Source organism: Papio anubis, chromosome 4 (assembly GCF_008728515.1).
Source record: "Papio anubis isolate 15944 chromosome 4, Panubis1.0, whole genome shotgun sequence".
Lineage (NCBI taxonomy): Eukaryota > Metazoa > Chordata > Mammalia > Primates > Cercopithecidae > Papio > Papio anubis.
Window position 1 is genome coordinate 82,340,595 of NC_044979.1, and position 288,358 is coordinate 82,628,952.

Genomic DNA, 288,358 nt, shown 5'->3' on the forward strand with positions numbered 1-288,358 from the left:
ATCTTCATGATGGTACACATTGTAGGTAGATTTTGCTTCCAGGTATAGAACTCTCTTCAACATTTTTTGTAGAGTTGGTCTAGTGAAAATTTCCTTCAGTTTCTGCTTGTCTGGGAAAAACTATTTTTCCTTCATTTATGAAGGATAACTTTGCTTGGTATAGTATTTTTGGCTGAAAGTTTTTTTTTTCTTTTAGCACTTTGAATATCATCCTATTCTCTCCTGGTCTATAAGTTTTCTGCTGAGAAATCCACTGTTATTTGGACAGGGTTTCTTTATATGTGACTGGATGCTTTAACCTTGCTGTTTTTAAAATCTCTTTGACTTTTGACATTTTTACTATAACATGCCATGGATAAAACCTTTTTTTGGTATCTATTTGGATATCGCTGAACTTCCTGTAGGTAGATGCCTAAATCTCTTGCTAGACTTGGGAAGTTTTCAGGTATTATTTTATTAAACATGTTTTCTATGATTTGGGGTTTCTCTTTACCTTTTGAAACTGTCTTCCAGTGCTGAAATTGTTTCTTCTGCTAGATCAGGTGGGTTTCAGTCTCTGAGAAGCATGTAATTTGAATCCCTTTGTTCTGGAGACAGCCTCCCACTGTGCTATATAGCCTACTCCCTGGGGTGCAGGACACTGTGTGTGCTAAACTGCTGCAGACTCTGTTCCCTGTTCCTTTGCTAGGTCCAACTGGTGGTGCATTGCTGCAGCCCCTCAGGTGAACATGAGAGAACACCAGTGGGGCTTCAGGGATGGGAAGATGCAGGGACTATTAGACTCCAGGGCAGGATGCAGTGTGGTAGCACCTGGGCTCCCAAAATGGCACCATGTTGTAGTTGCTTAGGATTTTGAGGTGGTGTGGGACCCAGAGTGAGCTCTCTGTCTGGAATAAATGCCATTGTGCAGTCTTTCACCATCTCCCTATGCTAGTCTCAGGGCCTCTAATGGTAAAGGAGCTTACCTATGACTACGGTTGCAGGAGTACCTGGTGGCAATGTGGACTGCTGAAGATCTCTCACTTACTCTGTTTCCCTGAAGTAGGAAGACTTTCAGCTCTCAGCCAATCCTGGCAGAGCTGGCTTCCTTGCTTCCCTTTTCTTCTGTGTCTCAGATATTTCCTGTCACTTCTCTGTTGAATCCTAGTGATCTTCTTGATTTTTGTTGTTTGTGAAAAAAAGTGAGTGGCAGATGTCCTAGTCTGCCATCTTTAGGTCCCTTCCTATAGCAATTTTGAGGTTTGAGCTACTACTGAGGATGTTTTGATCCATTTTTTAATAGTTTTTAAAGTTTTTGCAAGTAATATCTTAACTGGTTTGCTATTTATTCATAGTAAAAAAATATGAATTACTTTATATTTTAATGACCCTAAATTATTTTAATGAAGTTGATTTTTCCCAAGGTAAACTACTACATATTTTTCTTACATCTAAGCTTTTATTACTGAACCACAAAAATTAACAGGCTGTTGACTACAATACTTAATTTTATTTCTTATACTCATAAAATGGTATAAAAATTTACCACACTATATGCTTATTTTATTTTTAATTAGGAATCAAAACATTTAAACTAGAGAGAAATTCCTCTATAAATCCTTAAAGAGAAATGGGTTTTCAGGACTTTATACAAAATTTAGTAAATTAATTTAAAAACTATTTAAAGGGAAAAAATATATAGCCTATATTTTTTTAAAAACCTTGTTAATATGTATGCTGTCAATGGAAGTATGGTTAAATGTCAAAAGTGATTTGAAGAAATAGGAAAAAAGTTATTATATCTGTTAAGGAGGAATTTCAGTAATCTATCTTGGATTTACAAGTGTAGAAGTACATATCCAAAGAAATTAAGTATAGTAATTATAGAGTTATACATTCTAAGGTAATTTTCTGAGTTTTATAACTTTTCTAGGTTGTTGGAGTAGAAAATAGAAATATAACTGTAACAATTAAATCAGTCAGGGTCCTGGTAAGAAACACATATGTACTCAAGTTTGGTCATGAAGGGGAATTTATAGAACGACTCTTCACAATGGTAAAAGCATGGTTTAGAAAAAGCCTCAAGGGATCATGCACCACTCTTGTGGAAATAACAACAGAGTACCAATACTAGTCATAGGTTTAAAGAGGCCAGGGGAGGTAGCTAATATGAGATACAGAAGAAGCCATATAGAGGAGGTTTCCTGATAGGAGGCCAGACAACAAGACATGATAAAGCATGGAGACATATGAATGAATGGATATCTTGACATTATTCTCTTCCCTGCCTCCAATCTATGAGCTTGGCCCAATGGACTGAAACCAAAGCCTGTGGGCAAAGAAATCACGGATTTCTCCTGAGTTCAGCCTCCTGGGACTCAGAACCAGGTAGAGAAAGGTAGAGCAGGTAACTGTAGAGACATGCAGAAGATATAAAGCATGTCACTGGAAACAAAACAAAAATGAATATCTCAAAAGAAGTACCCTCTCACAGGAGCAAATTTATTAAAAGTGTTCGAATAAAGTATAAAATATTAATACTTAAAATGAGGTTTTAACTTAGGTTTAATTTACTTTGTCACACATCTCTGATGTGTCTCATAAGTTTTTAAATAATATCATGGAAAAATTTAATCAGAAATATGAAAATTACTTTAGAAAAAATTAATCTACTTAATGACTGTGTAATAAGCCAACAGAGTTTAATATGTTGCTGCACAGTAACTGGCTTGGCATGATTGTCCAAGTTCTGTGGGATTCAATATGAGTGCTATGAAGTGGAATGAAAGGATATGGTGAAACAGAGTTTCTCAATTGATTTTAATAGCCTTTGAAATTAGAAATAGATGTTCTCTGACAAATAGCTTAACCTCAGTTTGCAGTTGAAGTTTTATTGCACTGTAGCTTTTCGAACAAGTTCTGATACTAAAGAAAAGTGAACTTTATATATGTAGTTTTATCTCTTGCTAGTTATACCATATCCCTAACCCATTTCCTAATTTTAAAAAATCATATTCCAGAATAGTAGATACTGAAAAATAATTACAATTAAGATTCTTTAAATTTTGATTACATGTAGAACTTCTGTTTTTGCAGTATTTTTAAATCCTGTACATCAATCCAGCATCACAGTGCTGAATTCTTTCCTTATCAATGTGATAACTGATTATGTGTGGTTTATTATTAAAACAGTTTAAATGTATACCTATGTAGCATAAAGTGGTGATTTATAGATTAGATAATTATTTACATTAACTTTATATGTAATTACATATTGTATAGTTATATAAAAATAATTATATTATAATTACTCTTACTAGTTATAATTTTGGGTAATTAAATTATAACTTTGTGCTAAGAAAAAACACTGTCTACCTATGTAAATGTATTTTTTGTAGCAATTACTTTTAGTTGCCTACTCAATATTTATTCTTTTTTGCTGCTTACTAACAAAACCTCAATTTTGTTTGTGGTAAAATTGTGTCCAACTATATAACCTAATTACTCTGGAGTTGATTTTAGTTTACAAATTCTTTCTTGTAAAACAAAAGTTGATGATTCCTTGGAACACTTTTGCTTTCCTAAAGAGGCACTGCTTTGTCCTCCTTCTTCCTGCCTGAAACAGATGTAAGCCTGAATATAAGCAACTATCGTAGGATCATGAGTCAGCAAGACTGAGAAAGGCAACTGAATGCCTAGATGATAGAGCAGAAAGATTAAGAGCCCAGGCCACTGATTATATCGTAGGACCACAGTATCACACCCAGACTCTCAACCTCTGAAATTGTTATGTCAGAAAAATTATTCCTATTTGTTAAGTTACAATTGTCAGGTTTTCTGCTATCATCAGCTGAATGCAATTTTAACATTACCATATAGATGCATATAATCTATAGATTATATGCATTACATATAATGTATTTATATATAATGCAACATTAACATTACCATATAGACGCATATAATCTACCATCCATAGATTATTCCATTATATATAATGCACATATTTTATATATTTACACATATTAAACTAGAGAGAAATTCCTCTGTAAATCCTTAAACACAAATGAGTTTTCAGGGCTTTACAAATTTACAAATATATTCATATACAAATGTATATAAATATATTTTATATGTAATATACATTTATATAAATACAAATATGTTATATATAAATACATATTTATGTTTATATTATTTATATGATATATATAATCTCCATGTTTATCATGCTTTCCAAACTTCAATGTGCATACAAAATACCTGAAAGTCTTGTTAAAAATGCAGATCATGACTTAGTATGTCTTTGGCAGGACCTGGAATTCTGCATTTCTAACAAGCTGCATCAGAGGTGTGTTAATTTATTGGCATTGTTATCTTACCATGTACACAAGAAATATGGGCTCCAACTCCAAGGGAAAATCAGATGTCAGGACAAGTATGAATTAAAAATTTTAAATTTTAATCCACCTGTTAAAAATATGAAAAGAAGTTTTCTGCCCCTCCTGCTTTGTCAGAACATTTACCTTAGAAAACTTAGCAAATTTAAGTACTTACTTCATATTTTCAAAATGTATATAAATATTTTTAGAAACTGAATCAGGCTTTTGTGGACCCTATGACCTAGGAATATCTTTCTCAGGGACCTGGTGCCACCTCTTTAAAATGTAACCATCAACGGAGACAGCCTTCCAAACTCCCAGTTTCTGGGACAGTGGGAGCCTAACTTAAGTGGGCCCCTTGCTCCAAGTTGTAAAACTACCTCCCCTGTAGTACAGATGTGAGAAGTTTGTTTTTCCTCTAGAAAAAAAAGCCAATTAGCTCATATAGACAGTCACACCAATTACCAGGTAAAGTTGGGGACTATATGTGACAAACGGTGCTGTGAAGTTCTCTTGAGTACTAGTTATTGCTCATCTTAAAAACATGTATAAAATTGGTTGTATCTGGTTGACTATATAAAGGGTGAGCTTCCTGTCTTTGCAATCTATTTGTAGATTGCCTATGATGAGTATCACACTCTATTTTAATACTTATCAATAATAAAACTGTTTTATTTCTTTACTACCTCTGTAATAGAGATTTGGGGTTGGCAGAAGATTTTGTTTTTAATACACGTCTTCAACACTAGTAAAGAGATACTGAAAGTCAGGTCTTTGGAGTAAAAATAGTTCATTCCAAGTGTATTTAGGTGAGACACTAACAGCATCTGGTATAGTCCACCCATATTCCATGTGAAATCCACTTCTGTTGCTGACTCTTTAGGGTGATGACTGATCACAATAAAAACAAATTACAGCAAGATGTTCAATAGAACTAAGAAAATATTCATCATCTTCCTCTTCTATCACCCATTCTAGATTTCTTCAACATAGGCCAATGCTTCAGCTGATTTTTGTGGCTTGCGTGGAGGAGCAAACTTTCAGTTCTGAGGCCCTAAATGACCTTGCTCTCTACAGGCAATGGTTGATGCAATTGTCCATTCACTATTATCACTAGGGTTGATGGAGCAGCAAAACGTATCCAACAGAATGGTTTAGATTTCTGATGTATTCTTTCCTGCCCCCATTATGCAGAAGTAACCTTATTTCTATCTATTATATGATAATCAGGCCCAATTATCCCTCCTAGTATGATAACTCTTTGCCTGGTGGTCTTCTGATATCAAGAATCCAGTGACAACCACAGCAAAAGATTGGGTTAAAAAACCAACCAACCAACCAACCTCTTACTGTGTCCTCTATAGAAGTTCTCCACCCCAAACACCTCCCCAAACTAGTAACTCTAATACAGCAGAGGCTAAAATTGTGGGAGAATAACACACATTCCCTCAAGAGAGCCAGTAGGAGTTATGATGACAGAACCTACTGCTACTCTCACGCCTTGGACTCAGTCTCACACATTTTAACTTTTGAGAAAATAACACTATATAATGGCCTTTGGTTTAAAGTATATACAGCAACTTGAAGGACAGCATCCCAAACCCCAGCCATTCAGGGTATCATCCCCAGGCTAAAACCAGACACTTACAAGGCCATTTCAAAATGTTTGCAGCCTGTCAGCTTTTGAGCTATCAGATATATAGTATGACCAGTAGAATTGATGGTCATACACTTTGTTGTCCCTCCTCTGCCATAAAATGGTCCTCAGTATCAGTTGCAGTTCAACCCAATACCCAACAGTTTTTGAAAATTCTCAGTATTTCCCTTCCCTCAGTGTGTAATTGTCTGGGTCCATATCACACATCTGTGGGAGACCAGAATATTTCACCCCAAAAAATGAAAAATTATTGGGCTGAAGACAATGGAGAAGCAGATGCAGGAAAGCTCTCTGCTCTCCCTCTAATTGCCTAAAAGCAGGACACGGATTTAGAGACACAGAAGGTATCCTGCACCCCGTTCTACCAGGGAGAACAGAGGTTAACCACTGAAGCCAACTTTAGACCCTTACCCCTGGAGATGATACCAGAAGAATATACGCTGACAAGCTTTATTAACTAGCCGGTATCTGCTATTTATTTACCTTCCCACAAGCTGTTAGAGACTCAAGGTCCTTTTCCTTTGTCTTGTCGTTTCTCTAATAATTAACTATTCTTTGTCAAAGATGCTATATAAGCTGGAATTCAAAGCCAACTCTTTGAGAACTACTCCTTACCTAGGTGTCTTCCATTATCTTTCATGGTGCCATCCAGGAAATATAGATGCTAATAAACATTTTTTTTTTTTTTGCTAATCTATCTTTTGTCATAGGGATTCAATTTAACTAAGAATCTAAAAAAATTATTTTTCTTCCCCTACAGATACCTTTGGAGACCAGAAAGGAAACACTTATCAGACCTCTTGTGGTGTTACAGGGATTTTCCTCAATAGCACCCAGGATCTCTTCCAATTGGGAATGAAAAAGGAATCAGGTCTAGAAATTGGGCAATGGATCAGTGATTTCTCCATTGTAGCAGCTGACATCAGTCTTGCGTTCACCTTGATATTTTGGGACTATATAAGTCGAGAAGTATTCATATTGGCTGCTTCTCCATCTTGTTCACAGAGTCACTGAAGTATATTAGCCTTACTTCTAATTGTCAGCATGTGCATTCCTTTGTCAGAGGAAGTTTTCTAGCTGCTCTCTACCCACACAGACTGAAATACCAGGAAAATAACATTTTCCTTTCAGTTCCCTCAAATATCCCTCTAACATGATTGATGGGAGTTTGTACATAAATGCTATTGCTCCCTCAGATTTTAGGTAAGTTTGAGGTGTGAGTCCAACACTGTGTGAGACAACATTCCAGTTGACAACAGTAAAGTTATTAGTTGACTTTCTTTCCTTCTTTGGCTCATTTATCCACTACCCTATAAGTGCTAACCAAAGACCACCTTTCAGTACACTAGTTGTACTCAAATTCTTGTTTCAGGGTGTACTTGGGGTGGGGAGAAATAAAATTAAGACAGGTGATGCCAAAAGTGAATCCTTGGATAAGATGATGGAATTGAATTACTCACCAGCTAACTGCCAACAGAGTCTCATTGCTAGTGGTAAATAGAATCAATCCCTGGGATGTTGTAGTGTCATTAAGACCTTCACCTGTGGTAAATTGGAATTACTTACAGGTAGAAAATGATGCATAGGCTTATATAATATCACTGGCACTTGAGTGAGATGGAATATGATACCACAAGGAATGTGGAACCGCTTGGTTGATATTACTTGCTATTAAGGAATACAAAGAAGAACATAACTGTCTTTAGTCAGTTCTCACATCAGTGCACAGTAGAAAAGCCAGAAGGTATTTAAGGAGAGTTTACTTCCTGTATATCCACTGTGTGCCACTTCTTTCCTTCACAGTACTGGAAAAGCACTGAAGAATACTGGTGGATAACCACAGGGAAATGTAAAAGTTGTGATGATGCATTTGCCTTAGACAACATAATTGGAAAGAAAAGATCACATATCAATAAATATGGCTGGGATATCGATTTTAATTCTATATCTGCTATTGTGAATATACAAAATATTTTCTGTTCAAATATTGACTCCATGTTGTACATTTGAAAATCTTTGTAGACTCTCTTTGCAATTGTCTACTCATGATTAACTCAGAAACTAGAAACAATGTTTAGCTTCCTCTGAATGGTAGTTAGAACTTTGTACCCCAAAACTGCTGGAATTAACTTCTCTAAGGAATTTGGAGTTGTCTTCTCTAAGGAATATCTGCAAGTAACAGTGAGAACAACATTCTTATAAAGTGACTTAATTTTGTCTCAGGGCCTCTTTCTCATTCAGGTCTTCAGCCTGGTGAAAGTCCTAAACTCTCATTCAGGTCTTCAGCCTGGTGAAAACTAATGACTTGACAATTTGCAGTGGACGACTGAGGGTCTTGCCTCCTTTTAAAATTTATAACAGCACTTGAATCAGCAAAAATTAATATGGGAATCACATATACTCTTTCCTATAAAAATTATAAGTTTTTTATAAGTTTCAAAAGTGTGTTTTCTAAAACGGAGTATGATTCCCTCAAGAAAATCATGTTTTCATAGTATAGGTGTTAATTTTATTTTTAAAAAATCTTATGTCAGTCTTCTTTCAATGGAACTAAAATGTCCTGTTGATTCTTTCATAGATCCACCGTTTTCTGATCACCTCCTATACACAAGGCATAATTACTGGGGCTAGTTTACAATATAGTGTAACAACAGAGAGTTAAAAATAGGCACAAGACTCCACGAATGAAGATACTTGAGCTACCTGGACAAGCCAGGAAGTTAACACTGAGAAAATAAAACTAGAGTCTTTACTGAACAGGTCAATGAAAACAGGTCTGTGGTTTTTCAGACACTGAAAGTTGTTCAGTCTAGAGCATCGGGAGAACAAGAAATAAACCTGGAGAGGAAGGAAGACACTCTAGCTGTCAGGACATGATTTGGAGGATGATATACTATAGCATGGTGCCTGGGCTATTGGATGGTCTTCATTATTCTCTTGTTCTTGCTGAGGTCTCCTGTATGGCCTTTCCTGCCATGACAGGAGTCTGGGCATCAGCCTCTTACCGGCTTCTAGGACATGCAAGCTATGTTCAGATATTGAGACCTAGGAGAAATGGCTTCTGTAATTTCCTGGGTTTGATCCCATTGACATTTCTACAATAGATGATTTTCTAATGCCCCAGTCTTTGTTTGCACCTCATTTGTGAATAAGGCCTAGGTTTTTCTTCTACCTGTGCTATAATTTTACATTTCCTCAGATGAAACAGTAGACTTATAAATAACTCTATGCCATGTAATTACTAATAATATGCACAGTAGGGAGAACATTTAATCTCAACAGTTTCCAACCAAACCCTTACTAAGAAGGTATTGCCACTGTTAAGGAAAAGACCTTGTTAAGCAATTTGAGGTGGAAGGTATTATTCTACAGAAGCCGTGGCAATAAAAGAGAAAGCTCATCTACTCTGCAGGAGAGAAAGAGAGGGCAAAAATGAGAGCACGTTTTCTCCCTTCTGCTCTTGCAAATAAAAGAAAAGATAAAGGCCAGAGAAAACAGCAAAAAAAAAACAAAACAAAACAAAACAAAACAAAAAAAAACAACAACAACAAAAAAAGGAGGCAATAAAAAAGTGGAAGGGTGAGGTAAAATGGTGAATTAGAAACCCTTAGTGGTATGCGTGGCTCTAAAAGTGTTCAAGCGCATACATAAATTAAGGTTTATTATTTTCCAGGTGCAGCATGATCATTCAGCAAAATTTCTGCTTCCTGCAAATATTGTATTACTGGTTTAGTTGGAGAGGGAAAGATAAAGTAGTACAATGCTTGGGTTAATGTCATGTGCACATAAAGGAATGACCAGAAAATATAAAACAACAGCATCAACTACTCCACCCAGGAATTTGCAAAGAGTATGCAATATTGGTTTGATTTTATCTTATGTATATTCCAAAGAATTCAGAGACACTGACATAAAGGTTGTACAGATTTATAACGAACACTTTGTAACTCGATTTTACTATGTGCTCCAGAAGTCAGAAAATATTTCACATTAAGTCTCATAGAAAATTAAAATTTAATATCTTCATTATTTTTGTTTATTTATTTATTGAGACAGGGTCTCACTCTGTCCTCCAGGCTGGAATGCAGTGGCACAATATCAGCTTACTCAAACCTCTGCCTCCTGGGTTCAAGCGATCCTGCCTCAGCCTCTTAAGTAGCTGGGACTATAAGCACACACCATCAAGCCTGGCTAATTTTTGTATTTTTTGTAGAGATGCAATTTCACCATGTTGCTCAGGCGTAAAATTTAATATCTTTTAAAATATAGCTGCTCCTCAACTTACAATGGGGTTATGTCCCAATAAACCCATAAATTGAAAATATTCTAAATAGAAAATGCATTTTATATATGTAACCTACCCAAGATCACAACTTAGCCTACCCTAGCGTACCTACCTACCTACATAGAAAGCAAGGTTAATTAGATTATTTTGCCCAACTGTAAGCTAATGTCAGTGTCCTCAGCATGTTTGTAAAATAATCTAACATGAAGCCTATTTTGTAATAAAGTGTTGAATTTCTCCTGTACTTTACTGAATACCGTACTTTAAGTGAAAAACAATTGTGTAGATACTCGAAGTACAGTTTCTACTGAATGTGTATTGCTTTTGCATCATCAATTTGAGAACCTGAACCATCGTAAGTTGTGGACCATCTATATAATGAATTAAGTTCACTAGAATTTTGGAAATAAAAAATAGATGTTAAGTTTGCGTTGTGCCTCTTGGATTGCTGTTAACAAAGAATTTTGGTTGTTACCTCAATTTAGTGAATATTTAGGTATCTGAACACTAACTAGTTCTAGTGCTAGATTTAACAACATTTGTTGCCCACCCCTAGCATTGGTGCACTTTTTTAAAACATAATTTTATGTTACTTTGATATTTCTGTGAGTTGTATAGAAAAATAATATCGTAAAAATGTTATAGCAGAATAGCAGTAAAGATTCCATAATAACTGCTGTGCTAGTATTTATTTTATACCATAAATTTGATGGGTCAAATATATTATCTTTTATATGTGACTAGAAACACTGTTGGATCCTACTATAAAGTCCCCAAATTGAGGCGAGTTTTAAATAATTTTGAATCTGAGCACATTCATAGAAACTGAGCTTCTATCGACCAGGCGCGGTGGCTCACGTCTGTAATCCCAGCACTTTGGAGGGCTGAGGCAGGCGGATCACGAGGTCAGGAGATCAAAACCAACCTAGCTAACACAGTGAAACCCCGTCTCTACTAAAAAATACAAAAAATTAGCCAGGTGTGGTGGCGGGCACCTGTAGTCCCAGCTACTCGGGAGGCTGAGGCAGGAGAATAGCGTGAATCCGGGAGGCAGAGCTTGCAGTGAGCTGAGATCGCACCACTGCACTCTAGCCTGGGCGACAGAGCGAGACTCCATCTCAAGTAAAACAAAACAAAAAAAAAAAGAAACTGAGCTTTTGTCACATTAATTATGTAACGTGTAAAAGGTTACTCTGAATTTATCTTATCTTTATTATATTTATTGCATATTAGTGTATATATAACACATTTACCATGCATACATTTTAAAGTACATATAATATAGATTACATTTACTTTTATTAGTCATTTCCTTCATTTTAAGAATCCCTCTTGTTTTCTCAATATAGCCATGTTTTAAATTATTAAAACAGTTCATGAATGTCAATTTATGATTTAAGAAGTTTATTTAAAGTTTAAAAGACCATTCTGAGCTAACATAAACAGATAAACAGGAACCCAGAAATGCCTTTTTCCTTTTTATTGAGAGAGTGAGATAGGTTCTCACTTTGCTGCCCAGGCTGTAGTGCAGTGGCACTATCTTGGCTCACAGCTCACTGCAAACTCCACCTCCCAAGTAGCTGGGAGCCTCCCAAGTAGCTGGGATTACAGGCACATTCCACCACGCCCAGCTAATTTTTGTATTTTTTTGTGGAGATGGGGTTTTGCCGTGATGGCCAGGGTGGTCTCGAACTCCTGAGCTCAAGCAAGTAGCCTGCTTCAGTCTCTCGGAGTCCTGGGATTACATTACAGGCATGAGCCACTGTGCCTAGTCAACTTTTTCAAATTTAGTTCATTAACTTAAAAAAAAAAAAAAAAAAAAGTGACAGAGTCTCGCTCTGTCCCCCAGGCTGGAGTGCAGCAGTGCAATCTCAGCTGACTGCAACCTCTGCCTGCCAGGTTCAAGGGATTCTCCCACCTCAGACTCCCGAGTAGCTGGGATTATAGGCGTATACCACCATGCTCAGCTAATTTCTTATATTTTTGGTAAAGACAGGGTTTCACTGTGTTGGCCAGGCTGATCTTGAGCTCCGGTCCTGAAGTGATCTGCCCACCTTGGCCTCACAAAGTGCTGGGATTACAGGCATGAGCCGCCATACCAACCCAACATTTCTTAATCTGTGAAATTAGCCTTATACTCCAAATTTCTGACATATTTAGTATAAAACCGAGTATGTTTCTTGACTAATTACTGTTTATCTATTTGATAAGTTCTTACACAATGCCTTTCAAGGAACATTCAGAAGATAGAAGACTAAATGACATTGACACAATTGGCTTTTTCTTATGACCAATATGAATATGAATCAGAAATACATCATATGTGATAGACAAATTGTCCCTTTTGATATTATTCTCTTTTGAATGCTTTAATATATACAGTAAATCAATTTGTTTCAACTTATTAAAAGAAAATTTTGATTAAAATTATATTTAATGATGCTGAAAGATTGCATTTTTTTTTCCTCTTGCTTTCTATGTATGATTACCAATGCATATTCATAATTTCTGACTCTGTATGTGTATAGCAGATTCACCTGACAGCAATAATTTAAGCATACTCTATGGTCTAAGAAGATTGTTGGTTCAGAGTTCTGAGCCAAGGAACCCAGGAGCGGCCAATCTAGAGTTTTACTCTCTCTATGAAGGACATCTGAACCCCTGGTCCATTTTGTGGACTGCAGGATATGCAAGGAATCAAGAGGCCTTTTGTTTTGAACTAGACATGGATGTTGCTAGGTAGAGGGTACGAAGTGAAAATTGCTATGTAAACTGCATGCTATGTAAACTGCATGCTACAAACAGTAGCGGTCTTCCTGTCTGGCCCACCACTCCTTGACTGCCCCATATGTAAGTCCTCAATAAACCCTATGTCTTTGTTTTTTGGGTCTGTGTCTCCTCCGTCCCCTTGGACATAATGCCATCCCTATTGGAGTCCATAGGGGTTAGTCAAAACCGTGTGATGTTTAATTCATACTTATATATGGTCTTCTATATTCATCAATTAAATACATTTATAAAGAAATTAAATATTAAAAACTTTCTTATTAATCACCAGTGGAAATAAAAAGTAAAAAAGAGCTATTAAAACACATTTTAAAGCTAAATATTAAGGTTACAATTTTTAATATAAAGATGCTGCTTTTAAATGTAAAATTCAATGAATTTATGCAAAAAGTTTTCAAAGCTTAATAAAACAAAAATTTAACAAAAGTTATGTTCATATTTGAAAGCACAGCATAGATTTAACAAAAATAACTGTCATAAATTTCTGAAAACTTTTCTAGGACTTTGAAACCTAACTCATCAGATAGGGCTTCAAAATACAGAGCTTTGTATATGAAGTAGAAATTTATCCTGTAGATGAAGGGAACATCTGGGCAGACTCAGAAGAAAACAGAATGCCACAATCAGCTTATAATACAAGCCAATTCAAATGGAAAGAGGCTATTCTCAAAAAAGAAAACCCATTTTGAGAATAAAGGAACATACTCAAAACCTACAATTTATTCTTAATGATGCTTCATTTTTCATTTGCTTTATAGCAGCCTTCTACCCCGGGGCAAAGACTGACAGACTATTCCTTAGTTCCTTAATTTTAGCTGTCCCCTTAACTATGACTCTGGGGCTGAAATACATAAACAGGGCAATAAATCAGAAGGAACAAAGAACCTTTAAGACTATAAGGCAGTGGAAGGAAGGAAAGTATGTTGAACAATTCCCTTTACATGCATCCTTAATAATTGATAACAGATACCTAGTTTACTGAGTCCAGTTATACATTTTTTAGACAGATCTATCGTTTATGTTGTTCCGTGTATCTTTAAGCAATACAGAGTGCTGTTCCACATTCTCTTCATGTTATACTCTAGTCAATTCACTTAAAATTAGAATAAACTGCATTTAGTTTTAGAAATATTCATACTTGCCATTTCCTCTGCACATTGAAAATATATAATTTTGTTGAAGTGTTGAGGCTCAAAACCTGAAACCACCTTTGCAAAAATTATAACAGAAAATTATGACAGTGAAAGAGGTCTGACCTAACTGACTTCATCTTGCTTCTAACCTCCAAGCTGTCCTTGTTCATTCCTGGGTGTAGGCCGAACTAACTTAGGGAGGGACTTAGTTTATAGTTAAACTTTGAAATGACAATAACAGCTTTTTCTTAAAGCAAATCCCATTCCTGCCTGGGGACTAAACTGCCTTTGCAGGACTAACACATTAGCTACAAGATTAGAAGTTATGGTTTAGGAGTCATGCAGCTAAAGGCTGCAAGATTTTGAACCTTTCCAAATTGCTCTTGGGGGTAACATCACTATTGTAAAACCTAAGATTAGTGCTTAATATCTTTTGCAGACACTGCATTAGATGGATCAGCTGGCACCACTCAGATTGATAAGCTGCCTCAACTGGTCTTATGAACCCCACCCAGGAATCGACATATCACAAGAGGACAGCATTGACTCCCTATGATTTCTTCAATGACCTGACCAATAAGCACTCTCAACTTTCCATCCCACTACCCACCAAATTATCCTTAAAAACCCTGATCCCTGACTTTTTGGAAGACTGATTTGTGTTGGGTGATGTACTAGAGCCCCAGCAATGGAAAATGACTGGCTTGTGGACAGTAAAAAGAATTTACCCACAATGGTATAGGTTTGGAAAGGAAAGTTTTATTGGGAAAAAAAAAAAAAAAGGAAGAAGAAAGAAAGAAAGAACACTGCAGAAGAGTGCAGCAGGGCATCTGAGCAAGAGAAGAATGAGTGTGCCACAGTGGATTTTTACTTAGCAGTATTTATGGACCTTAAAGTGGAATCTTAAGGGTAATTCAGACCATATCAGCAGCCATGTAGGTCACGATAAATGATTACACTTGTAGACATTTTGATGTCTTGATGATAGCAACAGGAGACAGATAAATTCCGAGGAAGACGAATAGGTCCCTGTTGAACCCTGGCCTTCAAGCCAAAGACGGCCTGATGCTTGAAAACTGAGCTTCCAGTTCCACGTTGGGTCTGTGACCAAAGTAAGAACTTTCTTGATGTCTTTTAGCCAGTTGAATGGTGCTTTTTCCAGGCCTTCCCATGTACCAATCAGCATGCACTCCCCAATTCTAAGCCCATAAAAACCCTAGACTCAGCCTCACAGGTGACTATCTGCTTTTGGGCCCCTTCTCACACACAGGGGTACCCACTTCCAGTCCCTCTCATGTCAAGAGCTTTCCTGTCACTCAGTAAAATTATTCTCAGCCTTGCTCACTCTCTACTGTCTGCATACCTCATTCCTCTTCATCATGGGGAAAGAACCTAGAACCCACCAAATGGCAGGTGTGAAAAGAGCTAATAGTGCTTAATTGCACTCCCACTAACCAAGCTACAGGAGTGAAAAAACTGCTGGGTGCCATATGCACCCATTCACTGAGCTGTGGGCAATGGGACCAAATGAGCTGTGACACACCCCCATTCAATGAGCTTGCAAGCGGCAGGACCGAAGGAGCTGTGATATGCCTGTATTCTCTGAGCTGCAAGCAACAGGAACGAGAGTAAGCTGTAACACTTCTTGGGGACTCAGACCTCGGGACTCCCAGGGCGAGAGCTGTAACACCCCTTGGAGCTCTATGGCTGTTGGCATATCCAACTTGGAGCACCATCACATTCCTCTCATCCAGATGCCAGTGCCCAAGGTAGAAGCTGGTTACAGCCTGCCCAGTCCAGCCACAGGCTGAACATGGATCCCACAGCGGGCATGAGATCTGGGCCATTGCATGAGCCAAGCTCAGCCTCCTGGGCTGAGTGGGTGGAGTGAGCCCAGTGGGCCTCATTGAGGCTTCAGGCAGAGGTCACAGCAGCTGCAGAGATTTCTGGTTGGCAAAGCAGCACTGAAAAACATCCTGTAACATTTCTAGGGGCTCATCTGGGATTGACAGAAGAGTGAACAACAGTGGACCTCTTTCACTTTCATTCCAAGGCTTCTTCAGATTTTTTTTCCAAAAACATATGAGGCATTGGGCCTCTGTTAACCAGTTAAGAGTGAATGGCATGTCTTCAGAGTACAGGCTTGCTAGGGAGGACTTTTTCAATCGCCCGTCACCCTTGGGTGTTGGGAACGTTGGCTTTGTTTCAATCCAGTTTTCCTTCATGGAGGTCTAGCCATTGCATGGAATTGGAAGGAACTCCTGGGGCAATTACCTGGCTGAGGCTATACTTTGATGTTACCCAAAAGACCCCTGGACTGACTCCAGTCCCCAACATCCCATTAGAGTGTTGGCATTAGGACCTCCAATCTTTCCTATGGCATTATCCTTCTTTCTTTCATGGCTTTTATCTCTTCTTTATATATTAATTCAATGTTAACGGTGTTGTTGCAAAGCACAGAGATAATACAAGTGGGTAGAATGTGCATTTGGCTTAGTCATTAGGAGTGTAATTCAGAACAATGTGTTTTCTGTCTATTTTTAGAAGCAAGGAGGATGTAATGATTGAGAGTTTTCTTTCCCCTGTTGAAGAAACCCATTAGCATAGGGCAAGATGCTACTTTTCCCCAGGCACCGTCCCTCCCCTGCACTTAAGGTTTTTATGTTTTCCCACCACATTAGCAGTCAACATAGTCCTGTGAATACAGAGAGTTTTTCTATGTGAGGGATTAATTTTTTCCTCTTGGGAGACATCTTATTAGGCCAATTCCTGGGACTCACTTTCTGTCCCTTGTTTGAGGAGGACCTGGTTTTACAGCTTCACTTTAACATCACTCCAATATATTTTCCAAGCTTTGGTTTGGAGCCCTAGAAAGGAAATTAGATCTGAGGGATCCAGAGGCAGTCAACAGCAGAAGGCTAGAGTGCAGTGCAGGTGAGCATAACTATTGCTGCCAACTAGGCCTTACCATTTCATGGGTGAAGAACTTGCTCACATCCATAGCACAGATGAGGTCTAGGGAACCCAAAGGTTACTGACAGCAGAAGGCTAGGGTACAGCATAGGTAAGGGCGACTACCCCTACTGACTATTCCCACTTCATGGGTGGAGGTCGCACTTGTATTCATGCATGGCACCTATAGAAGCTACCAAGACTCAGGGAAGGAAAGGGTGGCACCTATAGAGGCTGTTAAGACTTGGGGAAGAAAATGACACTTTTTTTTTTCTGCATATACCCTGGGTTTTCACTGAAAGACAGAAAGGAGCTAAGAGATGCCTTTTACCCTCTCTTTCAAATGAGTAACAAACCATATTCAGCCTGTATTCCTTTTGAGTGCATCCTGAAATCACTGGGACTCCTTTGACCCTCAGACTCTGGAGAAAAAAATACCTTATATTCCTTTTCACAAGGGCCTAGCTTTGTTATAAGTTGCAAAGGGCAATTCCAAACACCAGAGGGGCCTCCAACTTGGGAGTCAGCTAAAGCCTTTAACCCAATATTTTTCCTCACCTCTTAGCTGTAGTTTGGGAGACTTCATGTTTACCCAAGCCTTTTAAAACATGCCTGAAAGCCCAACGCCTCTGCTGAGCATGGATATCTTAGCTTGTATGGGAACCACCATCTTATGGCTCCAGGACAGACTCTTTGTCTCCTCCTAGTGGAGACCAATATTAAATCAGAAACTTGGGCAACTCAAGGGAAAATTGGCAGAGCCACAACTGCCATACCGATCTAGATCCACCTTAAGGACCCTACCTCCTTCCCTAATCAGAGACAATATCCCTAAAATCAGAAATTAGGAACGGGTTAGAAGCCACCATCGATACCTTGAGGATGCAGGGCTTCCTCAAACCCTGAAACAACCCTCGTAATACCCCAGTATTGGAAGTACATTAACCCAACAGAGAATGGAGATTGGTCCAGGACCTCTGCCCCTTAATGAGCCTGTGGTTTGAATTCACTTGGTGGTTCCCAAACCCTATTCCCTGCTCACTCAAATACCTAAGGGAACTAATGGTTCACAGTCTATGACATAAAGGATATCTTTTTATGTGTACTGTTACACCCCAACTCCCAATATTAGTTTGCATTCAAGGATCCCTTCAATCAGACCACTCAACTAACCTGGGCAGTGTTACCTCAGGGATTGAGAGACAGCCCCCACTTGTTTGGGCAGGAGTTGTCAAAGTATCTCCGAGTTCGTTTATTCTCAGGTTGAAGTTTTACTATATGTAGATCACATTCTCCTTTGTGTCCCAGCTGAGGAAATCTCTCAGGAGGGCAGTAAGGCTCTTAATTTTCTGGCTAACAGAGGATATAAGGTCTGAAAATCTAAGGCTCAGCTCTCTTAGACTTCAGTGAAGTACGTAGGTCTAGTCTTGTTAGAGGGGACCAGGGCAGTAACGGAATAAAGAATTAAGCCCATCTCCTCCTTTCCGCTCCTCAAAACCCTCAAGCAACTGAAGGGATTCTTGAGCATTACAGGACTCTGCAGACTGTATATACCTGGCTATGGTGAAATAGCTCATCCCTTATATCACCTAATAAGGGAGACCGAGGCAGCTAAGACTCACTCCCTAATTTGGGAACAAGAGACTAAAAGGGCCTTTGACCAATTGAAACAAGCTTGAGGCTTGCTTGAGGTACCTGTCCTTAGTCTTCCCATAGCAAAGACTTTTAATCTTTATGTACCACAAAGAAAGGAAATGGCCCTGGAAGTTCTAACCTAGGTCTGAGGTCCAGCCCAGCAGCCCATAGGCTAAACAAGGAGCTGGATTTGGTAGCTAAAGGATGGCCAGCCTACCTCTGGGCAGTTGCAGCAGTAGCCTTGCTGATACCAAAGGCTACTAAGTTAACCATGGGGAATAACTTAACCATTTATACCCCCACATAATGTGGCAGGACTGCTGTCTTCTAAGGGGAGTCTCTGGCTAATGGACAACTGCCTCCTCAAATATCAAGCTCTGCTATTAGAGGGAACTGCAGTCCAGTTAAGAACCTGTCCATCCCCAGCCCAGCCACCTTCCTCCCAAAGGAATCTGGGGAGCTTGAACATGACTGCAAACAGTAGTGCAAACCTATGTGGCCAAGGAGGACCTCAAAGAAACCCCCTTAGAGAACTCAGACTGGATTCTCTTTATGAACGGAAGTTCTTTTGTAGAACAAGGGATCCATAAAGCAGGGTATGCAATAGTCAGTCTGAGTGACAATACTGAGAGCATGCCTCTTCTCGGGTGCAAGTACTCAACTAGCTGAGCTAACTGCCCTCCCAAGGGCAGTTGAATTAAGCAAAGGGAAAGCAGTTAACATTTATGCTGAATCTAAGCATGTTTTCCTAGTCCTCCACACCCATGCCACTATCTGGAAAGAGATAGATTTCCTCACAGCAAATGGGTCTTCCATTAAATACTATCAAAAAATTAACAGACTATTTTTCTCAGTTTTCCTCCCATGGGAAGCACCAGTAACACATTTTAAAGGCCACCAACATGGGATGAAATATCTGAGGAAATAAGTTGGCAGACAAAGCAGCTAAATTGGCAGTGAGAAGGCCCCAGATTTATGATCCACTTGAGGTCCCTCTGATCTGGGAGGGCTCCACAACAGAAACAAAACATCAATATTATCCTGTGGAAATAGAATGGGCCACCTCTTGGGGATACAACTTTCAGTCCTCAGGATAACTACAGTCAGAAGATGGCAAACTTCATCTTCAGCTTCCAGCCAATGGAAAGTTCTTAAAATCATTCACAAACCTTCTACCTAGGTAAGGATAAAACATATCAATTGGCCTAGAGGTTGTTCTCAGGTAAAAATCTACTAAAAATAGTGAAATAGGTCATTAATGCTTGTGAGATTTGCCTTAAAAATAATCTCAATTGACAGCATCTCCCCCTTGAAAAACTAAGAATGGGAGGCTACCCAGGGGAAGACTGGCAGATGAATTTCACCCATATGCCAAAGATAAGGGACATCCAGTACTTACTGGTATGGGTAGATACCTTCATTAACTGGGTAGAAGCATTTTTATGTCAAACAGAGAAAGCCTATGCAGTGATAAAAGTACTAATTAAGGAGATAATTCACCACTTTGGACTCCCTATGTACCTCCAGAGTGATAATGGTCCCTTGTTCAAGGTAGCTGTAAGCCAGGGGGTCTCAAAGGCACTAGGCATACAATACCATCTTCTTTGTGCTTGGAGAACACAATCCTCAGGAATGGTAGAAAAGACAAATGATATTATCAAAAGGCACTTCAGAAAACTGTCTCTCAAGACACTCATCTCCCCTGGATTACTTTTCTTTCCAGAAATGTTCATTTGAAGCTGGATTTAATCCCTTTCAAAAAGATATATAGATGGCTTTTTCTCATCAATGATTTCTTACTAAACCAAGAAACCTCCGGTTTGATTAAACATGTAACTTCTTTGGCCCATTTCCAACAGGAACTAAAACAACTGTCAGAAGCCCAACCTCAGGAACTAGGGCCCCTTCTATTCAACCCACGGGACTAAGTTCTGATCAAGGCACTTCCTTCCCTTTCTCTCTGTCTCTACCCATATTGGGAGGTACCTCACACTGTACTTCTCTGTGCTCCTTCAGCAGTGAAAGTCATTGGAATAGATTCTTGGATTCATTATACTTGAGTAAAGACCTTGGAAAGTGACAGAATTTCCTCTGTTGACCCAGAGGAGCACCTGAAGCACCAGTGTGAAGAGATTGGAGACCTCAAGCTAAAGATCACAAAACATAAGTGTCACTAACATTTTATGGATAGCCTCTTTATAGTCTCACCTATGCTTGTTGTTCTTGCCTTCATTCTATTCCTCACCATAAGGCATCTTTGCCAAAGATCCCTTAATCCTGAAAGCCTATGGGATTATCTATTCCCCTAAAAAGCCATCTCTTTTCTAAAGTTTAGCTTCTCTGCCACCATTAAAGACTTACTTTCACCAGGGTGAAACAGCTCTGATCAAAACATCGTTTTCAGAATGATTAGTCTATTTTACTTCTTATTTCTGTTACCTTTGGCATTCATTTTTTTTCCTTTTAGTTCCTCATTAATACTCATATTTGATCCATGCATAGTTAACCTCCTTTTAAAATTTGTTTCTTCTTACCTAGAGACCATCAAACTCCAAATGGTCATGGAAATGGAGCCTCGGATGATGGCTCTTTTTACTGGGGACCCTTAGGTAGACCTCTGAGAGACATCTGACTGCTGTTTTCCCAAAAACAACACCCCCTGTCAACATGAAGCAGTTAGACCTGTCACCATCCCTGTCATAATGTCAGTTAGACGTACCTCTTCAGAGGGGGGATTGAGAGTGACAGAAAACAGTCAAATTCCTAGCCAGACAGTATCCTGTCCCCAGTGAAACCTGACCGTAGAGCCAAGGACAGTCTAAAGCCTGAGAACTGAGCTTCCAGTTCCAGGTGGAGTCCACAACCAGAGTGAGGACTTCCTTGATGCCTTTTAGCCAATTGAATACTGCTTCTTCCAGGCTCACCCATGAACCAATCGGCATGCACTCCCTCATAAAAACCTTGGACTCAGCCTCACAGGTGGCTACCCACTTTTGGTTCCTCTCTCAAAGGGCTACCCACTTCTGATTCCCTCTCATATAGAGAGCTTTTCTGTCACTCAATAAAATCCTCTGCCTTGCTCACTCTCCAGTGTCCACGTACTTCATTATTCTTGGTCATGGGACAAGAACCCAGCGTCCACTGAACAGTGGGTGCGAAAGAGCTGTAACATACACTCCCACTTGCTGAGCAACAGGAGTGAAAAAACTGCTGAGAGTCACATGCCCCCATTCTCCAACCTGCAGTGGCAAATCCAAATGAGCTGTGACATGTCCCCCTCTACTGAGCTGTGAGCAGTGGGACTGAATGTGCTGTGACATGTCCTTGTTTGCTGAGCTTCAGGAATGAGAGAGAGCTGTAACACTTCTTGGGGTCTTGGACCTTGGGAGTTGCTGGGCAAGATCTGTAGCATTCCTCAGAGCTGTGCAGTTGCTGGCATCTTTGAGATTTAGTTGCCACTGCATTCCCCTCATCCAGATGCTGGTGCCCAAGGTGTAAGCTGGTTGTGGCATGACCATTGCAGCTGCAGGATGAGTGTGGATCCCATGATGGGTGTGGGATCTGGAGCGCGGCACAAACCAAGTGCAGCCTACTAGGCTGAGTGGGCAGAGTGAGCCTGGTGGGTCCAAGCAAGGCCCCAGGCAGAGGTCACAGTGGCCACAGAGATTTCCAGCTGGCAAAAGCAGCACTGAAAGAATCCTGTAACCCTAATGTCAGTAAAGGTTACATTATGAGTCTCAACATACATGCATTCCAGAGATGAATAGAAATTTTGGTTACTTATAAATTATTGCAAAAGAAGCCTGGTACCAGCTGCTGGCTTTAGATAATAGGGAAATCTAATTACTTCTAAATTTTACAGATAAGGAGTTTTGAGTTTGGATGGTCTGCTTGATGGCCACTAGGTGATTTTTGCTCTCCTAAATTTGAGTGATAATAAAACTAATTTGGTCTTCAGTACAGCTGGCTCCGAATGAATTAAACTCATTCTCTATTGCAATTTTCTGGTCTTGATAAATCAGCTGTGTCTAGGCAGTGGGAAGCAGAACCTGCTGGGTGGTTACAAAACGAATACCCCAAATATGATGTTTTGTCATGTTGAACTGAAGAAACCTCAAGGCCTCTCTGACCTCCCCCATTATTTAATCAATCTGCCTCATATCAGTGATTTTCAGTGAACCTCCAGGGGCCAAAGGCCATGGCCCTCACAGAAGCAAAGCTTCATTCACTGTCTTTTCAAAAGAAATACATTGGTCCTGTAGCCAACAATACCCTGAATTTAAAGTTTCTCCTTAAATTTAAAACTTCTAAGACAAGCTTAATTTACCAACTCCAAAACATAGGTACTAAAACTTTTTAGCCTCTTGGATTGTTAGAGTCCAGATCTTAACTGGATGTTTTTCTTTCCCAATTTAAATGTTCTATAATTTGATAGCTGAACTATGTTTTACGTGTGATGAAATATTGACCATAATTTAAGACACCTTCAACCTAACAACTAGAAACATGTTTATTAAGGTAAACAATTGTCACATCAGCATTTATTATAATTTTATTTCTGGTCATTTATTTAAAAGCATAATGAGGTCAGAAGGAAAGCTCGAGAATGGGGAGCTGGGTACAGTGGATTTTGGAGTGTGAAGGAAATAAAAATATTTTACCCCAAAAGATATTAATTTGGCATATTTTTAAGTGGCCCTTCAGAGCTTTCTTCTGTGGGGGAAATTTGCATTTGCAGGAGACTTTACATTAATGCAGCCAGCCCTTCTCTTATCCAGATTAACTGAGAAAGATTAACTGACAGTCTGACACATTCAAAAGTCTGAAAAAAGACTTTTACCATGTATTCTCTCCAAGGGCTGCTGCCTGTGAAGCCTCATCTATATAATACCACCACCTTTACTAGCTAAGCTTCTTCTTCCCTCCCTCTCAGAATCTGTCTTGCCACTAAGACCTGATTTACCAGCATAACCTGTTTTGGGCCAGGTTCTGAACCCACATTCTTTCTGCAACCTCAAGATGATACATAAGCATCTGTACCACACTGGGGCTAAGGTCTTCATTTTGAAGCCTCCTATGCATACATATTACATAAATTTATATGCCTTTTTTTATTAATCTGCCCTTTGCAAGTTGGTTTTTCAGCAAAACTTCAGAGGGCCAAGGGTGAAATCATCTTTACAAAAATTATAACTGAGGAAAAAATGACAGTGAAAGAGATCAGACCTAACCAACTCCATCTTGCTTCAAACCTTTAAGCTGTCCTTGTTTGTTCCTGGGCATAGGCTGAACTAACCTTGGAAATGAATTTAGATTATAGTTTAACTCTGAAACAAAAATAGCCCTTTCTTAAAACAAAACAAAACAAAACACAAAACACCTTCTTGTCTAAGGACCAGTCTGTCTTTGTCGGACTAACAAATTAGCTACAAGATTAGAAAGTAAGGTTTAGGGATCACGCAGCCTCCAGCTGCAACAGCCTGAACATCCCCAAATTGCCGCTAGGAATAACATCACTATTGTAAACCCTAAGATCAGTGCTTGAGAAATTTTGCAGGCCCTGCAACTTGATGGATCACCTGACACCACCCAGAAGGTCAATCTAGTTCAACAATCCCACCCAGGGACAGAAGACAGCAAGGAAAACTCACTTCAACCCCTATAATTCTATCTCCAACCCGACCAGTTGGCATGCCCCACTTCCTGAGCCCCTACCCACCAAATTATCGTTAAAAACTGATTTCCTAGTGCTTGGGGAGACCAATTTGAGTAATAATAAAACTCTGGTCTCCCACACAGCCAGCTCTGCATGAATTACTCTTTCTCCATTGCAATTCCCCTGTCTTGATAAATCAGTTCTGTCTGGGCACTGGGCAAAGTGAACCTGTTGAGTGGCTACAAGGGTTCCCCTTGGGCCCTGCAGTTGGACAAATTGACCTAGTTATTTGTCATTTCTCATCAAAATGATTGTTAAGTAACATTTATAGAAAGCTTCTATACTTCTATACTTCTATACTATGCCCAATAGGCCAAACCAAATGAAGTTACTTATGCCGAAGTTCCAAGCCACCAAGCCAAAACTAAGTTGTTTATCTGATCTTTCAAGAAATCAGGAGATTATAGCTGCAGGGTCCAGAGGAAAACTTTCCCTTCACTCTCTGAAGTTTCACTGAAAAATCAACTTACAAAAGACAAATTGAAAAGGAAGCATACAGATTTGTTACCAATCATACACGGGAGAACTACAATGTAATTACCCTACCCTGGAATGGTGTTCAGACATTTTCATATCATCCTGAGGTTACAGAAAGAATAAGGGCTTGTATTGTTGGCAAAACAGGTTAAGGGGTGATACAGCTTGGCTCTGTGTCCCCACCCAAATCTCATCATGTAGCTTCCATTATTCCCATGTGTTATGGGAAGGACTTGGTGGGAGATAATTGAATTATGAGGGTGGGTCTTTCCCATGCTATTCTCGTAATAGTGGATAAATCTCACGAGATCTGATGGTTTTAAAAATAGGAGCTTTCCTGCACAAGCTCTCTTTCTCTTTGCCTGCTGCCATCCATGTAAGATGTGACTTGCTCCTCCTTGCCTTCTGCAATTATTGTGAGGCCTCCCCAGCCATGTGGAACTGTAAGATGGTTTAAAATCTTTTTCTTCACAGTCTCAGATATGTCTTTAACATCTGCATGAAAACTGACTAATATAGGTGGTAAAGCAGGTTATGAGAGGGGGAGAAGAGGAGGCCTGGCTAGCAAGGATAGTCTTGTTGTGTAAATGAAACCTACCCTCTGAGGATAGCAGCCCTCAGAGAGAATAGATAGTAAATGCTTTTAAAAACCTTTAAAGGTGTTGAACTCTCAGTTAATTTTTCCTAGATCCAGACAAGGAGAGGGCTCAGAGAAAACCTGGATTCACTAATGTAGATATTCTACAGATGCAAATCTCTCATACAAAAGATAGCCCTTCAGAGTTATTTCAGTTTGCTGTCTCTCTGAACAGCCATCTCAAAATATGTCAAAGAAATCTATTTTGGGGTAAAATATTTTTATTTCCTTCATAGCAGAATCTCCAAACTGGTCAGTTTCAGCCAGCAAAAGGAAGTAACCTTTATAAGGAAAGCAACTTCAAAACACCAATTGTCTTTTTGTTCTGTTTCTGCTATCTTTAGCACTTTTCTGTCTTGCTCAGCTCATCAGGATATTCATTTTATTTTATCAAATAATGTGTTGTCTGATTCTAAAATTGCAAATAAAAGCCAGTTAGGATATTTAAACTAAGTTTGTTGTAATTTTGTCTTTTGACAGTATCCAGTTCCCAGAAGGAGACCCAAAGCACTGCTGAAAATTTATGAGACTTATTTAGGAACACAGGAGAGGCACCATTGACCCCTTCACGGATCCCCTTTCTTCCTTATGGAGCGCTACATGTTGCAACTTCATTTTGGGTCAGACTCGACTTTGTTTGCATTGAGTGTCCCCCCTACCCAGATCTTTTTGGCTTTTTAATTCAGGGTTAGATTGTGCTGTAAAAGAGTACCAATGTTGGGGTTTATGGTTGACAAGTCACTGACAAGAGTGAAAGTCACAACAGAAACAGGATTGGGTTCTATAGGGAGGGCTCAGGTGTTTGACTAAGACAGAAACTAGCAGTAAATGGCAATTACCGCAGGAAGTGTGAACTTTGGCTTTTGAAAGTTTTCAGAAATTTGTTCTTTTTTTCTTGCATACTTAGGTAGAGAATAATTATTAGCCATGTTGGTCAAGGCAATCTCAGAGCCAAAGACACAAACTTGACTGGTGGGCATGTTAGTGGCAGCAAATTTGTGCAGGTCTGGAGCAACCTCAATTCTTGCCTTGTCAGAATAAAGAATTCAACTGAAGGGGCATAAGGCAGAAAAAGAGTGAGGCAAGTTTCAGAGCAGGAGTGGAAGTTTATTAAAAAGTTTTAGAGCAGGAAAGAAAGGAAAGTACATTTGGAAGAGACCCAACGGGGCAGTGTGAAGGCGATGTTAAAAGTCCCCATTTAACCTCGATCCTAAGACTTTTATGTGAGGGCCCACTTCTGACCTCTTGCATCCTTTTCCATTCATTCTTCCTGAAAGGTGAGCTGCCCACATGTGCAGTGCCCTCCTTATGCTTGGGAGGTGAGCATGCACCGTGTGTTTAGGAAGTTATATGTATGCTCACCTGGGTTTTCTTCCCTTTTCTTGTGGAATGCCCCCAGGAAGTCATACTCCGCTATTTTGTCCCTCAATGCGCATGCCTGAGCTCACTTGGCCAATTCCTGAGATTTTATTGGAAGCTGACTACCAATGTCAAGTGTTTTTATCTGTTTGGGAAATTGTTTCTCCCTGCTGCCTGCAATTAATTATCACTTTAATTTGAAAACTGTCAACCATCAGGAAGTTACTTCTCCCTGGCACTGGCTGCCAATTATTTTTAGAGAGCTAGTGTGATAGCTCCTGAACCATCACCTGATGATTGCCTGACATTCCTGGTGGGGGTAGGGGTGGTGGTGGGTGGAGCTCTCTCCTGCCATGCTCATGCCTGACTAATTACCAGTAACAGGCATGGAATAGGCACTTAAGAGGTATTGGAGCAGTCACCACCAAAAATAAGACTCCCATGGTCATAAAAATGGGTTAGTTGATGTAGGTCACCCATCAGCTTCAAGAAACCTTTGTGCAATGAGGTACTCTGTGAAAGTATTAGAATACACAATGCTCTGGTGTTTTCATCTTAGGCTTTTATCTCTGCTCTGATTGACCCAAGGGCCAAAATAAAAACAAGATCCTTAATTCCTAAAGAACTGACCACTCCACTTTCCAGCTGTGCCTGCTTTTTATATGTATAAATATTAGGCACTGGTAACTGCAGATGCTTTTTTTAAAAGGCAAAATCTTTTTTAAGATAATTGAGAATTACATTGGCCATTATATAGAACCTCCCAGATGAACAGTACTGTACTTTAAAAAGTGCATTTAAAAATGAGAAGTACCAAATTAGGCTTACCCAAGGATTCCTATTGATGTGTGGAAGCCTCTAGAAAGATTACAGTAAAATTTTTATTGCATCTTTTAAAAGACTTGTTTACAAAAGGCAATTGAAAAGCTTAAGAGACTAATTGATTTAAAAAATTGAATCTGCCAACCTTTAGCCTAGTTACTATTCCTCCCTAAAGGCATAAAGAAAGCTAAATAAAAAGCAATTTTAGCCCTCCCGTAAAGAAGGTTTGCTTCGTTTTCAGAGTTATCCATGTGGAGTCCAGGTATAGAAAATGCTTATTTGCCCTATTCATTAATGGAGCCCACCCTAAATAAACTGAGTAATCTAGTATCTAAGTTCTAGATTACTGAATCTAGAATTTAGAATTCTGTTTTAAAAGCAGAAGATTCTGTTTCTTAAAATAGAAACTGTTAGAGTAGGTAGCTAGGCAGACGTGTGCAGGGCAAGAGAGGCCTTTCCCTGACAGGAATGTCAGGGGGCCATCAGGTGATCGCCCCTTCTTAACCAACCTAGAGGTCCTCCGCTCCCAGGAGTTACCATATTGATTCCGAACTTAGTGCAGACACCAGATGGGCATAGCACACTGCATTCCAGAGCTCCTGGGCTCAAACCATCCTCCCGCCTCAGCCTCCCAAGTAGCTGGGATTACAGGCACACACCATCGTGCCCCACAGTTGCTTCTTTTATTTTTTTTTGGAGACAGACTCTCACTCTGTCACCCAGGCTGGAGTGCAGTGGCACAATCTCGGCTCACTGCAACCCCCAAACCTCCACCTCCCAGGTTCAAGCAATTCTCTTGCTTCAGCCTCCCAATAGCTGGGATTACAGGCATGCACCACCACGCCCAGCTAATTTTTGTATTTTTAGTAGAGGCGAGGTTTCACCATGTTGGTCAGGCTGGTCTCAAACTCCTGACCTCGTGATCCACCCGCCTCGGCCTCCCAAAGTGTTGGGATTACAGGCGTGAGCCACTGCGCCTGGCCAACTCCTTTGGATTTTTAAAGTTTTATCATGAAATTACTGCAAGTTAGTCACATCTTCAGGTTCCACTTCTAATTCTAGTTATCTTGAGTGGATTTAGCACAATTCTTAAGAGCCCTAGAATTTTAAGAAAGAATAAGGAGCATTGGCTTCAACTTAAAGTCATCAGCTGCATTAGCTCCTAAGAGAGTAAGCCTATCCTCTGAAGCTGTGAAGCCAGGCACTGACTTCTCCTCTCTAGCTATGAAAGTCCTAGATGGCATCTATTTTTAATAAAAGACTGTTTAATCAAAACTGAAAATATCTCGTTTAGTGTAGCCACCTTCATGAATGAACTTAACTAGATCTTCTAGATAAAGCTTCTATATCAGGGCTTGCTGCTTAACCTTGTACTTTTATGCTACGGAAACAGCTTCTTTTCTTCAACATCATGAACCAACCCCTGCTATCTTGAAACATCTCATTTTCAGCTTCCTCACCTCTCTCAGCCTTCACAGAATGAAAGTTAGGGTATTGTTCTGGATTAAGCTTTGGCTTAAGGGAATGTTGTAGCAGGTTTCATCTTCCATCTAGACTATTAAAACTTTCTTCACATCAGTAAATAAGGTTATGTAATTTTCTTTTTATGTATGTGTTTACTGGAGTGGCACTTTTAATTTTCTTTAAAAATGTCCTGTGCATTCACAGCTTAACTGTTTGGCACAAGAGGTCTAGCTTTTGGTCTATCCCAGCTTTCAACGTGGCTTTCTTACTAAGCTTAATCATTTCTAGCTTTTGATTTAAGGTAAGATATGTGCAACTCTTTCTTTCATTGAACATTAGAGGCCATCGTAGGGTTATGAATTGGCCTAATTTCAATATTACTGTGTCTTATGGAAGAGGGAGGCCTGAGAAAAGGAGGAGATGAGGGAACTGCCTGTTGTTGCAGGAGTTCGAACTGACAATATTTATGGATTAAATTTGCCATCTTATATTAGTGCAGTTTGTGGAACTCCAAAAGAACTACAATAGTAACATCAAAGATCACTGATTGCAGATCAACATAACAAATATAATTGTTTGAAATATTGCAAGAATTACCAAAATGTGATACAGAAACATGAAGCATATGTTGTTGGAAAAACTGTTGCTAATAGATTTGATTCAGGGTTACCACAAACCTTCAATTTGTAAAAAACACAGTATTTGTAAAGCTTTGCAAAGTATGATAAAATGAAGTAGGCCCAAAAATCGATCTACCAAAACAACATATTTTGCATAGCATTTTCCAAACTTCTTCAATGGCTAGTTTTGTTGAAGAAGCAATTCAAGCATAATTGTTAAGAACAAGTAAATTAGGTTAATATAAATGGGAAAAAAACTTATAAATGAAGTTATCATATCTTTTTCAATAACTTGAACTCTTAACGTTATGCTAATATATGTAATAGATATTCATGAAATACCCAAGTCATTTCTAAATTAAACTGAAATATTAATTGCTGAATCTAAGTATACATTTTTTGGCATCTTGCTTTTATGTGATGTAGAGAAGCTAAATATGTTTCAGTTTGAAAACATAAATAAATTATAAGGAAAATACGGATTTTTGTGGCTTTTAAAATTTGAAATATTGCTGGTTAACATTTTGTTTTTCAGATTTAAAGAAACTTTTTAAAAAGCTATCTATAGCTTACAGCAATTTGCTAAGGTATACCTTTGTGATCAAAAATCGAAATATTTTCCTATCTAATCCCTCCAAAATCCAGAAACTATTCATGAGTATTCTTTTATGGCAATATATGTTCATAAATTCAATAAAAATACGCTTTCTTTATAAGAAAATATAATTGGTAATATTGACTGTATTTCCAAGCCTTGGACTTGGATGCCACATTTCAGAATGTACATAGAATGAGTCTATAGGTACTGCAGGAAAAGTCTCAAGTATGCATTGGTTTGGCTTTCTAGCCTCAAGAGGTCTTTAGAAGTCCAACCTGATGTTGCTTATCAAAAGTTTAGCAAAGCAAACTTGGACAAAAAGGGCTATGTTTTCAATTACTGTTCTTGGTGCACTTAAATAATTAGGCCAATTTTCATGAGACCAGACTTATTTTGCAAACAAAATTAGTCTAACTCTGATTATCTTTGGTGTAAGTGGGGGAGTCACTGTTCAGAGAAAAATTATATTGATGAAGAAAAACTATAGTGTATCTGTTATTAGACTGTAGCCCTGCTTATTGTTTTTGAGTTTTTGTTATCTACCTGTGGACTAGACTGGATCCTGAATTCTATTTTCCTCCAATATCTAGCTACATCCAATATCTGACTATATTTCCTCCAATATCTGGCTTCAAGTCTACAAGAACTCGCTCTGTTCCTGAAGCCCTATAAATTGGAGTTGGACAACTTGATGTAAATTTCAAGGACAGATCTCGTGTTTGATGTGTGAGTTACACAGAGAATTTAAAAATAACCAGAGACATTCAACCTGCAAACCAGGATAAGAAGTTGATGACTTCATGTTGTGGATAGCTTTTCCCAAGACATGCTGAGACCAAAACCCAAAACGATGGTGACTGAGAGCAGCATTGATGATTTAAGTTTCAATCACACTCTCAGTGAGAGTGTGACAAAAAGGGAGGAAGTTTTAAGCAAAATTTATGGAAGGTAGATTGGGTGCAGTGGCTCATACCTGTAACCCCAGCACTTTGGGAAGCTGAGCTGGGAGGACTGCTTGAGCCCAAGAGTTCAAAACCAGCCTAGGCAACATAGGGAGGCCTCGTCTCTACAAAAAATAAAAAATTAGCCAGGCATTGTGGCTTTTATCTGTGGTCCCAGCTTATCAGGAAACTGAGGCAAGAGGATTGCTTAAGCCCAGGAGTTCGAGGCTGCAATGAGCTATGATCACACCACTGCATTTTAGTCTGGGCAACAGCAGGAGATCCTATCTCTATAAAAATAAATAAATAAAATAGAATAAAATAAAATTACAGAAGGCCATTTGGTTTGAACTGAGCTTCTACACTAGTCTCTTATGCTGAAGTTCCACCAAGCCAAAAGTAAGTTGTTCATCTGACCTTTCAAGAAAACAGGAGAGTGAGAGATAATAGTCAAATCCACAAACAAGCCAGTTTTAGCTGTGATATAAGAAAGTCCCTCTACTTAACCTTTATAAGGAAAATAGATTTGAAATGACCAATGACTTTTTGTTCTGTTTCTGCTTTCCTCCTCCCCTTTCTGTTTATAAAGCCAACCTCTCTGCTCTTTCAACCATACTTACATACATATTAATGTTATAGTAATTGTATATAAGTAAACAATTAAACTGTATGGAAAAGTAGTGTATTCATCTGTTTTCACATTGCTACTGCTATACCTGAGACTGGATAATTTATTTAAAAAAGAGATTTAGGGCTGGGCACGGTGGCTCAAGCCTGTAATCCCAGCACTTTGGGAGGCCAAGACAAGCGGATCACGGGGTCAGGAGATCGAGACCATCCTGGCTAACATGGTGAAACCCCGTCTCTACTAAAAAATACGAAAAATTAGCGGGGCGAGGTGGCAGGCGCCTGTAGTCCCAGCTACCTGGAGGCTGAGGCAGGAGAATGGTGTAAACCCGGGAGGCAGAGCTTGCAGTGAGCTGAGATCATACCACTGCACTCCAGTCTGGGTGACAGAGCGAGACTCCGTCTTAAAAAAAAAAAAAAAAAAAAAAGAGGTTTAATTGGCTCCCCAGTTACACAGGCTGTATAGGAAGCACAGCACCTTCTGGGAAGGTCTCAAGAAACTTTCAGTCACAGCGAAAGGCAAGGGAGAGCCAGCACTTTGCATGGCCAGAGCAAGAGGAAGACAGAAAGCAGGGAGGTGCTATACACTTTTAAACAACCAGATCTCTATTATAAGAACAGCACTAGGGGGATGGTGCTAAACCATTAGAAGCCACCCCCATGGTGCAATCACTTCCCACCAGGCCCCACTTCTAGCACTGGGGATTACATTTCAGTATGAGATTTGGGTGGGGATATAGATTCAAACCATATTAAGTAGCAATGCTTTTTTGTGATTATTATCTAACTCTATGTGAGTAAGGGAAATTAACACATTCACTCAAAAATTCACTTTTTTCTGTATTTTTTCCTTTTCCGAAAGCTTTTGATCACAGTATGTCAATCTATAAACGTTTTTCCTTTTTGTAATCAGATTCCACATCTTCAATCAACAATACCCATTCTGTTACCAGATGTGCTACATCTAAAGAGAATTGTTCAGCCTCTCTTAGAGTAGAAAAGAATTCATTTATTAATCTTTAACACTTTTGAAGCAATTTCACATAGAATACTCAGTGATGATGAGCATGGCAATATTCAGAAGAAACAAAATTTATTTAGGAATTGGTCTTGATTCTTCAGAATTCTATTTCATCTTGGTTAAAGTAAAATATCCTTTGTTTCTTTCATATATCAAAGAATAAATCTGAGCTTCACAAATAAAATGCTAACTCTATTAAAATGCAAGTGTTCTGCTAACACAGGGAGAGAGAAGGGACTAAACACCCTGACACCTTTCTCCCCCTGACCCTAGATTTGCTGCTGCTGACTCCTTTTGTACTGTCCCCATTAGGGAGTCTAGAAGAGGCACTCTATAGAGATCAATATGCAGGGGACAGTGTCAGGGAGAAAGTGGGCATGTGCTACCCACCAGCACAGAGAGGTTAAACAGCAGATTAGACACAACTTAGAAAGATAATTAGTGTCTGAAGAAATTGCCCAGCAGCACAGAGACAAGGATTTAGAAAATAGGAAAGATTAGTGAATTGACACAAAGATTGGAATGAACAAATGTTTTATATTTCTAACGAGCATTCTAGAGGAAAGAATACAAATAATGGGGGTGGTGGGGCAATATTAAAGGAGATTAAAATAAAAGTAATGATTATTCAATAATAATGGTAAACACATACATAGTATTTACGATGTGCCATGGCACTGGACATTAATTTAATCTTTATAACAAACCTATGAATAGGTATGGCATGAATCCACAGATACAGGAAACACAATAATTATAGAGCATGTAAATAATTGGTATCCAGATACCTTGAAGTCAAACTACAGAAAATGAAACAAGGAAAAAATAGTTACAATAAAAGGTAGTAACAACACTGATAACAGAAATTTTCAACTGTAGACAATGGAGTAATCACTTGGATATATAGGAATAAAGAACCATTGACCTAGAATTAGGTATCCAGCAAAACTATTTTCAAATATGAAGGATTAATAGTAAGATTTTAAGATAAAACAAAATTATTATCATCAATAAACTTTAACTAAAGGAGCTTCGAAATGTGTATACTTAAGGAGGAAGATAAGTAATTCCAAAAAGTCAAGGGTCAGGAAAGAATGGTGAGAAAATTGGACAACACTTAACTAAATTTAAGCAAATATTGTCTGTATAAAGTAATAGCAATAATTTCTAATTTAGGGTATAAAATACTTTACAACAATAGCATGCAACTTAGAAGAGGGTTGAGTTAAACTGGTGAGTCATATATTTGAAATGAATATAGCAGTGATTTAATTTAGTTTCTTAGTTATGAGAATTTCAAGGGTAATAACCAAAAATCAGTTAAAGAAAAAAGATGAACCGAGAATCAAACAAATGTAACATCTCTATCAATCCAAAATAAAGCAAGAAAGGAGAAAAAAATACCAAAAGAAAGAAAAGCAACACAAAACAAAATGTTGCAAATAAGTCAAAACGTATTTTTAACCACAATAATTTAATTATTTTCAGTTGAAATATAGAATGCTCAGAGCAGACTAACCCAAAGTAAGGCGTGTTGGTGTGCTAAGCACACTGAACAGAAAGGCTTTGGAAAGACCTCAGAAGGAAGGTCTGACTTTGTCCCACCCTCCTGTCTCCAGCCCATCTTCATTCACCTAAGCAATTCATAGAAACCAGAGTTTCTTTTCTTCAAAGTGAGTCATAGAAACTAGAACTCTTCTCCCCATACACAAACCATAAAACCCAGAAGCGTCACTCACACTTCTCATTTCTCCCTTGAAGATCCTCATTTCAGAGGAGTGCCATCCAATACTTGAAAGAAATGCTACACAGAGAGCTTAAGAATCAGAACAGATAGGACTTGTGAGTTTCCCCCTTCAGTTACCATTAGATTATATTCTTTTATATTAGGTGAAACACTTATCCAGTTACATTCCTACGTGGCTGTTCATTTTTCATGGAACCTAAGTATAAAAAGAGATAGTTTTCCTTGGGTCTTTGGGTCTTCATTTCTGAAGCCTCTTGTGATTAAGTAAAGTTATTATGATTTTCTCTCATTAACCTGTCTTCTGTTATAGGAATATTGGCTGTGACTTTTATGATTGGTGAGGATACGTATTATATCTTTCCACCCTAGTATTTACAAAGGAATTTCAGTTTGAAATTAAATTTAAGTGGTACACATAAAACCTAAGATAGTTTGCAAGTACAGTAGAAAAAGATTAATTAGAAAAATATTTTATTTAAAAAACAGGATTGCTATAGCAATATCAATCAAAATAACCTGTAAGCAAAAGTATTATTAGGAATAAAGAGCTTTTATTTAGAAACAGCTTATATAATGTTAAATGCATGCCAACCATTGTTGTAGGCATACAAGCAGGCTTATAAGTATTAACTTATTTAATTCTCATTTCAATTTTATTAGGTAGGTATTGTTTCTATTTACCTTTCCATCTTTTCAAGCAAGGCAATGGATGAAGGAAGCTTAAGCAATTTGCTCAGTCACACAGTTAACAAGGAGAGAAGTCTGGATTCAATCCAGAAAGCAATCTGGCTCCAGGGTCCTTGAACTTAACCACTATGCAATGCTGTCTAAGAGGCTTAGTTAGCAAACTATAAACTTGTATGCACCCAATTTAATGGCCTCAAGCATTGAAAGAAAAATTTGATAAAACTATAGGGAAAAGTAGACAAATATAAAATAATAAAGACATGTTTCAATACATTTTAAATTAATAAAAGCTTAGGAAAGCAAAACATTAGCAAGACAAAGAATTAAAGAATTCCTAACTAGAGGAATCCGACAAGAGAAAGAAAGAGCATGCAAATTAGAAAGAAGTCAAATTATCTTCTTTTGCAGATATGATCTGATATTTTTAAAAAACCTTAAAGAATCCACTAAAAAAATACTATTAGAACTGTTAAACAAATTCAGTAATGTTGCAGGATACAAAAATTAACATAAAAATCAGTAGTACTTCTATACATCAACAGTGAACAATCTGAAGCAGAAATTAAGATAGTTGTATTTACAATGCTCTAAATAAAATACCTAGAAATAAACAACCAAAGAAGTGAAAGCTCTCTATACTGAAAACTATAAAACAATGATGAACAAAAACAAAGAGAACACCAAAAAAGGGGAAAGATATTCCTTGGATTAGAAGAATCAATACTGTTAAAATGTCCATACTACCACAAACAATTTATAGATTCAATGCAATCCCCATCAAAATACCAATGGCATTCTTAAAACATAGAAAAAATAATCCTAAAATGTATATGGGACCACGATAGACCCAGAATAGCCAAAGCTATTGGCAAACAGGTGTATGAAAATGTGATCAGCATCATCAAGCATCAGAGAAATGCAAATCAAAACTACAATGAGATATCATCTCACCCCAGTTAAAATGGCTTTTATCCAAAAGACAGTCGACAATGAATAAAGATGACAAGGTAGAGAAAAAGGAACCTTTGTATACTGTTGGTAGGAATGCAAATTAATACAACCACTATGGAGAACAGTTTAAGCAGAATAACCACTCCTATGTTTATTATTGCAACACTATTCATAAGAGCCAAGATTAAGAAGCAACCTAAGTCTCCATTAACAAATGAATGAATGAATAAAATGTGGCACATGTACACAATGGAGTACTATTCAGTCTTAATGAATGAGATCCCATCATTTGCAACAGCGTGGATGGAACTGGAGGTCATTATGTTAAGTGAAGTAAGCCAGGCACAGAAAGATAAACTTTGCATGTTCTCACTTAGTTGTGGGAGCTAAAATTCAAAACAATTAAACTTATGGAGACAGAGAGTAGAATGATGGTTACCAGAAACTGGGGAAGGTAATGGGGGAGGTGGGTAGGCAGGGATGGTTATGAGTACAAAATTATAGTTAGACAGCATGAATAAGATCTAGTATTTGATAGCACAACAGAGTACAGTCAGCAATTTATCATGCACTTAAAAATAACTAAAATAATATAATTGAATTGTTTATAACACAAAGAAAGGATACAAACTTGAGGTGATGGATACCCCATTTACGCTGATGTGATTATTACACATTACATGCCTGTATAAAAGTCTCTCGTGTACCCCATAAATATATACATCTACTATGTACCCACAAAAATTAAAAATAAAAACAAAAGAATTGAGTGACAATTTAAAGTTCTAATATAACAGAAATTAATACATTGTGCATCCTTTAACAAAACTTTATAAAAGGCAAGGATAATGTATTGGCTATGTACTGATGAACAAATTACTGCAGAATGTAGTAGCTTAGAACAACACACATTTATTATCTCACAATTCCTCTGGGTCAGGAATTCAGGGTTGGTTTAACTGAGTGCCTCTGGCTCAAGATCTCTCATGAGGTTGCAGTGAGGGTGTTGGCTGTGGTCTTATCTAAGACAAGCCCTGGGTATGATCCACTGCAAAGTTACTCATGTGGTTCTTGACCTGATTTTATTCTCTCAGGGCTGTTTTGACTGAGGGCCTCATTTCTCCTGCCTGTTGGCTAGAGGGCTCCCTCAGTCCCTTGCCTTGTCGGCCTTTTATAGGACAACTTCAAACTCACATCATGGCAACTGGTTTTCCTTAGAGCAAGCAAGAGAAAAAGGGAGTGAAAGTGAGAAGGAGAGAGAGAGGAAGAAAGAGAGAGATGAAAGCTATAGTTATTTTATAACCTAATATCAGTAGTAGCATTTACTACTTTTTTTCATTGTATTTGTTAGTAGTGAGTCACTTCTAACAAGTGTAGTTCACTATGTAGGGAAAGAGATTACATAAGGGTGTCAATACTGGAAAGGAGGGGTTATTTAGGACCATCTTAGAGGTTGCCTAGCTCAGGTGATTAACACAAAATACAGCAGGATTTTAATAGAAGCAAAGAAATCATCAGTACAATTGTATTGACTTTGGCATATTTCTGAGTTGGATGATTGAATTGTGGGTGTCCATTTTGTTATGCTTTATCAGTTTACAGATGTAGTACTCTTTTCTTTTGTATATATAAAATGTCACTATTTTCAAAAAAAAAAAAAGGTAGTCATCATCTTCTAAAATAAAACAAACCTCTACCTATATGAGACTGACCTCTCGATAATTCCAGTTTTTACTGAAAATTAACCATTGCATTTCATCTGATTTGAGTTGTTTGGAAAGTTGCATCATTCCCTGTGCACCTCAAATTACCTATATGAACTGAACAGTGCATTTTAATTCTATCTTTAAAATAAAATGTTCATTAATTCAATTTGAACTCTCATAAACTCAGTCCTTTAAAAGTTTCAGAATTTTTACATAAAAGGCACTCTACAAACTTCTAAGTAGGAAACATTATTTTATGGTATATTTGCTTCCACAAATTTAGGCAAATGTGAGCTTTTTGCTTAAATTATTCAATTCTAAACTCTCTGCCATAAATGTGACCTGTAAATATTTAAACTAATGCAAACAAAAGAACTTGGTTTTATAATTTTAATATGTAGTATGTCTCTCTCCCACCACCCCCTTGACTGGTGTTATCAGAAATATAGTTTGATAACATGAATCAAGCTAATAACATTAGCTTATGACTGATTACCTGTCCAGTTTGGCCTGATACAAAAATTCTGTGTAATTAATTTTAATCTTACAATAACACTGGTGGGACTGTAGACCATTTCCCTTAATTTAAATACATAATTTCCAACTTTAATACATCTGCAATAATGAAATGTCAAAATCGTTTACTCTGAAAAGAGTATAACTACAAGTACTACAACTAAAATTTTATATAAATAATATTAACTTTTTAAATTAATTTTATTGCCCCTTTTGAATTAAGAAAAAGAATGCAATGATTCTTTAATTTTCAACTCATGTTATTCTTAATGTCTCTAAATGGGTATTTCCAAAAAGCTGCATTGTTTAAGGCTAATTGAAGATTCTGCAAAAGATACATTATGAAACTCATGTAAGATAACTGTAAAAATTTTAAGCAGTACAAATACATATAAAGTAATACATAAAATCTACTTCAATCACCCCTTACCTCCCAATCCTACTCCCCTGAGGTAACCAATCTTAAGTGTTTGGTACCAGTCTTTTTAGACATTTTCTATAATATTAAAAACTTATGTGTATTTACATATATATGTAGGGGCCAAAGGCTCTTGGAAGATTCTCTGAAAAATCAACTCCCAAAAGGCAGATTTATAGAAGAAAAGGCATACAAATTTATTTGACATATATACATGGGAGCTTTCAGAAGACTCAAGGATATAGAAGAAATTGTCCATGTTTATGTTTAGGTTTTGGATAGCCATGTAGAAACATGATTGGACAAAAAGGGCAAGATGTAATGAAAATGGGCTGAGTGGGGAAACTGGCTGTCTAGATTCTTCTGAGCATTCATTCCTTCCTTGGTGTAAGGAAGAGCCCTCTCTCGAATGGGGGTCTCATGATCTACAGTCAAACAAGGTGTGTCAGATAATTTCTTTATGGCCAGTTTTTACACAGAAAGGCAAGGGAAAATTAGAGTAATATTATGAGGTTTTATGACTGGCTTTGGAGAAAGGGGGCTCTGGTTTCTGTGACCTGCCTTGGGGAAGAGGGATTCTAGTTTTTATGGCTATCCTCCAGGGAGAACAGGACTGAGACAGGGGAACAGGAAAAGGTCAGAAAAAAACTGCTCTGAGGCTGCTGTGGAGGCCTTCATTTTAAGATACTCTTTTCTGAGCCCCATCATATGCAAACATATGCATTTTTAAATTGGAGTATACTACATTTATTGTCTGAAATATTTCTCTCATCTTTTCCTCTAACAAAGTCATTTTCATACAATATGAGATATAATTCTACATTAACGATTGCTTTATTGGCTATATAGAAATCTCATGACTTGAAATATAATGATGTAACTATTTTCCTATTAATAGTCACTTAATATTTAATTATTTTATAATTGTTATAATTTATCACAATCATTCTATAATTTTATTTATTTTTACATTTTAGTATTAAAAACCATGCTACAATAAGTGTTTTTGGTGATAGAATTTTGCTCTAATTAAGCATTGTCTCTCTTAAATGGCTATTTCTAAATTTCCACTGATTGGACTCCTTTTATAGCACTGCTCTTAAAGGGGAAATAACTCTAAGTTTGGTCCTCAATGAAAGGTTACACATCTTGATTTTAATTTGTATTTGTTAATCTAATTAAATAAATAAATTATTGTTAAATATTAGCTGAAGTATTCAGGACAACTTCAACTCAAATAAGTAGCTTAAAAATAAGAAAAACGCTAAGAAGGTGGACGTTATGTGTTCTCACCATAAATACAACTATATGAAGTAACGCATTCACCAGCTAGATTTAACCATTTCACAATGTATGTATACTACAAATCGTGTTGTACATGGCAAATACCTATACTTTTATGTCAATGAAAAAATAAATTTGAGAAAAAAGAAAGTTGATCGTGTAGTTTATCTATTTCAGCACAAAAACTGTAATATGGGAGTTTAAGCATGTTTACTTTCTCTGACAGTTTGGTAGGTATAATAAAAAATTTACCCTGTTTTTTTAAAAAATGAGTAGCAGTCATTTTAATTAATTGCAATGTGGCTTTTAAAAAGAGCTTGAGGCCTAATTAGTTAAAATCTTACATGTGTATTTTCAGCATGAGTTCTATTAGAAGCTAAAAACTGTTTACTCATTTATTTTTCAACCATGCTCATCATTTTAGAATTCCCTGATGGTGGGGAAATCTAACGTTCTTTTTCCAGCAAGTTGTCTTACTGCTGCTTACTAATAGGTACTGGCAGAGCCTGTAATCTGCTTGCCCACAAAGGTTAGAAATGAATTTTGGCATTTTGGTGGAAACTCAATAGTTACCCACTTGGAAGACAATAATAGTGCTCAAAACAATGAGATATATAAATTTCCTCTTAATTGTCTGACAGTGGTTGGAAGGTAAGTCACCCAAGCAGTGCTGACAGGCATTACTCTGAGATCTCTGTTCTCTCATCTGAGAAGAAAAAAACAAATTCCTTGGCACCCTCTTCTTTTCTAGTGCAAATCTAAGATTGGAAGCTTTTTTTGAGCATATTATGCATCAGGACTTGATCATTAACTGGAAACTACCTTCTGTCCTCTCTAGTCCATTGCCCCTCTTGAATCTAGAAAAATCCCACCCTTGCTCTACACACAGAGCAAGGCAGACAGCCCAGGGACGACCCTCAAAGTGAACAAATTAGGTTTTGTTCTGGTAATACAAAATTCCGTTTCCTCTAGTTATTTTTTTTATGGAAATAAAAATAAAACAAAAGTATATTTTTCAAAATATTTGCCTATAATTTATGTAACTTTGTGAAAATACCCACATGTTACACCAAACTCTATTGCTGCCTTGCAATATTTTCTTGGATTGAACCAGCTGGTCTCCTTCAAGTCTTCTGTGTAGGCCACTATTAGAAATGAGTGGTCAGAATATATTTGTCTGTAATGTTTAATTTATTCCATCTGTAATGCTGCAGCCGGGGTATTTTACGGCATTAAACTGGAAATGGCTTGACTCCTTGATATGGGGAGATAGATCTCAGGTCAAAACCCAAGAAATAATTGACTATTTTCACAAGAAGAGGGTTGAAAAATAATATCCTCACCCTCCTACAGTCCTCAGAAAATATCAACCAGCAGTGAGAATGCATCATCAGAGAATGCTGATGTAATAGGCAGACAGATTAGGGGGATGAAGTATCACGCAGTCACCATCTCCATTAACATTCCTATGTTAATAGGAGGAAGCATCAAAGTTGTCCACAAAAAATAATTGACAGGTCTTGGTGCCTAAAGATACAACTTTGAGCCATGAAATAAGCAAGCCCTAATAATTTCCCTTCATTTAGTAATCAGAGCCCTCAACTAAGAAAGGAACCTCTTAGCTCGGGTAGCATTAAAACAAAACAGTAAAGAAAGTACAGATGATTATCTTGAGATCTTAGAAGAAGAAACCAAACTAAACCCTAACAATATCACTTGACCATGTTAACAAGGATTATAACCAGTTTGTTGGTGAGGAAGATTAAAGTTTGATAATAGAATCTACTTTATATACATTGCATCTATACCTATATGTCTGATCTATCATCACCTGTATATCTAATCTATCATCACCTGTATATCATCTATCTATGAAATTAGAAAATAAATTTGGATAATTCTCACTATGATGTGTATGTCGGTTAAGTTTTATTATTGTTCTCAAGCTCATAGTGTCTCAAATCAAAGACTAGATACAGTCATGTACAGATACATAGTTGGGAGAAACCCACTTACTTCAGACAAAATTATGGTGTCAAGAAGAAGCATATTTAAGAAAACATTCCTTAAAAAGACTTTATTTTCTGTCAGGGAGTGCTACATATTGACTTATTATTTCTCAGTGACAGTGGAAAAGGTATAATCTTAAAATATTTGAAAGTGCTGGCTATCTTCACAGTTTGACTTTTCCATGTTCAGTGTATACAGGAAGTAAAAAATGTTTTCTGCCCAACCTAATACTACTTAGAAAAATTTTAATCTCAGACAAATTCAGAAAGTCACCAAATCTTCTAAGGAAAGTGGTATCTTTTACAAGCACAATGAGAATTTTTAACTGCTCTCAGACAAGTGGCTATAATTATTGGAGATTATCATGTATAACTAAGACTCTAGGCTCACAGGAAAAACTGATGTCATGTTAATTACGAAGAATTTTATTTTTGAAAAATGTCATGTTTGCCTTAAATATTTAATATGTTCTCTTATCAAAATGAGTTACTTAGGAACTGAGGATCTAGCACCATCTGCAGGCAAAATAAGCTAATTTCACCTGGCAGTAGAAACAATTTTACAGAAGTTTAAAACAGGTTAAAATTCTTTCAACAATGATGTATAAGTCTGTCCTTACAATAAAAAAATAAATCGGAATGCTACCTGCTTTGTCCTCCCTTTCTTTTATTCTCTCAAAGCATCTGCGGTGGCCGTTGATAGAGTACTGTAGTCTCTGAACTGGTATGCTTAAGACTACAATGCTCTTGCCAGGAAGGGCCCCATTTTGGTCAGTGAGGGAGGTACATCAACTATGGCCCACGGTATTTTTAAAGACCCACAAAAATGTTTCCTGTCTTTTAAAATCAGTATTAAAAAACTTTTAGGTCAAATAAACTATTTTAATATATGATATTAACATATTCATCTTTAAATCAGCCCAGTTATAAAATATACTTTTTGATATTTTTAAATGGAAAGAGGGATCTGTGAAGACAAAAGTGCCTAGAGCCCACTAAGGTCAAAAGGGGTTTTTTTGGAGGCTGATTGCTAGAGTCTAAAGAACTACACAGGTGAATACGGAGGGTAATCAACTTAACCCTGGTAAACTACTTAGAACACGGGTTGGCACACATTCAACTCTCAATTTCAGTCATTATATGCCAGCTGTCTTTAGCCGTCTTAGTCTGGTTCTTACTACTTACATGCCAGAGTTGATTTAAAGTTTATGTTTGCATATTTTATTTTGTTTTTAATCTCACATCTTGTTTAATTAGTGCTTTTTAAAGTTAATCAGTGAACAAAATTACCAATATATAGTAATCATTGGAAAACTCTAAAATCCAAACAGAGGAGTTTTCCTGTCATTTCTTCAGCTGGTATGACTGATTCATTTTTAGCAACAACAAAAAATAATAAAACGCATGTGTTAGGGATTTAGATAACAGCCATTGTGAAAAATTATTTACAATTGTATTAGTCCATTTTCATACCACTCTAAAGAACTACCTGAGATGCTAATTTATAAAGAAAAGAGGTTTAACTGACTCACAGTTCCATATGGCTGGGAGGCCTCAGGAAACTTACAATCATGACGAAAGGCGGAGGAAAAGCAAGCACAATCTTCACAAGGCAGCAGGAGAGGGCAGGCGGGGGCGGGGGGCGGGGGAAAGTACCACACTTTTAAACCATTAGATCTCGTGAGAACTCACTCACTATCACGAGAACATCATGGGGGAAACCACCTTCACGATCTAAGCACCTCCTACCAAGTCCCTCCCTCGACACATGGGGATAATAGTTTGAGATGAGATTTGGGTAGGGACACACGCAGAGCCACAGCATATCAATAATAATCTCATTTTAAATTTAAAATTACACAGTATTCTTATGACATAAATATTTTTATCCCTATTTTAGAAATGAGGGAATTCATGTATAGAAGGTGGTAAAGCTCTCTGTGCAAGTCCACAACTGTGGTGAGGTAGAGCCAAGATTTGGGATTGAATTAAAGTGCAGGTGCACCCGACTCTGAAGCCTCAGAGCAATGTGTCCTGCTGCTCTCCTGCCGCCAGTTCTATTTCTACATGGTGCTCTTAGCAGACACCTCTCCACAGACAAATGTATATCCACAGCTAGAACAAAACGAACTGGTAATTCACAAATTCTTCTTGAAGTGTGTTTTTTTCAAAATATTTTTGTCCAATAAATTAATAAATTAAATACCTCATTTTAACAGTCATATTTTTATCAATCCATAATGTGGATGGAAAAGTGGAAATATCTTTAATAAATTATCAAGTGATCTTGAGTCATTAAACATTCTTGGCTTTTCCTAAAAATAGATGATATTATGTAGTTAATAGGACTTGGTGTCAGATATGCATTCAAATACAATCACGGCAAAGTGTAAGCAGCAGGGTATTTAAAAAACAATTGGAGTTCTCTAGGCTTTGGTGTTGTCATTTGTAAAATAGAGAGAAATCTTTTCTCTCAAAAACTTGAGTGTCTGAAAGATTAATATTAATTAAAATCCCTACTATCGTGCTCAATACATTTTGGTTTTCTTTCTTCTAATTATCCCCACTTAATTTATTTAATTGATAATCACATAATTGGTCTACTTCCACTCAGGAGAGCACTTCTGATTTTTATGGTGTGCTATTGAATAATTACAAAAATAAAGTGGATGCTGAGTGAAGAGGTTATCATACCTAGCAGTCTTTTGACAGAAATATTTGTCCACAGTAGTTTTAGTTTACCTGCCTTCGATAAATAAAATAAAGCAAAAATTGAAAATCTTTGACACGTGGAACTGAGTCCATTAAACCTCTTTCTTTTGTAAATTGCCCAGTCACAGGTATGTCTTTATCAGCAGTGTGAAAATGAACTAATACGATGAACTTCCCCACAACTTAGCAAACAACCAATTCCATCTTCCATGACTCTGCTGGCCCTGATCTGGGCTGATTACCTAGGGATGGTCACTGGTTCACGCCCATCCAGTGCTACCAATTTCTCTGAGATTTTTCTCATTCAAGACTTTTGAACTAAATTACATGTTTTCTAGTCAATGGGTGGCAGTAATTGGAACAGAAAGATCATCACATTGATCTGGTGGCCACATTGAATCCTGAGGAAAATCAATAAAGAACAGCAATGGGCAAAGAGAATTAAAGATTTACAGGGAAGCCAACAAGAGACAATCCATGCAGCTCCAGAAGAGAAAAGAATGAGTCTTTTGATTGCTTCCTGGCTCCCATGAAACCCAGCCTCACTTCTTGTCTTGAATGCTGTATCGTTTTAATCAACCACCATGTTTATTGAGTTGAATAAAAGAAAAAAACCTTAACTCGATGGCTCCCACCTGGAAAAGGGAAGGCAGTTTTCATTAAAGTGGGGCTGTTAGGAAAAAGATAGAAAATTAGGAAAACTGAGGGTAGTTTCCTACTCTTCATTGCCAGGGATAGGTAGCAATCCAACGTATCTGTCTGCTGCAAACTTGTCCCGGCCATTACAAGAATGACCGTTCAAAGGAAACAGAGTGTCAAGGATGCTGCCCATAGTTTTCAACATCATCAAAGAGTTTAAGCGTTATGTGATAAAGTCCTTGTGAGGCAAATTGAAAACTGGAGGAAATAAACTTGACAAGAATTGTCAACAGATCAGTTTGTGCAGCCTGTTTTCTGAAATTAAGGGCTGAGTTAGGTGAAAAATATAAGTCACCTGGGAATAAGTCTTCTTATTCAACATTAAATATTAGTGATTTTAGCACACTTGCTTTACTGCTGTTTACAAATATCTACTTCATCAGAGAAGGAAAATGTATTAAGACTTAAGCAATGTTTTTTAAGAGATGGGGTCTACGTTGCCCAGGCTAGAATGCAGTAGCGATTCACAGTATTCACAGACTCAAGTGATCCTCTTGCCTCAGCCTCCCAAGTAGCTGGGATTATAGATACAGAAAACTGCCACCACCTGACTTATGCAATCTTTAGGAATTTTGCCAGACTTTTTTTTCTACAAACAGGAATTGAGTTGATATTTTCAGTATCTTTTGCAAACGATGATTGAGGAAGCATCAGCGGCAGTGCTACCCAATATCCACTATATAAACATTGATTAACAAGCTCCACTTAGATTCCCTACTTTGCTTTCTGTGAACAAATAGCCATTCTCCTCTTTTTTAAAAAAACAGACTCTTATAATGTTGTTTATTATTTACTTCTTATTTATAGTTAATATCATTTTAGATATGCAGTACAGTATATCTTCTTTCAGGTTTTCTGTATTGTATTTCTCCCCCTATTTAACATGTTGTTTAATATTTAGGCCACTGCAGCTCATTTTAGAAGTAACTGGCATACATATTATAAGTCACAAAAAAATTATTAAGTGGCATAAAGGCAAAATACTATATTAATTTGATGAATATAAATATGCTTGGTTTAAACCCCAGCATGTAAGTCCATCAAAAATTACATAATTGTGGTGGATTTTTTATAAAATTGAAAAAATACATACAATATGTCTATATTGTCATTATGGGTTCCAAATATCCCCAAATAGTTTTAAACTGAAATTTTAAATTTTATCATGTATTTCATTTCAATGTTAGCAAGAATAAGCACAAAACAGTCAAACATATTAACTAAGCAAAGTCTATAGTCTGAATTCTTTATAAGAATTCAGCAAGAATAAACACTATACTCTAGCCTGGGCAACATAGCAAGACCTTATTCCTAATAAATAAATAAATAAAATTATAAGATAAATATTGAAAGTTATGTATTTTCAATTACTTCTGCTTAATTTTTAAACACTCACTATTTTCAAAGTATTTTCCAAATAGACTGTGAATAAAATACGTTGAAATTAGTTGTTGCAAAATATCATCAAGATATAAGCCAAAAATTAAATCTTTTGCCATAAATTTATCATATTACTTGCTTTTCTAAACTCGCATTATATTCTAAACATTACTTTCATTTCCATGAGTCATTAGCTTTCATAAGGGTGATTTTAAAAATTTGTAAACCACAGCATTTCTTCATTATTAACATATGCAAGTCCATTAAATCTATTATAAATGGATAGTGTATTGATTAATATTTTAATTTTATTGAGATTCTTGATGTAGATCTAAACAATGTTTATGAAAAATTTAGTGTACATTCATGCATCACTTAATGAAGGGTATATGTTCTGAGAAATGCATGATAAGGCAATTCTGTATTTGTACTAACACTGTAGAATGTACTTACACAAACTTAGGTAGTATAGCCTACTACACATATGCTGTATGGTATAGCCTACTGCTCCTAGGCTACAAATCTTTACAACATGTTACTGTATTTGAATACTGTAGGTAATTGTAGCACAATGGTAAGTATTTGTAGATCTAAACATAGAAAAGGTACAGAAAAATATTGTAATATAGTCTCAGGGGACCACCATCATACATACATATATATATATTCTGTGATTAGCTGAAACGTCATTCATTATGCAGTGCATGACTGCATTAGTTTAGGTATCTCAGAATAAGTCTTTAAGCGATTATAACTTTTAAACCATAAAAAGTTTATCTTGAAAATCAATTTAATAAGACTATTGATAAAATTGCTATTGATAAAATTGCTATGTGGTTGTGACATTGTGAAATATATATTTGGTCTTCATCCCATTCCTGATATATAGCTCCTAAAATCCTTATAATCTCCAAAGTGGTAAGTGTCTTTTTGTATGCTAATGAGTTGACCGATGGCTGGGGACTCCTGGATAGCCCCGAGGACGGTCGGTCATAGGAAAGACCAAGACACCTTTAGGCATTTCAGCCCAGCCCTCCAGGGAGGGGAGAGAGGCTGAAGGTTAAGTCAATCACCAATGGACAATGATTCAATCACTCATGCCTATGTAATGAAGTCACCATAAAAGCCCAAGAACAAAGTTCAGATGAGCTTTCAGATAGCTGAATACACAGAGGTTCCTGGAGGAGCCCAGAGAGGGCGTGGAAGCTCTGCACCCCTTCCCACATGCTTTGCCCAACACATCTCTTCACCTGTGTCTTTTGTAACATCCTTTATAATAAAGCAGTAAATGTGTTTCACTGTGTTCTGTGAGCCATTCTAGCAAACTAATCAAACCTGAGAGGAGGAGATTGTGGGAACGCCTATTTATAGCTGGCAGTTAGAAGCACAGGTAAAACAACCTCGGGCATGTGACTGGCATCTGAAGGTGGGAAGTCTGAGGAATTGGGGACGGAGCCCTCAACCTGTGGCATCTGATGCTACTACAGGTAGATAGTGTCAGAATTGCATTGAATTAAGAGGACATCCAGCTAGTGTCTGCTGCAGAATTGGTTAATTATTGGGGAGAACTCCCCCACAAACTTCTTGCTGACCAGAGGTCACAGAAGCCTTCTGTGTTGATTGTTGTGTTGTGAGAGTATACTAGGAAGAAACTGAATTTGTGTTCTACTCATACAATTGTATCCTGAGCAAAGTTGTCAAACTGATTAAAAAAAAGTATCTATTTTCATAGTATTTTAATTCCAATTACTAAATTTAAAAAGCATTCACTTTTATCTACAATACTCCTATTTTCACAAAAGCTGAAGAATATTAGTACAATACTCTTATTTTCACAAAAGCTGAAGAATTTAAGTATACACTAAGTGTTAACATTTATTTTGCATTTGTATTTCTGAATTTCTGGTAATATAAAACATAGCGAAGTATGTTATTGTTGATGAAAAGAATCAAACTGTGTAAAATATTTGAAGAGATTTATTCAGAGCAAAATATGAGTCATCATGGCCTGTGACATGGCCCCAGGAGATGCTGAGAACATGTGCCCAAGGAGGTCAGGCTACAGCTGGGTTTTATATATTTTAGGGAGACATAATAGGTGGATTCAAGAATTTTCTGATTGGCAATTGGTTGAAAGAGTTTATCTAAAGACCCGGAATCAACAGAAGGGGGTGTGTGGGTTAAAATAAGGGGTTGTGAAGACCAAGTGGTTCTTATTTATGCAGATGAGGCTTCCAGGTAGGAGGCTTCAGAGAGATGAGATTGCAAATGTTTCTTATCAGGCTTAAAAAGGTGTCAAACTCTTAGTTTATTCTCTCCTGGATCAGGGAAAAAACCCAGAAAGGGGTGGGATTCTCTATAGAATGTAGATTTTCCCCAAAAGAGATAGCTTTGCAGGGACATTTCAAAATATGTCAAAAAATACATTTTAGGGTAAAATACTTTATTTCAGGGCCTGTTATCTGTCATGTTGGTATCTTATTGCTACAAAAAATCTGCTTTGTTATTTTTAAGGTCTCTGTTTTGATGTTAACGCTGGCGGGTTGTGCCTGAACTCCAAAGGCATGAGGGTATAACGAGGCACGTCTGACCATCCATTCCCACGACGTCCTAAACCCATGTTTCAGGTTTACTTTGGAATTCCATTACTTGAGAAGAGTTCTTTCCATTGGTTGGGAGGCTTTGAGTTTTATTTTTGGTTCATATTATGGTCTCCTAAGCAATCTATTAAAACTGCCTTTTAGTAAATACAAAATGATAAATCAAAAACTCTTTAATTCTGACATTGGATGTTAATACTTAAAGGGTCCTTAGCAAATGTAGCAATACTTTTATTCTGATCGTGTCTTACTTTATCTTACACGTTAGATATGGCTTAGGAATGCTCAAACTTTCTACTTAAAAGAAAAGAAAAATGAGCCTCTGTAAATGTATATGATTTAAGATGGTCATGTTCAAATTAAAATAACATGTTTTCTGAAAGTCAAATGAAATGTTTGAGGCAAAATATGAGATAGCAGGAAAAAGGAAACTTTATAACCCCAGGTAACTTGCAATTATTTACATCTCTGAGGCAAATCCTTTAATTATATGTGTATTCCCTGTTGTTGTTACCCACTTCCCCAACTATTCATGTATTGTAATTTAACTTTGCTTTTATTAAGCATCCACATACTCTTTTCTTGTGATATCTTTAGAAGGATTTGGTTTTGTGATCATCTCTCTCGATTCATATACCAAAATGGATCATGGTACAGAAAAAAATGGAAAGATGAAAGAGCAATCAGATGCAGACCTTTTAGCATGTCTGGTGTCTGTTTTCTCACTTTTGGGCCCAGGACACCACTGCCACTTTTTTGTAAGGCTGGGAATTACATTTTTCAGAATCCACTTGTCTGTGTGGTTCTGGGTCACAGTTTGCCAATAAGAAAAATTTGCTGGAGAGTAGGAAGATGGAAATGAAGAGGAAGTCGTTAGTCTTTTCAGAGGTGTTTGCAGCTTGATGCTTGGAAAGATGAAATTCACAGTGGCTTTCTAGCAAAAATTTGAGAATAATCCACTTTGCCTGAGACAGTTGGTGGCAGTTTTTAAAGATTCTCAAGTATTATAGCAGTTCCAGGAAAGCCTCTGAAAAGAACCTGCTTGGAGCTTTGGCCTAACATCTTCATTATTACCCACTCTGATCAGCAGTGGCTTTCCTAATCTCTAGATCCCAACCCTCATTCCCCATCCTTCAAATAGTCCTGTGAGCCCCTTGTTCTGAATTAAACATCATCTATCAGGATGATATCAAGTGGTTTCCATTAGGCTGACTGACTACTAATGATGCAGACGTAGTCACAGGGCTGAGAAAATACTCAGTTTATTAAATATTGTGAATGGATGGAATATCAGATACATCATCTTAACATGTAAATATCCTATCCCATCTCAACATCAAATTTAGATTACCTGGATTTCTTCTTTGCTTTTCTCTAATGATTACAACTGAGATCATTATATATTTTATTAGTTTCTTCAGTCTTTAAGATATTTTTTGAATGATGTTCAAATAAACTTCAAGTTATCTCCAACTTTTTCTGAACAAAACATTTCCATTCTTAAGATACAGGCTTGTAATTCATATACTTGATGCTACTCAATGGTGTCTTATCTGTAGTAGGAAGAAGGAAATTGTGTTTCAATGAATAGTATAAAATCATTTAACGCATACTCATTATTTGTTGCCTCCTTCCCTCTGACATGATACATAAAGCTCTTTTGGTTCTGTTTGCCACTAGGTTCAATACTGTTTTCATAAAATTGAAATCTAATCAAGATTATATTTAAGGTCCAAGCAGTCATAATCAAATGGAGCTTGCATACTAGGTGACTCCATCTTGGCAAAATGTTACACTTTAGAAACATCCATGCCCAATAAAACGAATTAATGTTTTAATATCCCTCAAGAAAAAACCAGTGATACTCATAATGCATTGCCCATCCTTTTCTTTCTCCACCTCTTTCTATTCCTCTATTCGATGTAATTAGTTACAAACTCTTACATAGTGCTTGCTATGTCCCAGGCACCATTCTAGGTATTTCACATATATTAACATATTTAATCCTTACAATAAGCCTATGATTAGGTGCTACTATTAATGCCATACTGCAGATGAGAAAACTGAGACTCAGGGGATTAAACCTGACTGAAATCACAGAGCAAATTAAGTGGCAGGCTCAGAGTGAGTGCACTGAGCCACAAGCAGGAGGTTATGATGCTTCCCAAGGCCTTTTATCAACCCACCCTCTTTAGCACCTTTTTCTTCCTTTGCTTATTTTCCCTTTCTCTGTGTTTCTTGTCTCTAGCCAGTAATTCTTTTTCATTGAAATTCTAGCAATCCAGTCAGTAAGCTCCATTTCTTTTTTTATCCACTATCTCAGGTTGCCTGAGGAAGAGCCAGGAGGTAGTTAGCCAGCCGGAACCCTCCTTTGGGGAAGGTAAGGAAGACGAGAGCAAAGGATGGAGTTGGAGGTTCTGTGGATACCCATGGATGGTGGTTGCTTTTTTCCCCACTAAAGAGAAATTTACGTTTTAACCTATGTGTGGGAGCCAAAGAAATATCGAGAGCAAGTGAAAAAAAAAAAAAATGACACCAGTGATCAACAGAATAAAGCTAGAATGAGATTGAAGTTAGAAGCTTGGGAGAGCAGGTTACAGTAGAACAGGACATATTGTGCTCATGCTTAGCCTTTTCTCCCCTTTTCCTTCCCCATGGCCTTCTGGCATTTTTTCCCCTTAGTGTGATTTCAAATGCATTCTCAGAAGCAACATTAATGGGGATAAAGATGATTTGCTATTGATCATATAAGGAAGGATTCAGATGGCAAATACATACATAAAATAGAATATAGAGCAGCCACTAGTTTAGTACTGTCAAAGTGGAGTTAAAAAGCTTTAGAGGTCCTAGGGTTTTCTGTGCCATAAAAATCTCACATCAAATCAAATCAAATAATATGTATTTAGGCTGCCTTCAAACCCAAGGAAGCTGAAGTTTTTATTTTTATTTTTCTCAAACAATATTTAATCAAATAAGTACTCAATAACTTTTGCTTTCCAGTTTTCAGACCATAGCCCTGTTATGGTCTGGTTATTTTCATAATGGGAGCCAATCCTACAGGATGACACCAGTGCTCAGAGAAAACTATACATATATCCATATTGTCTCCAAGCCAGATTGATCCATATCGAGCTTCAAGAAGAAAATTTCTAATCAGTTGTCAAATTCTAGTACTCCAGCATACTTTTATATTCATGACCCTGGGGCATTTTGAAGTACTAAATAGCATATAATGACTTTTTAAATTACAACTCCTACAGATTAACTTTAAGACATTTTTGAGAGGTTTGCTGCATTTGTGTGTCTGTGTGTTTATATGAGAGGGAGAGAGATTATTAGAGCTACCCTTGTGTGTATAGGAATTAGGACTGAAATAATATTTCGGCTATTGATATTTGGAAATCTAAGATTAGAGACCAAACAAAATGCAGTTTAATCTTCTGTGAAGAAATAGGATTGCAGAAACTTTTTAAATATGTGTTTTATAGCAATGGCTCTATAGATAAGTGTCTTGAATCTATTTTGTGGAATATTTGCTGTCTCAACTACAGTGTCATGAAATACTGCATTACATTGGACAGTTATATTTATACATTGAAATTCCTTAAAAACACATCAAAGTTTTATATAATAACTCTACCATAACACAAAAATGATACAATTTTTAATTTTAGAGGCAAATAAATGCTTTTATTTTTTATTTTGGAAATAAGAGAAAATAAAACATTGATTAGTAGCAATTACTAAGTAGAAGAGATATGCAAATGTCAATGTCTAAAATTTATTTTCTCCTTAAACTTTGAAATACCTGTATTTTCTTCTCACATGTGACTCCAGAGTATTCAGTGCGGCAGGAACACACATTGGGAAATATGCATCTGCCCCCATAAAGACATTTTGGGTTGCAAATTGCTGCAATACACAAATTTTTAGAATGACCATCTTTTGATATGAAATGCTTGTGACATATTCTATCCTAGTGGTCTGAGGCTATATGGTGATTGGACACTAATGCAGTCATAAGAATCTATTAATGGACCATCAATGAATGGATCTGTTCTATGCACTCCCATCTTTCAGAGCACACGTACACATCAAAAACAAAGCACCCAAAACTCAAACAACACTTTAGGAATTCTATAAAGATATTATTAAAAGAAACAAAAATTTCATTGACTACATTTAAAAATATTTGAAATATATCTTTTTTTCTAGAGGAGCTCAAGGCATTAACAGAAGATAGCATCTATCATTTGTTTTTTAACATTAAGCAAAAATTTAAAAGAGACAATCCAGTACCGGGTAGTGTATGGAGAATTTGACAATTTTTATACTATCATTGGAAGTTTAATGTGAAATAACTCGACTGAAAATTTCTGAAAGATACTCATACTGTCTATATCATACATTTCTTCCTTGAAGTCTTTCCCAAGGCAATTAAAAATACCTACATCTATCTCAATTATCTCAATATCTCAATCTAGTTATCATCTACCTGTAGAAAGAAAATACTTATAATACTTAATAATAACTTGTAAATAACTAAAATGTTAAACATAAGGGGGAGGCAAAATGAATTTTTGTAGTATTTAAATTATGGAGCTTAATATATTGCTTTAAATTTTGTTTTTAAATGACATAAATTCTTTCAAGTAATATTGAGTGAAAATGAGCATACCATAAAATTATATATACTAGTTATTTTTATAGGAGAAATACTGCTTCAATAGCACATACTTGAAGCTTACACATTCAAGAATAATATGCCCTGGGCCGGGCGCGGTGGCTCAAGCCTGTAATCCCAGCACTTTGGGAGGCCGAGACGGGCGGATCACGAGGTCAGGAGATCGAGACCATCCTGGCTAACACGGTGAAACCCCGTCTCTACTAAAAAATACAAAAAATTAGCCGGGCGAGGTGGCAGGCGCCTGTAGTCCCAGCTACTCGGGAGGCTGAGGCAGGAGAATGGCGTAAACCCGGGAGGCAGAGCTTGCAGTGAGCTGAGATCCGGCCACTGCACTCCAGCCTGGGCGACAGAGCGAGACTCCGTCTAAAAAAAAAAAAAAAAAAAAAAGAATAATATGTCCTTTAAGATAAATGCAACAGATAGATATCATAGATTTGAATTTTTATTACAACAATTTTCCAACAGATGGTAGTAACATATTTTGTTTAAGAAATATCAATATATTAAGACAGTTTCTCAATAGTTCGAAATAAAGAATTTGAAGTAGGATGACTTTTAAATTCACATAAAAATGCTGCAGGATGCAGAAACAGGGTGCACAGCTTCAGGCTGTGCTCAGACAATCTCAATCTGCAACCACTGAAGCATATTTCCTCATTAATGTGCTTTTAACATCTTCTCATCCTTCTCTCTTATGGTCCATATAGAGCTTACTCCAGAACAAGCAGCCCAAGTCAAGGTTGCTAACTCTTTTTTTCTAGCATTTTATCACATCTAAATTCCAATTTGGATTATCAATATTTGAGCACACATTTTTTTTTGTAAATACCAGCACTTGATAGTACTTTGATATATTTTTCTAGGATAAGAAATGTATAAATTACAATGGCAATTACTAATAAAATAGGGTCTAAGAGTCACAAAAATTACATGCAAAATTTCTGGTGCATGGAAACAAGGGTGTGGTTCATAAGACATTGAAATGGAGGGTACGTTATTTCTAGTAAAAAGGCATATCATAATAAAACTGTGTAATTTCAGTTTACAATACACTTGGCCATCAATTTTTCAATTATATAATTATTAACCATTTGGAAATATTTTGAGGAATTTCAAGTTTTTCCCATTAAGTTAATAATAGGTAATATGTTAACATGTTATTGCAAGTTTCCACAAAATATTTCAAAATTGCATAAAATTTGATCTTCCTCTATGTCTTAAGATTTCACCTATGTAGAAATTCATGACTAATATTGGATGGAAATATACTAAAACTCTAAAAAAGAAACCGAAAGTAATTCTGGATGGTGAAATTTAGAGTGATTTTTTAAAAAATTATTATTTATTAATTTATTTATTTTTGAGACAGAGTCTCTCTCTGTCGCCCAGGCTGGAGTACAGTGGTGCAATCTCAGCTCACTGCCAGCTCTGCCTCCTGGGTTTAGGCCATTCTCCTGCCTCAGCCTCCCGAGTAGCTGGGACTACAGGCGCTCGCCACCATGCCTGGCTAATTTTTTGTATTTTTAGTAGAGACGGGGTTTCACCATGTTAGCCAGGATGGTCTCAATCTCCTGACCTCATGATCTGCCTGCCTCGGCCTCCCAAAGTGTTGGGATTACAGGCGTGAGCCACCGCGCCTGGCCTAGAGTGATTAATTTTTAATACATTTCAATATTTTCTAAGGTATCCATGATAAATATGTATTTATCTTATAATATGAAATAGTATTTAAACTTCTATATATCAACGCCTTCTTTGACCCACCTGGGAAAACTTTATTGGTAACGCATAGACCACAATTTGAAATTATCTCTGTCACACAAACTATTAATATGTTATACTACACTTTCTTCTTTTAAACGGATATAAAATTTAGTAAGTTTTTGTTTTATTTCAAAAATCATTTTTTAAAAAGGATCAGCATGTTGGAGTTTTTGTCCCCCTATGGATTTGTCCTATAGCTATACTTTAATTATTATAACAGATTCCAATTCAGAACATATAGTAGGAAAAGCATCCTGTGGGCTTACGTATTTGACACTGCACTCCTTCCCAGGAGGAAGGACAATGGCATATGCTGGGAGCAATGCATTCACCACCGTTTCTACATTTCTGCAAGCAGATAGCTGCCAATCGAAATATAAACAAGTTAAAATTTTAAATTACTAGTCAAATCCTATCCATAACCCACGAAACTTTTCATTAGAGGAAACAAAAAGAAATAGTTACAGGTAAGTGATTAAAGAATTTTTTTCCCTAATATTTTATCAAGAACACTTTTGAATGTCACTACATATTCTTGGAAAATGTGACCTTAACAATTGCAAAATGTTCCACTGTCTGAATGTGTCGTGATTTAACTTTTCTCCAATTGCTGGACATCTATGTTGCTTCTCATTTTTTCACTTTGATCAAAACACTCTAGTAGTGGCTAATTTAAAATAATTTATAGAAAGGAAAAAAAATGAAACATTTGAATAAAGACGGCCACCCTCAGGAGCTAACCAGTCTGAGTGGCACTGTTACCTCCTCTTGGAAAACTCAGAACTGGATGGTTTGAGGTGGGGCCAAGAAGTCAGTAATTTTTTAAAACCTTTCCCTGACCCCGACTTCGGGACTTATTTATCTTGTTATTTATCTTGGCAAGTGCAGTAGAAAAACTGAAAAATACAATATATCCTCTTCTGCTAACCTGAAAGAATGAGTTCAGAAGAGTAAAAACTCTTTCTGTTTCAAAAAGGTATCTCCTAAAGCAGGAATAAATATGCAAAAATTTTAAAAAGACCAAGCAAGCAAAAGTGAAAAAAAAAATGCTCTTTGTTTTAAATTCTGTTTTACATTCCCATGAAAGACGAAAGTTTCAGCGTTTTAAGAATATTCCTCTTACGTGTGTTGCATCGTTTCCCACTCCAACCAGAAGGACAAGAGCAAGTGTTCGGTCCCACACATTTTCCTCCATTCATGCACATAGGATCACAGATGCCTTAAGGTAAAAGCATGAAAAGTCAGCCCTTAAATTCAATAGTTTTGTCTTTGCTTTACCTGTAGTTGACAAATATATTTAGTGATGTCTTACTTTTTTGGCATCTCCTACCAGTGTATCCTTCACGACAGATGCACACATTATTTCTCATGCAGTGGCCACCATTCTTACAGGGAGGGTGACAGAAAGCTAAAAGAACACATAGCAGTAATCTGTGAATATTACATATTCAATTATTACATATGATACATTGCATCATGTGCTTTTCATCAATGTGGCCATAAGGCAGAGAAATGTGCTATTAAAATAAAAGATCACTCATTAAACCTGTCCTTTCTAAATCATGAAATGCAATGCTTATATCTATAAGCTGCTAGTGGGTTAGCACAATTTGAAATATATTGGTTAAGTGTTCATAACAAATTGAGTCTTTCATATTACAAAGAATATATTATAAACTTTAACTTATGTTTCACTATACAATAAAGCATGGAATGGTCTAGACAAAACCCAGAAAATAAGTCAAAACTTAGCTCAAAATAAGAATGTGCCTGTTCTTGTGGAAAATAGACAAATCTCAACACTTTTCCACACACTTAGAAAGCATTTTTAAACTAACTTTTCAGTACTTACTGAGATTATGAAGGCAGAGCTTTATATGTGACTTATTCCTGTGAATGCTTGCTAAAAATCTTTTTAACAATAAATCCTTCGCTTTATTCAGAATATTTGTTAGATAATTTTGAATATATCTTACTGGTAGCTCCTATGTGTTTAATTCTGTTTTATGAAATGCAGAGGTTAATATGTATTAATTTTATGAGCGGGTTATGATTACTTCATGTTTCTTCCAGGCATGAAAATTAAATGCAGGCATTTCTTTTAAGTAATACACAGGAAAACCTGTCTAGAAAATTTAAAATTTAATTTCTTCCTAAATAATAAGTAAATAAATGTTAGCTTGTATTTTAAAAATAAATTTCAAATTAACTGGTATTAATAAGACTAGTGTGGACTGACTCCCAGTTTGAATTAATAGTTGCTTTCTTTATTTCCAAAAACTGTAAGAAAAATTCTACTGTTTTCAAATAGATTTTTGAATGGAAATAATATAGATCTTCATAGTAACAATATAACTGCAAGTTTTTAGCAAACAGTTTCCAGTATTTTAGGGTGAACTTTTTTTGGCTCATGTTTGAGTCTACTGTTATTTCTCTGACATTTTATTGATACTTTTTATTGGTAGAGAAATGTTCTTACATTTTCCACTCCCTATCCTTCATACAATTTAAGATTATTATTTATTAGAAAACGTATATTCTTTCTACTATGAAAACTCCATAGGAAATGCCTGTGGTTAGGAATTTAAAAGTTAAAAAAGCTCCACAAATTGTTTATGATGGGTAATCTTGCTGTAATTAATTATCCACAAAAACTTGAGTGTATAAATAAATTATTTATGCAAAAAAGTATATATAATTAAAATAATACATACAAAGGGCATACAATTTAAGCCTGGCCATGTCTACCCATTATCCCACATTAGGAAAAGGAGGTTTATGAGAAAATCCACCCTCCACATTTATTTATGAGATCTATAGGCCTCATTCTGTCACCAAACCCTAAAGTGGGCTAAGTAATTGGATTCACTCTCCATGTGAAATCCAAGAGGTGAAGCAAATTGGAAGGTGTATTTAAACATCTCTCCGGCCATACATCCTAAGCCTTGCTTACTAGTTTAGTAGTTTAACTGTTTTGTGATGTTTCTAGCTCAATTTCTATCTTCCTTTTTAAAAATTCTATAGTGCACACAGTATATGTTTTTCATATGACTTTATATTCCACCTAATTTTATTCAATCACTTTCAATGTGTGTGCCATCTTCCCTTCCCACCATTTAGGCTCACAAGAAGATGAGATCTAATAAGAATTACATGTCATAGCAACTGTCTAGATCATACTTGAAAGCCAGGAAGTCTGAGCCATGGAGCCTTTAAGTAAATTTCCATACCAGCAAGAAAGTCGTGGAGGCAAGCTAATTGTAAAACCTACTCTCTTCACACAATGATAATCTGTTTTCTGGCCCTTAAATCATGGAATATGTTCAACAGATAATTTTTAATTCAGTTTAATAATTGAGAGATTTCTTCTTTTATCCACTTATACAACTGGCATATACATTTTAGACAAATTTTCTTACTATATCTTACATCTACTTCAAGTAGCATGAAAGATGTAAAGTTTTCATTTCCTTCCTTACATTCTCCATTCAAAACTACATATACAACTCTTTAGCATGGATTTAGCCATAGTCTTCTAGTTTTCAAGATTTCCCTTAACTTAGTCTTCACTTATTTCTGTTTCTCCAACTGCTTCTTCAAAAGAATATGAATTACAGGAACTCATTTGCTACGCCCGTATATCCTGTGTTAGCATGATGGCTTCTTTTCTGCTTTATTTCCATCCTAAGAATCCTAGCCAACATCCAAAATAAAATAAATAGAATTGCAAATCAAAGTGCATTGTGGCAAGGAACATCTGAATTTTAGGAATTAAATTATGGAAATACTCTGACATGTTCTATAGTAAAAATCTACTCTACATTTTTTATAAACTCGAAAATATGAAGATGCAGAAAATACACATTACGTATTATTGGTTGACATTAATTCATACCCTCAAAACATCCCCATTATTCTGAAAATAACCTGTAACATTAACTATATGAGGGAAAGTGTTAAAATAATAAGTCGTGAAAGAGAAAAACAATGCATTTTTATGTCTCTGTATCTTCTTGCATAGTGCTGTGTGTAGGTGATTCTTCATAAATGTTTAATGAAACTAAGGTGAAAAGAGATTATGGGATAATAGTGGACAGTAGATTGACTATAAATCAAACATTTTTGCTGTATCACAGAAATGACACAATTTCATTATAATAGACTACAACAGGACTTTGCTTATTTGTTTCACACCTTGGTACTACAAAACTGCACAGAGAGGTGCCAAGGTATGAGCTTCAATATTTTGAGTAAATGTAACCATTTTACATAATAACTTTGATATAGTTTTGTAAGCTAGTAATTTGGTGGGCATACTTGAAACATTACAAGAATTCTGGGGGAAAATTGCATCTTTCCCTTTGAAACTTGTCTCATGTTTACTCAGAGCTCTGTTGATGTCTAACTTTCCATTTGCCCTTTTTACATACAAAGAAAGATTAATTACCATTCTGACACTGTTCACCAAAGAATCCATTTGGACAGAGGCAAGTGTTTGGCTTATTACACGAACCACCATTGAGGCAAACAGGGTCACACAAAGCTAATAAACAGCAGGAGGAAAAGAGACCATAAAAGTTTTATTATTTAAAAAATGAAAGCTGCACAGAAGTACAAAATGGTGCATAATGAAATATTTTATTTTTACTGCAAGTAAAACCCATAATGTATAATTAATTAGACTTTGCCAAACATAAGAGGAATGAAATTACTGGATAATCGCTTTGAAAGTATGTTCATTAAGTTTACAAATAACACTAAGCTTAGAAAAGCTAGAAAGGGAGCTGGAATTTAAAGTGGCGGTGTTTGTCCAAGATGACAGTGCTCCTGCTCTATCAAGAATGTAGAGGCTATCATTAGAATTCAGAATGCCATCAGTAAGCTAGAAGAAATGATTGCAAGTTAAGAGAAGACAATTCAACAGTGTTAACAGGATGGTTTGTAATCTGCTCAAATACATGTAGCCATGCACACCTCTTTATCGCCTTCCCAATTAAAATGGGGACACAGCACTCAAGTCCTAGCACACTCAAAAACATTCTTTGTTTTTGTTTCTTTATTTTTGTTTTGCTCTGAAAGACATCCCCAGTTTTATTTTTCACCCTAGATCCTACCCATTGACCAACATCTACTATAAATACTATTTTCTTCCTCACTCCACTTGCTAAAATTAATTTCTTCCTTCTCTGCTTCTAAGGAACTGTGTTTCAATAACATTACTTATCATAACTCAACTTGTATCATAGTTTTTTTCATAATTGTATCCCATGTCTCTGTCACTAACAGTATGTGACTTGAAATCAGGGCAAAAACCAAATGGATCCTTGTTTCCATTTGCATCATGCTTCACAGATAATTGGCCAGGTATAAACATTGAATTACACTTTCATTGAGAAAAAGTCATTAGATTATAATGAATTAGATCAAACATAGGTAATTGCAAACATTGCTGCCAAAGAAACAAGCTTAGGCTGGGCACAGTGGCTCACGCCTGTAATCCCAGTACTTTGGGAGGCTGAGGTGGGCGGATCACAAGGTCAGGAGTTCGAGACCAGCCTGACCAACATGGTGAAACCCCATCTCTACTAAAATTATGAAAATTAGCTGGGCATGGTGGCACACTCCTGTAATACCAGCCACTCAGGAGGTTGAGGCAGGAGAACAGTTTGAACCTGGGAGGCAGAGGTTACAGTGAGCCAAGATCATGCCACTGCACTCCAGCCTGGGTGACAGAGCAAGACTCTGTCTCAAAAAAAAACAAAAAAAAAAAACAAAAAAACAAGTCTGATACTGTGATAAATAAATAGAATAACATGAAGGGTATGCACTTAATTCAGAATTGCTTAGATATTTAATGAAATAAGGTGTTTGTATTGTGATGAAAAACTTAAAAGAGACCTAGAAGGTTCAACACATTTCTCTTCACCACAAGGTAGGTGAATGAGGGAAATATAAAAGCAAAAACAGTATTGGTTGGATAAGATAACAGTAAAGCTGTAAGACACCATATGGTTCAACACAAAAACAAAGGGAATGAAGATGAAAGAGTTTTAAAAATCTGTCTGAAATAACAACTTCATTCCTGTCTTGTCAGGTCAGTTTTACGTTTCTTAGGTGCACGTCTTCAGGACACTGGCATATTATAACTTTTAATTGATATGTTCATTGAAAATATTTCCCATTTTACCTGTACTACAGGTGGGTCCATACCAGCCAGGTTTGCACTGGCAAATATCTGGTGTAAGACACTGGCCTCCATTTTCACAGTGCCTGTTACAAACCACTGAGATCATAGAATAAAAAAAAAAAAGAAAGATTAGGCTTGGAGTAGTCATATTGTTGGTTTTTATCTAGCTAGCTCATAACTGCCAATCACATCTGCTAATTAATAAGATCACAGAGAAAGGTAAAATATAATTTATATTTGGGTTTAAAATGCTTTCTGATTCTCACTTTCAGTTATTTTATTTTATTTCATTTTTGGTTAATAGAGATGGAAAAAATAGAAAACCATTGAGCCAAGTGGTAAACAAGACTTGACTATTTGGGAAAAGTATTAGTTATTGATGAAAGCAGTCATAGACATAAATTTAAAAAGAAATTTACACGCAATTTAACAAATTTGAATTCCTGTTTTCTCAAAGAAAGGTCATGAAGAGCATCAGAGTGACGTTACTTCCCAAAACAAACTTCTTTATCTTAGTAATGGCCACTGTGGTTGATGCCAGTGCTATGCAGGACGGTAACTGTTGTCATCAATCATCAATGTGTGTTCTTTACTTAGAGTTTGGGTTCATTTCATGTAGCATTAAGGCCACCAACTATTCAAAGAAGCAGTTTCACTATATCAGACAGCAGGAGAGTTTTGCTTACTTGTTTCACACCTTGGTCCTACAAAACCATAAGGACAAGTGCAGAGATTCCCAGCCAAGCATGTGCCACCATGTTGACAAGGTGGGTTACAATGTTCTGCAGAAACAGATTATGTTATTAAGTCAGTTCTTAATTTTTAAAAAGTCAGTTTATATTTATAAAGCACTGTCACAATAAAATCTTGTTGTAATAGCAATTTATAATACATTAAGTTCTCTTTTACTACAAAATTTAGGTCTGTGGGACCGGCCATATTAATTCACACTGGAAACACTTACAAATCAGCAGCATGCTTTGATTAATAAAACTTTTTGTTAACTGGAAGGAAATACAGGACCTTAGCCCTCTTCTGGAAAGTGAGATTTGAACTTACGTATTCCTGCCTTACAAATAGAGCTTTCCTATAGTTCTATAGTTATTTTCGTATGCTATTTATATTGACTGTTTCTGTTATTTCACCCTAAATTTACGTTAATTTGTTAATTTGTAGTTTGCCTTGCCATAAAAACATTTAACATGGCTCTCAGCTTCTTCATAATTATATGCACCATCTACCAAACTATCTTTTCACATATTATTTTAAAATAAACAACTTATTTCTTTAAAGTATCATCCACTTTAGGAACGCTATTTCATACATTTTCCACTTAAGATTTAAACCAAAGCAATGCAATTATATGACTATAGATGCATTTTTAAAAATTCACATTTTAGATTTCTTCTTACTACTTTACATTTTCTAGTTATTTGGCATTTAACACTTTCTTTGAACCATATTTGGTAGGTCATTCAATAGCTGTCTTTTGCTTGAAGCTAAAATATTTGTAGATATATAGTACCTTATAACTAAACCTCAAATCATTTCAGAGGATAATTTTACTAATCACAAATAATCTATTGCTCCTTCAATCTCTGATTTAAGAAATTTAATTCTTTAGAATCTTTGAATAAATTATGTTTAATAAGTATTTTAAAATGTAGAGTCCTATACCAGCTTTGATAAGAATATTTTAGTATATACACAGTAAAACTGAATTGTCTTGTAAAACGATTTTTAAAGAAAATTATGCTATATTTTAGGCTTATATTTGATTTTTAATTTGAATTATCACCTTCATCACAGGTTGCTCCACGATGTCCTGGAAGACACTGACAAATGTTAGGCTTAATACATTTTCCATGATTTTTGCAATCAGGGTCACAAAGAGCTGTATAAAATAAAGCCCAGGTTTTAGACATATCAATTACCAAATAAAATGTATCATGCAAACTAATGAATGATGTTACCTACCAGTTTGGCAGTTAGAACCAATGTAACCAGGTTTACATTTGCAGACGTTTGGGGCAACACACTCCCTACTTTTTCCACATGGATATCTACAAATGGCTAAAAAAAAATCAAAGAAAAAAAGGTTGATTACTAAAACAGAACATACATATTGCCACAGACTTAGTTATAATAGAAGCAAAAGTCTCTGAAATTTGAATAGTTAACTAATAGCCCCTCTAGATAATACTGAGAACACAAGAACACAAGAACACAAGAACTCTCTTGCTTAAGTTTAGTCTCAAACGAGCCAAAACACAAAGCAAAACAATAACACAAGACAGCTTTTATGTTGTCAAAGCCAAAAAGTTGATTTTCATCAGAGAAAGCGATGTTAATAATTGTGAGAAGATAGAAATAATGCCTTTAAAATTAAAGTTGTGGGGAAAAGGAAGAGAGATCAGCCTGTTACTGTGTCTATATAGAAAGAAGTAGACATAAGAGACTCCATTTTGTTCTGTATTTGAAATGCTGTTAATCTGTGACCCTACCCCCAACCTTGTCCTTGCAAGAGACATGTGTTGGGGTGACTCAAGGTTTAATGGATTTTGGGCTGTGCAGGATGTGTCTTTGTTAAACAAATGCCTGAAGGTAGCTTGCTGGTTAAAAGTTATCACTATTCTCTTAATTTTAACTACCCAGAGACACGTACACGGCCAAAGGTCGCAGGGACCTCTGCCTAGGAAAGCTAGGTATTGTCCAAGGTTTATCCCCATGTGATAGGATGAAACAATGTTGCTAAAAGGTTTATCTCAAGGCACAGGATTTTCCTTTGAACTTATTCATATCACAGAGGTTTTTGTTCTTATGTCTTACTGCTAATTTCCTCCCTAAAAATGATCCTATTGTCCTGCCACTCCCCTGTCTTTAAGATGGTAAAGATAATTATCAATAAATACTAAGGGAACTCAGAGACCGGGGCCAGCGTGGGTCCTCTGTAAGCTGAGCGCCAGTCCCCTGGGCCCCGCTTTTCTTTCTCTATACTTTGTCTCTGTGTCTTATTTCTTTTCTCAAGTCTCTCGCTCCACCTTACGAGAAACACCCACAGGTGTGGAGGGGCAGGCCACCCCTTCAAAAGTGATATATGACTTGCTGTAATCTCAAAAGAGCTGGAAAGATTACAGAGAAACCTACTTCATGCAAATAAGCAAATATACCAGAATTAGAATTTGAAGTGCTAAATGCCCACCGTGAGCTGAAAAGAACACAGACCACAGTGTTAATCAGATCTATATTGACATCTTTTATCTGCTTAGCTGGTTAATGCTAGGAAATTCAGTGGGCACTCCAAAGCTCTGTTTCCTCATCTGTGTAATGGGAAAAATACTGCCCAATATGTGGGTTCATGTGGATTACATGACACAGTTGATACAAAATGTTTCCACAGACCCTGGAACACAGAAAGTACTCCAATATATTTGTAATACATATTATATAGTTGTAATACTCTATAATATTAACATGATTTTAATAAATAACTCAGAAAACCCACCTTTGTTCTTTCAAAATGTGGTAAGAATACAGTATAAATGATTAATAAATAAAATAAATGGAAACAAATGAACAAAGCGGAATAAATAGAAATTAGTAAATAGAAAAGCATATTTTTGTAATAACTTAAACTTGAATTAGATACTTTTCTTTGTATCTTCTGAAGAGTTTCATACTACCTCTGCAATTGACACCGTCTCCATAATACCCAAAGGGGCAGCGTCCACATTTGAAGTGACCATCTGAGCTTGGCACACAGGAAACACCAACAAAACAAGGCGAGTCAGCGCAAGGTGATATTTTGTTTGATCCAAACTTTTCTGGCAAAATAGTGATTGCTTTTGTAATAGACGACACAAACTCATCTTCATACTGTGTGTAATCTTGGGAAGACCTGCTAATTTGAGAATTATACCCTCCCATCTCTGTTTGGATATTGTTCTGGATATCATCCTTTGCTTTGCCATGGGTGCTGTTTGGGTTCATGCTTAAAGAGCTGCTTTTCTTCATAGAAACTTCCAACTCACCCAGACTGAGATTTGTACTGAGACTACGATCCACATGCTCAAAATCTGATATCTGATGGGAAATGGCCTTTACTGAATTATCCATTTGGGCTGTAATTAATTTTAGTGATGAGCGGGAGATGTTATTAGTCATGCTCAATAACTTTTTGACAGTAGCGGGAGTGGGAGTAAATCTTGTACCAATTAGTGAATATTCTGTTGATGGTGGCTGAAAATTTATACCTACACAACCAAAAAATAAAAAAATGTGAGTCAATAGCATTTATAAATAGTCTTCGCTACATGAAATATTTTACATTAATTCATTCATTCCTTCATTTAGTATCTACACTGTTGAACACTGTAGTAGGAGCTGTGTACTAATAAGAAATCATGACACTGTTTCTGCCTTCAAGGAGCTTATAATCTTTTGGGATACACAAAATAACCCAGAATGTTAAATAGTATAAAAGTCAAAGTACGATAATTTATTTTATTAAGATTTTGAAATGGCTAACAAACACCTGTTGATCACCTCATACACATGAGCCTCACAACAAAGGAAAGCACAGCCCCTATCCCTGAGCAATTTAGAATATTGTAAAGGATACAGACATGTGAGCCATTCACTATGAAACAATCATTGAGAACTACTACAAGAGTGACAAAAATAAAATGAAACCTACAGAAACACAGAGGAGTAAGTAATTTTGCCTGTAAATAAGACGGAGCTAAATGTATAAGTAAAAATTGGAAAATTACATAAATGCTATTATATATGAGAGGCAAGGAACCATGGTTCTAATAATGTTCCCAATGTGATAAAATGAGATTTTATGCCCCTATCTTTCTTGATTGCTCAACTAGAAATTAAAATATTTTTACATGTCTTTTTTTTGGGGGGAGGCTGTGTCATTGTTTATTTCTCCCTGCCAAAATACTTCATTTCCTTATAACACATTTTTACTTATTTGGTATCAAAAAATCTAATGAGTTTTAGAGTAAGGACACATTTTAAGCAGTGATTAGGTATGTTTTTCTAGTTATACTTTCTACTGCAAATTTAGGGTTTAATTTTGCACTGTTTTCATGCAAAGCAATTCTCAAAGGTATTAAAATATAAAAACAGAGAAAGCCAAGCCAAATCAAATCAAAACCAGAAAAAGATAGAAGAAAATGAACCAAAAAACAACAAAAATAATCCTTAACATAGTTGGCAACAAGTGAAATAAAAGATTTTTTAAAAATGTGAGGACTTCCTGAAACATAAAAAGTATGTGGGTTCAGACTAACAGAAACAAGAGTGCACCAAATATAGCCCCAAAAATAAATAAGGGCAATAAGGTAAGCACAACTAAGTGTCAAAAAAAAAATACAGAAAAGGTCCTGGACTAGCACTCCCCAGAAGACCTGCTTTAGATGATCTGGGCCAAGTCAGTGTCCCCTTCCCTCAGCCTCTGTACACAGAAGGGACTCCTTGCAGAACCAAATTGCTTTACGTGAACCTTCTCCTTAGGTGAGTTTTTATTATCTGTTTATTGTGAGAATTGGACAAAGAAGCAGAGAAGAATTGAAACTGCAGATTGCAAAAATTACCATTGAAGAAAGTAAGAAAAGAGCATATGTTAGCCAATGCCTGTTAGTAAAGTACATTTTTTTTTTTTTTTTGAAATGTAATGATTTGATGTTCCTATGAAGGTATATATCAGAGATAGAAAAAAAAATTACGGAATACAAGAATCATGAGAAGATATTGGTCTTACAGATATTAAAACATAGTATAAAGCCACACTAATCAAAACAAAGTATTATTGGTATAGAAAAAGACTATTAGAAAATAACATAATAGAAAACTCAGAAATATATCTCAACATATAAGGGATTTTAAATAAAAATATGATATTTAAATTCAATGTGGCTTATTTTATATATGGTACTACATAATTGTTATTCACCTGGAAGAAAAAAAAGTATTGGACCTCTACTTCATATCATAAAGTAACAAGTTTCAAAGGAATTAAAAACTAAATGTAAAATATAAAATAATAAATGCTCTAAAAGATAATTTAAGAGTTCATATTTATAACTTAAACTTTGAGAGATCCTTAATATATTTGTGACATTATATAAAAAATTTAAATGAAATACCAGCAAATCAAAAGTAGCAGTACATTTATGGAAAAACATATCAGGATTAGACTTGTATCTATTTAAAAAGCTATAAATAAAATATTTAAAAATATATTTACTTGATTACATAAAATTTAATGCTTTCATAAAAAACAGAACACAGATAAAGGCAAACCGCAGAGATAAACACAATAATTTCAAGTACAGATTATATATGGGATCTGAATATACAAGGTGGCCAGAATATATAAAGTAACCCTACAAATCAATAAAAAAGGAGAGCAAAAGGATAGCAATTAGCAGAAAGACAAATCTAAATGATTATTTGAAAAAATTAATCCCAATTAAATAGATAACGTTTGGCAACTTCTGTCTAGGAAAAATCAAAAACCGTAACAGTGGAAAAATATAACTAAACAACTTTGGAGATGAGGAAAGTGAAAAAGCTACATATAAGAAGACAATTTTAATTATACAAGAATATTACATGTAATTGTATACAAGAATTTGAAATCTAAATGTGACAAATGATTTTCTGGCAAAATACAAATGGTTAAATTGACTAAAGTGGAGGTACAAACATTGATGGAAATAGGAAAACAATCTAAACTTACTACCCAAAATGATGCGAGGACAGATAATCTAATGAAAAAATTTTACCAAATAGTTAAGGGAACAGTGTTTTCAAAACTGCTGCAATGTACAAAAAAAGAGGAAAAGTTTTATAAACACTTTATTAAAGTGGCATAATCATATAGTCAATATATTTGTGACATTATATAAAAAATTCAAACGAAATATTAGCAAATCAAAAGTAGCAGTACATTTATGGGAAAATATATCAGGATTAGACTTGTATCTATTAACATAATTATATGATATAATTGCATAAAGACAATATGGAAAATATATAATGATGTTGAAATATAATACGTATTAATTATTGGTTTTAAATATTGTGAGAAAATTAGTCTAAGGAAACTTTGTTAACTGCAATTATAGCAAGTAATAAATGATGCTGAAAAAACATTTGATAACATTTAAAACCCACTCCTGATTTAAAACTAGGAATTCTGGAAAAGCAACTAATAAAAGGAAAATTCATTAACTGGATAAAGGGTATCAAGCAGAAACTACAGTGATATCACAGTCAATAGTGAAACCAGAGAAGAATTCCCATACCATTAACAAAGCCCTCCCTTCCCTACAAGCTTTGTACTAGAGGTACACTACACTGCAATAAGAGTGTAAGTTTGAGACCCTGGTCTCTTCAGTTAGATTGCTCAGGCTCAACTCTCTTCTGTAGTTTAAAACTCCATAATCTGAACACATTACTTAACCCTTCTATGTTTCTGTTTAGTCATCTGTAAAATAGAAGTAATAACAGTTACTGTAAATAGCTATTATGAGGATTTAATGAGGTAAGATACAAAAAATGTCTGCCTAGTGCTGGCACATTATAAGTATAAATTAAATCTCACTATTGAGACTAGAAAGTAAATAAGAATAGCAGACAAAACTCCCTATTTGCAAAAAACAATTATTGTCTGTCAATAAAATCAAGAAAGAGAATCCACTATAAACCATCAGAGTATTCAGTAACATGACAACACAGGAATAATATGAAAATCAAGACACATTTCCTAGGTTCCAGGAATGAAAAATATCTTGAGAGATAATCCATTCACAATAACATTTGATAATACAGAATGCAAAGGTGTAAAGAAAGTCAATGTGAAATGTACAAGAACTTTATGAAGACAATCACAGAATGATTGAACCAAATAAGGGCTATTAAGAAAGCACTATGACACAGGTAAGGCCTTGTGAAACAGTGAACTTCTTATCACTTTTAGGGTTTGAGCAGATACTGGATGACCAATTTCCAGGGATTTATAAAATATAAGTTTGAAATAGTCACTTCCAACCATTAGCTTCTCCGAAATCACTTTAAACGATGCTTTGTCCATTAGAGGACATAAATGCATTTTTTTTCTAAAATATAACCCAGATGATTGAATAGATTAGGAAGAGAAGGAATAAATTTTAAACCGCATTATATAACCTTTAGGTGATCTTTCTAAAAATAAAAATACCTGAGGAATAAATATGTTGGTCTTTTAGAAAACAAACAAGAGGAATTACTTGTCATTAGATTTTAACTATGACCATTACTTACTAAGGGCATTTCTGTTTGTTGGCTTAACATGCCTCTTTCTCCCCTGGGCATCTTTATCATCCTCTTCCTTATTTATACTTTTATCAGATCTTGTGAGAACCACAATGTGTGTAGTAAATTTATTTAAAAACTGTGTTTCAACTGTAAATGAGAACAAGAAAAACAGATGAGACTTAAACTATTATACAACCAAAGCACCACAAATAAGAACATACAATACGAATGCCACTTGGATGGAAATCTGCAAATTAGATTAAATAAGTAGCTAAAATGTCATCTCTTCTGCCCACTTTTCTGGTATGTACTGAATTGTGTCCCCCCAAAATTCATATGTTAAATCCCTACTCCTAAATGTGAATGTGTTTGGAGACAGAGTCTTTAAGGGGGTAAAAGATTAAATGAGATCATAAGAGTGGCACCCTAATCCTGGTGTCCTTACAAAAAGAGGAAGAGATACCACACATGCAGGAAAGACCTGGTAAGAACGTAGCCAGTCTGCAAACCAGAGATATCTCACCACAAATCAACCCTACTCGCACCTTAATCTTGAACTTTCAACATTCAGAAATGTGAGAAATAAATTTCTGTTGTTTAAGTCCCCCAGTCTGTTATGGCAGCCCAAGCTAATGTACTTTCCTTCAGTTGCATTCACCCACCCAATCAATTTTGCCTGTTTTGGTTCGCCGACAGAACTTTGTCCTTCACGCTATTGATTCTTATGTGCCCCACTAGTTAGCAATAACCTCAAGAATCACTGTGCTTTATTCATGTTGATATTCATTGACTCTGGTGCCTATCATAAAACTAAGAAAACACAACCAACAACCAAAAATCCTTTTGTATTAATAAGCCCCTTCCTACAATACACAAATGACGCTGACAATGTTAAGAAACATATTTAGTCACTCATGTGTGAAGGGATTTGGTTCAACTTGTTTTTCTCTTAAATGCCACTGAATGAAGTTTTTATTGAAGAAATGGGCCTGTCTGGGAAAGAATACTGCTAGATCACTTATTAGAGTGGAAGGTGTGAATATTAGGGATGGGATATTCAGGAGTAAATGTGAGAAGCAGAAGTAGAGAATTCCCCTTACCATCCTATACTGTGTTGCTCATATCTGTGGGGCTAGGCAGGCTCAGCTCAATTTGAAGCACAAGATGCTGCTGCTTCCTTAGTACATAATGTCATCAAAGAGGGTCCCATTCACTTAATTAAACCCAAGGTGTGGATCTTCAACACTGTCTTCTGTAACTTAGTTTTTTCTCTTTTAATCTTTTAAAATGTCGATGCTCACCAATTTTTTTTTTGTCCACTTTCCTCTAAATCTAAGGGTTTTCCCTGAACAATTCTATGACATAGCTGATGATTCTAAGAATTACATTTTTAAGTTAATCCTCCTTTCTGAGCTCACACGGATATTCCATAGTAAAAGTTTCTGTGCATCCAAACTGAATTCATTATAATTCCCCTCCAAAACAACTTGTTCTTCCAATACATTGCTTGCGTGTCTTAGTCAGCTTGAGCTGCCATAAGAAAATACCACAGACTGGGAGGCTTAAACAACAGAAATTATCTTGCCATTCTGGAGGTTCAATGATCCAAGATCAAAGTGATCAGACTGGCTGGTTGAGTTTTTGGTGAAGGCTCTCTTCCTGGCTTGAAGACGGCTGCTTTCTTGATCTGTCCATATATCACAAGCTCTCTGGTGTCTCTTCACATAAGGATACTAATTCTATGGGATCAGGGCTCCACCCTTATAACTGCATTTAACCTTAATTACTTCCTTTCTCCAAATATAGCCACACCTGGAGTTAGGGCTTCAACACATAAATTTTGGGGGGACGCAGTTTCATCCATAGCAATGTAAATGCAAATTGTACACACCCATTCACTAAAATCAAACACTTAAAACTTAATGAATCTCTTTCTCTCATCATACTAATCCCAGTCACTGACCAAGTACAATCAACTTGCTTCTTTAGTATCCCTTTCATCATTACCTCATCTTAGGTTAGTATATCTTCATCTTTTTCCTATATATTTGAAACATTTTCTTAACTCTTCCCACCTTCAGATTTACACAGTTCCTTACCCACAAGTGGTCCATCCTACACACTACTTCTTTTTTTTTTTTTTTTTTTTTGAGACTGAGTCTGGCTCTGTCGCCCAGGCTGGAGTGCAGTGGCCGGATCTCAGCTCACTGCAAGCTCCGCCTCCCGGGTTTACGCCATTCTCCTGCCTCAGCCTCCGGAGTAGCTGGGACCACAGGCGCCCGCCACCTCGCCCGGCTAGTTTTTTGTATTTTTTAGTAGAGACGGGGTTTCACCGTGTTAGCCAGGATAGTCTCGATCTCCTGACCTTGTGATCCGCCCGTCTCAGCCTCCCAAAGTGCTGGGATTACAGGCTTGAGCCACCGCGCCCGGCTCACACTACTTCTTAAACTATCTCACATGGTAAACTGTATCGTGTTTCTCTCCTACTTCAAAATTTTAAGGGAGTCTCCATGGTTTTTAGGTGGTCTTGCTACTGCTTACCTCTCTAGCTCTAACTCTTGTAGCAGCCCCCCTTTCTTCCTATATTCCAGGCACACTGAACTATTCACAATGGTTGCCCAGAGTGCTGTGATGTTACCTGCTTCTGTCCCTTTGTTCCTGCTGTTGCTTTTGCCTGGAATGCCTTTCTCTCTCTTGATCTATCAAATTCAGTTCTCATGTGTCTAGTATAGTCTAGTCGCTTCCTTTTTTAAAAGTTTTTCACCGTTTCTCCAGGTAGATAAGATTCCCTTTGTAGTATTCCTACTAGCCCTTTTGTGATTTCTATCAAAAGACACAGAACACTTTATTGTACTGTGTAATTACTAGTCATATTCCCTGCTGTTACACTTTACTTATTAAGTCAGAGGACATGTCTTACATATTTTTGCATCCTTTGTATCTAGTTCAATGCATGACACTTAATTCATTTACACTGAATAAATACATGAGTCAAAAACAGAAACTATGCTATTAAAAAATAATTAAATGCAGCAAAAAAAAAATCTCATAGCAGAAAATAAGAACTTTTACCATGGCATATTTTTCCATCCCCATAAAATCCTTTTGGACATGAACCACAATGATAGGAGCCAAAGGTATTCAGGCATTCTACTCCCTGAAAGCAAGGCTTGGAGTCACACTCATCAACATCCTCCTGGCAATTTTTGCCTGTACAAAATATAGGTCAAGAGCTCAAATTATTTAATTTGAAAAACGTTGTATGTCCAATTGGCTTATTATATAACTTCTACTTTTCATATCTGTCCTTCTAACCCCAAAAGGGCTGCTATGCATTATGAGGATAGAAGTATGCTATTTTTAAAACTTACTGTATACTCAAATATAAAGTCACTAATTATATTCAATTTAATATTAAACCAGACCTTTCAAGTACATACAACTTTGTTTTGTAAATAAGATGAGTTAAGATTTCCATTAATATTTGAGGCAAAAAGTTTCATATTACAGCAATAATTTGAATTTTGTTTAAAAAGTCAGTAATTTTTAAAAGTTATTTAGGATGGTTGTTCAACTTAAGGCCAAATTGTTTAGTCTAGTTACGAAAATTGTTTATGTTAGGAAAGTCAGTCTGTCCTTAGTCAAAGTTTTTGAGTTGATGTGGTACTCTGAAATGCTTAACAACTCATCTGAATGAATAAATTCAGTCATATATGGATGGTAGCACTTATTATACTAAAATTTATGAGGCAATCAACATTTGAATTCTTTCAAATATAGTCTACAGTGGAGTAGAAAAGAGACCAATATTCATAGTTCCAAATGATAAAATTGTTTTAAAATGCTGAAGAGGTGGGGCGTGGCAGCTCACACCTGTAATCCCAGCACTTTGGGAGGCTGAGACGGGCAGATCACGAGGTCAGGAGATCGAGACCATCCACGCCTACATGGTGTAATCCCATCTTTACTAAAAATACAAAAAAAATTAGTCAGGCATGGTGGCAGGTGCCTGTAATCCCAGCTGCTCAGGAGGCTGAGGCAGGAGAATGGCGTGAACCCAGGAAGCAGAACTTGCAGTGAGTTGAGACCATGCCATTGCACTCCAGCCTGGGTGACAGAGCGAGACTCCGCCTCAAAAAAAAAAAAAAAAAAAGTGCTGAAGAAAATTAGAAGACACATAAATATTCTGCTCGTTCTACTGTATTGTTAAAATAGGTGTCTTCAAGAAAAATATCAGCTCATTAACTATATATTTACTTACTTAATATTTACATCTATTAAACGTAAAGAAAGTATTCATATGAGTTTTTAAGAAGCCATGGGAAATTAAAGGTTGGCAGTCATATATTTCTGTAATCACACATTTTAGGACAATTAATGAGTTAGTAAATATGCTAACATTTCATTTGATTTCAACTTTTTACCATGATATTTCTAAGTCAATGAATTATCAGTAAAATCTCTCTTAAATGGTAACTTTTGTATTTTCTCTGGCATAACTCCTTTATTTTTCCGTATTATATCTTAATAGTAATACATTTTAATATACTTCTCACTACCAAATATAGGTAGGAATGTTTAGAAACCTGCAAAACAGGTTCCTACATTGCTATAACAGTTATAAAAATTAGCAAAATTGTAATAGTGTATGGAATTTACAATTTACAAGAACAAGAGATATGGATAGTAATTATATTTGTAATAACTTTTATTAAAATTGTAAAGATGTGTACTAAAAACTTTAGGACCACACATTTGCTTGAGTGATCTGTAGATGTGTGTTTCAATGAGTTTTTCTTTCTAATTTGTTATGAGGAGCAAAATCTTACCTTTGAGCTCAGGTGGACAATCACAGGAATAATTGTGAAAACCACTAATACAGCTGCCAAGACCACAAGGGTTGGATTGGCACCCACTAGTGTTGACTTCGCAAAGGCTACCATGGAAGCCAGGCAAGCAGACACACAGGTACACTCCACTCCCTGGAGGAAAGTTCCTATCAGACACACACGATCCACCATTCAAGCAATCACAAGACTTCACAGTCACCTACAAAAGAAAAAAAAAGGAAATGTCTTATTTTTCAATAAAATTATCTTCCGTTTATGCCACAGAAATCATGACAGGCATGTGTGTTTATGTACAAGTATGACCAAATCACTTATATTTGATACACACACACACACACACACACAAATGTAATATAAAATTATATTAAAAATAGTTTAATAAGGCAATTACGCCCAGTCCCAGTTGCAAAACCACAATATAATACTAAGGATAACTTGTCTTAAAAAAAAAGTTACAAGATGATCAATTTCTGTCATGCAAGTAGAACAACGTAAAAAAAAAAGTCATTAAAGTGGACTGCAGTTAATCACCTGGGTTATTCACAAACGTAGAGAGCAAATGATCTCCTGAATTACTGGGTTAATATGGCATAGAACGCAGCTGCTCTTCACAATATTACTTCAGTGTAAAAGTGTGTTCCAAGTTTCAAACGAGCAATGGACACATAAAGGGTTTGTAAGTATTAAGTGCTCATGACTGACATAATCAAAAGAAAAGCCAATAAAGAAAGGAATTATAGTTGCCAGTTAGTTATCTCAAGTCGTATTTATAATCTTGATTTCTAATTCAACATCTCAGGCCCTTTCACTTGATGGAAGAGGGTATAATTATCAATCTTAGATTAATCACACATCTTTCATGAAGGTGGAGTTTCTCCTTGTTACAGGGAAGTGCAAAATAAAACAGTAAAGAAATTATTAATTTATATCTGTGCTTCTGGGCTTGAGACTCTCTAAGGTTTTAAATTCTTACAAAGAATAGTCAAAAGTTTGGGCAGTTTAATTTTCCATACAATGTTTAATAACTTTGTTGCTCTTTACAACTAGGAATATGGCTTATATTTTAAATTCAAATAAAGTTGTTAAAATTGCAAAAGAATCCAGTGACACTTATGTAATTATAAAGATTACCTCAATTGTGACTCTAGTTTCAGCATCGCAGTCATCATTAAGGCGTAGAGTAAATTGTTGGGGAGTTAGTAACTCTGTTTTCCACATAAAAAGCCCTGCAGAGGAAACACTTGCTCCTTCAGGACCAGAGTCCAACGTAAAGTGGATGTCAGAACCTTCCGGATCGAAGGCCACGAACTGATACTCAAAGTTTTCACCATAAAATGTCTGTAATTTGTCTTGCAATACTTGAATTACCGGGGGCTGGTTGTCTGTAATAGAGGAAACACTTAACTTTATACCCGTGAGAAAAAGGAATGAAGTGTACTTCTGAGAGCTCCCACAGAGATATGAATTTTGATAAAGACTGAACTCTGTTAAAAGGTCTATTAGCTGTTTTCATTTTTTTTTTTAACATTCTGAGTAAGTTCAATTCCATTCTTAGACATCTGAAAGTAATTGACAGGTGCAAGACCTCAGGCATTATCATGAAAGTATGAAAGCACTTTGGATATAGCACAGAATATATAAATACACATGCACTATCCACACTGGATGCTGCGCCTCTTCTGTCTTAACTTACTTCTTGGTGTTGACTGCCTCACTACTCTCTCTCTCTCTCTCTGGCTGCGGATCTTTTGCACTCTGTTTCTTTCAGCCTCACTTTCTCCCTCTACTCCCTTTCTCTATTCCTCCCTCACTGTCCATGACTGCTCCGTTTCTTTGGCTCCTCTGAACGTTTCTCGCTGTACTTGCCTCCCCAACTATAATACATGGAAGCCATTAGTCATACTCATCTTCTGCTCCTCGGATATTCTTCCAGTGACTGAGTGCACACACTAAAACAGAAGCTATTTCAGGATGGGCATGGTGGCTCACACCTGTAATCCCAGCACTTTGGGAGGCCAAGGCGGGTGGATCACCTGAAATCAGGAGTTCCAGACCAGCCTGACCAACATGGTGAAACCTTACCTCTACTAAAAATAAAAATTAGCAGGCATGGTGGTGGGTACCTGTAATCCCAGCCACTCCAGAGGTTGAGGCAGAATAATTGCTTGAACCTGGGACGTGGAGGTTGCAGTGAGCTGAGATTGTGCCGCTGTGCTCCAGCCTGGGAGACAGAATGAGATTCTGTCTCAAAAAAAAAAAAAAAAAAAAAAAAAAAAAAGGCTATTTTAGAGGACAGGCAGAATTCCCTTCACACTCATGAAACAACTGAAAACTTCTTTTTATATTGTGTTATATTAAAAAAAGTCTACCTTTTCAGCCCACTGGCTTAACAGTTGGAACAAATAGCCCCATTACATTCTATTGTGCACAAACACCCTGCTTGCATCCACAAAGCACTAATGCCCCGAGGTTGTAGCTCTGGCTCCTGTTCTGCCCCTGCATATCCTTACACAAGCAGCCTAATTTATTGATTTTAATTTCCTCATCCTCAGTATGAGAGATTTAAAGGACATGATATTTTTATGGCCCTTTATGACTTTGAACACCATGAGACTATAATGAATCAGTCAGTCAAACAATAGCCATTGAAAAAACAGAGGCACCAGTTCAGAAGTTGTATTGTATTTTTCATCTCTTGTACTATATTTTTCCTTAAATTTCCATTGTCTTTCCACAGCATTCCATGAGTCTTAAACCTAAACAGTGAATCATCTAGTAAATGTAATGAAACACAGTAATGAAATATGCACATACAATTATAATGATATTACAAAGCATAGTATAAATATAAAGTTGTATGACTCCCTTAAATAAAATTACATGGGGCCAGGAAATAATTGTGTCCTATTGTCTCTAATAATGTCTGATCTCCCCATGAGGAAAGAGAACTTGGACACCTACATGGAACCAACATAACTCTATTTATGAAAGTGAGGAAGTTATATGGTACGTGACTGCAGTTTGGGGTATTATTTGAAACAAAGTATCTCAACATTATCTGTACCCAATATTATACTCATCACATCACACAACAGTAGTGCTGGAAGGCACTTTATAGATTACTGAGTCCAGATACCTTGTTTAACAGGCGCTGAATCCATGGCCTTTGAGCTTAAATGGTTAATAACATCACAAAACTGAACAGAGGTAAAGCTAAGCATAGGAAATTGTGTGTAAGTGAGTTAATAATTCCCATTTCTTGCATTAATAAATCACATATGCTTTCCTAATCAAATATTAAAATAAATATCCTATATCCTCAAAGTAAATTTTGCAGTTAGGAGAGATGCTAAATTAAACACAGAGGTCATTCATTTTAAACACATTTATGTAACTTCTGGCTGAAAATCACTTTTAAAATGTCTCGTATAGGAAATATTTGGATTAATAAAGAATAACTTACTTTCTAAAAATGACCAAGTAAATCTTGAAATTTTGGGTCTACAAATCAAACAAGCGCTGGTTGGATTTTTGTCTCCTTCAACATAGCAGAGTCCATCAATAATGCAAACATTTTCCTAATGGAAAATTTTTAAAAAGAAAGCATCAATAAAGTACACCTTTAGTTAGCATATAGAAAAAAACTGTACAAGGAAGGATGGCAATACATGTACTGATGATTCCAAAGAAAGCACATACATCTATGTTGTTACTTCATAATCATAAGTGAATATAAGAAAACAAATTACCTGAATGTCTATAAAACTGATCAATTTGGAGGTAATAAAAGTATATATAACTTTTACCTTTACAAAGTTATAGCTTATAATTTATAAATAACATGGGAGAAAATCTCTCTTTTGGTGTTTTTCACTGCTGAACTCATTCTGGGAGTACTTTATTCATAAAGAAATAAAAGCAACTTCTTTTTTTTTCCTCCACAATTTATAAAATCACATTAGATTATAGTTATCTTCCGTTTCCCTAGCAGCCCACTATGGTCTGTGAACACAGTCAACTAGACCGGATCCTTGGCATAATTATCCACACTTGATAATGGATATCATTACACCAAACATGTGAAAGAGATGCTGATAAGCACAGAAAGAACATTAAATGTAGCAAGTATTCTTGAGGAGAAGACTAAATTTTATTCAGGAGATATAAACTTAGCTCATTTTACGAAATCTCCTTTAACATCACTTGGAAAATTGCACAAAAGTTAGAGCAAAATAGCTCCAGGAGGAGAAAACAATCTTGAATAATAATATTTTCAAAGTACTTATGGATATACAGAAATGAAATATTTGGGAAAAAATAAAAATCAAACCATTTCTCAAAACCAGAGATTTGGTCTGATGACTAATCTCAAGAAAATAAATTTTAAACTTAGAAAAAATAATACTTTAAAATTTTCATGTACATAAATATTATTTGGATGCACCTCAGCTTTGAAGAGTCAAGTGAAATTTTACCCATGGAGTCTGTTGAGTCAGCAGTTCACATATGAGACAGCCCTTCTGATAAATACGGTAGGCTGGATATAGATTGAAAAGAAGTTGTGATTGCAACTCCGCTCAGGCTGCACTGCTGTTCTGTAATCCATCAAGTGGCAGGTATTTACATGCTCCAATAAACTTAGTTGCCAGGAAATACTCCCCATAAAAATATTAACTTTATACATTCTACAAATTTTAACCAAATGTACGTCACTTGATGCAAAGAAGACTAGGTAACAACATGAGATCTCTTATTGGAAAGTCATTATTACTACTGAAAAAACAATGTAGGTACGAATGAAGTAGTAAATAATTTAGTCTGGACTTCCTCTTACAATTGTTTAGAAGTAATCTGACATTTCAAAATGTTAAAGGCAGGAACCTCTTCCTAGCAGGCAGAGTAACAATTTCAGTTACCCTCATAAAAACTTGAGGAAGGCTTTTCTCTATTAGTTTTTCTGGTGTGAAAGTGAAAAAAACTACAATTAATGTGCCAAGAGCATAGGAAAAGAAAATACCTACGATGTAAATGTGAAAATAAATGAAAAAAATACATACCTTTACAGTACATGAGTCATTTTTATAGAGACCACAAAATTGACAAGCACCATCATATATGACCATTATTTTGTGATTACTGAATTTATAACCATCATTAGATACCTGTAACATAATAGTTCCATGTTGAGATGATTTGTTCTAAGTGTTCTAAATTCATTATGAAATGTTATATAGAAGTATTTACTTTGTTTATAAATACGAAGATGTCTTTTTTATTTTTTACCTTCAACTGCCACTTCCTAATTGGTTTCCCACCCACCAGATCCATGGTATCAAACTGCTGAACATCATTGGGCAGCTGACAATCAACAGCTCTGCTATTTTGGAAAACAGTCTGTGTATAGATGGGTTCTCCAGGCATCCATTCACTGCTATTATACTGAAGACATAGTGAGAAAGCAATTAACTTCTGTTAAATTATGGAAATATTTTGTTAGTAAATTACATATAATCAAAACATAAATTTAAGATATATGCCTAGTATAATGTAATATATAACAGGGAAACTAAAGTCATATTGGGAGTGAGTTTTATTCAGAAAAATGGAAAACATATATATGATAATGTGATGCAAATTGCTCCCAAAGAATCATACATTTCTTGGCAGTTCAAGTCAAAGAAGTTACCAATATTCGTCATCTACAATGGATCACCATGTCATGACTTTTGTAACAAGAGGAAACACTTGACATATAGATGACACACAGTGGATTGATTTTCTGTCCAGAAATTCCTTCATTTCTCCTGCAAAAGCTTCCAACACCTCATCTACTTGAAACTGTCCTTTCTGTCCCCTACACAGCTCCCAGGGTCTCTCATATTCCTATATGACCAATCTCCCTGACTATGCCTGACTGGTGCAGGGGCGGACCTAAGCTAGGCCAATATTTCAACTACTCAGGATATTTTAACTTTGTGCCAATGGAGATGTCATGTCAGTTGGCCTCTGATGGCTTGAGTTGCAGGACACAAAACTATGGAGTGGCCATTTTTTCACTATGGAGAGAAAGCCAGTATATAGTGAAATGGGAAAATGAAGCCCACAAACAAAAGCCGAATTGAGACACACGCACACACACACACACACACACAAATGCACACATACTGAGTCTTCATGGTGTTCAAGTCCCAAGTTCAAGATTTTTCTTGAGAATTCAGCTACTTTCTTGTTCTTGATTCGCTAAGAAATATACCATCCTTATAATAAAATATTTTTGCTCGTTAGTTTATTAGTAATTTGAAACTAAATAAACTCTATCTAGTTCACCCTACTTAATAACTCAGTGACATATCATGCTTAAGCTACACTTTTAGCATTATTTTTCAGTATTGAAAATGCATTGGTGCCAAAAGAGGAGAAGCCAGAATAATGTTCCAGGTACTGGTAACTGTGTAGGAAACCAAAAGCTGTATTTTGCTGTCAAAATTTAGATTTAGATTTTTCTTTGAAATTTATTATTGTAAAATGTTTTCAACCACTCAGAATTTGTCATAGAGCATGCTGATGCTTCAATATTGTGGGCCAGCAGGAAAAGGAAAGGAAAACATGATCACTCTAATCTGCCGCTAATAGAAATTACACTTTTGAAGATTTGATGATTGAAAGAGTGAGTTGCAAATCTTCATATTTAAGGGAGTGTGCAGAGTCTAGCCTAGCAGATCTATCAGTGGTTTCCCTCGTGTAGAGAAAGAATGGCAATGATTTCTCAGAGTAGTCATGATTATCTACACTTAGGTGAATGAAGGGTCTTGGTTTCTTGTGTGGAAAGAAGACTGCAGCCAATGACTGGCAATATAGAGATTATTTCCAACTTTCTGTTTCGAGGGGCCTACCCAAAATGAGGAATATACAGTGTTCTATTTCCTTTTCATTCATCAACATTTTGTGAGTATATATCATGTGCTGAAAATATCTCAGTGCAAAAAGATCACAAAGAAAATGACAGACAACATATAATTTTGACTGCATTAAAGAGACTCAAATAGGATATAATACAAATGGAGTTATTAAGTCTAACAAGCAGAGTCAAAGAAGGCTTCAAAAAAGCAAATACTTCTCTTCCTGAAAATAAAAAAGGAGACTGCTATTTGGACACTGGGAGCAGAGGTGGAGAGAGTGCAATTCACACGAATGGAGAGAATAGTGTATGAAAAAGACAGGGATGTATGTAGTAGCATAAACAAGAAGTTCAAGCCTACAAATGTCGACAAGAGCTAAATCATAATGTGCCATCCATTTCTTGGATAACATCTTGTATTTAATCCTATAAAATAGCAACTTTAAAATAGGATTTTGTAGAGTCTTGACTGCTTTAAGAGAGGAAGTGAAAGAAATGCTTAAGTGGTTGAATCTCTAGCTAAAAACTTGCCTAAAACTGCTAATACGAAAGTAGAAAAAAGTATGTAAAACATGTTACACTTTATATATAAAAAAGAGTTATCTATCCATTTTTTGTACCAAAGAAATATAGTAAGGATTAACCAGAAAATAACGACAGTAGAAACATACTTTAATGAAAAGAAGGAGGGATGGAAAGCAGATGACAGGGACGACAAGAAAGTAACAATTCTATGTGTATGCCTTTGTATAGCTTAAACTCTTGGAACTATGATAATATTTCATATTCCCTCCAAATAATTAATTAACTAAAATCAACCAGAGTATGGAAGAAACTCAAAATAGAAGACAAATATTTCTAAAACCTAATTGTATTATAAATAAAACAGATAACCACTCTAAACAGAGTGGAAAATACTTAATCTAACTCACTTTGGAAACTAGTATTTGCCTTTATATTGTGGCCTTGTTTCATGAATTTGTTTTTCACGGAGGAAGGGGTTAGAATTTCTGAAAATGACTTACATATACACTTAGATTAAGAAACCGGGTAAATATATTGTGGATGATGAGAGCTAGTTTTCACTTGTAAAGAAAAGAGTTACAAATAAAGAAAGGAGAACGCTAGAATGAACCTTATGGCACTGCATTGAAATCAGGAGTATCAGTATCAACTCATAGAGATGATAGACAAATAGATAAACAGATAGATAGGTAGTTACGTGGGTGTATAAGTGTCCATACATAGATTTTCTAACTATATTCTTTAAAAGGGCCAAGAAGCAATAACTACCCTGTAACAAGAAGCACACCTTGCACCCAAGTCTTGGATTTTAAATGACCCTCTTTGATAAATGGAACTACAGTCTTTAGAGAAATGGTTGATTATAGAGTTGGGGTAGGAAAAATATGAGTCTGGAATATCATATGATGCCAGAACGTGATAAATTGTTCAAAAAATTATGGGAGCAAGTTAAAAGGACATGAGAATCAATCTGTAATAGCTCCCAATGGTCAAAGCTGGAATAATTTAAACAGTCAAATAAAGAATGATAGCATTGAGTTATAATTCATGAAATAAGTTTCCATTAGTCTATACTGGCATGAGTAAATAAATGAATAAATAAATTGGAAACAAGGAACAGCTCTTCTTTTCAGTAGAATTCCAAATAATATGTGTAGAAGAAATGATGGAAATAGAAAATCACCACTGGTAAATACCACAGTAATAATTGCTACAAGCAAAAATTACAGTTGGATGCTAAAATTAGGAAAAAGGAAGTTTGAGGAGCTATCATATATTTCCATAATCTAAAAGTGTCTCCCCACAACACGTTTATTAGTTACAATGGGAAAAACAGGAAGCTTACAGTTAAGACACATAGCAAAAAACCCCTTAAGTAAGTGATCAAAATCTACATTGCCCGTGATTAGATACATCACATCATGAAAGGATGCACTAAGAATTGTACAACATGGCATGACTTCAGTCTAACCATAAAAAAGGAACGTTCCACAAAATAAATGGCCAGTGCTCTTCGAAAGAACCAAGTGTGCAAAAGATGAAGAAAGATGGAGCACGGTCACAATATTCAAAAGAACCAAGTGTGCAAAAGATAAAGAAAGATGCAGCACTGTCACAATATGAAAGAGACTGAAGAAACATGACAAAAAGCAGTATAAAATCTTAGATTGGATCCTGAATCAGAAAAAGGACCATTATTAGTGGGACAACTGGCAGAATCTGAACAAGGTCTGTAAATTCATTAATAGTATTGTGTCGAGGTGAACTTTCTGGTTTGAACAATTGTTTTACGGATATGGTTTATATATAAGATATTAACTTTAGGAGAAACTGGGTGAAGAATTATTGGAAACTGCATTATTTTTACAATTTTTCTGTGAGTCTTGTTATTCCAAAATAAAAGTTTTTAAAAATTACTTCATAAAATGGGAAGTCATTAAGGATTTTGCATGATCTAATTTCCAAAATGCTACATTTTCAAGAGGAACCCAATCTTCAAAGGGAACTGAAATTTGAACTAAAAAAGTGAGCAGGAATCGATTCATGTTGACTGAACATGTAACAGGGGAGCTGGGAGAAGACATTAGCTTAGTGGCAGCGCAAGCACATTCCATACAAAGTGAATGCAAGGCTTTGAGCAGGGCCCATGTTGGTAGGGTTGGGGATCCTAAAATAGTGGCACATTAAACAGGCTTGACTGGAGGTATGAATGAAAGGTTAGAAAAGCCTTTAAAACCCAGCACTGGGCAAGACTGGGGCTAGGAGAGACAGACTTAACTTCAGCATAATGTGAAATAGGCAGATATGCATTCTAATTTTAGTTTGGGCAAGTGAACATGTTTCTTTCCGTAGTTCTTGATTCGGTTTGGCTCTGTGTCTCCATCCAAATCTCATCTCGAATTGTAATCCCCAAGGATCGAGGGAGGGACATAGTGGGAGTTGACTGGATCATGAGGGCAGTTTCTCCCATGCTGCTCTCGTGAGAGTAAGGAAATTCTCATGAGATCTTGATGGTTTAAAAGTGGCAGCTTCCCTCTTAACTCCCTCTCACCTGCCGCCTCGTGAAGAAGGTGCCTGCCTCTGCCTTCTGCCATGATTTTATGTTTCCTGGGGTCTTTCCAGCCATGTGGAACTGTGAGCCAATTAAACCTGTTTTCTTTATAAATTACCCAGTCTTAGGTAGTATCTTTATAGCACTGTGAAAATAGACTAATACAGTTCTGTATAGTGTGTTAGAGGATTCCAGATTTTACTCTGTATTATAGAAGTTCGGAGGAAGTGGGAGGTAGTATGAGAGTAAATCACAACAAACAATGCATCTGAAGGTAAGTACGAAATGTGCTTTCCAAGAGAATATAAATCTACAAAATTCTTTCCTGGCAAATCACTTAATCTTCATGTGATGTCATATGATTTATTTTGCCAAGACTAATATAATGTCTAGTCACTTAAGTGATATTAAAATTACTGACATGTACCTTTCTATGTTGTCTTATTACTTCATTGGGATTAAAATATTTCATGGCTTATTTAGAAAGGCTCTACCCATAAAATCCTGAAGTTATCATACTTGTGTTTAATTACTTGATAAAGACACATACAAACCTATTACCTCCTGTAAATTCTCAATCTCAGAGTCACATTTGGCTTCATCAATTTAGAGAAAAAGTAAGAAGAATGCTATAATATGTTTTGCTGTCTTAAGTTTTCAGCTTATCCACATATACTTTTGAAATTCATAGAATTATCCTTAAAATAAAATTTCCATTTGAACAAAGACAAGGAAGACCATTTAAATAAATCGAAAATAAGGTATAATTTGATATACTAATGTTCATACTGATCATGTCTGTTTCTGTGGCCTTCAGAAAGATAAATACTAATTTTTTAGAGGTGGGTATTTTCTGTCTAAAATCCGTAGTAAGGAAAATATAAAGAATAAATGCAATTAGTCCTCATTTTTTGATTTGTAAAAGGGAAACGTTCATATCCAGTTTATGCAAGACGTCTTGGCTAAAAACAATGTCTCTTCTTTATGTTTTTACATGTCAAGAAATACAGAGGCTTACATAAATCAAGCCTGATATTCTTTTAGCTTTTTAATATCAGTGAAAATAGTGAGCTGATACTTCAATAAAATGTTTATAAGATATTTTAATAAAGTTAACAAAGAAGCGTCAACATTATGTAACTTAATCATTTTCCTGTTAAGCTCTCTAGATGTAACATCATTTGGATTTTTGTTGCTAATTGATAGACCAAATTAATCCAAGATAATATTAATCTGAGTATCTCATACACTCTATTGTTTCTCAACTCTATAATTAACATACCTGTAGCTTAGTAACTTCACATTTAATTGAAGGTAATTCTTTGAAGCCTTTGCCAAAAACTCTCACCATCATACAATTAGATTTTCGAACATCACAGAATCCAGCATTCCCAAGCTCTATAATTTCAGGAGCTTTGTCTTTGGAAAAAAATATAACAAATACTACATAATTTCTTTAATTTCAGAAAAAAAAATATTTCCAAGCCCCAAATTAAAAGCATATGGAAAATAATGTTTTAAAGTATACCTAAAATGCTACTTACAACACTAATTAAGCCATTAAATATTAAGAGTAATCTGGTATTAGAAGAGGTATCTACCATTAAACCAATAATAATATTACAGACACTACCAGTCCTAAAAACACAGGTTTCACTAATGTTTAATATTATTTTATATCAATTAAGGAAAAATATTAAGAAATTACCACTATAATAAAGTACATTTTGGTTTTGCCATTTTGGCTTGTGCCACATAGCTGGGTTATAGAAAAAAATACTTCCGTAATAAAATATAGTAGTTAGTTATGCAATGTATTAAAATTTCAAAATGTCATCTGTATCAGCAACATCTGGTTGTCAAAACGGATAAATGCAGTGTGTAAAAGTTATTAAACCCTTTGCCTATGTACTGGGAAAACCTAAGTGAATGCAACTCTACTAGCGGTAGGGTAGAAAATCATGTGTATTCAGAACCCTAAAAATCTTGATGAAATTTTTTTTTAAAGCTTGGGTTACTTCAGTCCATACTTTCACAAATTCAACAAATGTTTAGTAATTTTTATCTATCTGTTATTATTCTAGGTACTGGGGATATAGTAATGAACAAAACAAAAGTTTCTGCCTTCATGTAATTTACATTCTAGATGGAGATGGGAGGATAAAAAAAACTAATAAAAAGATAAATATAAATTATATTACATAATTGTTTTCAGGAATATAGAAAAATAATTATATTAACTATATTTAGGGAGATTAAGACCATGAAATTATGTAAGAAAAACAAGTCTGTTTTGAATGACCACAGAGGATTTTTTGATAATATGACATTTGAACAGAGAAGTAAAGAACGTAAATCATAAAGATCTGTGGTGGGAGAATCCTCCGGTGAGAGGGAGCAGTGAGTGCAAAGACCCTGAGGTGGGAGCAGGCCTGGCTCCTTTGAGGAGCAGCAAAGCTGCCAGTGTGGCTGAAGAGCGGTGAGCTGGGGGAGGAATGCTAGATGAATTCAGTGAGAGAGGAACCTCAGACTACCTAGGGTCTTCTATGCCATGGGAGGGATTGTGGACTTTACTCTGAAGGAGATGGAGAGCCATTCGGGCTATATAAACACAGGAGCAATATGATCTCACTCACATTTCAGCGGGGTCACTTTAGTTGCTGCTGTACAGAAAATTAGTTTTGAGAGAATCCATGATAATCCGAGGAGGAAATAATGGTGGCTTGGACTATGGTTGTAGCAGGGAAAGGAATGAAATGCTTTGAAGCTGGAGCTGGATTTGCTGCTAATTAATTAAACTTGAGGCATGAAGGAAAAGGACAGGCAAAAATGCCTGCAAGTTTTTAATGTGAGCAAATAGGAATGACGTTTGCATTTATTAAGAAGGAAAAGGCCGTAGGTGGAAAAGAGCAAGATGGTAATAATGGGAGGGAAATCAGGAGTTACTGGTTTACTTATTAAAGGAAACAAAGCTTTGTCTAAAATATTAGTTTTTTTAGTTTCTTTGTCTAAAATATTAAGACAAAATAGTTTGTACTGGCCGGGCACGGTGGCTCAAGCCTGTAATCCCAGCACTTTGGGAGGCCGAGACGGGCGGATCACAAGGTCAGGAGATCGAGACCATCCTGGCTAACCCGGTGAAACCCCGTCTCTACTAAAAAATACAAAAAACTAGCCGGGCGAGGTGGCGGGCGCCTGTAGTCCCAGCTACTCTAGAGGCTGAGGCAGGAGAATGGCGTGAACCCGGGAGGCGGAGCTTGCAGTGAGCTGAGATCTGGCCACTGCACTCCAGCCTGGGCGACAGAGTGAGACTCCGTCTCAAAAAAAAAAAAAAAAAAAAAAATAGTTTGTACTGTATAGATAGATGCGTTAGAGAAAAAATAGTTTTAAGCAAATTAGTATAATTAGCAAAACAATATAAACACAGTGCTTTAAAAATACTAAATTTGAGTTCTGGGAAAATAATGATTCTCTATAAGGTAGAGGGCCCACTTGTGTGTAAAGGCCCTGAGGTTAAATGAACTTGGCATTTTCAAGGGACAGCTTAGAGACCAAAGGGGCTGGAGTGGAACGACAGGGTGACAGTAGTAGGGAATGAGTTTAGAGAGACACTGAGTGCCAGATCACACTGTGCCTTCTAGGCTGTTATAAGTTACTTTGGCTTTTACTCCAAATAAGATGAGATGCTGTTAGAAAATTAGTAGTGTATTAATTAATATGATTTGGAGGTTTTCTCTATAAAATCTGAATAAACACTGTTAGGATACTGAGGGTGACATAAAGATCAAATACATTTTTATAATGAAATATCATATGCAGTATCAAACTTTGAGAGTATTTACTTACCATAGGAATCACTGCAATCATAGGAAGTAAAGCTTGGGGAACATGCACACCCCCATTCCATACACTGCCCATTGCCGCTGCATAAATTGGGACATTTTAATACTAAGAGAATGTCTTCAATTGACGTTCCATACTCTTCTGTGTTATATTTCCCCTCCTCCACAATCCTCTTTTCACATTCATTTTCTAAAAGGGCCACACCTGCTTCTGCCCAGCTAAGATCATCTTTTAACAGAACATCCTTCACACACATATCTATAACACTGTCTATTCTCTTGCCGAGAAAAGCAAGACAGAGCCTTCCTATGCTGGAGTTGGCTAGAGTCTGCTGACAGAGGGTCAAGGTGCTGTACTCGGTGAGGCCAGAGGGTGTGGGCCAAGAGGGGACAAACTCTTGCTGTACATCCTCAGTGTGGTCCTCTGGGAAAAAATAAGTAAGTTCCTCCAGATCCGTTTGGCTGAGACTCGGGAAAGCAAACAAAGGAAGGAACTCATAAAAGTTTTGCCATTTCCGTCTGTTTTGTCGATTGTACCTCATTTCTTGGCTGGGGTTTTCCTGGCCTTGTGTGTATTTCTTAGTGTCCAAATATTTTAGTGCATCTTCTTTCTCATTTCCAGGATGTTTTTGTACATTTAAGCCTAGTTTAGTCAGGTTTATGTGGTTGTTTTCTTGTGGAAAGAAATTTAGATTATATTCGTCTTGAGATGTATGCTTGTTTATCTCTCTGACAAGAGTGCCTGAATTAATATATTCAGAAGTGACATCTAGTTCTGGTATCAAAGAAGGTAAGCTGACATGACTGAGGTCTTTGCAACCCGAGACAATTTCTGATTGAGAAACACTGCCCAGATCATTGGAAGACGGATATGCTGCAGTGTCCACTGAACAGCTACAATAGGATGGCTTTCCAGGTGACGTCAAAGAAATTGGCAGTGTGTCAAACATGCTTTTTCCTGGTAAAATCCTTCCAGATGGAAAATAGGAAAGAATAGTAATTTCTACATAGACATTTTTTCCTAATATGTGTTGCAAAAAAGCAGAGTGTTGAGCCACCACCCATTTTAAATCTAATATTAATACAATTGCAAGTGGAAAAATAGTGTCTTACCTCCATTCATTAATAAAAGCAACATAATTGTTAAAATTTTGATCAATTTGGATCCCATTTTTGTCATGGAAATCATTCTCTGGATTTTCATCAAAGGTTCCACAAAGTCCCAGAGTGTTTCTGTAATCTACACCAGGGGCTCTGATCGTTAGACTCATGCCCCATTCACCAACATCAGCACGGATGAAAGCCCCAGAAGCAAACCAGATCTGAAAAACAGAAATAAACAATACGGAAATAAAAGACATTGAAGCAATATTCAATCTGGTTTAAGAAAAATCTATTATTTAAAAAATAAGAAATAGTTATTCCCTCAATATAAAAAGAGAATAAAATACTGATTTTCTTGACTACAACTTTCCTCTTAACATTCTAAGCCAAAATAGGGGTTTTTGCATATTGCTGACCTGAAATTTGAGGACCATACTGATCTTTTTATTGAAATATATTGCTTGCAACTTCTTTCTTTAAATAATTTAAACTAAAATGAGATAATTTATATAATTAATACATTACAGATATTGAGGAAGATGTTTACCAAGTAATGTTTCTGATAACAATTATTTAATACAGAATTAGATTGACAAGTAATTAATTTACACAGATGAATATAATTTTAGAGGAGTACATGTGCCTACAGCTAATTAGCATTCTCTAGCTGCCAGTAGACAAACAGAATCAGAAGCTAAATTATAACTAGAAGGTAGCTTGAGGATTTGGCAATCTGAGCAAGGAGAGTTTGCTGAATGACCCTAGTAGCCTGTGAAATCTAACTGTGAACCACCTCTCCCATCACAGGAATATCACCTCTTTCAGACCGGCCACTTTTATGTACTGTATACGTGGAGAAGCTATCTCTTCTAAAATCACTGAAGATACACCACTGTGTTTGCTCTTCTGATTGTTTTTCCCCTTTCAATTTTCTTAAAATTTAAAAATAGCTCTTTTTTCTCTTTTTACAAAAATGGTCTGTGCTAGTTACATTAAATTATTTAAAAAACAAACAAATTTTACATTCCAAACCAACTTAAGGTAGCTAAAATTAAGATTTTGATGCAAATTCTTCAAAAGCCTCTTTTATATTTTGGGCATATCTTTGCCTGTCAATAAACCTACTCACCTACTCCATCATTTTCATGACTACAAAGTGTTCTACTATATGACATCACTGTATTTAGAGTTTTAGTTAAACCTGTTTATTGATCACTACTTAACCATAACTTTTTCCTCTTATAAGGAAAGATACAATAAACATCACTGGGGGTATGCACATCCTTAACTATTATTTTACAATAAATTTCCAGGAGTAAAATTTCTTGGCAAAATAGCACACATAGGTGCAGGTTATATATGATATATATGTTCCCTCGAAAGACTGTTACTAAATGTACTATCTCTACTCTTCTTGATATTGTATGAGAGATGTTCAATCTTTATTTATTTATTCATCTATTTGACTACTAATAAGGTTAAATTTTTCGTATTTTTATTGGTTTTTGTACTTTTGAACATATCAGTTTTATTTCTTTTGTGAAAAGGTTTTTTATATTATTTGCTCATTTTAATCAGAATGCTGATTATACATTAGTGATGCATGAGTTTTTTCTATCTGACCTATGTTTTATATGTAGCAAATATTTTCCCAATTTTTGATTTGCATTTTGGTTTTCAGTGATGGAATTCGAATACATAATGTATTTTCAAAAATGATTTTTCACTTCAGTAAATATTATACAAACATAAACTTAAATTTTTAATGCTTTTATTTAAATTTTAATTTCACTGACTTGGAATTACTTGTTTGAAAGATGAGTGGAAGGTGGCTATGACCTGAAAATACAAATAGTTTGCTCACAGATATGAAGTATAATCTTTAAAAAAATATTAGCTTGCCAGGAGTAAAGGAAAAAGAATTAAAAATATTAGTGAATATATAAGCTTAGGTTTGTTTCCTGACTTCATATTCTATTACACTTATCTACCAGCCCATTCCTTAGGTAGTACTACACAATATTCATTTCAAAAACTGGTTAATTATTACTAAATACTCATTCTTAATTATGTCTGTCATCTCTGTCTAATACACTACTTATTACACATTGTCAAAAATAATTTTATTAAGTAATCCACCAAGTTGTCATACTAAAATCTTAAATATGGCAGTTTAAATTTTACATGGTTTTAACTATGTTGTGTGTATTTGTGTGTGGTAAGTGAAAAAAAAAGTATTCCCTCTAAGATGATGGTTAATATAAATGCTATTTTGTTAAACAAACTAATGTTGAAAAATGATAGCTCCTAATTTAATAGAGATGTTTATCTGAAAGGAGAGAAAGGAAAAATACTTTTAATGTTAAAGAATCATACATACTGTGACTTTTCTTCCTAAGTAAGATTCACTTATCTTGATATTCCTGGTTACATGTTGGCTTTTTACAAATAAATATGGTTGTGATTCACGTAGCTGACCACTGCACATATCAAAAGTGACTATATCACCTCCTTCATGGGCAACAAACCCACAATTACATGACACTGGATAGTGAAGACTTCCGCAGTCCCACTGACGTACATGGACTTCAAAATCACGTGACATACTCTTATAAAGCACAAATGTTCCAGTCTTGAAATTATCATATACCCTATCATTAACAAAAGGCAATTGCATTAAAAAATCGTGTAAAATATCACAGTAGTATGTTATTGATTTGCAATAGCTTTATGTATCATGAGCATTTTGTTGTGTGCACTGAAGGAAACAAAGTAGCTGTAAACGCCTCAATCTCTCCCACTACTCCTTTCTTCCCTTTCACCACTCCAGTCAAGCTGCTCTCCTTGAGCAGGGCAGGCTGGCTCAATGGTCTTCTCGCCATACGTGTACCCACGTGACTATCTCCCTTATCTTTGAGTACTTGTTAAATGTCACCCTCACCAAATGGCTTTTCATAACCACTCTATTGTAATATAAATTGCAACCCCTCTTTTCAGCCTTCCCTTGCCACCCAATTTAGTTTTCTTCACAGCAAGTATCTTCCTCAGACACACTTTGTATTTTACTTATTAAATGTGTTTCTATCTCTCTTCACCTTTGCAAAGGCCAGCTCCATGAGGATAGAGAATGTTCGTTTTGTTCAATACTCCCAGTCCTTAGAACTTGGCTTTTCACCTACTTGTTGCATAATTAATCTTGTTGAATTGTCAGAATAAATTCATCACTACTACGCTTTCTTGAGGTTTTTCCACTAAAATGTCTAAGCCTTTACTTATAGCCATAAAGGATTCTTGCCTGTGAGATCAGTTCCTTCAGGTTCTTAACACCTGTTGACACCATTGGAGAACAATTTTTTTATAGAAGAGTTTCTACATATTGAATAATTTTACTGACAATGATCATATTACACTTTTTTAGGCAAACCACAAACCATCTTGCGTCATGAAAAAAATGTTGATGCAACACTAAGACATTCTTATCATTTTCCTTACAGACATCTCAGAATTATGAATCTCCCAGAAGAATATAACTGAGTTTAAATCTTTCTATGCAGATATTAATAACAAAATAGTTTAGATTACTTTTTGGTCTTTTTTCCATTTTACTTTAAATTCCAGAGGCAAATATCCAGGTATCTATAATAGTTATAATAGTTTTTTCGTGAATATTCTTGTCAAGGCTTAGGAGTAATTAGTTTTAAAAATAATTCTAATATGTTTAATTATTTTGCCTAAACTTAAACATTGTTTTAGTATCATATGGAAATGTTCTAAACATCTTTAGAGCAAATAATTTAATCATTATTAAAAATTTAAAAAGCGTCTAGCAAAAAAGATTCTCTGCATTTGTAATAATATTTACTTTTACAAGTTCAGCCTTGCAAATAATGGGTGTTTTTTACTAAGAATTAGATTTTAAGGCAAAAAAATCTACATAAACTAGTATCTTGAAACAAGTCAGTAATGCCTTTCTGTCTAATTTCAGTGACTAGAACTAAAAAATTATAAAACAATATGCTGTTTAAAATAACAAAATCAAAGCAAACAAAACTACTAAAAGAAGAAACTTTCAGGAAATTACCTGCCATCAAATGTAATTATATGTGGGTCGGTAAATGAATAGCAGTAAGCAGTTGGGACATCCTTTACTTTGATCTTAAAAGCAAAGATATTTTTGGTAAATATCATCATTAATTATACTTAGTGATACATAAAAAATTGCTTAGCAATCTCAACAAATTTTTAAGTATTGTTTTTATCAAAATTATTAAAATTGAATCATTTAAAAACTAATTTACCAAAAAATGTTTTACATAAAAAGTTTATAAGACATAATGATAAAATGCACATTTCTTCTTAAAGCTTCAATTGCAATAATAGTTTTGTAATTTGTAAACCTGGATGCTGTCTGGAATGTAGTTGTTCCACAGAAAATCCTCATTAACTATTGGTTGCACTACAATGTTTGTAACTCTATCTCCATCTCGAGAAAAATCTGTGACAGCAGTGTAGTACACAAAAGTGTGGCTACAGGTTCCATTAGCACAGGAAGATGTCTGGTGAAGGTCCACATGACAGGAAGACAGTGCCAAATTTAAGCCTAGGTGCTCTCTACCTATATAATGAAAAAATAGGTTTAAAAATTTCCAAGAGAATATACTAACCAAAGCATGTAATAAATTAATTAACATGAAGCACTGAATTGAAAGATTATTCTCAAATTATTTTCTCTTTCTTAAAGCATATTCCAAATTTTGTCTAAATTAAGTCAAAGCTATTGAACTTACCTGATTTTTACAAAGAATTAATCAACTATAATGTATACATATGTACACATAAATACATATTACGATTTTCAATTAGGTTATAAACCTGTATGCAACTGAAGGAAATTCAAAAAGAATAAATAACATTTATTCTTTTACATATTACATATATTACAATATTATATATATTAATATGATTTTTTTCTAAGATTTGCACCTTGGGCCCAGATACTTCTGCAGTATTTCTTAGCATTATGTGTTTATGTTCCATCCATTGTTGAATAGTAGCAATGGCTTTTAATTACTGATAAAGGGCTTATCATCTCAAAAAATAGAAAAATCAAAACAAATGAAGATGATCTCATAATGATAACAAGCTGTCTTCTTTCACCTCCCAAATGTCCCAATATATTCACAAGCTTGAGATGCTCCCTCACTTCGATAATAAAGAATAAAAGATAATTTGGAAAGGGAATTGTAGCAAAAAAAGAGAAAAGAACTGCAGGAATTTGTATAACTAAACAAAAAGAACAGATTTGCCTCCAAAATTGGCCAAAGAGGAATTATACTATCATATCCAATTAATGATTCCAAAGTCTTCCTAAGAATCAAAAAGGAAAAAAGTTGTTAAAAAATGTTCTATCTTCTTTTCTTCCGTACAGATTTTTAAGGTATGAAATATGCTAATCAGATATAAGCACACTGAACTATTTTTTAGAAATATATACTTTAGCCATGCACTAAAAAAAAACCAGAAACATTCAAACTCTTAACCAACTCTCTAAGGTGAATACAGAATATTTCTAGCTTAGATACAGCCCATAACATCAATTCCCCAAGTCAACACATGAGGGATTGTTCTCTTTAAGCCTGTGAATAGCAGCATAGTTTGTTTAGAAATACACTCAGACACCAACTGGTTCCCTGTGAAAGTAAAGATTTAATGCTACTGTACTTAAAGAGGACAAAATGAGGAGTATCCAGAATGAAATCCAGAATTTTTTCTTCAGAAAACAAAAGCCATTTTTAATTCTCAGAGAAAAAGAACAGGCACGCAAACTTCTAAAATGTATAAATATTTTTAGGCTATTATTATATTATTTTAGCAATGCATGCTTTGTTGAAAGAATTGAAAGCATGAAAATATATTTTAAAGTACACCTGTAACTGAAGGAAATCTTTGACTGACATGATTTTGGAAAACATCAATTAACATCATCCTCTTTCTGTTCTCTCCATAAACTGTAGTAATATTTGCATAATATGCTTTTCAGAGCTAACTTGAAGTAGAATTGTGTCAAATAGTCCGAGAGAGGGTATAATTTAATATGTCTGGGCTGTAATTAAAAATATAGTGTTGCTCGTGGTGCTTCTGAAACCTGAGTGAGTAGGTGGGTACTATCTGAGCCTGTTTACTGTCAACAATCCTGAGATGACCTCTCTTAATTCCTCTATCTCTTTAGCCATCTATTTTCTTGAGTGCATCATTCCAAATGACTCTCTCTCTCTCTCCTGGCTTTTTTTAATCCTCTTGTTTCTCTGATTTAATTATTTATAATATAGACATGAAGGTCTATAGATACCTTGTGTTTGGTATATTTACTAAAGACAATGTATGTTCTATGGTGAAAATGTATGTGGTATGCCGATGAAATTGTAATGTCTCTTAAAGGTTACATTTTAATTTATGTATCTGCAACTTGCTTTGATCTCTACATCAGAGGCTCAGTGGGAAAAAGAACATAGTCAAGCCAATCACGGCTATGCATGGTTTGTCCTCACATATTCTATCTTGTTATGTGGGAGGATTTCCTTACTCTACCCGTCGACACATATGTGGCCACGTATCACAGCATCCATACAATTACTAATTGAAATAGAAGAATTTTAAGACACGAGATCCCAAACATAAATGTACATTAGGGAGAGAAGCTTGAAGGATGCATTATGAGATCTATATTTCATAAGCTTGAACTTTTAATGTAACTTATCAAATGTCCCTCATTGGGGATTATTTGAAAAATCTTAAAGAGCAGTTTCCCCTCGATTTCTGTAAACTAAGCAAAGAGAAGAATAAACAGGAGACTGAGAAAAAAATAGGAGAAAAAAGAGGAGTGAGAGGAGAAAGATGATAATGAAGAGGAGATTATTCGCGATTCTTTTTTTTTTTAATGTATGCTTTCAGCCAAGAAGAAGAAATGCGAATTGCTTTGGCAATCATCAATTTGGCCCAGTATTAGTAATATGATTGGGCTACAATTTGAGGTCAATATGCAACATGATTTATTATATGAGTACACTCCAGTGACTTTTCCTACAGGAAAAAAAGCATTATTGTTTGCAATCTAATAATAAGATTAAATAAAGTTACTATATTACCTTGATCAATAGTTTGCAGTTTTAATGAGATTTTGCATTCTTGATCAAGCTCACTAAATTCAGAACAAATAATAGGAATTGTGCTTTCTATCCTCAGGTAGTATTCTTTCCCATCCTCTGATACAGTGCTCAATTCAGGCTGTAGCTGGTATGAGAAAATATGTAGAAAAACTATGTTAAAATATAATTTATTTCTAAGGCACAATTTTGAAAGGGCATTTTTCTCAACAGCACATATTTTGCTAAATGAGCTGGTAATAACTTAAGCCCTACAATGTTTTAACTAAGCAAGACCATTAAAATCAAACCTACGAAAATACAAGCAGCACGCACAGGAGTACATGGAGCTGCTGCACTACTCTGAGTTTGACTTACTTTGGTTCCCCAACACATTTGGCAAATCATATCCAAGCCTGCTTCAATGATTCTGGTTCTATGGTGAACACTGGAAAGTGAAGATGAAAGAAATATTTCTGTTTTCTCCCATTTTATTGCTAATGTTTACTGACACACCAACAGAAGACTCTGTTTTTCCTTAAGGATTAATACTCACTATCTCAATTAGAAACTTAAGTACTTTTAATACATAAATCAAATTATTGTTGTCACTTGAAATATCTCAACACTTAGCCTATTTCTCAGCATCTGATTTCCAGAGTTGGACTTCCTGAGAACTGTTGCAACCCAGGATTGGCCCTATTCTCATTCACAGGCCAATCCTTTTTTGAGGCAGGAATATTTTCGTGCCGTCTCGAGTCTTGGCTAGCTCTCAAAACAGATGTTTCTTAGTACTGAATATTCTCCCTGTTAGCCTAATCAGAAACGGTACAAGGGTGGGGGTGCTGACCTTTGGCCCCTGACACTGTCTGCTGAATGCTAACCAATGTAAACTAAAATGTTCCTGTATTCCCAAGGCTTGACCTCTGCTTCCCCTCACACTGTAGTTATGCAATTCTGACAATGTGGTCCACTCTCCTCACTTCTTTTCCTGGTTCCTACTGTGTGTACGTGGACTTTATTCATAAACAGGGTTTATCCTCGTCCTAAGTCCAATTGTCACAATTTTATCATTTATCTCATCTTGTCGTTGAACTAGAAATGAATCTAGGTCAAACTCGAGTCCTGTGTGTGAGACCTTCCAGGTTCACAGTGCTTGCCTGCCTTTTGATATTGCCCCCACATCTTCCACTGCTTATTAATTCCCTGTCACCTCTGCTCATCTGTTAGAATAGCTCTTCAGTTCTTGGGTCTGGTGCTACCAGCAACAACCAAATCTCCTTCTCTGTTTAGTTAGCTCAATCTTTGCAGTCCATAAAACTCATAGCTCTGGGTCAGTTCTACTGCAGTCAGAGACTCTGCTACTTGGCCTGGGATCTGTCTTCCAAAATGCATGATAACTAAATATCACTAGGCTAACTTTAGTTACGTGATGGAATGAATTAGAAGACCAGACCTTTTGCTTTACTCTAATTTGAGATATTTCTTTAAAAATTGAAAGTACATCTCAACTTTAGTTAACAGGACCCCTCAAACTTTGTTGTCCATTAGAATTATTCGGGCTTTTCTTCAAATACAGGGACTCATGGGTCTCAATATTCTGATTCAGTCTGTGATGAGGTACAGAAACCAGCACGGACAGATTACAGTTTGGGAAACATAGTTCCAGAGGAATAATCTTTCTGATGCATCCCCACTGCTACGTACCTTAATGCCTGCAAAAAATTCTTGGCTTTCTATGGCTATACTTTGTACATGTGGATTCTCCAAGAAAAAGACAGAAGCGCTACAGAATATCTAGGGATATAATGAAAAAATAATCACTTAGCAATTCAATTTTGGAGAAAACGTGTAAATTATCATTTTTAAAATCCTAATTTTAATTCTTCGTAGATAGTATATAGAGGTAATAAAAGAATTAAATAATTTAAAAGCTTACTCGATATTTGAGAAAAATCCCATCATTACAAAATATTACTTATTCAAACCTCAACAAAAAGTATAGCAGGCTTTTTATTTAGGATGTTTTAAAAAGTACTTAAGGGCGGGCACAGTGGCTCATGCCTGTAATCCCAGCACTTTGGAAGACCGAGGAGTGCAGATCATGAGGTCAAGAGATCAAGACCATCTGACCAACATAATGAAACCTCATCTCTACTAAAAATACAAAAACTAGCCGGGCATTGTGGCACACACCTGTAGTCCCAGCTACTCAGGAGGCTGAGGCAGGAGAATCGCTTGAACCTGGGAGGCAGAGGTTGCAGTGAATCAAGATCACGCCACTGCACTCCAGTCTGGTGACAGAGCGAGACTCCATCTCAATAAAAAGAAAAGTACTTAAAAAGTGATATTATCATTTAAAAAATTAAAACTTTTTTTCTAGAATAAATGTATATAATTTTAAAACCTGAGAGAGACATATATGTATAAGGATTAATCAATAATAATCAGCAAATTGCTAAAATGATATATTCATATACAGTCACTAAGATCACTGACTCATCCAGTTGACACTAGAATTAGCACAACTGCAAGGAAAAAAACAAACAAAAAAAATGTTAGTGCTTTATACTCTGGGGACAAAATCTATTTTTAGGATATGATGTTTAAAAATTGTGTTTGAAAATCAGTATATTTATGAAAATAAAATCCAACTGTTTTTTAACATACCCTGTCTCCAAGTCTGAGATTTATGCCATCAAGTTCTAAAAGAGAGCATGCCTGAACTGTGGTCTCTTGTTTCAGCTCCTCTTTGACTTCCTGAGAAGAAAGCCTAGACCAAGCTATGTGAAATCCCACGGAGTTGTTTGTAGGGGGAACATCAAAAGAACACCTACAGAAAAGCCTGGACTCAATCAACTCCACCAGAACCTCTGGCCTTCCTGCAGGTGGAGGTGGCAATGAGACAGTCAGCTGACCTGGGGAGAAAATGCATAACTTGTAACTGGGAATCTTAGACAATGGAGACTGGCTTATGGAAAAAGCACTCAAAGACTGTAACTCTGGGCTTTATCTTAAGAAAAAGCAAACTAAATTTAGAAAAATGATTATTTCTAACAATCAACAAAGTAATACATTCATATTCTGACCCATAATCACACAAATATTGATAGCCAAGCAACTTAGGAGCTCAAGCTTATATTAATGCAGGCTGAATATCTGCCTTTGAAAAGTCGAGCTCTTGAAAAGAAATTTGTGTTATTTGAAGCAATTATCTTTTCTAAAAGATAGAACAAACAAAATTAAGGTTCAGTAAATTATAATTCCTTGTTATAATGAGAAATCGTCACAAGAATGTACAATAAAATGACTTTCTCTTTTATAGTTTTCTCTTATAACTCAACTCATCATTACTCTGGGCTGAAAGAGTTGTTCATTGCAGAGGTGATTACACTATCTTAGTGAAATATCTTAATCCTTTCATTTTTCTGAGGTTAAAGAAATTTGAAGTTTCCTCTAGGAACTCACAGGAAGATTTTATATAGTTTTCAACTCTGGGCATTTGCAAAATCAAATCTGCGGATCTGAAAGTTTTCTGGATACGTTTTTTGTTTAGTTTTGTTCTGTTTTAGAAAGGAGAAAAATATCTGAGTGGTAAATTTGTAAAAGAAGATTTTAAAATGTTCTAAAATGTATAATTTTTCTATTTTATAAATATGCTAATTTTAGGACAATCACAAAATAATCTTTCAGCCTTGCCATGTAGATTTTGGAAAATTCTGGAAAGACCTTAAAATCTTTTCTGTGGAGAAAATGTACTTTTAGATATTTTACAGTGTTATTTTGTTATAGTCCCAATGACAAATGAATTATTTTCAAATTTATCTAGTAAATGAATATTTTACTAAACATTTTAAACATTAGACCAAAGCAGTATATTCAAACTTGAAGGAAATAATAAATTATTTTTGAAAATATATTTGATCTTTAAATATCTTATAGCTAAGTAAAAAGTTATCCTTAAATATACTAGGAAGAGGACATTTATTTTAAAACAGGGAAAAGCTATGTATGGAAATGATTATTAAGAATAAGAGAAGACAAATGACTGAAAAAAATAATTCATGACAATTAAAATGTTTGAATCAACACTTTAAATAGAGAACTATCTGGGCAGATTGATCATTGCTTTCAACAGCATAGATCAAAGAAAACTTGTTATATTTAAAGGAAAAGGTTTAGAAACAACAAATAAATTATTTCTGCTTAGAAAATAAAAATTAGTATTCCTTTGTCAATTCTAATATTAGTATGTATTAAATATATTAATACATTTTCCATTTTATCATGAAGCTTTATCTATTGACTTTCGACTCAATACTTTTATTTAGTGTTACTTCCTCAAATTGTGTACAATTTATATAGCAGAGTTTTTTTAATTAATTGCATAAATGTTCTAAAGAGCATAAGTAGGTGAAATTTATTATTTATTCAACAGGAAAATGTGATTTTGCTATAATACATATATATTGTAAAGAGAATTTACATCTATTATGCAGAGTAGTCAAATAATTACATTTTATATTTAATGCTGCTATTATGAATATTGTTTTATTACTTTATGAACTCAAATCACAGGGCTTAATTAAACTGACCTCCACATACGATAATAGGTTGCCAAAATATACAGAAAAAAGGGGCTAGAAAAACCATTTGGAATAGGGCATGAAATAGAGCATAAAAAATCAATTCAGAGTGATAGACTTTGAGGATTATTATAAAACTCTTTTTAAAATACCAAGCATAATAATTTCTAGGCCTGATATTTGAACATCATATGATCTATCCTGATTTATTTTATGTATTTATGGCTTGTTCCACCATATAAAACACCTCTGTTAATTAAATTAATTATATATCAACAGTCTCTCATGCATTTCAAATATCATATTTAGCTAACAGAAAATATGATAAGGCTAATAATACCATAAAAGGTTAATATTTCAATAAATAATTTCAATTTCTGCCCATAATGTAGGTAGATGACATACATTTTATCACTTAGATAATGTACTTAATTTATTTTAAGGCATATTATAGTAAGAGGATTTCTTAATACTTGAAAAACCTTTAAAACATTTAAAAAATAGAAAATAAAAGATATATATTGAAAGGAAGAGAAAAATTTTGATCACTATTAACATCATTGATGTTTATCTTTCAAGATTTATTTGACACAAATACAATTGTTCCCTTAAAAAAAAAAAAAAGGTACTGTTGTATTGTATAATGTACTTCTATATTGTAATGGTGTTTGCAAAATATTTTGTCAGTGTTTATGTATCAGAAATATTGAATCAATCAGCCAATCAGCAGTTACTGGATGTTTGCACGTTTTTAAAAACATTATTAGACAAATTCTGTTACAAATATTGTGCTCGCACACTTCCCTAAATAGTTCTCTAAGACATATTTTTGAAAGTAGAATTATTAGGTACAAACACATATGGAGTTTTAAGAATGTTGATATGAACTGCCAAATTTTCTTATGAAAGATTCTACTAATACACACAGATTTGTCTAACTCTCTGTACCTCTGCCAACTCGAGGACTACTTCTTAAAGGCACAACAAAGTTATTTTTATTTTTGATAACTACCAGACTTTGGTTATGTCAAATATCAGTATAATTCAACATCCAAAGCTGCAGAATATAATTATCTGTTGAAATAGTCTAGTTTCTAAAAACATTATTAAAAAGCAAAATATAATACTTACGAACACAATCACCTCCTATTTCAGTTTCATCAGAGCCACATGGGTGTAATTGTGCATCAGAAATAGCTGCCAAAGGTTAAGGTTTGTATAATTATTCAGCTGGGCATGAAGATATAAATCTACATATATTCAAGATGACAATTTATTGGAGGATGTTTCAATACAGACTAAGATTTTCGTAATTCTTCTCTTATTTCATAACATATTTTTTCCTTTTTAGGGTGAGATCAAATGGAAAGATAAGGAATCATATCTCAAAACAATCAAAGCTTTAATATCTTATTTTCTAAGTATGAATCTGCATTTTTAAATAATGAAACACTGACAATATCAAATGCTGGCGAAAATGTGGAGCAGCATGTGCTGGTGAGAATGCAAAATGGTACAGCTATTTTGGAGAACAGTTTAGTAGTTTCTTACAAAACTAAACATATTTTTACCATACGCCACAGAAATCATGCTCCTCTATGTTTACCCAAAGGAGCTGAAAACTTATTTCCATACAAAAACCTGCATATGGAAGTTTATAGCAACTTTATTCATAATTGCCCAAACTTAGAAGCAACCATGATGTTCTTCAGTAGGTAGATGGATATGCTGTTGTACATATAGACAGCATGGACTATTATTCAGCCTTACAAAGAATTGAGCTATCAAGTCACAAAAAGACATGTAGGAAACTTAAATGAATATTAAGTGAAAGAAGCTAATCTGAAAAGGCTACCTACTAAGTGATTCCAACTATCTAAAATCCAGGAAAAGACCACACTATGGAGACAGTAAAAAGAGATGTGGTTGTCTGGGGTTGAGCAAAGGGAGGGATGAACAGGCAGAGCATAGGGAATTTTTAGGGTAGTGAAACTAGTCTGTAGGTCACTATAATAGTGGATACATGTTATGAGAAATTTGTCCAAACCCATAGAATTTTGTTTGTTTGTTTGTTTTTTGTTTTTGAGATGGAGTCTCGCTCTGTCACCCAGGCTGCAGTGCAGTGGCGCCATCTCGGCTCATTGCAAGCTCTGCCTCCCGGGTTCACACCATTCTCCTGCCTCAGCCTCCCGAGTAGCTGGGACTACAGGCGCCCGCCACCACGCCCGGCTAATTTTTTTTTTTTTTTTTTTTTTGTATTTTTAGTAGAGATGAGGTTTCACCTTGTTAGCTAGGATGCTCTCGATCTCCTGACCTCGTGATCCACCCGCCTCGGCCTCCCAAAGTGCTGGGATTACAGGCATGAGCCACTCCGCCCAGCCCAGACCCGTAGAATTTACAACACCAAGAGTGAATCTTAATGTAAACTATAGACTAGGTGATAATGGTGTGTCAATGTGGGTCATCAATTATAACAAATGTAGCACTCTGGTGGGGGACGTGGACAATGGGGATGGAGGACTATGCATGTGGGGGATTTACAGGGTATATGTGAAATCTGAAATAATAGTGAAACACACTATAATCTCCAGAAACGTATACTACAGTTGGTTTTATGCCAGTTCCTTGGTAATTGATTCCCCTATACTCGTTTACAGGATTACACCACCAATGAGCCAAGGACAGAGGTGGTAATACTTACAACCCAATGTGCTGAATACAGTTAATTGATACAAGAGCAACTATCTAAACAAAGGTAGACTCATCAGATTGCTTCTTGAAAGAATTTAGTATTTAAACTAAAAGACAAGAAGTTGGAAGCAGAGTCAAGTTAACGACGGAGCTCTATATGAATGTCTAGACTACTATTGTTGCTAATATCTGGAAGCTGACCTATTTCTCACACTTTCTGAGACTTTCCTACATAACTCTTCTTCAGATCCAATGACATATCCTAAAACCCTTAGATGTGATTATCTTTTGTGTTATTTTCAGTTGTTTTCTTGTTATGTGCAAGCCAAACAGATTTGAAATAATCTTAACTACTAGACATGTACATTTATATATAAAAGAATGCAGTATTCCTATAAAACATGGGGCCAAAATACACTATTCTTGCTGAAGGACTCCCAAGAACTGTGCCCCATCTGTGTTTGGGGGGTTTATCATTTTTTCTTCTTTCTTCTATTTGCTTTTCCCAGATTGCTTTCATAGAATACAGCCAGCACCCTGGCTCAAATATTTAGTATTAGGATTAGACAATTAAGAATCTCTAGAAACATTAGCAAGGAAGAAAATAAACCATTTTGCTTAAAACCTTCTGTTTCTTCCTGATTCAACCATACACCAATAATTAAACTATAATAAAGTAGTAGTTGTCAAGAAAGGAAGCAAACAAGTGGAAATCTAGTTTCAAAGCATGTAAAATGTGCAACATTTGATATCCTGTGCACAGTAGTGGAACACTGTTGGGCTGCACAACTAACTTGGGTTAGCACAACGAACACTGTAAAGAAAAGAGATGCCTGACCTGTGTCATGAAGCAGTAAAGATTTGTAAGAGATCCAAGCAGAGGGAGGAACAAGTATAAGATATGGAGAAGAGGACAGAGCAGAAAACTGCAATGATGAGACATCAATAACAGGTTGTAGAATATCCTCGTTGAGCATGCAAGCGTCCTGAGATCAACCTAGCTTTACTAGTCACTACCTGTGATGTTGGTCAAGTGCCTGTTTTCTCTGAGCAATTCTTTTTGTCCATAGAATAGGGATATTTATTGCATGCATCCTATTCTGACACAATGGTCTCATCTACATCCTTCCAACATGCTAGAAAAACTCTTTCCTAGGGGTCTTTGCTCTTGCTTTACTCTGACATGATGGCTACATGGCTTGCTTAACTTTGGGACTTTCCTTCTCTCTTTTTTAATAGCGTTATTGAGGTATAATTGATTGAACGTATTTAAAGTGTAATTAATGACATGTTTTGACATATGAATACACCCACTAAAATCTAACAGTAATCAAGATAACATCACCTCCAGAAGCTTCTCTGTCCTTTTCTAATCCTTCTGCCTGCCACTCCTCCACATTCGTAGACAGCAACTTATCTGCTCTGTTATACAGTTTAGATTATATTTTCAAGAACTTTATATAAATATAATTGTACACTATGGACTTTATGTCTAGAAAATTTCATTCCTCATATATGTTTGAGATTCATCTATGTGTTTGGCTTATCAATAGTTTCTTCTTTTTTTCTTACAGTGAAGCCATCCTACAAATATAGTTCTTTCCTTTTTATTGAAAAAGAAGTATTTCATTGTACAGGCTTATCATAATTTGATTATCCAGTAACCCGTTGATAGATATTTGTGTTTTTTTCCCCAGGTTTTCCACTATTTTGAATACAGCTGCTTTGAACATTCATGTAGAAAACCTTTTAAAAACATTTGCATTCATTACTCTTGGCAAATATATAAGAATGGAATGGCTGTGTCATATGGAAGTATATGTTTACTCTTTAAGAAACTGCCAAATTATTTCCTAATGTTTGAATGTACCATTTTACACTCCCAGTAGCAGAATACAGCAATTCTGGTTGCTCCGTGGCCTTGCCATCTGTAGTATGGCCAATCTTTCTAAATTTTATATATAATATAATAGTATCTCATTGTGGATATAAATCCATTTAACTAATGACTAATGATGTTAAGCATATTTTTATGTGCCCATTTTCCATTATTATGTCTTCTTTGGAGAAGGGTTTGCTCAAACCTTATTACAAAATTGTTTTCTTATTATTGGGTTTTGAGAGTTACTCATATATTTTGGATCCAATTCTTCATCAGATATATGAATTGCAAATATTTTTTCCCAAGCTATGGCTTCTCTCTTCATTTTCCTTCAGTGTCTTTCAATGAGCAGAAGAGTAGAAATTCACAATTTTGATCGAGTCCAATTTATATTTTCTAATAGATCACAATTTTAGTATTATATTTTTAAAATATTTGTCTAATCTAAGATCACAAATATTTTCACCTGAAAGTGAAAGTATTCTCTCAAGCTTTGTATTTTTAGCTTTTATAATTGAGATTTGAGTCTTTGATGATTGTGAGGTGGGTTTTTCTTTTTACCGTATTTTGATGATATGAATCAAAGTTATTTTTGCATATGAATATTCAATTTACTAAAAACACAACTCTTTTTTCTATAGAATTGGATCTATTCTTGTGTTTAAGATCAGTTTACTGTGTGTGTCGGTGTTTTCCTGGGCTCTCTATTCTTTTCCATTGACTTATTTATCTATCCTCATGCAATTACCACATTGTCTACATTATTGTAACTTTAGGGTAAGTTTGAAGTCAGATAATATAAGTTGTCCAACTGTTTTCTTTATCAAAATAGTTTTAGGTATTATAGGTTCTTCGTATTTCTATATGAGTTTTAGAATGAGTTTGTAAATTTCTACATGAAAGTTTGTTGTGATATTCGTTAGGACAATTTTGGAACTGTAGTCAATTGGAGGAGAAGTGACATCTTAATATCATGTCTTTTGATCCACAAACAAGGTTTATCTGTCTATTTTCTTAGGTTTATATAATTTTTCTCAACAAAGTTTTGTAGTTTTCACTGTAAAGGTCTTACACATCCTTTGCCATACTTATTACTGAGTGTCTTATATTTTTGGTACTATAATTGGTATTTTTAGATAAAATTTCTGATTGTTAATTGCTAGTATGAAAAAATACAAATGATTTTTAAACGTTGATCTTTTTTTCATTCAACATTGCTAAACCCACTTAATAGCTCCAGTAGCTATTTTATAGATTCCATTAGGTTTGCAAAATAGGTGATCAGGTCATATGCATTTATTATTCATGAGGGATATTGTTATATAGTTTTCTTTTAATGTCTATGTCTAGTTATAGTGTTAGAGTAATGCTGACCCGACAGAAGTTTAGAAAAGAGTTTGTGTAAAATTGGTATTAATTCTACATTAAATGTTTGGAAAAATTCCCAACTGAAGTCATCTGGGCATGCGGTTTTCATTGTGAGATAGATTTTTAACTAGAAATATAATTCCTTTAATAGATATAGGGCCACTGAAGTTATCTGTTTACTTTTGAGTGAACATTGGTTGACTGTGTATTTTATTTTATTTTTATATAATTAGAAGTTATAAGTGCAAGTTTTGTTATATGAATATGTATAGTCTGTATATTTTAAGAAATTTGTCTATGTCATTGGTTTTCAACTGTATTGGCATAGAGTTGTTTATAATAACTATTTTTTATTACATACAGAATCTGTGGTTGTATCACTGCTCTTATTCCTGATATTGGTAATGTCTGTCTTTTTTTTTTTCTTTTTTACTGATCGGACTGGCTAGAGAATTATTCATTTTATTGAATCTCTGAAATAACCAGTTTTTTACACTATTGAATTTTCTCTGTTGTTTTTATATATTCTATTGCATTTATTTTTACTCTGTTTCCTTTCATCTGCTTACTCTCAGTTTCATTTGTGCTTCTTTTTCTAATCAGTTAATGTACAAACTAGGGTCTTCAATTTGTGACTTTTCTTGTTGTTCAATATAGACACTTAGTGGGTTTTAATTTTAATGAACTTCAATTTTTTGTGATATTCTAATTTTCTTAATTTAGGGCCCAGAATATGGTTTTTCATGGTAATACTTTCCTATGTACTTGAACATCTATGCTGCTATTTTGTGAAGTCTTTTCTGCATGTCATTTAGATCAAACTGGTTGAAAGAGTGTTATGGTCTCCTCCATTTTTGCTGTTTTAGTGTCTACATGCTTGATCAATTATTGACAGATGACGTGTTGATCTCCAGTAATAATCGCAAATTTGTTTATTTCTCCTTGCAGGTCTCTCAGTTTTGTTTATGTATTTTGAATTTGTTATTAGGTGTTTCATCATTTGGAACTGTCATATTCTTTTACTGAACTGAACATTTTATTATTAGGAAATGACCTTTGTTTTTCCTAGGAATATGTTTTGCTTTTGAGTCTACTATGCTTAATATTAATATACTCACTCTACATTTCTTGTGATTAATGTTACCTAGATATATCTTCTTCTATCCTTATACTTTTGAACTCATTTTCCTTACTTTTTAAATGAGTTTTCTAGGCAGCCTATAGTTGGGTCTTGCTTTTTTGCTCAATTTGGCAATTTCTGCTTTTCAGTTGGGGTGTTTATATCATATATATTATATATATTTATATATATTACTTTTGCACCAACCTAATATATATATAAATCATATATAAATATATATAGCAACATGGTGGACTTAAACCTTATAATATCCACAATTATTTAACAATATTGTGAGGTTTAAGTCTACTATGTTACTATCCGTGTTCTATTTATTCTATTAGTGCTTTGTTCCATTTTTTATTTTTATCTGCATTGAAAAATATGGAATATATTTTATGATTCCATTTTATACCCCTTGTTGGCTAATTAGTTATAATGTTTTGTTTTATTTTAGTAGACGCTTTAGGGGATATTGTATACATCTTTAACTTCTCATAGTCTACATAGGCTAACTTTAATTGATATGATGCCGCTTCACATGTAGTATAAGGACCTAACTACCTTGCTAAGTGGAAATACAAAAAGTATAACAAAGATATATATTTTCATAGAGTCTTCTAAATAAATAATATTTCAAATATATAACCTTTTTAGAATGGCTTCGATTACAATTAATTGTAATTAGTATTTTTTCTTATTTGACCTCTAGAAGGCTCTAGGGATAGATATATTGTGTGTATACACATACATATGAATTCTGTGAGGATCAAAACGTCTTCATGAGACTATGATATTAAAGTGAAATTTTACTCTCTACTATTTGCTGTTTTGGTGATTTTAAAATTAAATATATTGACTCCTAGCTAGATAGGGGCTATTGGTCGTAGAGAGCAATACATCCAAGTAAAAAAAATGACATTTAATAGACTGCCTTCGAAGATAGAGATGATCCTGGGAATTCTTCTAAAGTAGTTACGATAAGAAGGCTTTTTCCAAATAAGCGCCTTAAAGGGGAGTAAATTTCAGTTAGCAGAAGCTCTCTTTCACCTTTTGAACTTTCTCTTTCATCCTGTCTAAATGCAGATAAAGAAGCTAAAACTTGAGCTTCATTCTGTCACCATGAAGGAAAAGATTAGTGACTTTCAGAGACCTCAGCCTGACATTGTAAAGTGGCCAAATCGCCATCAGCAGAGAACACCTGCTCCAGATATTTGTTCAGCAAGAAAAAGAAACTCTTAAGTAGATTAAGTGACTGTCATTTTTGTTTGCTATCTATGCAGTCTAATTTAAGTTCTAAATGATATTCCAAGGCAAGCTTCTATCAGCAAATCAGGAAGAATAATTCATGCATATGTCTGGTTAACAGACATTAAGAGTATAAAATAACAATTGTCTCCCAGAATTCCTTCTCCCTAAATGCTTAGAGGACTTGAATGTGGAGATTATAAGGTACTTTTCAGTGTTCTGGGTTAGGAAATTGAGTGGATGGTAGTGACATAAACAAAACAGAAAATATTTTAAATTTGGAAGGGATATCATAAAATACAAATTTTTAATATTACGTTTTTAAATTCAGTGTAAAAAATATTTCGGATGAAGTGATTATTTGTATTTTATGGTATTGCCTGGTGTGAAAGTTTTGTTTTCTTTTTTAATAGTTGTCAATGTTTCTTAAACTAATATAGATAAATCAATGGTTTTTCCATGAAACACAGAATTTTCCACAAATATTTGGTAATACTATAGGAAGATTTATAAAAATTAAATATTTTTTATGACAAGAGTGCCAAAAAAAATTCTTAAGGTTTTTCAAAAACTCTTATCTTGGCCACCCAATGAGATTGATGCATCTCTCTGGATTTTGTCCTTCCTAATGAATGGCACTAGCTGTACTAAACTGAGCAGATGCTGCCCTTTCTTAGTAAACAGACTGCCAGTTTTAGCTGGACAGCAGCTGTGTACGGAATGTGAAGGTTTACCAGCTCACTCCCTCAGGATAATTCTCCATAGGCTTCTCAATCACACAGAACAAAATGCAGAGCTCCCTAAATGATCAGGCCTTGCTGCCCTTTCAAACCCCCGTCTTTTTATGTTCTCCTTCACTCGTTGAGATCTAATATTTCTGTCCGGCTTTCACTCTTCTGAGTACAACATACTCTTATTGCCTTAGGGCCTGTCGCTTGTTGCAGCCGCTGTTTGAGCGGTTCTTCCCCTTGCTTTCTGTCTGACCAAGGACAGTTTAACCTCCAACTCTCAGCATCAATGCCCTTTTGTTAGACGTTTCGCTGGTCGACTCTTCATTATGTATTTCATCCTCTCTCACCTTCAGTATTCTCTTCTACAGCAATTTTTAATCTTTTCATTCATCAGTTGCTATTTATAATTGCAGAAATACTCTGTGCCAGGACGGCAGGGACCACATTTGTTTTGGTCACCCCTCTATACTAAGGAGATGCTGTGTTGGTTAGAAAATAAGCATGACTCCAGCAGTACATATGTGTGAAATAATTAGTGTGTTATTATTATACTTGTGGAATACCGCCAATAAATACCTATTTGAATTAATACATTTTATAAGTTTATTATTTCGATCTTATAATAATAAACAATAATTTTGCCTTCTTTTTTAAAGATAGAACTACTGCCTTGCAATTAATGATAAAGTAAATCTAAACAATTCAATTTTCTATAAATGTAGTATGTATTTCAGAACAGTGAAATAAAATTATGTTGAGAACATTATCTTTCTTAGTTTCTATTATCATGTAAAGTAGACAATAATGCATTATTTGCTTAGGGATTATGGCCAATAACGATATATTTACATCAACTTTAGAGGTCATTTGGAAATAAAACAGTAGTTAAAAACAGAACGTGAAATTGGAGTATGTGTCATTGTTTTTAAGAAAAAAGACTGCATTACAAACTCATCAAAATATTAAATTTTTTATTTTAATATTTTCAACTCAAAGAAATAATTAACCATAGGAGAAAACTTATTGTATTATTATTTTTGGTGACATTAAGGGACAGATTTCTGAGAATAAGAATGCTAGAAACTTAACAGAATCAATTTTTCTAATAATACTGGTTTCAATTCCAAAACTATGATGAGCAAAATAATTTTTTAGATTGGATATTTTATACATATGTGTATATATATATGTGTGTTTATATAAATATTTATGTGTATATATATGTGTATATATACACACTCACATTTATAAATATATTGGGTTATTTAAACCTAAAACTATGCTTCCTTTTAACTACTATAATAACCAACTAAGTGATTTTACTTGTTATGCTATAATTGTGTTATTTGGGGTTGGCTAGCTTGGGGAGTCTAACAACCTCAGTAGTAAAATGTTCATGCGTGTTACCCATATAATCATCATTGTTGCTGAATCAAGTGTTCACCTGCTTTGATAACACTGTCTACAAGAGTGTCTCCCAGAACTTTCAGTGTTCTTTCTATATATGACTGAACCCAGGTAACTAAATTGGGGTTCGTTTTACTTCTATAACTGGTTATATATGAGCACACTCACCTATCTATAGAATAAATCCCTCATTTATCAGCTTCACCATTGTCTAAACAGTCCAAGTAAAAATTGCCACTCTGTAGTTTCTTTCTGTTTAGAGCTTTTTGTATCTTAGGAATTGGGCCACTAGTTCCATTAAACATTGCTAGTGAATATGCATTTGTTGAATCCCTATTATGTTCAGGACACTAGGACATGAGACGCTGATGTAAAGGGCACTTTATTTTCAAAGAGTTCATAGTCATAGTGGAGCACAGAGAAAAAGAAAAAAAATTTATTAGGTCCAACTATCTACGGTGAGCTCTAGAATGGTGGGTTATGGGAGCTCTCAGCCAGGACTCTCATGCCACAACATCCTTAGTCAACACCACTAGTGTCAAGCTTATGAGTCTGAGATGTACTGTATATCTATATGTCATGTCCCTTCTTAGATAACAGCCCAAAACAGAATTCTTGATTTCTCTCTCTTCCCAACCTGATGTGTTTGTACCCTAGTCTCTCCCTCTTTAGTTGCTCAAGCAAAAACCGTAGATTTTGTCCTTGATTTCTCTCTTTGCATCTTTCTCATATCCATTGCATGAGCTCTGTTTCCAAAGACATCTTAGCTTAATATCCTCTTTTCTTTGCCACTAGTCCTAGTCATTTCCACTCCTCTCTCCTTTAAGCCACTACCATCTCTCTATTGAATTAATGCAACAGTCTCTGGAGTCTTGCTGCAGGGATAATGACCTTTCAAATACACTCCTTAGATCATATTATTCATCTCTTTAAAAATCTTATAGGATTTTTAAAGACTGAAGATAAGTTCTTACCAGGAACTTCAGACCCTACAGATGCTGACCTTTTCTTACTTCTCTAACCTCATCCCCCAAGATTTATTCATTTTCTCTGTTCCCACCACATTGTTTCTCCTTCAGCTCCTTGAACTGCCTTCTTCATACGTATTTAAGGACATCTGCATTGTCTATTCTTCTGCTGGAGCTCTTTTTCCCCACATATTTTCATGACTGCCTCATTCTCCACATTCAGTGCTCAACTCAAATTTGTCACTTATTCAAAGAGAACTCCTCAGGTGCCCTTTGTAAGACAGCATCCTTGTGCCAGTTCATTCCTATCGTATTGACCAATTTTCTTTAATTTGTGGTATATTAATTTCTGAAATATTAGCATCCTAGTTTAGAATGATTTTAGATTCACATAAAGGTTGCAAAAATAATAGAGAATTTGCACTTACCCATCTTCCACAAATGTTAACATATTACAAAACCATGATATATTTGTCAAAACTAGGAAATTTACCTTAGGACTGCACTCTCAAATAAACTGAAGGCTGTAGTCAGATTTTACCAATCTGAATTTTTCAATTTTCCCAATCAGGATATCCCATTGCGTTATTCATCATTTTCTAATCTGTGACTCTTTTCTATTCTTTCCTGGTTCTTCATAATTTTGACGTTTTTGAAAAGTACTATTCAGGTATTTTGTTAGTGTGTTATTTAATTTGGGTTTATATAAACTTTCTCATGACTGGACTAGGATTATGCTTTTGGGGGAAGAGTACTACAAAACAGAAGTGCTCTTATTATTACACGTCATCAGGAGACATGTGACATCAACATGTGTTATCACTAGTAAAATTAACTGCAATCACTTGATTAATGTAATGTCTGCCAGGTTTCTCCACTGTAAAACTGGTAGATTTTTTTTTCCTTGTCATACCCAATTATTTGGAAACAACTCAAATGCAGCCAACAAGCAAAATGAGGGAAGTTATTCAAAATCTTTTAGGTGAAGTAGTAGCAACAAATATTTGTAATTCTTTAAAGAAGCTTTGTTTCCTTGCTTCTATTTAATTATCTACTCGTATATTTATATAGTAAGGACTTAGGGATATTTACTTTAATCTTTAAATAATATTCTGTTTCTTTTTAGATATTGTCCGAAGCATTCCACTAGAATGCAAGTTTCATGAAGGCAGAGATCTCATTTATCTTGCTCATCACTGTAACTCTTGAGGCCTTAAATAATTGCTGGCACAGGATAAACATTCAATAAATATTGGTGAATGAAAGATGAAATAATATAAAATGTATATTTTTATGATAACTTTTACTCACCCTTCTTCATCCTTTAATTAAAAGAGGAATGGACTTGAGGAAACCAAAGAATTTTTAACACACTCGATCATTATGTCCAGGGGAAAAAATGTGAGATGTCTGCTTTGATGCTTTCACATCAAATGTTTGGGGGTACTTTGCAATCTTGGCAAAGAATCCTAAAGAAATCTGACCAACGTAAACAGAAATTTAGCTTCAATCTAACAATAATGATAGAACGAGTCTTACTGAGATTTGCACTGACTCCGTGCAACCTATCCAGAGAATGGTACAAATGGCAGGGTTCCATGAGTAACAGTCATGTGAATTACTGATGTTTTCTTACCTTCCGCACAATAGCCCATACATCCCTGAGTTGGCTGTAGTAAGTATACAAAAAAGTTCCCACAGTTTCTTACAGACACTGGGATTTGAAAGAGACAGCAGTCTTTTGTAGTGCTAAACAAAAACTGCCACGTTGCACAAGCTGTCAATTGCTTGATCTCCCCAGGAGATGGCAGTGTTTCTGAATCGCTCAGAGACAGCCAGATGGGGGCCTGAGTTCCACAGTGGTTCATCTTTTGCAGCACAGAAAACAAAAGTTGAAAATTCAATTTATTTTCATCCATTGTAGATATATCAACTTTGCATTTTCTTCTAAACAACCCTTAGAATATTATTAATCATTAAAAAAATTATAACTTGCACCTGTTCTATACAATAAAAAGTAGTTTAAAGGAATACTAAATTTAAGGGTAGAAATCTCATAGTTAATATACTCATTCACAAATTCATTGTAAATATTAATAAATTTATTCCATGCGTTACACTTGTATTGTAAACAAGGGAAATTAAATCTCAGATACCTTACTAAAATAGCTGATAAATTCTAAAATAAGATAAGTCAATCTAAAGTTATCTTAACACATAACACAAAGATAAACTGATCTTGGAAAGCTCTTGCAAAATTGCTTGAAATAGTATGTACAAGAAGTTAATGCATAGTTCAGGAGGCAACAAAATCAACAAGAAGGAAGGTATTACTCAAAATCTGGTGATGGAAAATTGTTTAGTAATTTAGAAATAATAAAGTTTGGCAGGGCGCAGTGGCTCACGCCTGTAATTCCAGCACTTTGGGAGGCCGAGGTGGGCAGACTGCCTGAGGTCAGGAGATCGTGACCATCCTGGCTAACATGGTGAAACCCCGTCTCTACCAAAAATACAAAAAATATTAGCCGTGTGTGGTGAAGTGCACCTGTAACCCCAGCTACTCGGGAGGCTGAGGCAGGGGAATTGCTTAAACCAGGGAGATGGAGTCTACAGTGAGCCAAGATCGCATCACTGCACTCCAGCCTGGGTGACAGAGCGAGATTCCATCTCAAAATAAATAAATAAATAAATAATAACGTTTCAACCTCACTTGAAGTCATCAAAATCATTTTTCAGATGAAAAATAGAATTAAATAGCAAAATAACCCAGGAAAAATAAGAAGAAACTATGCACGACTCAGGAAGAACCAGGACCCTTACTAAATGCATGATCTTGGACAAGGCACTCAACATCCTTCTCTTTTATATTAGGTGGAAGTAGTACCCACCTCAAAGTATCATAGTGAGGTATGGATAAAGTAATGTATATAATACAACTTCTACATAGCAATGGCTCAAAAATCGTTAGCCAGGTTATAATTCTTATTGTTATTTCTATGCTTTAAAGCAAAGGAAAAACATAAAGGAAATATTGACATATATGACTGAATTATAATTTTAAAAATATAAGATTAAAGTTAAATAATAAAATTATATGTAAGTAGTACTATATTTTGTTATGTTTATTTATAATCATACTATATTTGCTATTTTATTTTAACCTTGTAATATTATCCATTTAAAACTCTAAGACTACAAATGGACAAAACGTACAAACAGGTAATTCACAAAAGAAACACAAATGCCTATTACATACATAAGAATATTCAGTATTGCAAAAGGTATTTTCATGTACTGCTATTGGAACTAAAAATTATCACTATGTTTTAAATGAACAATTATATGTATCAAAAGCCTCAAAAAGACTTTAACCATTACTAATCTAACTTATAAAAATCAATCTTACTAAAGACACTAAAATTAAAATAATTACATGTGCATTTGCTAATTGCAGAATTACTTATTATAGCAAAATCCTGAACGTCCACACATATGGTGATGGTTTAAATAAATATGATACATGTATGACATAATATTATTTTCAAAAATTATAAAAATGAATTTATAATAACAGGAAAATGACAATGCTATAACTGTAACTGAAAAAGAATAGCATGTTTTTCAATTGAACATATAACATGAACATTACAAAACAATATAAATAAGATAAAACAATAGCAAAATGTTAATAACGGTAGTTATGACTGTGTGGATAGATTATGAAGAAATGTTGTTCCACTCCTGTTCTTTATTTCCTAAGCTTTATGTAATGCACATTCATTATTTAAAACATTACAAATAGTAATTTATGTAAGTCGACATGTATTAACCTGTAGAGAAAAAAAAATCATTGAGTTTCCGGTCGAATGCTTTAAAGTCTTAGCACAAAAAGGGAATGACAGGGTGGGGATAGGGAACACTTCCTCGTGGAGCACAGCCTGCTCAGTTTAGCTGATCTCCAGGAAAAGAGCCAGGGAAAGTGGTTCACCTTTACATTTGTATGAGGTTCTAGAAACAATTATAGCTAAATCAGTCTTAAGAGAAAAACACAAATATTTTTAAATGTGGTGAAGTTCCTCCAATTTTCTCAAACTTTACTTTTAAATTCTAATTGTTTTTTAGTCCCTTACAAATGAAGTGTCACAAAAGCGACTAATGAGCAAATAAACAAAAAAGGGATAATGAGACTTAACCACAATGCCACGCTTTAAAATTAAACATTGTTAAAATTTCAATGTCTTTCCAGAGATCTTTTTACATTAGTGCTTAAAAAGGAAAATGATTCCTGCTTCTGCAGTATTTATAAAATGTGAATAACAATAAGGAAAACAAGCCTTTTGCTAAGACAAAATCTTATGTGATGCGATCTCTCTCCAGGGGCCAAATAGTAGCTGCATGATCTCTAAGTTAAAAGAAAGTCACCTTTAAGAATGAAATCACACCCAATAAGTGTATAATTATATAGGGTAAAATTGTGAGTGATGATGAACCCTTTAGTAATTTGAGAAGCATTACAGAGACATATGTCTTCAATAATATCATGCCTTTATTAGCTACCTATCACAACTGAACACCTATTTATGCAGAATTCACTTGGGAAACCAGTCAGCTGAGAAAGACTGTGATAAGGGAGAAGATCAGGTACATGGCTTTGGTCATGTGACTCATGCTTAGTGTCTGTGTCCACATCTTTATAATGAGGTAACACTAGCTACCTCAAAGCATCACTGAGAGAACTAGTGAGTTTACATATGCAATAATGTCCACAAGTGCAGGGAATTTATAAGTTGCAAAATAAATGTCAGATTAAAATCCTTCTTCCACTTTGATCATATAAGTTAGGATGCTGAGTTAATGGGCTTAGTGTTTTGACAGATTTAGAATTAGTCTCATTCTTTAGATGATGTGGATAAAAATGTGGTCGCAATAATAAGAGTTGAACTGAAAGGATAACTGGTCAGAGTATGATAAGTAGAAATAATGTCTATTTCATGACAGTATCATCAGATGAATGGGGACTACAAATGAATTAGGGGAACTTGCATTTGAAAATCATGCTAAGGATAAGTAGAATTGTCAATAGAAATTCAGAATGGCTTGGATAAGTAATACAAGTTAGCTGAGGGATTACCCAAGAAATCACACTTTATGTTTATTCTTCTGCTTATTTTTTGAAGCATTTTGGAAGAAAATGTAATTGTCAAATGAAATAAGAATGAAAGAAGTCACCTGGGCTAGACAAGTCAATGCTACGCAATGCTATACAGGACAATGCTATGATCAGAATCATATCATGTTGTAAAAAAAGTAAAGTTTACGAAAAGTTAAGTTGCAAATAAAACACATCCGATGTGAGTTCATGTATAAAACCTTTTTAATTTTGTCCATTTAAACCTGATGTGTTCGAAAGACATATGCTTACGTGTTCACAACTATAAAGAAAAAAAGGGTATGTTGGCTGCCCAAATTTTGGGTTTGAAGAGGGAGCTTAAGTGAGATAAGGCCACATGCCTCCAGAGTATGGAATATGCTACAGGTATACTGTCTTCCAACTGTGATCAGGAAATACCTGGAGATTTCACTGCCAGACTGAGTTCTTCTTAGTCTTAGAATAGGAGGTGCCGAGCCTGTAAGTTTTACTCCATCAGTTAAGAAAGGCAGTGAGAGGCAACAACTGACAAAACTGAAGCACTTTAGATAAACAGTATTTTACTGTCTGCAGGTAATACACCTGAGCCCTAGAGAACAACTGCCTGTATTCAAAACTCAGCCTTTTGACCTGCTAGCTGTGACTGTAGGAGCACTATGCCTAAGAACATATGTTTTCTGCACTGTTTGATGGAAATAATGATGATACATTGTATCCTAGAGTTGTAAACTCATACAAGATAATGTCGGTAAAAGTGTTTCTGGACTGCATGGAACATAACGTTAACTATTACTATTATTATTAGAGTAGGTAATGTGGGAATAGTCTTTCAGATCAACTCAATCTTATACAAAATTAAAACAATATTTTAGCATGAGAAATAAGCTGGCCGTAAGAAGATACAAATCTCATATGAAAAACACATAAGGAAAATCATATGTAGTACTTGGGGAGTTGACATACCTCAACACATTTGGTTGGCATCTCAGCAGGTCTGTCAAAGATGAGAAATCTATACCATCCGGGGGAGAGGGAATGGTCACATATTAGGTCTTGAACAGCTGACTGCTGGAGGTGCCACGAGTCAAAATGGACACTTCTATAAGGACTCTGAAGAAACTGATGTCCCCCAGGAGAGCACTCCTGAGCTAGTATGGAAAGACAGGTGTTTTTATGTAATGCATTTTGTTTGTTGACACAGTTCAGTCCTCAATTAAAATTGATTCCCATAACAAAAAATAAAGCAAATTAACTCACTTTGCACATAAAGACGCTCTGAAATGTCAGGGTCTGTTAGTAAGTCATAAGTGACTTAAGTAATTTGCATGTTTCATAAATGCAATAAACAAATCAACAAAACTCTTTAGAATGTACTTTTGAAAGATGTAAGCTTTAAAACCTTTCTTTTCATTTAATTCAAACAACCAATAGAGTTGCTTGCTCTTGAGTTAGGATGTCAAGTCACAGGACCTACAAGGATTTCTCCTGGGCCTGGTACTCTGGATTTGAATATCGCTATTGTTTCTCTACAACCAGTTTCTCCCAAAGTAGCCACATGCCTCAAAAATTCTATTTCTGCCAAATGCTGGAATGCAACAAACTGAACTAATATTTCAATGCTAACTCAATATGTGTAAAGTGCTTTCAAACTAAAGTTTCCTGCATTCTTGAATGCAGAAAAACATTAAAAATTTTTAAAGTTGTTTTCCAAAATTTTGGAAGTATCTTTTTGCCTACTAAGCACAGAAAAACGAATGGGATGGAGGGGAGCAGGTTTGAAGAGGAAACAAGAAAAGCCCATGGCGAAAGGGAGAATTCTTTAGTCTTTTTAAGGAAACTTTTTATCTGAGTAGTCTTTGGCCTGGAATTACTTATTTCATGAAATCCACAGAGGCCAAACAAAAAGCTCCACTTTCCAGCACTAAAAGTGGAGAGAAGAGCAGGCAGTGAAACAGTTATCCTAAAATGCAGCTCTTGTTTGAGGCTCCTGTGTTCCCAAATTGCTGAAATAATAAGCACCACAAGGAACTGTCTGTATTTGAATACTAGAGTATCTTGTTGGCACAGTTGATAGAAAATCTTCAAATACTATATATTATATTTATTGATGGAAAACACTGTAATAAGATGGCATCTATGAAATTAGAAAGGTGAAAGAAACAATTCAGTCACTACTAAAAATACCTGATTGTGGAAAAAGCTTATCTAACTAAAAAAGTTATCAAATACTTATTATATAATTTTAAATTACAGAAGTGTTTATAAATCAAAATCAATTTCTCAACTTTAATAAGGAGAACAAAAAATCAGAGATACTAATTTACAAGTGGATCTCACAAGTGTAGCCTATGAAAAATAAGTCATTATAATTAGAATTATGTTTCTGCTTTTTAATTTGTTTGTAGTTATGGCAATTAAACGATATAAAGATATTATTTTCCAAAAGATATCTCTACATAATTTTTTTTAGTACAAGATATTGGAAGTCAACACAAAGGGCTCCTCTTTCTTTTGTCTATAAATCCTCCATAGTTGTTAATTTCCCAAAAGGCTCCAATGTCAGCACGAAATAAGTATTTTATAAAATACTTATTTTATAAAATAAAAGATAGAAGTCAAGGGATGTGCTATCATTTCATCTAATCTTGAAATATCTCTAATACCCTTCAAAACAAGGACATTGCACCTGGTTACAATCTTTTAAAAAAGAGATTTGGAAAGAGATCCCTAGTAAGGTGTGCATAAACTATTAAAATGTTTTCTCTGATCTCTTTTCTACAATAGAATTTTGTCTTGGAAAAAAATCAATAACTCCATCTTTATTTTGTGTAGTATTCCTCCTTACTCAGCACCTTTGTAGTTCTTGCATTTCTTCTGGTTTAGCTGCTTTGTTTCCTAATACAAAGCCAAAAATATAAGATGTATAAAAGAAATCACTGCTTGCCATCAACAACACTAGAGAATTGTGTAATATTTAACTCAAAATTTTATTTATTTACTTTTACTCAACATTTATGTTATAGGATAATTTTAAATTCATATATTTTGTATCTATTATTTCATAACTTTTTTCTAAAAATCTACTTATTTACACTGTTCAAGGACTATATAGAAAGTTTAGAAATCTTATTAGCAGTAATCAAGCCACATTTTCAAAGCTTTATTCCAACCTTAGCTCTAGAATGCATGATATAGTTGAGTGAGGATTATATTGATGGCTTGGGCTCTCATTTGAGGATCTGAGGACTCTGCTCAACAAATACTAAAAGAATAGCTCTACAAGCCCATCTCATTCATCAGTCAAGTTCATGGCATGATATACAGAGCTTTCTAGCAAACTGACAATATAACTTTTCCCCTAAAAAAAAGTAGATATAAAATATACATTAAATTTATACTTCTATTCATCCTGACTACTTCCTGATATGATTTAAGAAAGTTGGGTAATAAATAATAGAATTTACAGTACTTGAATTTCAAGTATTTTGGAAGAATGTGTCAAGTTATAAATAATAGAGCCATAGTGATAGCATATGCAAATGATTTCCCTTTTTTTTTTCTACATACGAGGCAACCTGTATTAGATTATTTTCCAGTTTAATGTAATGACCAAGACTAGAATTCTACAAAATTCAGTACTGGTTGATACACAATATATTAAGAAGCCAAATAAATCATTTTATTTTTAAGAGATAAACATGCGTAACCCTTGGTGACAGGTACTTCATAATAACTGAATTTGTAGTTATAAAATCTTCTGTATATTATCCTACAGGAATTCCTACAGGAATTTCAAGTATTTTGAAAATTTCAAGTCTTCAAAATCTTATAACTTCTTCAAAGATTTGAGAAAAGGAAAAGCCATTTTTGATGCCCAAACATAATGAGAAATAAAAAATAATTTAGTTTCTGACATTCAAAATAGAATTTTCTTGGAAAATCATTCCCATGTTTTAGAAGAATCCAATGTCTGCTGGATGCAGTAGCTCACATCTGTAATTCCAGCACTTTGGGAGGTCAAGAGGCCAAGGCAGGTGGATCACCAAAGGCCAGGAATTGGAAACCAGCCTGACCAACATGGAGAAAGCCATCTCTACTAAAAAAATATATATATATATTTTGTGTATATATATAGTATGTATGTATATATACACAAAAAATATATATAGTATATATACACACACACAATATATATAAATACAAAAATACAAAATTAGCCAGGCATAGTGGTGCATGCCTGTAATTCCAGCTACTCGGGAGGCTAAGGCAGGAGAATCACTTGAATCCAGGAGGTGGAGGTTGCAGTTAGCCAAGACCATGCCACTGCACTCCAGCCTGGGCAACAAGAGTGAAACTCCGTCTCAAAAAAAAAAAAAAGAATCAATGTCATAAAAATAGCCGTACTACCCTAAACAATCTAAAGAGTCAAGACTATTTCTATGAAACTACCAATGTTATTTTTTACAAAATTAGAAAAAAGCTATTCTAAAATTCATATGGAGCCAAAAAAAAGTGTCCCAATAGCAAAAGCAATCTTCAGCAAAAAGAATAAAGTCTGAGGCATTACATTACCCGACTTCATACAATATTACAAGGCTACAGTAACCAAACATCATAGCAGTCATCAAAAATGGACACACAGACCAATGGAACAGAATAGAGAACCCACAAATAAAACCACACACCTACAGCCATCTGATCTTTGACAAAGTCAACAAAAATAAGCAATGGAAAAAGCACTCCGTATTCAATAAATGGTCCTTGGATAACTGGCTAGCCATAGGAAGAATAATGAAACTTTTCACCATATGCAAAAATTAACTTAAGATGGATTAAAGATTTAAATATAAGACCTCAAACTGTAAAAAGTCCTAGAAAAAAACCCTAGGAAATACTTTTCTGCATATGGGCCTTGGCAAAGAACTTATGACAAAGTCCTCAAAAGCAACTGCAAAAAAAAAAAAAAAAAAAAAAAAAAAAAAAAACCCCTAAAATTAACAAGTTGGACCTCATTAAAGAGTTTCTCCACTATCAATAGAGTAAACAGACAACCTACAGAATGGGAAAAAATATTCACAAACTATGCATCTGAAAAAGGTCTAATATCCAGAATCTATAATGATTTTAAATAATTCAACAAGCAAAAAACAACCCATGGAAAAGTGGGCAAAAGACATGAAAAGATGCTTCTCCAAAGATGCCATACAAATGGCCAACAAACATATGAAAAAATGCTCAACATCACTAATCATCAAAGAAACGCAAATCAAAACCACAATGAGATATTATCTTACATCAGTCAGAGTCAGAATTACTACTATTAAAAAGTCAATAAACAACAGATGTCAGTGAAGCTGTGGGGAAAGGGAACATTTATACACTGTTGGTGGGAATATAAATCAAATCAGTCACTATGAAAAGCCGTCAAAGAAATGAAAAAAGAAGTAATCTCGAAGAACTGAAAAAAGAACTATCATTCAACCCAGCAATCCCATTTTGGGTATACACCCATGGAAAATAAATTATTCTACCAAAAAGAAGACACATGTACTGGTATGTTCATCCCAGCACATTCACAGTAGCAAAGACATGGAATCAGCCATGGTGCCCATCAACAGTGAATTGGATAAAGAAAATGTAGTATACCTGAAACTGGTCCAATTGTCCCACAGAACTGATGTTTATGGTTTCTTTTAAATAAACATAGAAATTGACCCTGCCAGTCTTAAAACTTCAGAAAGTTACAACTGTCTTATCTGAGTTCCTTTCTCAGGAAACCAACCATCAGGCCTCCCAGATGGTATCAAGGAACTGAAACTTACCAGATTACCACATCTGGAAAATGAGATTCCAGACCCCTACCCATCGTGATTGCTTAACTGACCATCAGCTTCCTGTTGACCAGCTCATCTCCCTTATTCCTCCCTAATTCTTGTATTCCTACATGTAGCTATAGTTCTTCTCTGCTATATAAACCCAATTTTAATCAGTCAGAGAGATGGATTTGAGACTGATCTTCCATCTCCTCAGTTGGAGCACCCTATTAAAGCCTTCTTCCCTAGCAATACTCATTGTCTCAGTGATTGGCTTTTTGTGCAGGAATACGCCTATAGTATAGGAGAAAAAGATATGATTGGCTTTTTTCTGAACTCCTGGTATTTCAGTAATACATATACAACATGCAACACTATGCAGCCATAAAAAAGACTAAAATCATGTCCTTGGCAGCAACATGGATGCAAATGGAGGCCATTATCCTAAACAAACTAATGCAGAAACAGAAAACCAAATACTGCATGTTCTCACTTATAAGGACAAGCTAAACACTGGGTACCCACAGACATAAAGATGGGAAAAATAGACACTAGGGACTACTGAAGGGGGAAGGAAAGAAGAGGGTAAGGATTGAAAAACTACCTATTGGGTACCATGCTCACTATCTGGGTGACAATATCATTTGTACCTCAAACCTCAGCATCGTGCGATGTACCTTTGTAACAAACCTGCACATGTACTCCTTGAATCTAAAATAAAAGTTGAGATTTTTTTTAAAAAATAGAATTTTAGGTTCTTCAGCAACGCAGATGGTTAAAAAGCAAGAAAAAATAGAGAGTGGCTAGTTTGCTAAATCACTTTACATTGGCCTTCTTTACATATCAAAAGACAAACTGAGGGCCTCTTCTGAAAACAATTAGATTGAAAGCAAAAGGACAGAAAATAATATATCCTACAAGTAGCAACCAAAAGAAAGGTGATGTGGTTGTACTACTATCAAACAAAGAAGAACTTAAAACATAAAAGTCTTACCAGAGATGAGGGACACTTTATAATGATAAAAGAGTCAATCCATGAGGAAGATAAAGCAATTGTAACATAATTGAACCTAATAACAGAGCACTGAAATATATGAAGCAAAATCCAGCAGAAACTGAGGGAAAAAAATACATATTTTAACAATAACAATTGGAGTCTTTAATATCCCACTTTCCATATCAATTTTAAAAACAGGTAGCATAATAAATAAATAAAAATCAGAACAACAATATAAACCAACTTGACCTAGCAGACATCTATAAACACTATTCCTAAAAATATTAGAATATAATTTTTTCCCAAGTACACATGGAATATTCACCAAAATAGACAATCTGCCAGACCATAAAACAAACCTTGATAAATTTAAACAGAAAGCTGGGCATGGTGGTACGTTCCTATAAACCCAGCTACTTGGGAGGTTGAGGTGGGAGAATTGCTTCAGTCCAGGAGTTCAAACCCAGCCTAGGCAACATAGTAAGAGCCTACTTTTAAAAATAAAATAACATAAAATTAAAACATAATTCAAAAAGATGAAATTCATACAAAGTATGTTCTCTAATCACAATGGAATGAAATTAGAACTCAATAACAATGAAATTTAAGAAACTTTACAAATACGTGGAAATTAAACAACCAAAATAATCACTGAGTTAAAGAATAAAAGAAAAAGAAAACTAAAAAATACTTGGAGAAATGTTAAAATGAAGATACAACATACCAAAATGTATGTAATGCTGCTACAGTAATGCATAGAAGGACATGTATAGACAGGAATACGCCTATAGTATAGGAGAAAAAGATATGAACATAACAAGTTAACCTTGCACCTTAAGACACTGGAAAAATAAGAGTATACTAAACCTAAAGGAAGGAGAAGGAAGGAAATTTTAAAGACTGGAAGGAAAATTGATGAAACTGAGTATAGAAAAATAATAGAGAAAAATCAGTGAAACCAAAAGCTGGTTCTTTGAAAGAATCAACAAAACTGACAGACCTGTAATTAGATTTATTGAGAAAAAAAGAGAGAAAGATTCAAATTACTACAAGCAGGAATGAAATAGGGGACACCACTGCAAACCTTATTAAGGAATACTATGACTGTTATACACCAATAATTAGATAACTTAGATGAGATTGGCAAATTCCTAAAAAGACACAAACTACAAAAAGAACTCAAGAAGAAAAATAAAATCCAAATAGATTTATAACAAGTAAAAAGATCAAATCAGTCAAAACACTACCCACAAAGAAAAGACTTGGCCCAGATGGCATAATGCTAAATTCTACCAAACATTTCAAAAAGAATTACTCCCGATTCATCTGAAACACTTTCAAAAAAAATAGAAGAAGATGGAACACTTTCCACCTCCTTGTATGAGCCCAGTATCATAGCCCGTTATTATGGTTACCCTGACACCAAAGCCAGAAAAATATATAACAAGAAAAGATGACTACAAACCAACATATCTCTGGAAAATAGATGAAAAAATCTTCAGCAAACTGAATCCAGAAACATAAAATATACGTACATAAAAATTATGACCAAGTGAGATTTATTCCAGGAACACAAGGTTGGTTTAATATCTAAAATTGAATCACTATAATATACCAGATAGCATAGAAGTTAAAATCCACATGTTCATCTCAATAGATACAGAAAGAGCATTTTTAAAAAATTCAACACCTCTTCATAATAAAAACACTCAACAAACTAGGAATAGAAGGAAGTTTCCTCAACTTGATAAAGGATATATACAAAACATCCACAACTTACGTTTCATGTGATGAAGAAAGACTGGGTGCTTTCCTGTAAAATCAGGAACAAGACAAGGATATCTATTCTCACCATATCAATTCCACATTGTACTTTAGAATAGCTAATTCTACCCAGGGGGGTTAGCCAAGATAAATAAATAAAAGATATCCAGATTGGAAAGGAATAAGTAATACTATCTCCATATAGAAAACTCTAAGGAATCAACTTAAAAAACTACAGTATAGTATTCCCTCAATATCCACAGGGGATTATTTCTAGGACCCATAGAATGGGAGAAAACAATTGCAAATCACATATCCAATAAGAGAATTATATCTGGAATATGCAAATAACTTACACAACTCAATAAGAAAAAGGTCAACTACCTATTTTTTTAAATGGCAAAGGATCTGAGTAAGTATTTCTCTGAGGAGGATAAGCTAAATGTCTAATAAGGACACTAAAATGCTTGATACCATTAGCCATTAGGAAAATGACGATCAAACTACAATGAAATACCACTTTACAACCATGAGGATGGGTAGAATCCAAATGTCAGTTAATAAAAAGTATTGATGGAAACATGAAGAAATTAGAAACTTCATACACTGTTGCAGAAACACAAAACAGCACAGCCACTTTGGAAAACATCCTGGCTGTTCCTTAAGCAGTTAATCATAGAATTACCCTATGACCCGGTATTTCCACTCCTAGGCATATATCTCAGAGAAATGAAAACATACATCCAAACGAAACTTGTACCTCAGTGTTTATAGCAGCATTATTTATAATAGCCAAAATGTGGAAACAACCCAAATGTTCATCTTCTAATTCATCAACTAATGAATGTACATACCAAATGTAGTATATCCACACAATGGAACAATATTCTATCTTAAAAAGAAATGAAGTACTGGTACATGCTACAAGATGAATGAACGTTGAAAACGTTGTGCTAGGTGAAGTACGCAAGTCACAAAAGACAACCTATTATATGATTCAGTTTGTATAAAATATCCAGAATAGGCAAATGCAATGAGACAGAAAGTAGATTAGTAATTCCTTATAGCTGGGGAGGAAGGGAGGGTGATAGAAGGTATGGGGCATGATAACCAAGGGTACAGTATTTCTTCTTGAATTGATAAAAATGTTCTAAAATTGACTGTGGTCATGGTTGCATATACCTGTAAATATACTCTGAATATACACATATCTGTGAAAATGAAAAACCATAGAGTCACACACTTTAAGTGAGTGATTTGTATGGTATATGAACATCTTAATAAAGCTATTTGAAAAAAGAAGTCTCAATAAATGTATTTTCCATTCACCTCGTCTTCTAGTTTTACTCTATTAAACATAAAGAACTTATCAATGTTACCAATGTTATGAACTTAAAACCTGGTAATGGGTAATACTTGTCTTCAGTAGAGAGATTACAAAGCTATTATATAGAGGCAGAAAGGGGTTATGTGGTGTATAGTAAACATGAAATCATCTTCCTTTATAAACATCGGTCATTTTTTTCCTGGAAATATTTATCTAACTGTAATGAATAGAAATATGTTTTTACAAGTATTTTTTAAAGTTATTCATAAAAATTTAGTAAATCTGTAAGCAAACTGAAGAAGGACCAGAAAAAATATCATTGCAGAAAATAATACATTTGATTTTAGCATTTTATTTTTAAGTTTTGCATGGAATAGTGTTTGTATTACCCTTTTCCAAAGCAAACTTACATCGGTAAAACGGGTTAAGATTTTAAAAAGATAAGACAAAACTATACCCCTGACCGTTACAAACGTAGGTAATGTTTTTTTCAAACTGCAGATAGCTGAACACAGATCAGACTTATTTCTGAAAAACGTAAGGAAACTTGCAATATAAGAACAAGTCACCTTCGTTAATATGCCTATCTGTACGAACACAAAAAACAAGCAGGAAGGGCTAATGAAAGTTTTGGTTTAACTTCACTTATTTTAAACTAAGTGTTCTTGGTCACGGATTAAAGAAGTGGGAGGGAAGTATTCGCCCCACAGAGATGTCTTCTGCAGTGGCAAAACTGATTCTAACATATATACAAAAACCATAATACAGTGTAATACGGATATACCAAACTTAACTTGGTGATTTATTGTAGGGATAAAATGTTCACCAATGAATTATTTCCGAGGGTCGGGTTGGAGGTGGAATTCGTGCAGTTTGGAATTCAACTCTGTTTTGAGAATTCAGGTCCACTTGCGGCTAGGATACCTGGCAGATCCGGCCAAAGTTTCTTACAGTAAATTAAAAATCAAAGAGCAGGATATCAGCAGGAAGCAACCAAAAACAGAACCGAGGGTCGTAGAGTAAGAGGAGGCAACAACTGCATGTGCGCAAAAGAAAACTGAAGAGTAATAGGCTAGAAATTGACCACTTCAAGGACAGCGGAGGGACAGAGCGGAGGCGGGTGAGGAACAAACATCGCATGCGGTCTTAAAACGCACAGGGACGCTCCCCATGTCAGCGGAGAAGTCTGGCCCAGTCCTTCCACCGCCCAGGCGGCGCCCCTGCGCGCCCACCGCCGCGCGCCCTACCTCGCCGACCTTCCCCCGGGGCCAGGAGCATCAGCGCGGTCGCCAGCACCCAGGCTCCGCCAGGCATCGCTGCTTCCGCGGGTGGGGCGACGGGTGTCGCAGAGCCCCGGCCGCGGGTGACGGGAGGACGGGGCCACCGCAGCCCCTCAGGCTTCCTTTCTCGGATTTTCTCAGTCTGTTCCTGCTTGGAACAGGGAAGCTCCGCGTCCTGGTTCTGGGGCGCAGCCAGTCCTTTCGTGGGTAGAGCCTTCGCGCAGTCCCTCTGCGACTCCTCCCTTCCCATTTTGGCGGTCGGCGGACCTGAAAGCCACGCCCAACCTGTCCCCGTAGCCCAGCGTGTCCTGGCAGTGGCTCCGCCGCCTTGGATGTCACCGTGCAGTCGCACAGCCAGGAGCCAAGCTACCAGGATGTAGCTCTCGGCGTGCTGCGTCTTGCTGTTCTAACAGAGACTGTATGAAAACTTGGTAATCCTAGAAACTGCTCAGATGGACCTCCCATAAAAGCAACTTCACAAGGTTCCGTTGGAAGAGGCAGTTTCCCATGATTGTATCTTCAGACAGATTCCTAACTGCGTAATTGGCGCTGCTGGTTTGCACCCGAAGGCGAAGGCGCTGAAGATGCTCCTGTCACCTTAGATCTCAGTGATGAACGACACTAGGAGGGAGTAGACACTAACGTTGCAACAGTAGATGCCCTTTCTTCTGCCTCTGTGACAGGTTTTCAGAAGTAGAAAGGACTGCGTTTAGACACTAGCCAAACCGTGAGGTTTGTCACCCGTATTTGCCAGTGATTCCCAGAGTTCTTACAGTTGTCCAGTGATGACCCAGGACCCTTTAGCACGTGGCCACACGGCTCCCAAGGTTGACCGACCTGGGAGTTATTAGATCAGAGGACTCTAATGTCTTCCCCCAACCCTCGTTTTTATCTTTTGTTTTGTTTTGTTTTGTTGGAGACAGGGTCTCACTCTGTCACCCAGGCTGGAGTGACAGTCACAGCTCGCTGGAGCTTTGAACTCCTGGCGTCAAGCAATCTTCCCCCTCAGGCTCCCAAAATGCTGGGATTACAGGCGTGAGCCACCCTGCCAGGTCTAAGGTTTTCAGAAGTGTTGTTGCCTCTGCAGAGGAACAGGGTCCTTTTTTCAACAGATTCTACATCTTTTTATGTCTGGAAATGAACCCTCACTCTCCTAGTTTTTCCCTGACTGTCTCATTCCTTGAGTCTCCCATCCATCACCTTGCACTTGGTTCTCACAGAGCCTTTACCTGAGAGGAAAGGGGACACTGGTCAGAAGAGGGTAGTTTGGGGGTCCAAGTGGGCACCAAGTTTCCATCCACAAATTTGGAGGCTCAAGGTTGGCCTAGGCATGGTGGTGGAAACAGGAGGTGTCCGAATGCATAAAGAAGTTATTTTTTTAATTATATATAATTCTTTATTTTTAATTTGAAAGGTAAATTAACATTTAAAATTTTAAAACTTATCATCTCCAGAGTAAAAATATTAACCATATTGGAAAATAATCTCTTTTTGGTACACAACACTTGTGTATAGCCCTCTTTCAAATGCAGAAAGGGCACCCAATTTTCTGGATTAAAAATAAAATATTACTTTTTGGTGGAGGGTAGGCAGGTGATTTTTATCTTAAGGCCTAAATATGGAAGGGCAATATAATGTAGGCACAATGAAAACCCAGAGATTTGTTAGTGTACAGTATGTCTTTTGTTTCCGCTTATAAAATTCTAATAAAACAGAGATAAGAAATTAAATGTCAGTTTTCTCAATCTATATGTGAAATCACCAGGAACAAAGTATTTTGATAGGAATCAAATCATAGCAGGTCTTCTGTGAATTTATTTTCTAGCAGTATCTATATAAATGTAGTAAACTTTTATACTTTCTTGGAGGACAACATTACTTATCTGACTTCCATCAAAATGCTATTTCAGGTATTGTGTTTCTTATTTTTTTCTTCAGTTTTTGATTGTTTATGAGTTTATGAGTTTACAATAGACTTGGACCAAAACACAACTTCCCTCCATGAGAGTTAAGATGGAAAAAAATAAAAGCAACTTAAGAATTTTTTTCAAGTCTCAGTAGAAAATGTATCTAACCTGGCCTGGATCTGCAGGAATGTATTGATTAAATGTTAGTTATATCATGCCCGTAATCCCAGCACCTTGGGAGGCCGAGGTGGGTGGATCACCTGAGGTCAGGAGTTCAAGACCAGCCTGGCCAACATGGTGAAACCCTATCTGTACTAAAAATACAAAAAATTAGACAGGCATGGTGGCATTTGCCTGTAGTCCCATCTACTTGGGAGACTGAGGCAGGAAAATCATTTGAGCCCAGGAGGTGGAGGTTGCAGTGAGCCAAAATAGCTCCTCTACTCTAGCCTGGGCGACAGAGCAAGACTCCATCTCAAAAAGAAAAAAAAAATTAGTTATAGAACTGTATGAAAAACAAAAAGTAATAAAAATGATGTTTTAATCTATGTCTCATGAAGTTAATCAAAAATTGGTATAGATTCTTTTTTATATTTTTATATTTTTTAAAATTAAAAACAATGGATACATGGTACCCCAATTATAGAGACTGACAGCACTTGTAAAATGCAGTAAATATCACTGAGACAAATAATAAGAATGTCAGAGGGAAGATGAAATGAAACCAAGTGCTAATAAGTACAATATAGCTTAAATTAAAAGAAAAGATTAACAGGAGAAAAATTTCAAATGATAATTTTCTAGGAAAAGGAAATAACTCAGTTCTTGTCAGGTTAATTTACAAAATGATGGGCTTCAGTGGAAAAAAAAAAAAAATTCAGGGGGCAGAAAAGCCCAGTGATTAAGTTCACAAATCCTAAGTTAAAAATACCTGGGCTGTAATTCTAGATCCGCTACCTATTTAACAGAAGTGTAGGCTTGAACAGCACACTCAACTCCTCTTAACCTCATTTTTTCCTGTCCTATATAAATGACAATAATAGTACCCGATACAGTTGAAGAATCAAAAGTGTGTGTGCATGCCTTTGTCTGGGTGTGAGGGTGGAAGAGGGTCTGGAGAAAGAGCACTCAGAATAGCGTTTGATCCACAGTAGCTATTATGATTGAATGTAACAGTTTACTGTTATTAGAACAGGGGTAAAATTCTACATAATTATACTTTTTCATATCTTATAATGTAAAGGTGCATCATTTCTCGGCACTACTCTATTACAGTGTCTGCATAGTTTGGAGTAAACTTCCTGGAAAATACATATTTATGTAACATATGAATTCCTCATCCCATGTTTTACTAAATGAGTGAGCCCGTTTCCAGAAATGTAAAATTGGTAGGATTGCTTCTGGGGTTTGCTTGAGCTGAACACAAGTACACTCAGAAGCAGAGACTAAAACATACAGCAGGTCCTTGGTCATTATGTTTAACGTCACTTTGTTACAACATTGATGGAAAAAATCAATTTCTAGCAGAGGCCAATGTCGAGGTGGAATTGGCAGGTTCTTTCCATGTCTGTGTGGGTCTTTTCTGGGTACTCCCATTTGCCTCCACTTCTCAATGCTGTCTGTATTGAGTGAACTGGCGTGTCGTGTCTACATAGGCCGTGTATGAGTGATTGCGGTTGGGTGTGTGAGTGCGCCCTGTAGCGGGATGGCTTCCTGTAGAGAGCTGATTTACACCTCATGCCCTGAGCTGCTGGGATAGGATCTGGCCACTTGTGACGCTGAACTTGATTCAATATATGTACAGTTTATTTCAAGGTTTAATATTAGAAGTATTTTGGTCTTTTTTTAGAAGTTGGCGATGTTTTTGTAACCAGAAATATGGTATGGTAATTTAACTCATGTTGATATCAATTCGTCTGTAGTAAAACTTGTTTCATTGTATGTTGTTTCACTTTACATCGCAGTTTTCAATAACCTGTGGACAACGTTGAGGACTCAACTGTATGTGGCTGTAAATGTGGACAATAATGAAAACTAATCAGCTGAGGGAGGAAAAAGATGAAAGTGGATGACCAAAATGAAGGTGAGGTGAGAAACAACATGTGAAAATAATAGAGAAACAGAGAAAAGCACCCATACACATGCACACACACACACACAAAGAGACAGAGACAGAGACAGACAGACAGACAGACAGAGAGATACGCTAATTGCTGATGACTTTCCATTCAACAGCTCCAGAATCTTTTGAGGACTGCCTATGTTTCCTGTCTTGGAGTTCCCTGAAATACTCCCAATAGACTGCCTATAAATTAAGGTTAAGTGACTTTGAATTTGTTTTGCTGTTGTTGTTTACAACCAAAAAATATTGTCTAAAACTGTTTGAAAATATAAACTGTATAAATTATTAAATATTTGGTTGTGCTTATGCATTTGCCAGAAGAAATAGAAAAATGCACTTGAGATTTGTATTGAAACATTACAGTGGTTTGTTTAGGAGGAAATGGACTCGTCATTTGACCATGATAGAAGCTATCCAATCAAAAAGTTTCAGGGAAGAGTATGGTGTGTTCATTGCAGAATGAAAGAAAATCAGCAGTTAAGCTGATTTTGTTATGATAAGCTCAATACGTTTCACAAGAAGATGATTCAGTGCTAGAAAGTCTGGAATACCATTGGCTTTTCTTTCCAAGCAGCCATGATTACCTATAAATGATTAATAATTTCATTGTAGACAGTTATAGAGATTGTAACTGGAAATAGCTACAAAAAAGACAAAGATTCAGTGGTACTGAAGCCCAGTAATATTTGCCAAATGTGCCGCATCTCTAATTCTCATTCATAGGCTGAACTTCCTCTTTTATAGCTTCTTTCCTTTTTCTGCATTTAAAATTTCCTTCTTTTTAAAAGTGTTGAAAATGAATAAGAAAAAGCTGAATAGGAATGAAGAGCGAACCAATTTTGTTTCATTAAACATAGTAATAAAGAAAAACAGTTGATAGTTGAAAAGAGAATGCCCTAAAATCTGCATTATAGAAATGTTTTACCTGAAAAATGATCTGCTTCATACAGATCAAGAATTAGGGGAAAACATGTAATTTTTAAAGAAAGGAATTAAAGCAAATCACTTATTTAGTTGTCCCTAGAAAGCCCCTTTAAACCTGGTTCCTCTTTTAGTCTTCCCTGTTTGGGAAGATGACACTATTGAGTATCCCTCATCACCAGCTAGGAAAAAGGCATGAGGCTCCTCCCTTCTCTCTCATTCATGACTCCTCCTTTGTATTCAATCCATGAATAAGGAGTCCAAAGAAATCTCACACTCACCTGTTGCTCTGTGTTTTCTCTGCTACTCTGCTGGTCAAGCCTCCCCCATAACTCACGTGGATCACTGCAGAAAATACCGTATTTTTTCTCTGAACTTCACTCAGGCCCCATCCAATCTACATCTCTGCCATATAATACCGGGATAAGCTTTCAAGTTATAAATCACACCATGTCCCTTCCCTAAAGCCTTTCACTGGCCTCCCAAAGATAATGGGTAAAAATACCAGAAGACTGTGCAACAGCTAGCCCCTGCCTACCTGTTCAAACTCAAATGCACTGCTTTTCTCCCACTCCCACTCTCCCTCCTCAGCTCTCACATGTGCTATACTTCAACTCACTAGCCTTGTGAACAGTTCCTAAAAGTTCCTAAAAGAAGGCAACCATTGCCCCTGGCAGGATTGATTGTTTATCCTACAGGTCTCAGCTGAATTTCACCTCCCAAACACCCTGTTTAAATTGGCTGCTTACGCCAGGTCATTCTCTAGCGTTACACTATTTGTTTCCATTTTAGAACTTAAACTAAATATTTAATCTGTATCTTTGCTTATTATCTGTTTGTTGTTGTTGTTGTTGTTTTTACTAGAATATAAGGTCCATACAGATAGTGGTCATGGTTCTTTTACTCACCTTGCAGCATCCCTGACATGAACGAATCTAAGATTAGTATTTTTAAGGATAGAGTTCTAACAACATCTACATTAAAAGAAGAAATGAAACTCTGACTCTAATTTTACTGTACTTTAAATTAAATATCAATTCAACAGAAGCACCCCAATTGACTTGGTTAAAAAATAAGTATTCAGACTGCATTTACTATCTTAGATGGTGGTTCTCAGTCCTTCAAACACTATGTTAGATTCTGATTGCCATTTTAACTAATTACCACAAATTTTGTAGCTTCAAACAACACAATTTTTTACTTGTTTATTTTATCATATTATCTTACATGTCTGGAAGTCAGAAGTATGAAATAGGTTTCTTCTTTCTTTATTTTCTTGATTGTCATTTATTTTCTGTTTTATTATTTCCCACTTTTATTTTTTCTCAGCATTGAGGTGTAATTGATGAATAAAAATTGTTTATATTTATGTTGTTTGACTATCTCCCCATTTGTACAACATGACATTTCTATAAACATGTACATTGTGAAATGACTACAGAATCAAATTAATTAACATATCCATCACCTCACATAGTGAACCTTTGTGTGGGGTGGGAACACTTAAGATCCACTTTCTTAGCAAATTGTAAGTATACAATATGGTATGTTAGTATATTATAGTATATTAACTATAGTCACCATGCTCCCCAGAATTTATTCATCCTGTGTAACTGAAGCTTTGTACCCTTTGACTAACAGTTCCGCATTTCCTCCACCCCAACAACCCCTAGCAACGATTACTCTACACTCTGCTTCTGAGTTTAACTGATGTTTTTAGATTCTACATATAAGTGAGATCATGCAATGTATTTTTTTCTCTGCCTGGCTTATTTCACTTAGCATAATGTCTTCTGGGTTCATTCATGTTGTCACGAATAATAGGATTTCCTTCTTTGTTAAGGCTGAATAATATTTCACTGTATATATATATATGTATATGTAAATATATATGTATATACACATCATATTTTTTAAATTTATTCTTCTGTTGATGGACACAGGTTAATTCTGTATCTTCACTATTCCGAATAATGCTGCAATTAACAGGGGAGTACAAATATCTCTTTAAGATACTGATTTCATTTCTTTTGGTTATATACCCAGTAGTGAGATTGCTGGATCATGTGGTATTTCTATTTTTAATTTTTTGAGGAACCTCCATGCTGTTTTTTATAATGACTGCACCAATTTAAATTCCAATCAATAGTATACAAGGGCTTTCTTTTCTCTGCATTCTTGCCAACACATTTTATGTTTTGTCTTTTTGATGACAATGTTTCTAACTGATGTGAGGGCAAATCTTATTGTGAATTGGATTTGCCTTTCCCTCATGATTACTGATGTTGGGCATTTTTTCATATATATATTGGCCATTTGGATGTCATCGTTTGAGAAATGTCTATCCAGATTCTTTGCCCATTTTTTTAATTGGGTTATTCCTTGTATTGCTATTGAATTCCTTATGTTTAATGTATTTTAGATATTAACCCCTCATCAGATGAGTGCTTGCAAATATTTTCTCTTATTTTTTAGGTTGATTCTTTGCCGATTGTTTCCTTTGCTGTACAGAAGCTTTTTAGTTCAATGCAATCTCATTTGTCTGTTTTTGCTTTTTATGCCTTTGCAAAAATGAGCAAATTACTTCTTGAAGTCCTAGGCAAAAAATTGTTGCTCAGACCAAGTGAAATAAGTCAGACACAAAAAGAAAAATACTGCATGATCTCACTTATATGTCATATCTTAAAAAAATAAAGAGATAGAGAATAAAACAGTTGTTATTAGAGGCAGAGGAGAGCATACGGAGCATACGGAGATGTGCAGATCAAAGAATACAAAGTTGCAGATGTGTAGGATGAACAAGTGTATGGATCTAATGTACAACATAAGTACTGTTGTTAATAATACTGATGGCTTCAGGATTTTTGTTAAAAGACCAGATTTTAAGTGCCGTTGCCAAAAAAAATAAAATAAAATAAAATAAAATAAAATAAAAATAAAAAGCTAACCTTGGGCCGGGCATGGTGGCTCATGTCTGTAATCCCAGCACTTTGGGAGGCTGAGGTGGGTGGATCATGAGGTCAGGAGATCAAAACCATCCTAGCTAACATGGTGAAACCCCGTCTTTACTAAAAATACAAAAATTAGCTGGGCATGGTGACAGGCACCTGTAATCCCAGCTACTAGGGAGGCTGAGGCAGGAGAATCACTTGAACCTGGGAGGCAGAGGTTGCAGGAAGCGGAGGCTGTACCACTGCACTCCAGCCTGGGAGACAGAGTGAGACTCCGTCTCAAAAAAAAGTAACCTTCTGAGATGATGAATGTGTTAAATTGCTTAATTATAGTAACCATTTCATTATGTATATGCATATATAAACATAGTGTTGTACACCTTAAATATATACAATAAGAAACTTTTCCTCTATGTTTTCTTCTATTAGTTTAAGGTCTTAAATCTTTAATTCATTTTGAGTTGTATTTGTGTGTAGTGTGAGATAAGGGTCCAATTTCATTCTTCTTCATGTGGATATTCAGTTTTCCTAACATCATTTATTAAGGCACTACACCTTCCCGTTGTGTTTTCTTGAGACCTTTGTCAAAGATGCAGTGACTGTAAATGGTGGATTTATTTCTGGGCAGTCTATTCTGTTCCAACGGTCTATATGTCTGTTTCTATGCTAATAGCATACTGTTTTGAATACCAAAGCTTTATAATGTATTTTGAAAGTAAGTAGTGTGATGCTTCCAGTTTTGTTCTTCTTGCTCAAGATTCCTTTGGCTATTGGGAGTTTTTGTGGTTCCATATACATTTTAGAATTGCTTTTTTTCTATTTCTGTGAAAAATACCATTGGAATTTTGATAGGGATTGCATTGAATCTGTAGATTGCTTTGGATATTATGAATATTTTTTAAATATTAATTTTTCTAATTCATGAACATGGTATATCTTCACATTTATTTCTTTCTTCTTTCATCAATATTTTATAGTTCTAAGCATACATTTATTTCTAAGTATTCCTTGATTACATCCTTGATTACATTTATTTCTAAGTATTTTTTTTATGCTATTGTAAATGGGATTTTTAAAATTTTTTTTCATACTTTGTTGGTGAATAGAAACACAACTTATTTTTGTATGTTAATTTTATATCTTGCAATTTTATGGAATTCATTTATTAGTTCTAACAGTTTAGTAGAAGCTTTGGGTTTTTTATATAAAATGTGTCATCTGCAAACAGATAACTTTACTTCTTCCTTTTTTATTTGGATGCATTTTATTTCTTTTTCTTAATTGTTTTGGCTATCAATACAATATTGAATATAAATAATTGAAGTCAGTTTCACTGGGCTAAAATCAAGGTGTTAACATGCTTGCATTTCTTCTGAAGGCTCCAGGGAACAAATTCCTTTCTTTGTCTTTTTCAGCTTCTAGAGGCCTCCTGCTTTCCTTGGTTCATAGCCCCTTTCTTCATCTTTAAAATCAGCTACATAGTGTTTTCTCCCCTCCCTGACCTCTGTTTTATTCCTTAAATCACTCTTGGACTCTGATCCTCCTTTCTCTCTCTTACAAGGAAACTTGGGTTTATACTGTGCTTATTTGGATAACCCAGGATAATCTTCCCATCTCATGTCGTCGGCAAAGTTCCTTTACCATGTAAAATAATGTATTCACAAATTCCTGGGATTTACACCTTGACATATTGGGGGCTAGGAGGTTGTTATTTGGTCTACCACAGCTGGGATTTCAAAACCTCAGCTATCTACCACAAACACATTAAGGTACTAGTATTTAGGTAGCCCAAAAATAGAAACATAAGTTTTATTTATCAGGAAAAAAATTAATAGAAACCTTTAATGCATTGTTTTCACATCAGCAAAATAAGAGAATTGTACTATATTATTGCAATAGGCTCTTATTACTATAAAATTGGAGTATTTGAATGTGGAAAAATAAACCCGATGATACCAAATGTTTTGCAGAAGACTAAAAAATTACTTTTCAGATGTTTTGTTTTTGACATTTTTATTTAATAAAAGCAATTTTTAAATGGCTAGCTTAAAGAAATTAACTTATTTCAACTTAATATTTTCCACATTGTGATTTTAAAATGAGATTGGAATACTAAAGTTCCTTTGAATGTTGATGGAAAAGATGTATATTTCGCTTTCAACAGCCATGTCTATATATACTAGAAAGTAACACAGTTTGCATCTGAAGTATATATTAGAAAATGCCTTTGAAATCAAAGTTTCTGGCTAGTAAGTGTCATGGCTTTATTTGAATATTATTTACTCTTCTACAAGCCTTAAATAAAACATTGCAGCAGGTGGTAAAGCTATGTGACATTTCTGTTTCGTTTATACGATTTATGTAATCATCACTTTCTAAATCACAAAGCGTTTTGAATCTCATAATTATAACTTGTAATATAATGGATAGTTTGCAACTAGAAATGGATAGTTATAGTTCCAAAACAATCTCATAAATATGAGCATATTTAATTTTGTCCTGCTGACCCAAAAACCCACCCTAATTCAATTTGAAAAGAGTCAGACATTTTAGAATATACAATCTCATTTTTTAAAAGTTCTGTTGAGATGTAGTTTACATAAAATAAAATGTATCTGTTTTTGGTGTATTACTCAATGAATTTTAGTATACTTACAGAGCTGACCACACATGACCACAATTTAATTTTAGAACATTTTTGGCTGGGCCTGGTGGCTGACGCCTGTAATTCCAGCACTTTGGGAGACAGAGGTGGGCAGATTGCTTGAGCCCAAGAGTTTGAGATCAACCTGGGCAACATGACAAAACTCTGCTTCTACAAAAAATACAAAAATTAGCCAGGCATGGTGCCATGTGCCTGTAGTCCCAGCTACTTGGGAGGCTGAGGTTGCAGCAAGCCCAAATTGTGCCACTGCACTCCAGCCCAGGCAACAAAGCAAGAGCCTGTCTCAAAAGAAAAAAAAAAGGAACATTTTCAGCACTAAAAATAAACCTCATGCCAACTTGTAATTACTCTCCATTCCAACCTCCAATCCTAGGCAACAAATAATCTTTCTCTATATATTGGCCCTTTTTTTGGACATTCCTTTTAGATGGAATCATACATGTTCTTTTGTGTCTGACTTCGTTCACTTTTTGAGTTTGTCTATGATTTATTAGTGCTTTATTCCTTTTTATTGGTAAGTAATATTTTGCTGTATGGTTAGATCACATTTTGTTTATTCATTCATTAGTCAATGAAAATGTTGGGTTCTTTCTACTTTTTGGTCATTATGAATAATGCTGCCATGAATGTAAGTCTTTGTGTGAACCTATATGTTTATTATTTTGGGTAGATTTCTAGAAGTGAAGTGGCAGTGTCATATGAAAAATCTTTGCTTAATTGTTTAAGAAACTTCCAGCCAGGTGTGGTGGCTCATGCCTGTTATCCCATCACTTTGGGAGGCCTAGGCAGGCGGATCACTTGAGGTCAGGAACTTGAGACCAGTCTGGCCAACATGGTGAAACCCTGTCTCTACTAAAAGCACAAAAATTATCCGGGCATGATGGCACATGCCTGTAGTTTCAGCTACTTGGGAGGCTGAGGCAGGAGAATCACTTGAACCCGAGTGATGGAGGTTGCAGTGAGCCCAGATCACGCCACTGCACTCCAGCCTGGGTGACAGAGCAAGACTCCACCTCAAAAAAACAAAAACAAAAACAAAAACAAAAACAAACTTCCATACTGTACTCCAAACAAACTTGTTTTAATATAGAAAAAATTTTTGCATATCATACATTTGTTCTCAGCTTGTAAGTATTCTTTTCCAAAATAAAATTCTTCAGAAATGGTTTTATTAAAACATTAGGTAGTTTTTTTTCCCATGATTTGATTTCAAAACTGTGTTAGCCACATGTTATATTAAGTTTTTTTGGTTTTTGTTTTTTTTAAGACGGAGTCTCTTTCTGTCTCCCAGGCTGGAGTACAGTCGCATGATATCTAGGCTCACTGCAAGCTCTGCCTCCCGGGTTCACGCCATTCTTCTGCCTCAGCCTCCCAAGTCGCTGGGACTACAGGCGCCCACCACTACGCCCAGCTAATTTTTTTGTATTTTTAGTAGAGTCGGAGTTTCACCATGTTAGCCAGGAGGGTCTTGATCTCCTGACCTCGTGATCCGCCTGCCTCAGCCTCCCAAAGTGCTGGGATTACAGGCGTGAGCCACTGCGCCTGGCCTATATTAAGTATTTTTTTAAAAACTGGTTACCTCAAAAATATCAACACACTCCATTTGATGTTTTTTGTTTTCTTTGGTTTTTTTAATTGTTTGATTGATACATAATAGATGTATATATTTGGAGTACATATGATTTTTTGACATGTCATATAATGTATAATAAATCAGGGTAATTAGGGTATCCATTACCTTAAATATATGTCTGTCTTTTTGCTGGGAATATACTGGTATTATTCTCTACTAGCTATTTTGAGTAGGTTATTGTTAACTATAATCACTCTATTTAATTTGTCAAACACTAGATACACTCTTCTATCTGCCTGCGTGGTTCGTGTTTTTTTTTTTTTTTTCCAGACAGAATCTCCCTCTGTCACCCAGGTTGGAGTGAAGTGGCACAAACTCAGCTCACTGCAGCCTCTGCCTCCCAGGTTCAAGCCATTATCCTGTCTCAGTCTCCTAAGTAGCTGGGATTACACTGTCTGCCTGCGTTTTTGTATCCATTGATCAATCCCTCTTTATTCACTCCCCCGCTAACCTTTCTCAGCCTCTGGTAACCACCAAACTATCCTCTATCTTCATGAGATCCACTTTCTTAGCTCTCAGGTATTAGTGAGAAAATACGATAGTTGTCTTTATGTTATTTCATTTACATAATGACCTCCAGTTCTATCCATGTTGCTACAATTGACAAGATTTTATTATTTTTCTGGCTGAATAGTACTCCACCATGTATATATACCACATTTTCTTTATTCATCCAGTGATGGGTACTTTAGGTCGATCCAAATATTGGCTATTGTGAATTTTTGGCTACAATAAACATGAGAGTAAAAATATCTCTTCAATATATAAATTTCCTTTCTTTGGTATGTATATCCACTAGTGGGCTTGCTGAATCATATGGAAGTTCTGCTTTTAGCTTTCTGAGGAATTTGTATCCTGTTTCCCACAGTGATTGTACTAATTTACATTTCCACTAACAGTATATGAGTTCTCCTTTTATCTCCATTCTTGCCAGTATTTCTTATTTTTTGTCTCTTTGATAATAACCATTCTTACTGGGGTGAGATGGTATCTCATTTTTTTAAATTTACATTTCTCTGATGATTAGCATTGTTGAGCATTTTTTCATATTCCTGTGGGCCATCTGTATGTCTTGAGAATGTCTACTCAGGGTTTTTTTTCCCATTTTTTAATCAGACTTTGGTATTTTTTTGATGTTGAGTTCCTTATATTTTCTAGTTATTAGCCTTTTGTCAGATGGATAGTTTGCAAATATTTTCTCTCATTCTGTAGGTTTTCTCTTCACTTTGTTGTTTCCTTTGCTATGCAGAAGATTTTTAGCGTGAAGCAATCAATAATTTTTTTCTATTTTTCTGTTTTTCCTTAGCTTGCCTGAGCTTTTGAGGTCTTACTTTAAAAATATTTACCCAGAGCATTGTCCTTGAGTATTTTATCAATGTTTTCTGCTAGTAGTTTTATAGTTTCAAGTCTTAGATTTAAGTATTTAATCCATTTTTATTTCATTTTTGTATATGGTAGGAGATAAGGGTCTAGTTTCATTCTTCTGCATATGGCTATTCAGTTTTCCCAACACCATTTATCGAAGAGATTATCCTCTCCCCAATGTATGTTCTTGGTGCCTTTGTCAAAAATGAGTGGAATGTAATGTAAATGTATGGATTTTTTTTCTGGATTCTCCATTCTGTTTCATTGGTTTATGTATCTGTTTTAATGCCAGTATCATACTGTTTTGGTTACTATAGCTTTGTAGTATCTTTGAAGTCAGGTAGTGTGATGCCTCCCACTTTGTTCTTTACGTTCAGGATTGCTTTGGCAATCTGGGGTCTACTGTGGTTCCATTTGATATTACATGAAATAAAGTTAAGTAAAATATCTTAAATATTTCTGTTTGTGTAAAATTTGAATGACGTATTTTGAAGTTAATCTCTAAAATATTCTAAAACTCTTATCATAAATATTCCACCTGAGTATCTTGCCAAAATTGCTGAAATTTCTGTTTTTCTACACGAATGATTTGCCTATTAGCAACTCTTTTCAGACTTCTCATACTGCTTATAACACTAAATGGAAAACCAAAGGCTTTAGTGTATTTAATTAAATTCCTGGATTTCCTAATATTTAATGCATATATGTGAATTCTCATGAGATAAAAAAAAATTACTGGACTGGCAAACCTGAATTCAAGATTGGGATCTAGTACTTTAAAAACTAGGTAACTTTAGTTAAGTTATTTAACAACTCATAAATTTACTTCTTGATTAGTAAAGTAAGGCTCATAACCAGTTAATACCAAAATAGAGAAGTGTTCAAGATTATCTAATTGATGGCGATACTCACCTCTGTAACAATATTTTGAATCTAATATTGTGAATCTGTTGACCCTGCGTGATGCACAGGAAGGGATCTGGCATCAAAATTCTACCCAATGAAAGGCTTTAAGACAGATACTTATTCTCTGAACCCAATATGTCCTCACATTTGGAGGATTTGAAATCTCAACATGAAAAGTCACCTTCCAGGACCCCATTGACCCCAGGACACAATGTGAGGAAGTTCAGTGCAGTAGTTACAGTCATGAGTCCTGAAATCATATTGTTTTGTTTTGACAGCTGGCTCTGTCACTTTTCACCCAGGTAACTCTGGACAAGATACTTGATTTACGTTTGACTTCTTTATTTATGTGTAAAGTAGTTAATAACAGTACTTGTCTAATAAATGTATGTTGTGGATTAAACCAAACAACACACATGAAGTTGTAGCGTGTACAGCACGAGGAACTTTGGAATACACGGCTGAAGCTTTTGTTATTATCTATCACGTACCTATCAATGAAAACCCATTAACTCAGTATATATTTTCATTGTAGCCTGAATAAAATGAAATTATAAGAAATTTTCAGGAAACTTAGAGATGGCATATGGCCTTTACAAATTCTCTCTCTCACTCTCTCTTCTCTCTCTCACTCTCGCTGTCATTCTCTGTTTTTTTTTTCTCTCTCTCTATCTCTGTCTCTCTCTCTCCTGTTTTCTCCTACTCACCTCTTATAATTTAGCCAATACATCACCTTTAGCAAACTATCCTGAACACAAAGCCTAGGTAAGAGCCCCCATTCTATCATATGCTCTCATGCCTCCCTACCTTGTTACACTGATGCCCAGGTACAAATGTGACATTAAGCATGATATGAAAGCTATTAATATCTGAAAAATGAAAATATACTGGTACCTATGATTGGTGTGGTGTAAAAATTAAATACAATCATAAATATATACAACATATATTTATGTATAATATTTAGCATAATGCCTATCAAATACTGAATGGTTGACAGAGATACTTTCTGTGTGTCTCTGTATTATTTACAAGCACAGTGACTGAAACATCCTGTTCAGTTGTTTGTGACAGAGCAAATATACCAACTAGAATATGAGATCTCAATGGTCATAATCACCATGCTAGTCGTCATTTAGCCCTAGCAAGTCTAAATACTTAGTGCCCAACAGAGCCAGTACCATTGATCTATGAGTATTGCCCAACTTTTTCTCTGTGTTTGGCAAACTTTTTCTCCAAAGGACCAGATAGTAAATATTTTAAACTCTGTAGACACTATAGTCTCTGTTGGGACTATTTTACTCTGTCATTGTACAGGAAACACAGTCATAGCCAATACATAAATGACTGGGTATGGCTGTTACAACAAAACTATTCTCAAAAATAGATAGCAGTCAATTTGACCATAGTTTGCAGATCCTGCATGGATCTGTAAAAGATTAGATATATTGTTATCTACTTGCCTTCAATAGCAAATTTTCTTCCTTAATTTCCAAATATATTATTTTTTAAATTGAAACTCATTTCAAACCTACCTTAACATTGCATTTTCTAATCTGCCTAATAAAAATAGAAAAAAAAATCTGTATCTGAATCCAAGTTACCTATTTTAGAGCTGGAAAAGTCATCTAGATTAATTTTAAGATTAGGAATAATCTATGTAAAGAAAAGTGTATGTATCAAAGGCTTTGCCAGCTCTGCAAAAACAAGTTTGAAAAATGGCTGGAGGATAGGATGGATATTTAGATGTCCTCAGAGGCAAGTTGGGAGACAAATGTGTGGCAATGGTTTGGTGCAAGGTAGCTGGGAGAGGTGGGGACTATGGCATGAAGAATGCATTGGCCATGTAAAGGGAACAGCTGCTACCACCTGCTGATTGTTGTACTGACAGAATTTGGGTTTATTTTGCCAGATAATCTTTTTTTAATAAAAGTCAAAACATTTTTTTCTTTTTGAATTTTAATGTTTCACATTTGTGAAAAACTCCAATTGTGAATTAGTTCAAAACAAAAGAAAAAGAAATGTTCAGACCTAAGAAGCAACTCTAGGGAGCAGCTGCCAATTAGCAACCTCTGCTCAAGATCAAAGTCCTTATGTTATTGATAAGAGATGAAAGAACACAAATTGTCATTTATTTCTGCTGTTGTTATTGTTGTTTTCTATTTCAATAGGTATTTGAGTAACAGGTGGTGTTCGGTTACATGAATAAATTATCTAGTGGTGATTTCTGAGATGCTGGTGCACCCATCACCTGAGGAGTGTACACTGTACCCAACATGTAGTGTTTTTTCTCTCATTCCCTCCCACCCTTTCCCCCAAGTCCCCAAAATCCACTGTATCATTCTTATACCATTGTGTCCTCATAGCTTAGCTCCCACTTATGAGTGAGAACATGCAATGTTTGGTTTTCCATTCCTGAGTTACTTCACTTAGAATAATGGTCTCCAAATAAATTGTCATTTCTTGAGTAAGGCTGTGATTTGATCTCTGACCCCACTGTCGAAATGCACTGTCACTAGCACATCGTCTTTGATTTTGGAAGAAAACTGGGCTAATTGTGTAGCAATTATGGGTGCTGACTTTCCGTTGGGCAGACCTCATCTGGAAATGTCAGCTCTGGACCCTGTTATGTCTCAGCTTCCTCACTTGTAACATAAGAGAAATGAATGCAAACCTCATAGGGCAGTGGTAAGGATTAAATGGAATAGTGAAGGAAAAGCATTTAGCCCAGTTCCTGGCATAAGGTAATCACCTGATAAATAGAACTACTATTAAATTTTAGTTTGGAATTAAGTGTTGATATGAGGTAGGGAGGAAAATGCAGGTCTAATTAGCTTCAATGGGTAAGTGTGACTATGCACATATATGTATTTTGTCTTTCTAAGTCTATAGAATAAATATCTCCAAAAATTTTTACATAAATCAGAACTGTTTCTAAAATTTTTTAGCTTGCAATCAAGAAAAAATAACAATATGAGTTTCTGTAGAAGTGTCCAAGGACAAGATTGTAGCTCTCCATGTGAAATCAAATCATGTAGGAGCGCCTCTCTGCCAGGTAAGTATGAAACATTCTGTATCTCAGTTTCACCTTTAATACTCTGACAGAACCTGGATGAGGAAGAAACTATAACTCAAAATAAGCAAAGAGACAAACATAATTTACTATAAAGTGAAACCAAACAAAATTGTCATGTTGGGGAAACATGCAGGTTCTTGTAAATTGTCATGTTGAGCAACAGCTTTAATGATAGACTTCAAATAAAATGAAGCCTTTGAAAAGACCTCTTGCTTCTCCTTTAACTACCAAAGAAAATTCCTAGTCTTGCACTAGGGAACTGAGTTTCCTGTTCATTATATTTTCAGAACCAGAAATTGTTTCTATTGAATAATAGTTTCAACTCCAGGATGCCATGAAAAAGCACATGTCACTAACACACTATAATAAAAAGATTTTGTAGATGATAGAGGATATTATCTGAATTAAATGAAGAAAGGTTTCAAAAGAATATAAGTTATTATGTTCAGGTTTCATATCTTAAAATCAAATGTATAGCACACTATATAGAGGCAGGATATGAACAAGAAGATTCCTGGCAGTACTAGCAGAAAAAAAAATCTTTTTACTAGTTCTCTTTAAACCCCAATTCCAAACTGTGATCAGCTCTTATAAATCAGTATGACCTATTTCTAATGATAATCTCTAAAAGCAATAGAGTAGGTGCCAAATTGGACACACAAATTTTTACCCCTCTTAATTGCATTACAATTTCAAATAAATTGAAATTTTTTATATTTTATTTAAATACTTATGCAGGCCATGATTTGTTCAGTACTGTAACTGAGACAGAGATGATAATGCATGAGTCACTTAAAAATAGTGTTAGTCAAAGTTCTTGCAGGAAACAAACACTGTGATATTATAAGTAGAAAGGGATTTAATAGAATGATTGGATGATCATGAAGTTATTGCAAAGGCTAAGAAACATAATGTAGTCTGGGTCCCAGGCATTTCAGAGCACAAAGATCTGACCTGATATGAGAGCTACTACCTCTGCCCTTGTCAGGAATGTGACTCACACAGTTCTCAGTGGCTGCAACGTTGGTGAATGGAAAATGGAACAGAATCTGGCCACCACCCTTACTAAAATGCCCCTAGACATACATGAGACTGACGAAGGGGCACTGGAACGGAGCACTGCTACACAAAACCTACTTTTCTATAGTCTTTTCTGTGTGGAGACATAAAAGCAGCAACAAGATGAACATGGCTTCACATGTGCCTCTCAAATTCCACATGAGTAAGTCAAATGGTAGGAATCCAATTTGCACCTGGAATACTACCTAGACCAGGTAGTAGACGCAAAGTATTTCATTGTTTCAGCTGCTGTGGTACAAGAAAAGAGAATAACAGGAAGTGGGAATGAAAGTTGAATACCATCTGACAATATCCAAGACAAGGTTAAGGAGCCAGCTAATCCCAAGAACAAAATATTAGCCATACCCAATAATCCTTCAGTTGCCCCCACCTTATTTCATTTTTCATTTGTCTCTTTGTTCCTTCTGATAATTAATCCTTTTTTTCCTCAGCAATGTTCTCTGTGTCCTCAGTAACCCCATATTATAATGGAGGTCATTTACCCTCAAACTCTTCATTGAATCCTTACTCTACCCTCTTGTCTTGTCTCTGTATGGCCACACTGCTTATGAGGAAAGCGCTCCATGTTGCAGTTCGAAGGAAAACATTTTATTAGTCTAAGTTTGAAAAGTTACAGTGTCAGCATTCTCTTGAATTTTCAATGTCTCTCTTATTCCATTTTTCCTTTAAAATATCCTGATTCCCAATTCTGATGATAATGAGATCTAAACACACTTTTTACCCCCTCTCATTACTGACCTTCTGCCTATTTACATTTGTTGAGAACTTCAGCATCTGGACCATAGGTTTCTATTCTTGAATCTGAAATATCTCTGAGTTATTTACATAGATTGTGAATGACATTTCTTCTATTGCTGAATTCATCATCTTTTCATTCTCCAACTTTAGTGATTCACCACCACTCTATTTCAACACATTCCAATATCAAATTTCTTCTTGATGAGTTGACATTTTAATCAATACATAATATCTTTCTTTGTAGCTTGTAACATATTTTTGTTTTATAAGCGTTTTGTCTGATAGTGATATGGCTTCATTGTCTGGGGAAACACTCAAGGTCCTTGGTTTCACACCAAGAAAATTAGCAATATGAACACACGTGGAGTGGATTAAGGAGCAGAAATTTTAATAGGCAAGAAAGAAGAGAACAGGTCCCCTGTACAGAGGGAGGAGGGCTCCGAATGGAATAACCCTGCCTGCCAGCAGAAAGCTGGTGGTTATATTGGGAGGCTCGAGAAGGTGGTGTCTGATTTGCATAGGGCCCAGGGGATTGATTTGACCAGGTGTGTCATTCACTTAGCCAGCAAAAAAACCGACCCTCCCACTCTAACCTTTTAATATGTAAATGTGGCTACCTGGTTGGTGGCCGTGATACCCATACACATGGCCTCTACTTGGCTGGCCACCATGATGTTCGCACCCTTGACAACAAAGAAAAAGTAGCGGAACCACCACATTGGATGGACCTGGCTCTTAGCCACTTGCATTCACCTGTTTTTCCAGGCTGCTTTCTGTTAGAAAAGAAATGTTTTGGGGACTGATATTTTTATTAAAAGAAAAAACCTTACCAAGGACTCTTTTTACCCTTTCTAGCTGCCTAAAATAATTTCTTAGTATTCCTGTAATAATAGTATACCCACTCCAGATCTCTTTTGGTTACTAATTGCATGAAACATCTTTTTAACATACTTTCACTTTCAACCTATTTGTTCCTTTGAATGTAAAAATGAGTCACGTGTAGATAACATATAATTACTTCCATTTTAAAATTCACTCCATCAATCTCTGCTTTTAATAACAGAGTTTAATCTTTTTACATTTTAAAGTAATTACTGATAAGGAGAAACTTAATTCTGATATTTTGCTATTTGTTTTCCATTTATTTAATATGCTAAATTCCCCCATTACCACCTACTTGTATTTAACCTTTTTTTTTTTTTTTTTTAGCATACTGTTGTGACTTTCTTGTTAATTTTTTATATATTTTGAAATTATTTTCTTAGTGACTACCCTGGAAATTACAATTAAATTCCTAAACTTATAAAAATCTATTCTTAATTAATACCAACTAAGTTTCAATAGTACACAAAATTCTGCCTCTATACAGTCCATTTCTCCTCTTTTGTGTAGTTGTTACAATTACACTTTTATAGATTGTCTGCCAGTTTGCAAATGTATAATTATTATTTTATGCATTTTAAAACATACAAAAAGAAGGGAGTTACAAACCAAAATTACAAAACATTATCTTTGGTATTTATCTATATAGTTACCTTTACTAGTGTTTTTTATTTCTTTGTGTTGGTTTTTTACTGTCTGGTAGTCTTCCATTTCCACTGAAAGGACTCCCTTTAGTGTTTTTTATAGGGTAAGTCTACTACTGACATACTCCAACTTTTGTTTATTTGGCAATGACTGAATTTTTCATCATTTTTGAAAGGTATTTTGCCGGAAGTAGGATTATTGGTTATTTTTTTTTTTTCTTTCAGCACTTTGAATAAGTATTCCATTGCCACTGCCTATGGCCTCCATAATTTCTGCTAAAAAATTGGCTATTAACTTTATTGAGGATCCCTTGTACATGATGAATTGCTTCTGTCTTGCTGCTTTCAAGATTGTTTACCTGTGTCTTTGGGCAATTTAATTACAATATGTTGTAGTTTAGATCTCTGTGTTCATCCTTCTTGGAGCTGATTGAGCCTCTTGGATGTATAGATTTGTATCTTTCATCAAATTTGGAAAGTTTGGCTAATATTTTTTCAAATATTATTTTTGCCTCTTTCTCTCTCCTCTCTTTCTGATACTCTCATCATTTTTATGTTTGTGCATTCAATGATATCCCAAAGTATCTTAGGCTCAACAGTTTTTCTTCATTTTTTATCTATTTCTAATACTATATAATTTTAATTTGCCTATCTTCAAGTCTACTGATTATTTGTTCTGCCTACTGACATCTGTAATTCAAACTCTGTAGTGAATTTTTTTATTTCAGTTATTTTATTTTCATCCCAGAATGTCTCTTTAGTCCTTCTTCAGAAATTTTGGTCTCCTTATTAATATTCTCATTTTCTTCATAAATTATTTTTCCAATTTTTTTTATTATAATTTAAGTTGTAGGGTACATGTGCACAACATGCAGATTTGTTACATATGCTATGTTGGATTGTTGCACCCATCAACTAGTCATTTACATTAGGTATTTCTCCTAATGCTATCCCTTTCCCAGCCCCCAGCCCCCAACAGGTCCTGGTGTGTGATGATCCCTGCCCTGTGTCTAAGCGTCCTCATTGTTCAATTCCCACCTATGAGTGAGAACATGTAGTGTTTTGTCTTCTGTCCTTGTGACAATTTGCTCAGCATGATGGTTTCCAGCTTCATCCATGTCCCTGCAAAGGACATGAACTCATTCTTTTTTATGACTGCATAGTATTTCATGGCGTATATGTGCCACATTTTCTTAATCCGGTGTATCATTGATGGACACGTGGGTTGGTTCCAAGTCTTTGCTATTGTGAATAGTGCCACAATAAACATATGTGTGCATGTGTCTTTATAGTAGCATGATTTATAATCCTTTGGGTACACACCCAGTAATGGGATCGCTGAGTCAAATGGTATTTCTAGTTCCAGATCCTTGAGGAATCAGCAAACTGTCTTCCACAATGGTTGAACTAATTTACACTCCCACCAACAATGTAAAAGTGTTCCTATTTTTCCACACCAGCATCTGTTGTTTCCTTTTTAATTACAGCCATTCTAATTGGTGTGAGATGGTATCTCATTGTGGTTTTGATTTGCATTTCTCTGATGACCAGTGATGATGAGCATTTTTTCATGTGTCTGTTGCCTGCATAAATGTCTTCTTTTGAGAAGTGTCTGTTCATATCCTTTACCCACTTTTTAATGAAGTTGTTTGTTTCTTGTAAATTTGTTTGAGTTCTTTGTAGATTCTGGATAGTAGCCCTTTGAGAGATGGATAGATTGCAAAGATTGTCTCCCATTCTGTAGGTCACTTGTTCCCTCTGATGGTAGTTTCTTTTGCCATGCAGAAGCTCTTTGGTTTAATTAGATCCTGTGTGTCTATTCTGGCTTTTGTTACCATTGCTTTTGGTATTTTAGTCATGAAGTCCTTGCCCATGCCTATGTCCTGAATGGTATTGCCTAGGTTTTCTTCTAGGGTTTTTGTGGTTTTAGGTCTAACATTTAAGTCTTTCATCTATCTTGAATTAATTTTTGTGTAAGGTGTAAGGAAGGAATTCAGTTTCAGCTTTATACATATGGCTGGTCAGTTTACCCAGTACCATTTATTAAACAGGGAATCCTTTCCCCACTTCTTGTTTTTGTCAGGTTTGTCAAAGATCAGATGGTTGTACATGTGTGGTGTTATTTCTGAGGCCTCTGTTTTGTTCCATTGGCCTATATATCCGTTTTGGTACCAGTACCATGCTGTTTTGGTTACTGTAGCCTTGTAATATAGTTTTTTTATTTAGTTTTTGTTTTTTGTTTTTTGAGATGGAGTCTTGCTCTGTCACCCAGGCTAGAGTGCAGTGATGTGATCGTGGCTCACTGCAAGCTCCGCCTCCCAGGTTGATGCCGTTCTCCTGCCTCAGCCTCCCGAGTAGCTGGGACCACAGGCACTTGCCACCATGCCCAGCTAATTTTTTGTATTTTTAGTAGAGATGGGGTTTCACCATGTTAGCCAGGGTGGTCTCAATCTCCTGATCTTGTGATCTGGCCGCCTCGGCCTCCCAAAGTGGCCCCTCCCCCAGCCAGGCTGCAGCCTCGCAGTTTGATCTCAGACTGCTGCACTAACAATAAGCAAGGCTCTGTAGGTGTGGGACTTGGTAAGACAGGCACGGGAGAGAAAATCCTAGTCTGCTGCTTGCTGAGACCATGGTAAAAGTGCAGCATTTGGGCAGAAGTGTCCTGTTTTTCCAGGTACAGTCTGTCATGGCTTCCCTTGGCTAGGAAAGGGACATCCATTTGTGATTCCCAGGTGAGGTGACACCCTGCCCTGCTTTGGCTCACCCTCTGTGGGCTGCACCCACTGTCCAACCAGTCCCAGTGAGATGAATCAGGTAATGCAGTTGGAAATGCAGAAATCACCTGTCTTCTATGTTGAATATGTTGGGAGTTGCAGACCAGAGCAGTTCCTATTTGGCCACCTTGGAACAGACCCCTGATTTCTTTATATATGGTTTTCTTTAGCAATTTTAGCATATTTAAGACAGTTTATTTAAAGTTGTTGTCAAGTAAGTCCAATGTCTATGCTTCATCAGGGATAGAAATCAGGTTCTTTCTAATTTCTCCAATTAGTGGGCCATATATTCTTATTTCTTTGTCTTCTTTATAAATTTTTGTGGAAAACTAGATATTTTGAATACTACAATGTGTTAATTATAGAAATCAGTTTCTTTCTATTCCTCATGTTGGATGTGTAGTTTTCTGAGAGTTGTGATTATTCACCTAGTGACTTTTCTGTACTGTTTTTGTACAGTTTATATTCTTTGTTATGTATGGTTTCAGGAATCTCTGTTCCTTTTGCCTGTGGTTAGCTAGTGTTTTTAAGACATTTTCCTGAAATCCTGGAATTAAAAAAAAAAAAAAAAATGAAGAAGAAGAAGGACAAAACAAGATAAAAGAAAGAAAAAAAATGAAGGGAAAAAATTCTTCCAGGCTTTATAGATTGGCTCTGTGTTGGGGCAATGCTTCAATGATTGGCCAGACCTTCACAGTGCTTCCTTATCTTTTACTTCTTGCTTGCTCTGAGACTAAATTTCAGCCAGAGGTGAAGGTCTTCTCGGGTCTCTTCTGAGTATCCTTTTTCCCTGGGAACGTATGTGGCTTTATAAACACCACAGTATACTGCCACTTTCCAATGCCCTAATTTTCTCCAAATAACTTTTTCCACATTTTTCCCCCAGGCTTTTAGAGTCTCTATTATTTGTGTCAACTGAACTCTCTCACCCCAGATGGCATGAAGTTTTTTCATTTGATTTATAATGTTTTTGAGGAATGTACTCTGCTCAGCCATTTTTGTGCCCTAATAAGAGAGTTCTGAGTTGCACAAAACAAAGGTGAGTACCTTGAGTCTGTTCTCCAGGAAGCTACATGACAGGTCAAAACTACCAAACAAAGCAATAATATTTATGTTTAAGAATAAGTTGTATTATTCTGCCCTTTCCAGAACCAGGAACCAGGGTCTTTTATTGAGAATGCAGGCTGCTGGCTTCAAAACTGCCACTGAGTCGGGGTAGGTGGGAGGCAAGGGCAAGTAAAAATAATGCAAAGCTTTTGTGCTATTTTTAAGTTGGCTTTTTCTAGAATCAGCATTTGCTAGGTTGCTGTAAAACAAGAAACCATATGTTTTAATACACTTTTTTAAAGAGTTCTGCGACACAGTTATAATACTTAAGAAGTGCAACTCAGTTTCCTTAGTTTCTCCTAATTTTCCTTTACCTAAACTTTGTCTTTATATTATCGTATGTTCCATTCACTCTTAAATGTATCTATTATTCATACCCACCAGCTCATACGTATGTGTCTCCTCCAGTCCTGACCTTTTTCTTGAGCTTCATATTCATACCATCAACAAATGAACCCAAAATGACCAAGATTCAACTCATGGCATACCACCTGTAATCTACACACCTGGCCATTATCTGGGCTGTGTCTAAGCTTTAGCCTCCACTCCTAATACTTCCTGCTTTACACATTGCATCATGAAATCTAAACTTTACTCTTGTCTCAATACATTTGTTTTTATCCCATCATGCTGAAATTTTATCTGTTTATCTCATCCAATATACTATAAGCCATTCATATGTGATTACCCAGTACCTAACTCAATATTCAATATTGATAATAAATATTGATGAACTGTATTAACTACTGAAAATTGTAATACTCCAGTCATATCCATAGGTGGCAGTAAGTTCCTAAAATTATGAGGAAAGTGGTCTGTGTCTAGACATAATTAATCACAGAAGTTAAAATGTTAAAATGACCTGCTCTAATTTATATTTTGGTCTTTTCATGCATAGTAACTGCATAAGCTTTCACTTTTCAGAAATATTAAGCAAGGAGAAGAGAATACAATCCATTAAACTAGGAGCTCTTTGAAATGTTTTTCTACCTTAATTTCTCAGTTTTCAGACTCACCTACAACACTTCCTCACTCTTTTCAGCCTTCTCACTTTGGTATAAACTCAGTGCCAATTTTATCTGGAAGAAACTGATATGAAGAGTTTTCAACCAACATTTAAAGCAAAATACAAGTTCAGTTTAAATAATTTGAATTTCTATTTTTCCCAATTCTTTGTATATTCTGTAAGAAGTGTACAAAGCAATATGGGATTTTTAAAGATGACCTTGTTTTGATAATGAACAAGTTATTTTAATGTAAACACAGCAGTTTCCTCAGGAATCCATTTTGCTACAATATTACAAGTATGCCTATATAGATATACCCTGTAAGTAACAACTAGTTTATAAAATGAAATGTCATATCACCAAATCTGAGACTGTATTTTTCCACTTATCAAATAACAATATGGCATCCATATTCCATCTGGGTTTACTAATTTATCAAGGCCTACTGAGAATTTCTATTTCTGAAAAAAATCTTCCTGTGGACTTTAAAACAAATATTCTTTGGATCTCAAAATTATTCTCCATAGAGTGGGCTTTGTTATCCACTCACAGATACACTCTGAGATTAGTGTATCTGTTGAAGATGATTTTCCTCATAAAAGATTTTATGTATAGATTCTGGATGTGGTTTCTATATATTTGGTAGTTCCTGAGCAAATCTGTGAAGTTGGTTTAATATATTTTTGGTATCTTAGCTCTTTATGTTGACAAGGGAAACTCTGTCTATCCCATATGTGTTATAGTGCTTTTCCTTAAGTATGCCTTAATTAATTTCTAAGAAGTTATTTATTATACCGCTAATGTATCACATCATAATCAAGAATAATTTAAAATTAATAACAAAAATGAACACAAGATTTCTACCTCTCTTATTTCCCATGTGTATTCGTCTGTTTTCACACTGCTATAAAAAACTACCTGAAACTGGGTAATTTATAAAGAAAAAAAGGACCTGGTACAGTGACTCATGCCTGTAATCCCAACACTTTGAGAGGCCGAGGTGGGTGGATCACCTGGGGTTAGGAGTTCAAGACCAGCCTGGCCAACATAAACCCCATCTCTACCAAAAATACAAAAAATTAGCGGGGCACAGTGGCAGGCACCTATAATCTCAGCTACTTGGGAGGCTGAGGCAGGAGAATTGCTTGGACCAGGGAGGTGGAGGTTGCAGTAAGCTGAGATCGCACCATTGCACTGCAGCCTGGGCAACGGGAGCGAAATTCCATCTCAAAAAAAAAAAAAGAAAAAAAGTTTAATTGACTCACAGATTCACGTGGCTGGGGAGGCCTCAGGAAACTAACAATCGTGGTGGAAGGTGAAAGGAAAGCAAGGCATGTCTTACCTGGTATCAGGAGAGAGAGAGAGTGAAGGGGGAACTGCCAAACACTTTTGGCACTCACTATCACGAGAACAGCAAGGGAAAACTGCCTCCACGATCCAATAACCTCCCACCAGGTCCCTCCCTTGACATGTGGAGATTACAATTCAAGATGAGATTGGGGGGGGGACACAGAGCCAAACCATATCACCAGGTAACCGATTATTGCCGCATTATATAATTTGCCTTTTATTCTCAGATGCTGATGTGCCAAGGAAGGTGATCATACTTCCCAAAACACTCTCCTGTCACCTTAGACCTCAGGGAGGAAAGATAGTAGAAGGAAGTAAATATTAATGTTGCAACAATAGGATCTCTTTTCCTCTGCCTCTATGACAGGTTTCAGAAATGGAAGACAGAGAAGGACACTTTATAAAAACACATGTGGTTAATAATCGTCTGTATATAGGTGATTGCAAAAGCTTGTTCAGTGCTAACCACTACCCTGAGTCAAGACCTATAAAGCCAAATGCTCACTGGATAGCTGCCCCATAAACCTCAGGAAACCAATGTGCTCCATCAGGACTTCTACACCATTTACACACCCACTTCAACATTTCTCTTCATGATTTCCTATTTGAGAGATCATTCCTTTATTTCCACTGAAACAGGAGCCTGGAAGACATCTTTGGGCCTCTCTACTTCACCCCTGTAGCCATTCAGCTTTTAAAACGTGTCCTTTTCCCTAATATCACTGTATTCTATTCACTTGTTTGCCTTCTCTGACAATACATTATCGTATATCACTATTGCATCTCACCAGGTTGATGAGGATACTAGCTCGTCTTCTTCTCTTCATTTGTGCTCTCACACCTCTTTAAGCTCTTTCAGTGGCTCCACAGATAACCTACAGGAGTCTACAGCATTGGCTACTCTTTAACCTTACTTCTCTTTAAGTCTCCTACTCCAGTACACAATAAACAGCTTGAGATTATGGACACTGACCAATCCCTCCTGCATTTCCTCACAGTATTGGATCTCTGGTCTCAAGTATTTCTCTTCTTCACCTTTACCTGGCTTTCTCCTACCTAAGCTTAAGTCTCAGCTATAACATCTTGTTCTCCTCAGAATTTTCTTGACCCACTAAGAAGGAATCTCACAGCAACTGTCCTTAACATTCTCACAGCTCTTTTACCCACTGCATCAAAAATCTCCCTTTCCCTGTCTAATCCCCAAGCTGCGAGGTCTGTGAAGATGACTGTTTCTGAGTCAACGTTATCCCCAGGGTTGGCTGAGTGCCTGAGACACCACTGTTACTCGACACAAACTTGCCTGATTTAATTGAATCTAGCAAAACTATGAATTTTACTGATGTGGAATGATAGGTCCGTGTCCTCAGTGGACAAAATTATTCAGCAGATTCAAAAGGGAGCTAGGAATAAAGTCCAGGCCAGAGCTCCAGCAGTCAGAGCTGCCTGTGGGGCACCAGCTGCGAGACCTGGCTTCAGATGCATGAGGGCGCCAAACTGCCTGCTAAAAAGCGGAAATGCTTTGTCCTCTCAGTTAAATTGTTCCCTTCAAATACTTACTAAACAAAGAGAAAATCTAGTTAATACATATGATCTTTCCAAATTGGCTCTAATTGCCTCTAGGCACTGTTAGGCATAGAAAATTTTCTATCGTTAAATGCATTTTCAAGAGTCTGGTTGTTTCAAGTCACGGTGTAGTCTATTCCAGACTACATTTTCTCAGCATTGCACTATTTCAGTATACCACCTGGTCATGTAAAACTTCAATTATTGTTTCAGTAGCAGTGGAAAAATTAATTATATTAAAATACCTAGGTGATCTAATTCTGAAGGGTTCAGTTAGAGCTTAAGCATACATGAATATATGAAGAAGGGTTGAAGTAAATATGAAGGTATGACATTTTGTGGGAATAAAGCAACATTTTAAAGTCACTTTCCTATAATAATCTATAAAATTTGTGCTAATTAAATCTTAATAAGTTTGCTATGGTGTGGGTGGGGAGTACTGAACATGCTAGATGGTTAAATATATCAAAAGTATGAAAGAAATATTTCAAAATAATGGAGGGCAGCTATTCCCATGAGCTTACAAATTATATTATAAAGCAATAATTACTTTAAAATTAGGTGTAAATAACCTTAAATACATACGGGAATTTGGAAAGCAAGAAATAAAACTTCTCAAATAATTGGAAACATGAATTATCTCATAAACTATATCGGGATAAATGACTAAACATTTGAGAAGAAAATAATGCTGAATTTCTAATTTATTTCTTACACAAAACAGAGCAAGATCAAAACCTCAAATATAAAAAAGTAAAATAACAAAAATAACACAAAGAAATTTTTTTTAATTCTTAAATTTGGAAGATGTTTCCAAGTCAAAAATTAAGCCCGAGCCAGGCACGGTTGGTCACACATATAATCCCAAAACTTTAGGAGGCTGAGATGGGAGGCTTGCTTGAGGCCAGGAGTTCCAAGACCAGCCTAGGCAGCACAGTGAAACCTCATCTCTTCAAAAAGCAAAACAAAACAAAAAATTAGCCAGGTGTGACGGTGCACACCTGTAGTTCCAGCTATTTAGGAGGGTGAGGTAGGAGGATGGCTTGAGCCTGGGAAGTTGGGGCTGCAGTGAGCTGAGATTGTGCCACTACACTTCAACCTGCATATCAAAGTGAGATCCTGTCTAAAAAATAAAGAAATAAAATACACCAACATGGCACAAGTATACGTATGTAACAAACTTGCACGTTATGTACATGTACCCTAGAACTTAAAGTATAATAAAAAATAAATAATAAATAAAATTAAATTTAAAAAAGAAATAAAGTCCAAAGTTCAAAAGAGAATATTGTCACTGCAAAATTTGGAAACATTTATATATCAAACAATCTCATAAATAATATTACAAAGGTCACAAAGAATAAACAAAGAAACAAATGCTTTCAAAATGTCTATTCCCCAAAATTTACCTATGAATTTAGAGCTAATCTAATAAAAATACTAGTAAGTTCAACTGAGGATGTATTTATATTTTTTGTTTGTTTGTTATTTTTGTGTGTGTTGTGTATTGTTTTGAAGCCAATCAATATTAAGGTAAATTTGAAGTTACTTTAATAGATTGCTTATTGCAATTCATGGCATATAGAAACTATTTCTAATGTTTTAGTTGTCTCCACCTGGTCATGTAAAACTTCAATTATGGTTTAAACAGTAGTGGGTTTATTAAATTAAATAAATTTAATAATTAAATTTATTAATTAAATTAAAATATAATACTTACATCATTCTAATAAGTTCCAGGAATTAATATTATATATAGTTAAAAATTAGATTAAAACTATCTATATTTTGGAAAGTATTTTAGGAATTAAAATAATATAAAATTTCAAATGCACCATCAAGTAACACATTTAACTAAAAGACATGAATCAGAATTATTTTAAAGAGAAACACATCAGATGTCCTGTTCTACCTGTGGATGTTCAGGGGTTTGCTGCTTTAAACATAAATCAAACCTGCACATCTCTCTGTATCCCTGAGCCCTCACAACTCACCCCTCCTACTGCCTTGGGGTTTTGAGGATGCAGGGGATGCCCTGACCCTCTAGGGCCACTGCCCTGGGCTGCATACAGAATAGTAGGCTCTAAGAGGTCACCTGCAAAAAGCTGGATTTCAGACTCTAACTCAGCTATTTTTACTTATTGTGATCATTTGATTTTCTTAGATCATTGAGCTTTCTCTCATTTGACAGTTTCCAAGCAACTCTCTTGAGCTATTTTTTCAATTTTGATGAAGGAAATGGTGTTTTCCAATAGTTTCTCCAAGTCTTTGGCCGTCATTCTGTAGAAGTCAATGTTTAGATATTTGCATATACCTCGGGGCGTTTCTATTTCTAAGCAGTTAATTCCCGTCTCTATTGATTATCTGCAAAGTTGCATTTCGTGTTCTTGATGTAGTTCAAGCAGTGTCTGGTGTTTTAGCTAAAGCTTTTGAATCTAGCTTTCAAACTGTGCATTATCACACTGTGTTTACTCTGCTTAGAGAATTTTGACTTGAACTACAAGTGCTTCCTACATTTGATTTTATTCACATAACCTTTTAAATATTCTTTTTTTCTCTCAAGTTTCTTTTAAAGGAAACATTTAACAGTATTGATGAGTTTCTTCATATTAATTTGAGACTGATACTCTTGCTCTTCATTTTATGACTTACTGTTTTAGTCTGGTTCCTTTTGTCTCATTCATATAATCTTCTCTTCACACTTTGGCACAGTTTAGACAGAGGTTTTAAGTAGCTCTATTTATCATTTACAACCTGTTCTCTTATGTGCTAAAGTTTGCAAGCATTTCTTTCTGCTCCTTCAGTTCTTACACTCTTTCCTGTTATTCACATGCAGGGAACAAGCACCTTTATAGGCTTTCCTAAAACTGTTCATTTTCATCAAAGTTATTAGTTATACCCCTCTGACGTTGTTCTACATACAAGCTTCGGAGATGCCTATATTGTTGGCCTCAGTCATGGGACTAGTGGAATTTTGACGTCTCCTTGAGTGACTATATCTGTCCTTGAAAATGAGCCATCATCACTCTATTAAATGACATTTTAGAGACCTTTCCTGCCTGTTCTTTGTCAAGGTCTACTGTATCTTCCAGTGAAAATGTGGACCTGTTCACGTATTTATTAAGTGCTGACAAACACAAAATTTCAAAAGTTCAGAGGACTGGTCTCCATTGCAGGTGACTTGAGGGCTTCAAAGGCATGTATATTCAGTCTAATCTTTAAGCTAACATGACTGTATTCTGCAACATGGGCAGAAAATCTTATAGCTAGCTTGTATTCCCTCAATGTACATCAGCAATATACTATTAAAACAACCAAAGTTGCACATACCAAGATTTCCAAGGGAAGATTAATCCAGACAACATCATCAGAACACTGCAGATGCTCCAGGACTAGCCAGAAGGACATTGTTATGGTGACAGTAGGTCCTCCATGGCTCTGTGTGGGCACTGCAGTTCTGCCTCTGACCAACAACTGGTGAACTATAACTGCCTGTCTGGAATATTGTGAGCGTTCTACCTCAACCCAAGCCAAGTACCTGGCACCAGTGTCGACCATCAGTGGAGTTGAAATTAAAAAGAAGCTTGTGGTATAAACTAGTGCTCATGAATTTTGGTCCAGTTACTGCCAAAATAGAAAGGGTTATTATTTGTATAGTACATTGTGTGGATGGAAAGAGCTGAATACAGCTAGAACAGATTGAACAGATTAGCCCATGAGCTGTGACCAGAGGCTACACCTGATCCAACAGAACCCAAGGGATCCAATCAACGATGTCACAGCCCACGCTCCATACATGAGCTTTTCAAGGTATAATTGTAGGGCAGCCTGCAGTAGTAGATTCATGTGCCCATGTCCCTGGGTAAGGCTCTTTTTTCTCTGGATTTGAAAGTTCCTTCTACAAGACGTAGATGGCTTATCCATCCCGTTTACTAAGATCATAGCAATTTCCCTCCTCTGGGAGGAATCACCTTCCTTCCTTTGTGTTTTGTCAGACACTGAGGAATTAAAGGCTTCAGCAAAAGTATTACCTTGCTTGGGTTTCAATTGTAAGAATTTGGGAGAAATCAGCCAGCCCTGAAATGTCTTCACATTTCATGGATTTCCAGTGTTGCAGCATGTCTCAGTACAATCCAGCAGTTCAGAGTGCGGGAGACTCTTATGTGTGACCCAGCGACTCAAGCTCCTTCCATCATTTGAATCTATCATCTTCAGCAATGGCTGTGTAAATCTCAGAGTGACCTGGGGATAGTTTCCAAATCACCTAGCCATCTTCAGATTTGGGGCTGCCTTTGGGGAGGGAGCAATCTTATTTTCTTTCTTTCAGTCACAGTCCCCAATTCCCTTTGGCCATCACTTGAGACTTTGCTATAAACAACTCCATTCATTTTTTTTTTTTTTTTTTTTGCCATGAACAACTCCATTCTGCTTTTTTCTTGAAAAACAAAAACAAACAAACAAACAAACAAAAAACAGGCTCTTCTTTTGTTTTTCTTCTTTTGTTTTTCCTCTTTTGTTTTTCCTTTTTTTGTAATAGGTTTTATATTTTAAAGCCATAACTATTTTTAAAAATTAAAAAACAAAAACATTGTTCAGGCCAAGGAAACAGGACTGTAAGACAACTACCAGTCAGCAACTTCTGCTGAAGAGGTTCTAGATGAGGGAATGGTGGATCAGAAATCTTCATGACTTCAGTAAGTCTGGCATAGGTTCTGTGACCTCAGTGTCCAAATGATAGTTCAATAATACAATGATTTCTGATCTGAGATGTCTGATCTGATTGTGTGGAAATTCAGAGCTTAGACTTTATGGCTGGGAGGACCTTTCCAGAGTCCTAGTTGTGGGTCCCATTGTGCCTCTGCTCCCTTATTTCTAACATAAGGGTATAAATATGTATGTCCTAGGGTTATGGTAAGGGTGAAATGGGATTGCGAATGAAAACCACTATCCCCATTCCTGCATGTAGTAATCACTTGATAAACTGAGCTATTACTAAATTTTAGATAGGAATGAAAATTTAAATATGAGCTAGTGGGAAAAGAAAGTACAGGCCTAATCAGCTTCATTGGATAAGCATGATTAGGTACTATATGCTTTTCTCCATGGGCCTAAAGAAGAAACCTCTCCAGCTTTATGGCATGAATCAGAAATATGTGCTTCGGCATTATTTTGCAATAAATACAAATAAACAAACAAGCCCATGGATTTATACAGATCTTTCAAAAGAGCGGTGGGATAAGACTGTAGCTCACCACATTGTTAACACTGAGCATCCAAGTGCACAAAGTCATACAGGAGAGTGTCTTTGTCAGTTGACAAGTGAAACATTACACATCTCAGTTTACCCAAAAAGTTTGATGTTTGCCTCATGTAGAAGAGGAAGAAACTGCAGTTCAAAATGAGAAAACAAATGAATGTAATATACTACAAGAGTAAACAAAACAATGTACACATTAAGGAAACAAGAACTTTTTACAAATGATCTCATGTTAAGCAAGATTTTAAGGGCTTTCAATAGAATTAAGCTTTTCAGTGGCTAAATTATCAAAGATCAAAGTTGTTTTTCACTAAAGGTATCACATGGTAACACGATATCCAAATTTTATCTGCGTTTCCTAATTTTGAAGGTTTAATGAAAGCACCTATTTTTTGCCAAAATCTTCTTACATGGTTTAAAAGTAATTTTTTCAAAATTATTATTTACCAAACAAAATTTGTTGTCACCCTGATAACAGATAAGCTTTATGAATTACTATGTCACAGGCAGAGCACTTCTCCTTATAAAAAGCTGTATGTACAGATTCTTGTACTGGACTCTACATTTGGTGACCCCTGAGCAAAAATGTAAAGTTTGGTTAAATATTATTTTTGGTAACTTATCTCCTTCCCTTGACAACAAAACCTCCCTCTCTAGCTAGCCCTGAAGGATTTATCATCCATTCCAAATGGCTTTTCATAAAGTATTCATCAATTAGTTTCTGATAAGATATAAATTATCTCCTCTAAAGTATTTGTCATAATACAGAAAGTCTTGAAAAATAATAACTGCTGTGAATGCAGGCCTCATTTCAATGCACTTTTCTTCTCTCTGGGATCTTTGTCCTTCAAATCCAGTTTGCCTAGTTGTACTATTATGCCTCAAACAGCTATTGATTTTGTTTTTTATTGTTGTTCTGAGAAGAAATTGTAGTTTAATATAAGCTATTTCATATAGCCAAAGAGAAAAGTCAAGAGCATTCTAAATAACAGACTTTCAAAATACATAGAAAGATAGAGATTTATATATCTAGCTAAATAAATAGCTATTGATATAGGTATAGATAGATACATACATTTATTTTTGCAGGAATGAAGAAAGAAGTGACCTAGTATCAGCAGCCCATTATCTAATCTCCTATTCCTTTTAATGAAGGCACAACATGATTATGATCCAGGTGCTCTTTTTGATGTTGATTGTTGAAAACGCAGTATTACTATGCCCTGCTGAGCCATGCTTTTGTTTGTACTGGGAACCCGTACCAATTCATTTGTTCAAAGAGAAATGCAATATTTTGCCAGGTGTTGTGATTCATGTCCATAATCCCAGCTACTCAGGAGGCTGAGGTGGGAGGATAGTTTGAGCGTAGGAGTTCATGATCACCTGTGAGATATAGCAAGACTCCATCTCAAAAAATAATAATAAAGCAATGTTTTGAATCGGGTATTTATATACAATCTAAATGAATGTGATATGCAGTAGAATTGCCCCAGTCCATGCCTGAGGACCAGTCATCTCTCATGTACCCAAGGTCTGTTCTCACCATCAGAAGGTGAGAGGGAAGGTACCCTATAGGGGCGTATCTACCCCAGAGTAGTTATCCCAAAACTTATTCTCTGTTTCCCATTGATTCAAAACCACCTCAGTCATTGGTAGTAGGGACCTAATTTCTATTGGCAAATATACTTAATCATCTTTGTAGTTCTAGAAATAGACCTTTGTATAACCAGTGACAAGCAGCCACATTGTTGCTTTTCTTTTCTTTCCATTACAGCTGTATTCCATAAAGAATGTAAATGCTTTTTGTTCTCAGCCCCCAAAGCAAAGTGATTAAAAGTATAAAAGTATAAGAAATCCACAAAATTTACAGAATAGGCAGTCAAGTAGAAAACAAAGAGTTTACTTAAAGTAAATACCAAAAGATAATAATGAAGTTTGATGATAATAACTAAGTGGTGATCATCATTCTTTTCTCCTTTATGAAGACAGAGGGCAAAAATCAATTTGTCTGCTAAAATTTCATATATCTTATTTGTGTGCTCAAGTCAAGTTTTTTGTACTTGCCATAATATCTAAATTATAACTATATACTGGATACTTATTATGTTTCACAAATTATCAAGTTAAGTGTTTATTCAGTCAATAAATAATTGAGTTTACTGGAGTTGTAAGATTCTAGCCACACCAACATCAACACAATACACTACATGAATTTGAGAAATTGTGTTTGCTTACAATTACTTCATAAATTCCCCCTAACTCTTCTCACACTTGAATGAGTAACTAGGCTCTGCAATAACATTACACCAATATTAAAAATAACAGCAACAGCAGGAGCAGAAGCAACAACAAAAGAACTGCTACCCTATCCTTTTCCCTCTCTGAACCCTAACAAGACTAGAGGTAAAGGTTACCATCCTTGCCTTGATCCTGATCTTAAGGGGACGCTTTTAATATTTTGCCATCATGTTATCTGTAGGGTTTTCGTAGAGGTTCATAATCAAGTTGAGGACATTTTCTTCTATTCATAGTTTGCTATGAGTTTTAGCAGAAATAGGTTTTGAATTTTGCAAATGCTTTTACTCAGTCTATTGAGATGATCATTTACTTTTGTTTCTTTTTTAATTAGTAAATATTTGAGTCATATTGATTTATTTTGTAATTTAAAAATGTTTGCTATCATGGCATAAGCCCCACTTGGTCATAATATTCTATCCTTTTGTTATATTCCTGGTTTTAATTTGATAAAATTATTTTAAGAATTTTTGCATCTGTACTCATGAGGGATATTTATGGTGAAGAAGAAGCAGGGCCAGCACTGGGCTTCAGATGCTGGGGGCTGAACAGAAAACTGAGGTGCTAGAGATTTATGACTTGGTATTCATGGCTCATAGTTCAGGACCTTTTCAATTTACTACAGGATGTACAAACAAAGACAGTGTAGAATTGGCCCAAGGACCTTACTTTGCCAAACCCTGTTCTGCAATAACAATCAAATACATTTAAAATTTATCTAAATTGAATAGATTAAACAATGCACATAAATAATCTTCAAACTACTTATTAACATAAGCAATTTTTAAAGTCATATATGTTCTTTTACATTTGTCCTTCATGAAGATGGGCCCTTTCTTGAAAACAAATACTAAACACTTGGAGAACTTAAATTTCTTTTTCTTTTTCAAATTCATTTTATATATATTATACATCCTTCTGGAAATATAAACCTAGCACACAACACATTTAGTAAATATTGTTGAATGAAGAAATGGATTTTTATGCATTATTTGAGATGGCAGAAAGACAAAAGACATAAATCTAAATACCTAAGTGGGTATGCAAAACATGAAGAGCACCATCAAGCACTACAAACCAGCAAAAAGGACACAAAATCTTGTTATTTACAAAAACTAGCCAGTTCAAAACTCAAAACAGATTAAGGACAACAAGATGATAGACAAAATTTTATCCAAATGGTTTTTAAATAGTGGTTTTCTTTTCATGCTGTAGATAGTTGTACATAGGAGAGACCCAGATCTCAAAAGTAATGATGCTCGGAAGATAAGAACAAGCCACATTTATTTTATTTTATTTTTTTTTTATTTTTTATTTTTTATTTTTTTAAATTTATTTATTATTATTATACTTTAAGTTGTAGGGTACATGTGCATAACATGCAGGTTTGTTACATATGTATACTTGTGCCATGTTGGTGTGCTGCACCCATCAACTCGTCATTTACATCAGGTATAACTCCCAATGCAATCCCTCCCCCCTCCCCCCTCCCCATGATAGGCCCCGGTGTGTGATGTTCCCCTTCCTGAGTCCAAGTGATCTCATTGTTCAGTTCCCACCTATGAGTGAGAACATGCGGTGTTTGGTTTTCTGTTCTTGTGATAGTTTGCTAAGAATGATGGTTTCCAGCTGCATCCATGTCCCTACAAAGGACGCAAACTCATCCTTTTTTATGGCTGCATAGTATTCCATGGTGTATATGTGCCACATTTTCTTAATCCAATCTGTCACTGATGGACATTTGGGTTGATTCCAAGTCTTTGCTATTGTGAATAGTGCTGCAATAAACATACGTGTGCATGTGTCTTTATAGCAGCATAATTTATAATCCTTTGGGTATATCCCCAGTAATGGGATGGCTGGGTCATATGGTACATCTAGTTCTAGATCCTTGAGGAATCGCCATACTGTTTTCCATAATGGTTGAACTAGTTTACAATCCCACCAACAGTGTAAAAGTGTTCCTATTTCTCCACATCCTCTCCAGCACCTGTTGTTTCCTGACTTTTTAATGATCGCCATTCTAACTGGTGTGAGATGGTATCTCATTGTGGTTTTGATTTGCATTTCTCTGATGGCCAGTGATGATGAGCATTTTTTCATATGTCTGTTGGCTGTATGAATGTCCTCTTTTGAGAAATGTCTGTTCATATCCTTTGCCCACTTTTTGATGGGGTTGTTTGTTTTTTTCTTGTAAATTTGTTGGAGTTCTTTGTAGGTTCTGGATATTAGCCCTTTGTCAGATGAGTAGATTGCAAAAATTTTCTCCCATTCTGTAGGTTGCCTGTTCACTCTGATGGTAGTTTCTTTTGCTGTGCAGAAGCTCTTTAGTTTAATGAGATCCCATTTGTCAATTTTGGCTTTTGCTGCCGTTGCTTTTGGTGTTTTAGACATGAAGTCTTTGCCCATGCCTATGTCCTGAATGGTACTACCTAGGTTTTCCTCTAGGATTTTTATGGTATTAGGTCTAACATTTAAGTCTCTAATCCATCTTGAATTAATTTTCGTATAAGGAGTAAGGAAAGGATCCAGTTTCAGCTTTCTACTTATGGCTAGCCAATTTTCCCAGCACCATTTATTAAATAGGGAATCCTTTCCCCATTTCTTGTTTTTCTCAGGTTTGTCAAAGATCAGATGGCTGTAGATGTGTGGTATTATTTCTGAGGACTCTGTTCTGTTCCATTGGTCTATATCTCTGTTTTGGTACCAGTACCATGCTGTTTTGGTTACTGTAGCCTTGTAGTATAGTTTGAAGTCAGGTAGCGTGATGCCTCCAGCTTTGTTCTTTTGACTTAGGATTGTCTTGGAGATGCGGGCTCTTTTTTGGTTCCATATGAACTTTAAAGCAGTTTTTTTCCAATTCTGTGAAGAAACTCATTGGTAGCTTGATGGGGATGGCATTGAATCTATAAATTACCTTGGGCAGTATGGCCATTTTCACGATATTGATTCTTCCTATCCATGAGCATGGTATGTTCTTCCATTTGTTTGTGTCCTCTTTTATTTCAGTGAGCAGTGGTTTGTAGTTCTCCTTGAAGAGGTCCTTTACATCCCTTGTCAGTTGGATTCCTAGGTATTTTATTCTCTTTGAAGCAATTGTGAATGGAAGTTCATTCATGATTTGGCTCTGTGTTTGTCTGTTATTGGTGTATAAGAATGCTTGTGATTTTTGCACATTAATTTTGTATCCTGAGACTTTGCTGAAGTTGCTTATCAGCTTAAGGAGATTTTGGGCTGAGACAATGGGGTTTTCTAAATATACAATCATGTCATCTGCAAACAGGGACAATTTGACTTCTTCTTTTCCTAACTGAATACCCTTGATTTCTTTCTCTTGCCTAATTGCCCTAGCCAGAACTTCCAACACTATGTTGAATAGGAGTGGTGAGAGAGGGCATCCCTGTCTTGTGCCAGTTTTCAAAGGGAATTTTTCCAGTTTTTGCCCATTCAGTATGATATTGGCTGTGGGTTTGTCATAAATAGCTCTTATTATTTTGAGGTACGTTCCATCAATACCGAATTTATTGAGCGTTTTTAGCATGAAGGGCTGTTGAATTTTGTCAAAAGCCTTTTCTGCATCTATTGAGATAATCATGTGGTTCTTGTCTTTGGTTCTGTTTATATGCTGGATTATGTTTATTGATTTGCGAATGTTGAACCAGCCTTGCATCCAAGCCACATTTATTTAATATCCCTATCTGTAAGAACACAAGAGCTGGAAGGATGGGCTAATGAATGTTGTTTGGTTTTCATTAAAAAAAAAAAAAAATTACACTGTATTTCGGACTTTGTTATTGATTAATGACAAATTGATTGCTATAGATTTTATAAGCTCGAGGGCTAGTTTCTAGAGAGGGATCTCTTTTACAGTAGCAAAAAGATGCATGAATAGTATCCCACCTACAACACTATTGACTTACAGGGATTAAAATGTCCAATTAACAATTCCAACAGAACAAGTGCAGTTTGAAACCGAACTCATTTCGAGTAATGAGAAAACACGTGAGATATTCTAGGAAGTAACTATCGCAGTCATTGACTCCATTATTAGCTGCATTCACTATAAGATGTTTGCCAATATCACATCTCAAAGATAAAATTTCTTTTTTTTTTTTTTTTTCTTTGAGACAGAGTCTCCCTCTGTCACCAGGCTGGAGTGCAGTGGGCTCACTGCAACCTCTGCCTCCCAGGTCCAAGCAATTCTCCTGCCTCAGAATCATGAGTAGCTGGGACTACAGGCGCGCCCCACCATGCCCAGCTAATTTTTGTATTTTTAGTAGAGATGGGGTTTCACCATGTTGGTCAGGATGGTCTGGATCTCTTGACCTCATGAACCGCCTGCCTTGGCCTCCCAAAGTGCTGGGATTACAAGTGTGAGCCACCACGCCCAGCCAAATTAAACTTCTTATATTACTGGAGTTAATGACTTGTAAATAATGTGTCTCAACTGAAGCTATCTTTCAGTTTAATTAAATGAGGATTCAAGCTAAAGATTTTAATGCCCTTGTGATGCTTCCTAAACATAGTATTCAGTAACCAAAAATTTCTTCTCACTTCCCATTGTATATCTATTCAATTAAACATATAGAAGTTATTCTGTTACCTTTGTAGGAGCTTAGAACCTGGCGACACTCTTTGCCTTAATTAGAAATATACCAGGGCTATTTATGTTAAGGGTAAAAAGAAGGGGACAAGTGGTCTATAGTAAAAAATTAAGTGTTTTTCTTTTTAAATTTTGGTTAAGTTTTTAAAAAATTTTGTCTAACTGTAATAAATGCATCTCTACTATATTGTATGGATATATTTTTTAAATATATTTAAGAAAACATGGTAGGTCTTCATGTAGAAAAAACTGAAGTATCTTTTTGGCTCAAATTGTGCTCATATTTTTGCAAAATATTTTAGCTAATTGTAATAGATACATATTTTGTATATAATATGCATCACTTTTTAGAAGTTGTTTTGTGAAGACATGGCATTTCTATCAGAAAAAAAGAAATCCACTCAATACTCTTGAGAGATTTTCCATGATACGACTTCATAACTTGGGTCTAATATTCTTTTTAAAATGGTATGATGGGTGGGAGGGTAGCACTCCATTTTTACAAATTAAATGAACCATAATAAAATAGATTAAGATTAGCTGGATAATTAAAAAGGTAATATCACATCCTAAACATTTAAGCATTGCACTTAATTTTTTTTAAGTTGCAGATATACAGACAGATTAAGTTTTTGCAAAACATAATATGTAGAAAATGAGAGCAAACCACTTTTCATTTAATATTCCAGTCAGTGTAAAATACTGAACAGTAAGTACAAATGCCTAAGGAACACGTGTGTGTGAACTGAATTGTATATTAAACTATGTTTTCTTTGACTAGATTGAAGGAGTTGAGAAGGGGTTTCTCTATGGAGATAAAAGTAGCAATCCCCTTGAAGTAGCAAAAGGGATTGTAAAAGAGTCAGTGTCTGATTATCCTTTCTACTAGTTAGAATTCCCTTGCTGCTTGGAAGCCTAACAGGGTCCATTAGAAGTTTCTGATAGCAGACTGAAGGAACCGTAAGACACCGATAATCAGCAGAAAAGAAAAAAAAAAAAAAAAGGACCAAGGAGAGGACTAAGGACCAAGGAGAGGACTACACAGCTGTCTGCATGCAAAGGAAAACTAAAGACCAGTGGAGAAAAGTGACCTTTGCAAAAGCAGGAATAGGGCAGGGCAGCCATCGGCCAGGGTCAATCATCAGATCTAGACATAAAGATGGACAGGGACATTCTACACAACATCTGAGAGTCACAGCCTCCCATCCCTCCAATCCCACCAGCCTTTGCCTCAAAGCCAGAGGCATCTGCACCAGCGCCCAGGCTCCTCCAGTCACCACTGCTGCCCTGGTGAGAGTCAAAGAGGTCACAGTGCCAGGGCTGCCAGGACAAGGAGGATGGGCCACTAAAGCCCTCTCAATCTGTTTCCCTGACATTTCATCTTGTTCCTGCTACCCTGTGGCTAATAACTCTTTAGCTCAGCCGGCCCTTCCCATGGACAGCGACATAGCCTTTGTGCTGCCCCTTCCTGACTCCTCCCTCTCGCCTCCCTCTCTCCCCAAGCCTCAGCAGCCCACGCACCCTGTCCCTCCTGCAGTTGATTCCAGCATTAGGTACGACTGGCCGTGCACAACCAGAGAGAACACTCACAGGATGTACCTTGGCATCTCTGAGCTCAGAAAATAACAAGTGTTTGGAGAAGAGTTGGTGAGTTGGTTGTCACAGAAACTGCAGAGGTGGGCTCCCCATAGATGAAGGCTGACAGGGATCAGTTGGAAGGGACAGTGCCCCCATTATCCCTGCCCACACATCCTTAACTGTCTTATCTCCAGTGTTTGATTGTCCATGAAAATGATCGTGATTCTCAGAAGGTGCTCCTGCTACCTTTGGTCTCAGTGAGAAAGGTGGGAGGGAGAAGACATTAATGTTGCAATAGCTGCATCCTTCTGTGTCTGCAGCATTCACAGGATTTTAGAAATGAAACGAGCAACTTGACTCTATCCAACTTGTGTAATCATTCACCACTTATATGATGATGTTTCCAGAGCTCTCAGTTCAAACTTCTCTCCTAATTTCATACTCATAGATTGGAATGCTTATTGAACAACTGCCTCCTAGTCTCTCAGACCACAATATGTCCAACCCTGGGCATATGTTCAACCCTGCACCATTCGCACACCTGCTTGAAAAACTTCCCTTCATAATTTTCTATTGCAGGAATAAATCCCTCATTGCTCTTAAACTGGAAGCCTTCAGGTCATCCTTGCCTCTTTTCATTGCAGCTCTCACTGCCTGGCAAACCCCAAAACCTCTGTGCTCCCTCAATATCATTCAATTCCGTTCATTTTCTTCCGTTCTGATACTGCATGGTTAGGCCACCATAGCATCTTACCTAGTTTACAAACAGTCTAAATTCTCTTCTTGCTTTTGTCCACATTCCTGTTGACAAGCTACCAATTCATCCTCATTGCCCTTTGCATAAGCCCCATGTCCAAAAACTACAAGACTCTTCAGAGTGGACCCATCTCCATTTTTGTCATTTTTTCCCACAAGAATATACCACTTTTCCCATACTCAACAACTTTCAGTTCTCTAATCTGGCCAAGCTCTTCTTCATATCTTTTATATAGTGCTTCCCAGGCCAGAAGGCTTTCTGTTCCTTACCTTTCACCTCACTATCACCTACTCAGGCTTAACTCTCAGTTGAGATATTAGTTTCTCCACTCTGTTCTTGACCCACCAACAAGGACTCCCATAGCACCAAATACCTAACATTTTCAGCTCTTACCTCTAACGACTGCATGAAAATTCCCCATTTCCCAAGGTCTTTATTCCACTGAATAATGAGAGGTTCTTGAAGATAAAGATTATGTTTAGTCAAGATGTTATTCCCAGGGAATGGCTCAGTAACTGAGACACTGATGACCCTAAAAAAAAAAAAAAAAAAAATTGGTCTGATAAAATTTAATCTGGTAAAACTCTGAATTGTGTTGATAAGGAATATCAGGGTGTGAGTGGATACAGCTAGTCAGTAGGTTGTGGTGGAGTTAGAAATAAGGCCCATGATTGATCTTAGGAGACAGTTGCTTCTGCAACCCCCTATGCTGAGAGAACAAGCTTAAAAACTCAGCCACTTTGTTCTCCAATTTTTCTCTCAAATGTTTAAAACAAACAAGAGTTGGTGGTGATGAATACGTTTATGAAATAGATTTTGGTCATGGTTTCACAGATGTATACATACCTCCAAATTAATCAAGTCATATACATTTTTTAAAAATCCAGCTTTTTGCATGCTAATCGAAACTCATACATCAACAAAATGGCGTTGAAAAAGGAGAAAACCTAAGTTGATATACAGTTTTTGCCAAATGGGTCTATCAACTAAAAAATAATAATTAAACAAGTTCTCAATAATTTGTCTATTTTTTTCAACTCACACTACAATCTATTGCAGATTAATCTTGCTTAGCAGCACACAACTCAGTGGTATTATGTCTACACTATAGAATATCAGATGCTAAAAAGGTACTATAGACCATTCACCTTAATCCATTCACTTGACAGATTAGAGAACTGTGATTCATTCATACTCCTTTCTGTAACTGCAATGTATAGCACTGTGAGATCAAATGTATCAGATGTCCTCATACTGCTGTTTTTTTGTTTACCCTATTTCCTCTTCCTAAGATATGTTTCCCAGGATTCTTTACTGACAAGACCCTTTAACGAATCAACAGAAATAAATCCAGTGTTGAAGAAGTTATAAATTCCATGCCAAAAGAAGTGGTCTCCACAGAGTCACATTCATTGCTCTCTATGCCCCCTCATTGTTGGACCCGTTAATCTTCATTCATGCTTGCACGGTGATTGCCAAGCTGTATTTTAACAAACTTTAACATGACTCTCTCCAACATAAAAAATGATTTACTTCTTGCAAATATATAAAAGTAATGCTGACAGCTTGTGTTCAAAAAGAAATGCTGTTGAACAGACAGCCCTAGAGCTATAAAGCAAATATGGCACGTTTGTAAGGATTAATCTCAGTTGTACTCTGCTAAGTGAAACTAGACAAACTCAAATGGCTACATGCTATTTGATTCTATTCCTGTGTCATTGTTGCAATGGTAATACTATCTGGTCAGAGAACAGAGGATTAGTTGCCAGGAGCTGGGAGTAGGGGATATGTTGAGTCCAAATGGGCAAAGAGGGACATTTTGGGGTGATATATGTATATCTTATTTGCAGAGTTAAGTACACACTGTTTATGTTTATGAACACTCTCGGAACTGTATACCAAGAGGATATATTTACTGTATGGAAATTATTGTATGTTAAAAAGAAAAAATAAAAATAAATAGACAGCAGCCACATTGATAATTCATACCCATAAACCAGAATCTTATTTCTGTTTAAACTATCCAGCCCTGCAAGGGTGAGGGCATTGGAGAAATTTGCTACCAATACTCTTTCTTTTGACTATGTTGCTGTGACAGAGAGATCTCTGTGCACTCAAATAGGCATTGAATAATTCTGCTGTATTTCTTTTTATGTATGTAGGTAATAATCCATGATATGGAAAGATTTAAGTAAAAAAATCTAACTCGGGGGGCGGAGCAAGATGGCCGAATAGGAACAGCTCCAGTCTCCAACTCCCAGCGCCAGCGACACAGAAGACCGGTGATTTCTGCATTTTCAACTGAGGTACTGGGTTCATCTCACTGGGGAGTGCCGGACGATCGGTGCTGGTCAGCTGCTGCAGCCCGACCAGCGAGAGCTGAAGCAGGGCGAGGCATCGCCTCACCTGGGAAGCGCAAGGGGGAAGGGAATCCCTTTTCCTAGCCAGGGGAACTGAGACACACAACACCTGGAAAATCGGGTAACTCCCACCCCAATATTGCGCTTTAAGCAAACAGGCACACCAGGAGATCATATCCCACACCTGGCCGGGAGGGTCCCACGCCCACGGAGCCTCCCTCATTGCTAGCACAGCAGTCTGTGATCTACCGGCAAGGCAGCAGCGAGGCTGGGGGAGGGGCGCCCGCCATTGCTGAGGCTTAAGTAGGTAAACAAAGCTGCTGGGAAGCTCCAACTGGGTGGAGCTCACAGCAGCTCAAGGAAACCTGCCTGTCTCTGTAGACTCCACCTCTGGGGACAGGGCACAGCTACACAACAACAACAACAACAACAACAAAGCAGCAGAAAACTCTGCAGACGCAAATGACTCTGTCTGACAGCTTTGAAGAGAGCAGTGGATCTCCCAACACGGAGGTTGAGATCTGAGAACGGACAGACTGCCTGCTCAAGTGGGTCCCTGACCCCTGAGTAGCCTAACTGGGAGACATCCCCCACTAGGGGCAGTCTGACACCCCACACCTCACAGGGTGGAGTATACCCCTGAGAGGAAGCTTCCAAAGCAAGAATCAGACAGGTACACTCGCTGTTCAGAAATATTCTATCTTCTGCAGCCTCTGCTGCTGATACCCAGGCAAACAGGGTCTGGAGTAGACCTCAAGCAATCTCCAACAGACCTACAGCTGAGGGTCCTGACTGTTAGAAGGAAAACTATCAAACAGGAAGGACACCTACACCAAAACCCCATCAGTACATCACCATCATCAAAGACCAGAGGCAGATAAAACCACAAAGATGGGGAAAAAGCAGGGCAGAAAAGCTGGAAATTCAAAAAATAAGAGCACATCTCCCCCGGCAAAGGAGCGCAGCTCATCGCCAGCAACGGATCAAAGCTGGACGGAGAATGACTTTGACGAGATGAGAGAAGAAGGCTTCAGTCCATCAAATTTCTCAGAGCTAAAGGAGGAATTACGTACCCAGCGCAAAGAAACTAAAAATCTTGAAAAAAAAGTGGAAGAATTGACGGCTAGACTAATTAATGCAGAGAAGGTCATAAACGAAATGAAAGAGATGAAAAGCATGACACGAGAAATACGTGACAAATGCACAAGCTTCAGTAACCGACTCGATCAACTGGAAGAAAGAGTATCAGCGATTGAGGATCAAATGAATGAAATGAAGCGAGAAGAGAAACCAAAAGAAAAAAGAAGAAAAAGAAATGAACAAAGCCTGCAAGAAGTATGGGATTATGTAAAAAGACCAAATCTCCGTCTGATTGGGGTGCCTGAAAGTGAGGGGGAAAATGGAACCAAGTTGGAAAACACTCTTCAGGATATCATCCAGGAGAACTTCCCCAACCTAGTAGGGCAGGCCAACATTCAAATCCAGGAAATACAGAGAACGCCACAAAGATACTCCTCGAGAAGAGCAACTCCAAGACACATAATTGCCAGATTCACCAAAGTTGAAATGAAGGAAAAAATCTTAAGGGCAGCCAGAGAGAAAGGTCGGGTTACCCACAAAGGGAAGCCCATCAGACTCACAGCAGATCTCTCGGCAGAAACTCTCCAAGCCAGAAGAGAGTGGGGGCCAATATTCAACATTCTTAAAGAAAAGAATTTTAAACCCAGAATTTCATATCCAGCCAAACTAAGTCTCATAAGTGAAGGAGAAATAAAATCCTTTACAGATAAGCAAATGCTTAGAGATTTTGTCACCACTAGGCCTGCCTTACAAGAGACCCTGAAGGAAGCACTCAACATGGAAAGGAACAACCGGTACCAGCCATTGCAAAAACATGCCAAAATGTAAAGACCATCGAGGCTAGGAAGAAACTGCATCAACTAACGAGCAAAATAACCAGTTAATATCATAATGGCAGGATCAAGTTCACACATAACAATCTTAACCTTAAATGTAAATGGACTAAATGCTCCAATTAAAAGACACAGACTGGCAAACTGGATAAAGAGTCAAGACCCATCAGTCTGCTGTATTCAGGAGACCCATCTCACACGCAGAGACATACATAGGCTCAAAATAAAGGGATGGAGGAAGATTTACCAAGCAAATGGAGAACAAAAAAAAGCAGGGGTTGCAATCCTAGTCTCTGATAAAACAGACTTTAAACCATCAAAGATCAAAAGAGACAAAGAAGGCCATTACATAATGGTCAAGGGATCAATTCAACAGGAAGAGCTAACGATCCTAAATATATATGCACCCAATACAGGAGCACCCAGATTCATAAAGCAAGTCCTTAGAGACTTACAAAGAGACTTAGACTCCCATACAATAATAATGGGAGACTTCAACACTCCACTGTCAACATTAGACAGATCAACAAGACAGAAAGTTAACAAGGATATCCAGGAATTGAACTCATCTCTGCAGCAAGCAGACCTAATAGACATCTATAGAACTCTCCACCCCAAATCAACAGAATATACATTCTTCTCAGCACCACATCGTACTTACTCCAAAATTGACCATATAATTGGAAGTAAAGCACTCCTCAGCAAATGTACAAGAACAGAAATTATAACAAACTGTCTCTCAGACCACAGTGCAATCAAACTAGAACTCAGGACTAAGAAACTCAATCAAAACCGCTCAACTACATGGAAACTGAACAACCTGCTCCTGAATGACTACTGGGTACATAACGAAATGAAGGCAGAAATAAAGATGTTCTTTGAAACCAATGAGAACAAAGATACAACATACCAGAATCTCTGGGACACATTTAAAGCAGTGTGCAGAGGGAAATTTATAGCACTAAATGCCCACAAGAGAAAGCAGGAAAGATCAAAAATTGACACTCTAACATCGCAATTAAAAGAACTAGAGAAGCAAGAGAAAACACATTCCAAAGCTAGCAGAAGACAAGGAATAACTAAGATCAGAGCAGAACTGAAGGAGATAGAGACACAAAAAACCCTCCAAAAAATCAATGAATCCAGGAGTTGGTTTTTTGAAAAGATCAACAAAATTGACAGACCACTAGCAAGACTAATAAAGAAGAAAAGAGAGAAGAATCAAATCGACGCAATTAAAAATGATAAAGGGGATATCACCACCGACCCCACAGAAATACAAACTACCATCAGAGAATACTATAAACACCTCTACGCAAATAAACTGGAAAACCTAGAAGAAATGGATAATTTCCTGGACACTTACACTCTTCCAAGACTAAACCAGGAAGAAGTTGAATCCCTGAATAGACCAATAGTAGGCTCTGAAATTGAGGCAATAATTAATAGCCTACCAACCAAAAAAAGTCCAGGACCAGATGGATTCACAGCTGAATTCTACCAGAGGTACAAGGAGGAGTTGGTACCATTCCTTCTGAAACTATTCCAATCAATAGAAAAAGAGGGAATCCTCCCTAACTCATTTTATGAGGCCAACATCATCCTGATACCAAAGCCTGGCAGAGACACAACAAAAAAAGAGAATTTTAGACCAATATCCCTGATGAACATCGATGCAAAAATCCTCAATAAAATACTGGCAAACCAGATTCAACAACACATCAAAAAGCTTATCCACCATGATCAAGTGGGCTTCATCCCTGGGATGCAAGGCTGGTTCAACATTCGCAAATCAATAAACATAATCCAGCATATAAACAGAACCAAAGACAAGAACCACATGATTATCTCAATAGATGCAGAAAAGGCTTTTGACAAAATTCAACAGCCCTTCATGCTAAAAACGCTCAATAAATTCGGTATTGATGGAACGTACCTCAAAATAATAAGAGCTATTTATGACAAACCCACAGCCAATATCATACTGAATGGGCAAAAACTGGAAAAATTCCCTTTGAAAACTGGCACAAGACAGGGATGCCCTCTCTCACCACTCCTATTCAACATAGTGTTGGAAGTTCTGGCTAGGGCAATTAGGCAAGAGAAAGAAATCAAGGGTATTCAGTTAGGAAAAGAAGAAGTCAAATTGTCCCTGTTTGCAGATGACATGATTGTATATTTAGAAAACCCCATTGTCTCAGCCCAAAATCTCCTTAAGCTGATAAGCAACTTCAGCAAAGTCTCAGGATACAAAATTAATGTGCAAAAATCACAAGCATTCTTATACACCAATAACAGACAAACACAGAGCCAAATCATGAATGAACTTCCATTCACAATTGCTTCAAAGAGAATAAAATACCTAGGAATCCAACTTACAAGGGATGTAAAGGACCTCTTCAAGGAGAACTACAAACCACTGCTCAGTGAAATAAAAGAGGACACAAACAAATGGAAGAACATACCATGCTCATGGATAGGAAGAATCAATATCGTGAAAATGGCCATACTGCCCAAGGTAATTTATAGATTCAATGCCATCCCCATCAAGCTACCAATGAGTTTCTTCACAGAATTGGAAAAAACTGCTTTAAAGTTCATATGGAACCAAAAAAGAGCCCGCATCTCCAAGACAATCCTAAGTCAAAAGAACAAAGCTGGAGGCATCACGCTACCTGACTTCAAACTATACTACAAGGCTACAGTAACCAAAACAGCATGGTACTGGTACCAAAACAGAGATATAGACCAATGGAACAGAACAGAGTCCTCAGAAATAATACCACACATCTACAGCCATCTGATCTTTGACAAACCTGAGAGAAACAAGAAATGGGGAAAGGATTCCCTATTTAATAAATGGTGCTGGGAAAATTGGCTAGCCATAAGTAGAAAGCTGAAACTGGATCCTTTCCTTACTCCTTATATGAAAATTAATTCAAGATGGATTAGAGACTTAAATGTTAGACCTAATACCATAAAAATCCTAGAGGAAAACCTAGGTAGTACCATTCAGGACATAGGCATGGGCAAAGACTTCATGTCTAAAACACCAAAAGCAACGGCAGCAAAAGCTAAAATTGACAAATGGGATCTAATTAAACTAAAGAGCTTCTGCACAGCAAAAGAAACTACCATCAGAGTGAACAGGCAACCTACAGAATGGGAGAAAATTTTTGCAATCTACTCATCTGACAAAGGGCTAATATCCAGAACCTACAAAGAACTCAAACAAATTTACAAGAAAAAAACAAACAACCCCATCAAAAAGTGGGCAAAGGATATGAACAGACATTTCTCAAAAGAGGACATTCATACAGCCAACAGACATATGAAAAAATGCTCATCATCACTGGCCATCAGAGAAATGCAAATCAAAACCACAATGAGATACCATCTCACACCAGTTAGAATGGCGATCATTAAAAAGTCAGGAAACAACAGGTGCTGGAGAGGATGTGGAGAAATAGGAACACTTTTACACTGTTGGTGGGATTGTAAACTAGTTCAACCATTATGGAAAACAGTATGGCGATTCCTCAAGGATCTAGAACTAGATGTACCATATGACCCAGCCATCCCATTACTGGGGATATACCCAAAGGATTATAAATTATGCTGCTATAAAGACACATGCACACGTATGTTTATTGCAGCACTATTCACAATAGCAAAGACTTGGAATCAACCCAAATGTCCATCAGTGACAGATTGGATTAAGAAAATGTGGCACATATACACCATGGAATACTATGCAGCCATAAAAAAGGATGAGTTTGCGTCCTTTGTAGGGACATGGATGCAGCTGGAAACCATCATTCTTAGCAAACTATCACAAGAACAGAAAACCAAACACCGCATGTTCTCACTCATAGGTGGGAACTGAACAACGAGATCACTTGGACTCAGGAAGGGGAACATCACACACCGGGGCCTATCATGGGGAGGGGGGAGGGGGGAGGGATTGCATTGGGAGTTATACCTGATGTAAATGACGAGTTGATGGGTGCAGCACACCAACAAGGCACAAGTATACATATGTAACAAACCTGCATGTTATGCACATGTACCCTACAACTTACAGTATAATAATAATAAATAAATTTAAAAAAAAAAAAAAATGTAAACTATCCCATCAATATTTTTATTGATCATATGTTAAAATGATAATATATTGGCTATACTGCATTAAATAAAACATTATTAATAATAAAAAAAAAAATCTAACTCACGAATAACCTTATTCTTAAATCTCAGACTATAAAAAATATATCCCAAATCTCTAGAGACATAGATCAAATAAATGGTAAATTCTGAGATAACACATAACTCTAAAATTTGAGACACTCACAGAATTAAGTAAAATTAGAGAGCAGCAACTGAAATGTCAATATGTTATTTACCATATGAAATAGCAAAGTGAGAAATGTAGTACCATGCTTTTATTTCTAATGAGTCCACAAAAGATCAGAAATAGGGGGAGGGCACTAAAATTAAAAGAAATATATTGTTACTATAATAAAATAATATAAAAACATGAATATTGTGTCAATATATTTGTGCGTTTGTATGCATGTGTGTGTTTGACATAGGAGTTTGTTGAACACAGAAGAGTGCTTGGTTTTTGTGGACATAGTGCTTTAGTATTTTCTAAGTACTGAGGACTCTATTTAGTGACAGGCTTTGTCAGCGCCTGGGGCTCTGCTCTTCTTGTCTTGGTCATCATGGATGTGTATACCCCCTAAGTCTAGGTAGAAATGCAATATCACCTTTGAGTAAGGTATCCAGTGCCCCACTTGCTGCTACTTTATAGTCATATGGGGCACTGGATACATTACTAAAAGGTGATATTATTGTGTTTCTGTCTAGACTTACCCTACATTCACTCTTTAAAACACTCTGACCCTATATCTATCTTTTTCTTCCTCTGTAATTCTAAAGGAATCTGCTTCAGGTATGTCCATGTGTCTTTGTGTTTGTGTCAGGTGACAGGCAAAGGGGGATTTACTGTTCTCGTTATCTTTCTCCCAAAAGTATTTTTATTTGCCCTCCAATTTTTCTGTCTCATCCAGGATTTAAAATTTCCAAAGTAAAGAGCTAGCATATACTAAAAAAAAGTCTATTCTCATTCTTTTAATAGTCATTTTATCAGGGATTCTACAAACAGCCTAAAGAAAGGCAAGATAGGGAGAAAAGAAAACAAGAATAGATTAGATTATCAAAATATTGTGTTTTTAGAATTATGATAAAATGTCTAAAAACAAGCCTAAAAATAAATGTATGGTACATGAAGAAAATTCTAATGAACATAGAAAAGCCTTAATCAATATAATTTATTTATAATATAAATTAAAATACATATATTTGAATATTATAATATTCAATATTATATTATAATATATTACAATACATATTTGAATATTTCAACAAATATATAAACATATATACATTTGAACAATATATAAATATATATTATGTGTCATAATACATAATATGATACATAATATATAAGTATATGTATTATATTATATAAAATATATATGCAAATGAGTATTATAAATATAAATGCATGTACAAAAAGTAAATAAGGAAAAGAAGAATGAAGACAGACTATATGACATATAGGACATAATAACATGACCAAATATTCAAATTTTGGGAGATTTAGAAAGAGAAGAGATGATTAAAGGCATAGAAAATCTCTTTATCAAAATAGAAAAACATGCTCCTGAATAAACATTGAGTCAATGGAGAAATTAAAATGGAAATCAAAAGTATTTTGAACAAATGAAAATGAAAACATGACATACTAAATTCTGTGGAATACAACAAAAGTAGTATTAAAAGAATAGTTTATAGCAATAAATGCCTACATCAAAAGAGTGGAAAGATTTTAAATAAACAACCTAACAATGCAAGAACAAATCACACCTAAAATTAGTTTAAGAAGATAAATAATAAAGATAAGAGGAGAACTAAATGGAATAGAGACTTAACAAATTTACCAAGAAGTATATTTTTTAAAAATTGACTTTTGGAAAAATAAGCAAAAACAATAAACCATTAGCTATTTAAAAAAAAAACCAAAAAACAAAAAAACCCAGGAAAACAAGAGAGATGATCCAAACAATTGAATTCAGAAACTATCAAAGGAGACTTTACAACTGATACCACAGAAATACAAAGTATTATTGGAGACTATTATGAACAGTTATATACTAACAAATAGAAAAACCTAGAGGAAATTAATAAATTCCTAGAATATGCAACTTACAAAGATTGAACCATTAAGAAATAGAAACCCTGAATGGACCAATAACAAGTAACAAGGATTCAATCAGTAATAAAAATCTCCCAACAAAGAAAAGCCCTGGATAGCTTTCCTGTTGAATTTTACCAACATATGAGGAAGAATTAACACCAATTCTCAAACTTTTTTAAAAAGCGGAATAGGTGGAAGTTTTTTCTAACTCATTCTATAAGGCCAGCACTACCCTGATACCAAAACCAGGCAAAAACATCACAACAATAGTAACAAAACCACAGGCCAATATCCCTAATAAACATAGATGCAAAAGTCCTCAAAAAAGAATACTAGCAAGGCAAATCTAAAAACACATCAAAAAGATAACATATAATTATCAAGTGGGAATTTATCCTGAGGATGCCAGGATGGTTCAATATATGCAAATCAATAAATGTGATACATCACATCAACAGAGTGAAGGACAAAAACTATATGAGCATCTCAATAGATACATAAAAAGTATGTTAAAATTTAATATTCTTCATGATGAAAACTCTCAACAAATTAGGCATAGGAGACATTTACCTCAACATAAGGAAGGCCATGTAGACAAACCAACAGTTAACCTTGTACTGAATGAGGAAGAGCTGAAAGGCTTTTTTCTAAGAACTAGAACAAGAGAAGGATGCCTACTTTTACCAATGTTAATCAACAAAGTACTACGAGTCCTAGCCAGAGCAATTAGGCCAGAGAAATACAGGGCATGCAAATAGGAAAACAGGAAGTCAAATTGCCCCACTTTGCAGATGACATGATCTTGTATTCTGAAAAACCTAAAGACTCCACCACAAAATTCTTAGAACTTCTAATGAAATAGGAAAAGTTTCAGGATAGAAAATCAACATACAAAATTCCGTAGGATTTCTATACATGAACAACTAGCTGGAAAAAAAAAAAAAAAAACAAAAAACAAGAAAGTGATTCCATCTAAAATAACTACAAAAGTATAAAATACCTAGAATAAATTTAACCAAGGTGGTGAAAGAGTTCTACAATGAAATCTACAAAACGTCAATGAAGGAAATTAAATGCTGAGCAAACAAATGATAAGGCAACTCATGCTCACGGGTTATAATAACTGATAAAGTTAAAATGACCATACTACCTTATACAATCTACAGATTCAATGTAATCCCTGTGAAAATAACAGTGACACTCTTCACAGAAATAGAAAACAAAAATTCTAATATATGTATGGAATCACGAAAAGACCCCAAATTGCCAAACTAATACTGCTCAAAAAGAACAAATCCGGAGGCATCACACTACTTGACTTTAAAATATATTGTAAAGCTGTAGTAACCAAAACATCATGGTATTGGTATAAAAGCAGATACATCAACCAATAGAACAGAACAGAGAACCCAGAAGTCAAACCACATGTTAATAGCCAACTGATTTTCAACAAAGGCACTGAGAACATACATTAGAGAAAGAAATCCTCTTCAATAAATGATGCTGGAAAACTGGACAACCTTATGCGAAGGATGAAATGAACTCTATCTCTCACAATATACAAAAATCTACTTAAAATGAATTGAGAACCTAAATGCAAGACCCAAAACTATAAAACTACTAAAATAAAACTTAGAGAAAATGCTTCAGGACATTAGAGAAAATGCTTCAGAAATTTTATGGATAAGACCTCAAAATTGCAGGCAACAAAAGCAAAAATAGACAAATGTAATATATCAAACAAAAAAGCTCTGCAAAGCAAAGGAAACAATCAACAGAGTGAAGAGACAATCTGTAGAATGAAAGAAAATATTTGCAAACTATTTATGTAACAAGGGACTGATATCCAGAATATACAAGGAACTCAAATAACTCAACAGAAATAAACAAACAAATAAAACCAAAACACAGATAATCTCGCTAAAAAATGGGCAAATGATTAGTGACATGGTTTGGATGTTTGCCCCCTCCAAATCTCATGTTGAAATGTGATTCTCAATGTAAGAATGGGGCCTGGCAGGAGGTGATTGGCTCATGAGGGTGGATTCCTCATGAATGGCTTAGCATCATCCTCTTGATGATACGTGAGTTCTTGTCCAGTTAGTTCACATGAGATCTGGTTGTTTAAAAGAGTGTGCCACTTTCCCTTCACTCTCTTTTGCTCCCACTCTCACCATGTGACACACTGGCTCTCCTTCACCTTCTGCCATGATTATAAGCTTCCTAAAGCACTCACTGGAAGCAGATGCAGGCACTATTCTTTGTGTACAGCCTGAAGAACCATGAGCCAATTAAACTTCTTTCCTTTATAAATTACCAAGTCTCGGGTATTTTTTTAGAGCAATGCAAGAATGGACTAACACAGAAAATCGGTACTGAGGAGTGGGGCATTGCTATAAATACAGGTCAAGATATGGAGGTGGCTTGGGAACTGGGTAATGAGCAGAGGTTATGAGAGTTTCAGGGTCTCAGAAGACAGGAAGATGAGGGAAAGTTTGAGACTTCTTAGAGACTGGTTAAATAATTGTAACCAAAATGCTGACAGAGATATATGGACCATGAAGTCCAGGCTGACAAGGTCTCAGGTGGAAATGAAGAAGTTTTTGGGAACTGGAGTAAAGGTCACTTGTGTTATATGCTAGCAAATAACTTAGCTGCATTGTGTTCACGTCCTAGGTGAGAGACAGGACTAGCTGGATTCCTAGGCCAACTAAGAATCCCTAAGCCTAGCTGGGGATGTGACCGCATCCACCTTTAAACATGGGGCTTGCAACTTAGTCCACAATTGACCAATCAGAGACCTCACTAAAATGCTAATTAGGCAAAAACAGGAAGTAAAGAAATAGCCAATCATCTATTGCCTGAGAGCACAGTCGGAGGGACAAGGATCAGGATATAAACTCAGGCATTGGAGCAGGCAACCGCAACCCCCTTTGGGTCCCCTCCCCTTATATGGGAACTCTGTTTTCACTCTATTTCACTCTATTAAATCTTGCAACTGCACTCTTCTGGTCCCTGTTTTGTTACCGCTTGAGATGAACTTTCGCTCCCCATCCACCACTGCTGTTTGCCACCATCACAGACCCGCCACTGACTTCCACCCCTCCAGATCCAGCAGGGTGTCCGCTGTGCTCCTGATCCAGCAAGGCGCCCATTGCCACTCCTGATCAGGCTAAAGCCTTGCCATTGTTCCTGCACTGCTAAGTTGCTGGGTTCATCCTAATCGAGCTGAACACTAGTCACTGGGTTCCACGGTTCTCTTCCATGACCTATGGCTTCTAATAGAGCTATAACACTCCACATGGCCCAAGATTCCATTCCTTGGAATCTGTGAGGCCAAGAACCCCAGGCCAGAGAACACGAGGCTTGCCACCATCTTGGGAGTGGCCTGCCGCCATTTTGGAAGCGGCCCACCACCATCTTAGGAGCTCTGGGAGCAAGGACTCCAGGTAACATAGGGATCTGTGGAACTTTGAAGTTGAGACTGATTACTTAGGGTATCTGGTGGAAGAAATTTCTAAGCAGCACAGCATTGAAGAGGTACCGTGGCTGCTTCTAATGGCCTAGGATCAGATATAGGAGCAAATAAATGACTTAAGGTTGGAACTTATATTTAATAGGGAAACAGAGTGTAAAATTTGGAAAATTTGCAGCATGACCCTGTGGTAGAGAAAGAATCCAAGCGGGCTGTGGAGAACCTCTTGCTAGAGAGATTAGCATAACTAAAAAGGAGCCAGCCGTGAATATCCAAGATAATGGAGGAAAGCCCTAAAGGCATTTTAGAAATCACTGAGGCAGCCCCTCCCATGATAGTCCCAGAGGCCTAGAGGCAAATAATTGTTTGGGGGGCCAGGTTTAAGACTGCTTCCCTGCACAGCCTTGAGACACTGCTCCCTACATCCCAGCTGCTCTGGCTGCAGCATCAGCTCATAGGGGCCCAGGTACAGCTTGAGCCACAGCTCTGGACAATGCAAATCATAAGTCTTGGTGGTTTCCATGTAGTGTTAAGTCTGCAGATGCTCAGAATGCAAGCATGAAAGAGGCCTGGCAACCTAGTAGATACTCTACTAGAGTAGTGCCGGGGGAAATGTGGAGTTGGAGCCCTCACACAAAGTCCCCACTGGAGCACTGCTAGTGGAGCTGTAAGAAGGCAGCCACTGCCCTCCAGACCCCATAATGGTAGATCCACCGGCAGCTTGTATCCTGCACCTGGAAAAGCCACAGGCATTCAATTCCAATCCAGAAGAGTAGCTATGAGCTGCTATGAACGGTGTCCAGGGAAGCCAAAGGTGATTTAATGACTGCCTTGGTTGTTTTCTTACCGCATGGAGCCTATTGCGCCTTTGTTTTGGCCTATTTATTACTTTTGGAATGGACATGCATACCCAATGCCTGTGCAACCACTGTATCTTTGAAGTAAATAAGTTGTTTTTTACTTCACAGGCTCCTAGGTAGAAGGAACTTGGTCTTGAGTCTCAGACAAGACTTTGGACTTTGGACTTTGAGTTGATGCTGGAATGAGTTAAGATTTTGGAGGACTCTTGGGAAGGGATGATTGTAATTTACAATGTGAGAAGGACATGAGATTTGGGGTGTCAGAAGTGGAATGATATGGTTTGATTGATTGTCCCTTCCAAATGTCTTGTTGAAATGTGACCTCCAATGTTGAAGGTGGGGTCTAGTTAGATCATGGAGGTGGATGCTTCATGAATAGATTGATACCCTCTGCATTGTAATGAGTGAGTTCCTGCTCTGTTAGCTCACATGAGTGCTGGTTGTTTAAAGGAGCCTGGCTCCTCTTCCTCATTCTCTCTTGTTCCTGCTGTCTTCATGTGACATGCCTGTTCCCACTTTGCCTTTCACCATGACTGCAAGCCTCTTGAGGCCCTCATCAGAAGTAGATGCCAGTGCTGTGCTTCTTTTTCAACCTGCGGAACCATGAGCCAATTAAACTTTTCTGTTTATAAATTATCCAGCCTAAGGTATTTTTTTGTGGCAATGCAAGTGGACTAATACATTCAGAAATTTCTCAAAAGAAGACATACAAATAGCCAACAGATATATTTTTAAAATGCTCAACATCAGTAATCATCAGGGAAATGCAAATCAAAATCACAAGGAGCTATCATCTTACTCTAGCTAGAATGGCTATCATCAAAAGGACAAAAAAAATTCTGTTGAGGATGCAGAGAAAATGGAATCCTTATACATTGTTTTTGGGAATGTAAATTAGTATAACCACTAGGGAAAACAGTATGAAAATTTACCAAATAACTTAAAATAGAACTACTATATTATCCACCAATATCACTACTGAGAATTTATTCGTAAGAAAGGAAATCAGTTTATCAATAGAATATCTGCACCCCCATGATTATTGCAGCACAACTCACAGTAGTCAAGATATGGGACCAACCTAAGTGCCAATCAATGGATAAACAGATAAAGAAAATGTGGTATATAAACACAATAGAATACTATTCAGCCATAAAAAGTATGGTATCTTGCCATGTGCAGCTGTGTGAAAGGAACTGGAGGTCATTATGTTAACTGAAATGAGCCAGGCAAGGAAAAATAAATATTGTTTGTTTTCACTCATATGTGGAGCTAAAAAAGTTGATCTCACTGAGATAAAGAGTAGAAAGATATTTACCAGAGTCTGGGAAGAGTGGAGGGGATGAAAAGATATTGTTTAATGGGTACCAATGTACAGTTAGATGGAAGGAATAAGTTCTAGTGCTTGACAGAACAGTCAAGTGACTAAAGTTAACAATTTATTATGTACTTCAAAATAGCTAGAAGAGAAAATGTGAAATGTTCCCAACACAAAGGAATGTAAGTGTTTAAGGTGATGAATATCTTAAATACCCTGGTTTCATAATTATGCATTGTATGCATGCATCAAAATATCATCTGAATCCCCATTAATATGTACAATTATGTATCAGTAAAAAATTAAAAAACAAATATATATGTGTGCTTTTGAATGGATATGAAGGAACTTTTTTTTATTATACTTTAAGTTCTAGGGTACATGTGCACAACATGCAGTTTGTTACATATGTATACATGTGCCATGTTGGTGTGCTGTACCCATTAACTCCTCACTTACATTAAGTATTTCTCCTAATGCCATCCCTCCCCCCTGCTCCCACCCCATGACAGGTCACAGTGTGTGATGTTCCCCACCCTGTGTCTAAGTGTTCTCATTGTTCAATTCCCACCTATGAGTGAGAACATGCAGTGTTTGGTTTTCTGTCCTCGCGATAGTTTGTTCAGAATGATGGTTTCCAGAGAAGCAACATTTTAAAAAGTCAACTCCCTTAAGTTGATCTGTAATATTATTACCAAGCCAGTAAAATATCTTATAAAGAGGTTTTGCTATGACTAGAAGGAAAACTCAACCAAATAATATTGATTCATCTACAATATTAAGCATGTCCAAAAAAAAAAAAAAAGACAAAAATTCTTAAAGGGAATGAAAAATAACTAGTAATAAGCATTTTTAAAACAATGAGGCATTGATAATTTTTCAAATATAATGGAAATAAGCCTAAACACATATGGGATTTAGTAAATGATAAATGAGACATTTAAAATCTCTGGGAAAATAAATAATGCTTGATTTCAAAGCCATTTCTTATTGAAAACAGTAAGGACATCAATTTTTCTATCCTTAAATATAAAAATAATGAAACTATGAAAACACTAGAAAAGAAGCAGTTTTTTAAAAAGTTCTTAAATTCAGGAGTTTTTGAGAAACAAAATTTAGAATATATCAGAGAAACATATTGTACTGCAAAAAAATAGTAATGTTATGCCACTAAGCACATCATGAGCAAATAACAAAGATTAATAAGAAAACAAACTGAAAAAACGAATTGCAAAATATCAGTACCCGAAAATAAATTTAGGATAAAATGAATACAAAAGTGTAAGTTTAGCCAGGGGTTTTGTTTTTTGCTTTTGTGGATTTTTCCTGTTATTTTTAGATCCAATCATTAACTACTGAAGTAAATATTGTTAGACAGAATTCTTAGTGTATTTCATAGGACATAGAAATAGACATTAATGTTTCAAATATTTCCAGCTGGTCAAGTCAAATTTCAATTATGCCTAAAGTAATAATGGAGTAACTTACTCATTTAAAATATTGAGCCAGGCGCAGTGGCTCACGCCTGTAATCCCAACACTTTGGGAGGTTGAGGCGGGTGGATCATGAGGTCAGGAGATTGAGATCATCCTGGCTAACACGGTGAAACCACGTCTCTACTAAAAAACACAAAAAATCAGCTGGGCATGGTGGTGGGCACCTGTAGTCCCAGCTACTCAGGAGGCTGAGGCAGAAGAATGGCTTGAACCTGGGAGGCCGAGCTTGAAGTGAGCCGAGATCGCGCCACTGCACTCCAGCCAGGGGAACAGAGCGAGACTCCGTCTCAAAAAAAAAAAAAAAAAAAAAAAAAATCGGAAGATGGAGGTCCTCTTTCCTTGCCTAACGCAGCCATGGCTGGTGGTCCCAAGAAGCATCTGAAGCGGGTAGCAGCTCCAAAGCATTGGATGCTGGATAAATTGACTGGTGTGTTTGCTCCTTGTCCATCCACCAGTCCCCACAAGTTGAGAGAGTGTCTCCCCCTCATCATTTTCCTAAGGAACAGACTTAAGTATGCCCTGACAGGACATGAAGTAAAGAAGATTTGCATGCAGCGGTTCATTAGGATCGATGGCAAGGTCTGAACTGATATAACCTACCCTGCTGGATTCATGGATGTCATCAGCATTGACAAGACGGGAGAGAATTTCCGTCTGATCTATGACACCAAGGGTTGCTTTGCTGTACATCGTATTACACCTGAGGAGGCCAAGTACAAGTTATGCAAAGTGAGAAAGATCTTTGTGGGCACAAAAGGAATCCCTCATCTGGTGACTCATGATGCCCACACCATCCACTACCCCGATCCTCTCATCAAGGTGAATGATACCATTCAGACTGATTTGGAGACTACCAAGATTACTGATTTCATCAAGTTCGACACTGGTAACCTGTGTATGGTGACTGGAGGTGCTAACCTGGGAAGAATTGGTGTGATCACCAACAGAGAGAGGCATCCTGGATCTTTTGACGTGGTTCATGTGAAAGATGCCAATGGCAACAGTTTTGCCACTCGACTTTCCAACACTTTTGTTATTGGCAAGGGCAACAAACCATGGATTTCTCTTCCCCGAGGAAAGGGTATCCGCCTCACCATTGCTGAAGAGTGAGACAAAAGACTGGCGGCCAAACAGAGCAGTGGGTGAAATGGGTCCCTGGGTGCCATGTCAGACCTTTGTACATAATTAAAAATATTGTGGCAGGAAAAAAAAAATATACACACACACACACACACACACACACATATTATATATATACACATACATATATATATATAATACCCAATATAATTCTAGGGAGTCCAGTAGTAGAAAAGTATCTATAAATATTTATTATATTACAGCCATCTATATTCTGGAATCACTCTTTTAGGAATTATAATTAAAACTTTGATAAGAGAAAATAAAACATTAATTTAGGAACACTAGTTATACTAGAAAGAAACAAATCAAAGCCACTTAAAGAGAAAAAAAACACATGAGATATCTTTCTCTGTGTGGATGTTGGGGGTTTGGCTGCTGTAAAATCTGAGTCAGTACACATCACCCTGCATCCCAGAGCCCTCCCAAGTCCCCTCTCTCTTTCATTGGGTCTTGGGCATGCAGGGGATACCCTGACTCTGACTGCTGCCATGGGCTGTAAGTGGAATAGCTGATACAAAAGGGCCTCTTGGCAAATGCTGGATTCTGAGTTCTGATTCAGCCAATTTTTGCCTGTTTTCACCATTTTCTTTCTTTTGGCTCATTTTCTTTTCTTTCACCATTTGGCTCATAAAGGTGGATCACTCATGGGGTTTACTCAATTTTCCCTCAGTCATTGAACTTTCTAGATCATTGAGCTTTCTATTGACAGAGTCAAGCAACTTCCTTCAGGTTTTTTCTCATAGAAGAAAATCCACCTTTGACAGAAGTGGTACTATCCAATTCTTTCTACAGGTCTTTATCTGTCTTACTACAGTCAAGCTTTTGATGTATAAAGCTGATCTTTTCATAAACTTTGTGACGTTTCTGTTTCTTTTATTTTAAGCCAAAAGAAATTTATTCTATCATAGATCTGAAAGCCAGAAGTCAGAGATTAGGATTATTGAACCAAAATCAAAGTTCCTACAAGGCCTCACCTCCTTCAGAGACTCTAGGGTGAATTCCTTCACTGCCTCTTCTAGATTCTGGTGGCTGCAGGTATTCCTTGGCTGTGGCTACATCATTCCTATCAATGCTTTTGTTCAATTAGCAGAAATCTTTTGCCTAGTTCTTTTTCCCTCAACCCAGCTTTTTAATGAAAAACACAATCAAAGCAGCATATTCCAGAATTCCGTAGGGAAATCTAAACAGACTTGAGCCATGTGTCTGTAATTCAGACCCATCTATCAGAGCACCACACAGATGCTCAGGATTAGCTAGCAGGACATGTATGTGGCCATCAGCAGGTCCTCCCTGGCTCCAAAAGGCACCACAGCTCTGCCTCTGACCAGTGTTTATCACTACAATGCTTGACTGGTACTCTGTGAGTGTTTTACATCAAAGCCAAACAGTATCTGGCAACCAGGATAGATCATTAGTGGGCCTAGTGGAGGAGGGCAAGATTTTATAAACTAATGCTCTCTGACTATGTCCTGGTACTACCAAGTAAAAAGAGCTGTTATTTGTACAGTACATTGGAGAAAGTAAAAATGAAAAGGCTGATTACAGGGAGAACACAGGAGCCCAGGAACTGTGAATACTCCAGGCCCACCTGGCCCCATAGGAAACCAAGGGGATGCAATCAATACCTTAGGCCATTCTCCACACATGAACATTTCATGGTATAATTGCAGAGCAGGCTGAAAAGTGGAAAACTTGGATTGGGTTCTTTGTTTTTCAGATTTTTCTTTTTTGCAGTCAGGAAGACTGATCCTATCTACAAAGGTCAGAGACTTATTATCAACCTAGGAGTAATCTCCCCCATTTGTGTAGTTGGACTAGATGATTAGACTCAGAGAAGAGAAGGGACACAACAAAGATATTACCTCACAAATCTGGATGTCAATGGTAAGAACTTGAGAGAAATCAATCAGACCCAGTGTATATTCACACTTCATGGTTTTCCAGTGGAGCCACTGTGTTTCATTGCAATCCTAGCAACCTTAGATAGAAGGGATTCTCCTCTAGTTGTGACCTAGTGAACCAGAAACCTTCAATCATATGGGTCTTCTACCTTCGGCACAAGAACACAGACACCAAGGTTTTCCTGGGAATGGTCTGCAGTTCATCATGTTGTCTTCAGAAGTGTGTTTGTGTCTAAAGAGAAAGTGAATCTTTCTTTCAATTAATTCAGCACCTCTCATATTTTTCAATATCGTCTCATTGACCTAGCTTTTCTTCATGCTATCACAAAAAGTACCACAGACTAGATAATTTATTAAAAACCAAAATTTATACTTTCACGCGTCTGGAGACTAAGAAGTCCAAAATCAAGGCACTGGTATCTAGTGTCTGGTGAGGGCCTTCTTGCTGTATTCATTTTTGTTAATCATACAAAAGAGTACGTGCTTGTTACAAATATTTTAGTAAAGAGAAAAGTAAGGAGACGAAATTAACATGGCTTTAAACTATATTAATATTTCACCACCATTAAAATGACTGAAATGATTTTTGATCATTTTCCAATTTAATTAAGCTTACATAAAAGCATTAGTTAAAATGTTATATAGAATTACTTGGATAGAAATGCTAGTATTTATTTAACATTCTCCTATTAATGAATGTTTAATTCTTTTCAACTTTTTACTATTACAAATGTAGGAATGTTAAATATATTTGTACATAAAACTGTGTACATCTCTGATATGACTATTGCTATATTTCTAAAAGTGGATTTAGTAGATTCGATTTATTAATATTTTCAAAGTTTACATGATGGCAGATAGCTTTCTAAAAAAAAATACCAAATTGCACCTTCGTTACAAAGATAAGAAGCATCAGTCAGTACACATCCTCAATTAGCACTGAGCATTATACATTTCCAATAATTTGATGGCTAATGATAGTTATTAGAAAGGATGATTTAGTGCTTCCAGAATGCAGGACTCTCCTCTGAAACCCTTAGGTACATTCAAGGAACTTAAAGAACAGAGAATAGATATACTTTTAAGCATGTTACATAGTATTAAGATATACACTTATTTAATATTTATTTTCTTTGAATACATATCTAGAATTATTGGGTCCAAAGTATGCCCTTATTTTTTAAAACACATGCTTAGAATAATTATAGATATACAGATACATTGTAAATTTAAGACAAAGTAGTCCTGTATACCCCACACCTAGTTTCCTCTATCATTAGTGTCTTATATTAGTATGATGCATAGGCCCCAATTTATAAACCAATATTGACACATCATTATAAATAATAGTATATATATTCATATTTTCTTTGTCCTAATCTATAATGTCCTTTGTCTATTAGAAGATGCTATCTGGGTTACCACATTATGTTTACATTATATTTTTTCATCATGTCTCCTTAAGCTTCTCTTAGCTGTGATAGTTTCTCAGCTTTCTTTTTTTCCCTTGTTTTGTTTTTGTTCATGTTTTGAAGACTCTAACAGTTTTGTCATGTACTGGTCAGGTATTTTGTAGAATCTCTCTCAGTTGGGATTTATTTGATGGTTTTCTCATGATTAGATTGGAGTCATGGGTTTGGGAGAAAAAGATTCCATAGGCAAAGAGAAACAAATGCTTTATTATGCTTAAGTAAAGTCCTGGAATTTGTGATATTTTTGGCATTAGGGTATTAAATTTTGTGCATATATATATATACACATAAGGTATCATATAAAGAAGAAAGAACACATGTTATCAGTTTCAATCAACTTTGAATCAAGTTTGGGATCTTAGACTTTACAAGCTGGATAATTTTGGACATGTTATTAATAGTTCACAACATTTTCTTCTGCACTTTTGAAATGACGCTCATAGTCTAATGACTATCCAGCTAGAGAGGCTTTCAAGATTCTCTAAATTATTGCCATATTCACTTTGTGACTTCCCAATTGTTTTAAACCCATTGACACTGGTTGTATCTGGTTGGACCAGGAATCTTCCACCAGTTCATGTGAAGAGACCTGGCATCACAATTCTGCCCCATGGCATGTATTAGTCAGCTCAGACTGCCATAGCAATAGCTGCCACCTGGGTGGCTTAAGCAACAAAAATATATGTTCTCCCTGTTCTGGAGGCTGGAAGTTCAAGATCAAGGTGCTGACAACCATGGTTGGGTTCTTTGGAAGGCTCTCTTTCTGGCTTCCAGAAGGCCACTTTCTTCTATGTCCTTATATGGCAGAGATTCATTCTCGATCTCTCTCTCTCTCTCTCTTTTCTTCTCCCTCTCTCTTCCTTTTCTTATAAGGCCTGTTCTATCAGCTTACAGTCCCATCCTTATTTCATTCACCTAACCTTAATTACCTGCTAAAGACTCTACTTCAGGTACAGTAACATTGGGGGTTAAGGCTTCAACTTATGAATTCTGGAGGAACACAGTTCAGTTTACAGCAGACAGTTTCAAAACAGATTCTGATTCTCTAAACCCATTATGTCCTCACCTTTGAATGATTTGAATTCAAAAAATGGAAAGTCAGCTGATTGAGGGATGAGTTTCAGCCAGGTCTCTGATGCACTGAGAGCTACAACATTATACTCAAGAAGGAACAACATGAGGCAGTTCTGTGCAGTGGTTAAGGCCACAGGTCCTGGAATCAAGATGACTTGTTTTAAAAATTGGCTCTGCCACTTACCAACTAGGTGATTCTGGGCAAGTTACTTAACTTGTCTTTGCCTCTGTCTCTATCTCTGTAAAATGGAGATAATAATAGTATTGCCTCATAAAGTTATTGTGTGGATGAAATAGACAACACATGTGCAGCTTTAGCAAACCTGGCATGTAAAATGTGCTCAATAGAGTTGAGGCTTTTGTTATTGTTAGTATTGTTATTCCTCATGTGGTCTATCAGTGGAATCTCATTAACTGAGCAAATTCATTTAGTGCAGCCAGAAATGAATTACACATTACTCTGTGAAATGGTCACGGAGTAAGAAACTGCCCATGGCCTTTGTATACCCACCCTTTCTCTTGTTTTTCGTTTTTGTTTTTCTGGTTAACTCTTCTTTACCCACTACGAGTTATTTAATATATCACATCTAGCAAACTTACCTGTCCTCAATGGCTTCCATGGCTCCCTAATTTCAGTATTAAGAACCGAGGCTCTTGACATTGTTTCTGTTAGTTTTAACGTGACTTTAAGCATGTTACACAAAGTACCCAAGCACCTTTTTCTCCTTCAGAAAATAGGAATAATATACAATTGTCTATCACGGAGGCAGTATAAAATTTAAATAAATAATGTACATAAATACAACAATGAGCAAGACACCTAGTGAGTACTCAATAATTAGCAGAGATTCTTAGATTAGACACTAATCTTGCTGTGTCATTATTACCTGCACAATGATTCAAATAGTCTATTCATTTGTTGGTGACACAGTAAACATGTGAATTAGAATATAAGATCTAAGATGGCAAACTACATTATCTTAGCTAAGGATCTCTAAATCTGAACTTCCCCAACTGAGCTAGAAGCATTTTGCTCTATAGATTCTGCCTAGCTTTTGCTCTAGGCTTGTCAATTTTTTTCTATAAATGGTCACACAGTAAACATTTTTGATGTTACTAGCCAGTCTTTTGCAGAGAATGTTTCTCTCTGCAATGTGAAGCCAAAGCAGCTATAGGCAATCTGTGACCAAATGGGTACAGCTGTGTCCCAACACAACCTTATTTACATACATAGAACACTGTTGTATTTGGCATGCCAGCCATAGTTTGCTGACAGATTTCTTGCAGATTACACTATAATTATCTATGACTGTTTTCCCTCATTTTCAACTCTATGAGCTTATTTTTCACTATATTGAAACTCCTGCCACATCTCTATTTTAGAACTTCTGTGTGCTCTAATCTGTACAGCAATAAACTAGAGTAATATAATATTCCAATTATAACTGAATAAAAAGTGAGTTTTTGTTAGAGCTGGAGATATCTTCTCAGTGATTCTGAAGCTTTTTTAATATAAAAAAATTCCAAGAAAAGTGGGTCTACTCGTTTTGTTGAAGATGCAATGAGAGTCCTGGAACACCCCCCACCCCCCGGCCCCAGATTCTGGGACAGCTGCCAAGTGGCAATCATATCCAGTAAGTAGGGCTGATTTAGCCAAAGACGGTATTTCCTGGTAAAAACAGGCAATTATGTGAAACTTACAGAGCTTAGAATCTTTGAAGAATCTGATGGTGCATTGCCCTTGCCTATACTTCTCTAGCCTGGCAGTCCTCATAGTTTATTTCCTATATGTAGTTGTGTCATTTTGTCAGTGAAGCTTTCAGCACTTGACACCATTAAAACCAAAATGTTAAATTTATTTTATACCAGATGTAATGTTCATTTTGTACATAAAACTCTACTTTGTAAACTGAGATTCAATAGTAACATCCTATTCAAAGAAAACATGCTTTTGGCTGGGCACGATGACTCACATCTATAATCCCAACATTTTCAGAAGCCCAGCAAGATGGATCACCTGAGGCCAGGAGTTCAAGACCAGCCTGGCCAACATGACCAAACTCTGTCTCTACTAAAAAAATAAAAATAAAAAAAGATACAAAAATTAGTGGGGCAAGGTTGCTCCTGCCTGTAGTCCCAGATACTTGGGAGACTGGGGCAGAAGAATCACTTCAACCTGGGAGGCGGAGAGTGCAGTGAGCAGAGATCATGCTACTGCACTCTAGCACTCCATCTCAAACAAAACCAAACAAACAAAAAAAATGTTTTTTTTCTTACTTGCAGGTTTTATTTCTATAATTGAAAAAACTCTAGGGGGAAGGCATAAATAACATGTAATACTGATCTTATATTCTACAATAGATGGTATGAAGCATATTAACTCCCACAACTTAATACTATGCTCATTATACTACTATTAGTTAATGTTATGTATTCTATTGAATATGTTATTTTTACATATTCTGTATTTTACGTTTAGTGGAAATCGAAAAACCTGATGCATTGTTTTATGCTGGTATTTTGTCTTTTTCTCCATAAGCACTGAGGTGATTTTATTACATTCTTCTTCTTTTTTTATTTTTTTATTTTTGAGATGGAGTCTCCCTCTGTCACCCAGGCTGGATGGAGTACAGTGGTACAATCTCGACTCACTGCAACTTCCTCCTTTTGGGTTCAAGCAATTCTCCTGCCTCAGCCTCCCAAGTAACTGGGACTACAGGCATGTGCTACCATGTCCAGCTAATTTTTGTATTTTTAGTAGAGACAGGGTTTCATCACGTTGGTCAGGCTGGTCTCGAACTCCTGACCTCAAGTGATCCGCCCATAGCACACACAGTTTTCCATGATTTGAGCTTTGTAAATTCTCAGACTCTACTCCTCACATTTCCTGTTTCACATTTATGTATCATTAAAACTGAACTCCACTCCTGCCTCATTATACATTTGTGTTACCTTCAGGATATAATTAAAATTATATCCAACTTTATCTTACCTACTAAGCTGTGAACTCTTTGAGTTCAATAATTCATTAACTCCAAAGCTTTATTTATTTATGAAGATCCAATACATAACTTGGTGTTTAATAATGATAATGAATATTGTTTGAGTTGAACCAAACTAAAATACATCAAACTCAAGCCTCCTCTGATATCCAGTCATCTAGCTCACTGGTGGATGTTAGGGTGTGTTGGTGCAAATTGTAATACTCTATTCTTATCCATAGGTGGCAGCAAGCCCTTAAAATTAGGGGGGAAATGGTCTGTGCATAGATAGGAGGATATCTATATCTATCCAAAACTACTAAGCGAGGGGAAGAAAATACAATCTATTAACTTGGGAGCTCCTTAAGTGAGTGTTTCTGTCTTAATCACTCAATATCCCCAGGGTCCCTACAAGACCTCACTGTCTCACTCCTTCCAGGCTTTTCTAAGTGCCATTGTGTTGGTCTCTACATCTGTTTGCTGGTAGCTGAGAAAAACAATGAAGTTGATTAAATTTGGTTTTGGTAACATATTTTTCTCTGGACAAACCTTTCTCTGGCTGTTCCTGAAGTATCTATCACCCATTCTCTATGACTTTTCCTGAATTATTTTTCAATTCTAATAAATGTTAATTATTTTTTACATATTATTACATAGGATGTATTATCTATATGTCCTGTGAAGTATGTGTACCATAATACAGAATAATCTGTAAAAAATAACGACAAAAGTTACCAAATTCTTTCCATTCTTCTATTTGCTAGGTAACCAATCATTACCATATGGCATGCGTCCTTCTCCATATTTATACACACTCATAAAAAGGGCACACACACACGGAAATTTGAAGGGGTTTTGGTTTCTTTTTTTTTAAAATGAGGTAGTGTTGTCTTAATTTGTATAAAATAGTTTTCTACCTTAAAACAGATACTATACATTCCTCCGGGTTCATATGTGTACATCTAACTTATTTTTAATAGATGCAAAGTATTCCAGAATGTGGACATACCACAATCTAATCAACATTTTATTCTTTATGGATAAACAAGTTAACATCAGTTTCTGAGAGCCTCCTCCCTCAGAGTTTCATTACACAGATATTTTACAATTTATCCGGAGAAACTGTCTTTAAAAAAAAAGAAATGGTCTTTTTCTGTCTGTGGAAATCATCTATAAACACAGCCTCCAAAGCATTTTCTATTTTTAATTGTATTGATATTGCCAAATAAGTTTCTGGAATGCAGTAATAATTAATATTCCCATGAACATGATAAGGAGTAAACCCACAGCTAACATCATACTCAATGGGGAAAGACTGAAAGCTTTCTCCATAACCCACTTATGCCTGAGGTTGCAACTTTTTGAATTTTTGCAATCAGACCTTGACAATAACCTTGAGCAGTTGAATATAATTGTTCCCATATGCTTAACATTTCAATAATGGAACACTAGGCATAAGTGGGTTTAAGCTCAAGAACAGAACAAGAATGTCCGCTTTCACCACCGCTATTCATTATTGTACTAATAGTTCTAGCCAGTACAATTAGATAAGAAAAGGCATCCAAATTGGAAAGGATTAAGTAAAACTATTTCTATTTACATATAACATACCCTGCATATAGAAAATCCCCAAAAATATCAAAAGAATGCTATTAGAGCTAAGAAATGTGGTTAGCAATGTTGAATGTTGCACAATATCAACACACAAAAATCAATTGTGTTCCTATAATATTTGCAGTGAACAATGCAAAAAGGAAATTAATAAAGCAATTTCATTTACAGTAGCATTTAAAGAATAATATACATATCTAGGCAAGAAATTTAACCAAAATGTGCAAAACTTGTACTTGAAAACTATAAAGTATTGTTGAAACAAATTTTGAAAAAAACTGAATAAATGGAGCAACAACTCATGCTCATAGGTAAGAAGACTTAATATTGTTGAAGCATTAACTCTATCCAAAGTGATCTATAGGTTCAATGCAACCCCCGTCCAAATTTCCACAACTTTTTAGCAGAAATGGAAAAGATGATCCTCAAATTCATATGAATTGCAAGAGACTTTGAACAGCCAAAACGTTTGTTAAACAAAAAACCATAGTTCACTCACACTACCTACTTGTTATGGACTGCAGGTTTGTGTCCGCCTAAAACATTTTTTGCTGAAACCTAACCCTCAATGGTATGAAATTAAGAAGTGGGGACTTTGGAAGGTAATTAGATTTAGATGAGATCTGCTTTTAAAGAGAGAAAGAGGGCCATGCATGGTGGCTCATGCCTGTAATCCCAGCACTTTGGGAGGTCAATGCGGGCAAATCACCAGGTCAGGAGATCGAGACCAGCCTGGTCAATGTGGTGAAACCTCTTCTCTAGTAAAAGCACAAAAATTAGCCAGGCATGGTGGTGCATGCCTGTAGTCCCAGCTACTCAGGAGGCTGAGGCAGAAGAATCACTTGAACCCAGGAGGAGGAGTTTGCCATGAGCCGAGATCATGCCACCACACTCCAGCCTGGGTGACAGAGCGAGACTCCGTCTAAAAAAAAAAAGAGAGAGAGAGAGAGAGAGAAAGAGACTAGAGTTCACTTTCTGTCTACCACATGAAAATATAGCAAGAGCATAACTATCTGTAAGCCAGGAAGAGATCCCTCATCAGTACTCAGCCATTCTGGAACTTTAATTTTGGACTTCTCAGCATCCAGAAGTCTGAGAAATAAATTTCTGTTGTTAAAGTCACTCAGTCTATGGTATTTTTGTCATAGCAGCCTGAATGACTAAACACTGCCCAAACTGATTAAAATGCTGGTTTTATTACAAAACTAAATAATCAAAACAGTGTGGTACTGGCATAAGGATAGATACATAAATGAATGAAATAGAATTCAGAATCCAAAAGTAAACTCATACATATATGGTCAATTGATTTTTAACAAAGTCCACACATCTACAACCATCTGATCTTTGACAAACGTTACAAAAACAAGCAATGGGGAAAGGATCTCCTATTCGATAAATGGTGCTGGGAAAACTGGCTAGCCCTATGCAGAAAACTGAAAATTGACCCCTTTATTACACCTTATACATAAATTAACTCAAGATGGATTAAATACTTAAATGTAAAACCCAAAACCATAAAAACCCTAGAAGGAAACCTAGGCAATAGCATTCAGGACATAGGCATGGGCAAAGACTTCATGATCAAAATGCCAAAAACAATTGCAACAAAATTCAAAATTGACAGAAGGGATCTAAGTAAACTGAAGAGCTTCTGCACAGCAAAATAAACTATTATCAGAGTGAACAGGCAACCTCCAGAATGAGAGAAAATTTTTGCAATCTACCCACCTGATAAAGGTCTAATATCCATGACTTACTATAAAGACAAATGCACATATATGTTTATTGCAGCACTATTTACAATAGCAAAGCCACTATCCAGATGCCCATCAATGAACCAACCCAAATGCCCATCAATGACAGACTGGATAAAGAAAATGTTGTACATATATACCATGGAATACTATGCAGTCATAAAAAGGAATGAGTTCATGTCCTTTGCAGGGACATGGATGAAACTGGAAGTCATCATCCTCAGCAAACTAACACAGGACATAAAACAAAACACCGCATGTTTTCACTCATAAGTACAAGTTGAACAATGAGAACATATGGACACAGGGAGGGGAACAACACACACCAGGGTCTGTTGGGGACTGGGGGACAAGAGCGGGAAACTTAGAGGACAGCTCAATAGGTGCAGCAATGACCATGGCACACATATACCTATGTAACAAACCTGCAAATTCTGTACGTGTATCCCAGAACTTAAAGTAAAATAAATAAACAAACAAACCAAGACACCAAGTCTAGTCAATAGGAGAACAGTCACTTCAAGAAATGGTGCTGGGCAATTGAATTTCTACGTTCCAAGGAATAAAGTTGAACCCCTTTCCTCATATTGTGTGCAAAAGTTAACTAAAAAGTGGGTTGAGGACCTAAATATAAGAGCTAAAGCTACAAAACTCAGAGAATAAAATTTGGATTTGACAATGAGTCCTTAGATATGACACCAAAAAACACAAGTAACAACAACAACAGAAAAGATAGGATGGACTTCATCAGTATTAAAAACTTTGTGACTCAATGAATATTATCAACAAAGTGAACAATCTACAGAATGGGAAAATATATTTGGAAATTATGTATATGATGAGCTTAATATCAAAATATACAAAGAACTTCTACAACTCAACAACAAAAAGATAACCTAATTACAAAATGGGAAAAAGTTGAAATAAACATTGTTCCAAAGAAGTTATACAAATGGCCAATAAGCACATAAAAAGATCCTCACCCTTGTTAGTTATTAGGAAAACACCAATCAAAAGTATAATTATATATAGATATAGACATAATAGCAACCATAGCTATATCACTTATTATCATCTACCTTTCTGTCACTATGAAATTGCTTATACCTCATATTCTATATAAATGAAGAGCTTCAATTGCTTTTTATGGCTGAATAATATTCCATTAGTGTATACATATTACATTTTTAATTTAATTTTTTTATTTCAAATAGCTTTTGGGGTTCAAGTGGTTTTGGGTTACATAGATGAATTACAGGGTGGGAAATTCTGAGGCTGAGATTTTAGTGCATCCATCACCCATCACATTGTAGCCAATAAGTAGTTTTTTATCCCTCACCAACTCTCCTCCATCCCCCTTCTGAGTCTCCAAAGTTCATTATATCACCCTGTATGCCTTTGCATATTCATAGCCCAGCTGTCACTTATAAGTGAGAATATACAGTGTTTAGTTTTCCATTCCTGAGTCACTTCACTTTAAATAATGACCTACAGCGCATCTAAGCTGCTGCAAAAGATATTATTTCATTGCTTTTTATAGCTGAGTCGTATTCCATGGTGTATATGTATCACATTTTCTTTATCCAGTCATTGGTCAATGGGCATTTAGGTTGGTCCCATATCTTTGCAGTTATGAATTGAGCTGCAATAAACATACATGTGCATGTGTCTTTTTCATATCATGACTTCCTTTCTTTTAGGTAAATACCCAATAGGGGGAATGCCAGATTGAATGACAGGTCTACTTTTAGTTCTTTAAGGAATCGCCATACTGTTTTTCATAGAGGTTGTACTAATTTACATTCCCACCAGCATTGTATAAGTGTCACCCTTTCACTGCATCCACACCAATATCTATTGGTTTTTGAAATTTTAATAGTGGCCATTCTTGAAGGAGTAAGATGGTATCGTATTGTGTTTTAATTTGCATTTCCCTGATCATTAGTGATGTTGAGCATTTTTTCACATGTTTGTTGGCCATCTGTATATCTTCTTTTGAAAATGTCTATTCATCTCATTTGCCCACTGTTTAATGAGATTATTTGTTTTATTTTCGTGATTTGTTTGAGTTTCTTATAGATTCTGGATACTAGTCCCTTGCCAGATGCATAATTTGCAAATGATTTCCTCCCATTCTCTGGCTGGCCTATTTACTCTGATGATTTTTTTTTTTTTTTTTTTTTTTTTTTGCTGTGCAGAAGTTTTTTAATTAATCAGGTCTCATTTATTTATTTTGTTTTAGTTGCATTTGCTTTGGAGATCTTAGTCATGAATTCTTTGCTCAGGCCAATGTCCAGAAGGTTATCTTCTAGAATTTTTATGGTTTCAGGTCTTAGATGGTAAGTCTTTCATCCATCTTGTGTTGATTTTTGAATAAAGTGAGAGATAGGGATCTAGTTTTATTCTTCTACATGTAGCCAGTTTTTCCAGCACCATTTATTAAATAGGTTGTCTGTTCCTCAACTTATGTGGTTTTATGCTTTGTCAAAGATCAGTTGGTTGTAAGTATTTGGCTTTACTTCTGGGTTCTGTATTCTGTTTCATTGGTCTATGCGCCTGCTTTTATATGAGTACCATGCTGTTTTGGTAGCAGCCTGCAGTATTAAGGTAGGAGGCAAGACTTGACCCTGGAGGCGGGGCTCAGATACCAGACCAAAATTGAGGACTAGATAAAACAAGGCTGGAGCAGAAGCAGTTTTTCATAGCACAGGCCCATCAGTGTGCCATGTCAGTTTACCATTGCCACAGCAACACCTGGAAGTTACTGCCCCTTTCCACAGCAACAACACAACAAACCAGAAGTTTCCATCTTTTTCCTAGAAATTTCTGTATAAACCATCCTTTAATTTTCATACAAGTAAAACTGGGTATAAATATGAGTGCAGAGCTGCCTCTGAGCTGCTATTCTGAGCGTACTGTCAATGGGGTAGCCCTGCTCCCCAAGGAGCAGTACCTCTGCTGCTGCTGTACACTACCACTTCAGTAAAAGTTCAACACCATTGGCTTGCCCTTGAATTCTTCCCTTGGAGAAGCCAAGAACCCTTCCAGGCTAATCCTCAGTTCTAGGGGTTGCCTGTCCTGCATCAGTATAATTTGAAGTCCAGTAATGTGAAGCCTCAAGATTTGTCCTTTTTGCTTAGGATTGCTTTGGCTATTCGAGCTTTTTCTTGGTGCCATTTGAATTTTATGATTGTTTTTTCAAATTCTCTGAAAAATAATGTTAGTATTCTGATGGGAATTGCATTGAATCTGTAGATTGCTTTGGAAAGCATGGTCATTTTCACAATATTGAGTCATCCTATCCATGAACTTGGGGTTTGTTTCCATTTGTTTGTGTCATCTATGATTTCTTTCAATAGTGTTTCACAGTTTCCCTTTGTAGAGACCTTTCACTTCCTTAGATACACATATTCCTAGGTATTTTCTTTTCTTTTTGCAGCTGTTGTAAAAGGTTGAGTTCTTGATTTGATTCTCAGCTTGGGCATTGTTAGTATTCTTAATGGAATAATATTTTATTAATGTATACATATTACATTTTGTTTATTCATTCATCTGTTGATGGAAACTTGGAATGTTTCCATCTTTTGACTAATTTGAATAGTGCTATAATGTACACTGGCATACAAGAATGTATATCAATATATTCATCTACCTATCTATCTAATTTGGATTCAATGAGAAAATAAGGTATGTGTGGCACGAACAGCCCCTCTCCCTAATCTTATACTTCTTTTGCTACAGGCAACTCATTTTTTATGATCCAAGCTCTCTTTTGAGCTTGACTGGTGATAATAATGTTATAGATCCCTCCTTGACCATGTCTTTGACTACTTCAGGACACTTTGCTTTAGCTCACAGCTCACGAAAGCTAAATTTGTGAGTTGCATTATCTAATAAATGTTGTATTCAACACAGCTATCCTACTCAGTTCCATATCAGTCTTTTCCCCAAGCTCCCAAGTCTATTCCCATCACCAGAAGCAAAAAGCTAGTCTTCATCGAGGCATGTTCCACAAAACTGTTATACCAAAAGTTGGGTCTGATTTCTAATTGATTCAACAACATCTCAGTTGTTTAACAGTTTGCCAAATTGTTATTGTCAAAGCTGCTTGTTAGTAATTCAAGAAATTAAATTTTTGTGTAATCAGGCCACAAGTACCCATACTGTTACTTTTGATTTGTTTTCTTTATAGGTGCAGTCTACAAAAAAACCTTGGTGCCTGTTCTTTTTTTTTTTCCTAAGCTTCCCACAAAATCACAAAGCATAAAGAAATTCTCATAATAAGTAGTCTACACAACCTAGAGAGTAAAGCAGGCAGGCAGAAGAAAAAAGAAGTTGACTAAAGGTGAAGTTCAAGGATAATGATGGAGTTTGAGAATTATAGTCATAAGATGTTAATGAGCATGTGTCCTCTCTAAAGGAAGAGAGAAACATTTTATGCTGTTAAAAATCAAATAAAATCTTGTTTATATCTACCAGTGTCTACAGTAATAATGGCTATATATCATTCATTATATTATGTCAAAGTATCCATTTTAATTTAATTCAGTCAGTAAATATTTACTGAGAGTATGGCATCCTAGGATCTTATGAATTTGAGAAATTTATGGTCTATAAAACTACACCATAAGTTTCTTCCAGCTCCTTTTATACTTGAAAGTATAATGAGGTTCAGTAATAACATAGTATCAACATTAAGAGCAACAGTCATAGCAAAGACAAAACAATTCTCAGGAAGACTTTTCCTTAGACTACTTGGAAAAACAAATTAGAAAATTTTTTATTTTATTAAATCAGCATTAGGTTCTTGTTTCTAACATATGCCTCAACATTGCCAAACATTTTACTAAGAAATAAATACCTAATGCAGTGATATTACCTTTCATGGGTTTACATATATAATTTGAATAGTCATAATTTTATTTCATTATTTAATGGCATTACTGTATTAGTATTGTTTATGTCATAAAATCAAAATGTTATTACTAAAACATACAAAAAATTCCAAGAATTTTAAATTATAATGAATAAGAAGAAAATAGGTTTGTGTTTGTGTGTGTACATGTGTATGTGTGCCACTGTCAGTTTACAGCTGTAAATGCTTTTTAAAAAGACAAAGCATGTAACTTATAGACCTGACATCTGATTCTCATGTGACTCACTCTGATTTATTGTGTGCCATATGGCTTATTTCACCATATTTTTAATTCTGGCATGCTATGAAACACCTTTATTAATTACATTACTCACAGAAAAACAGTCCCTCACTCATGTGAAAATATTTTGTTTTGTCTACAGACCCCACAAAAAGACTAATATTTCAATGAATAATTTTAATCTCTTCCCATCCTTTAGGTAGAAATAATAAACTTAGTCTATCTTTGGACTTCTAAATTTTTTCCTCTTTTTAGTTAATAACTATATGTTTAGAGAACAAGGAGGGAAACATTTTAAAATAACAACTTATTAAAGTTTAATATATCAAGAATAATATGATTTATTTTTGTCTGTCTTTATATTTGGTTTTGATAATAATGTCAATACATGCTTTGAAATAAGTGTTTTGGGAAGTCTGATATAAAATTCTAAAAAACTGGAAAATATGACCAGTAGTCACAGCAGCCAGATACTACTCTTAACATTTTCTGTTTTTATTCACCCTCTTTTTAATATTTTTGTTTGCTACATCATACTTGATCCCTCAGCATAAAAAAAAAAAAAATGTGTGAACAGTAATATTTTGGGTTTGGGGGTTCTTTGCTTGTTTGTTTGTTTGAACGTGGTAGATTCAGAATAAGCAGACTTCTTACTGGGTGGCTGGCTCATCCCAGAGCAAGCATCCCAAGAGAACGATGTGAAAGCCGAACGGCCTTTTTCTGAAATCACACAATATTTCTTTCACTGTGTTCTACTGATGGAACTGGTCATAAACTTGCTCAGATTCAAGGGCAGGTACAAAGACTTCCTCCTCTCAATAGAAAGAGAGTCGGAGAACGTTGGTCTATGTTTTAGAACCACTATAATATGGTCAGATAAACTAAAACCCAAAGTCATAAATGACACTAATTTAATAGAAAAAATCTATAAACATTTCCACAGTGAAAATGTCTGTGCTGTTTCTTACCCTGTTCCTCTAAAAGAGTTCATATGATATCTTTCTTACATTTAAGTATGTGGGAATATTCATAAACTTCTCCAATAAAATTAAGTTCCACAATAGGAAATAGATTTTACAGGTATTTTAGGAGTAAAATAGGAAAGAGATTTTAGAGGTATTTTAGGGGTAAAAATTTGGAATCCCATCCTTCATAATTACTATGAATAATAGCTAAAATTACTGATAACTTGCTTTGTGTCATGCAATGTGCAAATATATTAGTATTATCTCATGTAATTTTCATAAGATATTTTAAAACACTTATACTGAAAGCTATATTGTGAAATACTCTGCAGTAAAGTGAATTGGATCTAATATATATTAATTTGTAGAAAAGTCTGTCATATACCAAGTGAAAAAGGAAGTCTCACAGTGCATTATATAAATATTTATTTGTTTGCAATTGTAAATTAAAATATTCATGTCTGTCTTTCTAAATGATGGTATTAGCTTAGAAAAATGTCTATAGGAATACTTATCAAATTGCTATAGTTGATATCTTAAGGAGTTGAAAATGGAGTAGGAAAGGGTATTTTAATGTTTGCATAGACTTCAAATTGTTAGAATGCATATATGTGTCTATATATTGCTTCTGCAGTAATAAAACAAATTAATATAAAATTTTTTTGAAGGAAAAGAATTGAGCCAAAAGAAAACTGAAAGTAGGAAGCATAAAACAAAGCCAAGAGCCTAATCAGGAAGATGGGCAAGATTTCCAAACCAATGCAATAAGTGCTCTAGGAACCCAAGGTGTCCGTCAACAGATGACTGGATAAAGAAAATGTGGTAAACATATAAATGGAATGCTATTCAGCCACACAAAAGAATGCAATCATATCTTCTGCAGCAACATGGATGCAACTGGAAGCCATTATCTTAAATGAAACAACTCAGAAACAGAAAAACAAATTCCACATGTTCTCACTTATGAATGGGGGCTAGAGTGTACACATGGGCATAGAGTGTGGAATAATAGTCGCTGGAGGCTCAGAAAGATGGGTTGGTCAGGAGGATGAGGGGTGAGAAATTACTTAATGGGTACAATGTTCACTATTTGGGTGATGGTTACCTAAAAGCCCAGACTTCACTAACATATAATACATTCATATTACAAAAGTGCACTTGTATCCCTTAAATTTATACAAAATAATAAAATATTTTATTTGTCATTTTTAATGTTAGGAAGAGCTATTTCATGTTTGTAATTTAATGGTTATGGTTTGGTACTTAGTTTGAAGACTGTTAGAGCTTGATTATAATTTGTTAAAAATGGCTTAAAATATTACTACAAGCAGAAAACCCTACTCAGCCATTGGCAAGTGTATTTGGTAGTAAAATTTTTGACTATTTTCAAAGAAGAAAATTATTTATCAGAATCATTTTGGGCTTAAAATTTTTTACTTAGATTTTGGTCTAGACATGTTTAAGGATAATGCATGCTAATTAAGCTAACAGAAATAAATTTTAGTATAGTGTATATTGTTTACTACATATGCATCCAAAATGTCAATAGATTTGACTTTTAAACATCTGTTGATAATGTGAAAAACAGTTCATAAGAAACAATTATTCAAATTCTAAGATACACATTCAGTTAAATAACATCTTTGTTGTATGTATTAAATGCACTGTATGTCATTCTCTCTCTTTTGTTTTTAATGATAGCCACTAAGGGTCATATGACAAATACATAAGGTCACTTCAACCTTTTTTATTTTGGTATTTAAAAAAACTGCCTTTTGGCGAAAATACTAGCAGATCTAGTGCCCTGAAATACAGGCAGTACTTTGTGTTTATTCTGGGAAGGACCCCTGTGGAAGGGCCCATTGGTAGGAGTTACTACTTCCTCATTGCTTCTGGGGAATCATACTCAGTGAAATGTTCCAAAGCAGATGTTTCAGACCAAGAGACAAATGTTAAATCAAATGCAAGAACAGCCCATATGCTAACAATAATCCTTTTCCCCCAGGAGATATCCTTAGAGATGCATTTTTCTCATAATCTATCAGGAGCCATCTTTCCTCCAGCCTAGACTGGAGGAAAAATAGTTCAGCAGGGGCAGAACTGGATTTGAAACAGCAGGCAATGTAGGCTGGACTGGGCATGCTACATTAATCATTGTGCGTGTGTGTGTATGTATTTGAGTACACATAAGCCAGGCTTAGTCAAATGTATACCATATACTTTGACAGTCTTTTCGGGGCCACAGAGCAGATTCTTCCCTGTGGTGGTGGTAGAGGTACCCACCTGAAGAAAAGGCATGTGTTTTTACTGTTAAGAAACCCAGTAAGGGCCAGGTGTGGTGGCTCATGCTTGTAATCCCACCACTTTGGGAGGCCAAGGCAGGCGGATCACTTGAGTTTGAGACCAGCCTGGCCAACATGACGAAACCTCGTCTCTACCAAAAATATGAAAATTAGCTGGGCGTGGTGGGGCACTCCTGTAATCCCAGCTACTTGGGAGGCTGAGACAGGAGAATCGCTTGACCCCAGGAGACAGAGGTTGCAGTGAACTGAGGTGGCACCACTGCACTCCAGGCTGGGCAACAAAGTGAGACTCCATCTCAAAAAAAAAAAAAGAGAAAGAAACCCATTAAGAATGTAAGTGTGAGATGGGAAATGAGCAAGGTTTTGGCCTTGAGAGATAAGCGCTTACTTTATCCTTGGGGAACAGGAGGGAATCAAGCCTAGACTCTGAGGTGAGAAAATGCCTGGAGCATTCAGTGGTGGGTGAACTGCCTTCTGTCTCAGAGAATGGTGAATAGCTAGGTAGACAGCCTGCTTCTGAAGACTGAGGCAGGTGGAATTCGCCTTCTAAGTTGTGTTTCTGTTTTAATCTAACACTCCAACAAATTCTAGATGTTAAAAGTCACAGCCCCTTCTCAGCTGTGCTGTGAAAAATATGAGAACTCAGAGTCCTCCCTATACTGGGGTCTATGAGGCCATCAGCAGTGGTGTCTCTAGAAGAATAGCTGTGGGCATTGCTCTGGATTAAACATGAGGCAATAACCTGGAACACTGAAAAAGCTAGGAGAATGCTGAGGGCTGATTTCCAGTGGGGTTTAGAGCTGCAGTAATTATAATAGAAATAAGCATTACCTTACCTTGTATCAGAGACCACAGTGGCCATATAGAAATAAGGGTCCAAGTATTCCAATAATGCACTTTCATACCATTTGTTAAAAATTCTCACCAAAGAGAAGCTACAAAAGGGCCCGCTTTGCTGGTGCGCAATGGCACGTTTCCGTTCCTTACTACCTCTCGCGGTGTCCGTTAGCCCCTCACCTTCCTCACGTTCAGGCTGAGCGCAGCGTGGGCCGCAGCCGGAGGCGGCATAGCGGAGGGGGAGCGGGCGGCGACGAGGCTGCCCCTGCGAGGAATGCGGCAGCCTGGGTTTCTCCGCACGTGGCTGGTGCCCAGGCAGTTCTGCGGTTGCTTTGAGACGGGACTATGACTGCCCCCATCCCCATTACGTCCTTTCGGTTTTTTACCTCCACCGCGTTCTAGTCTCACCGAAGGCTTGCCGTCTCTCAGCCACAATCACTGAAAACGGTGATAATGAAAAGATGGCTGCCCTGGAGGCCAAAATCTGTCAACAAATTGAGTATTATTTTGGAGACTTCGGGTTGCCACGGGACAAGTTTTTAAAGGAAAAGATATAACTGGATGAAGTCTGGGTACCTTTGGAGATAATGATAAAATTCAATAGGTTGAATCGTCTAACAACAGACTTTAACGTAATTGTGGAAGCGTTGAGCAAATCCAAGGCAGAACTTGTGGAAATCAGTGAAGATAAAGCTAAAATCAGAAGGTCTCCAAGCAAACCCCTACGTGAAGGGGCTGATGAGTATTAAAATGATGTAAAAAACAGATCTGTTTATATCAAAGGCTTCCCAACTAATGCAAATCTTGATGACATGAAAGAATGGTTAGAAGATAAAGGTCAAGTACTAAATATTCAGATGAGAAGAACAGTGCATAAAGCATTTAAGGATCAATTTTTGTTGTGTTTGATAGCATTGAATCTGCTAAGAAGTTTGTAGAGACCCCTGGCCAGAAGTACAAAGACACAGACCTGATAATACTTTCCAAGGACGATCACTTTGCCAAAAAAAAAAAAAAAAAAAAGAAGAAGAAAGAAAACAAAATAAAGTGGAAGCTAAATTAAGAGCTAAACAAGAGCAAGAAACAAAACAAAAGTTAGAAGATGCTGAAATGAAATCTCCAAAAGATTGGATGCTTGCTGAAATTTTCGGGTGATTTAGATGATCAGACCTGTAGAGAAGATTTACACATCCTTTTCTCAAATCATGGTGAAATAAAATGGATAGATTTCATTAGAGGAGCAAAAAAGGGGATAATTCTATTCAAAGAAAAAGCCAAGGAAACATTGGGTAAAGCCAAAGATGCAAATAATGGTAACCTACAATTAAGGAACAGAGAAGTGACTTGGGAAGTACTAGAAGGAGAGGTGGCAAAAGAAGCACTGAAAAAAATAATAGAAGACCAACAGGAATCCCTAAACAAATGGAAGTCAAAAGGTTGCAGATTTAAAGGAAAAGGAAAGGGTAATAAAGCTGCCCAGGTTGGGTCTGGTAAAGAAAAACTACAGTTTCAGAGCAAGAAAACAAAGTTTGCTAGTGATGATGCACATGATGAAAAATGGTGCAGCTGGACCTATGAAAAGAGCAAGAGAAGAAACAGACAAAGAAGAACCTGCATCCAAACAACCGAAAACAGAAAATGGTGCTGGAGACCAGTAATTTAGTAAACCAAATTTTTATTCATTTTAAATAGGTTTAAAATTACTTTTGTTTGTGGGGGCTTTTAATAGGAAAACCGAATTAGGTCCACTTCAATGTCCACCTGTGAGAAAGGAAAAGTTTTTTGTTGTTTAACTTGTCTTTTTTTTGCTATGTAAAAGAGAATTTTTTTGAATGTATAGTTCTGTTTGTGTTATTTCACACGATTCAAATATCAGAAGGAAGATTCCTCCACTAAATTGCCTTTGTAATATGAGAATGTATTAGTACAAACTAATAAAATATATACTACATGAAAAGAAAAAAGCAATTCTCACGAAAAATAGAAACCTATCCAGGGAAGTTATATGAATTAGTGTCCTCATTTTACAGATGAACAAATGACTTGGAAAATGGAAATTACTTGTCAAATATATACCACAAGCAAACAACATAAAGAGCTTAAAACCACTAAATTGCCGGCCATAATGTCCATGTCCATGCTACAATAAAACAGCTACCTTTGTATTTTCCGTATTTCTCTGTACTCTTCCTTGCAGTCTTATTAAAACATTCCATGTTTTATTAATTGTCTTCACTCCTTTATTTCCACACTGTTATCTTGCATATCCAGGATGTCAGCTCCCCTGCTGTCCTGCATCCAGGCACTTACTGGAACCAGGCCTCAGTTCTTGTTCTAACCTCTCTCCCAAAAGGAATCCAGAGGAATCAGGTTTGCACATCAAGCCAAAGACTTTTCTTAACATTCTCACACAGGAGTAAAAAGAGGGGGCCTATATTGTATATTTCATAAGACGAAACTAATAAATTCTTTTTTTTTTTTTTTTTTTTTCTGAGATAGTCTCACTTGGTCATCCAGGCTCGAGCACAGTAGCCTGATTACAGCCCACTGCAGCCTCAACCTCTGGGCTCAAGGGATCTTTCTGCTTCAGCCTCTCATGTAGCTGGGACTACAGGCACCACCATGCCCAGCTAATTTTTGTATTTTTGGTAGAGACGGGATCTTACCACATTGCCCAGACTGCTCTGGAATTCTTGAACTCAAGTGATCCACAACTTCAGCCTCCCGTGTAGCTGGGACTACAAGCACCACCATGCCCAGCTAATTTTTGTATTTTTGGTAGAGACGGGATCTTACCACATTGCCCAGACTGCTCTGGAATTCTTGAACTCAAGTGATCCACAACTTCAGCCTCCCAAAGTGCTGAGATTACAAGTGTGAGCCACTGCACCCAGCTCCAGAAATTCTTATTAGTTATTTTGGTTCCTCCCTCCATCTTCCAACTCCTTCCATTTTCTCTCAAAGTTTCAGCCCTGTTCCTTCTTCCTCTTTCCAGAGTTCCCTTTTGGAACGCACTTTTCTCTTTCTAAAAGCTCTCTTCCTAAAAGCTTAAAAGTGAGGCAAGGTAGACCTGTGCAGACTCAGTTTGAACTCCAGCACCGCCTTACTAAATCATCTCCACAAAAACAGAGAAACTCTCTTAAAGGAGTCTCTCACCAACAGTTTTGAGAGTGAAATTTTCTTCCTAGACGTGAATGAGAATTATCTCCCTGTGAAAAAATACCAGTGTGCCTGTAAAGAGAGAAAACAAGAAAAAGAGATGGAGTCAGGAGTTGTGTCTGGAAGGTTGGTTGTGTTTTGTGGACATCTGGAGCAAGGTGAGGTTGGCAGCCCTCTCCAGAGACGAGCCTTTATCCCCAGTCATCCCTCACTGGTTTCTACAGAGGCCCGTGTGGACAAGGAGGGGCCTGAGAAGGAAGTGAGGAAGGGCGGATTCCAGAGATAATCAATCAAATGTCTCTCCACAGATTACTCCGACAGGATAGGAGATGCAAGATATTAATAGCTTGCAATAAATAGGTTGTGCTTCCCTCAGAAAAGGATGTTCTATAAGCTTGAATATTTAGCATCTATCATATGATTTTTGTTCACTTTCCTCTTATTTTTTCAAGCATTTAAAAACTAAAATTGTAATTAATTATGTGGGTAATTCTAGGGCCTCTCATGTAGTAAAAAGGCAATAATATAAACTTAAAATCTATTTGAACTGTGCTAATGGGAACCACTCTCACCTTGTCCATGTTTGAGCCAAGTTCTTTAAAATAATAACTTTAATTTTTTTAACTAAAAGCAATATTTTTCAACATAGAAAAATTATGTCAAAAGAATATATATTTTTAAAACTACTAATAATCTTACAATAAAGATGACTGATTGAAACAATTTTGATGCACTTCTGTAGGGGAGATGTAGATAGTTAAATAAAGAGAAAGAAACCTATTCCCCTGCAGGCTGACCTTGGTGACCCTGTCAAGAATCAAGTTAGAAAGCCATAAGAAAGGCCGGGCGCAGTGGCTCACGCCTGTAATCCCAGCACTTTGGGAGGCCGAGACGGGTGGATCACGAGGTCAGGAGATCGAGACCATCCTGGCTAACAGGGTGAAACCCCGTCTCTACTAAAAAAAAATACAAAAAACTAGCCGGGCGAGGTGGCGGGAGCCTGTAGTCCCAGCTACTCCGGAGGCTGAGCCAGGAGAATGGCGTGAACCTGGGAGGCGGAGCTTGCGGTGAGCTGAGATCGCGCCACTGCACTCCAGCCTGGGCGACAGAGTGAGACTCCGTCTCAAAAAAAAAAAAAAAAGAAAGAAAGAAAGCCATAAGAAAAAAGGTCATTGGACAGTTTCTTCTTCCTTCCTCTCTGAACTTTCACTGGCTAGCATTCTTCTTTGCAAAGTTCTCAAGTAAGGGGCAAAGCCATGATTTATGAGGTCCGAAGCTTAGATTATCTGGACTCTCTTCATAAAAAAGAATGCAAAATTATTCATACAGAATCAGATACAATAGTGAATATTATTTAGAAAGAGAAAAATCACAACCTATTGCATAATTTTAAAAGCTGACAAATATCTACGGTACAAAATACAAGCAAAATATATATTTTTATTAATACACACTTCTATAATACTTTTTCCTGTTTTTTTGGCTGTATACTTTTTGAGTATCTCCTCACATGACAAAAGTGTTATAACATTTTCTATAAAGAGAATAAGAAGATAAAATTCAGGCTTCTGGCATAGTTGTTAGAAAATTTTTATTAACAATAATTTAGAAAAATTTATTTAAGTTTCATAGCTCATCACTAGTACTATTGTGTAAATTTTTAAGGTTACTGTTTTCGTCTTTTATAAGCTGTAGGATATGGACAAATTTCCAAAGACTAGCTTTTGAGTATGTGTATTTCAAGACCAAGTTTTTCGTCATCACACATATGTTTCCACTGTCTGATACTGTTGGGCATGTTTATACAGTGACATGCCTCTGAATCGGATGCTGACATCCTTGTGACCTGACAACACCTAAACTGGAAAGGAGGATAATAGAAAGTCATTCCTACACAGTGAAAGCTAGTAATGACATAGGAATATCCATGGAAGAGACTGTGAACCACATAAATATATCATAGTACACTCAATCTCAATGCATCCTCAGCTTCCTTTTAGCCAGATCTCAAAAATGACTGCAATCACTCCGATTACTATAGTGTACTTCCCATGAGAAAAGTATAAAGAAACTAAAGTGAGGAGAGAACTGTCTTAACTGATTTCATAGAAAACACTTTTTTGGGGGGAATGTTACAAAAGCAAATACTCACAGACATTCCTAAGGCCCCTTGCAAGGACTTGGAAGTAAGGGGTCAGTAGGAGGTTATAAGAGGCCTCAAAGCTTGTGCTTCATTAGTTTCCTGGTAAATCCATCTCTGCCTAGAGAGCTATGTTTTGTTTTACTGGACGCTTATCCGCTGAATTCCTCTCTCACCCACAATTGATAGCTCTTCGTGGACATCAACAGAGCTGTGTGGCACAAAGCGTCCATGTAGTTTCATGATTAACCTAGCTGAGCAGGTCTTTTCATGCCAAAGATATTTCAGTTATTTTAGTGAATTGCACTAATAAATTCAATCATGGTTTTAAATGTTGATCATTTGTTTACATCATAAAAGCAAACAATAATAATAGTTAACTCACATATGATGTTCCCTTATGTTTATATGATGTTTTTAGCTTTTCAATGTACTTTTCTATAGAGCGCTATGGCTATTAACTAGATTCACTGTCACCAGTAAAAATCCAGACAATACATGGAAATATGGATTAGTAAAAAGACCCATCGTCTCACTTATTTACATAGAACAAAACCTGCATTTACCTACAGTATGATGGTTTAATGTGTAAGCACACACAGCAGGAACTACAACGCCTCCCCATGTAAATACGGGCCATTCTGTATACACAAACTACTTCTATGACAACACGAGGATTCAATAAATAGAATTGAAAACCATAGTGCACTATTTTATCTTTATAAATATGTCATTTAAGCACTTTCAAGCATTCTAAAGAGCAGTTATTAGAAAGTTTTTTTTCCAATAAAATATATACAAAAAATGAAAATAAGAATATAAATAGAAATGCACAAAATAGGCATGGCATCCTGCTTTTTGTTTAAGTGATAATTCATCTCAATAGATCAATAGCCTGTTACTCTGTTACTCAAACCAGAAAAAAAAAAAAAAAAAAAAAAAAGTCCGAATACCACCTTAACTAAGGGAACATTACATTATCTGTGACAAAGTGCTTCTTGAACCTGAATCCATGTTCTGAACCCACATTATATGACACCAAAAAGCTGTTTTTTTTCTAAGCAAATCATGGTGTGATTGACTCTGGGAAAAATTGACTTGAAAAGGTATTCCATAAAAACCAGTTTGATTCCTTTTTAAAGCAAAGACTTTCTTTGACTTCACCAAAGAAAATGTTATGATCATCTCTCATTCAACTAACACTAAATTAAAGTCTTACAAATTTATTTAAAATTAAAATTAACCTTGAAAATAAGTAAAAGTAGTTCTGACCAAAAGAATTTTTATTTATCATTGATAATTTTTAAAAAGGTAAAACTCATAGATTAAAATAGATTAAATAACCAAAGATCTTTTTATTACCATGCCTCCAATATGTCAAAATTCCAGCTGTTTTAAAATTTAGCTATTATGATCTCCTAATGTGTATATCATTTTTTTTCTTAGGACAAAGATATTAATCTTGGTTCTGTAATTTATGAATCAACCTCAGATTCTATGAAGTCTCTGAAATTATAGCCATTATTTTCTTTGAAGAAAAATACTTTTAAAGGAAGGTAGTTCATAGTGTTCATCAGAATCTCAAATGGACTGTGACCCACAAGGCCTCAGTGCCTAACTGGCATCACTGTCAGCTGGAGTGCAAGAAAGCAAACCACTAGAATCTAAGAAAGGCACCAGTGCCCCAGGAGACCATGTTTGAGTGTCTGTCTTCAAATGAATTTTTTATATTGATGAGTCAACTTTATATATAATTTTATTTGTTTCACCCAAGGTAGATTTCCCTCTTCCTTCACTGGGAACCAGTCATGTATCACAGAAAATACTTAAATGAAGAAATAGAACTCTTTCATTTTAGTGTTTCTGAAAATTACTAAAATCTAAAGCTACATATTTTTCTCTTAGTTTCAAATAATTTGTAATAAGCATTGCAATATCTGTTCCAAGTAAATAAAAGGAAGTCTCAAAACGGTTGGCTCATTTTTTAAACTTAACATAATAGACTACTCTAAAAAATGAGAAATAAGCACTGCTTTTTGGTTCTTGTGCTGTATGTGTCATTTGCTAAAGAGGAGCCTTAATATATATTTTCCACTTAATATTTCATCACTCTGTTGCTCACTTTCTAAAAAGCTCTTATTATTTGCTTGCCATTCCTTTTAGGCATATTATTTGTTCGTATCCATTGATATTTACCTTGTTAAAAACTGACAGTTGAAAAACCATCAATATATGCAGTCAAGATTTCATATTTTAAGATATGACTTCTAGAAATTCATTTTAATGTAGTAAACCTTCTGTGTTGTGTTTTGATTTCCCTAAATTAGGAAGGTACTTCTCTTCACATTTTCATTGTTGTTTTTGTTTTGCTTTATTTGTTATTGGGTTGCTTTTTTTTCACACAGAGTCTCGCTCTGTTGCCCAGGCTAGAGTGCAGTGGTGTCTCTGCTCACCGCAACCTCCACCTTCCAGGTTCAAGCAATTCTCCTGTCTCAGCCTCCCGAGTAGCTGGGACTATAGGTGCGTGTCACCACACCCAGCAAATTTTTTATATTTTTAGTAGAGACAGGGTTTCACCATGTTAGCTACAATGGTCTCAATCTCCGGACCTTCTGATCCACCTGCCTTAGCCTCCCAAAGTGCTGAGATTACAGGAGTCAACCATTGTGCCCAGCCCATTTGCTATTCTTAAATGTGTAGGACACTGTGTTCATTTTTTTCCCCATGGGATTGCATTTGGCTTCCAAGTAGTTTGATATTTGATCCAGAGTTGTAATATCCTTAGTTTCTTAAGAAAACAAAAATATATTTTATTGATATCACCATTATTATTAATTTTTGCAATTAAATTATAATATCCAGAGTTCAGAGTGCAAAGATAGAATAATCCTCTTGTTTATGAACAACATAATAGCCTATTGGGTCTTCCGGGCCCTTCTGTGCTAGTAACATCATTCTTACCAAGTGGTTTTGTTCATCAATTACTCACTTTCAGGGAAAGGTATAATTCATTTGAGATTAAAAAAAAAAAAAAAAAAAAAAGAGCTTTTTAAAAAAGTTATCGATGGCTGGGCGCGGTGGCTCAAGCCTATAATCCCAGCACTTTGGGAGGCCGAGACGGGCAGATCACGAGGTCAGGAGATCGAGACCATCCTGGCTAACCTGATGAAACCCCGTCTCTACTAAAAAATACAAAAAAAAAACTAGCCGGGTGAGGTGGCGGGCGCCTGTAGTCCCAGCTACTCGGGAGGCTGAGGCAGGAGAATGGCGTAAACCCAGGAGGCAGAGCTTGCAGTGAGCTGAGATCCGGCCACTGCACTCCAGCCTGGGCGACAGAGCGAGACTCCGTCTCAAAAAAAAAAGAAGTTATTGACTATATTAAAACTTCTTAAAAATTAATCTCATAAGATACTGAAACATCTACAGAAAAATAATAGAAAGTCTTTGATATTTAATATTAATAGCAGTGGTTTTGAGATTGTTTTTAAGTTTGAATGATAAATTTGCTTGTCATAAAATATATATACACTTCAACCAAGAAGAAACGATTACAAAGCAAATTTATTGGGAAACAAAAAGCATTTTTTTAATCATGTTGAACAATATTGATTTTAATGTTGTAAAATCCTCTGAACTCTGCTATGTGAGAGGACTAATTAAAATCACTTGAAATAGCTAAAGCATCTTATAATTTCTCTATAAGTTATTCATAAATCCACTGCCTGGAGCAAGTGGAAGATACACAGATGGCTTAATTCAGCAAGTTCCTAATGTGAGATGTTTCAAAAGCTCAGACAGAGAAGAGTTTCTTATTAATGTACTTTCGTGTTAATGAAATCCACAGAAAAGCAGGAGTATATTTGGAAATTTTTGAAAAATAGATTTGTAACATGTTTTGCATATAAGATATTTTTCTCACTCCATTTCTATTCATATATATGTAGATGACTTAACTACTTCCTCCCAAGATTTTGATTTTATCATTGTGACTGATTCTAAGCCTGGTTTTCACCACTGGCACCAGAAGAGAGTCTTTTCTTGGAATCTAGAGTCTCAGCTTTGCAGTTCTACAGGATAAATCTTTCCTTCACCCTTCATAACACACACACTATAGACAGACAGGCACCCTATACAAGAGGGGTGTGTGTGTGTGTGTGTGTACATACATTTTTAATTCAAAATAAATTTTAAAAACTGTTCCACTATAAAAAGATTTGATTAAATGTACTCTTTTCACCTAGCTATTGTAAACTATCAATTTAATGTGAGAGAAATTTTATGAAATCTATACATAATTAATGAAGCCTTATTTTAGATACTAACTTTAATACATTTCCTTACCCAGGGGACCAATAGTGCAGGGGGTAAAAATTAATTGATCGTAATTTCATCTTCTTTTTTATCCATATTCTTTATAGAGATACTAACAAACAGTGAAATAAACATGAGGTAACTGGATGAAGCACTGTTTATACCATCAGTCGACGATGCTCTTTATCAATGTAGCCCAGATAAGCAACTAGGAGCTGAAACCCTTGGCAGAGTACTTTACCAATTGTACCTCTCATACTTACCAGGTGATTTCCAATGTATTCTGAGCTCCATCTGAAGATGGTGTTTTAAAAGGTATTGCAACATTAAAAAGCAAAGCATAATAGCTAAATTAAAGAATTCCTATTAGAACTTCTTTTTACAAAAAGTGTAACAAGTTTACCCTCCCCTAAATAAATATGCAGTGACATTTAGTTACATATAAAGAATTAAGTTTGCCTTTCTAATTTGGAAACTGTTAAAAGCATAAAGACCAAAAGAAGTAGTCAGGCATGGTGGCCATGCCTATAATCCCAGTGCTTTGATAAAATGAAACAGAAGGATTGCTTGAGGCCAGGAGTTCAAGTTCAGCCTGCGCAACATAATGAAATCCACCCCATCTCTTAAAAAAAACTGAAAATAAAAAACAGGCAGCAGATATAAGGATATGATTCACAAAAAAGAAAATTTCAGTGGATAATACATGTATCTAAAAAAATTCAACCACGTTTGCCATAAAAATGCAAATAAAATTAAATTGAGTGTCATTTTCTCTATCAAATTAGAAAATGTCTTTGAAAGATTACACAAAATGTTGCTAGATGTAGAGTAAGACAGAAATGTTCATATTCTGCTAATGGGATATAAACTGTTATAATTTCTCTTGAAACAATGGAGCAGTATATATCCTGAACTTAAAACACGGTTATGTACTTTGATTTACTCCTCCAACCCAGTCTAGGAGATAATCAGAAATGCAATCAAACACTTGTATGCAAAGATATTCTGCTTAATATTCAATAATCAAAAAGAAGCAACTTGAATGTCTAACAAATTTAAAATATTAAACTAATTATTGTATAACTATATTATGAAATCATATTTACCCATTGGAGATAAGGTTTTGGTAGAATATTTTACACCAGGAGAAAACGCTTACTCTATAATGGAAAGAGAAATAAGTTATATCAATGAGTCGGTTGTCTATTAATGTATGACATATATACATGGAACCCCTTTTATAGTAAATAGTAAATAAGTATAGAATGATTATGACAACTTTTTTTTAAATAAAAACAACGTAAAAGTATTGAAAGTCTATACAACTGTAATTCTAGACCTAGATTTATTATTAATCTATATTTAAGCCAAAAATATTTATCAATTATAAGGATTGCATTCTTAGAGCTATGATTAGCCTTGACTGAAATTTTTAGTTTTTATTTGGAATATTGACAGCTAGGAAAATAAAAAATGTGCTTTTAACCATGCCAAAATACTGAGAAGTCTTATTCCTGTGTTATCTGTCAATTCTAGTGACTGGTAAGCAGACAGGAGGGAGATGGGGAATCTGGTTGCACTCTAGAAAGCCGTAAGAGATGCTGGCTCTGACAGTCACAAAGGAAGTCAGATACTATGGTAATAATTTTTTCATATAACAGGTAATTGCAACTTTTTTCTAGAATTTAAAAAAGAAGTAAAACATTTATTCAACTGATCACAGGTAACCAAACAATCGTGAATATATTATTGTGCAAAGTTTAAGGTGAATGGATAGATACTCTTTTTAATTGTAAGAGAGCTGCTACAGCAGAAATACTTCAAGGAAATTCTCAAGATTTTTACTCTTTTTCCTCTATCTATTACCAGCAACCATAAAATGTTAGAAAAATCAGAATATATGTGTTTAAAACAAGCAACCTGCATCTAATCCAAATGAAAAAAAAAATCAGTCCCAGAAAGCTAGTCTTCATGATTGAACGTCAATCAGAGTCTGTTTCCTAGAATCCGTATGTATTACCAAGGGGCAGAATGGTACTAAGTACACATATTTTGATGCACACCACACTAAAATGTATTGTGTGTGTCATCTTGGAAGAAGAAACATTTCTACTGTATTGACTAGTTTTTAGATGTCACAGTCATAAATATACTAGCTTGATATTTTCAATTCAGAAGAAATATGTCCCTTATAAATGCTGGCATTTCTATGTGGACACTTTCTGAGAAAAAGATCAATTTATGCACAGTGCTGTGAATGTAACCTGATTAATTTCCTTCTGATGTAACACAGAAGGCCTGCTTGACCAAATCGGTATGCAAATCAAGGAAGGGTGGTACCACTTTTTCTCCACTTGTGGATGGACGGATTATCATATGAACTAAAAGTTTCATATACTGCAACTTCTACTCATCAGTTCTGAAATGTCACCAGAGTTGGGCATGGAGCTTTTCATTTTCTACAAAGGTTTTCTTGAGACAACATCAGTTAGATTTGAGACAAGGAAAAACACACTTCGATTAAGGCTTTGAAATTTCTCAAAGACAAAGAACAGAAGTCGATCTCATATTATGCACAGTCCAAATTATCATACTAACGCTAAAGAAGAGAAATGGTGTTGGTGTTTTAACTCATTGCTGATTGGTTTCTAGCTGCTAAAATCTTTCATTTTAAGAATATCTCGGGCCAGGTGCGGTGGCTTACGCCTGTAATCCCAGCATTTTGGGAGGCCGAGGAGGGTGGATCACGAGGTCAGCAGTTCGAGACCAGCCTGATCAACATGGTGAAACCCCGTCTCTACTAAAAATACAAAAACAAAAGAAAGCTGAGTGTGGTGGCGGGCACCTGTAACCCCAGTGACTTGGGAGGCTGAGGCAGGAGAATCACATTGAACCAGAAGGCGGAGGTTGCAGTGAGCCCAGATTGTGCCACTGCACTCTAGCCTGGGCAATAAGAGCAAAACTTCATCTCAAAAAAAAAAAAAAAAAAAAAAGAATATCTCCATGAGAAAACCAGAAAAATGACAATGGACATATATTTCTCCAACAAATTGTTGTATGTTTCTCTTACTATTTTGAATCTGGAGTGTCTCTAGAAGAAATACAAAGATAAAGGTCGATCTTATGTTGGAATGTGGCCACCTTGTATATGGAATGGATATTGAAAAATAGATATTGAAAATAAGCTCTGAAAAAGGGATGGATAACTATAAAAATACTTAAACACTGTATGTTTATTCAAACTTATTGAAGCAATTTGGTTTTCAAATTGGGCTAAGTAACAGCAACCTTTCATGATTTTTAAAATGGATTGCCCTTAGTTGTGTTCTGAACCATGATTTGAAGTTGTATTCTTTTTATATTTCAAAATACGAGATGGCTCAATTATGGAGGAAATATGACTCAATACGTCGAAAAAGTATTCATTTGTGTATATGGAGATCAAAACATTTCTGCTTCTGTCATGTACTTTCTGATTAAATTTACATAAGTTACCTAACATCTCCACTAGTTTTCTATCTCTGCAACAGAGATAACACTTCTGTCTACAAATAACAGAAAATTCAAAGAATTTAAATAAACTCTCTGTCGTCATTATTTTAGTAGAAAATGTATTATTTAATTCTACCCTATTTGCTTATTTTCTTATAATGTCTCAATTTGTATGTGTAATGTATAACGTATACATTTATATATTATGCTATTACCATATATTCTGCTGTCAGTCACTTTCTGTGATTACATGCATGCTGTCATGGAATGTCATACATCTGGAAGTGGGCTACAGTCTATTTCAGGTCGGAGGTAGAATAGAATAGAATGCATGTTGTGCTTTTATTAGTACAGCATTCTAAATACTTTTTTCTGATTCTTTGGATTAAAGTTTTCCTCTTTTGTCTGCTTCTTTCATGTGACTTAGCATTTACTCAGTTGTAATAAAATTTTTTTTTAATTTAAATGCTTCTCCCCTAAATTTGCCTGTATTCTATCATCCTAGGTAAATATCTGCCCTCTTTGATTAGTTCATAGCAACTAATTTATATTTTGAATCTTTGTGTGACTTTCAAAAGTATTGCATTCTTAATTTTTTCTTGGATTAAACTGTCCAAAGGAATAAAAAAGAAGAATTTTTGAAACTAAGCTTTTCTCTATGCCATCATTCACGAATTGCCTAAGATCCAAATTATAATTTGCACATAATAAGGCCTCTAAAGTTGAATTTCAGTAGACATTATGCTATCAGCTGGGTTGGAAGGAGTTGAGAAAGGGGTTGACTCATAAGGAGATACATCCAATACAGTCATCACTAAATCATGAAATCCTATTTTTTACCTCTCCTAGATGAGATATAGCTCATGAAAAGGTATCTCCACTGATTCAAGGTCTTAGCAGATGAGTCTGAAAATGCTGACAAAATCAAAACTAAATTTTCATGTTTTTCTTCTACACATTTGTTTTGCCTAGAAGGAAATGTAACCCCAGAAAATTCAAGTTGCCTATACAAGTTCAGTCAGGATTGACTTAAATAATCTTGAATAAGTTACTTAACCTTTAAGATTCCAACATACCTTTCTCTATTGCATAGGAATAGTTGTGGTGGACTATAACTCCATTCCTTCTAGCATTAAAATTTGTATGAGTCCTAGAAGCTCTATGGTTCATATGAAGTTCTATAATTCATATGTCTTGTAAGTTCATATGAATTTAGTCGTATCTCATTTTCCACACACTATTCATTCAACAATATTTATTGAATATCTAATAGGTTTTATTTGCTGTTTGGTGCCTTAGTTCTGTAGCATCTAGGTGCAGTCTGATATGCTAACAATACAAGGTCAATATTTTATAGTTTCATCATTTTGTGAATAATCTCCTAGACAATGTATTAAATTTATTTTTTCCTATTTCTGTGTATAGGGAAGGAAAAGATTATAGCCATTAAATTGTGATTTTTTCCATTGATTTTACATTTTTAAAACTATTTTGATGGAGCAAAGTATTTCAATCCAATATACTATAGTATTTTAGTCAACATTGTGGGCTCTGGATAGAGTCAGACCACCTGTATTCAAATTTGTATTTGCACTCTCCTTCAGCTTCATTCTCTGTACTTCATTATCTTCTGCAAATCAGATAATACTGTAATTTTGCGGTAAGAATTAAATGATAGTAGTGTGTAGAATAATTTCTTGACTATTTTAAGAATAAAACTACTCTTTTCTGATATTACGGCAAATAAACTGATAAATTATTGTCAAATCAAAACATAATTATCAAGTATCCTTAATTTTTATAATTTAATTTATACGCCTACTTTTTTTCAGAGACTAACTTCATGAGCGCAATTTAACATATCTCTAAGAAGTATCCATTTGCGTATATGGAGATCAAAACATTTCTGCTTCTGTCATGTATTTTCTGATTAAATTTAGGTAAGTTACCTAACATCTCGAGACTAGTCTCCTATCTCTGCAACAGAGATAACTTTTTTCTATAAATAACAGAAAATTCAAAAAATTAAGTGAAATAATTTTGGGAATAATTTTGACAACTTGGAATATGAGCCTGATGATCACTCTACTTGGATTTTTCATCCACCTGATACTTAATGTTGTTATTCTAGAAACTTGGGAAGACAACTCAGGGACTAAATTTTACAAGTCTGTCTTTGAGATCAAAATCCATTAAGATAACCTATTAGAACACTGAAATAAACTCAAATAAAAGTAAGACTACATTGATCCTTTAGAAAAAATGAAGACATGGTTCATGGCCTTCAAAATGCAGTTTCTCCAGTGCCTGGTGTCTGGCCTCAGCAATGAGACAGTAAACCAATATGTGACCAGGGTGTCTTTTAAAACCATATAAACTCCTCCTTTTATTTCCTGTGACCACATAACAACAACAAAACAGAATGTTAGTGAAATTTTGGGTCAGTTCTTTACGGAAAGCTGAAAAATATTTTGAGTGCTTTTCAAGGAATTAAACTGATCCAGCAGATTAATTTGGACCAATAGAGGCTTCACTCTTTAAAGCCAATTCTCTCTGCAAAACTTCAATAGCAAAGCCAGGGTAGTGGAAAAATTGCAAACAAAAATATTTTCAACTGAAAATATGAAAACAGATTCAGTCTCCTTTAAGTGATCTACAAAGTACTTAGCCTCATCACTGGCATGTAGAACAAGTCAATGTACTTGTCTAAAATTTTTAAATATTTGTACAGTTATAACCAATAAGAACCAAACAAGCAGCTCTCTAGCATGGGAAACACCAGGTCATAATATCAATATTTAAAGTATATCCTAATTTACCAACTAATTTGTGGACATTATCCCATCACTTAGAATCAGAAAACTCTGTTATCACATTTTTCAAAGCAAACACAAAAAACCCTCTACTGGAAGTATGCCAATTCTCAAGTATCATGTGAGCATTTAGAAGAATACATATTGATTGGAAGGTGACTAAGCTGAAATTAGTTTAATGAATTATAAATATTCAGTGCCCGTGATAGATATTATTTTTCTTTGAAAAGAAATATGTTATTTTTGTAAAACTTTCAAACATTGCTTAATTTGAAAACCATCTATCTTCATTTGGCTGCTGCCTTTCCCAAATCTCTAACAAGACTATGAATTAGTAACTTCAAGACAGTGTAACTCACCATTAAATTTCCTATATCTGAGAAAGAGCTCTTCATTAAAACTCTGCTTCCAAAATGAGATTCAATCATGGCAAATGCAAAACAGTCCACATATGACAGGAAAATCACAAATGCAAATACAAACTAAATTATAGCTTACTGTCAATTATACCTTTAGAATAGTTCTTGGAAAAGTCAAGCTTTTTCTTCAATTAAATGATGTATATAGGGAGGCAAATGAGGGCCAGAATCTAGGATTTCAGAATGAAACAAGTTCTAGATAAATTCAAATCTCATTGCAGAATCATTTAGCCAACAGCCCATATGGCCAGTTGCACCTTTATGAATGTGACAAAGGCAGAGTGGTTTGAAACAGCTCAGAAAAAAAATATATATATAAAGCACTTGGACATTCAATGGGGATAAATTATAGCTTATAAATTATGTATTTATCTAAGAAGTGAAATTCAAAAAGAATTGCTTAAAAATTATGTTCATAGCATATATGCATTCTGAGGTAGCTGTTGTAAGAAAGGGCAGTTTTAACAATGAAATATTTCTCGTATTATTTTCAGAGAAATTAACCTTCATTAAATCAATATGTGGGGGGGGGATTTTGGTTGTTTTTTGTTTTTGTTTTTGTTTTTGTTTTTGTTTTTTTGGCTATGTAGAATTTCCATATATTTGACTTCTACCTTTTATTGCACTAGTTTGCTCTGGAAATTTGAAAGAAAAGACCATAGAAAAGGAATACCCAAATACTGGTTATTATGGTGAAGATATTTGCAGTATAAAAGGATTCTGATTGTTGTGCTAGAATAAGAAGTGTTGGGGCATATTAAAATATCATTTTCATAATGGCTTGTAAGAGTATAGACAAAAAGCAAGGGACATCTGTCATGAAAAAGATTACCCCAATAGTCAGTATACATTTCAAGATTTTTAGTCACATTACATTATTACTAATAATCTGGCATGTATATATCATCTGAATGGTTATTTATATGCCATTGTTTTCCCTCATTTGCTCAAATGTCTTTAATTCAGCAAGTTTATTTAATGAAACACATTCATAATAAAACATTAATGGAAACAGAATTTTTGAAAAATGTAAGACTGAGATTGATTGAACTTTTATTTTAACTAAGAAGCAGAATTCTGTATAGGTCTACAGTATTTGAAAACTCAGCAGATCCTTTTAAATGTAAACACTTTATATATAACCTAGTCTCAGAGAGGTAACTTAGGACATTAAGTTATAAACTATGCAGATCCCACTTATATTTCATTCACCCCATGGTCATGACACTGGTCTAGGCCTTGGGTTGGAGCCAAAGTTTCTTCACCTGTATCTAAAAATGGGAATGCCTTCAGGAGGCTAGAGGGCAAGACAAATACCATTTGCTGGGCAAAGTCAGGGTTTATTGACAAGAAAAGCCAAGATCAAAAAACCACAGGCAAAATTGCTATGTAGGTCATAAAACCAGAATTTTAGAAGAGACATGGATAGGACCAATATTGCTGCATTTTGGACAGCAGTGATGTGTAGAAGATGGGTGGGGAAATAATGAAGCTGGCAGGAGAAAGTGACAGGTGGCATCAACATTTGCTTTCAATAGCTAGTGCATATACATTTCATGGAAGACCCTGTGGTCTCTAAAAGCCATGATTGGTGTAGCCAGTGGGAGGTAAGTCCAGTTCTTTCATTTTTGAAATTTTCCATACTATCACAGTCTTATATTTAGCCTTTTTCTTGAAAATATTTCTATATAGAATTGTTATTTTCTTGCTGTGGTAAGCACAATATGAGGACAGATATTTAATAATATTAACAGCTAACATTTGTTGAATGGTTAGTATCACCAACCAGGAACTTAGCACTTTGAACAACATACCTTATTTTACAAAGTAGTAGTCTATTTACATTTTAGTTCTGATGTAACTAAAGTCAGCAAGGTTGTATGATTACCTGTTTGTAATAATAGAGGGATGATGCTTACTTTAACATGGTCATTATGCCCTCTGCTGGTAGTTAATAGTTTCTATACCATCTACTTTTTGAAATGATGCTTGTAAACAAGAGCCCAGGACGATGTCATCATGTGAATTAATTATGCACTACTTTTATAACTCTGGTTTGCTATTCCTAAGGTCAACATTGTATGAAGAAGGCCATGAAAAGGATATATTTCAGACGAAGGAAGATTTTTATTAAAAAGTTATATTCCAGGAACTGATTTTCAAGTCTGGAAAGGAAATTGCCTTTAGTAGGGGTAGGACATGAAGAGGGGAAATTTTATTAAAGTGACTTGAAATTGTTATAAGTCAAAAAGTGTGCCAGGGAAAGAGCTATCTTTGAGACTGGATATTTGTGGCAGTAATAGGAAATAAGTATCTGTCTTCAGGATGCAGCATTTAGCATTAGGAAAAAATAAAACACACAAAATATCAATAAGCAAAACAAAACATACTTGTAATCAGATGTATTTTATTTATTTGTTTGTTTGTTTATTTATTTATTTATTTAGCAAAATTGAGCAAGAATGAAAATGGAATGGTGCCAAGGGAGCAATTTTTCTCAGGATGTAATTGGAAGACCTAGCCGTCATTCAAATCTTCAGATTTGCATTGCTCCAGTTTCATCTGAAGAGCACCAGATTCAAAAAGCAGTCTCTGATTTTCTTCCTTGGAGGAAGAGCTAGTGTAAGGCTCTATCCATGATACAGAAGCTGGCAGAAGTTGAGATTTCTCAGTGCTGTATGTTCCCATTTGCAAGATCCTCTGGAGGAAGTATTTAGGACCATCTACAAGGAAAAGCTGAGACTTGTCCTAGAAAACATGGCCTTCTCTTTTTCAACTATTCTTCATATTATCGTCATGTCAGCAGAATTCTTCACAGGGATCACAGTAAATGGGTTTCTTATCATTGTTAACTGTAATGAATTGATCAGACATAGAAAGCTAATGCCAATTCAAATCCTCTTAATGTGCATAGGGATGTCTCGATTGGGTCTGCAGATGGTGTTAATGGTACAAAGTTTTTTCTCTGTGTTCTTTCCACTCTTTTATGTCAAAAAACTTCATGGTGCAGCAATGATGTTCCTTTGGATGTTTTTTAGCTCTATCAGCCTCTGGTTTGCCACCTGCCTTTCTGTATTTTACTGCCTCAAGATTTCAGGCTTCACTCAGTCCTGTTTTCTTTGGTTGAAATTCAGGATGCCAAAGTTAATATCTTGGCTGCTTCTGGGAAGTCTTCTGGCCTCTGTGAGCATTGCATCTCTGTGTATCGAGGTAGATTACCCTAAAACTGAGGAAGAGGACGCCCTCAGAAACACCACACTTTATTTTGCACACAAAACAAAGATAAAGAAAATTAGTGAAGTGCTTCTTGTCAACTTGGCATTATTATTTCCTCTAGCCATATTTGTGATGTGCAATTCTATGTTACTCATCTCTCTTTACAAGCACAATCATCGGATGCAACATGGATCTCATGGCTTTAGAAACGCCAGCACAGAAGCCCATATAAATGCATTAAAAACAGTGATAACATTCTTCTGCTTCTTTATTTCTTATTTTGCTGCCTTCATGACAAATATGACATTTAGTTCACCTTACAGAAGTCACCAGTTCTTTATGCTGAAGGACATAATGGCACAGCATATCCCTCTGGCCACTCAGTTATAATAATCTTGAGTAATTCTAAGTTCCAACAATCATTTAGAAGAATTTTCTGCCTCAAAAAGAAACTATGAAGAGGAAGAACAGTGTGAACTATTTCTTTCCTTGATATAGATTCAATGGACTTACTTGGGTTTTGTGTGCTAACTCTCCGTCTCTCCGGTAATTTTCTGCCAGTGTCTGATCCCCAAGACAAGTGAGGCACTAATTTTGATGTTGGATGGGTGGGATATGTCTTTTTTTCACGACTTACATACTTAAAACTATTGTGATGGTAATACATTTAAGTAACAATACTTGTACTGGAGTATAGTTACATTTTAGAAATTAAAAAAATACTAAGACTTCATTTGACTGAGCAACGTAGTTCTTTTAATCTCTCTACCCACGTCATCGGGAAGCACCTGGTTTAAACAAGAAAAAGTATCTTGATTTAGTTCAAGAATTGAAACAATAAAATAATTTGACTTTAGGGACATTTAAGTATTTTTCAAAGAGATTCAAATTTTATGTTGAAACTGTCTGTCATAGCATGTCCCCAGCAATACTGGTTATGCTCTTATATTGCTTTTGATTTCGGATTGGAAGATGATAAGATGCAAATTGAGTTGGCATGCCTATGCATACGTAAACACAATCCAAAGTCTCAATTATTTTACAAAACAGAAATCTTTTCCAGCTCTCAGGAGTACTAAACCCACTCCCAGAGAGAATGTGGAGGAGGTTGCTGATAGCAGGATCCCAGGGAGCAAATGTTCAACACCAGGTATCTTAACTTCTTTCCAACTGAGAATTTTGTCTGGAGTATGGCAACATCAAATGCCTTGAAGGTCTAAAGTAAAACAGATCTCGGTTTACTCTTGAAATCTATTGCTAGATTTGAATTGATTCTGCTCTTTAAGGATCTCGAATAGTCTTACTTTAGGAAAGAAAAATATGTTTTGCAATATCTGACATCACTTAGGATATCTGTTTAAATCTACAAAATCCACGCCGGATGCAGTGGCTCATGCCTGTAATCCCAGCACTTTGGGAGGCCAACGTGGGTGGATAACTTGAACCCAGGAGTTTGAAACCAGCCTGCGCAACATGGCAAAAACCCATCTCTATAAAAAAATACAAAAACTAGCCAGACATCATGGCGCATGCCTGTAGTCCCAGCTGCTTGGAGGCTGAGGTGAGGGAATTGCTTGATCCCAGGAGGTGGAGGTTGGAGTGAGCCGAGATTGCGCTACTGCACTCCAGCCTGGGTGACAGAGCAAGACCCTGTCAAATAAGTAAGTAAATAAATCTATGAAATCCTTATTGGCTCTTGAAGATAAAAGATACATTTTAGTATTTTAATTGTAAATAAATTGCTATTAAAGTAGATTAAAAGTTGCTGGGATAAGGGAAAAAACTAAATATGTGTAGGAATATGTGCAATGATTTGCTACCAGATAAAAAAAAATTAGAATCTTTATTAGTATTTCCCTGACTATACTCTGAGGGAGAGGTTCTCAAAGTTGACCAGACATCGGAATCCCCTGGAAGGCTTGTTAAAACACAGATTACTGGGCCCCACCTCCAAAATTTCTGACTCAGCAGTTTTAAGATAGGACCTAAGCAGTAGCATTTCTTATGAGTTTCCAATGATATTCATGCTCTCGGTCACACTTTGAGAACTGATTTAGAGTCACTGTACCACAGAGATTAAGAACCTGGCCTTAGGCCAAACTGGATGGGTTTGCCTCTTGACCCAGCTGCTTATTAGATGTATAATCTTGAGCAAGATGTTAGACTATCTTTCTCCGTTTTTTCATCTGTAAAATGAGATAATAAAAGTAACTACTCCCAAAGACTGCTGTGAGATTTTGCTGGCAAGTGTAAAATACCTAGAACAGTACCTGGTCCACAGCAAAGATCAGTTAAGACCAAATATTGCTTTAAGTCAATAAAAATGTTCAATTGCCACTATCAGGAAGGCATGAATATTATTTCTTAAACTTTTCTAGTGTTTGAAATTGGGCAAATAAAACTAAAATTGTACATTAGTACTTGAGAAAAAGAGGTGAAGTCTACTTCAGTTTAGAATGGTAAATAGGGTTAGTATTGGATGAGTCATAAAAGAGAATAAATGAGTATTTTGGAATGCTGTAAAAAGCAACAGGCTAAATAAGGTGGTGAAACAGGAATTATAAACTGCTGGAGGATGACAAATAGACAATAAACATCTTAGGGTGGGAGTGGAGAAAGGGACCAAGAGGCTGAAAGGTGAGGTAAAAGAGAGGAGAGAAGGCAATATTGACCATTTTGCCTGGGTCCTTTGGAAAAGCTGCTGATGGTGGGATCCACACTGGTCTCAGTTGTGGTGCACTGTGGTATACATGGTGCATGATGGATGCCTGACCTGGTAAGTAAATATGGAACAAGATAATTCCTTCTTTGAAGTATCACTCCCCCTTAGTCAAGGGAGCATATTTTAATCTATATGACTGGAACATAGATAACTGAGGAAGGAGGCGGCTAACCATAATAAATTTAAAAGGCTCCTTAGAAAAAAGGGGGGGAAAACACAAATTAACAAGCAAGCTTTGAACGTCAGAAGCACTGACACAGACAACCTCAAACTTGAAAGGCAGCCAGATTTACTATAGGCACAATATGATAGCATCATACATTATTAGGTGTATTTTACTCATGCATAGCCCTACTTTGTAAACAAATCTACCATATATTGATCTCTATTTCTGAAAGTGATCAAAAGGCCCACTTCCCTACAGCAGTCACTGATCTTGTTTAGAAATACATACTCTAAAATTTATTGAGGTTCTGTGGTGCAATAAGCATGACTGTCCTAAAATGACATTGAGAGCTCACCTTCGGTGGCCTGGACACTGAGAAAATTAGAATTTGGGGCTGCTACCAACTCCTAGTGGTAAGGTTGCTTTCAAACTCAACCTATCACTGAATTGTTAGCCCTTTCCCTTGAAAAAGAGGAATGCAACTTCACACAGGTTCCCAAAGTCACCAGGTATCAATAGACAACTTTCCCAAACAACACCTCCACGAACAGCTGGTATCCAAACTCAGTAAAGATGGTGCCCAGATAACCTGTTAGTCAGTCTATTCTGCCCGTCTTCTCCCATTGATAAAATTTCTCTCAGGCTTGCTCTGTGATAAAGGAGAATGACAAAGAGGAGGAATTCTTACCACCCAAAATGTTCACCCACCATGTGTCCAACAGAGCGTCCTGGGCCTGGTCATTTACCCAGGGGATATTAAAAGGATTGGACCACACAAATGCATTTATATTTTTCCTCATCTTTCGTTGTAAATTTGTTACCCATGAAAGTCTATTCCCTATCCCATACTGTGTGACATGTCAGATGGTGGCCACAAAGTGGCTGCTTTGCACAGCTGTTTCAAGGATAAACTCAGGCATGTCTAATCTCTAGTGTCCAGTCTTAAAGCACCTCACCTTCCCAACAGGTTTCCAAAGGGTGCCAGCTCATTTCCCACTGCCAGTTCTCTTATTGTGCTGATATGTGATTAATACGGCTTTATGAATCTGAATTCATGTAAATATGTTATTTTATTATCCTCTCACCTTTCTTTTGCTTCAATTCTTACCTAGTTGTGTTGGTTATTTCCAGTTTGGAAATCCTCTTTGGTAGAGAAAGCAACAAAATAGGAATTAGACTGTTTAGCTACATTATGGCATTAGTTGATATTATTTATTCTTCCCAAGTAAAGAAAGTCTCTTGTTTTTATTTTCTTTTTCTGAACATTATTTAAAGCCTATTTTACTTCTTTTTCAACTTATAGAAAAAAGTTGCAATTATCTGTTATATGAAAAAATCTAAGAAATATTTGGAGACATTCTCAGGCTTCAGAGACCTTCCTCTCACTAATTTCTCAATGGAGTAACTGTCAGGACAAATCACTTGGCATTTAGCACCTTATCTCATGATGTATTCTTACAGGTTTATATCTTTTCTAGCCAATTACTTATAATTTACTTGAAATCTGGAGTCATAATCTATTTTTGTACCCCAAACAACTAACAATAGTGAACTAAACATAAGTAGGTATTTGTATATATGCTTTTGATAAAGAAACATATGTATCTCTATGCAAAAAACAATGAGGCATAAATCAGATAGCATAAAGATAGGTTAATTCTATTTCCAAAACTATAAGAGATTTAGTCAATTCAAGTTTACTGATGTTTTCATTGGAAAAAAAAAACACACCTTAAAATTGAACATCAGGGAAAATAATACAGAAAAAATGTATTTTGGCTTCTCAGTTTATAAAGTAGGACAAAATTATAAGTAATGCACTGCCACCTGGTGGCAAACATTCGCTTTAAATAACATGAACAGTTAAAGGAAAGACTCCAGCCATGATGGATCTTTGTCTAGGAAATTTTATATTCCGTTAGAAAAATATTAGAAGAGAAATTAACACCCATATCTTAGGAGATTTTGGACCAAAGAAGAGTAAATAACTAGCCCAAATCAAATAAACTGTAAGGAAAAAAAGTCAAAATTATTTATGGGATTTATGAGATAATTGGAAACTTGAATTGTGGATATTCAATAATACCAGTGAATTGCTGTTCATTTTTTTAGATGTCATAATGGTGCTTATGTTTTAAAAATAAAGGTGTTCTTATCTTTTGGGGATAACATGCTAATATAATTACTGATAAAATATTGTGATGCTTCAAAACAATATGGGAAGGGAGAAAAGTTGGAGATATATTTGAGGCAAGTGTGTGAAACAGGATTAGCCATAAAAGGTAATTTTTTAAACTGGATGATGGTTACATGGGGGATTCATTACCAATGTCTACTTTTGTATATATTTGAAGTTTTCTATTTTAAAAATCTTGTTTTAACTTACCAAGAGATATGTATCTATGGAGTGTAGGATTTGATTAACAAAAAGAAGGAGGAATTTTCCCCATAAATTATGTAGCAGAGGCTGAGCGTTGCAGCTCACACCTGTAATCCCACCAATTTGGGAGGCCAAGGTGAGAGGATTTCTTGAAGCCAGGTGTTTGAGACCAGCCTGGGTGACAGAGCATGACTACGTTTCTGAAAAAAAGAAAAAGGAAACAAAAAGAAAACTATGTTACAGAAATCTGTAGGTTGAGCCATAGATTACAAAGAACTTGTAATCTTTGTTTGTTTTAAGAAATGTCCTTTGAAGAAATTAAGTCAATCTTCTTAAGCCCCAGGTGAAAACTGCCTCTCAGAATCACGTAATATATCAAATATCAAACTCATATAGCTTTATAAAGCCGATAACTAAACAGTTACGAAAGGTGAGTTGTCAAGACTTACTTAGTAAAACTGAATTGGAGTTCAGTTATTCATATGCTCTCTTTCTGTGTATTTATTGAGTATTGAGCTTGTTGTGCTGATTTTCAACCTTTGGAAATAAAAGCGTGAGATTTATTGCTTTGTTGCTAGGTTTTAGGCAACAATCAGAGGCCCTAGTTTTACTTTTCTTTTTCTGCTCTGACTTGAGTCTGGTAGAAAATTAATTCGGTTTCTTAGCAACCCAGATGAGCAAAACTTAAATGTACTTTGGCTTCTTTTGTAAAGCAAAGGATAATGTTTCCCTTAAAAACTGTTAGTCTCTCTTGGCTTTACAGAAAAGATTTGCTGAGCTATATTACTCTAAAACTTTTATGAAAAGCTATCTTTCAAATGGTAAGTGAAGTAACTGGTTTTCTAATGAATGCTCCTGCCTTTTGTTTTTAGTTTGACTTCTTCTTGTTTGTCAAACTGACTAACTCTTTTGAGCCTATATGTTTTATATGTTAAGGTATATAAGATGAATTCACTTATGAGAAAAGCAATTCATTTATCCATGTTATAATAAATAAATAAGAAATTATGAAAAGTATATTAAGAAAGAGAAAGCCCTGCTAAAAGACAGTGTTGAATTTCCCTTCATACAATTTTACAAATGTGCATGAATTTGTGGTATAAAAAGTTTACCGTGATCACGATAGCAGATTATAGTACTTTTTTTATATTGACAATTTATTAAGTTATCAAATGTATCCATATCTATTTATTTACCTGTCTATATCTACCTATCTATCTACCTCCCAAATTTAATGTATAAAATTAAACTCAGATATGTAAGCAAAGGAACTTCAAATTTGCATATATTTACTAACTAAAGAAATGTATTTACTTTTCTATTAGCAAATTTAAAAGCAGATAACAAAAATATTTAGTGACTTTCCTGGAGAAAATATTTGAGGAAGAAATTCAAATGAATGCGTTTTGTATTGTCACTATTACGGTGAAGTTTTTCATTATTTAGAAAAAAAATATTTTTAGACGTTTGGGTTTTACATACAGTTTTCAAAAGGTGAATATAATTTGCACAATTTGGCAAACATAGTTGTTATGATTGAAATATATAAAATTTGCATTTTTGTAAGGTTGAAAATGGTTGAATAGCAATTTCACACAACTCAATCTAAAATATGCAGAATTATGCATAGAGTTTGTAGAGACAGAAATCCTTCTTAATGATTTTATAATTTAATTAGGAGTTGACATAAATAAATTATCCAGGTACAAGTCAAAATGAAGATTTGAATTCATTGTTGTATTCAGAAAAAGAAAACATAAATCCTGATACAGAGATTTGAAAATGCTTTGATTGGAGGCAGCGTTTAAACTTATCCTTGAGGTATAAATATACTATCTTAGGTATAGAATAAATCTGCTTATTGAATGCAGATAAAGTCATTCTTTTATTTTCAATGAAACATCTTGGACAACATATAGCTTTTTAAAAGCAACATTTACTATTAAATCTTTAAATAAGAATATTACTAATTTATTTTTCCTTAATTTTTCATATATTTCATAACTTTCTATTTCTCTAATCTTTAGTTTTTTCCATATAAAATGAAAACTATGGTGCACTATTCCATTACAGTCTTCAATTATTCAACTAGACTTCCAGTTGATTTATTTCTGCTTAGGAACTACAAAGACATATGTGATTTTGTGATTTATATATAATAGAAGCTTAATTTTACATACATATTATTCAAAAGGATAATATATGATAATAAATGTGTAATATAAGGACAAAATAAGGTATCATACAGAAGTGAAATAAATGTATTCTCTTTTAAATTGTAGCATAGTACATTGAGGCCTTGAATGTACTTGCTTCACTTCAGAACACAATGCAACAAGCTCAGAAACAGAGACGACTATCAAAACCACAATCAGAGAAATGCAAATCAAAACCACAATGAGATACCATCTCACACCAGTTAGAATGGCTATCATTAACAAGTCAGGAAACAACAGATGCTGGAGAGGTTGTGGAAAAATAGGAACACTTTTACACTGTTGGTGGGGGTGTAAATTAGTTCAACCATTGTGGAAGACCGTGTGGCGATTCCTCAAGGGTCTAGCACTAGAAATATCATTTGACCCAGTGATCCCATTTCTGGTTATATACCCGAAGGATTATAAATCGTGCTACTATAAAGACACATACACATATATGTTTATTATGGCACTATTCACGATAGCAAAGACTTGGAACTAACCCAAAAGTCCATCAATGATAGATTGGATTAAGAAAATGTGGCACATATACACCACGAAATACTATGCAGCCATAAAAAAAGGATGAGTTCATATCCTTTGCAGGGACATGGATGAAGCTGGAAACCATCATTCTCAGCAAACCATCACAAGGACAGAAGACCAAACACTACGTGTTCTCACTCATAGGTCGGAGTTTAACAATGAGAACACATGGACACAGGGTGGGGAACATCACACACTGGGGCCTGTCAGGGGGTGGGAGGCTAGGGGAGGGATAGCATTAGGAGAAATACCTAATGTAAATATTGAGTTGATGGGTGCAGCACACCAACATGGCACATGTATACCTATGTAACAAACTTGCACATTGTGAACATGTACCCCAGAACTTAAAGTAAAAATAAAAAGAAACAGAGATGACTACTGCACTGAAAAACTACAGCAATTCCAAATTTGTCAGGTTATCATGGGAAAGTCTACAATGTTGTATAACAAGTTTAAGAACATGTTTTTGGTTGGTGAAGGAGATTCCATGATCACACAAAGTGCTGAATAAATCTCTTGCTGAACAAAGACAACATGAGGAAGCAAATAAAACCAAAGATTAAGGGAAGAAGGGGCCAAACAAAAGCTAGAAAAGGGCTGGGTGTGGTGTCTTACTCCTGTAATTCCAGCACTTTGGGAAGCCGAGACAGGTGGATCATGAGGTCAAGAGATTGAGACCATCCTGGCCAACATGGTGAAACCCCATCTCTACTAAAAATACAAAAAATTAACTGGGAGTGGTGGCGGACACCTGTAGTCCCAGCTACTCGGGAGGCTGAGGCAGGAGAATCGCTTGAACCCAGGAGGCGGAGGTTGCAGTGAGCTGAGATCGTGCCACTGCACCACTCCAGCCTGGTGACAGAATGGGACTCCACCTAAAAAAAAAAAAAAAGTCTAGAAAAGGAACAGATACAAGGACTCTAAGTGGAGGATCTGATGCTCGAGACAGTAATTAACCACAACATAATGGAGAGAGCACTGAAGAAAGCACACAACCATGAGGCCAGCACTAAGAAAAAGCCATCCAGTGATGAGAGAGAGACGGAAATATCTCTGCTGGATTCTACAAGGTTGACATACCTGGAACATAGAGAGCACTTGAGAAGTTTGTAAAGTTTTCATATAACATATTTAGACTGCTGAAAGTTTTACAATTTTTATAAGCATAGGTTTTGATGTTGAAAACTTGTTTTGAGGGAAAAATCCCTACATGTTTGTTTAAAGGTAATTAAATTGTATCACTAACTGTTCCTGTGCAGTAATAACAGCCACCTTATATAGTAAATGTGGGGCAAAATCCATTTAGAAAGTGTTAAACTGCATTTCCAGACATGGTTGTAGTGTATTTTTAATTAGTGCATGTATGTTAATATATAATTGCTAGTAGAACAAAGTTATATTTTTAAAACTGTTACTTGTAGAAACCTTTCCAGTTTTCCCAAATACCATAGGTTTTGTGCATAGTTTATACAAATCTTTAATTTTCCAGACTGTCTTTTCAGTTTGTGGGTTTTGTGGAATTTAAGCATTTTTATGTTAGATAAAATGTTACAAAAAGTACTTACTCTCTTCTTCTATCAAAAGTTAATTTTAATCTCAGTCTACATCATGCTACATTCTCCGGCTTCTTTGAAATAATGTGTGGTCTGTATGCCTTTTTGTATGACAACTATTAAAAGATAACCAACTGGCATGAACTGACTGAGAATTCTAAGTATAAAACTCATGTTAATTTTTGAGGGTCATTTAGTTTTGTGACAGGGCATTCGGTGAAGTCTTGTGACTTCCCTGCAGATAACAGGTTGAGTATATATAGGAATGAATCTGGCTTTAGGGCTCGGTCATTTGAGATCTTTTATTGGCAGCCACAAGTAACTAAAACTGAAAACTAAGCTTATTTTTGAGAAATGGCTCAAGTTTCTGGTTTTTTCTTTTTTTAAGTTGTACTCATTAAGGAAGTCACTAGATAGCATTTCATTGGGAAAAAAAAAATCAATCCATGATGCTTATGTGGTAAATACAAGAAAATGCTATGTAAGGAAACTAATCTATTTGAAAACATGGTTATATTAGAAGAAAAATTTTATTTTCATTTCTATATCATACACATGGAAGAATTGCAAAAATACAAGCATGAGTTGCTCCAATATACTTTGAGAGTCTGTATATTGGCGTGTATGGACTAAATCAGGGTGAAACCAATGTTAATACAAAATTTAAGGGTATGTTAACTAAAGCAGGGGCCCCCAACCCAAACCAGGCCACACAACAGGAGGTGAACGGTGGGCCAGAGAGCAAAGCTTCATCTGTATTTACAGTCACTCCCCATTGTTTACATTACCGTCTGAGCTCTGCCTCCTGTCAGATCAGTGGTGGCTTTAGAGTCTTACAGGAGCATGACCCCTGTTGTGAGCTGCACATGTGCTCCTTATGAGAATCAAATGCCTGATGATCTGTCACTGTCTCCCATCACCCCCAGATGGGACAATCTGGTTGAAGGAAAACAAGCTCAAGGCTCCCACTAATTCTACATTATGGTGACTTGTATAATTATTTCATTACACATTGCAATGTAATAGCAATAGAAATAAAGTGCACAGTAAGTGTAATGCACTTGAATCAATCTGAAACCACCTCCCCATCCTTCCTCAGTCTGTGGAAAAGTTGTCTCCCATGAAATCACTCCCTGGTGCCAAAAAGATTGGGGACTGCTGAACTAAAGGATGATATTTCTAAGATATTTTGACTGTTAAGTCATTTAATACTTTTCAATAAGTAGGATATTTACCATGTTTTGAAACTATATGAATGTAGGAAAATGACTTAAGACTAACGTTCAGGTGTGACATTGTATGGTTTGACCCTCTAGGATAATTGTTTTTCTCTACAGATTATAATTTTGGAATTATTTCAGTAATTAGGTTTTTGCTTTGGAACGATCTTACGATGGAACTAGGAATTACTGCTTTGAGAGAACCTGCGTATATTCTGGTCATTATCTGTTTCATCCTTAGTACAATTTTAACTTGTACAGATTTATTCTAATTAACCCATAAGGGTCAAAGCAATGTGTAAACTTTTGATTAATTATACTAAATATTGTTGCTAAGTATAGTTAACCTAATCTGCTGTGAAACATTAGAATTTATTTCTTCCATCCTACTGTATGTTTTTACCCACTAACCAACTTGTTCTCATAACCCCCCCTTACCCACCCACTCTTCCCAGTCTGTGATATTCATCATTCTATTCTCTATGTCCATATGATCAAGTTTTTTTAACTCCCACATATGAATGAGAACATACAGTGTTTGTCTTTCTGTGCCTGACTTATTTCGCTTAACATAATGACTTCTATCTCCATCCATGTTACTGCAAAAGACCAGAATTTTGTCCAGGCGCAGTGACTCTGTAATCCCAGTACTTTGGGAGGCCAAGGCAGGTGGATCGCCTGAGGTCAGGACAAAAATAAGCCGGGGGTGGTGGCGGGCGCCTGTAATCCCAGCTGCTTGGGAGGCTGAGGCATGAGAATCACCTGAACCCGGGACGCAGAGGTTGCAGTGAGCTGAGACCATGCCATTGCACTCCAGCCTGGGCAACAAGGCCAAAACTCCATCTCAAAACAAAACAAAACAAAACGAAAAACAGGATTTCATTCTTTATTTTATGGTTGACTGGTATTCTACTGTGTGTGTATATACCACATTTTTTTAATCCTGTGTTCAATTGGTGGATACAGCTGGATTTTATATCTTTGCTAATTTGGGAGTTTTTGTTTTTGTTTTTGTTTTTTTGAGACAGGATCTTACTCTGTCACCCAGGCAGGATCATGATCCAGCAGTGGCGTGATCATGGCTCACTGCAGCCCCAAACTCTCCAGACTCAGGAGATCTTCCTACCTCAGCCTCCCGAGTAGCTGGGATGACAGGCACATGCCACCAAGCCTGGCTAATGTAGAGACAGGGTCTCACCATGTTGCCCAGGATTGTCTCAAACTTCTTTTCTTTTGGAAAAGTATTCCACAGTGGGATTTCCGGATATTATGGTAGTTCTGTTTCTACTTTTTTGAGAAATCTCCATACTGTAGTGATTGTACTAATTTACATTCTCACCAACAGTGTATACATAGTTTCCTTTTTTCTACACCTTTGCCAGCATATGTTACTTTTTGTCTTGGATAATAGCCATTCTAACTGTGGTGGTTTTGATTTGCATTTCTATGTGATTAGTGATTTAGAGCAATTTTTCATATATCTGTTGGTCTTTTGTATGCCTTCTCTTGAGAACTGTTTATTCTTGTGCTTTGTCCGCTTTTTACTAGGATTGTTTGGGGGTTTTGCTGTTGAGCTGTTTTAAGTTCCTTGTATATGTTGGATATTAGTTCTCTGTTGGATGATTAGTTGGCACATATTCTCTTCTATTCCACAGATTGTCCCATCACTCTGTTGTTTATTTTGCTGTGCAGAGTCTTTTAGTTGAACATTGTCTCATTTGTCTATTTTTGTTTTTATTGGTTATGCTTTTGAGGTTTTAGCCGTAAAATCTTTGCCTAAACCAATGTCTTGAGGAGCTTTCCCTATGTTTTTTTGGTAGTAGTTTTATAATTTCAGGTTTTATGTTAAAGTCTTTAATCCATCTTGAGTTGCTTTTTGTATATGGTGAGAAATAGGGTTCCAATTTCATTCTCCTGCATGTGGTTATCCAGTTATATGGTTATATGGTTATTTTTATATATATATATTTTTGGGATCTTTTTGCTCAGTATCATATTTTTATATATATTATATATTATATAATATATTTATATAAATATATATTTTTTATAATATACTATATATTATATGTAGTATATTATATACTATATTATATATTATATTATATATAATATATTATATTATATATATTATATATATTTGAGATCGTTTTGCCCATACATATAACCATATATATTATTATATATAACCATATATTATACATATTATATATAACCATATATATACTATATAACCATATATATACTATATAACCATATATATTATATATATGTATAAAACCATAAAAGATCCCAAATTGCCAAAGTAATACTGAGCAAAAAGGACAAAGTTGTAAACATCACACTACATATCTTCAAAACATATTACAAATCTAGAGTAATCAAAACAGCATGGTATTGGTATAAAAATTGACGCATATACCACAGGTACAGAATAGAGAATCCAGAAATAAATCCACATATTTACATTTAACTTATCTTCCTCAAAGCTACCAAGAACCTACACTGGGGAAGAAAAACCCTCTCCAATACATAGTTGAAAAACTGGATAACCACATGCAGAGTTTTTCTCTGCTATGTTTCAGACACAATGAACACTGACTGATACATATGTCAAAGTCTTCAAAGCGCATTAAGTTTAATCTTAAAGTGGAAGGTTTAATTAAGGGCAGGCTGTACTAAGGTTAGACATACCATCAACCAAATACACCAGTGGTCATTGACCTCTTAAACTTTCCAGTCTTGCACTGATTGTCACCTCCACAGCAAATATCTGACAAAATCTTTTCTTATCCAAGTGTAAAGACTTATTTTTTAGCCCAGCATCTTATTTTTTGTTATTTAGTTTTCCACAATATTTAGATGAGCATTTATGTGAATGACTGAATAGATTTGCACTGTGTCATTATCTAAACATGAAAACGGGATCAATAACTTTTGTTGGATTTGGGCTTACTATTGATAAACCCTCTAGAATATATAGTTTTAAGTATTGTCTATGCAGGTGATTGGCAATAGTTAGATGAATTTATGAGGAATGCTGCAGAAAGAGTCTCTGAATTCTCTGATTGTACTCAGGCCTCCTTGATCCCACAATTAAAATATTAGCATAAGCATGGTATTGTCATTTTTGCTTAAATTTTATTCTCATTTTTATGTAAAATTATATTGTCTTGGAGATAGCAAGGATGAGCAATAATCCTCCATTTAAGTCTCCATAAAATTATAAATCTAATACTGCAAAACCAACTAAAATGTATTTCATTTGCATTGGACTTTTCCTACCACCATTCCAAGGATTAGTGTCATGTCCATGCTGAAGAAAATAAAATAATTTGCAGTTACTTATTGATTTCTCATCATTTATGTCATGTTGTCCTGAGGCTGGATCTAAACTTTGAGTTCCTAATCATTGCTCAGATTGTGTGGCCTCATAAGATTGTGTATAATAAGTAAACAAGCATGTGTACACTTGTTAACTTGACGAGTTTCTGTATGTCACACTTTAAGCCTTTTTAAAAATAAAGTGCTGGGCTATGCTTGGTGGCTCATGCCTGTAATCTAAGCACTTTGGGAGGCTGAGGCAGGAGGTTCGCTGGAACCCAGAAGTTCGAAATCAGCCTGGGAAACATAGAGACCGCATCTCTTTCAAAAAATTTAAGAAATAGTAATTATACGAAAAAAAATTTTTTTTAAGTGCTAGTCTTTTTTGTTAATGTTAAACATTTACCAGAGTCACTTGCACACAGATATTTCTTCAACTTAAAAAAAAGCTACCAGTCAAAATTCCATGAACATGTTGATTGCTTTAATATGTTAATATACTGATGGATAATATGCTGATATCTATTAATATATTTTACTCATGTTATCCTATTAACTAAAACTATTGGTGAGCAAAATTTGAGCACTAAGAGAGTAGAAATGTACTTTTGCATGATATTAAAATGTGACGGTAAAAGCAAACAAACAATGAAAATGACATTAAATTATATTTGACCAGAACTCACAAAGGCAGTTAGGAAATCCAAGTGTCTAGAGATGATGGCTGTGTAAGAACCTAGATAATCTTCATATAGAAAAGGCAAAGATTTCTGCAATGTGGCTGAGTTTACTGATGGTGCTGGGAACGTTGCTGGCCATCTGAGAACTGCCAAGGAAGGCTCTTGCCTCTTCAAGTGTTTTTGAGAAGGGAAGGTTTTATTAAGACGTCACCTCCACAGAGTACCTTCCAATTGTCATGAGAGCTTTGTGTAACACATGAGAAAATAGGCTTCACTTGCACCAGCATGATTTCCATAGAGTCATGAAGAACCCGACAACTGTTATTCTTCTAGGGGCAGAGAACTGAACCTCTGTCTCATTCTGTCTCTGAGGAAGCCAGAGTGATAAAGAGATTGAGATTAAAGCAAGAACAGAAAATGTCTTTGTAACTGAAAGGATACATATGTTATCTAAAGTAATATCCTAGGACCACATGGCTATCACAGCTACCACAATATGTGAATTTGTTAGAGTTTCATGAATATTTATGCTATTCCTTTCCCGGACATTCAGAAAATACTTGGGAGTTGCAAAGATCCATGCCTAGGTTTGTTTAGCAGTAAAATAAAACCTTGACATGAATTCCTGCAGTCTTTTCTTTTAGCGTAGTCTGTTTTCTCAAATACCCAGAAGCTGGTGGGAGAAGAAACTTGAATTCCAAGGTTTTAATCGTTAGATCATTTTAGATAGACACTCAGAACCTCTATTTTTGAGCACCAATTTGTAGATGTTGGAGATTTGTTTTAAATAATCTCTGGAGCTCCTTGACCTGTCTAGAAGAAGAATGGATAAGGCATAAGGATTGAGAAAAATTTACTTTTGAAAATTTTACTTTTTTCTTTGACAATGTCTAATCCTGCCCTTTGGGAAGGATAAAGCTCTGTAAAAGCACAGGGCCACCTCCTGTTTTCTGAACCCTTTCTATGGATGGGGATGAATCTATGTATTCCACTTATCAGAGTAGGTTTACCCTCATGGATTACATTTGAGGTCCCACATCTGAGTGGTTGACATACTGTGCCAATATAGCTAGCCTAAGTGTCCCTGTATTAGCACTGGCTTGTTTAATAAGTTATCAGCTGGTGGAAGGACCTGGGAGACTGTATATATAAGCTGAGAGAGAGGCATCAGTGATATAGGGATCTGTGCCAACTGTTCATTCAGCCTACTTTTGTCTTTCACATTTTCTCTTGCCCTAAAACATATTGCATCCATTATGGGATAGATGGTTGCTGTGACCATTCGGTCTTATGACTTGGTAGGTCTAATAGCACTTCAGCTCAAGCTGGACAACTCTGGATTTATACTTACTTGACATGCCTTTCTCACTAAGCTTAATAATTTCTAGGTTTCATTTAATGACTTTCACTTTAACATTTAGTTTCAATATTGTTGTGTCTCAGGGACTAAGGAGGCCAGAAGAGGAAGAGAGAGAGGGAAATGACCTGTCGGCGGAGCAGTCAGGACACACACAACATTTATCAATTAAGTTTACTGTCTTATGTGGACGTGCTCATGCTGCCCTAAAACAATTACAATAGTAACATCAAAGATCACTGATCACAGGCCATCATAACAGACATAATAATAATAAACCAGTTTAAAATACTGTACAGATCATTAAAATTTGACCTAGGACACAAAATGAGAGCATGCTGTTGGAAAAATGGTGCAGATAGACTTGCTTGAGGCAGGTTAGCCACAAAATTTTAACACAATGGAAATGCAATATCTATGAAGCACAATAAATTGCAGAACGATAAAATGAGTTATGTCTGTATATAGAAAGAGAATTAATTTGATTGTGTTTATCTTAAATTCTGTGACCTTAATGGACTCACTTCTTAATTTTAGGAGGTTTCTAAAATAGATTTGTTTGGATTTCTATGTAGACAGTCATGTCTGTTGTAAGTAGGGACTGTTCTATTTTTTCCATCCTGATCTGTATGTCCTTTAATTATTTTCTTGTCTTATTGCACAGTGTACAACTTCCAGCACTGTTTTGCATAAGGGTGATAAAAGCAGATATAGTTCCCTTATTCTTGATTTAGAGAGAAACCATTCAGTTTTTCACCACTAAATATGATGTTATTATAGCTATGTCCTACATAACACTTTGGTCACTGATGGACTGCATATATCAGAGTGGTCCCACAAGACTATAATGGGGGTGAAAAAAATCATATTGCCAACTGATGTCTTGGCCATGATAATGTTGTAGCACAATGCATTACTTACATGTTTGTGGGATTGCTGCTGTAAACAATCCTACTGTACTCCCAGTGTGGTATAAAAGCAAACAACTATGCATTTTACATGCATTTACTACATTTTACTAAAATTTTGTCATTATTTTATTTTATTTTATTTTGGAATGGAGTCTTGCTCTGTTGCCCAGGCTGGAGTGCAGTGGTGCAATCTCAGCTCACTGCAACCTCTACCTCCTGGGTTCAAGTGATTCTTGTGTCTCAGCCTCACAAGTAGCTGAAATTACAGGTGTGCAGCACCATGCTTGGCCAATTTTTTATATTTTTGGCAGAGATGGGGTTTCACCATTTTGGTCAGGCTTTTCTTGAACTCCTGACTGCAAATGATCTGCCTACCTCAGCCTTCCAAAGTACTGAGATTGAAGGTGTGAGCCACTGTGCCTGGCCTTTGTCATTATTTTAGAGTGTACTCCTTTTACTTATAAAAATGTTAACTCCTAAACAGTCTCAGGCAAGTCCATCAAGAGGTGTTCCAGAAGAAAGCATTGCTATCATAGGAGACGACATCTTCATGCATGCTCTTACCCGTGAAGACCTTTCAATGGGAAAAGACACAGAGGTAGAAGACTGATATCAATGATCTTGATACTAGGTAGACTTAGGCTGTTGTGTGTATTTGTGTCTTAGTTTTTAATAACAAATTTTAAAAGTAAATAATAAAAATAAAAAATTTCACAAGTAGAAAAGTGTTTGTAGAACAAAGATATACAAAAAGATAATCTTTTGTACAGCTTCATAATATTTGTGTTTTAAGTTGTGTTATTACAAAGTAGAATCAAATTATTATTAAAAATTAAAGTTTATAAAGTAAAAGTTATAGTAAGCTACAGTTAATTTATTGTTGAAGAAAGAAAAATGTTTTAATGAATTCAGTGTAGCCTAAGTGTACAGTGTTTATAAAGTCTACAGTATCATACAGTAATGTCCTAGGCCTTCATATTCACTCACCACTCACTCACTCACTCACTCACTCAGGCAACTTCCAGTCCTGTAAGCTCCATTTATGGTAAGTGCCCTATACAGGTGTACCATTTACAAAATCTTTTATGTTATATTTTTTTACGTGCATTTTATGTATTTAGATATGCTTAGATACATAAATACCATAGTTGGTGAGTGTTACCAAACTGTTACCATAAATGTAACACTTACTGTGTTATAGTAGCCTACAGTATTCAGTACAGTAATATGCTGTACAGGTTTGTCACCTAAGAGGGATGAGCTATTCCATATAACCTAGGTGTATAGTGGCTGCTATATATACCATCTAGATCTGTGTAAGTACACTCTAGGACATTCGCACAATGGCAAATCACTTGACAGAACATTTCTCAGAATGTATCCACATCATTAAACAACACATGACTGTCTAATGTTAGCTTTTTGTAGATGCTTTTTTTCAAGTCGATAGTTTCCTCTATTCCCGCTTTATAGAGAGCTTTTATCATGAATGGATATCGAAATGTGTTAAATGTTTATTATGCATCAACTGATATAATGTAACTTTCCTTCTTCTGTTTGTTAACGTGGTGGATTATTTTGATTGACTTTGTGAGATTTAATCAGGCTTGTTTTTCTGGAAACAATCCCCCGCTGGACATGGGTAAATTTTGAAAAATATACTGTAGAAGTCCATTTGTTAAGTAAGTTATACATATCTTTATATATATATGTATATATGTGTGTGTGTGTATATATATATGCACACTCTCCTGGTTTTAGTATCAGTGTAATAATAGCTTCAAAAAAAATAAATTGGGAAATGTTCTTTTTCTGTTTTCTGGAAAAGATAGCGTAGAATTGGTGTTAACTTTTTTTAAAACATGTTAGAATTCTCCAGTGAAATCATCTAAACCTAGATATTTCTTTTTTGGTAGTTTTAAAATTATGAATTCTATTTTCTTAATGGTTATAGAGTTATTCACATGATCTATTCCTGCGTGGTGAGTGGAGTTAGTTTGTGTTGCAGCAGGAACACTGCATTTTGTCCATTTTGTCTAAGTTGTCTAATTTATGTGTGTGGAGTGGTTTGAAATATTCCTTGATTGTCCTTTGTAATGTGTGATGTCTGTAGTGATATCGCCTGTTTCATTATGCTATTTAAGATTTGTGTCTTTTCCTTTTAATTTCTGCTTGAGTCTGCTAAATTTTATTAATCGTTTAACAGAGCTATCTCTTTGTTTCATTGAGAAAAACTATTGTTTTTCTCTTTTAAATGTGTTTTCTGTTCTTATCTTCATTAATCCCCACCCTCTACTTGCTTTCAGTTTATTCTGCTCTTCTTTTTCTAGGTTCCTGAGGTGGAAATCTATTGCTAACTCGAGACTTTTCCTCTTTACTAATGCATGCATTTATTGCTATAAGTTTCCTTCTCAGTACTTTCATATGTCACAGTTTCATGTTTATCCAGTTCAACATATTTTTTAAATTTTTCCTTGAGACCTCTTCTTTGACCAATAGATTATTTAGAAGTGTGTTTTTAAATTTCCAAGTGTTTGGGAATTTTCATATCTTTCTTATGCTGATTTCCAATTGGATTCCCTACAATGATTTCTGGTTTTCACCTGCTCTGGTTGATTACTGTCTCTTTTAAATTTGCTGTGGTGAGTTTTAGGGCCTAGGATAGCTCTATCTTGCCATGTGTTTTGTCAGCATTCGAAAAAATACGTGTATTCTGCCGTTGTGTGGAATATTCTGTAAATGCCAAACCGATTCTTTTGGTTAATGGCATTTTGAGTTGTTTTATATTCTTGCTGATTTTTTCCCTCTTTTTAAAAATATGAAATGCTTCACAAAATTTTGTGTAATCTATATGCAGGAGCCGTGTTAATCTTGTCTGCATCATTCTAATTTTAGAAAGTGCTGCCAAAGCCAACACTCCTTGCTGATTTTCTGTCTAGTTCTATCAATTATTGAAAAAGGCATGAGGAAATTTCTAACTATAATTGTGGATTCATCTATATCTCCTTTCAGTTCGGGCAGTTTTCTTTTTTAAAAAAAAATCAAAAAAAATTATTTAATTAAGCATAAAGTTACTTTCACATTTATCTACAACCACAGTGAATGCAGTTCTTGGGATGCAGACAGCTTTTAGAATTTAAAGCCTCCCCACCTGCGAGATTACATATATAAAACTTCCACTATTGTTTCTATAGTAGTGGATTAGTTCCCGAGATTAAAAGTTATACGATCTAGAATATACTAAAATGGAAATGATTTACTCATAGATTTGTGTTTAAATCATCTTTATTTACAAAATACTATCCTAAGAACTATAATTCCATTAAACTTCAATTTCAGAAAAGTGTAATCATGTAAGTAACAGCAGTTACTTAAACTGAAAATGAGATCAGTCTAAATTACTTTTGAAGAGAGCAAAAATATTGTCAGGTTTCTTGCTGTGGTTCTGGATGTTCAGTAGCAGGCTTCTTTGAAGGCAGAATCAACCTGAAGGGAACTCGCTTCTACCTTCAGAATGTGGGGTTGGGGTAAAATCCAGGTCTTGGGTGAAGGTAAGGAGGAAAACCCCTCGGTGGATAGATGTTTCTCATTGCAAATGGAGCACGTGGTGGACCTGGGAAATCCCTTGGTGGATAGTAACCTCGAGAACCTCCAAACATGGTTCCTGGAGGACGTGGGGGGAAAGGAGGTCCTCTTCTCATGAATGGGCCCCTTGTATTCACTGGAAACAATGGACCTCTGATTGGAGCTAGAGGTGGAGGAACAAAGCTGGTACCAGTTGCTTCATTTTCAGCAGCGAGAGATGAATCAGGCATATTTAAATTACCAGGATCATCTTTGGCATCATTTCTACTGGATTCCATTTCAGAAGGCATTGACCCATCCATTTTATCCAAAGAAGGCATATTAACACTTCTGAGTTCTGCTGGCCCAGACAGTCTATCAGAATTAGAATAAAATCTGCCTTTCCTTTGTGGAGGAGGAGCTGGATCAGGATATGATTGTCCTGGTGGAGGAAACATCATCCTACGGTCCTGTTCCCACGGAGATGACAGGGACCCAGTGTCAGAAGGAGCCCTGTGAGGATCGGTTAACGTATCACAGCTTGGTTCTCCTCTTTCATTGGTAATCTGATGGTCCAGAGGATTCCCTGGGCCTCTTGGGCCTCTTCCTCCTCCCCCGGGAGGCACAGGTGAGAGTCTGAGTGGACCTTCCAACAAAGTTTTAGGAGAGAGAAAAGCTCTCATTTCAGATGAAGGCTGACCCAATGGTGAGGGACCATATGGGGAATGCTCTCTGCCAAATGCTGTTTTTGAAACATCAGGTGCACAAGGATCTTTTTCTAAAAGTTCAAATTTAAACTCTTTTTCAGTTAATTTTTGTCTGTTGTGAGCATTTTCTTTCCTTAAATCATTGAGGTTTCTTTCAGCAGTCTGGGCTGCCAACCAATTATGATGTCCTTTTTTCTCGTAGGAAGCAACCAGCCTTTGATAAAAATTAATAGTTCTCTCCAATTCTTCTTCAAGATCTTTGGCTAGCTTTCTATAGGTCTCCATTCCTTCAGTGGTATGGCTGATCTTTTTTTCCACTTTAGAAAGTTTCTCTTCTTCCTGTACCCGGTAATTTTCCTCTACTGTCAATTTCCTGTGGAGTTTCATTTCATTTTCTTGATATAATTCAGTCATTATTTTAAGTTTCTGTTGAAGCTTCTGATTCTCACTTTCAAAATACATGTTTTCTGACTGCAAAGATGTGTGTTGAGTTTGAAGATTTTTAATACGCTCTGTAAGCTCTTCCTTTGTTTTGTCAACTTCAGATAACTGAATAATAATGTAGTTTCTTTCTCCTTCTGAGGTTTTTAAAGAAACATTTAACTTAGCAGCATGAATCAGTTTCTTCAAAGCTCCTTTTGGAGGATGATCTGAGTAAGCACCATTTTCCAATTCGCCGTTCACTTCTAATTCCAAGTTATCATCATCCGTTATGTCCTCTCCAAGCACAGCAGCCGGATCTTTCATCTTTAGCAAGCATCCAGTCAGAGTCTTGATGTGATTTTCTTTATCATTTAGAACTTGTTCTGCGTGTACTTTGGAGTCTTCAAATGTTATTTTCTGTTTATTAAGTTCACTCACTTGTTCTTTCCATACTTCAGCTTCTTGCAAAAGCTGCTTCTGGCTTTCCTGAAGTTGAGAATTTTCATTCAAAGCATCTTTTGTTGCTATCTCCTGTCGTTCTTCATTCATGTTAAATATCTTGCAGATGATTTTGGCTTCAGCTATTTGTGATTTGAGGGATTTTGACTCATCTTCTAGAGACTGTATCCTTTGTGAAATATCTGCCATCAATTCTTCTTGCTGAGAATGTTTAGATTTCTCTTCTTTGAACTCTTTTTCTAGACAGAGGATTTCATCCTCAAGTTCAGAATTGGACCTGTTCAGCTTTTCACAGGCTGCCTCCAAACTTCGTGCTTCTGCTGCCGCCTTCTCAAAGCTGGCATCCTCTAAAGATGACTCTATTTCATAGCCTTCATACTCTTTTTGAATAAGGCTAAATTTTTCAAGTAGTTTACATTTTTCTTCAATTAGTCCAGAAAGCGTTGCAGCAAGTTTTTGTTCTCTTCCCACATAAAGCCGACTCCTAACTGACCTAAAACTTCTCCACAAAAAAAGGAGAACAGCAAAAAATCCAACAACAGCTGCACATACCACCAAGTCCCATGGAAAACCATAAGGATTCGAGTCTGGTCTCCTACTTTCAGGCAGTGCTGCCACAAGGCTGCGTAGCTCCTCCAGGACCAGCCCCAAATAGGGCTGAGGGGTAGCGCCTGGCTCCTTCATAGAGCCAAGGCTGCTCTGGGGTCACCGCAGTAACGCTGGCCACAACAAGCGGTGGAGAACACGCAGCCTTGGTTCTGGAACCCGAATCCGCACGCGGCAACCAAGCGGAGCGGACCACTGCGGAGCCAGCTGCAGGGGGAATTGGGGGACGCGGGCACTCCACAGGCCTCACAGCCCCATGCTGCCCCCCCCCCCCCCCCAGCTCCTTGTTACACTTTACATCCTGAGACAGCGCAGGTCAGAGCCCCACCCACCTTGGTTCTGGCAGTTTTCACATCACATATTTTGAAGCTCTGCTGTTTGGTGAATACACTTTTAAAATTGCTGTCTTCTTCATGGATTAAACCTTTGATCATTGTATAATCTCTCTGTTTCTGGTAATTTTCTTTGCTTTGGCTAATATATATACAGGCACTCTTGCTTTCCTTGCATTAATGTTTGTGTAATATATCTTTTTTCATCCTTTTAATTTGGCCTGCCCTATATTGGTAAATTTCAAGTGAGTTTCTTGCACACAGCATACAAGAAACATATAAGAAAGGGTCATACTTTTAAATACCCTCTTCTATTATCTGTCTCTTGGTAAACCATTCGTAATTCACCTAAGTATGGATATTTTAGTCCTTAAGCCTGACATTTTTTGTTTTCTGTATCAATTCTTGTTTCTCTGCTTATTTTTCATGACTTCCTGTGGGTTGTTTGAATATTTGTTTTAGAATTCCATTTTGTTATTCATAGAATTTGTATTGTATCTTCTTTTTTATAGTTTTTTTGGTTGCATTTTATAGCTTAGTATATATTCCTTTATATATACACTATCACACTAAATTGGTGTCATCTGTATTCCAGTTTGAGTGAAGTATAACAACCCTCTGTCATATTATGTCTCTTTACCCTCTCAAATTTGTAGTATAATTGTCTTACATACATTTAGAATAACACTAGACAATGCTATGATTTTTGCTTGAAACATCAAACATAATTTAGGAAATTAGAATCTATGAAAATAAAGTGAGCATTTTAGAGCTGCCAGAAAGAAATCTAACACAACCTGTTTTGTCTTTCATTTTTTCTTTCTTTCCTTTATATTGATCATAGATATTATAATGCCCTATCTATTAACTACAATATCTGGATTATCTATTAATTTGTTTTTAATAACTGATTTATTTCTCTTCAGTCTGTTTTTCTTGCTTTTTTGTATATTTGGTACTTTTTTAAAAGTATGCTGAATTTATGGATAATATGATATAGAAATACTCAAGAATTTTGAATTTTTTTTCTGGACAGAAGTTGTAATTACTTGTAGATCATCTTACTGCTCTCAAGACAGTTTTAAGTTGTGTTATGGTAATTATATTTTATTTTCCTCTTAGAACATATGCCTCACTCCTAGGATACTGCGCCTCTCCTAAGAGAATTTTTAGAGTCCAAATGAGTTTCTCAGTTGTTTACCAACATTTCCCCATCTGGCTAGATCTGAACTCCAGCAGCTTTCCAGGAAGTTTTCAGTCCCTGATGATCTCTTCTGCTTTCTGTATGCCAGCCATTGCTTTCTACTAGGTCTCCTCTCTTCTTAACCAACTGTCACATAGCTAAGCAGTCACAGAAGGACCAAAATGGCATTTACACACCCATTTCTAGGTTCTTTCTCTCTCCCATATGGTACATTGACCCCCAATTCTAAACCAGTTTAGCAACTTTGAACTCTATTCATTGCTTCTTTTGGTTCCCAAGACCACTAACCCTTGGTTGGGTCGTATTTTCCCGTACCAACGTCAGGAAGATGCCTTTCTGGAAAATCCTGGCAAATGTGGTACTAATCTCATGTTCCTCACCTTCCTTAAAGATCTCATACCTGACTTGCTACAACAATGTTCTTCAATGCCTGCTGATATGCTTTGGCTGTGACCCTACCTAGATCCCATCTTGAATTGTGGCTCCTATGATTCCCACATGTAGCCTTGCCCACCTGAACCATGCTTAGGACCTGGTGAGAGGTAATTGAATCATGGGAGCGGGTCTTTCCCATGCTGTTCTTGTGATAGTGAATAAGTCTCACGAGATCTGATGGTTTTACAAAGGGGCGCTCCCCTGCATATGCCCTCTCTCTTGTCTGCCATGTAAGATGTGCCTTTGCTTTTCCTTTGCCTTCCATCATGATTGTGAGCTCTCCCCAGCCATGTGGAACTGTGAGTCCACTAAAGCTTTCTCTTATATATTACCCAGTCTTGGGTATGTCTTTATTAGCAACATGAGAACAGACTAATGCACCTGCCAAGAATTTTTTTCTCTATTTTGTCCAGATTGTATAGTTTTTTATGGTGGGAGGGTGAATCTGATATAAGCTATTTGGTGTCAAGCAGCCAAGTCACATAATAATTTATTTTTAATGTAAAGCTATACAACTGTCTTTCTATACCTAAATTTTTTATTAAAATATAATAATTAAAATATTACTAAACATTTCTTAATGATTTTATTTCATGGGGAAAGAGACTCAGTCAGGAATGTGTAGTATGTCTTACAAGTATTTCTCATTTTGCAGGACATTGTCTGGTTGTCCCTCTCCCATGGATGATCATTAGTGTGATTTATCTTTATGCTTTGAGAAAGCAAGTCTGTAGTATGTTACTATATTCTATATATAGATATATATAGATACTCTTCAGCTTATGATAGGATTATGTTCCAATAAACCCATCATAAGTTGATAATATTGTAAGTTGGTGCTTTAAAAATATATATATATAGACTCTTGTCATGTTGCCCAGGCTGGAGTGCAGTAGCTATTCTCAGGTGTGGTCATAGTACACTATATTCTCAAACTCTTTGAGCTCAAACAATCCTCCTGCCTCAGCTTCCTGAGGAGCTCGGACTATAGGCACACACCCCTATACCTGGCTTGAAGATATGTTTAATAAACCTAACCTACCAAACATCATAGCTTATCTTAGCCCATCTTAACCATGCTCAGAACACTAACATTAGCCTACAGTTGGGCAAAATAATCTTACACAAAGCCTATATTATAGAAAGCTGTTGAATATTTTATGTAATTTATTGAATACTGTACTGAAAATGAAAAAATAATGGTAGCATGAGTACTTGAAATATGGTTTCTACTGAATACATATTACTTTCCCACCATTGTACAGTTGAAAATCTTAAGTGAAACTATTGTAAGTTGGTGACTCTCTGCATTTGTTTATTTTACTACTTTCCCTTTTTCTTTTAATAATCGAAAGGCATAATAAGGTAAAATATTATTGCCTAAAAATACTCTGTTGCTCTGGAAAATAAAAAAGGCAGAAGTTTCAAATAAATCTTTCAGGAGATATAAAAATCATATGAAAATGAGATAATTAAAGAATAAATCTGTAATTATGTGTGTTGTAAAATACAAATGGGAGGCTGGAAGAGAGACTGTAGATGCGCCATGAAAATGAAAGCAGAAATAAAGTAGGAATGGAAACATTTATATAGGAGTTGTGAGATATAGTATCGTATTTTCGTTCAACACTAAATAGTTTTCATGTCTAGCAGACGACTTGGAAATTATAAGCTACTCAACAGTGAATCTCAGAGTTTTCTCCATTCATCTCACAGTTAGTGTTATATAAATGTACAGCACTGTAATGATTATATGTATCAATTTTTTTCCAGTCAAGGAGTTTTCTTCCTCATGTTCATTTCTCTGAAAAAATACCACTTGGTACTACATGATGTGAATGGCTATGATTGAACTGGTTACTTAGGGTAATAGGCTGACATCTTGTTTCAGCAATTAAACAATAAAAAAGATGTTCTTTATTAAGATATGAATCCATTTCTTAAAGAAATGGGTTCCATAGATTTCCATAGCATTAAGCATGTTGGTAATTCCAATGACTCATCACTGAACAAAAATGCTCAACCTCAGAGACTATCCTTGCACATAAAAATGTTTCTTATTTTCAATTGGGTATTGGCCAACTCATATCAAACATTGTTGATAGATTTTTTTTTTTTTCAAGATGGCTATTAGAGGCTTTTAGCATGCCACAGCCACTTGGAAATAGCAAGGCTGTGCATAAACATAAATACTGTGAGTTTTAATTCAAGAAGGAAAATGGGGATCCACTGTAATTGGGAAGGACACTCCAGATCCCGAGGAGGAGAATGCTGGCAAACAGCCACCATAATGCTGTCCAGCTGATAAAAGTGAATGAAGTCCCAGCACATGAGAGGTAGAAGTTTCCCTCTATGACTCATGTTTGCACTGAGGATCAGAGCAACCCAGGCTGAGAGAGAGCACTTTGTTTCTCTCAAATCCTGGAGCTAACTTGGCAAGAGACTTGGAGACACTGACAGAGACAGACACTGGAAAAAGCTACAGGCATTTTCCCAGCCCCAGGACAGAGAACAGGACACCATTTTTAATTTGGGTGCATCTAAAGTCAGCCATTCTTTGGCAACCCAGCAGAGTGGCCATGCAGGCATTTTAGTATTAGGGCAGAGATTGGAGCACCTGCTCTGGATCAGGGTAGGGTCCTCCACAGCCAGAACCATGGAAAACATCTCAACAGTAGGCACTGGAATTGTACTTTCCCCAGTCACAGGCCTTGGGCAAGAGGAGAGCTGCTACAGCTGTGGTTTCTCCTGGGCAATGAGACTTTCAGCCAGGGCCAGCTTGATGAACTAGAACTGGTCTGTGTGTGTTATTGCTGAGTGTCTCAGCCTACTTTCCTGAGACTGTGGTGTAACAGGGCCTTCTTCATTCTACACATAAGCAGATCTCCAAGCATTTAAAGCACTTGCTCACATGGGCTAGCAGCCTGGGTTGCCCCATCCTTCCTGTGCAGAGATCCTTGTGTAAGGGGACCATCTCCACTCCATGACCAGGCAGATATCCAGGGATTCAGAGTGCTATTAGCATGAATCAGCAGTTTGAGCTGCTCCATTCTTCCGATGCAGAGAAGAATTGCAGTGCAGTGGGACCCTCTTCGCTCCACAGATTTCCAGGTATTTGGAGCACCTCCTCGCCTGGAGCAGTAGCCTGAGCCACCCCATCCTTCCTGTGCAGGGATACTGGTGCAAGGAGACCCTCTCCACTCCACAGTGAGGCAGATCTCCAGGCATGTGGAGCAGCAACTCTCCTGGATTAACAGATGAGGCTGCCTCTGGCACTCCTATGCAGAGAACTTGGGGTCAAGTTCCATGCCGAGGCACGCCTCTGGACACTTGGTGGCTGCCCACTGGACTCTCCCTCAGAGCTGGTGCTAGTGCCTATCGCTGGGGGACCTGTAGATGGACTTGCCAGGTGTGGCCCCACCCAGTGTTTTCCTGGTAAACAAGAATCAAGTATATACCCAGCCCCATTGGCTGCAACCTGCTGTTACCCATAAGTGCTATCTACTGACTTGTAGGTCAAAGTACCCAGCCCAATATAAAACCTGAGGACAGAAGTGCATATGGTTGTGGAAGCAAAGCCAAAAGACCCTACCCAGCATTGTCCTCAGTCACATCCTCTAGGGAGAGGAGGAAAAGGAAAGGGAAAGAAAAAGAAAAATATATATAGGGAAAGGGAGAAAGATTAAAAATCCTACTACACAAAAATAATTATAAAAATTAGAAGTGTTAGCATCTTCAGATAAGAATGAATCAGTGTAAGAATGCTAGCACCATGAAAGATCTGAATCCACATTCACATCACGCTAGCTCTCCATCAATGGTCCTTAACCAACATGGAAACTCGTAATTGACAGATAAAGAATTCAAGGCATGGACTGCAAAGAAGTTCAATGAGATCAAAGAAAAGGTTAGAAATCGATGCAAAGAAACTTCTAAAGCAATCTAGAAAATGAAGAAGCAGATAATAATGTTAAAAAGAAATCAATCAGAGCTTCTGAAATTGAAAAACTCAAGGAATTTCAAAATACAATTGAAAGCATTATTAATAGCTGGGCCAAGCAGCAGAAAGAATTTCAGAGCTTGAAGATGAGTCTTTTGAACTAACCCAGTCAGAGAAAAACAAATCTAAAATAATTTTTAAAAATGAACAAAGTTTTTGAGAAATATGGCATTATGTAAAGTGACCAAAACTATGAATGATGGCATTCCTTAGAGAGAGGGAGAAAAGTAAACAAGCTGAAACATTTATTTGATAGAATAATTCAAGAAAATTTTCCTAATTTTGCCAGAAACTTAGACACCAAGCTACAAAAAATCCAGAAAACACCTGCGAGATACTATACAAAGCGAACATCACCAACACATATAGTCATCAGAGTGTACAAGGTCAAAGCTAAAGAAAAAAAATCTTAAAGGCAACTACAGAAAAAGGTCAGATTACATACAAAGGCAACTCCATCAGGCTGACAGTGAACTTCTCAGCAGAAATTCTACAAGCCAGGAAAGATTAGATAACCATTTTCAGCATTCTTAAAGAAAAGAAATTCCAACCAAGAATTTCATATCCTGTCAAACTAAGCTTCATAAAAGAAGGGAAAATAAAATCTTTCCCAGACAAGCAAGTGCTAAGGGAATGTGTTACCACTAGACCACGGTTACAAGAGACCCTTAAGGGAGCTCTAAATATGGAAACAAAGAATGATGTATTCTACCATGTAAACACACTTAAGTACATAGCCCACAGATTCTATAAAGCAACTACACAATAGAAACCACAAAGCAACCAGTTAACATCTTCATGATAGGATCAAATCCTCACATACCAATATTAACTGTGGATGTAAATAGTCTAAATGCCTGCATAAACGGCACAAAGTGGTAAGTTGGATTTAAAAAATAAGACCCGTCTGTCTACCATCTTCAGGAGACTCAACTCACACATAACACCACCCATAGGCTCAAAGTAAAGGGTTGGAGAAGGATCAAGTAGATTGCCACATATCTATTACAGGACATCATTGCCTCAATTAGGCACTCTGTGTGAGCAAAAGTCAAATACAAAAATATCTGCTTTATCCATAGAACAAAGTTTTTTGTTTGTTTGTTTTTGTTTTTTGTTTTTTGTTTTTGTTTTTTTTCTGGTTCATTTGATTCACCTGCCTCTTTGGAACATTGTTGGAAGCATAATACATGTCACTGATGGCCAGGTGTGAGAGAAAAATGTATATGGGGGTGTATAGTCTGTTATCTCTGTCACCCAGAAAGGTGAGCCTCATGTTCATGCCATTCCTCAGTAGACTGAAGGCATAAAATCGCGAGAAGATGCAAGAAAGAAACATCTCCATCTCTGCACAGAGTTGGAATTCCATCAGGATCAATTCTGTGACCCAGGGCTGGTTGCATCCCATTCCTTAATAACAGTTTGTGAAGGACTGAAGTATGAATGAAAAGGTCACAACTGGAGAATCAATAAAAATGGAAGTTATTTAATTCAAAATAATTTAGAGGAAACATATGGTAGTCTCTACTATGTTTAAGTTATTTCAGTCCTAATCTAGCAATTATTTAAAAACCACATTTAGAAAGGACGGTCATCCTATTTAGCATAGAATTAAAATAGTATCATGGGATAATAGATTCCTAAAATCAATTTTATTCTAGAATACCTACATCGATTTCTGACTCTTCTAAAGACTCTAATAGATTTCACTAATTTAACAGTATTTACATTATCTGGTGGTTTATTTTTAGGGTAAACAACTTATAATTCCTAGACCTTCATGTTAGTTATTAATTTAATACCTTTATTTACGTTTCTTTCCATATGAGGAATTTTCTGACACCTGACAATTTCAGATCACAGGTCAAAGTTTCAAAAAGCTGATTCATAGTGGGGCTAAAAAGGTTTATGTCTTACTTGAGAATATGACATTCATTTTCCTACTTCTTTTTGAAAATAATAAAGAAACATTGTGTAAATGACTAAGAAACTAAAAGCTAAAGGTAAGCATTTTAATTATGTTAATATGTGAATAACTAGCCATTTTCATGTTCATATGTTGACCCACAATATATTAGAAATAAAAATGATAAGAAATAAACATTATACTTACCCATGGTTTTCATTTGGCAATAATAGTCATGAATATTTCCCGTGTCAAAAATCTTCTAAGACATTTATTTGACCGTTGAGTGTTTTTTTCATTGTACAGATGTATTTAAACTTAGTGAATCTCATTTTCTGACAATTAGATTATGGATCATATCCATTTTATTTACTATGGTGTATTGTGGGACTGTATATCTACTTTCATGTGTGTAATATGTATGTAATTATATATCTACATAAGTACATATACATTATGTATATAAAATATACATAGACACACATATAAAATCAGATTATTTTAAATTAAAAGCTTAGGATACACTCCTAGGAGTGGAATTTCTAAGTGAAAGAGCACTCTTCATTTGCTTGTTAACTAAGATATAAAACCATGTAAAAACAGTTGATCTTTTTTCTATTTTTTCCCCAGAGAGAGTCTTACTCTGTCACCCAGGCTGGAGTGCAATGGTGCGATCTCGGCCCACTGCAACCTCTGCCTCCCAGGTTCAAGTGATTCTCTTGCCTCAGTCTCCCGAGTAGCTTGGCTAACTTTTGTATTTTTAGCAGAGATGGGTTTTCACCATGTTGGCCAGGCTGGTCTCAAACTGCTGCCATTATGGGTGTGAGCCACTGCACCCGGCCCAGTTGATTTTTTTTTTTTTTTTTTTGAGATGGAGTCCCGTTCTTGTCCAGGCTGGAGTGCAGTGGCGCGATTTTGGCTCACTGAAACCTCTGCCTCTCAGGTTCAAGCGATTCTCATGGCTCAGCCTCCCAAGTAGCTGGGATTACAGGTGCCTGCCCCCACGCCTGGCTAATTTTTGTACTTTTAGTAGACACAGGGTTTCGCCATGTTGACCAAGCTGTTCTCGAACTCCTGACCTCAGGTGATCTGCCTGTCCCAGCCTCCCAAAGTGCTGAGATTACAGGTGGGAGCCACTGCGCTGGGCCCAGTTGATCTTTTAAACCTCACTTTGAGGAAGAAACCTTCAGTGGGAAAGGGTGACTGATTCAGCAGTTTCGCCCTTGTGCACCTAGATTCCTCTGTATTTGTCCTGCCTTGATGGGTACTTCTTTTATTCTGTTCCTGAGAGGTTTCCTCTTTAAATCTCTGGCTCAAATTGGAAATAATCTGCTACCTTTTGCTTCCTCTTACCATTACTTGATAAGTGGTAAATGAGAAAACAACAACAAAAAAGAAAAACACAGGCTACTCAAACTTGAATTCAACCTGTGACTTCAGGGAGCTGTGATTTCAGGGAGCTGTGACTTCAGGGAGGTCTGCTTTGCCCCCGCTGCTAGCAGCCAGCCTCCAGCTATCAGCTCCCTCAGGGTTTGCCTCAGACACAGAGAAGCCTCATCCTAGCGCATGTGCTTCTGAGACTGATTGGGGTGGGGATATAAAGGCCCAGGCATTCTGGCTCAACATGGGAAAACTGATGGGCCATAGGTGCTTCAGAGCTGCCTGTGGGGTCGAATGAGTCTTTGTTGCACTTACATTGTAGGTTTTCTGTCTCCTGCTCCCTTCCACAAGTGTTTATCCCTTATAAACATCCTGCCTGTCAGACTCCACCTTGGTGGCCACTTCTGGAGGATTCAGCCTGGGACGGGCTGAGAGACCTTCATATTTCCCTAATGACCAGCCTGAAGAATTTGCCTCGTTCTACCGTCTGGAGATCACGTACCTCACTCTTTAGAATCTCCTCCCTGACACTCATCTGCCACAAGAGACTCACCCAGGGCCTTAGTGCATTTATACTGCAATGATTTATTTAAATTCACACTAAGTCAGATGTGGGACAAGCACCCCTTTCTCATCTTATAGCTATGTTTTATGAACACAAATTCTTAGTGGATCACAGTAGTGAGACTGACACTTATTTCTCACAGTGCTGGAGGCTGGAAGTCCAAGATCAAGATGCTGGCAGATTCAGTGTGTAGTGAGGGCCAACTTTCTGGTTCACAGATGGTACTTTCTAGTTGTGTCCTCACATGGTGTCTTAGTCCGTTTTTTCACTACTATAAAGAAATAACAAGACTGCGTAATTTATAAAAGAAAGAGGTTTAATTGACTCACAGTTCCGTATGGCTGGGAAGGCCTCAGGAAACACAATTATGGCAGAAGGGGAGCAGGCACCTTCTTCATAAGGCAGCAGGAGCAAGAGAAGTAAGCAAAGGAGGAGCTTGTCAAACACTTATGAGGTAATCAGATCTCGTGAGAACTCACTCACTATCACGAGAACAGCATGGGGGAAACCGCCCCCATGATTCAATCATCTCCCGCTAGGTTCCTCCCTCAACACCTGGGGATTACAATTTAAGATGAGATTATGGCTCCAGATTGCAAAGCCAAATTATATCACGTGGCACAGTAGTAAGGAACCTCTCTGGTATCTGTTTATAAGGGCGCTAATCCCATTCTTGAGGGCTCTACTTTTTGACCTAATCACATCCTAAAAGCCCCACTTCCTCCTACTATCACATTGGCGATTAGGTTTCAATGAATTTTTGGGGGGATGCAAACATTCACACCATAGTAATAATATTAAATTTAGCTCCAAAAAATTGACAAGAGTTCAGAACTGGGAAGAAACATCAATAATGCATACATCTTTTTAGACCTTGTTAGAAACAGTCAGCAATAATGAAAACATATTTCATATCTAAACAGAACGGTTAACAATGTATGTGACGATAACCTATTTCCATAAAGTGGGAATATTTACATCCTAGACATCATCTTGCTTCCCAGATTATCTCACTTTTAATTGTGATTATTTCTGATTTTAAATTAAGAAATACTTTGATTCTCATCTCAGTTGCCATCATATACATTTTGTGTCTAAAACTGAGCAAATAGCCGGGCGTGGTGATGCGCATCTGTTATCCAAGGTACTCAGGAGGCTGAGGCAGGCGAATCTCTTGAACCTAGGAGATGGAGGTTGCAGTGAGCCAAGATGGCACCATTGCACTCCAGCCTGGGTGACAGAGCGAGACTCTGTCTTAAAAAAAAAAAAAAAAAACGAGAGAGAGAAAAAGAAAGAAAGAAAAAGAAAACTGAGCAAAATCTAAAAGTAGAAGTTAAGATGTCACAGAATAGTGATAAGATATTACAGCACTGAAAGGGAGAAGAAAACATGAAGGTAATTGATGGTTGAATGACAACCTGAACTTGTCGAAAGAAATGATGAAAACAAGCATCAGTTAATTGAAATAAATGGTATAGCCAGTATGAACATTTCTTTGGGCAGTAGTTTCCATTGAACATACAATATAAAAATCTCTGAAAAGTATTTCTTGAGCTATTTTTATTTATTTATTTTTTGAGACAGGGTCTCACTCTGACACCCAGGGTGGAGTGCAGTGGCACAGTCATGGCTCACTGTAGCCCCAACTTCCTGGTCTCAAGGGATCCTTCCACCTCAGCTGCCTGAGTAGCTGGAAACATAGGCAGGCAACATCAAGCTCAGTGAATTTTTAATATTTTTGTGGAAATGGGATCTCACTATGTTGCCCAGGACGGTTTCAAATTCTTGGCCTCAGGTGATCCTCCTGCCTCGGCTTCCCAAAGTGCTGGGATTCCAGGCATGAGCCACTGCACCTGGCCTGTTTCTTCAGCTAAAGAAGATACTATATTTCTTCATCTCAATGGTATTTTCAGAAAACAGCCAGCAGCATTGTCATTCATCCTACCCACTCTAGGACCAGATTTATTTTTCCTAAAAGACAGACCTAGCAAGTTATAGTATCTGTCAACACTGATAGACAAAATGGGAGACTATCAAACAGAAATAACTATGTCAACATCAACCTGACTGTTTCAGAAAAGTCAATACAAGATCACTGAGAGACACTGTCACTAGGACTTTTTGCTTGTTTTGAGGGCTATTGATGCTTGCTCAGTAATATCAAGATTGTTGTCAAGCAAATGTTATGCTAAAAATTTTACTGGAGAAGTTATCCAGAAACACATATTCCTATCCTTGTCCTGCCATTACGTGATTTTCAATAAGTCAGCTAACATCTCGGACATCAGTACTTTCATCCAGCCGTGTGAAGTCCTTTCATCTCTGTGAGAGCCACTTGCAGAGGCCATGAGGCACAAGGAGTATCTCATTTATTCCTCTCCTACTCATTTTTACATTTGTGCCATTTTTTTCTTTTTGCCTTTGTCTCTGATCCCTTTCACTGGGAGTGACATGGAGAATGATACCAAGGGGAGTCAGGAGCCCTACGCTCGTGCTCCATCTAGGATAAGCTTCTTGTGGGAACACCTTTTTCTGCCAGCCCAGCTGCCTTGATCACAAACTGACTCAGTAAGACTATATTATTTAATCCTGTAAATTGGTTAATACCATTAACCTACACTACATGCATGGATTATGAAGTTAGGGAAATGAAAAAAAATTTCAGCAGTCTAACGACCACCAGCACAATGAATGATTTATATCCACAGACACTACATTTTCTGTTTCTAACTACTGAACTCATTTTCAAATGATCTTAAAGTGCTCTCTCAGAAAGCCTTCCCATGCATTCCGCAATGCTTACCAACTCTCACCAGTCCTCTGTAGCCCTCTAGAATTTCTGCTCATGTTCCCCTGGATACAACTCATCACCTCAGGAGGAAAGAACTTCTCTTTCTTTCTCTTGCTCTAAGATTTTTTAGATTACATTATATGACTCTAATCTCAATAATTTCTTCAAAATGTCTTTACTGTCTAGTAGTTTTTAAATTGATGCTCATGTGCTGCCCCATTGGACAGATGACATAAGAAGGCATTGACATTATTTTTCATTTGTCCTAGCACATTTAAATCTGTATAAATCTTAAGCATTAATATTTAAGACATGCAAATTAGTTCTTTCAAGTACACTTTACCAGTGGAAAGCAGAAGCAGTAAATTAAGTGACTTGATAGCTGATGTGAAATAGATGAAACAGATGTATAGAATTACTGTGAAACTCTAGCACATTACCTTCTGGAAATTATTTTTGTAATGATAACCAAATGAGATAACATATTATATAATTTATCCTTTTCTTCATACATTCCCTAATTCAGTCTCTAGCAGTATTCAGTCCTTATTAGTTTCTTATTCAATTCAATATGCATATATTAGTTTTCTATTCTTAATATTCTCTGTTAGAATAATAAATATATTCGTGTTTATGTTCTCCTTTAATGACCTTATGATCCCAGTGGTCATATAAACTTTATATGCATTACCTAGTTGAGAAGAAATATAAAGCAATGATTAAATGCTAAAATAATGAGTAAAAGTTAGAAATGGGATGTGATTTCGTGGAGAGGGAAATCAATGTAAGCAGATTGGAAGAGCATGCTAGAATTTCATAAGGAAAGATGAGTGGAATTTGCATGGAAAGTTTACATCCCTCTTTCCCCAACATAGACCCAAATGATAATGTCTTATGAATGTTTTTCCTCTTTTGACAATCAGGAGGTATCTGTGTTCCTCTCATTTTTGGTCCTTATTTTCAATTACAGATTTTTATTTCTTCACATATGGATTGTCAAACCTGCTAAGTTCTCCTGAATCATGTATCTTACTTGCTGTAGCATCACCCTTGTGTACTGCCAATAGTATAATTTTCCTTACATGCCGTATTAGTTCACTTTCACACTGCTGATGAAGACACACCTGAGACTGGGCAATTTACAAAAGAAAGAGGTTTATTGGACTTACAGTTCCACATGGCTGGGGTGGCCTCACAATCATGGCAGAAAGTGAAAGCCATAACTCACATGGTGGCAGACAATATTGTTAAAATAAAAATATAATTTATATAAAAACTTGTGAGATTAAATAAAGCAGTGCTTAAAGAGAAACTTACAGTGTTGAATGCATACATTAGAAAAGAAGAAAGAAAATCAAGAATCAAGGCTTCCACATAAGTTTCCACTTCAGGAAACTAAAAAGGAAAAGCAAATTAGTGCTAAGAACAAAAAAGGCAATAATAAACATCAGAGCAAAAATCAATGAAATTGAAAACAGAAAAATCAATAGAGAAGTTCAGTACAATTGATAGCCCTCTAGCCAGGTTAACTAAGAAACAAAGAAAGAAGACATAAATTACTAATACAGAGTTGAAAGAGTGGCCACTATTATTGATCCCAAGGACGTTAACAGGATAATAAAGGAATACTTTGAACAACTCTCTGCTTACAAATATGATGAACTACATAATGTAGAACTATTCTTTGAAAGGCATAATCCATCAAAATTCACAAAAGGTAAAATAGGTAATCTGAATAAGATGATATCTATTAAAGAAATTGAATCAAGAATTAATAACTTTCCTGAACAAAAAGTATAAGGCCCAGATGGGTTCACTGGTGAATTCTAAACATTCAGGGAAGAAATTATACCAATTCCATACAATCTGTTCCAGGAAATGAAAGCAGACAGACTATTCCCCAACTAATTCTAGGAGGCCAGTATTACCTTAATACCAAAACTAGACAAACACATTACAAGTAGGGAAAACTACAGAGCAATACCACTCAAGAACATATGTGTAAATGTCCTCAACAAAATATTACCAAATAGAGTTTTATAATGTATACTGATCATAATACTTATATTACAATGATCATAATGCATTCTGATCAAGTGGGATTTATTCTGGTATGCAAGTTTGAGTCAACATTCAAAAATCAATTAATGTAATCCATCAAATAAACAGGCTAAAGAAGAAAAATCTATAATGATATCAATTGATGCAAAGAGAGGATTTGACAAATTTCAACACACATTCATTATAAAGAAAATCTCTAAGCAAAGTAAGGATAGGGTAGAACTTTCTCAACTTTATAAAAAAGATCTGCAAATAACCTACAGGTAACATACATCATACTAAGAAACTAAATGCTTTACACTAAAATCAGGAACATGGCAAGTGTGGCTCTTTGACCACTTCTGTTCAACATTGTATGGTAAGTCCCTGCTAACACAGTAAGAAAAGAAAAGGAAATAAAAAGTATATAGATTGGGGAAGAAGAAATAAAATTGCTTTTCTTCACAGATGACATGATTATTCATGTAGAAAATCCCCCCAAATTAGCAAAAATACTCCTGAAATTAATAAATTATATAGCAAGTTTGTGTTGTAGGATATAAGGTTAACATACCAATTGCTTTCTTACACTAGAATTGAGCAATTGGAATTTAAAATTAAAAATATTATTCCATTTACATTAGCACTAAAAAATAAGTATTTAGGTATACATCTAACAAAATATGTATGAGATTTATATAAGGGGAACTGAAAATATTTGATGAAAGAAATCAAAAATCTAAATAATGGAGAGATATTCCATGTACGTAGGAAGACTCACTTATTGTCAAGATTTCAGGTATTTCCAAATTTACCGATAGGTTCAATACAACCTCAATCAAATTTTAGCAAGTTATTTGTGGATATGGCAAACTGATTTTACAGTTTATATGAAAGACAAAAGACGCAGAGTAGCCACACAACGTTGAAAAAGAGGAATAAAGATGAATGACTGACACTATCTGATATGGTTTGGTTGTGCCCCCACCCAAAATCTCACCTTGAATTGTAATCCCCATAATCCCCACCTGTCAAGGGAGAGACCAAGTGGCAGTAATTGAACCATGGGGGCGGTTTCCTCCATGCTGTTCTTGTGATAATGAGTGGATTCTCACCAGATCTGATGGTTTTATAAGTTTTCGGTAGTTCCTCCTGCGTTCATTCTCCTTCCTGCTGCTTGTGAAGAAGGTGCCTTGCTTCCCTTTTGCCATCTGCCATGTTTGTAAGTTTTCTGAGGCCTCCTTAGCCATGCTGAGCTGCGAATCAATTAAACTTCTTTCTCTTATAGATTACCCAATCTTGGGCAGTTCTTTATAGCAGTGTAAAAACGGGCTAATACATTATCCAACTTCAAGCCTTTTTATAAAGCTGCAGTAATTACAGCTGTGTCGTATTGGCCAAAGAATAGATAAATAGATCAAAAGAATAGAACAGAGAGCCCCTAAAAAATTCCAAACAATTATAGTCAACTGATCTTAGACAAAGGAGCAGTGGAAATTTAATGGAAAAAAGCTAATATTTTCAGTAAATGATGCTGGGATAATTGAACATGCAAAAATACAAAACAAACAAACAAACAAAAAATCCCAAACCTGAACAGAGATATTACATTTTATACAGTTAACTCAGATGAATCATAGACTTACATGTTAAGTGCAAAATTATAAAAGCCCTAGTGGAAAACGGAAGACTTTATAGGTGACCTTGTGATTGGCAATGCCTTTTTGGATTAAAAGAATAATCCATCGAAAAACAAATTGATAAGTTGAACTTCATTAAAACTGAAGTTTAAAAAAATGAAAAGATAAGCCACAGACTAGAAGAAATATATTACAAAGCAAATATAAAAAATAACTTGTGGAAAATATACAAATAATACTCAACAATGAGCAAAAACAAAAGCATATAAAAAGTGGACAAAATATGTGAAGAGACACCTCACCAAAGAAGATATACATATGGCAAGAAAGCACATGGAAATATTCTCAACGTCGTCTGTCATCAGAAAATTTTGTATTCAAATAAGAATGAAATACTCTTGCAGACCTATTAAAATGGTGAAAATTTAAAACGCCAACAAAACTAAATACTGGTAAGGATGTGGAGCAACAGGAACTCCTTCATTGCAGGTGGGAATACAAATGGTACAGCCACTTTGGTAGACAGTTTGGAAATTTCCTATAAAACTAAGTGCATACTTCCCACATAATCCAGCATATTGCTTTCCTTGGTATTTACCCAAATGAGTTAAAAACTTACGCTAACTCAAAACCTATTTACAAATGTTTATAGCATCTGTATTCATAATCGTTAAACCTCAGAAGTATCTAAGATGTATTTCAATGGGTGAATGAAAAAACAAAGTATGGTACTGATAGAGTTTGGATATTGTTCCTTCTAATTCTCATTTTAAAATGGAATTCCCAGTGTTGGAGGTGGGGAGTGGTAGGAGGTAATTGAATAGTGAGGCAGATTTCTCATGAATGGCTTAGCGCCATCTCGTTGGTGCTGTCCTCATGATAATGAGAGAGTTCCCATAAGACCTGGTTTTTAAACTAGTTCAACCATTGTGAAAGACAGTGTAGCAATTCCTCAAGGATCTAGAACTAGAAATACCATTTGATCCAGCCATCCCATTACTGGGTATATACCCAAAGGATTATGAATCATGCTGCTATAAAGACACATGCACACGTATGTTTATTGCGGCACTATTCACAATAGCAAAGACTTGGAACCAACCCAAATGCCCATCAATGACAGACTAGATTAAGAAGATGTGGCACATATACACCATGGAATACTATACAGCCATTAAAAAGGATGAGTTCATGTCCTTTGTAGGGAAATGGATGAAGCTGGAAACCATCATTCTCAGTAAACTATCACAAGGACAGAAAACCAAACACTGCATGTTCTCACTCATAGGTGGGAATTGAAGGGGAACATCACACAGTGGGGCCTGTCGTGGGGTGTGGGGAGAGGGGAGGGATGGTATTAGGAGATATACCTAATGTAAATGACGAGTTAATGGGTGCAGCATACCAACATGGCACATGTATACATATGTAACAAACCTGCACGTTGTGCACATGTGCCCTAGAACTTAAAGCACAATAATAGTAATAATAAAAGAAACACTACTAATTTTGTATGCTTATTTTGTATCTTGCAACTGAATTTGTTTATTAGTTCTAAGAGTTTTTTTGGTGGAGCCTTTTGATTTTTCTAAATGTAAATATAAAATAGAATTTGAGTTTCACTTTTCCAACTTAGATGTGCTTTGTTTCTTTGTGATTTCTCTACTAAGACTTCCAGTATTTTGTTGAATCATAGTGGTGAAAGTGGGTATTTTTGCTTTGTTCCACTTCTTAGAGAAAAGACTTTCCACTTTTCCCCATTTAGGATCATGATAGCTGTGGGTTTGTCATATGTGGCTTTTATTATATTGAGGTATGTTCCTTCAATGCTTAGCTTATTGAGAGTTTTTATCATAAAGGGGTGTTGAATTTTATCAAATTCTTTTTCTGCATCTCTTGAGATGATCAAATCAATTTTGTCCTTCATTCTGTTGATGTGATGTATTATGTTTATTGACTTCCACATGTTGAACCATGTTTTCAGCCCTGGTATAAATCACACCTTATCATGGTGCATATCTTTTTGATGTGCTGTTGGGTTTGATTTGCTAGTATTTCATTGAAGATTTTTGCACCTCTGTTCATCAGGAATATTGGGCTACTGTAGTTTTCTTATTTTCTTGTATCCTTTCCTGGCTTTTGTATCAGAGTAATGATGATCTTGTAGAATGAGTTAGTTTTCTTCAATTTTTTGGAATAGTTGGAGGATGATTAGTATTAGTTCTTTATATAGTTAGTAGAGTTTAGCTGTGAATCCATCAGTCTTTGTATTTTCTTTGCTGAGAGCCTTCTTATTATGGATTCCATAGTACTACTTATTAGTCTGTTCAGGTTTTCTGTTCTTCCTGGTTTAATTTTAGTAGGTTGTATATCTCCAGGAATTTTTCCATTTCCTTTTGGTTTTTCACTTTATATGCATATAGTTGTTGATAATAGTCTCTGATGATCACTTGCATTTCTCTAGCATCAGTTGTAAGTCTCCTTTTTAATTTCTGATTCTGTTTATTAGAGTCTTTTCTCTTTTTTTCTTGGTTATTCTATCTAGTGATTCATCAATTTTATTTATCTTTTAAAAAAATCAGGCTTGTATTTCATTGATTTTCTGTATTTATTTTAGTTTTTATTTCATTTAGTTCTGCTCTTATCTTTTTCTTTCGTCTTTTTCTCTTTCTTTCTTTCTTTTTCTCCTTTCTTTCCTTCTTTCTTTCTTTATTTGTTGCTATTTTTGGGTTTGGTTTGTTGTTGCTTTTCTAGTTCTTTTAGGTACAGCCTTAGGTTGTTTATTTAAAATCTTTCTGTTTTTTTGGTTGTTGTTGTTACCATTGTTTTTATGCAGCTATTTTTTGCTACAAAGTTCTAGCAAGTACTGCTTTTGCTGTATCCCACAGCTTTGGTATGTTGTATTTTCATGTTCATTTGTCTCAAGAAATTTTTAAATTAAAAAAAATTTCTTCTTTGACTCATTTGTTGTTTGGTAGAATTTTGCTTAGTTTCCATATATTTGTATGGTTTTCAGAGTTCCCTTGGTATTTATTTCTAGTTTTATTCCATTGTGGTCGAGAAAATACTTGATATAAGTTCAGTTTTAAAATTTGTTAAGAAATCTTTTGTGATTTAACATATGGCCCATTTTGAAGAATGTTCCGTGTACTCACAAGAAGAATGCCTATTCTGTAGTTGTTGGAGAAAATGTTCTGTAAATGCCTGTTAGGTTCATTTAAATTCTATGTTTCTTTACTGATTTTCTGTCCACATGATCTGTCTAATGCTCAGAGTAGAGTGTTCAAGTACCCCACTATTATTATATTGGAATCTATGTCTCTCTTTAGATCTAGTAATATTTGCTTTATGGATCTGGGTACTCCAGTGTTGGGTGCATGTATATCTAGAATTGTTATGTTCTCTTGCTTAACTGATTCCCCTTTACCATTGTATAACAATATTCTGGGTTTTTTTTGTTTTTTTTTTTTTTGTTTTTCTTTTTTACTGTTTTTAACTCAAAGTCTGTTTTATCTGATATAAGTATAGTTACTCTTCTGTGCTTTTCTTCCCCTCATGGAATGTCTTTTCCCATACGTGTGTTTTCCATGTATGTCTTTACAGATGAGTTTCTTGTAGGCAGAATATAGTTGAATCATGTTTTTGTATCCATTCAGCCAGTGTAAATCTTTTAAGTGGAGATTTTAATTCATTTACTTTCAAGGTTATTACTGATTTTTGAAGTTTTCTTTCTGTCATATTGTTTATTGTTTTCTGGCTGTTTTATATATTCTTTACTTGTCCTTTTTTCTTTTATTATTTGTAGTTTTCTGTTGTGGTACCATTTGAGTCCTTTCTCTTCCTCGTTTGTGTGTTTGTTTTACCAGTGATTTTACACTTACCTATGTTTTCATGATGATGACTGATCCTTTCCCTTTCAAGTTTAGGACTCCTTTGAGCATTTTTTGTAGAACTGGTCTAGTGATAATGAATTCCCTCAGAATTTGCTTCTCTGGGAAAGACTTTATTTATCCTGTATGAAGGATAATTTTCTTAGCTATAGTATCCAAGTACTTTTTCTTTTAGCACTCTGAACATATCATCTCATTCTTTCCTTTTCTGTGAGGTTTCTGCTGAGAAATCTGCTCTTAGTCTGATGGAGGTAACTTTATAGGTAACTAGAAACTTTTGTTGTTTTTATAATTCTTTGTCTTTAGACAGTTTAACTGCAATGTGCTGTCTCCATTTGGAGATCACCGTGCCTTCCCTAACACAATGTCTTGATGTCAATATGGTTTGGCTGTGTCCCCAGCCAAATCTCACCTTGAATTGTACTCCCATAATTCCCATGTGTTGTGTGAGGGACCCAGTGGGAGATAATTTTAATCACAGAGGCAGTTTCCCCCATACTGTTCTCATGATAGTGAATAAGTCTCATGAGATCTGATGGTTTTATCAGGAGTTTCTGCTTTTGCATCTTGCTCATTTTCTCTTGCCACTGCTGTGTGAAAACTGCCTTTCACCTCCCACCATAATTCTGAGGCCTCCCCAGCCATGTGGAACTGTAAGTCCAATTAAACCTCGTTTTCTTCCCAGTCTCAGATATGTCTTTGTCAGCAGTGTGAAAATGGACTAATGCAGTAAATTGGTACCAGTAGAGTGGGTGTTGCTGAAAAGACACCTGAAAATGTAGACACAATTTTGGAATTGGGTAACAGGCAGAGGTTGGAACAGTTTGGAGACCTCAGAAGAAGGCAGGAAAATGTGTGAAAGTTTGGAAATTCCTAGAGACTTGTTGAATGGCTTTGACCAAAATGCTGATTGTGATATGGACAGTAAGGTCCAGACTGAGGTGGTTTCAGATGGAGATGAGGAACTTGTTGGGAACTGGAGCAAAGGTGACTCTTGTTTTGTTTTAGCAAAGAGACTGGTGGCATTTTACCCCTGCACTAGAGATTTGTGGAATTCTGAACTTTAGAGAGCTGATTTAGGGTATCTGGCAGAAGAAATTTCTAAGCAGCCAAGCATTTAAGATGTGACTTGCATGCTGTTAAGGGCATTCAGTTTTATAAGGGAAGTAGAGCATAAAAGTTCAGAAAATTTGCAGCCTGACAATGTGATAGAAAAGAAAAACCCATTTTCTGAGGAGAAATTCAACCTGCCTGCAGAAATTTACATAAGTAACAAGGAGCTGAATGTTAATTCCCAAGACAATGGGGAAAATGTCTCTAGGGCATGTCAGATGTCTTCACAGCAGCCCCTCCCATCACAGGCCCAAAGGCCTAAGAGAATATGGTTCTGTGGGCCAGGCCTAGGGTCTCTGTGCTGTATGCAGCCTAGAGACTTGGTGCCCTATGTCCCAGCTGCTCCAGCCCTGGCTGAAAGGGGCCTATGTAGAGCTTGGGCAATGGCTTCAGAGGGTGCAATCCCCAAGCCTAGGCAGCTTTCACATAGTGTTGAACCTGCGAGTGCACAGAAGTCAAGAACTAGAGTTTGGGAACCTCCACTTAGATTTCAGAAGATGTATGGAAATGCCTGGATGCCCAGGCAGAAGTTTGCTGCAGGAGCGGGGTACTCATGGAGAACCTCTGCTAGGGCAGTGAAGAAGGGTAATGTGCTGTGGGAGCCCCCACACAGAGTCCCGACTGGGGCATGGCCTACTGGAGCTGTGAGAAGAGTGACACCATCTTCCAGACCCCAGAATGGTAGATCCACTGACAGCTTGAACCATGTGCCTGGGAAAGTCACAGACACTCAATGCCAGCCCGTGAAAGCAGCTGGGAGGAAGGCTGTATCCTGCAAAGCCACAGGGAAGGAGCTTCCCAAGACCATGGGAACCCACCTCTTGCATCAGAATGACCTGGATGTGAGATCAGGAGTCAAAGGAGATTATTCTGGAGCTTTAAAATTTGACTGCCCAGATGGATTTCAGACCTGCATGGGCCCTGTAACCCCTTTGTTTTGGCCAATTTCTCTCATTTGGAACTGCTGTATTTACCCAATACCTGTACCCTCATTGTATCTAGGAAGTAACTATCTTGCTTTTGATTTTACAGGCTCATAGGTGGAAGGGAGTTGCCTTGTCTCAGATGAGACTTTGGACTGTAGACTTTTGGATTCAATGCTGAAATGAGTTAAGATTTTGGGGGACTGTTGGGAAGGCATGATTGATTTTGAAATGTGAGGACATGAAATTTGGAGTGGGCAGGGGTGGAATGATATAGTTTGACTGTGTCCCCACCCAAATCTCATCTTGAATTGTACTCTCATAATTCCCATGTGTTGTGGGAGGGACACGGTGGAAGATAATTTGAAACACAGGGACGGTTTCCCCCATTTTGTTCTTGTGGTAGCGAATAAGTCTCACAAGAGCTGGTGGTTTTATCAGGGGTTTCCGCTTTTGCATCTTCCTCATTTTCTCTTGCCACCACCACATAAGAACTGCCTTTCACCTCCCACCATGATTCTGAGTCCTCCCCAGTCATGACGAACTGTAAGTCCAATTAAACCTCTTTTTCTTCTCAGTCTCACATATGTCTTTATCAACAGCATGAAAACAGATTAATACAATGTCTAAATTTCTTGCTAGATTTTGGAACTTTTCAGCTATTATTTTGCTAAATAGGTTTTTGAACACTTTTGTCCTCTCTTCACCTTCTGAGATACCAAAAATTCATATAATGTTTGCTTTAGAGTGTCCCATATGTTATGAAGGCTTCATTCATTCTTTTTTATGCTTTGTTTTTTTCATTTCTGTCTGACTGGGTTATTTCAAAAGACCTGTCTTCAAGTTGTGAGATTCTTTCTTCTGCTTGATCTATTGTTGAAGCTTTCAAATATATTTTGTGGTTCATTAAATGAACTCTTCAGTTCTAGAGTTTCCATTTGGTCTTTTTTATAATATTTATCTCTTTGGTAAATTTCTCATTCATATCCTGACTTGTTTCTTCTGATTTCTTTGTATTGTTTTTCAGCATTCTCCTGTATCTTGCTGAGCTCCTTTAAAATCAGTATTTTGAATTCTTTTTCTGGGATTTTGTGAAATTTTTTTGATTGGGATCTGTTGCTGGAAAATTATTTTATTCCTTTGGAGGTGTCATATTTCTTGCTCTTTAAAGTTTTCTATGTCCCTATATATCTATGCATCTATGTCTTCTTTGAATTTTTTGAATTTTCTTTTGAGTTTAGGACTTTTTCCTGAAAATTTATCTATGATGTTGGTTGGAGCCTTTTGGCTTTGATCCTGAATGTGTGCAGTAGCGTAGTCTCTATATGATTTATTTGCCTATAAACAACGTTAGTGGTATCTGTGATTTCCTCAGTGGCTTAGGGTCATTAGTGGAGGCTGTGGTGGAGATTTTCTGGGAAAAGGAATTGCAGGTAGGTCAGTCTTCAGGCCCAAGTGGTTGCAGCAGTAGGCTGAGTATACCTGTCCTTTAGCCCCCTGGGTGGTATATGCTGGCACTAGTGTTAGTTGTCCACTTGGGCCAATTATCAGGCCTCCACGTGTCTTGCCCAGATGCTGGTAATGGCAGTCATGAGCCAGGTGGGTAGACTGGTTTTCAGACCCCAGTGCAGAAAGCATGGTGTGGGCCATGGCAGTAGCAGTGGTAAGATGACCATCTTATTCCTGAGCAGTGCACACTGGTGTTGGCAGTGGCTGTGATAGGCTGGGCAGACTCCTCACCGAGCTCCTAGATGGCACATGTGAGTGTGTGCTTGTGGTGTTGGCAGCAATGTGAGTGGACCCATCTTCAGGTTCCTAGAGAGAGTGAATAGATGGTATAGGTGGTGGAATGGATAGAATAATCACCAAGCCCTTGGGTGGTGTGCTCAGGCTTGGAGGTGTGGTGCCAATTTGGGAGTGTCTGTCCTCAGGCCCCCGATGGTGTGCAGGGGTATAGGCTGTAGTAGGCAGGTTGAGACAGTCCGTGATGGTTGGTGTGGATACCTGACCTTAGGGCTTGTGCTAGGAAGCATAGTGGCCCTGCTGTTTGTATTAGTAGATTGCTATCAGCAGTCTCCTACAAGCAGCTCTCAGGCTCTGGGAAGTGAACATTTAATCTCTGGCAGCAGCAGTGACTGCAGTGGTGAGTGTGAGGAGCCTGATTTGAGGATGTGCACTAGAGTACAGAACCTATGCTGCTGGTATGGGCAGGACTGGCACAGGGAGTCTCCAGTTCTGGGTTGCAGTTGTTTCAGCTCCCTGCTGTAGTAGTGGCTTCAGCATTGTGCAGAGAGTGGAGATGAGGATCCCACCCTCTATTGGTGACCAGAGCACTTGACCATACTGTCAGGGGGGCAGGGTCATCACCCACAGCCCAGACATGCAGCTGTCAGACTTATTTGCTCCTGGGGCAGCAGCAGCAACAGCACCAGCAGAAGTGAGAAAGAATCCCACCCTCTGTGAGCGAGCTTTAACACAGGCCACACTGCCAGTGGGGACATGGTTGCAACTCACAGCCCCAGACAAGCAGCCCTCTCTTGCCCATCCAGCCCCTGGTGGCAGCAAGAGCAACTGCAGCTGCAGTGAAATGCAGAGGAGGGAAGAGATCCCATTCTCTCTATATAAGTCCAAGCACAGAGGCCACTCTGCCAGCAGGGGCGTGGTCACTTCTTCCAGCTCCAGTCCGACAGCTCTCAGACCTGCTTGTCTTGGCTCCCAGTGGCAAAAACTGCTATGGCACTGTGCACGTGTAGAAGAAAGATCCCACTCTCACTGTGAACCCAAGTACAATATGTGACACAGTTAGAGGTGGAGTCACTTATCAAAGCCCCGGACAGAAAGCTCTCCAGCTCTGGAAAGCATGTAATTTGGCTTCCTTTGTGCCCAGTGGCCGCCTCCTTGGTATGCTGTATCATTTTTTTTTTTTTTTTCCAGGGAGTAGTACTCTGTTGGACGAAAGTACTGGGGACCTCAAGCGTCTTTGAGCTCAGCCAGTGCTGCACCTCTGTAGCCCTCTGGGTGGACACCAGGGGATATAAACAGAGGTTCCCAGGATGTGGCAATATGAGAGCTGTGGTTCCCAGAGCAGGATGCAGAATGGTGTTGGTTAGGCTCTTACAATGGTGCCATGTCACTTAGATCTCAGGAGTGTGTGTGACCCAGTGCATTTTCTGTCTGGTACAATGCCCTCATTGGGTCTCCAGATCAACACCCACACTAGTCTTCGGGTTAGTGTGGGTAGAGGGGCTCTCCAATGGTTAGGATTGTGGCAGTCCACAGTGAGGATGTAAGCCAGTGAGGGTCTCCCACTTACCCTTTCTCTTCAGTAAGGAGCCCCTATGGGGTCCTAGCCAATCTCGGCCAAGCTAGCCACTTGCTTTCTTCCCCTTCTGTGTCTCAGATATTTGTCTGTTGAACTCCAGTGTTCTCTACTAGATGTTTTACCTGAAATGTGATAATCTATTTGGTTAAGTTTTGTTTCTTCTGTCTGGAGAAGGCAAGTGCCTGATGCCTCTAGTCAGCATCTTGAACCTGTGTCTACATTCAAGATATTTCTAATTTTTTGATGCAGATGTTTATTGCTGTAAACTTCCTTCTTAGAACTTCTTTTGCTGTATCCCATAGGTTTTGGTGTGTTGTATTTCCATTTTCATTTGTTTCAAGAAATTTTAAAATTTTTTCTTTGACTCATTTGTTGTTCAAGAGCATGTTGCTTAATTTCCATGTATTTGTACAGTTTTCAAAGTTCCTTCTGTTATTGATTTCTAGTTTTATTCCACTGTAGTCAGAAAAGATACTTTATATGTTTTTAATCCTTTTTAAATTTGTTTAGACTTGCTTTGTGGCCTAACTTATGAATGCTTTGTGGCCTAACTATCTCTCCAGGATAGATTATCCTGGAGAGAGTTACATTTGTGAATGAGAATAACATATATTCTGTTAGTTACTGGGTGGAATGTTCTGTAAGTGTCTGTTAAGTTTATTTGCTCTAGAATGCAGTTTAACTTTGATCCTTCTTCATTGATTTTGTCTAGAAGTTCTGTTTATTTCTAAAAGTGGAATTTTGAGGTCCCTTACTATTATTGTGTTGCTGTCTATCTCTCCCTTTAGATCAAATAATATTTGTTTTATATATTTGGGTGGTCCAGTGCTAGATGCACATATATTTGTTATTGTTATATCTTCTTCCTTAATATACTTCTTAATTATTATGTAATGGCCTTCTTTGTCTCTTTTATATTTTTTTTATTTGAAGTCTATTTTATCTGAAATAAGTATAGTTACTTCTGCTTACTTTTGGTTTCCATTTGTATGGAACATCATTTTCCATCCCTTCATTGTCAGTCTGTGTGTGTCTTTACATATGAAGTGAGGTTCTTGTAGGCAGCAAATAATTGAGTCCTTTTTTAATCCGTTCAGTCAGTCTATATTTTTTAATTGGGGAAATTAACTTGTTTACGCTGAAGGTTATTATTGACACTTGAAGACATACTCTCTGACTTTGTTCATTGTTTTCTGGTTGTTTCGTGTATCTTTTTTTTTCTTTCTTCCCTTCTCATTGTTTGTTTTGGTTGTTTTCTGTAGTGATAAACTTTGATTCCTTTCTCTTTTTCATTTGTGTATCTACTGTCATTTTTTTCCTTCTGATTAGTGTGGGGCTTATATTTTATTGAAATCTACCCATTACATGACCTTCTTTCATAAACTGTTTCTTCTCCTTTATTCCTCATTTTGGTTAATCAATTGCAATATATTTGAAACAAAGTCCAAGATATTAGATTTTCTAAGTAGCTCATAAGAACAACCTCCCTTTCTCATCTTTATGCTACATCTTTGTGAGGTTTTCTATTATCTCTCACCTAAATTGTTGCTATGTTGCGCTTGGGGTTTTTTTTTTTTTTTTTTGGCTTAGCTTTCATTTTTTATTGTGAGGCCACCCTCCATATGCTACCACACTGATCTTTCTGAAATACAAATAACATGCTAACCATTTTCCTGTTTAAAATATTTTATTTATTCCCTTTTGCCTCTTGGATGAATTGAAAACTTCTTAGTGTGGCATAAAAGACTTTAATACTATAACTCTGATTTTTCTAGTTTTCCCTATCATATCATTTTTCACTGTCTTCTCACAGAGAAGCTATGCTCCTTTTACATGCTTCTTGCTTTTCTCTCAATATGGCATAGCCCATTATAAAATAAAAAATATTTATATTAGTATCTGGAAAATAATCCATCATTGCAAAATACTACAAATTTTTGAAAATGGACATTTTCAACTTATCTGAAGAGTAGTTTCCTTTCATTCTTAGTAGTTTCCCTTCATTTACAACTTTAGTATATTGAAAATTAACATTTAGAATTTTGATGATCCTCTATTTTGATGTTATTGTGAAACAACACAAAATTCTAGCAAAAGACAAGGAAATTCATCCTCACCTCAGGTCCTTATTTCCCAGGAACCAGCATTGTTGTACTATTTCTGCTTTACCAAATATATTCTAATTGGTAATTAGCCTTTCCAAGGAGATTTTGAATTCATTGAATCATCCAGTAACATATTGATAATGTCATTAAATCTGAGAAGTGTAATAATGATTTCCATGTCGCTGGTTAGCTGGTCAGCAAAAAAGCAAATCCATGATTCTCATCTATAAGTTTCAATAGCAGTAATTACAATGTACTCATGATGGTTTAGGCAGCCATAGATACCCTAGAAATAGGTAATGACAAATTTCACATACTTTCTATTTCTCAGTGAAATGTTATTGCCTTCCTTTACCACCTGGAATGTTTCTATTTACCTTTCAAGATGGGTCCAAATAACAGCTTTTGACATCAAGTCTATTTTCTTGATAAAGCTAGCTGATCAATCTCCTTGCTTCTCATAAAACTTGCAATATCTATCCTATTACACAGGTTCTATTTTGGGATTTTATGTTTGTCTTTTAAGTAGCATCTCAGTTACTTAAGGACATGGATTTTATGTCAACCATTTAAAAAATGACCAGCCCTTAGTACAGCGACTGCTGGGACAAAGGTGCTGAATAAATATTTGCAGCAATGATACTTTTTTCCTTCTCCTCCATACACATTCCCTGTCATTTCTGAGCTTTTTCCTGCTTCATAAATTTTTCAAAAATTAACTTGGCCTGGAGAGAAAATGTTGAGTACACCATTGCTATAGTGACAAGCTTCACCTATTTCCATGTGTGTTGCAGATTCCTCCATGTGAAAACACCCTCCACATAATGTACCATGAGTCTCAGAGAGGCACGAGAAATAGGGATATTGCAAAGAGGCTGCAGTATCCTTCACAACAGGATCTCAACTCCAAATGGAAAAAAAGTGTTCTGCAACCTCCACAATGTAAAATGAAAGTTAATGTATGGGAAATAAAGCCTCTTGATTTTAGCTACAAACTGTATACATCTTTGAGAATTCCAGAAAGACCATCAAAACCCATTAAGGAAGAAAAAAGGAGGAAAAAAATCAGTTTTCCAGAAACAATGCTTCACTTGCCCAGCATAAGGAATCATCCTAAGGAGGCCATAGCTCCTAAATTTATAACTACATTTCCACGTTTGGATTCACAAAAAGCAAAGTTAATGTTTGTGAAGAGTGGACAGTATCCGAGGGGTGTATATGTCAATCCCAAACCACATGACTTTCGACAGGTACAAAAGAGCATTTGAATAAAAACAATTTAAGATAGATAAGAGGAACTATGTACTACTTTTTATTCATTTCTTAATGAGAAAAACTATTACATATAGGAAAAAGGTATGTGTATATAATGTGTATAATGCTGCCTTTTTTTCCTCACAGAACAATACAATTCACATTTAGCAATAAATGATAGAAGACAGAGGTAAGAACCTGATTGATTCTGATGAAGTTTAATCTGCCAGGTCAAGTGGCCAGCTATGAGATGGGCTTTCTTAGGTTTCAGGAGAACACGTTGGGTTTAGATATAAATGGAGAACAGACGTCAGTTGCCAGAAGTTTATAACCTAGTAATAATAAAATAAATTTATGGAATAAATTGATGAATGAATGAAAATAGTTAAAAAGGGATATTCTATTATTTTGATGAACTCTTTGGATGATTCATAATTTAAATAATATATGGACAATAATTAGATTTATAATTTAAAAGGGTGATGAAGAATATGGAGATGCAAATAAGGTCAAATATTTATGCAAAACATAATTCCATTAAAATGTGAATATTCTATTCTTAGGTCTATAATTTAGCACATAAACATGATTTGCTAGGCAAAGAGATAAACAGTAGTACAGGATTTAGAAATAGTGAGATAAAAGAATAAGTGTATTCCAGTGAGAAAATACAGAATAGTAGTTAAGAGCTTGGCTTCTAAGATCAGAGTATCCCTGTTCTTTTACTTTCTAATAACTTTAGACAAGATACTAAGCCTTTTTCATTATTTATAATGGTGTGTTAATAATGCTACATATTTTTTATGGTTATTTTACTTAATGAACGAAACAATATATGCAAAGCACAACGGAATCTGAAATGCTGAGGTATTCGATGAATGTTAACTCTATGAGCTATTAGGATAAAATTTGGAAATCCAGGGAGCCATAGTCAATAACTCCCTTTACTTATTCAGAACATCTACATATTTCCATTCATAGTAAATAACATATGTTACCTTTTGGAGATGAGGGAGGTCATTTAAATATTAAATGTTACTGGTTTATTTAAATATTTTACTAGGCCAGGAGCAGTGGCTCACACCTGTCATCCTAGCACTTTTGGCAGGCCACAGTGTGAGGATCATGAGGTCAGGAGTTCGAGACCAGCCTAACCAACATGGTGAAACCCCATCTCTACAAAAAATGCAACAATTAGCCAGATGTGGTGGCATGTGCCTGTAATCCCAGTGACTCGGGAGGCTGAGGCAGGAGAATCGCTTGAATTCGGGAGGCAAAGGTTGCAGTGAGCCAAGATCTCACCACTGCACTCCAGCCTGGGCGACAGAGTGAGACTCCATCTCAAAAAATAATAATAATAAAATAAATAAATAAATATTTTACTAATAACAGACTTAAAAACTTGAGTAAATGAAATTCAAGGAATAAGGAACATTTTTATTTTAGCTGAATTAACTTGCTTCTATAAACGAGTGGATTGGAAGCAGAGTGTTACAAATTGTGTAACCACCAGATGTCAGTATTGTTACAAAGTAAACCTCAATGAAGACCTTTTTGAAATGAACTTGTTCTCATGTTGTATTCAATTAAAGCGTGAAAAATCTTGTATTAGATAATCTCCCTCTTTGGAACTTTTAATATTGTTCTATATACTTGTGGCAGGTAACTCATTAAGAAGATAACCTGTTTAACATCTGCTGCTTGGTACCCTCACTGTTTCGTGCCACGTTTACTTAGCTTTTGAGTAGAGACCTTTGTGATGTTTTATTTGATCAGTTCTTGGAGCAAACAAATTCTATTTCAGTTCAAATTGGTTCACTTAAACCACTAAAATATCTACTTTGTTTATAGCTTATAAAAAGACAACAGTAACTCTACTCCAGGCTTGACAAATTATTTAGCTTTGTTCAACGTTTTTGCTATGTTTCTGAAATAAGTTCAGCTCCAGAAAAATAATATGTAATTCTATGTGTCATAAATTATGATCAAGTTTAAGATTAGGTTGCCAAATTTTGAACAGACTCCCTTAATTCCACACTGCTTACGATACTAATTCTGATCTCTTCACAAAAGGGTAATTGAAGTACTTCTCTCCACCACAAAAATGAATTGTTTATACACTATTTAAATCTTAGATTATTTTTTCAAATTTTCATAAACAAGTTTCAAATGCTACATTTGAATGCAACAACAAAATTGTCAAAATTACATTTTGCCAAGGAAATATTTAATATTCGGAAAAATCAAATTCCAACAAGAAACAATATGTATTAGTAATATTGCAATCTTTTCTTTACATATCTAGTACCAACCTGGTTTACCAAACTTTGAGACGACTTATGAAAAGGACCCCTTTGGATTAAAGTTTAAATCACAACCCTTAAGTACAGGTAAGCTGTTAAGATGTTATGTTTATTGCAAAAAAAAAAAAAAAAAAAAACCTCTCTGCATTATATATTAGTAGTAGTACATGCATAGGCTTAAAACTAAATAGGTGGATATTATTATCACCTTTAATAATGTGGTAAATTTTTTAAATGCCCTTTTAATTATTTGCAACAATACATTTACTTTTCTACCACGACTGTTAATATATTATTAAAGATTATATTTGTAAGTCAATGTGTCATGTATAGAGAACAAATAGAGTGTAATGCTTAAGAGAATAAACTCTGGAGCCCAGCTGTGCAACTTTGAATCTTGGCTTCACTGCCCCAAATAACCTAAACTGTCTGTCTATTGGTGTTCTCATCTGGAAATGCAGATGATAACAACGGAATCTACATCACAGAATTACTGTGAGCATTAAATCTGCTAAAAGCACTTAGTAATGTATTAAAAAGCACATGGAAATAACATATACACATGCATGCTATAATTACTGTTATGGTGCCATTTGTTAAGTGTTAATTCAGAGTTAATTTGTATTATTTTACATTTCTTATTTGGATTCGGATGGATCACATCTGAATGCTATATTTACATATTATAATTATATATAAATTAAAACAAACAATAAGATGTTAACAGTGATTGTCTTTGGATAGTAAGATCACGGTTACATTTTATTTCCTCTTTTTCAAAATAAGGAGCAAATAATTTTATACCTGTAAAACAAGATAATTTATTTACAGATATTGTCCACATTTTACCATGTGTTATACTTACAAAAGTGTCATCTAGCTGTGTAATTAAAACGGAACATGTCAACTTTCCTAGTATATGCTATGTGTAACTCACTTTGGTAGAAAAAACCAAAGATACTTTATAAGACCCAGCCCCTGACCTCAAAAATACTTTAAGTAAAACATAAGATAGAATGCAAAATATACCATCCAATAGGAGATACTTTAGAAAGACGGGTCCAGAGAAATAAAACATGGGATTGGAATTGGAGTTTGAAGAAAGACAAATTTAACTCCAGCGGGACTGGCAGAAAGAACAAGAAAAGTTTTGTTTAGATTTTCATCTATAATTATCCAGCGACTTACCACTCCTGGGTCCTGATCTCCAAAACTGATACCGTATCTGAGAAACATCATGAACAAAGACACGTCTTGTTGCTAAGCCTCTCATTTGTCTTCGTATCTCTACTATATGGGTACCAATTACCAAAAGATGATAAACAGAAGAATACTACAAAAAGATTTATCACCCACAAGCATCGTGAATGCACCTGGGATTCAAAACTAATTTTGACAAAAGCCCCATGGCCTGTTAGATCTGCTTCATATACAGTGAGTTTGACTTTCTCTATAGCTGTTGGAAAATGTCTCCAGCACTGTTGTCGACAATTGCTTTAGTGCAGGAGTTTTTTAATTGTTGTAGTATAAAATATATTTCTGTCTTTAAAAATAAAGCATATAGCCGATGCTTTTTTTTTGAAATACAAATAGTGGATTATCTAGAATTTTGGATTTTCTTTTCTTTTCTTTCTAGATCCTGATAAAAGAATAAGTGTATTCTAGTGGGAAAATACAGAATATTAGTTAAGAGCATGGCTTCTGAGATCAGAGTATTCCTGTTCTTTTACTTTCTAATAACTTCAGACAAGATACTAAGTCTTTTTCATTATTTATAATGTGGGTTATAATTTATAATTATAATAAATTATTATAAAAGCTAAAAGTACTTAGTAATGTATTAAAAAGCACATGGAAATAACATACACACATGCATGCTATAATTACTGTTATGGTACCATTTGTTAAGTGTTAATTCAGAGTTAATTTGTATTATTTTACATTTCTTATTTGGATTCGGATGGATCACATCTGAATGCTATATTATAAATTAGCATTTATAATAATGCTACATACTTTTTATGGTTATTTTAAGTAATAGCTATAGTAGAATAAAGTGTTGATGAAAGAAGCCAAACTCTGTAAAATATGTGAAGAGGTTTAGTCTGAGCCAAATTGATGACCATGACCTGTAACAAAGTCTCAGGAGGTTCTGAGAACATGTGGCCCGAGGTGGTTAGTTTACAGCTTGACTTTGTACATTTTAGGGAGACAGAAGTTACAGGCAAAGACATAAATCAATACATGTAAGGTATACATTTGTTTGGCCTGGAAATGAAGGACATCTCAAAGCTTGGAGGCTTCCAGGTCATAAGTAGATTTGATGCAGGGCGGGTAAGCCCCAAAACTGGGGCATAGCCGGGAACATTCTTGGCTTCACCCAAGAAAGAATTCAAGGGTGGGCCTGTGGTGTTAGATGGCATCTTCTATTGAGTACAGCAGCAGCAGAGGTACTGCTCCTAGTGAAGCAGGACTCCCCACAGGCAGCGCGCTCCGCGCAGCAGCTCAGGGGCAGTTCTGCTGTCATATTTACACCCACTTTTAATTACACGCAAATTAAGGGGTGGGTTATCCAGAAATTCCTAGAAAAGAAGTGTTTCCTTCCAGATGTTGCCACAGCAATGGTATACTGTCATGACACTGGTGGGGCTGTCTCATGGAGAAATGCTTTCAATGCCTCTTCCCTATTTCAACCAGTCTTCCATCTGGTCTGGAGTTGAGTCCCG

At 36.0% G+C, this 288,358-nt stretch overlaps 2 protein-coding genes, 1 non-coding gene and 2 pseudogenes across 11 annotated transcripts; 2 read left to right on the forward strand and 3 right to left on the reverse strand.

Annotated features, from left to right (window-relative positions):
* Nucleotides 1–51,047: 51,047 nt before the first annotated feature.
* Nucleotides 51,048–212,363, reverse strand: VWDE (von Willebrand factor D and EGF domains). 8 transcript variants are annotated; one of them, XM_021935982.2, is made up of 33 exons: nucleotides 212,060–212,357; nucleotides 173,570–173,708; nucleotides 119,778–119,962; nucleotides 115,302–115,533; nucleotides 103,382–103,447; nucleotides 100,335–100,582; nucleotides 99,372–99,461; nucleotides 97,668–97,812; nucleotides 94,920–95,137; nucleotides 94,604–94,677; nucleotides 92,903–93,173; nucleotides 90,532–90,740; nucleotides 89,423–90,387; nucleotides 86,859–86,995; nucleotides 80,886–81,041; nucleotides 80,660–80,764; nucleotides 79,066–79,180; nucleotides 76,734–76,984; nucleotides 75,582–75,801; nucleotides 73,825–73,962; nucleotides 70,759–70,899; nucleotides 66,471–66,692; nucleotides 66,123–66,263; nucleotides 64,417–64,512; nucleotides 64,238–64,333; nucleotides 63,126–63,221; nucleotides 62,440–62,535; nucleotides 60,700–60,795; nucleotides 57,565–57,660; nucleotides 57,376–57,471; nucleotides 56,519–56,614; nucleotides 53,610–53,713; nucleotides 51,048–51,354 (listed from the first exon to the last, which is right to left on the reverse strand). In XM_021935982.2, the coding sequence occupies exons 2-33, from the start codon at nucleotides 173,595–173,597 to the stop codon at nucleotides 51,340–51,342; spliced, it is 5,244 nt and encodes a 1,747-aa protein (XP_021791674.1). In that variant the 5' UTR covers nucleotides 173,598–173,708; nucleotides 212,060–212,357; the 3' UTR covers nucleotides 51,048–51,339. The 8 variants fall into 8 exon arrangements, with proteins under 8 accessions (XP_021791674.1, XP_021791676.1, XP_021791675.1 ...); XM_021935984.2 differs by lacking the exon at nucleotides 66,471–66,692 and having other exon boundaries at nucleotides 212,060–212,363; XM_021935983.2 differs by lacking the exon at nucleotides 66,123–66,263 and having other exon boundaries at nucleotides 212,060–212,358.
* LOC101009276 lies at nucleotides 191,194–192,074 on the forward strand (annotated as a pseudogene). The gene has a single exon (XR_160374.5). The product of XR_160374.5 is annotated as a 40S ribosomal protein S4, X isoform-like (transcript).
* LOC101010329 lies at nucleotides 193,822–213,731 on the forward strand (annotated as a pseudogene).
* A 37,751-nt stretch (nucleotides 213,732–251,482) lies between these two features.
* LOC116274720 lies at nucleotides 251,483–251,585 on the reverse strand. Its single transcript, XR_004183502.1, has one exon. It is a non-coding gene; the product is annotated as a U6 spliceosomal RNA (small nuclear RNA).
* Nucleotides 251,586–251,937: 352 nt separating this feature from the next.
* LOC101008927 (cTAGE family member 8-like) lies at nucleotides 251,938–256,242 on the reverse strand. The gene is given in 3 exon segments (XM_031665302.1): nucleotides 251,938–252,154; nucleotides 252,157–252,197; nucleotides 252,199–256,242. Coding segments are annotated over 3 exon segments (2,409 nt in total). The 5' UTR covers nucleotides 254,508–256,242; the 3' UTR covers nucleotides 251,938–252,095.
* Nucleotides 256,243–288,358: the final 32,116 nt, after the last annotated feature.

Coding starts and splice junctions, on each gene's coding strand:
- VWDE (XM_021935978.2), bottom strand. CDS start 173,597: ATGGGGAATTTTCATGCAGTCGTTAGAG. Junction 81,042..86,858: donor GTGAAGTTACTAAGCTACAG/GTATGTTAATTA, acceptor CTATGTCTTCAG/TATAATAGCAGTGAATGGAT. Junction 76,985..79,065: donor TACTTGGTCATTTTTAGAAA/GTAAGTTATTCT, acceptor CCTCTATTACAG/ACAACCAGCCCCCGGTAATT.